Source organism: Myodes glareolus, chromosome 24, assembly GCF_982192425.1.
Source record: "Myodes glareolus chromosome 24, mMyoGla1.1, whole genome shotgun sequence".
In the NCBI taxonomy this organism is placed as follows: domain Eukaryota; kingdom Metazoa; phylum Chordata; class Mammalia; order Rodentia; family Cricetidae; genus Myodes; species Myodes glareolus.
This window is the reverse complement of record NC_142049.1, coordinates 7,052,223-7,340,580: the sequence shown is the minus strand read 5'-3', so window position 1 is coordinate 7,340,580 and position 288,358 is coordinate 7,052,223. Positions and strand designations below refer to the sequence as shown.

Here is a 288,358-nt window from a genome sequence, read left to right as displayed (position 1 = left end):
TTAGGGAAGGGAAGGGGAGGAGAGGGGAGGTGAAGGGAAGAGAGGAGAGATACATTAAAAGGAGCAGGTATCATTGAAAATAACACACAGACTACCAAAGATTGCCTAACGTCTGGTTTCTGGTCATTTTCTGAGAGACAATGACACTGGAAAGGTATCCCCTGAGTGTGGAGAACTCACAAAACTTTCCTGACGCAGGAATAACAGCCCCGGGCTGCGAAGGTTTGGTTACTACAATCCAACCATTTGATGGTTGGTGAGAACTGTCAATGGTGCATTTTAGCCATTTCTAAACTTTTCTGCTCATTTTCCTGCTCAGGATAAAGCAGCAGATATTCAGCCATTCTCTTATTTTTTTTTATTTTTATTTTTTGTTGTTTTTGCTTTGTTTTTTGTTTTTGTATTTTTGTTTTTAAAACAGGGTTTCTCTATGTAACAGTTCTAGCTGTCCTGGAACTTACTCCACAGACCAAGCTGGCCTTGAACTCACAGAGATCCACCTGTCTGTCTTCCTCTTGTCCCCTGGATAATTCAAAAAGTGAATTGTGAGATGTCTGCAGGCGAGCTCTCCACTCACCTGGAAGCAGGTTCTGCCTGGAGTCTTAGGAAGAAGGGTCAGGGCAACACAGCCGCCATCTGAATCCATCCTCCATGGTTCCTCAGGAGTCTTCCCAAGCTTCCCTGTACCCCAGAAGGGCATCCAGCCCACAGTCCCACTGGTCACATGCTGCCCAGTATAGCTGTGAGGCTCAGCATAAAACATTGTGAGGGACGGAGGGTGTGTGTGTGTGCACATGCACGTGTGTGTCTGTGTGTGTGTGTGTCTGTGTGTGTGTAATTCAGTTGTGTCGTTCCCGAGTATGAACATTGTAGATGGTAACATCGCTCAGTGTTGACAGGTGGAACACCCCTACCCCAGACCCTTGGTAGTTTTTGACCATTTTCTAAGCAAAAAGTCCCATCTCCTAACACTATTTTATGTATACCCTCAGTGTCTAAACTCTATACAAGCAAAACTGTTCCTAACAGGGTGAAAGGTGGAGCCCAGGCATTTTCCCTTTCACCCCCTAGACACAGTATGTAGACTTCAAAGCCCTCTGGAAGGAGAAGGCGGCTCAGGTTGACAATGGCGTCCAAGTCCTGGCATCAGCTTGTCTCACCCACCCCCACCCCCAGGGTGACTCTTATTCCACAGTTGATGTAGGCTTCTTCAGTCTTCAGAATGAGCCATTGTATGTGGGGTTCTCTCTGCTTGGAACACACGGCTGCCCGCCTTGCCTCTTGATCTTTTCATGTGCATTCCCAACCGCCCGACTCTTCCTCGGCCTCTCGGAGACCTGTTTGTTCATTGTGCTTCACAATGATAGGAAGGGAGAAAGTTGTGGGTGTCTAGCTTCTTCACAGGAGTGAATGGTCATGCTTACTCCAAGGCTGCCTCACCAACTGCTGGGACTCAGAAATGTTGATGCCCCTTCTCTCAAATACGAGTCATAAGCAAATCCATGCCAGGTCTCTGTTGATGGCTCCTCAGAGAGTTCTGATGAAACCTCATCGTGTCAGGTTGGATGACTGCTCTCAGGATATACAAAGTGACAGAGATGTTGGAGCCTGCAGACAGCCACCTTCCATGTGGACATTGAGACTTCTCTGCAAATATCTATCCTTAGGATGGCCGTTTTCAGACATCGTCTGACCTTCTACCGGCCTTTGGAAATAAGGCAGGCTCACCTCTGACGACCGTCTAACTCCGCCAGCCATATCTGACATTCCCAATAGATAGTCTTTCAAACATCCCACAAGGAATCATCACCACTTCCATGACAGGAAGCCACAACCATGAAGCATCCTGTTGGGTACTGCTCTAGCAAGTTTGTGGTGGACAAATCTGTCTCAGAATCCTTCTCCGAGATAGGGAAAACCCACAGAAACAGGGGGTAATGTTACACTACAAATTTCTGAATATGTAATCGGCTAAAAATGCTAAATCAGCGTATTCCAAAATTGGCTCTCATTATTCTTTCGTGGGCAGTAAGTTGTTAAGAGAAACTAATTATCTCTTTAGCAAGAACTACCGTGGCACTTCTTTTATGAGCTGTTGAGAACAGCTCAAGCTGCTGACTTGCCTCTGCTCAGGCATCATTTTATTTAAGGTGACTCATCCCGGGAAACAGGCTTTTCATTAGGAAGGAAATTCTCATCCTCCTCCCTCTAAAAGAAGGGAGAAGGCAGGGAGCATTTAATTAGCTGCATCTTCCATCTCTACCTATCGATAGCTCTACCTACAAAGGGATTCTACCTGCGTAGACAGTTTCTCCCACAATAATCCTTTCCGCTAAACAGGACTTGGCAGTTTATAAAGTAGGTCCACATACAGACTTTCATCTGTCCCTCTCGGTAACCTCCAAAGATGAGAATGACAAGAATCAGAGCTGGGGCTGGAGAGATGGCTTGGTGGTTAAGAGCACTGGCTGCTCTTCCAGAGAAGCTGGGTTCGATTCCCATCACCCACGTGGCAGCTTGCAACTGTCTATAACTCCAGTTCCAGAGGATTCGGTGCCCTTCTGACCTCCAGGGGCACCAGGCATGTACATGGTATACACAGGCAAACACTCATAAAATAAAAATCAATCTTTTTTTTTTTTAAAAAAAAACTCCATGTTTAAAAACAAAAGAAAGAAAGGAATTAGAATTATGTTAGTTCAGGATCGACGATGCGGAGGTCTTAGACACAGGATGAGATTTTCGACCCTCAGGTCAGCCTTGGGGTCACTGTCATGAAGTAAGTTTTGATTAAGTCTGATTCTCAGAACATATCACAGAGGGCAGAGGGATCCTGGTCCTCTGAAACAATATTTTTCAAACTGAACGATTTAAAATTACGAAGCTCCACAGTGTATGTGGGAAGCCACAGTTGGCCAAGAAAAAGAGTAGGGTGTTTGGCTATCATCTCGAGTGAGGGACTTTGTGCTTCCATGGGCCAGGCCTGTGTGGGTCTTTTAACATTCTGTGTGTCTAGCACGTGCTTTGTTTTTAAGGTGTTCTATTGCTTTTATTTATTTACTTATCTTTAATTTTAAACATCACCATATCATTAGTTCAAGCTTCTCATGTTACAGATTGGACATAAAGAAACGTTCATACCCGACTAGGACAGAAACATGAACGTACTCTATACCCAGTCTGTTTCTGCCCCCCAAATTGGCATGAGAGTTATATTTCTCAAGGCAATAGTTTATTGATATCCACGGTCCTCAAACTTGAATTCGTATCAGGGTTATCGGGAGGGCTTGTCTTGGGTTTCCAAGTCCTGCCTTCAGAGGTGATCAGTTGGGGAGCCAAGAATTTGTCTTCCTAACTAGTTTCTGGTGATGCTGGTTATGAGATTCTAGAGAGAGATGATCCTCTGAACACTAGCTGTCTACGGAATATCAAGCAATCAAACTGAATTGACCAGGGTGGTGCATCTCACTGATTTATTTCATTTGGAGTTAATAAGAAAGGGGCATCTTCCCTTCGGACTTTGTAGCCCATCACTTTACCATATCCCTTCCCAGCTGCGGTAGCCAATCACGTCAAAGATCCTTCACTCTCTATTGGTAGATGATGCTGATGTTGGACGTCACCTTGCCCAACCTGTGAGGTGTTCTATGTCTGCTGTGAGTGGCCCCCATCTATACTTCTCATTCTCAGTGGCTGGCATCTCTTTGTGTGTCTGTGAGAGACTTTCTTCCGGCCATAAATTTTAGGGGAAGCCAGATCTCTCAGGGGCATCTTTCAAACTGTGAAGACAGGAAGCTGAGTATCCTCCAACTTCCCTGTCCCACAACTTGGCAATCCTGAAGTCTGTCCAAACAAGCCCTCAGAGCGTCAGTAATGAGGTGGACTTTTAGTTTTCCACAGCAGTCCCCATTCACCAGCCCACCCTCTCCTGTCCACTTTCTCATCTAGGTTTCCTGGGATCACGTCCTGTATAAGCTGCCTGGAGACCAAGTCTTGGATCGGCTTTCAGGGGACTTGAGACTTAGACGGTCGGCTTCAGAGCTTTTCCCCAGACTCAGGGCTGCAACACTGGATCTTGCTCCATTTTCTTCGGTGCCCCTGGGTCTCATTCACAGGTGACGAGCATCCATAAGTCGAGGAAGAGTCCAGACCATTGGTGCCCTGGCAACAACAGAGCTCCAGACACTCGACACACGAATACGTGATTCTCTCACCGTGTCTTGAGTGACTTGAGCAGTCACTTAGAAAAGAGGCCTAAGTTCACCAGTGTGATATCTCTGAGGGATGTCTCCCAGTATGTATATATTCCAGGACACTGCTATAGCGAGCACCTGTCAGTTCTGAAATGCAGATAAGCTTTGCAAATATTTGCATTTGAGGAGTGGAGTTTTCAGCAATCAGCAGTGACTGCACCAACATTTGTCACAAGTCTGTCACGGTACTGTGCTATAAACTCCAAGGGGGAGGAAAAGGCTTGAGAAACGAGTTCTCAAAATGAAGCCAATGAAAGAAAAATAGATGTTTTTTGGTATTTTTTAAAAAGTAGTTAACTATTATCTAAAATATAAAATTAAAAAAAAAAACATGTTTCACGCTAGACGGTTTTCGATGGCTTAATCTTTCCAAAAACAACATCAAAAAGGAGGAGGAAGAGGGTGGCAGGTGACAGCCGGGCACAGACTGCTAGGATCTCCAGGGAACAAACAGAACAGCTGGGCAGCAGTCGTCCTCGGAGACGGGTATTAGCAGGAAAACACCAGTTTCAGTTACAAAGAAAGAAAGGAAAGTGTGGAACACGGAACAGAAGGGTGAGTGGAGACTCCATTCCGAGGGTTCAGCCCCCACTGAGCAATGCTCGCCCCCAGTGTAAGTACATCTTCAGAGGGCAGAACCATGGTGAAGATGTGAGCCTCAGAAAATCTGGACTGCAACAAATCATTTAGAGGAGAAGGAAAGAGAGACGGGGAGGCGGAAAACCTCATGGGTAGCTGCCCTGCGAGGGGAAGTGAAGATGGCCCCTCTTCTTGGAGGAGGCAGGAAACCGTTGTTAGAAGACCTCTGCTGAGTCAGCACCAGGTGGCCCTGGAAGCAAATGTCCCTCTCTGACCAGCTGACTGAGGGAGGCCAGAGCAGGTGTCCCTAGACTACTCTGAGACCTGGCCCCCAGAATCTCAGAACTGCGCAGGGTTCTGTGAACTAGAAATCTGGGTTGAGCCACCCTCTGGAGTCGACATCACAGAGACAGACCTGGTACCCAGTCACCTGTGCAAGGACAGGCACAGAGGCAAGCCCAGAACCCGTGCCACTGACAGGGACCACCACCCTCTTGAGGGACCGTACACAGGGGGACGAACACCTGTGCCCCAACTCTGCAAGGGATTATACAGAGGCAGGGCAACCCTGCTCCTACAGAAATACACAGAAACAAATTACCTCAGCATGTCCAGGTAAAGGACCACATGCAGACTTTATAACACAGTTCCTCACCCTTCCTGGGTGTGCTGCCCTTATTTAACATCTAAGTTCAACTTAATGGGCCAGTTTTGTTCTATTCTCTTCAATTTCATCCCAGGTCCTCTGCAAGCAAGTTTCTAGGGTGGCTCTGGGAGAAGCTGAAGGGAGGAAGAGGGCGGGTGTGAATGTGATCAAAATATATCGAATGCATATAGGGTCTCAAAGACTCAATAAGAATACTATTTTTTCTTTTGTTTTAACCTATGCTGATTCTTGCATCCCAATCCCACTTATCTCCCTGTTCCCTCAAATCCACCCTCTTCCCTTGCAACCTCCCCACAAAACAAAACCAAATTTAAAAGAAAAGCCAAAAACCTAACAAAATAAAGAACCAAAACAAAAACCAAGAAAAGAAGGAGGAGGAGGAGGAGGAGGAGGAGGAGGAGGAGGAGACTCTTGTCCTGGAAGCTGTGGTGAGACATGGTGAGTCACATAGTTTACCCTTTACTCCATCCATCCTTACTTCTAAGTGTCCATGGCTATGAGTCATTGGTCCGGTTCGCGGCCTCTGGTTTCTGCTACACCACCCATAATGGGCTCTCACTGCGGCTCCTCTGGAATACCCTGTTGTCCTGTCATGGAGACCCTGCACATGGGCTCTCACTGCGGCTCCTCTGGAATACCCTGTTGTCCTGTCATGGAGACCCTGCACATGCTCCGACAGTTCACAGATTCCGTGGATGCCGGGGTGGGCCAGCTCACAGCCCTGGTGGCAGCTGGGTTTGCCAGCTCACTAGTTTCCCCCCCTCATCCTCCTTTCCCAGGTGAACTCTCCATACTGCCTGGGCTATCTCACCCAATGCAGACTACAACAAGGAGCCGGGCCAGTTCTCTGACGCTCAGGCCCTCAGGTCCTAATGCCCCTCACTCATATCACCAAGGCCAGATCTACTGTTTCGCCCAGGCAAGGTGCAGGGCCCTCTCCCCTGATTGCTGGAGGGGGCATACAAGAGGAGGGGGCAGGGTCAGCTCTCCTGCTCTCACACCTTCAGGGCTGGCTCCCCTTTATTGGGACAATAGAGTCAGTTCTAGCAGCATGCTGCCCAGACGGGAAGCAGAGGCTGCTTTCTGCTGCACTATAGCCGGTGAGGGTCAAAGTTAGCTCCCCTACTCTTGTGACCCCAGGACTAGCTCTCTCACCTGCTGCAGGGTGATGGGGGAGGGCATCTTTCCCTCACCCATGCCACCACATGGCAGATGAGGGGGACAGGGTCAACCCTCCTGCTCTCAGGCCCTGACGGATGGCTCACCTGTGTCCCCAACCACAGGGTCAGCTCTAGTGTGCTTCCCAGGTAAGGTGCACACCTATGGTGAGGGTTGCAGTCATCTTTTCCGAGTACAGGGTGTGAGCTTACTCTTGGCATGTAGGACCAGCTGGCTGCTGCAATATCCAGCAACTGGCAGGGCCAGTTATCCCAGGACCAGTGAAGGAGCTAGCTCAGCCCAGCATGGTTCCCATGATCCCCATGCCAACACGTGCCATGGACATCACCACTGACCCCAGCTGCAGCAGGACAATGGACCCAGACATGGCCCTTGGCAGAAGCTCAAACCCAGGCAGCAGCTCAGGCCCAGACATCACCATGGCCCTGGTGGCAGCATAAACCCCTCAGATCAGCACAGTAGCAGCAGCAAGGCCCTGGGCATCAACATGGTTCCAAGTGGCTGACCAGATCCCAGTCATCCACAGAACCCTTGGTGGCAATGGGAGCCATGGACAACCCCAGACCATTGCCCGCCCCCCCCAGAGCATGAACTCAAACATGGCCCTAGGCAATGGCCTGTGCCAGGAAGTCTCCATGGTGGCATCACTGGTCACCCAGATCAGCACGGCCCCGGGTGTGGCACAGTTCTCCAACACTGGCACAGTCGAGGTGACCAACCAAACCCTGGTCCCAACCCTGGCCCGGACAACACATGGCCAGGGTGACAGCACAGGTCACTCAGACCAGGATGTCCCTGGGGGCAGCATGGCTTTTGGACACCGTCACGGTCACAGGTTGTGACCCAGACCCAGACCCCAGGCATCTATGTGGCCCTTGGTGACAACATGGGCCATGGACATCAGTACAAACCCAGGCTGTGGCAGGACCACATAGTTATAGTCCTAGGCAGTAACCCTGCCCAGGTATCACCATGGCCCCAGGTGACCCCGGCAACAGTATGGCCCTCAGGTATCAACATGGCCCAACCAAAAGGCCCTGTACAGTTCCCATAGACAACAGGAGCCACAGATATAAACACAGGCCCACTCAGCTGCTCAAGAGCCTCCGATCAAGACCTGGCCCTTGGTCATACATAGCCGAGGCTCAGCCTTCTCCCTGGACTTGAGTGGAGAGCTGGTCATTCACATCAGCCCATACCTCCCCATCCTCACCTCTCCAGATCGCCTTTCTCCCCAGCTCACAAACCGCTGCACCTCTTCCTCTCTTCCACCTCCCCACCTTGTACTCTATCACCACAATGATGCCCAACCGCCCAGTGTCTGGGCTCTTGGGTGGGTCACAGGTAATGCTTGGTTGAAACTGCTGGTCCCAGCCATAAGGAATGGTGTGGAACTGTTGCCTTTCCTCTCTCCCATGCCCAGGCCTAGAGACCTCAGGTGGTACTTGGTATGATGGTACCTGATTACATGGCTCCAGAGGTACCAGGCTGGCTCCTGGTTGATTGTGGCCATCGAAGACCCAAAAGTCTGGAACAGTGGGGGAGGGGAGGTGTCCTCATCTGCGTCCATCTCCCCAAATACTGTATTTTTAAAAGACAAATAATTAACCAAATAAGTCTCTAAGGCACCAAGTTTCTCAGGGTGCACATGCACCATGACCTTGATGTCTATGCTCCAAAAACTCCTGGGTGGTGTGAGCAGTAAAATATATATATATCAGCAATTTCTTAAGAAGAGAAAGAAAAAAAAACCATAGGAGGTGGAGAGAGGTGGCGAAGTGATTCAGATCACGCCCCCCACACTCGCGCAGAGGACCGGGTTTGATCCCCTGCAGCCACAGACAGCTCACAACTGTCTGCAACTCCACTTGCTGGGTCTCAGACTCCCTCTTCAGCATCCAAGGGCACTGCAGACAAACACACACGGACACACGGACAATAAATAAAGATAAAAACATAAAATGAAAGCAAATCTTCAGAAAAAGAAAACATTTCCAGCTAGTAAATATAATATGCATTGCATACTGGATTTAAGGCAAACCCAGTTTTACGTAATACGTTTTTGTTTTCGCCGCTAAAGTGATGGAGTGGCTTTAGAGCCCTTCGAAAGCGCGTGTATCACGAATTCATAAATGATGGATGGAAATACAGACACATAAACACATGTTGCTCCTGGCACTTTTACCCCCAGAACTGACTTTCCTCCACTCGTTCCAGATTCACTGTCGCAAAACCTGTTCAGACTCTGGATTTTCCTGTTTGTGCTTTGCTGTAATTATCAACAAGGATGACTGACAGGAGTAAATGAGAAATGATCTTCTCGACTGTTCCACAAACAACTTTTCTATCTTTCCATCTCGAGGAACAGGCAGCAAAGCTAGTCATCACTGTGTCCCATAACTGTTCGCACACACTCCCGTGTGCCCGCCCCCAGCGCGCAAACGTGATTTGTAGGCAGATGGTGAAGCCGGTGGTCATCTACACTCCAGGACCAGAGCCCTCAGCAAGCCTGGGCCTGTGCAAAGCCAGACCCAGGAAACCTGGCCTCCAGCACTGGGAAACTTTATCTTTCTGCTGTTTTAAATTGCCTTGTGTTGTTTTGCTGTGGTAATACTAACACACTAGCACACTTCTCCCGTATTCCTTAGTACAACCTTGCTGAAACAAAAGGAAGGAAGGAAGGAAGAAAAAGAAAAGAAAAGAAAGATGATGGCAGAGCAGATAAATCATACGACGGAACTATTCCTGTCCCAGCTGGCAAGTACAACTCCAGTGATGTTAGGGCCTCTGGCTACCAGAATGGTTCCAAGCCCAGTTTGCACCGTGGTGGAACTCACATTCCGCTGGCCCGCCCTTCCTCAGAGCAAAGACCCACGTGATTTGCATGATCACGTGGGGGATGGGTAAATGATGCCGAGTGTTTCTTTTTTTTTTTTTCTTTTTTTCTTTTTCCTTCATTTTCTGCTTCTGCTAGCTCAGAGAAATTGAGGCATTTGCATAACTGGTCTGTTCTAAACCAGGGTCTTACACTCAGCACACTGGAGGTTGAACGCTGCGGGGGAAGCTGCCCCGCTCCACACACGCATTGCGGGCTATGTAAGAGCATCCCTGGCTTCTACACGGTACCTACTGCTGCCAATGTTCGATGTCTGCAGATATTGCCAAGTGGGCACAAGGGGACAAAAGTCACCCTAGTTGAGAAGTATGGGTTTTAGCCCTGTGTTCCACCTTTATTGAAGCCTGTCAGCCAGACATCTGGAGAAGAAAAAAAAGGGAGAAAGATATACGTGCCCATCTGCTATGCTGCTCACACCAACTCCTCTGGAAGACGTATGATCAAGTTTCCTGTAGCAAGCTTTCTTGTCGGACTCTCTCTGGGTTGCCAGGCCCCAAAGAGCAACAGGGAGACTTATTATTAATTATGAAAGCTTGGCCTTGGCTTAGGCTTTTTCTAACTAGTTCTTATAACTTAATTGACCTGTTTCTGTTCATCTACATCCTATCGTGTGCATCAGTTACCTTTCCTCTGTCCCGAATGTCTGACTTGTTCCGTGTCCCCTTGGCGTCTCTAGAATGCCTAGATTCATCCCTCTGACTTCCTCTCCCTCTGCCGGAAATCCCGCCTACCCTCTCCTGCCTCGCTATTGGCCGTTCAGCTCTTTATTACACCAATCACAACAACACATCCTCATACAGTGTACAAACGTCCCACAACAGCTTCCTTCACACATGCAGTAATCATACGCGTCTTGACACATGTAAAAACTATGAAATCTAACACAAGAAAAATCTAGAATATTCATGTGCTGTTAAGATGATCTGGCAGGTAACAATACTTACCTCCAAGCCTAGTGGCCTGAATTTGATCCCCAGGAGAACCAATGACCAAATGTTGTCCTCTGACCTCCACATGCACAGCCCCCCCCCACACACACACTAAAAATATGATTTGAAAAGATGAAATATTTGAAAGGAGGTGTACAGGTTTAAAGGAAGCACAACCATTGCTAACTTCAGAGAAGCCCATGTGATGGTCAAGGGGTCATTCATGTATGATCTCATTAACATGCAGCTAGTATCATAATAAGTTAATGGGGTATGGTGGTACATGCCCTTAGTAACTGCACTCTGGAGACAGAGGCAGATGGATCTCTGTGAGTAAGACCCTGGTCTACATAGGATGTTCTAGGATAGCCAGGGTTAAAAGAGAGATCCCCCACCTCAAAAAAAGCAAAACAAAACAAAAGAATAGTTTCTTCTATAATTCACTCACCAAAGTGGGTCCTGCCCCACCCCCAGACCAGTCTAGTGGCCCCATACCAAAACTGCAACACATGTCACAAGTTTGTTACCCACATTGTCTCTGGACTCCTGCCTCCCAGCCCGGAGTCCCCACCCCCAACCCCTTCTTGCTTCCTTCGTGTTTCTTACTCTAGCTTTGGGCATGCTAGGAAAGCCCTGGTGCTCACAGAACAAGGTCTCATCTCTATGACGCCATCCTCACGCACCCCACCTGTCCGTGGTTATCCAGAGAGACAGCTGAAAGCCATCTCTAATGGCGCCAAGCTGAGCCTGCTTGCTGTTAAGAGATTTCGTTGTCTCTGGCTCAAGCACGACATGGTGATTGTTCTTGGGCTAGAAAAACAATGGTATTAAAAGGCCGCTCGAACTCATTCAGGCAGCTGTCTGTCTTCGACTGTCTCTTCCGTTGTTGTACGTTAGACCCAAAAAACTTAACCTTGTGTGGTCTTCCTTGCCTACTTAGAGTAAGTAGCTCGGGAGACGCCAGGTCGGGCGGGAGGGAAGACTCTCTGGGAGGGTTTGCTCTGCTGCGTTCTGGGTGATAGAAATCACCTGCAGACAAGGAGACTTCCAAAGCTTTTCTCCAAGAGTTGTCCTTTACCTGAGGGTTTGACCCAGTGAGTGGCAGCAGCAGGCTGTGGAGAGCAGCGGCGGCGAGTAGCGCCCTCTAATGCTAGTCTCTGCTCGGTACGCAGGATGTTTGCGCTCCCCCTCCCCCGTCCCTCGCCCTGGGAAGACTTGACAGCACTTAAGGAATTTTTCATGCTCCCTTCTCTGGCTCCTTACAGCCTTTTCTCGGCTCTCCCTCATTGTGATGTCCCTGTAATTTCACTGCCCTTCTGCACTGGCCGTTCTCAAACTGTTCAGCGCCTCTCAGGCACCAGGCAAGCCGCTCTCTGATCTCTTCCACAACTCCATGGCTGCTGCTAGGAAGACTAGGGGTTCATTTCGAGATAATACACGGGTGGGGTCGCCCACGGCTACTCAGGATGCAGGGGTCTGCTCAGCACCTGGGCACCAGGTATTTATGGAGTCATTCAGGAAGGAGGGGTCTTTACCAACCTATTTCCGCCTGGATTTGGGTTCATGGTGGCACTGGACATTGTGGGACCGGAAGGCAGTGCTGGGCACGGTGACGCTCTCGTTATTCTATAATCTCAGCACCTGGGAGGTAGAGGCAGGATGATTAGAGTTCAACGTCTCTCCCAGCTCTATGATAAGTGTGAGAATAGCCTACGTTACTTGAGACCTTATTCCAAAAATCGAAGAACTTTTGGGACCATTTGCAGTCCTGGCCTCCAGCTGCTCTTCCCTGCTAGAGAGCTTTACTTTCCTTCTGATTTGAGTTACTGAAAGCTGTGTCAAAATTGTTCACCAGCTCTGCTTCACGGGCATGTGTTGTCTTGGCCTTGAGGATCAGAGGATAAGGTTTTCACCTGTTTGCCCACCTGACTGTTGGGTATATAAGCCTCCATGGTGCTATTGAATAAAGGGCTGGTAAGATACCAGGGACTAGAGGTCCGTGTCTCTGTCTGTGTATGTCTCTGTGTGTTTCAACCTCCAGCCCCTTGCCCGAAGCTCGGGAACTGTATGGTAGCGCATAGGGCACAGACAGGCATTGTGTGCTGCAGCAAACAAAAATGGTTCTTATATGAAGGGAGAAAGGGAGCCGGTGAGAACTGAGAATAGGGACAAGGAGAACGGTGAGGGGTTCGTATGCAGATACGAGAAAGGTGCGGTGTATATGCATATACATTGTGTGCGCGTATACGAAATAGCATGAAGAAACCATTATTTTAATATGCTACCTAAACTGAGCTAATTTTACACATAAATGCCTTTGTTTTGTTTGTTTGTTTTAGACAAGGAGAGCTGCAGAGAGTACTGCATTCTGGGAGGTGAGGTGGGCTCCCTCGTGCCCTGCACAGATTTTCTCAGCATTCACCATACAAGCCAAGAGCTTCTTCTAGCAACTACTTGTGGTAGTACCGGGTTCAGATCTCCCTGGCCCACAGGGCACAAGAACATAGCTGACCCCTGCAAGCTCCAAGTGTCGCTCTGTCAGAGCCCTGAGAAGCAGCCCCCAGCCAATGACCCTGAGCTGTGTCCCAGAGCCCCAGAGAAACCAACCCCGTGATCCCATCTCTAGATAACTTGTTCAACCACAGACTCTCGCGTCTCTTTCTCATTTCCCCATTCTCCCAACTAAAAGCCTACTTACGCACAAATTTCAATTTGAGGATAGGCCTCTAGGGAAAGCCAGTCAGGGTGACTTTCCACCGCCCTGAGTGGGCCTGGTGCCTCAGAGCTGACCAGTATGGGAACCCTTTGCTACAGGCTGAGTGGGAAGACACATTAGGACTTAAAAAAGGATGGAGTCTCTGGCACATCACGGAGAAAGAACTGGATTCAAGAAAACCAAGTGGGTTGGGAAGGCCCGCGGTGGGTGTTGAGGCCGTGTGATTTCTGCCCAGTGCTCTGGATGTCGAAGTGAAGAAATTCCGTGAAGCACGGATAAATGGCGGGACTCTCTTAGTGATGCGCATGAACGGATGAACGAGATTCCCCCTGTCCCTATCTTCTGTCCAGCAAAACCACAACCAAGGGAATGGACTTACGTAGGCGGGGTAGAGGACCCTGTTGGGCTTGACTCTAGTCTGCCACCGGGAAGAGACTTGAGAGGTGAAGAGTAAGTGGGAGGCTCCCAGCTCTGGTCAGTCAAATCAGAGGCTGGGACCCGTCCTAAGGAGGAGGCAATAAAGACAAAGCCTACCTATTAAAACGTGTTCTCCATAGCCTAGCCAGAGTAATTCTAGCTTGCAGCAAGCTGCTGGTTTTGGCTGTTCTCTAACACTTGCAATAAAGTAAGCCACGCCTCTCAGGTTTGGCAAGGCCAACAGAATCCTAGCATAGGGCAAGGATGGAGTGAACATAACTTTCCCGGACGGTTTTATACCGTCTCTGTAGCTACAGCTACTGTTTTAACGCCAGGTGGTGACCCAGACTCTGGTTTACATCTCAACTTCTGCGACTTGGAACTGTATAAAATGGGAACTTGGTGAGTGGGGGCAAGGAGGGCAGCAACTTCAGAGAAATTCAGTCGGTAAACCCTTAGCGAACTCACTTTACACGGGAGGAGGAGCCGTTCTTATGCACTGTGGACCACGCCAATATGGAGACATCTCCTCAACATGGCTGCTCCACAATAAAGGCCATCCCCACTGATAGAGGAGCTGAGCAAAAGAAGGACCTCCGACCTCGGGACCCATAAGCCTTTGCTCTTCCCCACCGCGGGACCCATAAGCCTTTGCTCTTCCCCACCGCGGGACCCATAAGCCTTTGCTCTTCCCCACCCTTCCGCAGCTCTTGGATGTGCCTGGGTGGCTTCTCTCCATGTAGTGGTCCTGCTGGAGGTTCCAAGGCTGAAATCTACAGAGAGTTGCCTTTCTGGGCATCTCATTTCAATGGCATCACGTGTACTCTGAATCTTTGGCTGTGGTCTCAGCTAGAACGTTGGGTGAAAGGTAAAATATGTACTCAAACCCACGCGAAGTGGAAGGAGCAATCCACAGCCTCCCTTGCCCTCTTATTTCAAAATGTACTGCACTACATCGGGTTTGCTAACACGGGCAGACATTTCTAAAAATGCCTTTTTATGCCCTTGTCTGCAAGCCAATTAATTCGCTGCTTCAAAAATGAGTTATAATTGCGTCTGCCTCATTCCCCAGATGTGAGGTAGAGCTATTAATACATCCGAACTCTTCTCATATGTGCTGGTGTTGTGATGACAGCGGTTTCACAGCCTACGGCCCCGTGTGGGAGTGGGTATCTCACCTGAGCCACAGAAACCTCAAGGCAAGCTCCCAGGTGGAGCCAAAGAGATGATGTCATGGTTTTCCAAGCACTGCAACCTTTCAAGGAACAGTGACTGAATGAGACATGCTCCTTGGACCAGAGACTGGATCCAAAGGACAGTCCCTTTGGCAAACAGTGATGGGAACTGGGGATAGTGAAGTTCACCCTGGAACCCAGCCTCACCCTGACCCTCCCGCTGTCCTCTAAGCCAGCCAGTGTTCTGCCATCACAGCAAGCTCTCTCTCATGACTTACAGGGCCTGGTGTGATGTGTCCCTGCTTGCCTCTCCACCATCCCATCTCAATCCCCTCTCCTCTCTGGAACCCTATTGTCCCGCCATAGTGGAGGCCTTTAGCTCCACTAGAGGTTCAGCCTGCTCGCCCCTCGGTCTTTGTATCCACCACACTCTCTGCCCCAGACCCTCCAACCAGAACCCCGAACAGATGAATCATTTGCTCTAAGCTTACTCCCAGCCCTTGAAATAGGTTTGCCCCTCTCTCTCCTAGAGTTCTCCAAGTGTGCAGAAACTTGATTCTTGTGTTTTCCACCTAGACCCAAAGTTCCTCCAGACACAAGCAGAACCTGCCCAATATCTGACCCCATGAGGTCAGAACTCAGCTAAGCTCGAACTACTCCCAGACTCCTCATTCACAGAAACTGTGAGGTAATAAATGAGTCAGTGTTCAGAGCGATTTTCTACAGTAATAGGTAACTAATACACTATTAAAACTAAATGGTTTAAAACAATGGCTTACTACATCTCCTTGATCCCATAGTTCCTAACTGCTGAGCTTGTCTTCCCGATGGCACAAACTGAGATCACCTCAGCAATACCTGGCTGATGAGTAGGCTGGAGGGAAGGATCCAGCGTGACTTCACTCATGTCTCTGGCATTCTGTGGGCTAGAAAGTGGCTTCTAGCCCACAGAGTGATCACCAAGTGATTACCCACAGTGCCTATAATTGGACTGGCAAGGCTATCCCATAAGAGATGGAAGTATGTGAAAGCTTACTCCCTCCAGAGCAAGAATCCCAAGAGAAAAAGAACACTCTGCATCATCTTCCAGGACCAGGTCTCAGAATTGATGGAGAATCATTCTGCCGCACGCTCACAGTAGAAGGAACCATAAACCATAAACCAACCAGAATCGTGGAGAAGGAAAAGAAGGTCCATTTCCTCTAACCCCACATCAGACAGAGGTCTGATCTCCAAAATATACAAAGAACTCAAGAAATTGGACACCAAAAGAACACATAATCCAATTAAAAAAAATTGGAGTACAGACCTAAACAGAGAACTCTCAACAGTAGAATCTAAAATGGCTGAAAAATACTTAAGGAAATGTTCAACATCCTTAGTCCTCAAAGAAATGCAAATCAAAACTCTGAGAATCCATCTTACACCAGTAAGAATGGCCAACATCAAAAACACTGATGACAACTTATGCTGGAGAGGTTGTGGGGAAAAGGGAACACTTCTGCATTGCTGGTGGGAATGCAAGCTGGTACAACCCCCTTAGATGTCAGTGTGGTGATTTCTCAGAAAATTAGGAAACAACCTTCCTCAAGATCCAGTAATACCACTTTTGTGTATATATCCAAAGGATGCTCAATTGTGCCACAAGGACATGTGCTCAACTGTGTTCATAGCAGCTTTGTTTGTCATAGCCAGAACCCGGAAACAACGTAAATGCCCCTCGACTGAAGAATGGATAAGGAAAATGTGGTACACTTACACAATGGAGTACTACACAGCAGAAAAAAATAATGACATCTTGAATTTTGCAGGAAAATGGATGGAGCTAGAAAACATTACATGTGAGGTAACACAGACACAGAAAGACAGTTATCACACGTACTCACTCATGGGTGGTTTTTAAACATAAAGCAAAGAAAACCAGCCTACAAACCACAATCCCAGAGAACTTAGACAACAATGAGGACACTAAGAGAGACTTACATAGATGTAATCTATGGGAAGTAGAAAGTAGAAAAAGACAAGATATCCTGAGTAAATTGGGAGCATAGGGACTTTGGGAGAGGGTTGAAGGGGGGAAGGGAGAAGCAGGGAGGGGAGTAGAAAAAATGTAGATCTCAATAAAAATCAATAAAAAAATGAAAAAAAGAAGGTCCATCTCCTGATATGATGGGTCAAAGAATTTGACACTGGTTTGTAAAAATTAACCTTACTGAAGTATAGTTCATATACAGTATCACACACACACACACACACACACACACACACACACACATACACACATCAATTGGTGTTAACAAAAGCCTCACAATCAAAATGTAGAGAATTGTTTTCATCCCTATTTTCATCCCTTAGTTTCATTACCTGGTCCCCTGTCATACCCAATCCCCTCACCTACTGAAAAAATGTCCCTCGTAGTCTGGGGCATCTGAATACCCCAGGCTGTTGGGAGGTTTGATGATCAGGCTGTTGGGGAGGTTTAGGATGGGTGAGAGTTATCATTTCAACTTTGCTCTCTCTGCTTTATTCTTGCGGTTCAAGATGTGAGACCCCAGCTTCCCGTTCCTGCTGCAATGCCTTCATTCCACCCTCGTGGGTTCTAAACCTCCGGAACTGTGAGCCCAAATGAACCTTCTTCTGCCAGCTACCTTAAAGAGCTCCACTGACAGCTGAGCCTTCTCACCTCTGGGCCTTTGTATCCACCACACTCTCTGCCCCAGACCCTCCAACCAGAGCCCGGAATTGAATGAACCATTTGCTCTAGGCTTCCTCCCAGCCCTTTGAGACAGGTTTTCCCCAGCAGCCTCCTTGCCTCTCTCTCTTCTAGAGTTGTCTAAGTGTGCAGAAACTTGATTCCTGTCTTTTGTCACAGCCACGGAAAGGTAGCTAATACATCCGCCCATCAGGGCTAGGCAACCGCTGGGTGGCTTCCAGGCTTTCCTAGACTTCCCTACGATCCTTTCCATCCTGCTTGGACTCTTCACTTAGATGAATGCTTCCTCAGGGCTGTTCGTGGTTTTGCCAGTATGGCAAGTTTAGTCTGCTCTGTTTCCACGGCTGCGTGGTATTCTACTGTGTGGATGTGCCCTGTGGCTTTACGTGGCTACCTGCGGGGGGGGGGGGGGGGGGGGGAGGATGCGTGAGCTCTTCCAGATTTGGGGTATTAGAAAGGAAGCTGCTAAGAATACATATTTTATTTTTCCTAAGAACCTATGTAGTAGCACTGTTACTGTTCCAGACACTGTGTTTGTCATTATAGAGGACAACCATATTGCTTTCCAAAGCGGTCATAGTGGGACGCTTGTCGGTAAAGTGGTAGATTAGAAGCTAATGCAACACCATGAAGGGAAGTGAAAGAAACTCAATAGGGGCTGGAGAGATGGCTCAGCGGTTAACAGCACTCTGGGCTCTTCCAGAGGACCCAGGTTCAACTCCCAGCATCCACACAGCAGCTCATGCCTGTCTGTAACTCCAGTTCCAGGGGGTCTGACACCCTGCACCAATGCGCATAAAGCAAGGCTAAATAAAGTATTTAAACATTTTTAAAAAAATAAAAAAGATTCTTGCTAGCCGGGAGGTAGTGGTCAGCCTGGTCTACAGAGCAAGTTCCAGGACAGCTGGGGCTACACAGAAAAACCCTGTCTCTCAAAGCAAAACCAAAGAAAGAAAGAAAGAAAGAAAGAAAGAAAGAAAGAAAGAAAGAAAGAAAGAAGGAAGGAAGGAAGGAAGGAAGGAAGGAAGGAAGGAAGGAAGGATGGAAGGAAGGAAGGAAGGAAAGAAAGAAAAGAAAGAAAAAAAAGAAAAAGAAAGAAATTCTCGAGAAAAAACAAAAGTGAACTCTATTCCAGAGGAAGAGCTTCAGAATTCACTCACAGAGATAGTAACACAATGCCTGAGTGTAGGAGTGGGGCCTGCTTGTTTGTCCCAGCCTCCCAGAACCGAAATAATCACACAGAAATTGTATTAATTAAAACACTGCTTGGCCCATTAGCTCTAGTTTCTTATTGGCTAACTCTTACATTAATTTAACCCATTTTTATTAATTTGTATATTGCTTGAGAATGCAGCAGGAAAGGCAGACAGCAGCTCCAAAAGAAGTAAGTCCTGACTAAGACTTGCCCCATCATGACTGCCTGCTGAGAGGGGAAAGACAAAGTTCCAGAAAGTATGTTAAAGGAGACGGCAGGGGCTGGAGGGAAGGTTCAGAGCAAGAGCACCGGCTGCCCTTGCAGAGGACCCAGATTCAACCTCCAGAACCCTGTGGAAGCTAACAGTCTTTAACTTCAGTTCCAGGGAATCCAATGCCCTCTTCCGGATGATGTGGGCACCAGGTGTGCACAGAGTGTACAGACATGCAGAGTGTACAGACATACAGACTGAACAGACATAAGGGCAGGCCAAACATCCACGTCCATAAAATAAAAATAAATCCCAAGAAAGTATGCAACCGCAAATATATTCACGGTTCTTAAAAACTTATGTTGTCAAAAGACTCTGATTTTTTTTAATGTATTAAGATGTTTAATAATTGTTCATCCAAAATAGGATCCCTGTGGTCTTACCAAAAACTGCTTATCTGGCTTTTTCTCCCACACATCCGTTTCCCACCTCAGCTTTCAACTTGGCAAGTCTAGCAACAAAACCAAGGTCAAATGAGGGAACTGGCAAATGGTTTTTATCTGGCTTCTCTGTCTGACCACCAATTGGCAAACACTGTTAGGAAAATTGAGCGTAGGATAAATGACGGGGTGGAGAACATTTCTGATGACGGGCCCAGGCTCTCGCACAAGAAGCAGGCCTCGGAGTTGTAGAGGGAAGGAAGTCAATGCACTGGAGAAGTCCAGACCCAGCCCGGAAACGGAGAGAGCCTCCGTGTTTGGACCCCTTTTGAGGGGTAGCTCTTTGTCAGCTACAGCTGCGGGCTATTTAATACATTCACCCCTACCGCTACCTGCTGTCTGCTCAGGGGGAAATGGCTAACTAAAATGCTTATCAGTCTGGCCTGGTGGTGAGGCCTTTAACCCGGAGGCCAAGAGGCAAGCGAATCTCTGCGAGTGCCGGGCCAGACTGACCTGCATAGTGAATTCCAGGCCAGGCACAACTGTACAGTGAGACTCTAGCTCAAGAAAATAAATGAGCCGGGCGGCGGTGGCGCAGGCCTTTAATCCCAGCGCTCGGGAGGCAGAGGCAAGCTGATCTCTGTGAGTTCGAGGCCGGCCTGGTCTACAAGAGCTAGTTTCAGGACAGGCTCCAAAAAGCTACAGAGAAAACCTGTCTCAAAAAAGAAAAAGAAAATAAATGAACAAATAAATAAAATACATTTATCAGATATGCAAGTCTCAGAAAATGTGTAACACTGGCAGAATGAAAGAGAAGGTCTAGTTATTTCAAACTATTTAACTTTTGGATGACTTTTTGGTATCTTTTGGTTGGTTTTGTTTTTACAACAGGATCTTCCTTTGTAGCCCAGGCTGCTCTTGAACGCCCAGTCCTCCTGACTCGGCCTTTCAGAGTGATGCAATCCCAGGTACATGCCCCCACGCCTGCCTTGGATAATTCTGTTTTTTTAGTGATGAGAAAACCCCACTTAACCTAACAACTGTTTTTCACTAACACCCTCGGGTCCGTTCCTTCAGTGGGCCCCTAATATAATAACACAGCATTAACTTTTAAAAATGATAACCGATGTTTTAATCTACTTCTTTAAGCCAACTAGATCACTTGGAAGAGAGTAGGAAGCCTGAAGGAGCCTGGCTTCCGACTTCCCAGGCCGGAAAGACAATTACTGGAATGTAATGGGAGAAAATTAGGGTGCCCGCAGAGACTGCCTTCAGGATGAGAGAGAATGGCTTGCGCAAGAGGAACTTAAAATGTTGTACTGCGGAGCGTTGGTTTGGTTTGATTCCTACCTTGAAAACTGCTTTGCAGATAGATCTACATTGCGTTATGAAAGCTATAAGGAAACTGAGAAGGAAGACAGAATCAATAACTTCAGTACCTCACGTTACCCGGTGAGCACTTGCTCCAGGTGCCCGCCATTCTACCCGGAGTTAAACCTAACCTGACAAAAGCAGACAGAAAAGCACAGAGACGAGCCCCCAGCACCTGCATCGCTGGAGCGCTGCCCCTTCCCACGCTCCGGAGTGGTTTGGGAATCACAGAAGCCCTCGCCCGTGCTCTTCCTCACATGGCCGCCAGGTGGCGCGCGCGAACCGCCGCTGGTGCGGAACCTGGCGTGGGCGAGTGGGTGAGGATGCCAGTTGCTATGGAAACCGAGAATGCACCGGCGGCCCGGTGAGGTCCGGGAGGGGGATCGGAGAGTGCTTTGAACTGTTTGAACTTGAGTGAGAACCGCCAGTCGTTCAAACCACCAGCCAGGATCCCGGGATTCACATCTGAAAGCGCGGTGGAGAGGATGTCGGAGAAAGCTGACATCCTTGTGTGACCTTGGGCTTCTTCCTCAGTCCTCAAAGACTCCCTAGGAATCCTCCCCCACCACCCCCGACACCCCCTCCTGTTGGTTTGCAGTGACGCGAGATGAGCTTGGGGTCGCGCCCTCTGGTTTTTCCCTCGGGACGTTGTTCCTAGGCGGTTAGAAACTGTTGAGGGGGATTCTCCGAGGTTCCCCCTCTTTCACTACCCTGAAGACAGGGAGACCAGCCTGATTTGGGCCATCCTAAACTTCAAGGTCTGTAACCTCCAGGTCTTCACGCAGTCGCTAACTCAGTAGATGCTCAGCCCTCTACTCAATATGCTCTATGCTCAATACAATGGTCCCCCTTTATTCCAATAGAGGCAGTTCCGGGTGGGAAAATATTAAATGAAAAATGCCAGAAATAAGTAATGTGTACATTTTAAATAATGTTTGTTACATGTGACAATTGTTCTATTCCAGTATTGTTGTTCATCCCTTCTTTGACTAATTTATACTAAGTTTTGTTTCTGGTATGTAGGTAAGGCGGGGTGGGGGCGGGGACGGGTCGGGGTTAAACAGCAACATAGGAACCGGCACCATCCCGAGCATTAGGCATCCCCTTGACGTCTTAAAATCTTAACCTCACAGAATAAAACGGCTGCGGCCATGCCTCCCCTTTGTGTAGCAGTTTATCACAATTTCCTCGAAACATCTGAGACCTCTTCATTCTGAAAAGAGATTGAAAAGCTGGAGAAAGACGCTGGGCAGACAGGACCAGAAACTGGGCTGAAGTTGAAAAACTTAGTGGAGAGATGGGGGTTCCACTTCACCTTCCTTCTCCTAGTGTTCCCACAGTGCAGAATGCTGTTGAGTGACCTTACACACCCTTGGGATCCTTCCCCAAGGACGGTGCCTGATCCAGCACGACAGGCCCGTGCCCTGCGGTCAGTGTGCTTGCGTAGTAACCCTCGCAGGTGATCCATAGATTTTAGTTCCTTTCTCTGAGGCTACCACAGCCTCCAAACGAGAACAAATGATTTCTGCATTTAATGAACGTCCTGGATTTTAATATCACTGTTCTGGTTTCATTAGGGGAGCAAAAGGTTTGTTGCAGTTTACAGATTACCGTCCATTATACAGGGAGTTCACAGCAGGAACCTTGGAGAAAGGCTGCTTACTGGTTCACAGGGTTATGTTAGTTTTCTGTTTAGCTTTATTTTGTATAGTCCAGAACTACCTGCAAAGAGAATGATGTCGCCCATAGTGAGCTGGGACCTCCTACATCAATTAGCAAGATAACCCTCCACAGACCAATATGACCTGTATAATCCCTCAAGAAGACTCCCCTCTTGGGTAGCTCAGGGCTGTATCAAGTTGACAGCTTAAACTCAGACAAATATTTTGTTTGTTTCTTCAATGTCTTCTTTACCCCATAATCCCATTCTGATTTGAGTTGAAGTAGTGGAGGGATAGGGAAGGATGCCCCCTGTCTAAGAAAGAAAAAGAAGAGGAAAAGGAGGAGGAAGAAGAAGGAAGGGGGGAGAAGGAGAAGAAGAGGAGGAGAAAAAGGAGGAAGAGCAGGAGGAGGAGGAGGAGAAAAAGGAGGGGGAGGAGGGAGGGGAAAGATTTCAATCTGGACATTCACCAGAATACATGATGCTTGCCCACACGTCTCCTTGGATGCCACTCTAAGCCCTGACCCCAGATTAAGTCCCTTATTTTGGCTACCATAGTAGCAGTGAGTGCGTTTCCATTGTCCTCACAGAATTCTCTTCCTGGTTATGTTTTCATGTTTATAAAATGTTATTTGTTCATTTGATATTCTTTTTCTGTGGGGACATTAAAATCAAGAGACAGAAGCATTGGGAGGAAAGTGGAGCCGCGGCATAGAGAAGTCAGGGTAGTTAGGGTGGCGCGCTTCTCTCAATCTGTTTTCAGAAATCCTGAATCAGATCATGCTGAAGTTTAAGATCTAGAAGAGTCTGGGAACTTCGGTTCCAAAGCGTGCCAGCGACTAAATATTAGCCCTAAGGAAAGTAGATGCTGGGGGGTGGGGACTGGGACCTTGCTGAGCATAAGTGAGGTACTGACTTTAATTGCCTGCAATTAAAAGAAAGTAAGAAAGAAAAGACTACACACGGAACCAGACACCAAAAGGTCCGTGACAGAGTCAGTCATTCAGATGTCTTACTTGGATCTGAACAGTTTTAATGGTACTTTTCTAAAGTGAGTAGACTTGGCATTTTCATGATATTTGTAACTATGCCCAGATAGTCTACTTGAAAATACGCATCAAGTTTTATAAAGCAACTTTTAGGTGGTATTACCACTTCTAACAGGATTTAAGTAGTTCCTTTTTTTTTTTTTAATGCTGGAGCGCATCTAGTCTGTTCACAATGCATTCTGGTGAGAGAGAATAAAGCTTTTTATGTCAAAAAGTATCTCTGGCATAAGTGAACATTTGCATTCCAAGGACTTCTGCTGGGGTGGAGAGATGGCTCAGTGGGTGACATGTTTGCAGTGTGAGCATGAAGACCAGGGTTTGGGTCCCCAGCACCCAGATAAATGCTGGGCACGCAGGCATGGTGATTTGCCTGTGCTCCTAGTGTCTGGGAGGCAGAGGCAGATCCCAGAACACACCGGCTAGCTGGCTAGCTGGATTAGCGAGCTGTGTGTTCAAGTGGGAGACCCTGTCTCAATAGATAAGAGGAACTGAACAAGACATTGACAGTCAGACTCCGACCTCCACACATGTACACACGCACAAGCTCCCACACATGCAAACACATACACACCATACACGCATACCCATGCAAAATACTAACTTTTTCAAAAGATACTTAAGCAATTTTACTTTACAAACTTAGAGTCCACACACTGTTATCAGTGAAGGAAGGCCATTGCTAAAGGAAGAAAATAATGCATGTTTGTAGGCCACTCCTTCACACCAGTGTTTACTGAACATCCAGGACGCAGTTGGCTTCGGGACCTCCATGCATTTTTGAATTCCCAAGGACATGAGCTTGCTGGAGCATTACTTTTCAGCACTAAATGAACTTTAGTTATAGGAGCACTACGAATATTTTTAAACGTGTGTATTGCCTCGCAGCCAGTGTTACAATGAGTTCTGTGCCTTCTCGATTGCTCTTTCCGTAACCAGGCTCCTGGAAGGAAGTACTGCGTTTCTTGCTACTGTTAGTGCTGCTACTTTTGGGTTTACAGAAGCTTCAAGATTTGAAAGGGGCGTGCCATGATGAAATGTACATTTCCGTTCTTCTTGGCAAGTTCGCCGTTGGAAGGGAAAGAGCTGAAGGAGGGGACCAGTAAGACTTAGCTGTGGAAATGGAAGGGAGAAGAAACCGTGTAAGAAAGTTACAGCAATGACAAAGAAAACCCTGTCATTTCTGCTCACCTGACACGTTCCTTACACATTAAACATTATGACAATTGTCATATTTAACCAATATCTTTCGATCACATGTTTTCTCCCCCAATGGACTGACACTCAGGACTTGGTCGTTGCTAACAATGTTAGGTCTGTATCTTTCATTTCAATCCGCGTTGATGGAAAACTAGCCGAGCAAGATCGGGAGCCATTTCACATGTCCAGAAAGGTGTCAGGGCAGAAACGAGATGATGAAAGGAAGGGTGCTCCCCAGGGGGTCAGCCCCACCCCTGAGACTGTGCAGACAGGGATTTGCTCTGTGTCTAGAGGTGATTCTACAGCGCCAAAGCACTTTGGGATAGCAGTCCGTTAGGAGCCAATCACGTGTCTGCTTTTACTACATAACTTTCATTTTTCACTGAGAAACACCTGGGAGAATGCTGTTTTGAAATGCTTCCTGACAAGAAAAGCAATAGTCACAGAGGAAATCCCAGGCTCGGGAGAGTCTAGAGACCCGAGTCTTTGTGAGCCAGACTGTCCAAACCCCACCAGGCAAAAAAGAGCACACAAGCATGAATGCATGAGAGGCATCACTTCTTGGATGACCAGCAGCAAGAGCAGCTCTTGAATAACCTGGGAGTCTCTCTCAGACAGCTCCTTGTTTTGTGTGATGTCTGCTGCAGTGTGTGTTCCCCCATAGCTCTGAGTTTCCGACTTGCTTCTTCTGTGTTGTACACTTAGTGACGAGGTAACGTTCTATCCACAAAGCAGGCATTAAATACACATCTGCAGTTACCGCAACAGATCAGACGTCCGCTTGTGAGGAATTATACTGGGTGAAACCTTCCTGGAGATAACACTGACCATGTGACTAGTCTGTTTCCCTTTGCCGTGCCAGCAATGGGCAAAAGGTCAGCGACTGTGTTTATGAAAATCTCCACGGCTTACGGGACATCATCAGATGCAAAAGTCCCTTGTGAGGCCCTGTCATTAGCAGCCCAGTTGTCTCGCTAATTTTCTTGAAAGCCCTCAAAACAATGACAACGTACAGTACTGCTTAGGCATGAATCATTCATGCCTTAGTGGCTTGACATTTTCCCTCATATTTTATTAAACTCCTCTGTGGTAAGCTGCAGTTCAATAACTAATTATGCATTCAGAGAGTTAAAAACATAACAGCCATGTAACTGAGGTAATTGAACAAGATGAGGCCGTGTTTTCTCCGGCACCAGCTGGGAAACGCTGGAGGGGACACTAACATTTGATCTTCTCCATATGACTCATGAAGAAAGAGATCAGTCTTGATGCTTGTTTCAACTTTTAAATGAGGTAGAGTAGAAAAGAATTGAATAGTAAATCACTGTTTTAAAATGAAACGTTAGCATGCTTTTTTGCATAAAGATAAAAATTTGTATTCTAAAGTAGAAGATGATATAAAAATTCAGGATAGCACTGGAAACAAAGAGAACAGATTTTTCCTAGCTAATGATTTTCTGAGAACCGTGATGGTATAATTTTTGATGTGGAAGCTTACTGAATTGTTGTGAATGGTTGTCATATTAAAGAAGACAGGTGTGATAGGTTGATCACACTTATCATCTCAGCACCCAAGAGGCTGAGGCAGGAGGATTCTCACAGGTTCCAGACTAGCCAAGTATACAGAGTCTCAAAAGGGGGGGGGGGGGAAGACACAGGCAGTGTTAATGAATTTTTTTTAACCTGGATGTGTATTTGTCTAGAAAACTCTGAGATACAAAGAAAGCGTCGTGAGAAGTCTGGGCGCACGAGCACCAAAACTATAGAGAAAGGCATGTTTCCATTTCAGAGGGTTTTCCACTGTGGAGTTTGATGACTCATAGATCTACATGCACTGCCAATCCGATGATCCAGATCAGATCTACATGGACTGCCAATCCGATGATCCAGATCAGTGGAGAAGCCAGGCCATAGTGAGCCCGGGGGCCTAAATCTGCCCCACAGACCTCTGCTGCTGCACAGTTGCCTGCCATTTAACAGGAAGATCATGTGATGTATAATGTGTATCCATACCTGAAGAGAGACATGTGACTTGCTAAGCTTCCTGCGTGTGCGACACGATGCAAGCCCAGATGTTTCTCTAGCTCACCAGAGCCCTTGGAACGAGGTCCCTAGCACTCTCAACCGTGTGCGGGCTGAGGGATATGCAGAGCCAAAATAGTAACCTTCTGAAGATCACACAAAAAATAGGTGATGAGGTCTGGGGTTAAAACATACATCTGCCCGATTGCTCCCCGAGCCCAAGCATGTAAGCAACAAGAATTGTGTCTGTCGTAGGGAGAGGAAGAGCAATGCCCAAGAAGTAACACAGACTCACCGTAAAGAGTTTCCAACCACTTGATTCTCACAGTGTCTCCCACCAGGGAGAACTACAGATGTCTTGAAGGCAGGGATAGGCCCTTGATCTTAGGAGAACAGTGGGAATTAGATGAAAATCTTCTAGGGAAAGCTACATTCTGAAAAGAATGCTTCGAGACCTAAGTCAAACCCGTGAAGAATCTTGCTTCACTCCAATATCAGCCAGTAGAGCATCTTGGTTTACCTTTAAAAAAAAATTATCTCTAATTTAATGATTTCATATAAAGAGGGAGTGGGGACTGTCTCTTGATTCTCTTGCCTGCTTTTGAGACCCCTTTTTCCTACTGGTTTGTCTTATCCAGCCTTAGTATGAGGGGTTGTGCCTGGTCCTATTGTAACTTGCTATGCTGTGTTTGGTTGATAGCCCTGGGAGACCTGCTCTTTTCTAAAGGGAAATGAAGGAGGAATAGATCTGGGGAAGAAGAGAGGTGGGGGGAGGGACTGAGAGGAAAGAGAGGGAACCACGGTCGGGGTGTAATATATGAGAGAAGAATAAAGAAAAATATATTATTAATAACTTAAATATTTCATAGAAAGGCAGTTTATAGCTTATGAAAAGTTAACGAAGCATCATCATTTTAGCTATTTGCATTTGTAAATCTCTTAGGTGTTTAAAAAGTATTTCAAAGTGTGCTTTTATTTATGATTTGCTTAGCTACAACCTTGGCCTAACACAACTCTTTTAAGTCCTTGCACCTTGATTCTAAAAAATTAAAAAAAGAAAACTTTTTTAAAAATATATTTTCTTTTCTCTTCTTTGCATATAATGCACACAATGTGCTTTGACCATATTTTACTTCGCCTTCTCCCTGCCCACCCCTGACCTCTCACTGCCCGCCCCCATCTTCAGTGTGCTCTCTCCCTCTTTCTTTTCTTATAATCTACTGAGTCCCATTTGCACTGTCCACATAGGCATGCCTGGACAGCCATCGCTGACACATCCCTAATAGCCTCTGCTAGTAGCTCCTTAGCTGGGGTGAGCAGTCATGTGTTTCTCCACCGCCCACGCTAGAGTGTTGACTAGCTCCATCTTTGCAGACAACCCCATCCGCTGTGGTGGCCACAGTGAACCTGTCATGTCAAGAAGACATGACATCTTGTTCAGTCCCCCTGACCCCTGACTCGTACAATCTTTCAACTCTTCTATGAGATTTTATTTTTAAATAGACATTTATTGAGTTGCTGCTACACACAGCTCACACTGCCAAACACTGTGGAGAAATGAAGACCACAAGAAACTCAGGCCTTTGGTCATTAAGAATGATGGGCAATGCCGCTTGATGGTGCCCCAACCTTGTGGATGATGTTAGATCTGGGGACAAGCAGCAGACAGGACAGGATAGCCCCAGTGGTGCAGGTAGAGGGGCCAAGGTGGAGCTGGTTAACTTTTCTTATGTCTGTCTGCTATTCAGGTATTTTCGTAGTGGTCAACCGGAACCATGGACAGCTCGGCGAAAGGAAGCAAAAAGGAGGTGCAAGATGGACCCCCAAAAGACGCGAAGCTGCCGATGAGCGAAGCACTTCTGGACTATCAGTGAGTCTGTATTCTGAACCTAATCTGAACAGGGCCCCATGCAGATACGGTCCCTGGTAAGGCTCAAGTAACTGCACATGGGGGCGGCGCAGCTAAGCACTGCCTAGGAAGTCGGGATGGATTAGCGACGTTAGACTGTTGGGTTGTGTGCACAGACCAAACAGTATCTATGAAACGGCTCTCCTCCATGTGGTTTCGTCTCCTCCACTGTGCTGTGCCCTTTTCTACAGAGATAACAGCATGCCGGTTCACCTCCTAAAATACATCCTGGAACAGTCGGTGTAAACAGAGAGCTGGAGGCGGCATTTCCCTTCACTTACCTTTCTATCTCTTAGATGTGCCAGCTTGTATTATTTCTAAGTAACTACACATCAAATGCAAGCAATTTAGAGAGGTGTGTGGGGGTTTTGTGTGTGTGTGTGTGTGTGTGTATGTGTGTGTGTGTGTTAGCAAGATGACAACCTGACTGTCATTCCTCAGTCACTGGCTACCTTTTTTTTTTTTTTTTTTTTTTTTGAGGCAAAGTCTCTGTCCTTGCACCTGTGACACTCTTCCTGCCTCGGTCTCTTAAGTTCCGGAATTACAGACATATGCCACAACTCCTGGCTTAAGAATTATTTTGAAGAATGAGAGCATTTCATCATGTCTCGCTCCCAGGAGCTGAAAATGTTTTATTTCAACAAACAGCCTCTTGAGAGCTCTGGCCCTGGGTAGGGGTTCCGATGTGTAATTTTTAGGGAACTCGTGGAAAACTGTCAGTAAATTTCCAAATAAGAATGAACTCATTCGTGCTTTCACTCAGCAAATATGTACAACAAGTGCTGGGCCCACAGCACAGCGGGGAGCCGGCGCACACGCTCCCTGCTGTGAAGAAGCAGGGAAGAGCCCTGGGGGGGGGGGGGAGAAGGACTTGACCTCGGCACAGGGCTTGGAAAAGTCGTGCGAGTTTTCCTCTGGGAGAAGACAGCGGTGGAGAGAGTGGAAGCATACGGCTGATGCAAAGATGCCAGACGTGAAAAGGCGGATGGCTTTCAGGAAATGGCAGATGTCAGAACGAAGGATGGAGGGCAGGCTCTGGTGGTGTAAGGGTCAGTGCAAGCAGCACGGTGAGATCAGGAAAGGGCACCATTCATAGGAGGGACCCAGGGTTGAAGGTGGGGGCTGTGATGCTGGTGACCTGAGTCTTACCAGCAAGCAGGGAAAAGCCCTCTTCTACAGAAACGCTCTCTTGAGTTCTCATTCTGTGTAGAAGGCAGAGAGTAAAGGGTCAGAATTCTAACAAAGAAGCAGCCCCTGGGACGAGCTGTCAGAGACCCCTTACGTCACGACCAGGCATGGCCCTTATGCATTTCTCGCTGTAACTGAGATCTCTCTTCTCCCGTAAGCAGTGTAGAAAAGTCAGGCTCTGTGAACACAACCTGATCTCGCACATGCTCTCTGGTTTGGGATGACACCTAGTTATATCTCGCTCTCGTTGGGGTGGACAGAGGCCAGTCTCTCCCTCGTTAGCAGAGGTTTACACGGAGAGAAATGCTAGCAATAGACATAAAGTGGCTATTCCCCTGCCTGCGTTCTCCATAATTCGTTAAAAATGAAATAAATAACCCCATGGACTAGAACTGCCAAAGGCTTGCTGGCCCACGCTCTGCTGGGGACTTATTCTGGGTGTTCCCTGAAGCAGAACTTTTGTCACATGGCAAGTGGCCACACCGCCTGCTTTGACCATCTGAGGAAGGGCCTGCCCGGGCAGCATCCAGCATTTCTCATTCTGTCCCCTGTCATAACAGAGCAGGGAGCAACCAGTAGACAGCGATTCATGGTTTCTGAGCAGCTGAACCTCAAAAATGTTATCCAAGAAAAACAAGACTATGAGATTCTGTGATCTATATCTACGGAACTGTCATCTCTGAGCGATTATTCTCATTTTCTCCTCTATACCTAGATTTCCTACATTGAGTAATAGACATAGACAGAGAATTAAAAAGTAGAGATTTAAAAAAAATAGAAAATATCAATCAAGATTTTGAAACCAAAAACTATTTGACTGGGTTATTTGTGGGTTTGTTTCTATACAGAGCAGGTAGTTAAAACAGAGCTGAGGTGAGGGAAAACGCCGGGAGGTGATTCCTGCTTAGTTCTTCTTCAACAAATATTGAACTCTGAATCTTGTGTGTCCTCAATGGCCAGTATGACTGTGACACACTGTAAATTTGGAGCTTCTTTCTTGAGTAAAGATCACAACTGAGTCTTATCTGGGTGCAAAATCACACTCGTGGAGGTAAAACAAAGACACTGCCTTACACATCAGTATAGGAAATGAAACGTTAAGGCTCTCAACCTAGCGTTGAGATGGCTGCCCTGAACCAAGTGCTCTCTCTCTCTCTCTCTCTCCCAGGGGTGAATGCACGTGGAAGGCAGCTGCACCACAGCCCTTCCTTTCGATCAGTCCCATGCACACAGGGACTCTACTGCTAAACAATAAGGCCAAGAGCTTCCTGTGAATGTTCCTCTGTGAGAAGCCAATCCTGGAAATGCCACAAAGTGATGGCTTCTAGCGACAGTTTTCATTTTCTCCCTATGCTTTCTCTTGGCCTTCTACAAGGAAAGTAGCTGATATAGGCTTGGGTATGATTATCCATTTAAAAGAACATAGAAAAGTATAGAATGCTTTACAATTCAAATTTGTCTTCTGATTTGTTAGATTAATAAAATGATGTGTTTACTTAGTTTCAAACTGTTCGTTTCTGCACACCAATTTTTTAAAACACCCTGGATAAAGCATATAATAAAGCTACTTGCTTTAAAGATTTATTCTTCTTAGCACTGGAGAGATGACTCTGAAGGTTAAGAACACCGGCTGCTCTTCCAGAGAACCCGGGTTTTAGTCCCTGCACCCATATGGTGGTTTACAGCCATCTGTAACTCCAGTGTCAGGAGATCTGACCCTTTCTTCTGATCTCGATGGGCATCAGGCTTGCAAGTGGTACTCAGACATGCATGCTGGCAAAATACCCATGCACATAAAAGAAAAATAAAACAATCTTTTTCTAAGTTTGTCCTCGTCCTAAAATTTTCAATGATATCGCACGGAAGGGGAAATCTGAGTGCCAGTAACATTTAACAATATGGGAGGGAGTTGGCACGTAATGCCACTGTGCTTTGTAACAGCCCTGGACCCTTTGAAGATCGCTGTAAAAGCCAGACATGGTGTCGGGTGCAGAAAGAAAAGCAAAGTCCAAGTTAGACCTGCAATTGCCATGACGTCCACAAGGGGGCAGGGACGCGGGAAAAGAGTTGGGAATTCTCTAAGAACTGCAGCTAGGTCTCCGTCATCAGCATTGCTCGGCGCAGGATCAGCAGGACAGGAAGCCCTCAGCCATTTGCTCCTAAATGCTCAGAGGGTAAAGGCTGTAGGCTTTTTCGGATGTCACAAATAAAAACACAAGCTGAGTAATTAAATTAGAATTTCAGAGGAACAAAGAATACTTTTAGTGTATGTATATCTTACGCAGGACCTCGGTTGGGGTGGTTTAATCCATAAAAATGAGAACTAGAAAGCTGGAGATAAAGCTCACTCGTAGAATATTTGTGTAATATGAATGAGGTCCTGGTTTCTTTCTTTCCTTCTTTCCTTTTCTTTTTTTGGTTTTTGTTGTTGTTGTTGTTGTTGTTTGATACAAGGTTTCTCTGTGTAACCCTGACTGTCCTGGACTAGCTCTGTAGACCACGTTAGCCTTGAACTCACAGAGATCCAGCTGCCTCTGCTTCCCGAGTGCTGGGATTAAAGGTCAGCACTGTCACCACCCAATTGAGGCCTTGGTTTCTGGTGCTAACACCCACCCACTCCCATACACACATGTACACCAGGAGACAGGGGATGGAAAGAAATTCTTTTTTGTTGTTTTGTTCTGTTTTTTGTTGTTGTTGATTTTTTGTTTTGTTTTGTTTTTTTGAGATGGGGTTTCTCTGTAGCTTTGGGGGCTATCCTGGAACTAGCTCTTGTAGACCAACCAGACTGGCCTCGAACTCACAGAGATCCACCTGCCTCTGCCTCCTGAGTGCTGGGATTAAAGGCGCGTGCCACCATCTCCCCACAGAAATTCTTTTCTTATCAGAAGTAAAAGCCTTACTTAGTCAGAGGCTCCTTTTTCCTGTCAGGTAGAATGGCAGCCCTTGTGTTTACTCTCTGTCTCCTGGTCCCACAAAGTATTCATCCAACGGGCAAACATTGTTTGTGTATTTACTTGCTCCAAATCTGCCAAGTTGCACTCCTTGAAGACCAAGGTCATGAAGGGCTCGTTCTAAACCATCTCTGTGATTCCCAAGGCAGCATGGGGCCAAGTGGCAGCCATTGAGTCTGTGAGAGGGAACACAGGACAGCAGAAATGGTGGGGGTTTGAAACTATTGAGCTATGGAGCTCAACTCCTTTGATCTTTTTTAGACATCCATTTAGCCTGTGCCTGTGCCTGTGCGTGTGCGCGTGAGTGTGTGTGTGTGCGCGTGAGTGTGTGTGCGTGTGTGTGCGCGTGAGTGTGCGTGTGCGTGTGTGTGTGTGCGCGTGAGTGTGCGTGTGCGTGTGTGTGTGTGTGGTCTTGGATCAAACTGAGGCTGCCAGTCTTGGCATCAATCATGTCAGCCAGGCATCTTCCACTCCTCATCTCCTTTATAGAAGAGTGAGCTAAGGCAAAAGCGGTTATGTGTGCTGTGCATGCAATGGGAAAGCAGAGCTAAATCAGCGTTCTTGGTGTTCAAATTGACATCTTTTGTGGCGGCCGCTGTGTGATTGCTAACTTTATTTCACATTTTCTCATCATGTGGAAGGAAGGAGTCTTAGTTTTCTCTCTCCTGAAGTATACGAGGTCATAAATATAATTAGACTTTTGGAGAAAGTGCTGGTAGTATGTCAGATTCAACAAGAGTTTATGAGCACTCTCTGAGTGTACCCTTTATGTGCGATTTCTTAATTTTTCCATATAATAATATACAGAGCTGGGTATGACTTTCTTTATCTGGCAGCTGAGATTTTAGGTCCTGAGATTTGACTTGCCTACAACCAAGGAGGCAAGAAATGGTTAAGAAGCAAGATTTAAAACTGTGTGCTTTATTTAAAACTAAAGCAGGGATTTCGGGTGAAGTGATTTTTTAGCCTTTTTCAATCTCAGACTTAGAGGTCCAAGATTTACTCTCATCCAGAAATCTGAACGTGCAAGCACTTCTAATGGCCATCGATTTCCTGCTCTGTTTTTCACATGGACAGATGGTCCACAAATACTTACTGGGTGCTAAAGAGATGATTTATGATGGGAAGCTTTAATCCTTAGAAAAGAACACGCACTAACAAACATTGAGTTGGTGGGCATTCCTGGGTTACCCCAGCAGTCCAAGACGCCTTGCCTCGGGCAATCTCGTTTGGTCTTTGCCTTTGTTTTTGTTTTGCCCGAATGCTTTTAGAAGTCTACACACATCTCTAGATGCGAACATCTAGAAAGCATGTGTTCTGTGTTCTCTTTCCTAGATTTTCTTTAAGCTGGATTAGAGAGAATTAAAACATAACTTATATCTATGAAATAAAAACAGGAATGTTTCTTTTAAAGACTTAATATTCACCCAATATGTATCTTAATGAATTAAAGAGGTAGAAAACACTAGCTCTCCTTAGATCCCAGTACTCAGGAGCCAGAAGCAGGATCTTTCTGAGTTCAAGGCCAATGTGGTCTACATAGCAAGTTCCAGGTCAGCCAGTGCTACATAGTGAGCCCCTATCTCAAAACCAAATAAATCAGAACTTGGGAGGCAAAGGCAGGCAGATCTATGTTTAAAATTAAAGCGTAGCCTCGTCACCCTTCCCTGGGGTACTAACCCACCCATCTCTGCTTCTTCTCAGACGTGAAATAAAGGAGAATTCAGTGGAGCGATTCATGTTTCAGATCAAGAAGCTGAGGGACAAGAACCAAAGGTACCAAGACAGGGTAAGTACGACTTGGAGCCGTCGGCGGGCACTGAGCATGCGTGCCGGACAGCTGCGGGTCACGATGAGACGCAGCGTCAGTGCTGGAGCTAACTGACTGATCATCTATTAGGTTTCTTCATGCACGTGAGGCAAGCAGGCGCGGCCGTTCCCATGGCACCGAGCAGTACTTAGAGTATGAGGTTAGACACCCTAGAAATCACGTTTACCGTGGGACTCCTTGTTTATCCAAACTGCAAAACACTGCTTCTTGCTTTTCCGTCTCCGAATCTTAGTTTCAGCTTTTCCCGGAGTGTACATATGTCAATGTATTTAGAACAATATAAGCCCAATTGTGAAAATTACTAATGGCATACTTAAAGATTGTTCTGTAAAAGTCGGGTTAAGGGTCACCAGCTCAGTCAGAAGGTAAAGGTACCTGCTACCAAGCTTGGCAACCCAAGTTTGATCCACAGGAGCCACACGGTGGATGGAGAGACCAAATCTTACAAATGGTTCTCTGATCTCTACATACGCTCTGTGGCATTTGTTCATACACAATCATACATACATACATATATACATGGATGGCAATTCAAATGTTTATAAATAAAATTAATATGACTAGCACAAGGATGCTGGCTATGGATCACAACAGAAATAATATCTGTAAGAGGAAAACAGTAACAAACTGAAGTTTTGCCCTCAGACATCACAGCCACAAGGAGAACCAGGATAGTTCTTCCTTCACTGATTGACTTAGAATGGTCTGGAAACTTCCACAGTTAGCGTTTTATTTGACTTTTTGTTTATATGCCCTCCCCATACAAAATCTCACTATACCACCCAGTCTAGCCTTTAACTCATCCATGATTCCCCCGCCACAGCCTCCTGAATGCCGGCCATATCCGTGTGTACCACAGCCGGCTTAAGTTTTATTTTCAAAGGCTGTATCTTTACATTTTAAGGGAATCTGGAGTTGGAGTCCCAAGTTTGCATCCTGACTGTACAACTCTCTAGTGCTGGCATCAGCCTCAGTTTCCTGTGTGTAAAATGAGAGTTCCTATCCACTCCACGCTGCTCTGTGGAACTTGGCAAGCTTCTGGCGATATGACCGTGACTCTGGTGTTATTACTGGTGTAGTCAGTACTTGTGACAAGAATTAGAGCAGGCACAGGTGGACAGTGAGTGACAAGAGCCTTGTCAGTATGTTTGAGCCCACACGGTGTGACCCAGGGCCTGAACCAAGAGTGAGTGGCCTGCAAAACGACTAGTGTGCATCCTCCGCTGGTTAGTGCGCATTCTCCACGGCTAGTGTGTATTCTCCGCTAGCTAGTACCTACGCTCCTACATCAGGCGTGGGTAGGGAAGCTTAGCAGGTCAGGATTGAAACATCTCTTTCCTCCGTTTATCCCCCAAGCACTGAGATTACAGGCATGTGCCTCCACACCCACCTTTGGCTCTGTTTTCTGTCTCATGTGCTTCTTACTTTTCTTCTTCCATTACTGTCTTTTGGGCCACACGTGTACCCTTCTAACTATTATTGTGTTGTTACATCTTAGTTGTTTTCTTAGTGACTTTCTTGAGGAGTCTACTTAACACCCTAAAATTAATACCAACTCAATCTCAATAACATACAAAGAGGTTGCTCTAGGCCCTCCCTCCTCAGATGTATTATCACAGAAAACACACTATATAAATTGGGATTGATTGGTAGGTAATGAAATGTAGGTCTATATTTATTGCTCTAGTTTTTCAAATAAAATAATTTCAAAAAGTATTATTACATAAGTTTCAGATTTCCCTGTGCAGTGCTTATACTGCTACTCCTGTGCTCTCTCGTGAAGCCAGGTCGTTTTCTGGTGCCGCTGACTTCATCATGAACGACTCACATTGATAATTACTGATAATTATTGATAATAATTGATAATTAGGGCAGGTTGGAGTGTGATTCCTTCGCTCATTTGATTCCTTGGTGCACACAGTAAGACAACTATGGTAAGAATGAACTGTAAGTTGGTTAGATATCTCAGAAGCGTGGATCAGACACCCACAGGAAATGTAACGTCCTGTGTGCTGAATCCACCGTCATCCTATAAGAAGAGGATGAAACAGGGTCATCTGTGATGAAAGCGAGGAAGGATGGAGCTCCCACAAAAGCAGGACTTCCTTCTGTTTCAGTAGTGATCACACGAGTGCCCAGCACACAGCCTCTCACATGGTAGGGAGACGAGAGGTTCAGAAACATTAGCTCCAAGAGTTGCTTTAAACATTCGTGGAGCCTGTGTGTGAGTAATTTGGTAAATTGGCAGCATATTCTTAAAATTACAGCAACCTATTGCTGGCTGTTGCACTGATAGAGTCTGTTTGATTCGGAATCTAGCACGTCCTGTTAGCTCTTGGAGACAGCGCTGTACACTTCGGTTAATTAAATGCTGCTTCTGGCTTTGCAAGTCTCAGGGCAGGCTTGTGTGCTGGGAGAATGGTGCAAACAGCGGGCAGAGGTCTTTAGCCACTGTTGTTTGTCGGGCAGAACAGACACCTGAGAGAGGAGCAGAAGTGGCACATCAAGAACCTCCTGAAAGAACTAAGCGAGGAGAAGTCAGAGGGAGTGCCGCCCGTGACGAGGGAGGACGTGGAAGAGGCCATGAAGGAAAAGTGGAAGTTTGAAAGAGACCAGGAGCAAAACCTGAAAGGTGAGTTAGCAACTTGGAAAAAGCCAGTGAATGTTGTATTCACGCTCGGGACTTGATGCCTATGTCTTCCACGTGTGGAAAGCGTTGTGACTGCATTTCCAGTTGCATCATCTGAACTACGGTCCCAGTCCCTCCAGGGGTAGAGACAGGAGAAGGAAAGAATGAAGCCTGCAGGGGCCATGAGAAGAGGGGAACTAGAGCAATGAACAAGGCCAGGAATGAATTCCATCTGCTCTTCAACCCCCACGGTGTCCTGAATCCTGAGCTCTACCAAGGGGATTGTTCCCTTTCTAAGCAGTTCCATTGCTGAAGGGCTCCATTGACCTTACCTTTGCTTTAGATTTGGGCATCATAAAGGGAATATAATTATGGACACCCCTCCCCCAATGGGGAGGGAATGAAGCCCCCATGTTAGATTGGAGAACAAGAGCTTGGAATTGGGAAAGGGGAATTCGGCAAGCGATTCTAGGGAAGGCAGTAGACGACACAAGACATGCTCTTACTACTGGAAACACATGACCCATCCAGTAAATCACACATGTAGTTTTGATGTGCACATTTCTTATTCCTGTTCTCTCATCCTACACTTCTTGCTAACATTTCCAAAACCACTTTGACAATGGTCCCTTGAGTTGGCGATGACCTCATGATGACTGCCCAGGTGGCTAAATTACTTTCTGGCAATGGCCCCAGTTGAGGTGCACCTACTAGTACAGCGGTGCCATGCTGTCTTCCGGTTTCTATGGCTGTCACAAAACATGGTGACAAAGAGCAGCTTGGCGGGGAAAGCATTCACTACCGCTCTCAGGTCTATTAGTGAAGGAAGTCAGGGCAATAGTTCAAGGCAGGAACTGAAGTAGAGGCCATGACAGGGTGCTGCTCACTGACCTGCCCCTCATGGCTGGCTCAGGACCACCACCCCAGTGATGACACTACCCACAGTGGGCTGGGCATACCAATCATCGACCAAGAAAACTTATCACAGACTTTTCCCGCAGATCAGTCTGGTGGGGGAGTTTTCTCAGTTGAGGTTCCCGCTTCCAAAATGACTCTAGTTTGTGTCAAGCTGACGTAAAAGACAACCAGGACACATACTAAACGAGGGCCAAGTACTAGAGTAGAGGAGGCCAGACATGTGAGGCTTTCAAAGAGCGAATGCCACAGAGACGAAGGAAGAGAGGGAAGGGGACACAGCAGCTGTCTCAGGAAAGATCATCTGACAGTCACCTGCATGCCAGGCAGTCCCTTGCAAGAACCTTGTTTTGAGGTGGAACAGGCTCAAGTAGCTCATGAGGGAACTTCTTAGAATCGAAGACTCTCATCCCTGCCCAGGCCTGCTGAATTACCGCCTGCATTTTTTCCAGCATAATATTTTTATTGATTCTTTGGGAATTTCACGTCCTGCACCCCAGTCACACTCATTTCCAGGTCCTTCCAGGTTTGTCCCTCCGCACACCCTTGTGACTTCCCCTCCTAAAACAGAAGACAAAGGAAAGAAAAACGAGCTCAACCTGTGTTGTCCCTATACTCACTAGAGCGTGGTCAAAGTCCCAGGGGCTAGCCCTTAAAGAAAACCGAGTCCTTGCCTGGCCCTGCCAGAAGCCATTGGCAGTGGAGAACGACAGCCATCCCACCCTGGATGCACTCAGGGTACTCTGATCTTGGAGGCTAGGCAGAGCTGGACCTGGTTAGTACTTGGATAGCAGAACCTGCATCATTTACGAGTCCCTGGGGATGGCGGGTGCACAGGAAGACCTGGGAAGCACTGCAGGAGCCTTTGCCCCCAGCTCTTAACTAGAACATGCTCAAGAGGATGAAAACCCAGCTTGAGCTGGGCGTGCCTCAGAGCAGCAAGTCACAGAAAGGGCAAAGGCTGCCTGGCTGAATCCAGGACCTCTTGCCTACCAGGTCTCATATTTTCCTTTGAAAAAAAAAATCTATGTATATGCGTGTGTGTCTGTGTGTGTGTTACTAGAAAGAAACGGGAGACAAAGTGAGCCAGCTGGTATATTCATCTCTCTGTATAAAGTTTCAATGGTATTTACCAATCCTCCCCTTAAGAGTCAAATGTAGCAGGGATTCAGACAGTAGCAGTCTGTCAAATGGGAGGACAATTGCCCATCTGGTTTTCATAGCTGTCCAGTGACATTAACAGGCACCATTTAGGCGATTTTTGATCTTATATATATCTAGGCAAACCACGCCCAGGGTGTCTTAGACTTCTGGATTCAGAGCATCTTGTAAATAAACATTTACTGAGCCAACCAGCTGATTGCCAGGTGTAAGAAGGCCAGATTTGCAGGGGTGATTAGAACAGTGTTACCTTCAAGAGACTTTCCAATCAGGTAGTGTAAGGAGCAAGCCAAGCCGCTGTGAGGTTCACTCTGTGTGGCTCTGGGCACTGCGTCCTACATACAGACCCTCAGCAATATTATACCCGGGCCTCCAAACTGAATAAAACATCACGCTAGCAGGTGCACCGGGGCAGGCCCAGAAGGTTATGTTTGACTCGTTCAATGTTTGTGCGTGTTTAATCGGAGGCCTCATCTTTCACTCTGCAGTCTTACAGTGTGAGAGAATGGGAGAAGACGTGTCTCTGACTGTTGGATGCTAGCATTTCTCAAAAGAAAAGCCAAAATCTGAAATTTTGATGACTGAATCAGACAGTTGACTGATAAAAGTGACTGTCAAAATTGAGCATGGTGGATTCCTGTAATCTACTCGGGGCAGGGAATTAGAAGTTCAGGGTCATACTCTACAAAGGACCTGAAATCAGTTTTGCCTAGAGACATCAATGACTAGAAAAAGCCACTCTACACATGAAAGTGTAGGGGGCCGGAGAGATGGCTCAGCAGTTAAGAGCACTGTGTTTCTCAGAGGACCCAGATTCAATTCCCAGCACCCACATGGTGCCTTGCAACCATCCATAACTACAGGATCTGATGCCATCTGGCCTTCTCGGGTACCAGGCAAGCGTGTGGTACACAGACACACATGCAGGCAAATACCCATACACCACAAAATAGAAAATTAAACTCATTTCACAAAGCCATCATAAGATGTGAAGACGTGAACGAATAGGGATCCTTATGAAACAGGCGTAGATTTAAGTTTGTGATTCCTAGGCATACATAATCATTCATTTACATAGTCCTAAACCATGCATCCTCTTTAGAGTTGAAAGTTTAATTTTACTTAGATTTGTCATGAGGGATATCTAATCATTTTAATCATTTGGCTATCCCGAAATTGCACAAATAGTATTTCTGAGATAACTGCATTTCCGCAGCAGCCCCTAACTTTGTGGAAGCAGACTGTGCTGTGTGCCGGTTCCGGGGATGACGGAAATGACATGCGCCTGGCTTTTCTTTCCGACAGAGATGCGCATACAAATAAATAACGCAGAGAAACTGTTTCTCGAGAAACTCGGTGAGAAGGAGTATTGGGAAGAGTACAAGAACGTGGGAAGCGCACAGCACGCTCAGCTCATCGCTTCCTTACAGAAGGATATCGACACGGTCAAAGAAAACGCCGAGAAAATGTCAGGTCAGTCGCGACTGAGTTTGTTCAAATCCAATAGAAGGCCCGTGTTTCGCAGACAAAAAGTCAGGGCATTCCCCAAGTGCATTTGATAAGATCATTATCAAAACAGAAGAACCAGCTGTGTGCCCGCAGAAACCAGAGATAGTGGTTGAGTTGGGTGCTGAGGGGATGGGTGGGTGCTGAGGACCAAGGGCCAAAGGAAAAGTTAGAGGTTTCAATGGACTCTGTGTCCCCTGCATCAAAGGACTAGAGATGTAGTATCGCAGGAAACGGGGAAGGCAGTCTTCTAGAGATCCTAGACAAACACTCTCAGGGCAGGAGAGTCGACCTCAACTGCCGATGAGGACCAGGGATTGCAGTGAACTTGAGATAGGATCAGTCAGACGAGTAAAGGACCACACCCTAGACTCCCATAGGCGGTGGACAAGGAAACAAAGCAGAGTCGGAGACAACAGGAAGGCGCAGTGTTGGTCAACCAGCATCAGCCTGGCTTGGGGTTAGCTTCTCGGAAGTGACCCCAACATATCGGACAACTAAAGTCTTGAAGCACAAACGCAGTCTCTCAAGAACCTACCTGTGGTGTCTCAAACCCCTCCAAGGGCACCAAGGGCACTCCTGCACACCCCTGCCTTCAACAGGGAGTGGTTAGCAAGGGTACTCGCTACAGAAAGCACCAACTGAACCATAAAAGGCGGCCACGAGATTTTCACCGTAGCCCTTGGGCTGAACCCTCTACTCTGTTTTTAAGGAAAAGCAATCCATAGGATGCTATTTGGGGTTTAGAACAAGATAACATGTTAATTTTGCTTTCTCAGCATTAATACAGCAATGGAACTTGACCTTCAGAATATATTTGGTTATCCACTTTGGATAATTCATAGCAAAGAATGACTATGTTATCCAATTCCAGGTTTTACGATGTCTTTCCGATGCTAAGCATGAAAAATAGATTACAGCTGACCCACAGCAACTTTCAGATGACCACCTCTAAAGTTTAAATAAACAAATAGCATTAACCGGATGGACTAGGGCCTGAATCAAAGAAAGAAATCTGAGAAGCTGAACTGGAAGAGTTACATGGTCATGACACTCCAAATAAAAGTGAGGAAAGGACCCTGTGTGGACGAGCACAGGTCATCTAGAACAACCCAGATCTCCGTTTCTCACTTTTCAGATGTCAAGCCAGACGCGCTCCCCAAATCTGCCTAGCCTCTGCTCTAAGCCTCACGCAGTCTTGCTCAACACTATCAGAAGCCCTGTCCTGACCCCTGTTCGTCACTGGGGCCACTGGGGTGAACTCTCCTCTCTTCATTGCCCCCACTCCCCTCTCGACCTTAGCTGCCCCTGGAGAACCACAATTGGCTGCCACAACCCAGGTGCTGAAGCCTCAGACCACTGCTCACCAATGGCTGGCCGCTCACCACATTGAGTTTTCTTCAAAATATTTTTTCAAAATACTTTGCCTTCAGGGGAGCAGGAACACAGAAATACCCAGGAGTCATTTCACCTGCAGCTGTCCACATCTAACGAGGGGAAGCACAGATGAGGATGGAGTAACCGGCTTGGCCCTTCTGTCCCCTAGGAGCAGCCTTAGCTTGGCTATTGGCAGACCAGACCTGCCTTTCCTTCACACCAGTCCAAGGTCCCAGACTTCCGCTGTAGCCGCCTTGGTCTGTTAAGAAAATGTCCCCAGTTTTGCAGGGCTCCACCCCTAGACAAAGAACTACAGGCAACTACTGGGAGAAGGAGAATTAATATCTCCCATGAGTGAACCCCTTGCTGGTTGCTCAAGGCAGAGTGGTCAGCCTTGAAACCATTTGCCAACAACAACAGAAATGTACTCTGCAGGTTCTATTTATATCTGTCCGCGCAATGCCTCTTCCTCCAGCCTCCTAAGCAGACTTCCACCCTCGTGCTCCATTTTCGCTCAAAGGAGCACTGCTGGTACAATCCCTACGCACCCTTCAAGACAAACTTTTCACCTCCTCTATCACTGATAAACAGGACTGGAGAAATGGCCCGATGGGTAGAAGCCACACAAACCTGAGTTCGGTCCCTGGAACCCACTTAAAAACCTGGATGCCGGGGCACACATTTCTAATCCTAGCATTCTTCCTGGGAGAGGAGAGACTGAGACAGGAGAATTGCTTCCTATGCATAGTGGGAGAAACAAGAGACCCGGCTTCAAAAGCAAGGTGGAAGGGTACTGATCTCCACAGGCATGCTCACACACGAAGACCTCTTCCCCTGCCTCCCAGAGCTATCCTCTGATTTCCACACGTGTGCTGGAACATGTAGACCTGTTCACACACAAATCTTTTATTTAAAAAAAAAAAAGGAAAGGGAAGGAAGGAAGGAAGGAAGGAAGGAAGGAAGGAAGGAAGGAAGGAAGGAAGGGAAAGAACAGACCAAAGGATAGGAGTCCTGCCCCTGCCCCTGCCCCCACCCCCATCCCTGCCCTGTAGGGTGCTCAGCACAGGCCCAGGTCTGCTGCCTTCAGCCCCCTCCCTGTCCTCACTGTGTCTTCCTCACACAGGGAACCACATGCCCCAAACATTGGTAATCTAGTTAGAGTCGGATGTACACCATGAGACTCAACCAGATGATTAAGTCTGTATGCGCCTGCTGTGAAATTAGCAGCGTCCAATCCTGGGTGATCCAAGGAACAGAGGCTGAAACAAGCGTTGTTTCAAACTCCCCTCTGCAGAGGGAATCCTTTGAAAATACAAACCTTGGCGACCTTAGAAAATTCAGACTAAGGTGTTAGCAAATTGTTGGAGCATTTCTTCTGATCAGAGGAACTAAATGTTTCAGAAAAAATACATCCGTGGGAATTTGGGTTTGGGGTGAGATGTGTGTGGAGGGGAGAAGGGTCTTGGAAATAAAACTTCTGAACACCACAGTTTTAGCTCCAGTCGGTCCCACTAAAGCTTGCAATCTCTTTTTAAAGAACAGTATAAAATCACTCTAGAAGATGCCAGAAAGCAAATAATCGCAGACACTCTGATACAGCTGGACCAGAGGAAGGAATGGGCCACACAGGTGCGTGCCAGTTCTCTTAGAACAAAGCAAACCTTCTCATTCTTTCGTGTGATTTATCACTGAAAGCCATGGCATGCATGCCTGCTTGAGGCCAGGAATACATGAAGGTCATGGGCGGTACATGCCTGTTTTGGAGCTATGGTGGTACATGCCCTTTTGAGGGTCATGGTAGTACACACCTGTTTTGTGGCTATGGCGGTACACGCCCGTTTGAGGTACACATTCATACATGAAGGCGAAACACTCATACACCTAAAATCATAGAATAAATAAATCTTTAAAAAGTCAAAAATTAATATATTTTAAAAAGAGCGTTTGTCCTTTAGTAGCTGAGTGTTGGATTTGAAACATGATATTTAAATGAAACCATCTCACCAAGAAACACTGTCACCTGCTATAAAAGTCCTGTGGGTAGGACTGTAAATATCAGGCTGGGGATGTGGTTCAAGACAAAATTAGAACGAAGGTGGAGACAAACCCTGACCCACCAGCGCTGACGCTGTGTGTCACCTATGACAACTCTTCCTTCACGCAAACTTTCCTCATAGAATGCTGTGAAGTTCATTGACAAGAGCAACTACCGAGAGATCTGGGAGAATGACTGGCTAAAACACGAAGTAAGTAGAACGCGTCTCGATAATTTTATTTTTGTTATTGTTGCTGTTGTTGAACTGGCAATGACCTTTAATTATAAAGTTGAAGTCATAAGACAAGCATGGACTTTTTACTGGAATAGAGGAATGTCCAAGTAAACCCTTATCCTATTATATTGTTACTCAGCAAATGCCATAAATAATCTCAATAATAACCAGCAATAATTTGGAGACTTAATCCACACTGTACACCCAAAGTTTCACTGTGTCCTGAATGAGCTTGCCTCCTGCTGGGCTGTGGGCAAAGCTAAAGATCATTCCGGCTCCTAGTTTAAGTCACCCCTGGGTTAACACATCATCCTTTGGAAGTGTGTCCAGCCTTTTAGACTTCCTTTCCTTCCCCTGACCTGACCTGATGCACAGGGCAGAATGGCTTACATTACCTTTGGCAAGCCGGTGGCAGCTCGCACTTAGACCCCAGTGGTTCCCTTTACACCCCAGCTCCCTCTGCCCTTCAGCCCTGGAGGAAGGGCTCTGGTCTTTTCCTTATACTAGGGGCTCAGATCTGTAGGATATTGTGTTGCAGTCCAAAGCAAACCCACAGTATAGCCATTTACCTGTGATCAAGATGTCCTTGAAGGACCTGTCCCTCTCCAACCTGTCTGCTGAGCGGAGACCTGCTCCCTGGGTCAGGCTGTGTGGCAGTTTTCTGGGTGTGGACAGTCAGTAAGGACTTCTAGAGCAGGCTCTATACCGTCACTGCTTTGATTTGAGTAGTCCTTGTTATTTGGAACTGCCCTGTTCTCCTCACGTTGTACATGCAAGTCACTCTGTCCTGATCTCTAGGACATCTGTCCCCTCATTGCCTGGAAACTTAACTCGTCCTTTAGATGCAGACTTTGATGAGCAATTTCCTTGTGAGTCATTTCATATTGCTCCCAGGACATCCTGAGAGCCCCAGTTTCCCCAGAGTTTTCTTGCACTGCTGAATTCGTGCTAAAACACGCTGAAACTCTGTCCATGACCTGTGTGCTTAATACACAGAGCAGGCTATACCTTTCTAACCCTATGTCTACAGTACTTGAAAAATAATCTTTGCTTATCAAAAATAGCTATTAAATGAATGAATGCTAAAAATGTCTATGAATATAGATATGCTTACTCATTGAGGGGATGAGTCATAAGCATACTCATATACACTTTTAGTTTAGAAGCAGTTATACCAAACTGTGAATTATATTGTGGCTCAAGATGTATCTTGCTTCTCTTAAGGGCACCTCTGCAATAAAATTGCAGAGATACAATAAAGAATCCATCTGCAAAGACACCAGGTGTAGTGAACTAGAAGGTGAGATTTACACACACACACACACACACACGCACACACACGCACACACACACACACGGCATGAAAGTAAGCTGTTGAGTAAAGTGGCAGATAACATTTGGTGCAGATGTTGTAAGTGTGCTCCGTGGGAAATGCAAAACTCAGTCTGTTTGGGAAGTAGGGGGGAGCCTCTGCTCAGAGTCCGTATGAGCTGTAGGAGGCAGAGAAAGGAAAAGGAGCAGAAACCAAGAACCGCCGGCATCCCTGGGACTCGGTGCCATTTCCTTCGCACAGAACAAAGCAGCTGTCCTGCAGGCTCTCCCCCAAGAACACTGAAATCACCTGATAGTGTTTCTTTTCTTTTTAATCTTTCAATACATTTTATCTTGTTGATGAGTAAAGCAATGAAAGGCAGATGTAAACAACAGAACTAAAATACACAACGATGGAGTTTCTAGCATAACCATGAGGCCGTTCATATGCAAAGATTCTATGATTCCAACTGTGATATTCATGAGGACACAATCTAAATATCCTACTCCTGATTTCTCAGTCCACAAAAGTCCTCCTGCCCTGACTTGCCTTTATTTTCAACCTTGAATCTACTCTCTCTTTGTGAGGAAAAAATTGGGATGAAAACAATCCTGTTCATGCAATGGTGGAGAAAACGCCACCAACCCTTAGACCAGTGGTTCTCAACCTTCCTGATGCTATGACCCTTTAATATAGATCCAGGAACTGGAGGATACTCAGGCGGGCAGACCCACCTGAGATGGATAAAGAAACAGTGTCTCCGATCCTAAGGCCATGGGGAATATGTGTTTTCAGATGGTCTCAGGCAAGCCCTGTAGGGGTCGCAATCCACAGGTCAAGAACCGCTGCCTTAGACCTTCTTAATATGACTGAAGGATCACTAAGAACAACTGGACAGTGGACGAGAAAAACCAAGCGAAACCAAGGAGAGCAGAAGCAAAAACTAGTAATAAAAGCCATCCCAACAAGATGTCTGAGGGAAGCTCAGAAAATTGAAAAGGGGCTTTTATATATATGTTCGAAAAATCTGAGGGCTATCTTATTTATAAAACGGGATCCTTCAAGACCAAAATAATCAAATATAAAACAAGATGCGGAGTTCATTCTCTCAGGTCAGGGAGAGACACATCACCAATGTAAGAGGCACAGTATCCCAAAACCATGAATTCTAGAAAGATAAAGCAGACAGAGTCACCAGCGAAGCAGTAGAAGAAATCCCTGGTTGCTGAGAACGCAAACCAAAGGCGGCAGAACCAGGGAGCAGTAAACCAGCACTGGGGGTGATAATGAAGTTCAGGTGGAGAACGTTTTTGAACTCGGAATTCTAGCCTCCACTCAACTAGATTAAAGGAAACAAAACAAAACAAAACCCTATTCCCAGAATTTCAAGGGCTGTGATATTTACTTCTCAGCCATCCTCAGGAATTTACTGAACTGTACACTTAACAGCACAAGCTAGTGTACCAAGAAAGAGAGAAACAGGAAACGCTTGCTTCTCTAAACTCCAGGGAAGAGTCGCCCGCCCGAGGATAATTGTGTTTCAGGCTTAAAAGGCAGGCAGATTAGAAATGACGTCATTTCCAGGCTCCAAACCCACGCACTCATCAGCCAGCTGCGACTCCGGGTAGGCTCACCACAGGCATCTCCGACTCTTGAATCGACAACAGCTGCCCGTTTCCCTGACACTGCTTCTGGCCCCACGCTGTGTCTGTCCCCGTGAAGGACCCCACGACTGTGCTATCACCCAAGTCCGGACTTTGGAAGTCCCGAATGTCTTTTCTACTTCCAGAAGGCCTCCGCGTCCCACAAATCCCGACCAATCGCTTCTCCGCCACTGCCCCCCTCCAGGCCCTCAGCAACCACACCCCATCTGTCAGGGATGCCTTACTTGGTTTTGCTTCCCTTAAGCCAGACTCTTCCTCCTCATCCTCCACACAAACTCAAGAGTCTTCCTTCCGAAATGTAACCCAGACTCTGTCCTTTGGCAGTGAGTTCGGACGTTCAAAGGGACGCGATAGATGATCTTCCAGAATCGTAGGCTGGGCACACATTGTGTATCATGTTGCCAGGTTTGGAACCATGATGGCTAATACAGTCACCGTGACAGGATCTAGAATCATCTAGCAGGCATAAGCCTGGTCATCCAGAAGAGAGTTTCTAGACTGGGCTAAGTGAGGCGGGAAGATCCATCTTGAATGTGGGCAGCACCGTTTCATGGGCTGGGACCTCTGCTGAATTACAAGAAGGTGCTTCCAGCACCTGCGACCTGGCTTTCCTGGCCAGGTGACCTTTACACGAGCCACTTGTCTCTTCAAACAGTGACCCAAATCAGCCCCTTTTCTTCTTAAAGTTGTTTCCTCAGGTCTCAGAGCAACACCAAAGTAACTATCAACCATATGGGACTCTTCCTCGCGGTCATAGTCACTGGACGCCTTATTAGCAGTGTTTCTGAATTCTGACCAATACTCTAGGTGTCTCTAGTTCAAGCACTCACCGGCTCCTAAAAACTCTCTTTACATTTAGACATAGCCAGCCATGCTTACATGTTATATATAAAACAAAACTCACTATTTAAAAAAAGAGATCTATTTTTTTTTTAATGTGGGCGAGTGTTTTGCCTGCATACATGTGTGCGCTCTACGTGTGTGTCTGCCGCTTATAGATAGGCCAGAAGAGGGCAGCAGATCCCCTGGGACTGAAATTACAAGTAGTTAGGAGCCTTCATAGGAGTGCTGGGAACTGAATGTGTGCTGGCATGTTAGTCACGATGATTCTCTGACACACATCTTTCTCATTACCTCATGTGAGCCCTATGTGGGCCCCGTGTGGGTCCCGAGCTCCGAGCCTCCATCTTTAGTTGCCTGTAAAGACGTTGGTGGCGATGGGAAAGGCACTGGGGTTGACACTCCTGCTGTGGGATGTTAAATTACTGTTCCAGCTTCTCCTTGCTCCTCACTGTCCAGAAACACCAAAGGAAAAGTGACTTTTAAGGTTTTGCCTCTTCTCTCTTCCTGGGTTTCCCGTCTGAGTAGTTAACGGTTCCAGAGTATTAGGAGACAAATCGCACACCGTTTCTGTAATATTGTCGACTAATGTGTTGTGTGTGAGGGCACTCGGGACTGAACTGAGGACCTGTGTACAGGGCAAGGATTCATTCACTTAGCTCCACCCTATCCCCTTATCCTTTTACCCTTTTTTTTTTTTTTAATGCAATGTTGGAGATTGAACCCACAGCCTTGTGCATGCTAGGCAAGCACTCCCACTGAACTGCGCCCCAGCCCTTTTTATGTTTGAGACAAGGTTTCTCAACATTGCCCAGGCTACCCTTGAACTTGTTCTGTAGTCTGCATAGCACTTAAATTTGCATCTCCCTATCTCAGCCTCTGGAGGAGCTAGGAGCAGAGGCTTGTGCTACCAGGGCCACCCTGACAACAGCAGCCAAGTTACCTCTGTAAAGTCATGTTAATATGAGTCTATACTATTACTCCCAAATAATTACAATGAATGTCCCACTTTAAACAAGACTTTGAGATGGAAGTAGGAGGATCTACAAGTTAAAGATCATTCTTTGTTATATAGCAAGTATATCTGAAGGCCAGATCTCTACATGAGACCTTATCTCAAAACAAGTAAGTAAAAAAATAAAGCAAGGTATCAATAATTTACAACTCAAGTGGGTTAATAGTTATAGAGTGTTAGGGAATGCTTATTATACTTTTGTTAAATACAACAGCATGATATTATAATAACTATTCAACTCTTGATTTCATAAGATGTCACAGATCTTAGATTTAAGGGGAATGACTTTTAAAAAAATTCCTTATCTGGCTGATAAAAAAGGCTGTATTGATGGCCTGACTCTTCTGTTAAACCCTCACACTATGTTTGGGTTCATTCCATGTTACTTCTTATAATTCATCAGAAATAAAAGGGAAAATGCCAAGCTTAATTGAATCATAGAGCTTAGAAATAAAGGGCAAAGCATTTCAAGGAAATCCAATAGGTTTAATTTCTCTATTATGATAAATATTAATTTTGACATGATTAAGTTTACTCAAAAATTAATGAAAACTATTTCTTATTATAAGTTCATCACTGCATTCAAGAGTTACCCAGACACAGAACAATTAAGTTGATTTATTTCTTTGGAGAAGGCTAATAAGGACTTGAAAAGCATTGCTAGGGATGGGACTTCTGAGAATTTTCCACTTCATTCTCTCTCTGCAAAAAAAAAAAAAAAAAAAAACAGAGCACAGATGCATCAGAAGGGTGCAGGGCATCTTGGTGCAGTGTTTCTGCTCTGTGCTTTCATTCTGTGTACTTATTAGGAAAATGAAGACAATTGAAATTCCCAAATGACTTAACTACCCTAACACAGAGAAACAAGACAAAGGGGTCAGAGGCTCATAATCTCAAAGGGGCATAGGGCTCACATGGACCTTGCTGAAGAAAAGGTCAAGTGTACACATTTGAATCAGGCCCCTAGATCCCTGATTTAAATAGTTTGAACTGTCTGTCCTGATCTCTACATTTCTTAGGTATTTGGGGAAACGTGGTTTTCTGCCTCTTCTACCCTTTCATGTTTCTTACCTCAGAAATCTGAGAATTAATATGATTATTCATTTCCCTAGTATTTCAAAAGCTCAGGGAGTTAACAATACATATGAACATCACTGCACAGTCTGAAGAGGGAAGTGATGCCACAAACTACCCTAAACCCCTGCAGAGCTATCTTGGTACCAACTTTGAAAAGAGCTGGAGAACTGTGTGCTGCCTCCCATGCATGTCCAGCCCACGGCCAGGCATCTTCCCAACGCTCTATATTTTCCTTGTACAGCCTCTATAATGTCCTTCTCATCCTTTAAAAACAAGCCTTTCCTTAAGGCATTCGAACTTGTAATCAAGGTAATCAGCTCTGAACATCCAAGACCCTACACACCAACCACCAGCTTCCTATGAACCTAAATGTTTGAGATAGGAAGTGCCGTTGGTCTTCCCGACTCTAAGCCACCAGCAGTCTGAGCCGTGATAACAAGCATTGGCGTGTTGGCTGGGTTAGAAGCTGTCTTTGGGGGAAGGGTTGAGTCTTGGTCACCTTTGTGTCCTATACTGTGCTGGCTTCCCAGAAGATTTCATCTCAATGATCCTGGTCTCTTCTCCATCACCACTAAATTCATAGCTCCAGCTGACCAGCATCAACTGTCCCAGTAAAGCAAAGGGTTTAACTTCAGTGGTTCTGGTCTCTTGCTAATCACAGCTGATCCTTCAACTCCAGCTAACCAGAGCCAGACTCTCAACCCGTGCAACAGCTTGCAAGAGAGTCTTTAAATGGCTCGCACATTTCCCTCCGGAACTTCCAAAGCTGGGTGTCCATCGCCTGCATTGCGCTCAGCGTTCTTATCTCCCAGGCTCCCATAGAACAGCTCACCAAGCCTTGAATGCTCAACGACTTTCCAGCTCCAAGTTACCCAGTCCTTCCCCAAACAACGTGGTCAGGGCTGTCACAGAGTACCCTAAGATCCCAGCACCAATTTCGGTCCTCCTTAGTGTTATCGTGGCCGTGATGAAATTCCATGACCAAAGCAAGTTTGTGAGGGACGGGTTGGTTTGGCTTACACTTCCACATTGCTGTTCCTTATCAAAGGAAGTCAGGACAGGAATGTAGAGGAGGCAGGAGCTGATGCAGAGGCCATGGAGGAGTGCTGCTTACTGGCTTGCTCCTCATAGCTCACTCTTCTTGTTTTCTTATAGAACCCAGGACCACCAGCCCAGGGGTGGCTCTATTCACAATGGGCGGGGCCACCCACATTAATCACTAAGTAAGAAAAAGCTCTAGGGGCTTGCAGTCTGATCTTAGGAAGGCATTTTCTCAGTTTAGGCTCTCTCTTTTTTGATGACTCTAGCTTGTGTCAAGTTGACATAAAACTTGCCAGGGCATCTCAGAAGCTTGCCCAGATTAGAACCCACGAATTTCACAAACATGAATGCTTCAAGATTCCCAGCTCTCACTGACTCTGGGTGACAAAGCAGACGCCATTAGCTTCTCCTGGCCCGAAGGAGCAAGCTTCAGCTTCTGCGTTTTTGTTTCCACTCGGTTTCTCTGTTATTCCCACCAGTCAACCACTCTTGATTTTATATTTAGTTCTAACTCTCATGTCTTGACTGCTTCCACAAATATCTGCAGATGTTGATGCCTGTGTAATATAATCACACTGCTGGGGTGGCAGAGAAGTGACTTCAGGGCCCAACCAAGTAACTTCTAGGAGTTCTTCCCTCAGACGAGCCTTTTCTCTGATATTTTTCTTTGTATTGATAAAGGGTTGCTTATGCTAATGACTGATGTGCGCGACGAGATGGCAAAGCCGAGGCACTATGTGGGCCAGAGACAGGGCTTCATTCACGTCTTCGTCTTTTGCTCCTTGGTTTTAGTGATGTCGTTCTTCTTGGCCTGGGAGAATTTCCTTGATCTCAGACCTGCTCTTGGGTCTGCAGGAGCTTCTTGTGGGCCTGACCTGCCTTCGGCCTGCAGATGTGTTCCATGGGAGCTTTCTTGGTTTTGAACATATTCCTCTCCGCCTTCAGATACAGGCTGCGATATATAAGCTGGCCATTCTTCTTCTCAGATTCACAGTATCTCCTAAGCAGTCCAGGCAGGATCCTCAGTCTCCGCCCCTTCTTCTGGCAGGGCCCTTCCACTTACGTAAACCTACTTGCCTGCCCGTGCATATGGCAGGACACTTTTTGACCACCAAGCCCAGAAGAGGCTTACAGGACATCAGCCCATCTTTCACCAGCCCCTGGATCTACCGAATGAATGGGAGTGTCACTGGTGATTTCACCGGTTTCTCTGAGGTCAATCCAGATCTTTACATCACAGGGTAGGAAACAAAGGAACGCCTCTTTTAAAGCCGGAGCATGCGCATGGCTACCAGACTTCTTTAGACGAAGATCCCAAACACACTTTTAAAAGACTGACGGGAACTCCATCAACCAAACTGGCAAATTCTGTTCATATTTGAAAACCAGATTCTTGGGCAGTGTTTGCCTCTTTCTTACTTGCTCATTTGGTCCCCAACTCCTCCCCCACTCCCCCCTTAATTGTGCCCTGGTAGACTTGGCTCCTACTTCCCAGGAGACACGACTTGCTTCTACATTAAGCCCTGCTCCATCCTCACGATGTGGGTCAGACATCATCCTTCCTGTCAGTTTCTCATTATCCCGACATCTGCAGCTCCCAGAGGGGCTGGCTTCCCTGCTTCCATCCAGGTTTCCAGCACCCCATCTTCGGTCAGCACCTTGCCCAGGAGACTAAGAGATCCCATTGTGGAATTAATTTCGTATCTTGATCATTTGTAATATGTTTGCTGGCACACGTAATGGTTTTAGTACAACAAATGCATTGGCAAATATTTCATATATATGCATTTCTCAGAACTGGCACCAAAGAGAACATAATCCTAGTACAGAGGTCGGTAGAAAGGACTTTTAGGCATTTAAAAAAAATACCACCATATATATCACTTATTTTAGTGTGCTTTCATTGTCTTATTTGTAATTGCTGTTAGAGAAAGTCCCATTCACTAACCAATGGATCATATTGCTAAGTGAATTTTGTCTTCCTAGCTCTGCTTCTGGCTCATATTTAAGTTCAGCCATGCTTCTGGGGGGTGAAAAAGGGCAGGTTCTGCTGTGGTAACTACCCACCAGGCCTGTTTAAGGCCTAGAGAACCACCCCACTCTTCCTCTCAGCAACAGAAGGACCAGGAGAACCCAGCTATAAATCACGAATGTGAGCTCTTCCCTCAGGCCAGTGTCCTTTCAAGAGTCGAATCCGTGTCACTGAGTGAAGCCAGTAAGTACCAACACCCCATCCCCTCTTCTGCAAACAGATTTTGATTCTCAGGAAGGAAGTCGAAAAGCTGGAAAACTGTATTCATGAACTAGAAGAGGAAAATCTGATGCTTATTGACCAGTTGCTTAACTGTAGACTTGTGGATCTCAAAATACCCAGGTGAGATGCTCGCGTTTGGTGCTCTCAGAAGACCCAGGGCAAAGTCATTAACATTTCTAGAAAGGGTTTTGTAGACATTATACCTATAAAATGTTGGTGGGGTTTTTAAGATAATTTAGTCAGGTGTTACATGTAATCCCAGCACTCAGGAGGCTAACACGAGAGGATTACCATAAATCCAAGGCCAGCATAGGCTGCATAATTCTAGGGCAGCCTAAAATACAGAGTAACACGCTCTGTTTAAAAGATTTACTTCTCCAGTGCTTCCCCTAGATGACAGGAGGCAAAGGGAAGGGAACTTAACCACTGACCCAGTGGTTAAGAGCACAGGATGCTCTTCCAGAGGACACGGGTTCAAGTCCCAGCACTCACATGGTGGCTCACAACCATCTGTAACTCCAGTGCCAGGGGAATCCAATGCATGCAGGCAAAATACTCTCATGTGTAAAATACAAATAAAGAATTCATTAGCATTAACGGACAGTAGTATGTGCTACCGCACGCATGCATGTGCTTTAAATAACTTACATGCCTTACCTCCCCCATCCTCCCCCTCCCCCGCCATTCCCCTAGACTCCACCCCCAGCATTTCTCACCGGCCTTCTTCCTGGTGCCCAATCTATTGGTACCCAACTGGTATTATTCCCACCATCTCTTCGTTCTCTTCCCACGGTGGACTTCTGGTTCTACAAGACTCCATGCAGATTTCTCCTCAGGAAACCTCCCTTGTCTCCAAAGTTGACTCAAGGGGTGCCTCTTTCTGAGCCCCCGAATTCTCACACCACTCATTTTGCTTCTCACTAGAAATCACCACCTTAAGATACTGTAGTAGTTTATCAGTCCAGCAAGCCTTATGCTCCCGAAGCGTGCGGAGCAGGTCCTGCTTCCGCTTCGTCTCTGTACTCTAGAGAGAGACAGATGCTGGTGAGCAGGTATCACGGTAGTCATTGGCCGACAGTCTGCTATTGGTTCTTTTAGGAAACTGTATCTCACTCAAGCCACTGGGCAGCAAGTGCCACCTGAAGACGCGTCTTTGAGGCTGCCAAAGACAGACAACGGTAGTACAATTTCCTTGTGATAAGGTTTTCCCCACTTCAACACAGCAGCCTGAGCATCTTTTATAGGCAGGCACCCCACACGGGGGAGCTCTGCACCCCACACGGAGGAGCTCTGCACCCCACGTGGAGGGCTGGGGTGTCAGTATACCCATTAGTTCCCAAAAGGCTATGGTTAATGTCTTAGCTATCAGGCTATAGAATAGTTTCCTAAAATGGGGCCACCTCTTATTTTTATATAATTTATATTACATTCATTTTATTATTTATTTATTTATTCCAAAAATTCCATACTGATTTCTCTAAAAACATTTTGGGTTTGGTGGTGGCAGCCCTAGGGATTGAACTTGGGGCCTCTTGTGGTTTTGATTAAGCTAAGTCACTCCTCTCTCCCTAAGTTTTATATTTCTAAGTTCAGAGTTCTTTCAAAAAAAAAAATGTGACCAACGATGGCATCATATTTGTAATCTGCTCAAGACATTACCTACTTATCCCTTTGCTTTAATCTCAGAGGAAAATTTGAAATCGCCCACTGAAACAGAGAGCGGAAGCGCGCCGAGCCTCTTGCTGGGGAGCCAGGAAGCTAGCGGTCCGGACATCCAGTTCAGGACGACAGAGAGAGAGGGCAGCTCCTCCGCCGAGATCGAGGGCTCCGTCAGCTCCTCCGCCGAGATCGAGGGCTCCGTCATGCATTATTTACTGCATGAGGACGAGCAAGACTTCAAGGTGAGCTTCATGAGTGTCGCACAGTCCTGACGAGAATGTCAGCGACCGCCATGCTGGCAGAAGGAGACCTAGGATGCAAATACTGAACAATCGTTTTGTGATTCTAGTAAGAGCGGCTTGCCATGGACCTCTCGTGGGATATTCTTTTACTCCCTCTTTGAGCCAGTTAGCTCAGCGGTTCACTTACAGACCTCCATCACCAAGAGGAAGTGTGAGGGGCCGATGCTCTGTAACAGAGTAGCCCTTAGTCCTAGCAGTTTAAGACAATACTTTGGGTGGGCGGAAGTTCAAGACAAGGGTTCTCCGTGTAACAGCCCTGGCTGGCCTGGAACTTACTTTGTACACTAGGCTCGCCTCAAGCTCAGAGATCTGCCTGCCTCTTCCAAATCCTGGGATTAAAGGCCTGTGCCACCGCCGCCCAGCTGAAACAGTACTTGCAATTCCTTTCCAGGCCTCCATTAGCTGGAAGTTGAGCAATGGTACCACTGGGTTCTCAGTTGGGCAGTCATATGATAGTTAGGGCCACCTCCATCTGAAGCTTGGGTGGGGGCAGAAGAGCCGTCGCAAAAGTGGGACATGCCTATGTCTAGCAAGATGATGATGACTGCTTCTGGGCCTCAGTTTCTCTTCTTGCGAGCCTCTCCAAAGGGTGCCTTGAATGTCACTCCGTTAAAGTACGGTGTTCAACTTCTTAGGGCTAGGAATCCTGGTGACAAAAGAGAGGAGCTGTAATGTTTGGAGGCCACCCACTATCCCTTCCATCACACTCCACTGGTCACACTCACCAAGAGGGAAGAATACAGCTCCTCCATCTTGGTGGAAGATTGTGTACAAACAAAAAGCTCCCTACAAAACTGTGGGGTCCGTTATCCATCCAGCCATCTTTGTAAACTGTATACCACTAGCGGATGCCTGGAGAAGTGGACCTGTAATCTAGAGAACTCCCATTTGTACATTTCTCTTCCCCTTTCTGGCACTGCCAAAACCTTAAAAGTTCTACATTTTAAAGTCCGGTAGAAGAATGAACGGTGCAAAAGAAAGCGGTTTGACGAAATGTGTTCCTGTGAGTGGTGATGGAGGAGCTGCGGTGCCCAGGGTGTAGAGCGTCCATCTATTTTCTTGTGGTTTGAAAACTGCATTCAACAATGGGCTTTTGGAAACACCGCCCACTCTTTTCCTGCTAAACTCACACAAATGCCCTGCAATATTCCAGGTCCCTCATGCTTGGGAATTTCCAGAGAGCCGGGCCATAAAGGCTCAAAGGCACAAGTGCTTATGGGATTATAGGAAAAAAATCAACAAATGCAATGTAGGAGGAGCTACACTATCTATCCTGTCCCTCACTGGCCATGTGTTTATCATGGCATCCCAGCACTCCATGGGCACAGGGAGCATTCTAGAAAGATTTGCTGATGTGTGTGTTGAAGGAACACAACACGTGAATCACGGCTTAGGAGGCTTCCCACGTAGGCCTGAGCTATCTGGAACTGGCTAGAGGGTTTCATAGAAAGGAACTTTCCAGTTCTTCTTGGTGACTGACATCTCGAGAATCTATATTTTGGCACAAGGGGCTACGTTTGACCTGGACACTAGCCGAAGCACCTATGGAAAGATTCGAATTCCGGGGCAAGTTCCTCGGTGTTACATTATCTAGTCCAAGCAACACTTGCAGAATCTCCACCCTGTTCCATTTTTGAATCATACAGAAGTCTGCTAGTACTCCACCAACAAAGCAGCCCGGAGGGGGAAACATTTTCACTAGCCAGTATCAGACCCAACCCAGCTCCCTTTGAGACCACCAGCCTTCCCTCCCGCTCGCCGGGAGGTCTGTCTACTGTGACTCATGGGGAGTATAAACTTACAAGGGAGACTTTTAAACATTCGCAAGGACTTTCGCATTCACACAATCAGCAGGGCCACCCAGGGCCACCCAGGGTCTCATCTATCAGGCTTCCCTGCCAGTGACCTCTCGTCTTGTGTCTCTCCCCCAGGAGTATGTGAACTTGGGCCCCGTGGCTTTGAAGCTCCTGAGTGTACAGGGCAAGAGGATGCCCATCCACTTTCAAGAGAAGGAGAGTCCACTCAAGTCGTACGATGACATCCAGAGTCCTGAGAGCCACATCACGCACAAGATGATGAAGACGTTGTTCCAGGCCTGAAAGCTATGCGGGAACCACCTTTCCCTACCCATTCTCTGTGAATTAAAGCACCAGAGCGGCTCGCTTCCCCCACAGGGGTCCATCTTCAAAGCCGGTGTTTCTGACTGCCGTCATTACCTTTAAAACCCAGGTTCCCGGTAGCAAGCTATTGATTGACCTGCCCAGCATGCGTGACAGGAAGCACACAGCTTTCTGCATTGAAATACTTAGAAGGCCGCGGCTTCAAATCCTTCTCATTTGAAAGTTCACAGATTCACCCATGGTCTCAATATGCAGCGGGTGTTAGAAATGTTTTTAAGAAGACTTTATATATCACTGTCTACTTCCCACTCTGGGTGCGAATGATAGTCCCTGTAATCTCCTATTCTTTAATCCTAGTTAGTTACTCTATCTGTTGAGATGAGACACCTCCGACAACAGGAGCTTATAGGAGAAAAGGTTGGTTTTGGTACATATTTTGACAGTGAAGTCACGTCAGTGGGGGTGGTGGGAGTTTAGAGGTGTCGGGGGCTAAAGGAGGGAGGCTAGAGGTAGGGGCTAGGGTGTTTGTACGAGCCCAGACAGCAGGACCTCAAGTTTGAAGAAGCTGGTAGCATCATATCCGCACTCAGAAAGCAGAAAATCAACGCTAAACCAGATTCCTGGATTCGACACAGTCCTGCACCCAAGCCTTCACACCACAATAACCTAATGAAGATTAATTCCTCATTCGCTGCCCAGGGGGTGATGTAATTTAAGCACTCTTCCTAGGTGTGCCTAGGGGCTTGTCTCCTGGGGGAGTCCAGACGACAAGTCACCATCACTAACAGCAATAGCAATAAAATTATCTTCACTGAAGAAAGAAATTCCACTAGCAGGAAGCTCACCCCTCTGGAGCTATCCTGTCTACCCAGTCCTCACGCAAAGGGCACTGTAAGCCCTTTCCCATAAGGCACTGCAACTGCATGGGTATACTCAGCATGCCTTTGGCTCTGAGACTGGATACCACCACTGCACCATGTTTCTGCAGTCTTTCTGTATACCAAGGGTAAACCTCCTGCATCAGTGAGAGAGAGAGCTGTTAGTGACCTTTTTAGTGGTACCAGATGTCCAGCATGGTCTGGAGCCTGCTGGGGTGATTGCCAATGCTCACACTATTCTCAGTCACTGTCGAAGTTAAAAACAGTCATTTTTCCTAACGTCCTCAGAAAAGGGTAGTGCCACCACCACCACTGATCGAGTTCCCATCGTGGCCAGTGCTTCTCGCCCCTTCCCAGTCTCTCCCAAACCTTCCGTGCTTACCCTCAGAAACATCAGCCGGTAAAGGCCACGGTTGACTTCCCTTACTCTTGGTGGGTCTGCGTTCTCCCTGGTGCCTTGTTCCTGCAGAGATGTGATTTCCGTGGCCCTTTCGAGCGGAGGCAGTTACTCTTCTGTTCTCGGGTTGTGTTGGGCCCACAGGCTTTTATCAGCTCCGCGTGTTTTCCAGGTTACCTTTCTTCCACTTTCACGCAAAAATCCTCCTTCTGAAGTTGTACATACACCGCCCCATCTGTCACAGTCACCAGATTTGCTCAGATTGCTCAGATTTGCTGAGCCATTATTTTCCATGATTCCCTCATTTGGCACCTGTGTGCACATGCTTTAGCTTCATATGTATGTGTGTATTGTATGTTTTACATACACACGCATATATATGTATTATCTGTTATATATACACATATTATATATACACATACATGATGTACTATGTATATATAAAATAACATTTGGTGCCCAGTCCAAACAGTAATCAATAGTAAGGTGTCTTGGTTTGGGTTATTATTTCTGTGATAAAATACCATGACTAAAAGCAAGCTGAGGAGGAAAAGGCTTATTTAGCTCACACTTCCACATCATAGTTCTGAGGTGGACCTTTCTGTCCCACCTAGCCAACTCCTAAATAACCACACAGAGACTTCTTACTAATTATAACTGCTTAGCCAATAGCTTAGGCTTCTTACTAGCTAGCTCTTAATCTTCAGGTAACCCATATTTTTTTTATCAATGCCCTCATCCTGCTTCTCCCTGCATTTCCTGGTGACTCTACCCTTCTTCATCCCAGCGTGCTATCCCTGTCTGTAAGTCCCGCCCAACCTCTTCCTTCTAGCTGTTGGTCATTTAGCTCTTTATTAAACCAGTGAGAGCAACACATCTTCACAGTATACTAAAAGATTATTCCACAGCAGTATCTATCACAGAAGGATGTCAGGCCAGAAATTCAAGCAAGGCAGGAACCTGGAGGCAGGAGCTGATGCAGAGGCCAGGGAGGGGTGCTGCTTACAGGCTCGTTCCTCATGGATTGCTCAGACTGCCTTCTTATAGAACCCAGGACCACCATTCCAGGGGTGACACCACCCACAATGGGCCGGGCCCTCCCCCATCAATCACTAATTTAAAAAGGCAAATCTCACGGAGGCATTTTCTCTGCTGAGGCTCCTTCCTTTCAGATAATTCCAGCTTGAGTTGGTTGAGTTGAGAAAAAACAGGCAGCCTAGCACACAAAACTTTTACACACTGTAAATATAAAGCCAGCAGAAATTGAAAGTAAAATGCTACAAACACATATACCATGTAGACATCAACAAAAAATAAGGGTAATGTTACCTAACGATATCAAACAAGTACTGAAAGGAATTGAAGAAAAGTATTTCATAATCATGGGTCAATCCATCAAGATGATTTAATAATCCTAGATTTGCCACTATGCAACATGCATGGTCTCAAAATGTCTAAAGTAATCAAACTAAAAAAAAGAGAGAGCAAACTTTGTATTTAAAATTCATTGACTTAAAAGACTATACTTCTTAATAAATGGTAGACCAAAAACTAAATAAATAAATAAAAATGGTAAACCAAGGGTGATAGCTCAGTTGGTAAAAATGCTGGTCTCAGTTTGATCCCCAGAACCCACTTTTAAAAAGTTAGGTTTGACAGGTATGGCTGTAATCCTAGCCCTGAGGCAGAAGAGACAGGTGGAGCCCTGCAGTGCTCTAACTACCCAGTCTTACCAACTTAACAAGATGGTGTCTCAACACCCAAGATGTAAGGCTCCTAAGGAACAATGCCAAGGCTGACCTCTGACTGCTACATGTATCACACATATCCCCTACTCATACACACACACATACACACACACACACACGCACAGTACTTTAAAATGATAATGGGCCAACTGGATGGGAAAACTAAGGCTGTGAAAGGCTGGATTACTACGGAATCTATCTTCCTTTCACGTGTACCTGAAACGCTAGAAATCAAGCCATCTGCTGGCCGTCGAGCACACGAGCACTGTAATGTTTAGGGAAAATGTGTAACTTTAACTCATTAATTAAAAAAACATAGAAAGGTAGAAAATCAGTAATCTAGTAAATTTTACCTTTAAGATCTTAATAGAGGAGGAAGAACCCAAAATATAAAGCAGAAATAATAAAAGGCAAAAAAAAAATACTATTAAAACCAGAAACTCCACAAAGACAAAGCTGGTTCTCTGAAGGGCTGAGAAAGACAGAAAATAATCCATGAAAAATGAAATATCACTATGGATTTTTATAGTCACTATTAAAGACATGAAATGAAGAAAAACACCTTCCCAATAAATTTCACAATATCGATGAAACGAAAACGTTTCTTAAATATTATTTCTTAAAATTAGGAAGAGACAAAGATTTTGAATAATCTGTTAGAGAAATTAAGTCTGATTTAAAAACTTGGCACAAATGTTTTCAAACCTAATTAACTTTACTGGCGCATGTATCAATCATTGTGGAGAGGAATTACACCAACCACACACAAACTCACCAGGGGAAGAGAAACTCTTGGCACCCTAACAGGCCAATGTCGTCCCAACACAAACACTAGCATTTCATGACGAAGCTTATAAGCCGGCCTGGCTTGCGCGTGGAGAGGGAGGAGGGTGACTTCCGCGGTGCGTGATGACCAGGATGAGGTCTGAACTTCCCGGAAATCTTGAACTGAGTGGGGGTTATCATGGCTGCGAGAGCGTGGTTAAACGTTTATGCACCATATAGGATAAGGTAGGTTACACTCTTGGGTGTATTTTATCCTTCTGTGGAAACACTGACCCCGAGTCCTCCTATTCTAACCCATCCCGTAAGGTGGCGGCCCGGAAAGGTCTTGCTTATGCCCAGTGATGGGAAACATAGTAAGGTTGTTTCCTGCTAGGAAGGTAAAAGGTATTGGCCTTAATTTAACTTACCCGTTCTGTCACGCTCTGGGAAGGTTCAGAGCATGTGATTTAACATGGGGGACATGGTTCACTGTCCTGGATTGGCCTTCACAATGTGTACTTCAGACGGAAAGCTCTCAAGCTACCAGAGTGAAAAGCGTCACGGGCGCCTCGGGAGGAAGCTCAGTGGAGTGCTGGCTTTGCAGGCAGAGGTGAGCTCAGTGCCCGATGCTGCCAAAAGCGTCATTTGGGAACTGCCTTTGCCTTCTGGAGGTATCATCCCTTCAACTTTAGAACAGTGCTTCTAAAGCACATCTACAATGCTTTTCTCTAACCACTCCCAATTCTCAGCAGTTTGCGCTGGTCGTTTTGTTACGTGGTTCCGTTACAAACCAGTAAAGTCACCGGGTCGCTGAACTCACGGGTCAGTGCCACCCGTTGAATGCCTTGTTCGTTTGTGGTACAAACCCTCTAGCCTGTCACTGTGTGGAAGGGTTAGCAGATGAGAAGATGACTTGCCTCTTGGGGATGTCATGGCCCAGTAAGAGGCTGGGCTGCCTTTGGTACTGTAGATAGCAGCGAAACAACAGCCAGCAGCGTAGAATGCCCACAGGGCAAACTACTGAAGTGGGTGAGTAATCTATCCTGTGTTTAAGCCACGTTATTCTATTCTCACGTTTAGTAATAGGTCTGGGGCGGGGAGGGTTGAAATCCACATGGACTTCATGTACATTTCAGTTCTCAGAATAATGCATGCTTACATTCTGTCCCTTCAGATTTGGGGACTGGAGACCATATGGCATCAGCTCTAGCCCCTGGCTCAGAACTTACTTCCGTTAGCCCAGAAGTTAAAAAGCTTTGAAGATGTGAAGAAGGCACAGGTAGGGTTTGAAATGCACACATTGCTGAGGCTGGCTAAAACCGGGAACCTCTGGCAGCTACAGAATGTTCCTGAGTTCTGGTTTGCTCTCTGTATCTCAAGGATCAGCTTTATGTCACAGCTGAGATAACGGACCTTTAACAAGCATTGGATTTTCTGGAAACAGAGCTCAAACTGCTCGGCTGTCTTGACAGTGTATTCCTCCGGTGACACACAGGTGCCTGGCCCGACCCACTACAAGCGGAGACACAAGCTAGTCTCTGGTGACAATGGCTGTCCACACTGTTAGCAAGGATGCCGTAGCAGGAGCCAATCCATCAGCCACCATTCCACTCTGGACCTGCTCATCTTCTTCCTGCCCAGCAGTGAGAGGAGTTTCCGAACGTTAATGAGAGCAAAGGAGGGATGCGCAGGGCCTCTGTTCTTTTTGTTCTCTGTCGTTGAACACTGGGGCAGTTCGGGGCACAGGGAAGTTAGAGTATTTCTGGAGGAATAAAGGCCTGCCTGTTCACAGTCTGCTGGTCCTACTGGGTTTCACGAGAGAGCAACACAACAGCTCTCTGTATCTTTCTTGAAATAAACAGGTCTTTGCATTAAAAGCAAGGAAGTCTGTTCTTAAGCAACAGAGACTTTCTAAATATTAGTGACTAACTGGATTAAATGCTTCCATTTCTCACTCCTATGTCGTGGAAGGCTCAAATTCCCCAAAAGTCTTTTTTTTTTCTTACTGTGGCTTTTTCAGTTAGCTAAATTTTAGGTTATTGTGTTCTATGATACTAAAAGTGCTTTTTAAAAAATAAATCAAGATACAAAACAAAACAAAACAAAACAAAAAACTTCAAATAGAGGCGTTTTCAGATATTCTGAACACCAAGCAAGTTTTAGAGTAAGTGCAAATCCGGACATCTGCAGACTTGGTGTCAGGCTCGGTCAGCATTTCTCTCGTCCTGCAGACAGCCTGCCGACCTCACCTCGTGGGTCAGTGCTGTCTCTGTGTGGGCTCAGCTATAAAAATGTGCTAGCTGTTGTAACATTTCCCTCCTGAGGGGAAAGGAAACCACCTAGGCTAGATCTCCCTCTGCAAGGCTGCACCTCTCTCAAAGACTCCGAAGTGGTGAGGGATAGGGCCAGAGACACTTCTGAGCTCCTGGGGCAAATGGAGAATAAACTTGGTATCTACAATACTCCTTGAAAGTTAAACTTTTACACCAGGCATTTCCTCCTAGTCACTTTTTAAAGTGTTAATTTTGATACTACTTGTATAAAAACGTCGATGTGAAATCGATCTAGATCTGATACTATCTGGTGAAAAGATACATATTTTTTTTTTTACTTTTTTTTGTTGTTGTTGTTTATTCAAGTATCCGAAAACACTCTTTCTACTTACTCCCCCCCACTCCCTCTCCTCCTCCCTCACCATTCCCAAAAAAGATACATATTTTTGATACATTGTCTACTATTCATCTGGCCTAGAACTGTGTTACTTGTTTACTTCACTTTTAAGCTTCTATAATTTTTTTCACTAAAATGTTTCAATGCTAACACTAATATTTGATTTAGAAAGAAAATGGGAATTATAGAATGGGATACGGTTTGAAGACACTGATCAGAAAAACTTCACAAAGTGGACAATTATTTTGATACAAACGGTATGACTGACTAGCAGGAGCTAACTGCATTCAAGTCTACTCTATACCTTGTTTTAGCTGGGGAAAGCAGAGAGGAGGAGGAAGAGACAGGTACCGAGGGATTAAGGACCATGGAACAAAACACAACTAAAAATGCACAGAGAACAATCTCGTGGGGAGCAGATCTACATAGGACCAGCCGAGTTTCACATAGGAGAAAACCCAACTCTATTCTGTTTGACTCATTGTTGTTTTCTGGTGAAGACAACCAAAATAAATGCAAACATCGAGACTAAAATGGTATCCAGAAAGGCCAGTTGCAAACTGAATGTGGTCCCAGTCACTTACTGAAGTGAAAAATAAAACCCTCAAAGGCCTGAACTACACATTAAAAGGTATTCTCCTTGAGAAAGCACCTCTGGGTAACCCAGACTGCCACCTTGTGCATACTGGAGGTGCAGATCTGTTTCCAATAGCTTGTTTTGTTCCCAGTACTGGACATCACACCAGGGCCTAGTGTATGCCACAGAGACCTTTACCACTGAGTTTATCTCCAGCCCCAAAGTGTTATTTTTATTTATTTTTATTCATCTATTTTATATCCTGGCCTCAGCCTCACCCCGTCTCCCCCACCCCCCAATCTCCACCACAAGTCTACTTTAAAGCTAAGATACGCTATTAGGGTTGGCGCTAAACAGTAGAGCCCCTGCCTATCAGGTATGAGGTTCCGAGTTCCATTCCCAGCACTGGAGATTTTAAAAACAAACCAAATGCTGCCTCAGGACCTCAGGGACTCAGCTTGCACGGGAGCACGTGCAATCAGGGGATCAGGGCTCTGCTTTGGAAGCAGTTCACAGGACTATTCTTAATGATGCAAAAGAGCTGAATGGACATCCTGAAGTCTGCACTTGAAGATTCAAGAAACGCTAACATCAGCAAACACTTAAGTATGCTTATGCAGGCACTTCGCCCTCATCGACTTCATTATGATGCAATCCTGAGGTAGGGGCTACAACTAACCCTGTTCTGCAGATGGAGAAACGCTGCAGTTTAGCAACTTGCCTGAAGCTGCCAAGCTAGTTAGAAGAACCAGGCAGTTTGCTCCCAGATTGACTCTAGACCCCATGCAACGCAGCATTCCTGCAAGAAACTTTATCATGTGCCAGGCTTCTACTTATTAACTCATACATGCTTTTACTTAACTCATTAAATGCAGCACTCCCATGAGGAAGGCATTGTTATGCATAATTTACAGATTAAGAAGCTGAGGTCTAAGGAGATTGTGTTACTAGGTCCAAATGGACTTAATCTATCAGCAGGGCAGAGTCCACCATGATTGTTACACTGTACTGGCACACCAAGAAGTTGGTTCTCTCAGAAGAGAGGTTCTCTGAAATGCAAGAGAACGCTCTTTATGACGGAAGGATCTCTCCAAACCGCCCTGTAGGCTCGCCTTTCAGATTCTATTGGCTTTCCTTCCATACATTCCATCTCCTCTCCAGGCAAAACTGTGCCTGTCTCTCCCACAGATTTTGCAGCCTCTTGTCTTTGGACCAGCTCTCAATCTGAGATTTGTTCATGCCTCAGACTACCACAGTGGTCTCCTAACTGGTTTATCTATTTCTTCTTTTCTCTCTGTTTTCTAATCTCACTTCAGCGAACAATCCTTTTAACAAAAATCTTACAGCAATTTCCGGCATTTCTAGTCATCTCCCCCCGACCCCCCAGTTCAGAAAGAAACCCAAGCCTCAGCACGCATAAGTCCTGTTCTATTCAGACCTCAGCATCCCCTGAGCGCCTACAGCATACTTAGAGTGCTCTGGCCTTCCTACTGACAGACAACCTTGCTGTTTGTCTGAAGAGCGAAGCACAAACCCCTTCAGACGTCTGCTGCCTCTGCTTGTGTATGTGTGGGAGAACTGCTCCCCTCACCTCATTGTACTTCCCACCTGCCCACCCTGCCCAAACTGCACCCCGCTCAGCTGGTAGAGCAGTCGTTCACTCGTCGCTTCCTAGACTAACTACTGCACACGAAGGGCGGGTCAGAGGACGAGCGGATCTACTTGTCTTCAGTGTCTCTGGCCAACCTGCACACTTCACCAGTTGTAAGTAATGTCACTTGCTCCCACCAAGCATACCTCTACATTTTCTTTACTTAAACCTGAATCATGATTTCTGTCTCTGCCATAGAGTTAATAACCAAGTTCCCAAATGCCAGACTGAACAGACAGTTTGGGGTTCAAATTTCACTCATGCTGGCAATCCTTAATGCTTCTTCCCTGCTTCTCTTTCAGCCCATCCATCTTCCTGAGTAATGGAGGTGGTTCAGTGGGACTCATTCTTGGTGTGCCTTTATTATGGATTTATTTACTGCCACCAGACTGTTCCTTTGGTAATCTCAGCCACCACGAATACTACTTTGCATCATATTTCCCATATTTTGAACTTTAGATTTGCAAAGCAATGGAAAACAAAGCAAAAACCATTTTTTATCAATTTCTGAGATAGCTTTCCAGTTTACACTGCCTCTTACAATGAATGAAGTAGAGTTCCCTCCTCGGAATAATCAAGTTTAACAGGCAAAACAGAAATACAAAGAAGCAGATCATCTCAAGCTCTATTAAGAGGTAGGGAATGGTTAACCTAAGCAGAAGATCCCAGAACAGAGAGCTGATAGCAATGCTAAATATGGCAAAGATTAAACTTTTAATAAGCAGTATCTCACAAGATCCACTGCAGGAGTCCAGCAGTGAAGCCACGGGATCCATAGGGAGGGGCTAGACCTAACCAAATACCTGAACCACTTTCTCAGGAAGCTACTACTTTCAGGAAAAAAAATTACCAAGCAAGAATACTTTTATTATTTGATTTTCATCTTTGTTCCTTGTGGGGTTGTTTCTTGTTTTGAAAGTGAGAGAAAGAACACAGTTGGGTGAAGATGGGTGGTTAAGGAAATGGGAAGGATCTGGGAGGAGCTGAAGAAAGAGAAAATCATGACCAAAATATTGTCTGGGGCTGGAGAGATGGCTCAGCTGTTCAGAGCACTGGCTGCTCTTCCAGAGGCCCCACGCTCAATTCCCAGCACCCACATGGCAGCTCACAACTGTCTGTAATGCAGCTCAAAGTGATCTGACTCCCTCATACAGACATGTATGCAGGCAAAACACCAATGCACATAAAATAAAAATAAATCACTTAAAATTATATGAAAACTGATTTTAAAAAAGCTTTTTTAATTATGTGTATGTTTGTCTGTTGTTGACAAGTACACATGATGTAGGTGCCTATAGAAGGCAGAAGAGGGCAACAGGTTCCTCTGGAAATGCAGTTAATATCAGTTATGAGATTCCAACAGGGTGCTTGGAACCAAATTGACTCCAGTCTTCCACAAAAGTAGTTCATGTCTCAGCTGCTGACTCACCTCTCTGGAACCCCCAAACAAGCATTCTAACCTCACGTTAAACAAAACAAAAGAAAACAAAACAAACAAAACACTATCTAAAAATATATGAAGAACTAAAAAACTTAGTATCAAGAAAACAAATAACTCAATTAAAAAGTGGGGTACAGATCTAAACAGAGAATTCTCAAGAGGAAACTCAAATGGTTGAGAAACAAATGTTCGACATCCTTAGCCATCAGGGACATGCAAATCAAAACAACTTTGAAAATCCATCTTACACCTGCCAGAAGGGCTAAGAGTAATAACACAAGTGACAGCTCATCTTGGTGAGGATATGGAGCAAGGAGAACATGCACCCACTGCTAAGAGGGAGTGCAATCTTGTACAACCACTATGGAAATCAGTGTGGTGGTTCCTCAAGGAGATGGGAATCCATTTCCCTCATGAACTAGCTATAGCACTCTTTGGCATGCACCCAAAGGACGTCTCATCCTGTTACAGAGACACTTGCTCAATCATGTCCACTGATGTTCTAGTCAATAATAGTCAGAAATTAGAAACAACGTAGATGTTTCTCAACAGAAAAATGGACAAAGAAAAAGCAGTGTTTATATAACAGAATATCACTCAGCTGTTAAGCAAAAATATGAATAATAAAAATAAAGGTGGATAATTACTGTTAATGATTACCAAGCTACAATCCATAGAACCACAAAGAGTAAAGAGGAAGACATGGGGGCATGTGGGGGTTGCAGATAGATCTCCCTAGGAAAGGAATATAAAGGTTATGGATGATGGGGAAGGCCGGAATGGGAGGATCAAGTAAAGAGGGGAGGAAAATGAGCGGCAAGAGAGGGAATATGGGGGAGAGACAACTAAAATTAAGGATTACTAAAGAGTACTGAGGAAACCTAATACAGTAGAAGCCTCCTAAAATACATACACATATAAAGGCAATCTAAATGCAATCACCAAAAATGGGGGATATAGAGTTCCAACTGACCATCTCTTGTCACCAATGAAACTTTACAGTACTGGAACTAGGTTATATCTAATTGAGTCTTTGGCCAAAAGGGTCCCATGAGAACCCCTCAAACAAGCCAGATTGTTGCCAAGACTATAGCTTGCTTTCCACAACGGATGGCAAGGCCCCATTGCCAAAGACAACACCTATAGAACTCACTGACATTGGAGAGGTCCAGTTGGTACCTACATAGAGCCTTCACCCCACGATCTACTGTCCTTGGTATAGGAAGGCACTCTGCACATGCCAAAGGAGAAAAGTAAACACCAACCGAGCCACATTTGATCTGCAATGGTGCCCTGCCTGCAAGATATACTAGGGCAATGGTGACACAAAGCTTATGGGAGTAACCAACCAATGTCTGATATTTAAGAGCCACTCCATGAAATGGAGTCCATACTCAGCATAGACCAAGAACCTGAGACTAGACATTCTGCTACATTCACAGATCAGTACCTTGTTCAGCCATGATCAGATCTTATTCCTGCAGCACACCCACAGGCAGACACCAGCAGAGAGAGACCTTGGAACACTCAGTTCTAAGCTTGAAGTCTTCATCAAACCCCTCCCCTCAAGCGTTAGGGAATCCTGCAGAAAATGATGCAGCATAAGACCCAGAGAGGATGGAGGACACCAAAAAAGTCCCTCTAAAGCAACATGATCAAAGCTCATGAACTCTGAGAGACTGAGACAGCATGCACAGGGCCTGAACATCACCTGCACCAGGTGGGGCACTAGAGCTCAAGGACATGGACACGCGTCCCATTCCTAACACAGAAGCAATCTTTAATTGATAATCACCTGCAAATGAAAGCCAGGGAAACTACTTCTAATAGGCTGCACTTCGAGAAGTAGATGGCCAACAGAAAACTCAATGGCATCTCTGTACGTCTCATCTCACAATGCTGGGTCAGGGATTTTTCTGTTTATTTAACCTTACTAGTTTGTATTCTAATTTTTTCCGTTTTACCCTACAAGTCCTTTGCCATGTATATTATGGCTTCCAGTCAAGTCATTTTTGCTATTTTTTAAAATGGGATTGCAGAAGAATATTTGAACAAGTAGATCTGTTCTGTTACTTGTGCCTTCTCGTGGACTCTTTTCCTTGTTTTTGTAATTCCGACACTTGTTTTATCATGTTATATTAATTATTATACTATCATCTCTTAGAAGCCTGATTGTTTTCCAAGGAGAAGCAGAAACAGAGTGGATCAGGTGGGAGGGGAAACGGGGAGGAACCAGGGGTAAAGGGAAACCAAAATAAAGATATATTATGGGGGACTCCAACTATTTTCAATAAAAGGAAAAAAATTAAAGATCAAAATGTGGGTGAATGAGTGAAGGTCTGTTTCTGCTGGTTGAATACCAAACCACCTTGCTTGCTTAAGGATGCTGGGCTCATGTAGGTTTCCTTTCTGCATGCTATGAAGATTTCATTGCCACTGGTTATTAAAGCTGTTTTGGCCAATGGCTTAGTAAAGCCAGGCAGAAAATTCGAACAGAGATATAGAAAGTAGATGGAGTCAAAGAGATGCCATGTAGCTGCGGAAGAAAGCTGACAGCCAGAACCTTACCAATAGGCCACAGCCTCATTGTGATTCAAAGAATAGAAATGGATTAATTTCAGATGTAAGAGTTAGGTAGAAATATGCCTAAGCTATTTGTCAGTGTTGTAATTAATATAGATTCTGTGTGATTATTCGGGGTCTGACCGGCCAGGAAATGAATTAGCAGCCTCCATCAAAATAAGGATATATTACAAGGGTAGGGACACACACACAAAACTATTTTCAATAAAAGAAAAAAAAATGTGGGTGAATGAGTGGAGTGGAAGGTTTGTTTCTCTGTTGGTTGAATAATAAATAATTTTGCTTGCTTCAGGATGCTGGATCAGTATTCTCATGTGTGGTGAAAACCAAACGTTCTTGAAGGGAAAAAAAAGTATGTATCTTCTTCCCTTTGGTTGGTCTGGATACCAAGAAAATAACTCAGGTCTGGAATGGAAGCAGAACAACCTGCCACAACTTTCCACCAGTTTCTATATGCTGGCCCACTTAACACACATAAGTGTACTGTACATGTGGTCTTGTAGGAGAGCATCTGTAAGCCATATATCCATATATCCTACAGTCATCCTATCCTCTAAAATAATACTAATGCGCTATAATATACAATATAATTCAAGATAAGTCCCTACCCCAATTACCGCCTGTGGACTATTTCTTTTGAGTAAATTTCCAAAAGTGGAATTAGTATTCTTGAATTTTATGACTTGTGCCAATGCTTATCCAAAATGGCGGTGGTAGTTGTGGGAGTCTGTGTGGGAGAGCTGTGAATTTCCTACCAACTAGGAAGGAGACAGAGCAGGATGTTCTACCAACAGGGCGGCCTTCTAAAAAGAAGGGCGTTAACTGTGACAAATGAATGTGGTATGTCTGTCTACATTATCTCTGTGGGAAAGACGACAGTCCTGAGAGATATTCTTGGCTCTTTCACATGACCAAAGATGGTAAGGCATCATACCAGGAGCATTCCTCTCTGTATTTGTTTACTTAAGATAACTGTAAACATCGCCTCATTTGCTTGCATTAATAAAAACAAAAGGCTGGAGAGATGGCCCAGAGGTCAAGAGCATCAGTTGCTTTTCCATAGGATCCTGGTTCCACTCTCGGCACCCACATGGCAGCACACAACTGTCTTTAACTACAGTTCCAGGGGATCCGATGCCTTCTTATGGATTCTGCAGGCAATGCATACACACACACACACACACACACACACACACACACAAAAGAAAAACACTCATATACATAAAATAATAAAAAATATAAAGGGGGCTGGAGAGATGACCCCACAGTTAAGAAGACCTGGGCTCCATTCTTAGCACTCACAGGGTGGCTGACAACCACCTGTAATCTCATTTCCTGGGGAACTGATGTCCGCTTTTGGTTTTTGTGGGCAGCAGGCATGCATGTAGCAGATACACAGACTACTTGCAGGTAAAATAACCACACACACAAAAATAAATAAATAAATAAGTAAATAAATAAATAAGAAAGTGTCCTAGAAGGAAGTTTACAGTTAAAGCTATAGCTGTGTTCTATGAAGTTGAAGATTAGCAATATAATTTAAGGCCTAGATACAAAATCTCAGTCAGTGGTTAAAAGGTGTCTTTCACACAATCAGAAGCATAAAGCGAATTTAGAAAATAATTTGGAACGGGTCTATTTGCCCTCCACAACTACTACCAACTTACTAACTAGGCATTAAAATGTGTGAGGAATGCACAGATGTTAAAAGTTGTTTGAATACTTGGTTCCCAATTGGTGGAACTGTTAGGCAAGAATTAGGAGGCGCATCACTGAGGGAGGGTTGTGAGGTTTTAAAACATGGCATTGCTAGTTAGGGCGCACACTCTGCCTCCTGCTTGTGGATCAAGACAGAGTTCTCGGCTACTTCTCCAACACCATGCCTGCCTGAGGCCATGCTCTCCCCCCCACCCCATGACAGTCTAGGCCTCTAAACCTCTAAACCGTAACCCCTACAACTTTCTTTGGGAAGTTGGTCTCGCCATGGAGTCTTATTACAGCACAGAAAAGCAACTAGGAGAGCCGATGTGCTTTCCTCCTTGTATTGTGATGAAAGCTGTCATTCTCAGGTTTATAGTTCTCCCCACCAACAATGTCAGATACCAGGGATGGAAGCAGGGGATGGGAGGCCAGAGTGGCCAACAGTCTAGACCGAGGAATATGACTCCCATTTCAGTTTGGAATAATGACAGCAAGCGAATGGACCATGCTGCTAATTACTTGACTCTTCCACCTGCTAATTTAATACCCTGGACAAGTTAATTTTCTTATTTTCCATCTAAAAAACAGACTGTGAGTAATTCCTACCCAGCAGAGTCCAAAAATATTTAAACAATAAAACAGAGGTGGTTATAGTGCACACACATGCAGAAACACATTCAAACTAATGTCAGGAAAGAAGTAAGTTGCATACCTTAAAATACCCAAAGAACCATGATAGAAATCAAAACTTACTATTTTAAGGACTCTAATTTAAAATACAATTTCCCAGTTTATATGGAAACATTTTAATAATAGTGAAATCTGAAAGTCAGTCATTATTGAGGCACACTGGCTAAACACTATGATTTCTGCAACCACAGAAAACCTTTGACAGTACAAAGTTTTTAATAACTCTGATGAGCTCTGACTCCGGGCTATTACTCACTATGCTGACTAATACAAGTATCTTAGCAGACATAAGCTTACACACAAAGAGCACTTTCTCCTTAACTCCCCTTCCTGGAGGCATCAGATCAGAAAGGAAAAGGGAACAGTAAGTAGTTCAGTTTCTAAGTGAGTCCAAATAGTAACAACAATTCAAACATAATTGTTTTTGGATGTTTAAATAAAACAAACTTTACATTTTATTAAACCAGCAGATATAACCACTTAGATATAATTTTATTAGCAAAAAATGATGATATTGATAATAAAAAATGAAAGGAAAAAGGAGAATGCACCTCAAACCAGAATACCATAACATATTTTGTGGAAGCTGCATTTTATTTGAAAATCCACCCATTTGCTAACATACATTTTAATATTGTAAACAAAAATAGAATCTGCAGAGACAATGCAACAAGTATGCTTAACTCATGTACAGAATTGCTTTCCTACAGTGAACTGTCCTTCTTAAGGCCCTCTCCACCCAAGCGTTAGGATATTTACAGAAAGCACTGATCAACAGTGCAGTTTAAGTCTTCATTAACTAAACTCTTGGCTAGACACTGAATTGAAAGATACTATCTCCCCTTATTTAAAAGGTACATGATCATAACATGGCACACGCCAAATAAAAAGTTCAAGGATTTTTGTCCCCTCCCTTTCCCCCATAACATCTCCTAAAGTTTACTGAAAAGAAGGAAAGTCTTGAAGTGAAAGCAATTCCTCACATTCATTTTGGAAAGGCCCTACTTACTGTCCAATGGAAAAGAATGACATGCCAAGCACGAAGCAGTGTAGATCCTTCCCAATGCACTAATGCTGAATTTTAAATGTAGTGCTTTTCCTAGTCAGTGAACTGTTCCCTTGCAAAATCCTAGGCACAGAATTGACTATAAGGATTAATGCATTTATAATGCTTCCCTAAATCCCATAGAGACTGAGAATTCTTAAGAGATTCAGACCCATGGTTTTACCTTAAAATATTTAGTGCTCTGTATGTCAGCTGAAAAGCATTCTGAATCAGATTCATTCTTGTGGACAAAAATCAAACATACTGTGAACGTCCATACTCATTTTCTTAAGGAGGTTTGATATAATATTAATGTTATGTAAAATTGATAATCATAAATAAATACAAATACTTAAAGGAATGTCTACTGCAAACTGAATATATTTTTTTTAAAAAAGCTAACTTCAATTATTTGTTGAAGGACTGGAGGAAAGAAATATAATGCATAATTAAAAATTATGATTTTGATTCCCACTGAGTCCTGTTGAATTATGATAAAGGACACAACTCTTCTCCAGGCAGCTTTTCCAAACACACACTCCACACTTTCCAAGTACGGGCTTTTCTTGGTTGGTTATTGATTATGGGTATTAATAGGAGTTGAAAGAACTGAAGTGTTAGTCACCAGAAAGACAGATCTTAGTCTTAAATCATGGCAATTCTTGGCTTTATAAACGGTATTGACAAGGCTCTCCTTGAAACTAGTCCCATCCCTGCTGTGGGCCTTCGTGGGTTACTGGAGCGCTCTAATGGAGGAAGAGTTTCAGAGACAGCAGTTTGATTTTGCTGGAAGTAAGGAGTCGCCACCTGCGAACTTGTGTTCGTGGAATAATTCCATTCTCCTCCATGTAGTTACATAAACTGTATCTGGAAAAAAAAAGCCATGGTCTAAGTTAATTCATTATATTACAGGAAAAATCACAGATAAAAACTCTTTCTGCCTTCACCATTCAACCAGTCCACAAATGTTCTTAACATGCTCACAGACCTGAGGGCACAGAAAGTCTCAGCACGCTGTGTGCCGGCACTCAGTCCATGAGCCTCACTGTAGGACTCCTAATTAACTATTTAAAAGCAGGAAGGAGTGGAGGCGAGGGGAGAAGACCAATGAACTATTTTTCCTTAAGTTAAAAATATTTATCCATAAGCACAAATGCCCCATGTAACTCATTTGGGAAGGCAAAATATAAAATACTTTTAAAAATACATATAATTAGAGAATAAAATAAAAGGCAGTGTTGTTTGTACTGATTCAATTATTTACTAACATAATTAAGACCCTGAAGCATCTGTAAAGGAAGACATTTCAGTCAGGAGTCACTGTTCACCCATTCCTCTTCAACTGCCTATGCACAGCTAAAACTGAGGTAGATGTGTGAGCCAAATAAAACCACGAACTGCCAAAGATCTAGACAGGAAATGTAATCTGGGGCTAGAGCATCAAGAAGAACAATTAAACTGTCTTCTAGAAGATATAGGTGGTGTGGATCATATACACAGATCCTTGTATTCAAAACTTAAGTATTCGTTTGCCCTTAAATGAAAAACAAGCTATTGCTGGGAGGCAGAGGCAGATGATCTCTGTTGAGTTTGATGCCAGCATGGTCTACAGAGTTCCAGGACAGTCAGCATTACACAGAGAGACTGTCTCAAAAAACCAAAACCAAAAACCCAAACCAAACCCAAGGGGAAAACAAAAAACCCACGAAACTGTATTTTTAGGTTACTATCAAGGAACACATAAAGTGCAACTCTGTAATGAAATTATAAAAATGTATTTTTATCATTAGCCATAGCTGCTAGACTGAAACTAAAGCTACTCCTAACCAAGACTTAATGCACTGTGTACAACTGGGGCATTCTCTACAATTCTCTTAGGACGGACTCAAACACATCTGTAAGGATGATATTTGATTCCACCCATCAACTGTGAATAGTGGATGCTTCTGTGTTAAGATGTCCCTTGACCTCACACATCCAATATGTCAAGCGATGTTCCAAAGGCAGTTTCTTTTGTCCTATCTCAAACTAGTTTTATTCTTCACTTAAAGAACAGAAGAGGAGGAGACAGTTGAGGCACAGAGGGAATGCAGGCTCCTTTAAATAAACAAAGAAGAAGAAGGGTGCACGGTGTTCAGTGTTGGCAATCTTTGTATCCACGCCCCCATCGCCCCCACACGCAGCAATACCTAAGTGACTTATAAGAAGTCCTCCAGAGAAAGCTCTGCAAAGGGGTCCTTTCCTGCAGCTCTGTGAGGACTGTGCCTGGAGGGGCTGGATGCTGCCGACAGCTGGGGGAAAGAAGACAGAGACAGGGGAGAAAAAGATCTCAGAACGACAGAACATGAGAGTAGAAAGTGTAATGAAGAAAGAGGTGGCTTTTGCTTTGTCACCTTTAATAAGTTAAAGGCAGCCTTTGTAGAAAATGGGATTATTTAAAATGCTATTGCATGTCAAGTTAAAAGATATCCAATGGCATGTTTTCCAGAAAACAAATGTGCGCCCCTGAAACATAAAATGAAAATCTTTATCCATAAAAGCTGGTATCAGTCAAGACTTCTAGTGTAGGGGGAGAAAGGGAGTGGGGAGTATAGGAGACAGGATGCATAATTGTGTTTAAAAAATAGCCTTCCTATGTCCAGACATATGTCCACAGTGGCCCAAACTGACCTCAGTTCAGATTCCATGTTTCCAAATGCAATGATCATTTCCTGCCTTCTTCCCACAGGTGTCTCTGTTCTTACACAGGCTTACCTCCTGCTTTTCTATCTGGACACCCTGAAGTTGATGTACACCCTGAAGGAACTAAGCCCAGAAGCTCTGAATAAAGGGTCAGGAAGGTCTCTGCTTGTTTCCAGTCCAACTTCATTTGATTTTCTGAAGGTGCCCCATCTTTTAATCTGAAGATAAAGTTTACCCCCAAAGAAAAGACAATTTTTCTGAGTAATTAAGAGGTTAGTGTGTGTGTGTGTGCCACCTGTGTGTGCACTCCCAAGAGTTTTACCAAGCTTATTTGTGAGTATTTTAAACCCAACAAAACTATTTTTAGTTTGGAAGAAACTTCTGTTTCTCCCTTGCTGCAGGATCATAGAGCCTGCAAGCACAGGACCATTACGAGAAGAACTGGCTTTAGGAGAATTAAGAATTAAAATTGATTAAGTAAAACAACTTCCATTCATATTTCCAACACTTAAATTATATAAAGAATCGTAAATCACAAAAAACTCTTTGCGGGTTTAAAAATTATTTCATCTCTTTTTAAGTTTTGCTTTTATGTTGCTTTTTTGCTTTTGTCTTAAGGAAAAGCACCATAAAGAATGATTGGCCAATGAGTTTTAGCAAATACTACCTCACCAGTACAAGCATTGCCATTTAGGGCACTATAACCAGCTTACAAATTTGAAAATCATCTTTTGTTATTTTGGTCATATACTACTTTAGAAACACACATTCAAAGAGAGAGAAGAGACGGCAGGAAGGACAATGGACTTGCACATGCTGCCACAGATGGGAGGATTGGGCAACAGCTTTGTCCTGACTAGGGCTCTCAATATCCACCACTCCAACCGCAAAGTAAAGTGAATCCTAACTAGAAAGATGCCCCAACCTCCTCCCTGAAGTCCCCATGAATGGATGCCTATCCAGAAGAAAATGATTTCAAATATTCATTAATCACTGGGATGAAAAGGCAAACATTCACACATCCACTCTTAACTTCACCTGCAGATCTTTCTTTTCATTTCAAGGTAAAAACAAATCTACTCCACTGTACACTGAATCTAAATGCTAACTCTATGAGAGTCCCACACTAAAATGTCTCTTTACAACAGGTTTTCATGAAGGCAGCAGTTTGAAGACCTGATAGCACCAGGAGAAAATGTCCCTGAAGAATGCAAAAGAGACACTACCATTTTCTCAACATAAGTATGTTAAGCAGGAGTCAGTTTTACAGACAATGTTGAAAGGGTTCAATTTATCTTGGGGAAAAACACCTTCCAGGCTTTAAAAGTGTAAGACATACACTGGTAAGTGTTGTATATACTTAGTAAAATCAAATATTTGAGGCCACCAATGATTCAGTGCTAAGTTTCTTAGCACACTCCCCAGGAAGCAGGCTAACCCACATCCTAGAGTGGTCTGGCTGCGACATTACTCTAGGGCCTTGGACATCCAAGTGGCTACAAGCACCTACTCCTACCTTTTCCCATCACTAAAGAAAGCACAGATAAAGCCTTCACTGGTGGGAAAGTAGTCAGACACAGGGGGATAAGGAAGGACAAGAACAGGATATGCTGCCCGCATTACTGCTCAGGGAAAGCAGAAAGAAGAAAAGGGATGGCGGAGCAAGGACACTCAAGGGGGTTAAGACGCAGCAGGACTTTAAGTCTGAAGAAGTCGCCCGTGATAGAGTACTGACTTTCTTTTATTTATCATTCTTTGAGTAAATTTAATGTAGTTTAAAGGTGCCAAGGAACACACCAGAAAAGTACAGTTAATATACTGGAGGAAAGGAATTTTTAAAAACTCAACTTGTCAGAATTCACCGCAAAATCAAATTTACAAGCTGGCATAAAATAATACCACTATGGAAATGTATAACAAACAAAATTACAACAGAAAATGCCCTGGTCCACTTTTCCAAATAGCATTCCCTATCCTAGAGTCCCAGTGCTGAAGTTAGTACGGCCTCAAGTCAGTTCATGTCCAGGTGAATCTATTTCATAACTAAAGACATCTTACTGCTCCAACACAGGCATACTTAAGTCCTCTTTTCGTTTATAAAAAATTGAAATATTGCAAAGAGCAGCATATAAAGTAAAGATACTAAGATTTCCAAGTACATGATGATGATGATGACAGCTGAGATCCCTCTACCGCTCTAACTAATCTTGAAAAATACATGAGTGGTGAGATGGTTCAGTAGGTAAAAACCATTGCTGCCAGTCTGAAACCCATGTTTGTCCCCAGAATCCATGTAAAGGTGGAGAGAGAGTCAACACCACAGGCTGTCTGTCCACAAGGTTATCCTCTGACCTCCATATACCTGGCACCAGCACACACTCCATTCCTATGCACAAATACATATAATACATTTTAAGAAAAATATAAGCCAAAATGAAAAAACAATCTTAACAACTTGCTTTTGCAAACACTTGCTTCTAAGTGGAGCTTTCTGGCTTTCTTTCCTTTCTTGGTTATAGAATGTGTAGTAGAGAAAGAGTAATGAAATCATAAATTAACAAAAGACAAGGAAACACTTTAAAATGTATTTCAAAACATACTTTAAATATATACTTCAAGAAGCTGACAAGTTAAACTGTTAAAATAAAAATGGCTGCTTCATCATGCTAATTTACTACCAAAGAAAAAAACTGCAGGTTAGAACAAGAATGTAACAGCAAGCTTGGATAGCCGGCTCCTAACAGACTTCTAAGAGGCTTGGGGGCTGAGGGGCTGGGCTGTAAACTCAGCTACTCAGAGTCACACAAGGATCCTAATGTCCAGGTCAGTCTGGGGCACAACAGTGACAGAAAGAGCCTGGATTCAACCCCCAGCACCACAGGAAGTTCATAAGAACAAAATTTCTAAGAGATTAACAACTTCGTACCTAAAGTTCTGAGGGAAAATCTGGGCTCAGTGCCACTGACCTGTAATCAAGGGTAGAGGCAGGAAGATCAGAAGTTCAAAGACAAAACGTGGGTACAAAATGAACTCTAGGCCAGGGCAGGCTACTGTGAGACACCCCTTCTCGGAAAAAAAATAAAAAAAGCAAAAGCAGATAGATATAACTAAGAAAACAACTTCCTCACATCTTTACATTTAGATTCTCCAGTCACAAAGACTGCATAGCAAGGGTCAATGCGATAGACCCACTCTGACTTTGCTAGAAAAACAAAGACAAGAACTCAAGAGAAAATTGGGTGTAGTTTCTTGGCTTCAAATGACTCACCAGGGATTTATAGAAAGATTAACTGAACTGAATTCTGGCTCATTCATAAAATGGGGTTCGGAATACCTAACCCCAATACCTTGCACAGATGTTTATGGTTATCATAAAGGTGTATACTGCCTGACATACACCAGTAATTAAAACATTGCTAGTACCTACATCAATCATTCACCTGCGCTGATGCAAGGCTCCCATCAAGAGCCCTGCATTTGTGTAGCTCTGGGCACTCTGCTAGGTCTGCAGCACTTCCTCTCGCTCAGAGAAGCTCATGCTATGACTCTTCATTCACTCACCTTTAGCTTCCTCGGTGAGGGCAACATTATTTTAGCTCTCTTGTTTAGTGATCAGCAGTGACTTACATATTATGACCATTCTAAAATGTATTAAAATGTTGTCAATAAAAACACTCTGTATAAAATGACCTCCAAATTCAGATAAAAAGAAATTAGAACTCTAATTTTAAAATTCACCAACTTAAAAATTTTTATTTTAACATCTAATATGTTTACTAATGTAGAAATATATTAATCCAACCTATAGAATTATGAAGGGTATGTGCTTGTTACTGTTTGGATATATGACACCTCTCTTATATATCACACACACACCAAACAAATACAGGAAACAAACAAACAAAAAACCCATGCGAATGTGAAGGGCAGAGACCATTAACATACCTAAGTCAAACCCATTCCTATAATAATGAACCCACTGTCCTATAACATCATTTGTCTAGTTCATAAAGTTGCAGCCTTCAAAACCTCTTAAAGAGTCCCACATTCTGATAATAACTACATTCATTTCCTCTGCCTCCTCATCCCTTCCTTCCTTTCATAGTGCCAGAGATAAAACCCAGGCAGAGCTTGTGAGTGCTAGGGAAGTGTCCCACTGAGCTGTGCCCTTATATAATATGGCAATGGGTTCATTACTGTTCATTATTGTAGAAATGGGTATGCCTTACGCTGTGCTGTGTGTTCAGTCTCTACCCCTCCACTATGTTGCCAAAAAGCTCTAGCTATAGCTGGCACCTTGACAACGCAAATGGATTTCCATTCGCTTTATGTACATTATTCAACCTGTGTGTTCTGCTCAGTAACACTAATTAAACACATTCCCTTACAGTCGATATCATAAGACTATTTAGAGACAACAGTACTACTCCAGGATTCCAGAGATATCTTGAAGCTTAGTCTCAGTAACAGTGAACTGTCTCAGGGTATTCAGAGCACAGCAGGTCACTAACGGCATATCCAAATCCATTTGCGCGAGAGTATAAATACACAGTGTTGCACGCCATCAGTTTTCTACTAAAGATAACCCCAACTTCTTGGCTGTCTCAATGAGCAACAAGTGGCAGGGACAGGTTTTCCTCTAGAGGAAGCCATTTGAGGACAGCTTCGTTTCAGACTTCAGTCTCTGGAACAGACAGTAATAAAGTGCTGCTGTCCTGAGCCGTGACGCCCGCCATACTTCATTACAGCTGCCCTTAGAAGCTAACAAACTAATGCACATCTTGCAGGCTCCAAGGCTGCTGCTTTTTCAGTTCTTAAATTTAAATTCCTATTTATGTCATTTCAAATCTATCAAGATATTTAACTTACAGGAAGAACTTTAAATGAAAATACTGGAGCTGGAAGTGGTTCAATGGTTAAAAGCACTGGTTGCTCTTCCAGAGGACCCAGGTTAGAGTCCCAGTACCTGTATGGCAGCTCACGGCTGTGTGTAACTCTAGTTACAGGGGATCTGACGTCTCTGAGCACCAGGTAAGAATATGGTGCATAGACATGCAGGCAAAACACCCATACACAAAGATAGTAAGTTTTAAATGAGAATACAGACTTTTTAAAGGGACTTTCCTAGCGCACATTTGGAAACCAATATATTTGCATGCTTTCTATATAGATAGTGCTATTGAAATTCATTATGATGACATTGTAAAACTTTGGACACCAAAGGCTGGCTATAAAACAAGAAACTAGGCCTTACTCTGTTTGCACTTGTCTCACTAACCACAGAAGTCAGAGATGGGACTCCTAATATTTTATATGACTAACTGGTATATAATGGGGGCTCTACAGAAGCAACTTTTCATTTATGGTACTAAATCTAATTTCCAAAACAATTTCTCTCATGGTCCTGCATAACAGTAAAAAGACAAAGATGAATGAACACAAAGTACTACTGGAAGTCCATATGGCTTTCTTCACAAAGACACAGCTGACCAAATCAGCTGAGAACTGTCGCTACCAAGATCCAAGATTAGTACATCAAGACACAAGTGAATGAATGAAAGAATGATGTTGATGTGCAACACCTAAAAGCAAAGTGTTATTGCTTCCTTTCAGACACTTAACTGATGTCAGACTTGTGTAGTAGACCATTTACTGCAAACGACAAAAACTCATAAGCCATTTTACTCCTTTTTTTAGTCATATCTCCCCTTAGGCAAAACTAGCAGTACTTGAAAAAGCAGCCTAATTAACAAAAGAACCAATAAAACTTTAATAATATTCTTGTTTTTAAAAGTTAAGCGCCCTTTCAATTTCGTGCTTAAACTAAGGTTGAGCCAACACAAGTTCCTCATAAAGAAGTGCTGAGAGCAAGCACAACAATCTTTGCTACTAAGGAAAAGTTTCAACAACCTCTAAAACCATTATCATGTAAATACTCACTAAAGAGCTATTTCCTACCACAGCAACTACCAGCTACTAGGGTAACTGTCTTCCTGCTTAAGTGACATAATACCTACACAGCAAAAAATTTACAAACTACTAGTCAGCTGTGAGCATTCTAATTTATATAAAACATCAGTAAAATGTATTTCAAGTACAAAAAGATATAATTAAAAGATTTAGGAACAAAGAAAGAGAAAAAAAATAAAACCTATGAGGATTCAGCATTTTCCACATAAACACAGGAAAAATGCAAATGTTAGACACAAAACAAAGATTGCCACACACCTCTTGAATGCAGTGGTGATAACCTCTAAAAGGTACGGAACGATGAACATGAACCTAAGGAAGGGAGTGTAACTTGGCTGGGATGTAGCTCAGTAGCAGAGCTTATGTTCGGCATATGTGAGGACATGGATCAGTGATTTTAATACCTAAAAGGGATTAAATATGAAATGGTCTCCTATCCATCACTGTCTATCCAATAGACTCGACACATCTGTTGGTCCTAATAAGTCTACTAATAAGTATGTGCATTAGAAAAGGAATACAAGCTAACTATCAAATACTCTGCTTTCAATAAGCTTCAAAATTACAGTTTATCAACCTTCTGACACTGGAAGCCATTTAGGAAATCAAGGACTACATTAACAATTCTATGCAATGAGCAGAGTCACACATAAGGATATGCTACCCTTCTCTTCATAAGGTACTTATCCAGACTGCTCTAATGTGTCTCGGCAACCCCCCCCCCGAAAAGATAAAATTAAGAAGACACTTAGAGTAATTGTCAGGAACAGGGAGGGCATTTACAAATGCTTCTAAGTCTCTCCTTTAAAGAGCCTAACTTAGCACAGCCTTGCCAGGGATTCTTCCCTAGTTTTTTGGTTTGCTTTAGTGACAAAAAGTTACTTAGTGGAAAAAAATCATAACAGACAATTTTTCTGTAGGCTTTCTAAGAGTCTGCAAACATCCCAAGAGCAACACATACAGCAAATCCCAAGCCATGAACGATAGGCTGATATTCTGTGGCAATGGGTTTGAGGGTTTAAATGTTAAGAATCACAAAGAAACAAGCTTCCTCAGCTTTGGAACTAACACAAGCATGAAGTTATAAGAAGTTCTCACCTACAATACTTGTAATATACTCACCACTTTCCTACAGTTAATCAATATTCTAAAAAGTTCTTGCATCAGGCAGCTATAAAGCAAGTAATATCCATGACAAAAGGGAAAGTTTGATTAGTGTTACAGAGCCCTTCCAAATCAGCACACACAACAGTTATGCGCATCATTAATACCTGTGCTCCTGATACAGGGCCAAAGGGATTTGGTGGTCTCATGACAGGCTGGCTGTATATTAAGGTTGGTTGTGTCATTACAGGCACACTTCCCATCTGAGGAGGCTGAAAAAAATAGGATAATATTAAGTTAAGAAATGCTAGGTCACATATTCATTACTGTGGAGGAAGTAAACAAGAAGACTAGCAGGAATAAAAGATGAACGGTACCTCTCTGTTCTGACTGCATGCAACGAAGACTGGTATCTACAAATTTCTGAGCACTACTTTCATACAGCCTTAAAATATAGAAAATAAAGCCTAACCTTTCTTATCCAATGGATTTGCCAAACTTAAGCTTTATTGTAGTATAACAAAAAAATATTCTGACAGAAAAGACGAAACGAGGAGGAAGAGGAAGGGAGGAGATGGTAGAGGAAAAAGCTTCAACTATCCAGATTTCTCTAAGTCTATATATAGAGAAAACTGTAGGCTCTATATCTAAATATTAATATACTTCAGAGCATGACAATTGCCTCTGCATATCAAATCAAGTTTTATGCCATATGCAAATGAGTGTAAACTGAGCGTAATAGAATATAGAGTCTAAGGATGGTAAATGGTTCAAAGACTGGTTTTGTACCACAACAATCACTGTCAGAGGAAAATCCTCCTGGCCTATAGCACATTAATGTACCCTATGCAATTCTACTGTATTAAGGTGGTATCATTTCACTAATCATACCAAAATAGCTTAGAGTAAACACTAACATGTAAGTGAGTTTGCAATGAAAAGCAACGTGCACAGCAAAGCTACAAGGGTGAAAATAAGTGGTCAATACTGGATACACTAATCAACAATACCTATTTTACAACAACTATTCTTAAAACATACTTATGAATCGTTATTAGGTTCTTGATCTAGTAGTATATTCAGGGCACTTAAAAAACAACTAAGGTTGTAATAAACTACTATAAATAAACTAATGTTAGGAATAAATTACTCTATTTCCCAAAACTTTTATTTAAAAAGATACTTACAATTCCATATCCTATCATGCCTGTTGGTGTAGTAGCAGGATAGGCCATTACAGGGGGTGCCTGATACGGCAAAAGAGAAAGTAAACAAGGAAATGTTAATTCCTGGATGTCACAAGTTTAAAGGATTGTCAGATTTCTATTTAAAACAAATTGCTAAGACAGCTATGATTATGTAACACTTGTGATTACTGGAAATTGTCAATTAATACTCAATGAGAAATAAAATCTCAAAAGTAGCAGAAAAGCGGAACTGTTAGACAAAAAAACCCACTTAAACTTAGACTCAACAGTAGTCTAAGCTCACAGCATCCTTTACAGCTTTCAAAGACCTTTCCACAGAGCACTTGTCTGCTCTGAGACCCTGAATTCTATCCCCAGCTGCATCAAGATAAGCAAACAAATGAAAAAGTCTCCAGGTATTTAAAAATATGTAGAATTTCAAGTCTATCATTCTTATAAAAATTGAGTTCCAGAACAGCTAGGGCTACATACCCTGTTTCAAAAAATAAAATAAACAAACAGTAACAATAAAATATTTATCAAAAAAAGATGATATAGACGGGTTTTTGGTGTATTTCTTTAGTACTAGAAGGAAAAAAAAATCATAAAGATTCCACATCAATTAGTATCATGAGGTTCAAAAAATTAGTTTCCAAGGATCTTGTTCATGGTTGTCAAAACCATAGGAAGATCTCAAAGTGCCTCTGAGTGACTCTCCCTATTATCACAACATTCATGTAAGCAGCTGTATGCTAGCTTCCTAATTTGTCCTAAAACTTTCAATTACATAAAAGGAACAATCAACTTCTAAGTACGTATTAAATGAGGTCTTCTTGTTCTACTTTAACTGATGATTTGTAAACATACAATCTAGAAACAAATTGTTTTTGATATGGCTGCTGTCTTAACAATATTCCCTGCATACCACTCTCATAAAACTAAAACTGAGCACAGGTGAAAGACCAATAACACGGTTAAAACATGAAATTATACAGCAATTTGAACATATGCATGAAGTTAAATGAAGCATAACTTTAAAAAATAACACTAACAAGTGAAGTTTAGTATTTAGGTGAGCATGTAGGGCATATTGGTCTCTCCGCACTTCAAAACCAAGATATATAAGAGCAGTAAGACAAACTGCCAAGTACAGCAGAAGCCTGTAAGATTACATGCAATTGTTATTTCAAACATTACACAATCAACATTTCCCTTCATTCAAAAGTCATCAAGTGCACGGTGGCAGCACAGATACACACAGACACCCAGCCATCTGGCAGCAAATGGCAGAATATTAAGCAAGAAAGAAAAATTGGCATTTCCCATGCCACCATCAGAATCAATTCTGCAACACACCCATGAAAATCAGTAGATGCTAGGAAGAATTTCTGGCACACTGAAAATCTGATGTGAAAACAAGGACTAGCTGGAAGGTTATGAGAGTCTGCTGCAGCGGTGGTTAATAGCATGCCAATTTATTGCCAAAAAAAAAAAAAAAAAAAGGAAGAAGAAGAAGAAGGGCTAGGTTTTGGTCACTTACGTATTGTGGAAAATGCATGCCATTCTGCTTTTCCCCAGGGAGAACAATTACATAATGCAATAACACTGGATTAGAGCAAGTACTTACACAACAAAATACACAGAGAGCATTTAGTTTACATGTACATTCACTACCTACAATTCCGGGTAGCTATATATCTAAAAAGAACATCTATTATCAAACACTATCAAGGTTGACAAGGAAAACACGTTTAGCTACCTCCCTATTTAGACACATGGTTTAGTACTTACAAATGTTATTAAAACATAAAATACATCATTGATACCTGAACAAAAAATTCAAGTGCATCCTCAAATAGGATGACGTCATTAATCTACCACCAGGGTGGGGGTCACCAATGAAAACAGTTTGGGGTATAACAAATATTTTAACAAAATCAGTGGATTTGCTTGAAGTATTAAAAATTAAAAACCTTGACAGTGTTTAAAGAATTAATTAAAAAGTTAGAAATGTAAAGAAACACCATAAGCAGCAGTTCACTCTTAGTGAATCACATCACAGGCCTCACATGTTAGCCACCAAAAAAAAAAAAAAAAAACCAAAAAACAAAAAAATACACACAAGTATCTTAAGAGATGACACACACTACAATATACAACACCCTGTTATATTGTCAACTTACATACAAACAGTAGAGGGTTAGGTGTTTATTTATTATATTCTATGAATCAAAATTGGGTAAATGCTATCCTAAGCTTTCAGTATTTCATAGAGATTAATCCTGACAACATTAAATAAGCAGACAGCACTGTGCTTTGATATTAGTTTTGTACTCACAGCATTACACATACCCATCTGCAGCCATGAAGCCTCTAAACTAACACTCCTACCAGTTCTAGTCACTGAGGCATGTTATAATGGAGAACGCTGGATTCACAATCAAGTATCAATTTAAATCAGCTTTTCAAGTACTTTCCATTTGGGGATTTTAAAAAGCACAGACAACATTGTACTTCCAAGTGATATATGTACTCCAACTCTCTCTCTCGAGAACACTACACTCTTAGGATACACTTACTCTAAGTCATGCTCATATGCTTGTGTTTGTATGTAAAACTTAGACTATGAAGCAGACATGGTGTTAGACCCCTGTAACTCCAGCACTTGGAAAGCCGTGGAGAAGAATGGAGCATATGAAGCTGATATGAACACTTAGTAAATTCAGAGACAGTTTGGGTTTCATAACAAAACTTTTCACATTCGTTAAATAAAACGAATTAATATAAAATGAATATTTTCATTTTATAAAGTCTAAAGCTATTAACGATTTAACCTAGCCTACAATTTTAACACATAAGCAATCCAAGGTAAACAAGATAATGCCCTACAGGGGACTTAATGACAAGAAAGTTGCTATATTAAGCACAATGATTCTAACAGCAATTAGGGAGGCTATAAGATACAGTACCTAAGTAATCAAAACCCTGCCTTCATTCTACTCAAAGAAAAACCATACTTCAAATGTTTCAACAGAAAGGGTGTGAATTTCTCTGGCAAAGGGAGAGGAGACGTGGTAGATTAAGATAAAACAGGCCAAAGACAGGAAAATAGTCACAAGCTATTCTGGGCCTACTATGTCTTATAGTAATTAAAAACATCAACAGAACCTTTTTCATACTAGGTGCTACCTAGTATAACAGCAAACACTGTTTTCTGTTAGAGAACTTCCCCAAGTTCAATATTCACAGCACTTCTGAAGTTATTCATGCACATGTACAGAGGCATAAAATACTGAATTACACCACCGTTCATTCCCTATTAAGACGGAATGAACTAGATGTTCTGCTTTCCAAGTGTTGGGATGATAGGTCATATACTAGTATGTCTGGCTTAGAATGAGGCTTTATAGGATGTGAAATTGGTTCAGTGTTCACTAATTCATTGATCAGGGTAAATTCAATCAAATATTAAATGGCTACAAATAATGAGAATCAACTCCATAAACTATATAAAACTAACAAAACCCAAGAAAACAATCTGTTTACCCACTATGAGGTTCAAAGGATGTAAAGACTTTAGACCCTAGACAATAAATAATAAATTTAGAGTGACAAGACAGTGTATCCTGCCTGAAGCTTTGAGGGCACATGCTAAGAATGAATCCCATTACTTAAGAACTTTTTACTGCTGCTGTATGTTTTAGGAACTGTGCACATACTCTAGTCTATAACGTGTGAGAAAATAATAGCTCCTATCACAATCACACATTACTTATTAAAACAATGTCTAGCCTGGAACAATCTTTAAATACATGTTAGGTATTAAAATGTGCCCGACAGATAGTCAATCAGCTTTAAAGAAAAAAAAAAAGAAGTACTTAGTAAACGCAGTAATAATCTTTCCATTTATGTCTATCACGTTAATTTTTGTTACACACTGTAGTTAAGATATCCATGTATTAGCATCAGAAGCTTCCCCAACTCACCATTGTTGCAGCATTCCAAGCAGTTGTTGGTGCAACCTTTGGTTGCCAGTTAGATCCTCCTGTCAACTTCTTTTCACCTGGTTGACTCCAACTTACATCACTTTAAATAAACATAAATACACGTTTCTATATGGACACACTGAACATTAAAAGCACCAAACTGACATCTCTATACACACTTCTGAAGTGAAAAGAACATCAGCTTCTACGTGGTATTTAAATAATACGAACAAGACACTCACTTCTTAGTGGTTCCATTTCCAATGCCAAGATCTAGGAAAAGAGAAAAGGATTTAAGAACTAGAATCACTTTACTAAACAAGCTCAAGTGTGACTGAAGGATCGAAGGACTACTTACTGCCCACAAGGTTGGCTAAAGATGAGTCCAAGTCATCAGACACTAACTTGTTTGGTGGAAGTTTGGCAATAGGAAGACTCTGGTTCTGAGAGGCCACTGTTGGTTTGAGGAGTCCACCTAGTTCATCAAAGCCTTAAAGTTACAAACAGACGAAATGGACGCATAAGGAACTTCATGAGCTGCAGCTGTCTAAGGACTTCTCACCCCGTTTTGCTGGTTTACTCACGGCAAGTTTCCCCAGAACATGGGAAATGCCCTCACGTGGAAAGAGGAGAAATCTGCCATCTTCAAGCGAACTTTAACAGAAATAATTAGTGTAATCTAATGACAAAATTATATCGAGGTTAAAGGGAATGATTTTTAAAAAGTTATAAAAGGGAGGGAGAGAGAATGTAAATCTCTCCCTATCCCAGCAAAAATTTTCTGAACACTCAAACCTAAAGTCCCTTTTATGTTGAGAAAGAACATTTTTAAATGTCTTTTATACTGGAGCTGGAGAAATGGCTGAAGAATTAGTACCCATATCAGGTAGCTCGCAAGCACCTGTAATTTGACCCAGGAGATCCAATGTCTCTAGCCTCTACAGGGACCTGTACTCAAGTGCATACATCTGCCCCCTCCACATGTGCAATTATAAAATTAATCTTTTAACTTCAAAAAATTAAGAAAAAAATAAGACAGGTCCTCACTTGTGCAGCTCTGACGGGGCCAGAACTTCTATGTAGATAAGATCAGGCTGACAGTAAACTTACAGAGATCCAATCTCTGCCTTCCAAGTGGAAGGATTAAAGGCAAATGCCACCATGCCCAGCTACAACAAACCATTTTACAAAAGGTTTTTTTTTAAATTGTGCATGTGTGCATGTGTGCGCGCGCACATGAGTCAGAAGAAAACTTATATGAGTTGGTTCTCTCCTTCTACCAAGTGTACCCTGATGATGGAAACTCAGGTTGTAAGGCTTAGAGCAAGTGCCCTTAACACTGGGTTATCTCATAGGCCCAAGAAGGCATATTTTAGAGAACTTTTCACTTCTCATACTTGGGAATATAAAAACCCAAGTCAGGGGCTGGGGAGATGGTTCAGTGATTAAGAACACTGGCTGCTCTTCCAGAGGACCTAGGCTTAGTTCCCAGCACCTACATGGTGGCTCATAACTGCCTGTAACTCCAGTTCTAAAGGACCGAATGCCCTCTTCTGGTCTCTAAGTAAGCCTGCATGCACATGGTGCGTACAGACAAGCAGGCAAAAACCCTACAAATAAATAAAAATTATTAATTTTAAATAATTAATTAAAAGACTCTAAACTGTATCTAAGAAAACTACGTAATTACATAAATTCACCTAAAAACAAAAATAAAACTCTATAAAGGTTCTTCACCAAGGGTTAAAAGGTAAAAAATCCAACAAAGTCAGCCCATGTCAGGACTCAGCAGCATGACTGATCCAGGAATGCTAGAGCCTAAAAACAGGAAGTCACCAAGGATGGTGATTTCCAAAATAAAAAACTATTAGTTTCCAATTCCCTTTTCCTTGACAAGCCAAATTCAAAAGAGAAGAGTCAAATGAACCCCCAAATACAGAATTATAAGCCTAAATTAAATGCACATTATTAAATAATTCCATACGCATAAGCTTGTTTCTTATTTTTATGGATAACTAATTATACATCATACAACTAAAAACACTTCAATATGTTTTAAAGTTAAAATTTAGTTGTTAACCAAAGTCAATGATTATGTCCTTATAGGAATAAAATTAGAACATTTAAGTTTTAAAGGAATGGTATAAACTTCATGATAATCTGAAGCATAAAGCATTGGCCGCACCCTAGAGTCTTACAGTCTCGACGACAAATCAGCCCTGCAGTCACAACCTTTAACACACTCAGCTTTCTTACATATCTGCTATCTAAACATGACAGGGTGAAGACACACTATGTCTTCAGTTTCAGAAACAACCTCACACTGTAATATGGTCATTGTTCATTTCAGCTAAATAAAAATGATAACCGAAAAGTTACAACACTTTACACACAAGAAACTGTTTTCTCTAACTGTGCTGTGGACCCAAAAAATAAAAACTAAAAATAAATAAATAAAAAAATTTAAAAAAAAAAAACCTTTCCCAAACTCTAAAACACTACCAAGAAAAATATTCTTTGAAGTTCCCATCAAGTAAGTGGTTGGGGAAGAAGATCAATTTACTCTAATCTATAAATGTTAAAAGCACTGTTTCCTATGAAGATTATGCATTAATACACTAGCATATTTGGAATCAGCAAAAATAAAACAAAAAAAAAAATCTTTTCCTTACCTCCAGAATCCACCGGAACATTTGTAGATTTATTTCCAAACACAGACTCAAAGTCAACATTAAGGCCAGCTGAAGGGTGTGGCTGTGCAACTGGAGAAGGGCTGAATCCTAAGAAAAAGCAAAATGCAAAATGCTCAGCTTTCTACCAACTATATTAATAGTTAAATACAGTAACCATATATGAATAATGGTAATAGAATGGGGAAAGCAATACATTCCTTAAACAAAATAGCTAATTTTTCAAGAATTTTTTTTTCTCCAATACATCACACTTTTGAGACCAGTACCACACTGTAGTACAAGTGCTGAGATTAGAGGTGTGAGCCACCATACCCAGCTACATCTCCATCTCCATCACCCACTAAAAACTAAGAAGGAGCAACATACATCAGATTATAAATTTACTTCAGTCCAGAAGGGAAACATTTGCTTGTCTTTTATATTAATTTTGTATCTGATAATATTTTTTCCAAGACAGAGTTTCTCTGTAGCTTTGGACCTTGTCCTGGAACTCTATAGATCAGGCTGGCCTTGAGCTCACAGAGATCTGCCTGTCTCTGCCCCCTGAGTGTTGGGATTAAAAGTGTGCTCCACCAATGTTCAGCCTGATGATTTCTTAAAACCTAAATTCATCTAGAACACAAAGGTCCTACTCTCTCTCTGCCTATGAACTTCTGTGTCCTGTATCTCTCTCACCTACTTTTTTTCCTACTTTATCTCAACAGTTACACTTTAAAAAATTATTATTACATGTATTTATTAGTGTCTGCCTGTGTAAATATATGCAAGTGGGCATGCATTGTCACAGTGTATGTGTGGAAGTCGAGACAACTTCTGAGAGTTAGTTCTTTCCTCCAGCCTGTGAGGCTGGGATACAAATTCAGGTCACCCTGCTTGGAAGAAAGCACCTTTGACACACTGAGCCTATCACTGGCCTAAAAGTTACATGGTTTAAAATAAATCTGCAAACTGGTGGGACTCTAAAAGCTGCAACTTCACAAATGTTTGTGTCCCAACTGTTTTTGAAACATTAAAGAAAATGATATTCTTTCAATTCCCATCCACTCTCTCAATTCAACTTACCACTTTTACTAGGAATGGCAAGTGTGTGAGTCAACAGGCTAACTAGCCTGAAACTAGCCTGAAACTAGCCTGAAATACAAACCCATAAATGAGACACCCTTACTCTTGCTTGTGCTATCATGAAGCAGTGGTACTATGACAGTAGAGCTCCAAGCCTGAGTCTCTGAGCCTGCCCATACTGGGTTCACAGACATAAAGTTTCAATTCTCAGGTTGTTTTTCTAAAGCTAAGTGTGTAAAATTCTAGAGGCTAAAAAGAATTAAAGCCATCTAAAAATATTGGGTCTGTCACATGAATTGAGCTTTGAATCACTAAATATATTTATGTAAATAGTCTAGGAAGGATCACGAAACAAGATTCTTATGCTTTATAGGAGGCTGTAGTCGCTTGATTCTAAGGTCTTTTGCTTCCTAAAGTCTATCAGGTCAGCATGTAAACACACAGAAGCACCCAATTTTAGAAGGTTAGATTATTAATTTAGTGACACTTAAATGTATACAAAGCTTTTACAGTCTATGGGCTTAATGGTTCTTATTACAGCTTAAGAGCAAAACATGTCTGTGCTTGCACATGTGTTCGTGCTACTACCACACTGTAAGACATATAACACTACGTCATGGGCTCTGGGAATAATCTTCGCTAAAGGACGACTAATCTTTTGGTCACATATTATCAACAGTTTACAGCTAGGTCATTACATCTAATTGCCATTTTCTCCTGCTATAATATTCCTGTTTTCTACCCTTTACAGCAATCTAGGGACAACTTTATTATTTCCTGTTATAAGGGAGCCATCTCCTGAAGCCCCTTGAGTAATTTGTGAATGTGTAAAATTATTAGCTACAAGAAAATTAAAAAAGAAAAATGTAATTCAAAACATGTACCTCACTAAAAAAATCCTATATAGACAAAAAAATGCAACATCAAATAATTTATAATAGCAAATAGGGAAGCAACATATTTCTAAGGTAATCATTTTTCTGTATACCATTGTGCATGTATGTACACGTACATACATACAAACATGGTAAAATTTTTCTTTACTATTTCAATAAATACCATTAAATTAATGGCCTGCAACCCCCCCTCCCCCAAACACACACACATAGGTAAAAAACGAAACAACAACAACACCCCTTCAGACACTAACATCCAAGGCCAATCTGGGCCACATTGTGAAACCTACCTCAACAAACAGCAAGTCCAACTAACAGCACTATTTCAAAAGGTACATTTTGAAGGAAAGGGGAGGCAGGGAGTAAAGTGAATGAACAAGCAGTTTGAGACAAACATATTGTCATGCCCACTCTTGCCTTTCATAAGACCCAGTGAAAACTGGCATTGGTCACCACCAATCCACAGACAAACATCTAGGGCAAATTTCAAAAGGACATAATAAGTGAACTGAAAGGCACAAAACAGCAAGCACTGGAGACAGAAAAACATTCCAAACTGGAATTAAAGGCTTGTCCCACCAATGCCTGGCCCAAATATCTTTAAACGCAGACCAGCAACATAGTTCAGTGGATAAATGCATCAAGCTTTACTTCAATTCCCAAGACCCACATGGTAGAAGGAGAAAACCAACTGCAATGAGTTTTCCTCAGACTTCTACATTTGAGGTGTGCTGTACTCGTGCACAGATACACGTCCACACTCATACACACTCATTAGAGGATTAAAGGCAAGGGCCAACCACTCCTGGGTTGTAGGTATACTTTTAACGACAATTTAAATGAAGGGAATCAAGTAGTGTGCATAAACACACATAAGTAGCTGAACTCTCAAAATAAAGTAGTGCACTAGCCAAAAACACATTTGCAGGGCTGGAGGGATAACTGAGTGGTCAAGAGCATTTGCAGCTCTTCCAGAGGACCAGAGTTCCCAGCACCCATACCAAGTGGCTCACTGCTGCTCTAACTCCAGCTCAAGGATATCCAATGACCTCTCCTGGCTTCCAAGGGCACTCATATATACATGACATACAGTTGTACAGACACACAGATACATACATGTGAATTTAAAAAAAAAAGACAGCTGGGCAGTACTGGTGCACTCCTTTAAACCCAACACAAGGGAGGCAGAGGCAAATCTCTGTGAGTTTGGGTCCAGTATGGGCTACAAATCAAGTATTAGGACAAGCTCCAAAGCTACACAGAGAAACCCTGTCTTGAAGAAAAGAAAAAAGGGAGGGGGGGGGAGGGAGAGAGAGAGAGAGAGAGAGAGAGAGAGAGAGATCAACGAAAAAAAAGGAAAACAGATGCTTTATATTACACAAGCTAGTCATATAATAAACTCTCATAAAGATGTTGAAGTCATCAGTATAGATTAGAGCATAATAATCATCTATTTACAAAATCATGATGTGCTTAAAAAAAGACGAGGAGGAACTCATCCTCAAAAGCAACTAAGGGACGGGATATGGCTCAGTAGGAGAGTTTGCTGAGAGTGCCCAAGCTCCTAGGTTTAATCTCCAGTACCATTGAGGAGAGGAGACGGAAAGTGGGTCTATTTATTCCTAACAAGTTTATAAAAATTCAGCCAGGTGTGGTAGGATATGCTTTTAATCCCAGTACTTGGGAGGCAAGTAGATCTCTCTGAGTTCAAGGACAGTCTGGTCTATACATTGAGTTTTCCAGGACAGCCAGGGCTACACAGTGAGGGCCTGTCTTGTACAGGGGGGAAAAAAAAAGAAATCCCTCCTGTACAAATAAATTGATAAAATAAGTAAACGGTAACAGAAGGCTCATAATGTATAAGCGTAGTATTAGGTTCTGCCTGGGTGTCAAAATAAAAATCCTAAAAAGGCACAAGAACAAGGGACTCAAGATGAAAGGGAAAGGAAGGAATGGGGAAAGAGGTATTCAACTTAAAACTTACTAAAACGCAATTTTTCAAAGAACACAAGTAAAAGCCAGTATATCAACTTAATAAAGAACAACAAAAAACCCTTTCAACTCTCTTTACAGCCAATTCTAACGTATCTTTGTATACCTAACTTTACAGATAAAGAAGAGGCCTACACAAAGATTCTAGTTATTTCTCCCCCCACCAAGTTTAGAATATGCCATAAAACAATATTTTCTGTAACTCATGTAAAATTTGACTTTTAATATTGCAATGGCAGGTTAGTTAAGTGCCTGTTCTAATTTATTAGCTAAAATGGAATACATACTTTTCCCTTTTCCCTTTGTCTTTAGATAAGTGATGAAGTGAGAGACTTATGAAGGGTATTAAGAAAATGAACGACTTAAGGCGACATGAACTTATAATATGCAATAGCTTTAATGATAAGAATGACAATGGGAACCCTTCCATTGTACAAAAGTAAAAACATAAGTACACATAAACGTGCAAATTTAGATGTTACTTTTAAATCAACTCTCTGAACTAATAAATAGGATATGACACAAGATACTAGTAGCTGGAGTGTTACACTACAGCTGACAACCAAACAAAGAAAACTCAGAACTAAAGGAATCTGTTTTCTGAAATCTGCATTAAATACAACTAGGAGTATTTCAGGAATTAATTTAAGAATCTTAAAATGTAAAACTCCGACATACATTATCACTCCAGTTATTTTAAAATTTGATGTTTAAATCCAAAGTAATTATTGTAGCACTATAAAAGTAATTAGCACATAAGTAAAAAACTTAGTATTAACATTAATTGGGAAGAAAAGGTTAAATGGTACTTTACCAACAAACATTTCATGAGTAGGTGTCCTAGTAGTAAAAGTGGATACATCTGAAGAAATGGGAAGGTGAACATCACCACTACTTTTTGTGAGGAAAGGGTTTAAGCTTGGAATGGCATCATCAACAGCATCTAGAGTAGCAGAGAAAGGGTCTGTGCGTCCAAGTGGGTTACAGCAAAATGAAGAAAGGAAGCAAATAAATTAGTATTGTGATTAGTTGAAAGATGCAAAGTGAAAAGTAGTAGTTATACTATTATTAATTTTACTCACAAATAAAGTTCATCACTAACATGAAAGAATTGCATTTACCATACAGAAATCCTTAGGGGAAAATTGTCACCATTAACTACTGCAGCAGACCGTACAGTTAGACTTGCTTCTCCCACATTAGAAAGCCAATAGTCATACAGTTAAATATGAGACTAAGCACCAAAATATTCCTGCCCCACTAACCTTGCACCTGCTCTGGCTGAGCGCACTGGTTTTGATGGCACAACTCTGCTTACTCAAATCATTGAAATACATACTTGGTAAAGGTACGACATGAGTAAATTTACAGAAGAAAAAATCTTTAAAAATTAAGGTAAGAAACTGATTCTAATATTTGTAAAACTCCTGTTTAGGTTCAACAGCCAGAAATATTAAAGGGAAAAAAAATTTAAGGAGAGAGAGGGACCTGCTGACAATTAAAGAGATGACTGTCCTGCTGTCGGGGAACAACTCTAAAAGTCTTGAGTGGTTTCCTACAGGGTAACAAATGTTCCTACCATAAAACTAACAGGCTTTTTTTCTCCTTCAATTCTGTATCTAAAGTTACTCTTGAATTACATTTTTCCCGTTCTTATGCCTCATTCAAGTCAGCTGTTCTAGTCAGGAAAGCCCCTTAAGATTGAAAGGGTTAACTAAAGGAGAAAAGAAAAAAAAACATAAAGGATAGCAAACATACAGCATCATACTTTTATTTGTAATAACTAAAATCAAGATGATGATCATACACGTTCAATCACCAGCCTCTTCCAGTTTTATGGCTACATAAATGAACAATAACCTACCAATAGCCAATACTCTAAGGACCAGCTAGCTCACTTACTCTGACAAGCACACTTCCTTTGGTCAATCAATTCAAGGTAAACATTCAATAACCCTAAATGTAATGACTTAAAAACTGGAAAATCACAAGAAAATAACAAATTAATGGGTTTAATTAAAGCACCCCTTTAAAAAAAATTAATTCTTTATTGTAAGTAATGTCCTCGGAAGCAAGTATTCTTTTAGAATATCAATTCACTGTAAGAAACTCACTTCTAAACTCAAACTAATTAACTACTCAAACTCAAGATACGTTAACATCTTCCTCATAAATGCAAAAACAAAAACAAGAAAAATGAAACAGCAGGGAGACAAAGTAAGAAAAAATAATTCAAAATAAACAGATATATAAGAAGTTGGTTTTGGTACTGAAGCCAAATGTACTTCGCAGGGAGGGAATCATGGAGTTGGCCTTGAGAGGAATGCATCATAGTCACGGCTCCTGAGGAACTGTGTCTTTCAGTTCCTGGGAAACCAGGCACGCCCTCAGCATTCAGCCAGCTTTGTTTCTCTGTGTCCCTTCCTTAGAAGTCAGAGAGCATGTATCAGTTTGGCAGATCATTAGTCTTAAGACATACCTTATTTGGCTTGCAATTTTGATATGTGTATAAAAAGTCTGATTGCTTGGAATAAATTTGTCTCAGATTAGATCTTGCTGAGACCCCTCCTGCCCAGCCTGGTTTTCATTCCCAATGACCATATCAGGAGACAGTGGTTTGGTAAATAAGCAAGGGCACTTACAACAATGTTATCTATCCACTCTAGCTCCTCATACAATAAGAACATTTGCGTTTAGAGTTGACTAGTGGAGTTGGAAGTATACTTTGAAAATATTCAATAATGCAGAATTTTAAAGTGCATTTAATTTGCTAAGCAAATAACAAAGAATATGCAAAAAATTTACAACACATTTATAGCAGACCAATCAAACAATAAGTAAATCCAGCTTCTATTCTACTTGACAAATCCTACAATTAATCTAGACAGGGTTAATTAGCAGACAAAAATAATAAGCACAATTATTAAGTATAATAGTGATGTTAAAGCTATTCCAACTTAAACTAGCTCCCAGACTGGCAAATCTCAAAACTTTTTTTCTCTTGTGTGTTTGCAGTGTACTTGTGAGTGCAGATATTTTGCCTCTATGTGGGTATGGGTATAGAGGCCCGAAGCAGATACCTGTAGCCTTTCTCAATCTCTCTCTCTAACCTTATTTACTGAGGCACTCTAGGTCTCTGTCTTGAACAGTAGCAAATACTTGAACCATTAATTGAGTGATCTCCCTAGCACTCTTAAAATTTTGAAAGATTCAACCTAGCATAAAACCTTTGACCTACAGCTTGCCCTGCCTGCAGAGTGTTCTAGGACCAAAGTCTAGCAGAATCCCCATCACAGAACCAAAGACACTTCATCCAGCATCTGATGGGAGCAGATGCTGTCCCACAGCCAAACATTAGACAGAGCTCCAGGAGTACTGCGGAGGAGGAGCAGGAAGGATCAGAGAAACCATAGGGCCCAGTGATACCACAAGAACACATCCCACAGAATCAACTGACTGGGATTCATGGGCGCTCACAGAGGTCAGGGAGCCTGTAGGAGTCTGACCTAGAGCCTCTGCAAATATGTTCTAGCCGAGTATCCTGGTGTTCTCGTGGGATTCCTAACAGTTGGAGTGGGCAGAAGGGGGTGTTGTTAGTTCTTTTCCTCCTATTGGGTTGCCTCATCCAGCCCTGATTTGATAGTGTGTGTCTGGTTTTACAGTAGAATTATGCCATGTTTGGTTGATGTCCCTGGTAGGCCTGCTCTTTTCTGAGGGGAGATCAAGGGAAGGTGGAACTGGGATGGGGGCAGTGGGGAAACTGGGAAAAGGATAGGGAGGGGAAACTGTAGTAGGTATGCAATATTTGAGAGAAGAATAAAAAACAAAAATTTTTTGAAAAATAATTTTGTCCATTACATTTACTTTCTAATCCAGGCTGACTTTAAAGTGCAACTCAGTTTTGGCTAATATATTTGAAGTCCTAGGTTGTAGCCACATTTTTAAAAAAGAAAGAGGAAAGATTCTTCTTGGGCTGGAGAGATGGCTCAGAAGTTAAGAGCACTGGCTGCTCTTCCAGAGGTCCTGAGTTCAATTACCAGCAACCACGTGGTGGCTCACAACCACCTACAATTTGATCTGGTGCTCTCTTCTGGTATGCAGGTAGAACACTGTATACATCATGAAGAAGAAGGGGGGGAGGAGGAGGGGGAGGAGGAGGAGGAAGAAGAGGAAGAAGAGGAAGAAGAAGAAGAAGAAGAAGAAGAAGAAGAAGAAGAAGAAGAAGAAGAAGAAGAAGAAGAAGAAGAAGGGAAGAAGAGAAGAGAAGAAGAAGAAGAAGAAGAAGAAGAAGAAGAAGAAGAAGAAGAAGAAGAAGAAGAAGAAGAAGAAGAAGAAGAAGAAGAAGAAGAAGAAGAAGAAGAAAGGAGGAAGAGGGAGGGAAAAAAGAGGAGGAGGAAGATGATGATGATTTTTTTTTTTACTGTTTTGATGATTTTCTTGGAAGATTTCCTTATTGTAAACTGGCCTCAATTAAAGTTTTTTTTTCATCAAGGATATGAACATTAACAACTGTTTACTGTTGATTCTATTGACTAAATTCCTTTAACTACTTCAGCTACCTCGTCATGAAGAACTCAAAACACTGAAACTATCACCAATTCAGAAGCTAAATGAGGAAGTGGGGATTTAATCCTGTGTGCATTAAAGGGCTCACAGTAAAGACTGCATTCCTTTCCTCAGATGTAAGTTTGGAAAAGTAACTGCAATTTCTACTCCTCCTGTTCTACTATGTTTGATTTGTTTGTTTTGAGATGGAAACTCTTTACGTAGACTAAGCTGGCCTCGAACCACAGAGATTCACCTACTTCTGCCTCTCTAGAGCTAGGATTAAAGGTGTATGCCACCACCACCCACCACTTGATTTATATTTTTAAAGTCTTTGTTACTCATATACAACAAGCTAAATGCTAAAATGTGAGGCAAATTATTTGCAAACAAAGCAAAATATTTTAAAACAGAAACAAAAGACATGGTTAAATATAATACATTTATATAGAGTATTAGGAAACAATTATTGCAGACTGAGCTCACTCAAACCATTTTCCCTAGTTAACATTCTATCTGCTTCATGAGTTCAACATTTCAAATTTACCTGTCATTGTTCAAGTTACTGTACATGATATACTCAAAAGGAATTTGATAGTTCTCTATTACTTTGCAATGTTGAATATATACTAACCTATAATTTGAGTCTGTTTAGAAAAACAACTTTCCAGCTTCTTTATTTAAAATACAGAAGGGCTGGCAAGATGGCTCAGCACATGAAGGCACTCGCCGTCAGGACTGTCAGCCTGAGACTGTTCCCTGGGATCTACATGATGGAAGAGAAAACTGACTCCCAGAAGTTACCATCTGCCTTCGGCACTCATGCACACACACAGATCAGTCTCAATGAGCAAATATAATTGGTGTGGAAGGTCCTTCTGTCTATGGGTTACTTTTATTGGTTAATGGATAAAGAAACTGCCTTGGCCTATAGCATGGGAGAGTTAGAGAGACGCCATGGATCCACCGCCAGAGTCAGACATTCCGAAACTTTGCCGGTAAGCCACTGCCACGCAGCAATACACAGATTAATAGAAATAGGTTAAATTAATATGTAAGAGTTAGTCAGTAAGAAGTTAGAGCTAATAGGCCAAGCAGTGATGTAATTAATACAGTTTTGGTGTAATTATTTTGGGTCTAAGCTAGCCAGGCGGCCGGGAACCAAACAAGCAACCTCCTTACTACATATAACTTTAAAATAAAATTAAGAGAAAATTAACATCTCGCTGTAAGAGAGACTCTGTGCTTATCTCTTTAGGTCTATGTGGAAATAAATGGAATGTTATGATAATGTCCCCTTCCTGCACCAGCTAGTCTATTCTCTCTTTTTCCCTGGTCTTGGCCACTCATGGAAGCAGAACTTATAGGGAATGAGTAACTATTAAAAAAAAAAAAGAAGAAGAAAGAAAAAAAAGAAAAAAATGAGCCAGAAGGTAAAGGCACACTCCTTTAATCCCAGCACTGGGGAGGCAGAGGCAGGCGGATCTCTGTAAATTCGAGGCCAACCTGGTCTACAGAAGTTCCAGAACAGGCTCCAAAGTTACACAGAAGAAACACTGCCTAAAAAAAATGGTAGAACAAAAAGGCTAATTAACTATCAAAACATTAAAAATAAAGTGAAGAAGTTAAAATTACTTAATGGTCTTGCTAATAATGCTAACATTTAAAAAACTACGCTTATTTTCTATTTTATATGTATGAGTGTTCTAGCTGCATATAAGTATCTATGTGCATGCCTGGTGCCAGTAGAGGCCAGAAAAGGCTATCAGATTTCTGGAAATGGAGCTACAGGCATTTTTGAGATGACATATGAACCCTAGTAGAATAGCAAGCGGTTTTAACTCCGACCCATCTCTCCAGTCCAAACTCTAATATTTTAAAAAGCACCTGAGAGCTAGTGATGACGCATGCCTTTAGCACAGAATTAGAGGGTGGCGGAGACAGGAGGTACCTATGAGCTTGAGACCAGCCTGGTCTACTTTATTCCAGGACAGCCAGGACAAAATAGAGACCTCCCCCCACCCTAACCCAAGCCCCAAAAAGTACAAGTGAGATTAAATAGAAAATAAATACAAAAATGTATCAATTTCATGGCCTGTTAGAACACCTTCTACTCTATTTTCATTTTAGTTAAGATTTTAATGTGTTTATGCCTGTGACTGGGTATGTGCATGGGAGTGTATAAGGAGGCTAGAGCTATCAGACCTCCACACAAGTTGTGGTCTGCCCAATCTGCCCAACATGGTGCTGGGAATCGAACTAGGTCCTCTACAAGAACAGCATGCATTCTTAATCACCGAGCTATTTCCCCAGCACCAAGAAACTCGGTTCTTAACCTTTAATTTGCTGTCTAGTTTAATTCTAAAATAATTCTAACATACTTATTAAATTACCTTCTTTAGAAATTACTCTCAAATCTCAAGATTTTGCTAAATTAAACTAACCTTAATGCTTACGCAAAACTAGTCTAAAACCAAATTTTCTACAACCTACATACACTGAAGAGAAAACGTCCCTTTATTCAACAGAGTACTTCTTACACTAATTTATTTATATCTATATATAACAAGAGGTACTCTAGGGCTGGGTGTGGTGGTTTCATCCCTACTATCTTAACACTTGGAGGCTGAGGCAGAGAGATTGAGAGCAGCCTGGGCTACAGTGTGAGAATACCAAGGCTCAGAGACGGGACGTGAGCTGGAGCACGGTGGATGGAGATGACTACCTACACCACGTTGTTCTCCCACCTCCACATGGGCACATGGTACACATGCCACTGCCCCCAAACCACCACCACCTCCACATGGGCACATGGTACACACGCCACTGCCCCCAAACCACCACCACACCACCAATGCTCTCTTAGTTAATGGTAGATAACCCTAGCCTTCACAGAGCTTAGAGTATAATGTATAAAACAGTGTCTTAGGGCTGTTGATATAGTTCAATGCCAAATCATCTGTCTAGTGTGGGCAAATCCTGGATTCAATATTCAGTTCGACACCACAAAAAGGGGGGGGGCAGGCATTGGAGGGAAAGTAAGAATGGATAAAAAGAAGCATAGAAACTGTATTTTTAATTGAAATGATTAAATATGAAAATATTACATGCTGTAAAATTTAGTAACTCCAAATTTTATGTGAAAGCCAATACAAACTTTAATATTTTATAATTTTCTACTTAGCATCAGTCTTTCTAAAAAATATCTTTTTCCTTTCCAATAATTATATAATAATATGCACACATGCACACGCACCAAGACCATCCCACAGAGATGACCTGCAAAGTAGGCACCTCACTGAGCTGTGAGACACACATAGTCATCACTTTGCTACAAGATGATGGAACTAAAGACCCACTCAAGGGCAGCAAACACTGCTATTATTATCTTACAAGTCTAAGTTAAAGCGACATTTGAAACACAATTAATTAATTAAATTAAATTAAATATAATTAATTAGAAAGGACGAGAATTATGATGAGATATCTGGTTACAACATACTTCGCTGGTTGATAACACAATCTGAGTTTTATTAAAACTTTATCATCTAGATACACAAAAGTAAGGATTTTACCCACCAGGAAATGTTTTTCTACACCAAAAGCAGTAATTACTATATATTTAAAATTCACAATGAAGCGCTGATCTTATACTTTAAAAAGTGGTCATTCCTCTTATATTTTACTTCATCCTCCCCAAACCTTATTTCATAATTAGCTATTAATTCTAATACTTCACACATAATAAACTTTCTTTAGGAGACAAAAATTAGTCTACTGCCATTTTAGTATTTCTCAAGTTCCCACGTACCAAGTACAATCAAAACCTCTGCTACTTAATGGAGAGGGCAGATGCCTACACAGCATTTACACAGAATGGAAGCTTACCTCCCCATGTACTTGCTACTTGAGGAGCGGCTGACATGGCATGAACAGATGGATGAAAGGTCGGCTGCTGCAGGTCAAGCAGGTCATTTGGCAGCTTAGATGTGCTAGGAAAATATTGTAGAAAGTAGTTTTATTTCTACATGAACTCTACTAAATTAGTTATCTCCTGTACTCCACCCCCAAAAAAATTAAAAGTGAAAAGCTTCAATGCAAACCTCAGAAGAACAATAATTCTAGAAAGGTAACAGTTGCACACTCCCATTTAACATTATACAGAGGTCCAGAAAAACACGATACGATATCTTAAGTTTCTATTGAATTTGAGTAACAATGCCTTTTCTGGAAAGACTCGATGACTTTCCTAAGAAAACAACCATTCCCTTGTAGCATATTCCAATTAAACATTAGTAATTTAGCCACATTCCATTTCCTAAACATATAATTATACCCATGTCACTTTATATTGGTAATATACCACTGCACAGCTATTACACCTTTGGTATCCATTTGTGGTTACAATATCATAAAGCAAACTCACAGCATCTGTAAAGCATGCATTTGAAGACACTTAGACTATCAGAGAGAGACAGCCTTTGTCCCCGCTGTACCTGTTAGAAGAACTAGGGGTAGAAAACATGTCGATGGCTGGTGCAGTCATCACGCCCCCTGCTGAGGTGGACACCGGAGAGGCTGCAGTTGTTAGAGAGGTGTGCGGTTTCTTCGCAAGTTCTTTTAGACGCTGCTCCTGTTGAGAAAGGGACTTAGTAAGGAACCTAGAACTAAACCTGCTGGTACAGACTCGGGGGAGAAGAAATCCTAATTCTGCTCTAACAGCTGCAGGGACTCCTGACTTTTCACCAAGCATTCTATGTGACCAAAAATGAAACTGAGTTTCAGCCTGCAGGACTGCTACACAATTAAAAACTTAAGTCTGGCTAGAAGTTTACATAACGATCCCCTCTACTTGTTCTTCAGAAGAGAAAGCCCGTACTCACCTTTAGTGCTTTTAAACGAGCCTGTTCTTCCTCTAGTGCTGCCTGCTTTTCCCTTTCATCCACTTTGGTCAGAGATAGGCCAGTGCTTGCCAAAGAAGAGACTGCATTGGAAAGTGTTGTAGCCCTGGGGTAAGAGAATAAAAGTAAACAATTCATATCTAGAACATAAAATAAAGTGGCCCTGCTTTTGACAAACTAAAATAACAAGTTTGTAGACTTAAAGCTAGTACTTCGGGTGGAATCTTCTAACCAGCAACATAGAAAATTCCAACCATATTAACACTGTTGACTGACTGGCAAATTCAAAGCTTCTAGAGTTAAGTGTCCAACTCAAGAAAAAATTTACAACACAGGAACACATTGCCTCTCTAAAGACAAGAAAGCAATAGGAAAGAGACTTCACATTCCTAAGAGTCCTCACAGAAAGATAGCAGATAGCAACGACGGCGGGCGGTTCAGTGCCCCCGAGACAGCTCCTATCCCAGTCAACACCCAGGCTTTCGACAGCTCTACACAAGGGAAGCAGAGCTGGAGCACCAGAGGAAGTCAGCACGTCCAGGCGTGTTTCCCACAACAGCACTCCCAAAAGTGACTCAATGTCAGGGGGCTGTCAGGTTCCTTGGGAAGGAATACTGAGTTCAATTCAGTCATGAGTCTGTGTGGCACCTCCTTTCTGTGCTTGCTAACTTTCTAACTGCCAGAATTTTCTTTTCAAACCTATTATACATACATATTCATTACCTCTCACTAGCCATCTCCTTTCCCCTTCGTAAAGATCTATTCATACTAGATACCAAGAACTAACATTAAATTCTAGGATAAAGAACTACACCTGGCCTCAATTACTCCTCCTTATCCCACAACGCACACACTACTAATTGCTATTGTAAAACCATACGGTGGCAAAAGCTAATCTAATTGATGTAAAGTCAGTATCGTACATGAGCTAATGAGAAGGCAATGGATGAGTCGCATAATTGTGACAAAAATAAGCCAATGATGTCACGATAATTATCTGAGAGAAATTGGTATACCTAAACCACGTGAGTATTTTTTTTTATTTCTTTCCTATAACCAACTGGTTTCTAATATCTTGATGATTATAGTACTTCTAAAAACCTACTATAAAATCAAAATCTTGCACAAAATATTATTTTAAAAATCACTAGTGGATTTTTCCCTTTTTGGAATTGGGGGGCTGATGAAGCATAGAAGAGGAGGAGCATTTCAGGCTGACCTTACTCAACTACAGAGATCAAGCTAAACTCACACTTGCCTTCCTCCTGTCTTAGCTTTTCAAGTTCTGGGATTATAGGTAAGAGCCACTGTACCTAACACTGCTTAAATTTTATTACTAAAATAAAAGGGGAGAAATCCGCAAAATATAAACTAAAAACCAAAAGGAACCAAAGAAAAAGTATCACTATATATTTTATATATTCTTTTAAATAAAAAGGTAAAATCTTCATAAGAAAACAAGATAATTATTTAAGCAATTACTACACCTGACTAAAAAATTCTATTAGTGGATCATTATGAGATAATTTTTATTATTTTTAATTTGCAAGGTATACTGGGAAATTAGCTCAAGACTTGACTTGATTAAAATAGAACTTGACAACAATCAATTCAACCCATCAAATTTATAAAAAATGAAATAAGATGTCAGACCTCCCAGGCCTGAATCCTGGTATTACTACTGCATCTACAAGGGGGATAATATAGGGGTTGAGCAAAATTTATACAAAATTATCTTTTGATTTTGATCAAAAAAAAAAGTATGATATTTATGGTGAGTTTTAATACTGAAATCACAAAGCCTCACTGTCATCACCTTCAAATATGTCAACACTCCCTGACAGTAGGAAATAAGTACACTAACCCCCAGGGAGTCCTCCAATTAAACATCATCTTCTAGATAACTAAGTCAGGATAGAAAAACCATACAATGAGGAACTTGAGCTGGTTCCATCTATTCTTTCACAAAATAAATAAATAAATAGACTCATTTTTACCCTTCAAAAAAAAAAAAACAACGTACCTGCTTGCAGCTGTGGAATCTTTGATTTTCTTCCCTTCCAAAGAAGCTAAATGTTGTTCTAAAGCATCAAGAAGACTGCTGGGAGCCTGAAATTATACAAATATTAGGAATTCATAACTATTACAACATTTTACAAATTAAATCAAATGTCATCTAACATGAGAACAAAAACAAATATATACCGCATGTACTAATTATTGGTGGCATTTTTAGCTCCCCAAAATAAATTATAATCTTTTATTGTTGCTGTCATTATTAATACTGGAACATAAACTACTTGAAATTACTAATAAGCATCACCAAAACTGTAAGAACAAAAGATAAGCATGAAACCTAAGAATTGTGTAAGAACCCAAGATTTTGAAATAATATATGTAAAATTTTAGAAAAAACAGTATTGAGAAAGAAGCACATACTTATTTTAATATGCACATAAAAGAATGAGTTCCAGGGCTGACAAGATGATTCTTCAGCAGTGGGTAAAGGCACTTGCTGCCAAGCCTGACAACCATAGCTCAACTTCTGGACTCACACAGTGAAAATATGAGAACAGACTTCCAAATGTAGTCCTTACTTCCACACATGTGTGTTGGCATGTTTGCCTGCAGTTACAAATGCTACACACATAAAATTACACACACAACCCCCCTACACACACACACTGGGTGGGGTGGGGGCGGGGGACGGATAAGGCTCAGCAATTAAAAGCACTTGCTGCTCTTTCCAGAGGACCTGAAGTTTGCTTCCCAGCACTCATGCAGGATGGCTTACAATCAACTTTAACCTCAATTCCAGGGGATTCAATGCCCTTTTCTGGCCTCCCTGGGTACCTACAAACACATGGCATACACTCACATAGACACATGAATAAAACAAAAAAAAATCTTAAAAAGAAAAGTAAAAATAGCAAATGACCCAGCTGGCAAACTCCTGGTCATTTATTCCAAGGGTTCTAAACCAACACACCAGAGATACTTGAACATTCTTAACGGCTCGCAGTAACAATGATACGGCATCAGACTAGATGCTGCTCATCAATGCATGAATGGGTAAATAAAAATGTAGTGGAAATACATAGTGAATTTTTATTCACTGTGGTGAAATGACATCTTAACAGCGTCAGAAAAATGGATGGAAGCCAAACCACCATGTTAAAGAAGCCAGACTCAGAAAAGACAAAAACTGTTTTCTGCCGTATGTAGAATCTAGAATGTAAAAGTCTGTGTATATTTTGAAATTGTGTATGTATATCTTAAAAACTAAATAATTCCCTCCTGAAGGGAGAAGGGAAGCCTACAAGACTCCTGAATGTGAGAAGATCCACAAGGCCCCTCCCTTGGGCTAGATGACTAGTGACTGTCTGCTCGGGAAAGAGTCTCTAAGTGAACCTGCCTGCAAGCGGGCTAGGAAAGGCCACAGGCGCAGTTCTCACGGGTCACCTATTACCCACGCTCAGGTGGGCTTTTCCACTGTGCGGCTGTGGACAGACAGGCCCACCATAGTAAGAAATGAGTTCATCATTCATTGCATGTATCATAAGGTTAAAGAACTCTCCAGAAATACAGTAAAATGTTAAAAAGCTGTAAGGAAAAACCACACCCCTCTTAAGAGAAATGAGTCCTTCTCTTGGTACTGCAGAGCACATGACAGTGGATTGATGCTTTAACAATCTACTCACCTGGGACAGATCTGGAATATCTCCTCTGTCAATTCCAACTTGCTGCAAGAAAAAATGCTGTATTTAACATGTGGAATTATAGCAATATGAACATCACCTCCTCAACATGCCTCACAGAAGCATTGGGAGAAATGAGAATGACTATCAACGACTCCCTGGGACATAAAAAAGAAGCACACCTAAAGACACCAACTTGCCTTAAATGAATTTTTTTTTTTCATAACAGTCACCATAGAAAACACTTTCAGAACCTATTATCTGGGAGCCAGTGAGATGGCTAAGCAGAGAGGTAGTTGCTGCAAAGCTTGACAGCCTGAGTCATCCCTGGAATCACATGGCAGAAGAACTGACTTCCACGAGATGTCCTCTGACCTCAACACAAATGTCATGGCACTCAAGTGCCTACACACATAAACAAAATACAGTTTTTAAAAGTCTGTTTATTGTGGTATTCAGATTTCTCATGAATGTCAAGTGATATTTAACCAGGACGCAACTCTCTCCACAAAACCTCGCTGAATTTTTCAAGGTGTTCAGGCATTAGATAATTATCAGCATAAACAACTGCAACAAAACAAAACAAAACAAAAAACCTTCCTTCCTATTTAGTTAGGAATCAAATTAGAAACCTGTATTTCTCCCCTGACTATGTCTTATTTTCTAATACTCCTCCTCTTTTTCTCAACTTTCAAGAGTTTCAGAATAAAATCAGTAGAAAATCTAATCCAATCCTGTTTAGATATTAATAGCTCATCACTCAGACTTGGACAACTGTTCCCTTGGAATGCATTCCAAGAGATTACTGTTGTCCTTACTTTAAGAACTGAAGTCTCCTAACAACACTGCAAACCCAAAGACAGTCTCATAACAACACTGTGCAACAGAATCTTTCATCTTAGATCACATGTACAGATAATGCAGTCCACCTATGTCAAACATGCAACCTGGAGATAAGGAAGGGCTTTAAATGTATGGCAGTAACCGTAACTACCAAAACAAAAAATGCAAGAGACCAGAAAGGGAAGTCAACAAACTAAAACTGACTTGCAAACTTTACTGGAATCATAGCATAAACCCTGCCTCTTCACAGTTTAATATGCAGCTGGTGCAAGAGACTAGTGGCAGAGGTCAAGAGTTCTTCCTGAAAGACCTGTCTAAATCAAAGCAAGTGTGTACAGGCATCATAAAAAAAAAGGTCACCTCATTTGCTAAAGAATATCATGCCAGGCGGTGGTGGTAGCACACATCTTTAATTCCAGCATGAGGGAAGCAGAGGCAGGTGGATCTCTGTGAGTTTGAGGTCAGCCTGCTCTACAGAGAGAGTTCCAAGAGAGCCAGGGCTACACAAAGAAACCCTGGCTTTTGGAAGAAAAAAAAAAAAGGAAAGAATAAAATATCACAAGGGTAATAGTGCCTAGAGCCACTAGCTTGGTAATTAATATAAGTTGTCAAAATATTCTAAAGAAGGGGCATTTCTGGCAATGATGGATAAGAGGATAAAAAGGGGGAAATCTTTGAGTTGTCTCTGCTAGCATAAAACAGGATGCCTGTAAACATTAGAACTGCCTCCTGTGTCAACTTCATAATAATTATTGAGAGAGTTATAAAATTAGATTATCATATAACCTTTTCATACTCAGTAATTAAGTATTCAAAATTCACTTATGTAGGAGTACAAAGACACTGAATTATGTGACTCATTTGCAAGCTTGTCTGGAGGAAAAAGAACTTAGTCAGACACTGGGCCTTTTCTACCACCTTAACACAGTAAGCCTTCAAAAATAAATGAATACTTGTAAACACAGACATCACTGCCACCAGTGTACGTATTTTGTAGAGATGTATACAACGTAGAAGTAGATTAGTTTTCAAGATCCCACATAAATTAAATATACAGCATGTGCATTATTCAATATTATGCCACATCAATATTGTTCAACAGAATTCAACAGTACATATTACTACTACTAGATATAGATAGAATATACAAGAATATTTAAGTATTTCTTTCACTTGGATGATGATTTCTTCAAAATCCATACATAGAAACAAAAGTATAAGGCCTTTCAAGACAGTTTACCTCTGCAACCTTCAGAAACTCTGAGATTCTTGTCATTCTAGTCAGGAACTTCTTATAGATGTCAAGACCTTCTTTGCACTGGTTCTTCTTCATATCAAAATATTTTTCTGCCCAAAGAAGTAACAAAAATACTCTTAGTTATAGTTTACTTAAAAAGGAAAAAGATTAGGCTGTGTCTCCAGAAAGATCCTAATACTCTCAAAGGACTTACCCTACAACAAACTTAGTGCCAGATTACCTTGAACACGTCAGCAAGTTAGAAGCACTGCACTAGGAGGGTTAGGACAGCAGCAATTGATAACTGGCTGGAGTGTACTCAAATGACTATTTGTTCATGGGACTGCGATGAGATATTTATGTGTAAACACATGTTATTCCATTTAAAACACTAAAATATATTTCTGAATACTTTACTATTAACATGCCAGTACTAACATTCTAGGACGGCAACTTCACCCAATGTCACTTCAAAAGCTCCCTTAAATTTAATCTGTACACAGCAATACAGAGCTTCACATTTACCAATCATGAAGTCGATAACTATGACTTCCACAGCTTTGTATGAAAAAGTAAGTATAATTTACCTGTCCTCTTGGATTAAATTACACCTCCTTATATTAATGTTGTCCTAGTCTATGGAAACCACATTTCAATAAACTTTCTAAGGGTTGGGAGCATACAAAAGCAAAATAAAAATACCTGGTTTCTGATACTTAATACCTTGGCACTTTTTGCCATTCCTTGACTACTCCATTAAAACCTCAATTTAAAAAATAAAAGAGGGACTGGAGAAGTAGCTCAGGTTAAAAGCATTTGCTGTCTCTTAACACAATTCTGTCCCTGGCACCCATGTCAACCGGCTCACAGCTATGAGCTCAAGGGAATCCATCTGGCCTCCACAAGCACCTGAACACACAGGTGTTGCACACACATAGAGATTAATGGATATTAATAATTACTAATGCATTGTTAATGATATAATAGTAATTATAATTAATAATAGTATATGGTTTTAATAACTGTGTTATTAATGGATTTTTATATTAATGGAAACTAAAGTAACCATTAATAAAAATTAAACATTTAAAAGGTACCTTTCTATGCAAAATTAACATCATAAATTCCTAAAATACCCCAAAGTAAAAAGTAACCAAAAAAATGTTGCCTGGCTTAAAAATAATTATTAATTTCAAATTTAAGTTTAGGGACTAGGGATATAACTCAGAGATAAAACATAATTTATTAACATCCAAGAAACCCTGGAACTAATCCCCAGTATACATGCATGTGTCTCAAATTTAGGAGAAAATATACACACACATACTAGTTTTACAAGGTTCACTGTAGAATAAATATTAAGGCAATATACTTTTTCTGAAACAAAGAAATAAGAGGCTTTTTCATTTAAGTATACATAACATAAAATGTACTATCATGCCTAACTAACTTTACAGATTTAAATATTTCTAAAAATAAACGAAACAGTCCAAAAAATTACAATTATATAAAAAAGTTTAACTGATAGCTGAATATTCTGGTTATAAAAATGAGAATTTATCCACTTGTGTATAGTGTGGCTATACATGTAAATGCTTATGTGCAGGAATAAACCTTTTCTCCAAATACATATTTGACATGTATCACAATGGACTTCACAACAGTGTAAGCAACTACAGTATTACTAGTTCACAAAGTTATCTAAGATATCGCAGTATTTACCCAATAAATTAATGATTCCTTCATTATATGCTGCAAAAAGTCTAATGGCATCTTTGAACAGGAGCATGAAGGCAGCATTTATTACCCCATTTGTGAGTTCATTACTATTAACCTAGGGGAAAATGGAAAATAAGATCAGCTTATCTCATATTTTAAATGACACTAACAAAATGATTCCTCACTACTAGTAAGACAATAAATTAAAACACGTCAGCTTATTAGAAAAAGAGTGTATTTTGCCTAGGATATACATTACACGTAAGTTTTCCAACACATACTTGTGAGAAATCAGAATTATAGGCAAATATTGTAAAACTCTAAGTAAAAAAATAAAGCAAACAAACAGCAACTTCTGCACATTCGTTGTGGTTTAGAACTGACTTGGAATGAAAGGCCAGTTACCTCAACTCTTGAAATCACTCACCTACATCTCAAGCCTCTCATATAACTTTATTATAATGCTAGAGGTTTACAAAGCGTGCACTAAGAACCTATGAGAAGAGCAAGTAACATTTTCTATTCAATAAAATACAACACAGACGCTAAAACAAGTAGGTAATTTCATAGATAGACCAAACTGTGTGTTAAGTGACACAGACATGGCTGGGCCTCCTGAGTCTCTATAGAAACCAAACTACTGCTCTCTGAACAGCAAGGGCTTTTCTGCCCTTCTATGAAAGGAAAGATTGGAGGCTCTGGGAATCACTTTCTCTTCTGTAGCTAACCCAGCACTAGACAGAACCAGCAAAAGCAATATGCAAACCAATCAAGAGTCTGCCAATGAGTCACTAGTGCTAGTGTGAACACTAACATTTTAATTTCATAAAATTTTCAAATGTTACAAAACAAAATCTTTTCAACTATATAAAAATGAAAACTATGGTAAAATCATTCCCAAGCCACTAGTTAGTTATTATAGTGTGACACTTTCTAGTCCATGAAACAAACACATGAGTAGTTTGCTGAACATATAGTTTAGTCAACACTCACTACCCAAATAACATCATTTAAAACTTACAGGGAACCCTGTCTAGAAAAACAAATTTTAAAAAACCCCAAAACCTTATAGGGAATTCAATGCCAGTCACTATGCACGTCACAGCAATCTATCATAAATGAAATATGAATCTCCTTTTATTTCTAAGTAGTTGTCATGCTTTAAGTACTACCAAACAAAAGGGAAATATTGAAAAGGCTGTGCACAAGAGAAATCTTACGTTTTTAAAATCTAAAGTTCCTGTAAAGAATTTTAATAAAGCACTTACCCATCACTTGTTTTAGTCTGTATAAACTAAAATTCTAGCACCAAAGAAAGCCCTGACCACTAGCCAAACATTATTACAACAAAGTAAAAAATTATGAAGAGCTGGGGATAAAGTTATGACTATCTAACTAGTTATGATTATCTAATCTTTAGTAATTTTGAATTACAAAAGAATATCAACTTACATTAAAATCGAGAAGTGCATCCATTTGGTTTTGGATAATTGGTACAGTTTTTAAGAGTTTTTCTGTGTTCATTGTTCTCATAACTCCATCAGCCCTATTAAGAAAATAAACCAAAATAATTCACTATTAAATCTCCCATTTGGCTCTCTATTTAAATAACAAAACTGTGATGAAATATCATATATTCTTAAGTTATTATTGAACTCTACATCTCAAGTAAGGATTCTATGAAAAGAAATGTAAAACCAACAGCTGGAAACTAGTGCTAGCAGCATACATACACAGAGAGCTGGCTCAGTAGTTAAGTGACAGATTGGTCTGAGCACCCACACAGCAGCTCACAAGCACACATAGTGTGATCCAAACCCCTTTCCTGGTCTAATGAAAGCAAAAGAAAACCACTGCCAGAACCCACTAAACAGTTAAGTATTACAGAGTTGTGAGTTGATTCTATTTAACTGATGCATAGCCAGGTTTGTAATCTCAGTTCATAAATAGACAGGACAGGAGTATCACAACCTCCGGGGCAATTTGTTGCAGAAGAAGAACTTTAAACTTCCGGCATCTGGCAGCTGGTGAAGTGAGTTTAAAGCACATCTCTAAGTCTCAGGACCCGAGTTCCAACCCTAGACACTCAGGTGTAGGCCCAGGACCAACTCCTAATAGCTGTCTTCTGATCTCCACACACACCAGAGCACATGTGTGTAACAGTATTCACACAACAGTGAGAATAAGTGAAATTACAGAAATGGGATTCTGACCATGTAACTCAGCAGTAGAGTGCTTGCCTAGCACGTGCCAGCTCCTAAAGAGAATCCCCAATACCAGGGAAGGAAGGAGCATTGTTTACGAGTCAAACATCAAAGTCTTTTCAAAGAAAATTACAAAGAAATGAATTCTACAAAAGTATTTTTTAATCAAGTCACTCCAATCAAAGCCTTACTAAGAATAGCGTCAACAAGTTACAAAATGCAAGAGTTTAATGAAACAAACACTGGACTGCCTTAGCCAGCTGTTGATCAGTTTCACCCTGGCTAATTTCACTAATGTATCTATCAAATGTTCGACATTGTTTTCTCTTAGGTACCACACTGGTTGATAGCAGTTGCTGGAATCTGAGAGAACACAATTCCTGTTTGTAGGTTGTTCTTATTTTCATAACTATCACACACTCTTCCCAGAAACCATAACTTTTCATTTATTCCCTTCTTGTTGACGTCATTTTTTAACTTTCTGAACATTTCTCCATCACAGATACCTTAAATTTTGTCTCAAACTTCTTGGTTTAACATCTAAATGAACAACCAATACAACTCCTTTATCTCAAAGTCTCTTTTACAGCAGCCTGCAGTACTCACATTATCCCAACCCCTGGCTTCCAAACGGAAAGGACTCAACTGATACTGCGTTCTATGACACTAACTTGAACCTCACAACTACTCTGACCAAACAGCACTTCTGCAAACATTCTCTTGCTAATACTTCATTTTCTTGAACCTTTCTTCCTTGCAGTCAGTCACTCAGCAAATTCATGACCTTGGATGAACAAAATAATTTATTACTATCCATACGTGACTAGTATGGGATGCAGCCACATATGGGATGCAGTCGATGGCATGATAGCCTAGCATGCATAATAAACTCACCAGTTGTTTTTTTTTTAATCACACCACTGGCCAAGCTGGCAGACACATAAATTCATGATTATCAACTTTACAAAGGTAGGAAAGATTTCCACCAATCCTTATAGTCTAATTATTTAGAGAACTCCAAAGTATCTTCAAACTTCCCTCTACTTCTGTGTCTTAGCTACCACCTGAAACTCTCAGCTCATTAACTCTCAAAACATCTCATTCAGGAACAGTCACATGGAAAACAGTTTATTGAACAGGGTGCAGGGAGTAAGAAATCAGACTTCTAAGAACTTTTTATTACAATCTTCTACGACGTGTCTAAATATGTAACATAAAAAACTGCACCGGTTAGTTTGGTAAAAATAATCCACCTCTCCTTGACTCAAACTGGTTTAATGATTTCACCATTTAAATATCTTAAATATGCCTACATATGGAGGGAAAAAAAGCAAAAGCAAAAGTCAACATAATGATGACTACGGATACTTCACAATACTTTCAGATTGGTGACTACCCTAGGTGTCACAAGAGTCTTAATCCATCAACTGATGGAAACAGATGCAGAGATCCATAGTCAAGCATTGGGCTGAACTCAGGAAACCTGCTGAAGACAGGGAGGAAGAACTGAACCAGCCAGGGTTGGTCAAGGACATCACAAGGGAACCCACAGAAACAACTAACCTGGCCTCTTAGGGGCTCAGAGACTAAACTGACAACCAGAGAGCCTGCATGAGAACAATGGAGGCCCTCTGCACATGTGTGACAATTGTGTGGCTTGGTCTATTTATGGGACTCATAGATGTGGAAGCAGGGGTTGTCCCTAACGCTTTGGCTGGTTCTTGGAACTAGTCCTCATACTGGGTTGTCTTGGCCAGCCTTAATACAAAAGGGGGAGCGTAGTCCTATATCAATTTGTTAAGCCATGCTCTGTTGATGCCTCTTTCTGAACAGAAACTGAGGAGGAGTCGATTGGGGGAGGGACAGGGGAGATGAGAGGAGAAAGGGGAGGAGAAACTTCTTTAGGATGTAAAATGAATAAATACATTAAAAAAATCTACAGTGGCTCTTTCCTGAGCTCCCATGATACAGCCTAAGGGAAAAAGCTGCCTATATATAAGATACTACTAGACATCAAAGTACTGGTCACATGATTCATGTCATAGTTCTTATGCTTAGATGATCAGTACTCAGAATGCAGAAAAATTAAACTCAACTTTTACACGCATGTTGTCTTAGAACATAAAAATTCAATCCCCAGCACACATATAAGGGTGGAAAGAGACCCAATTTCATAAATCTGTCTTCTGACCTCCACATATGTGCCATGGCATACACGGCTCCCACCCCACCATGCACATATGATAATTTGGGGGGGGGATGTAAGTGGACACGGTAGGCCCTGGCCTGAGAGTTGCAGTCACTCCCAAAGCTATCTACCTCCAAGTGACTTGTAGCAGTTTGTTCCCAGTGGCGGGGCCTGCAGTCCTCAGCCCTAGGCCCTTAAAATGAGTGCTACAAAAGTAAACCCCGGGTTTTCCTGTGACACAAGGACCCTTAGCCTTCGTCCTAGTTTTGCCTAGATTTTGGTATAAGGCGCAGAGCTGAGCAATACAGGTGATCGCCAACAAGCAATCCCAGCCCATCAGGGAGTTTTGTCATGAGCTGCCCTGAGAGCACAGCAGCCAGGGTGCTCTTCACCACTTTTTCATACCTAAGGATCAAGAACTGATGAGCAGTTGAGTTATGCACCTTTGGAACATTTAAGACCATTGGAACAGTCATACAATGCAAATGGTATCTGCTGCATCCATCTAAATCCTTGTACTATGACAACGTTATTTCTCCTTCCTCCAGTCACCCCCAATGCGGGTTAGGGATAGGGTTAGAGGGCAAGAGTAAAGAAAACTGGTGATCACCCCCCCCCATCACAAGACTACAGGCATATGCTATCACAACCAGCTACAAATGGTAAAGGAAAGAACAAACAGAAAGATACCTAATGTTTATAAGAAACTAAACCTGCTACAAGTGGTGAGAATGCCCAAACAGATCGAGACATTTAGTGACCCCCTACTTCTAAAAGCCTGGCTGCAAGCAAGGCCAGGCAGGACACAGGAGGCAGAAGCATACAGATTTCTTGAGAATTCAAAACCAGCCAGGGAAACATGAGGCCTATCTCTAACCAATAGAACTAATTAAAATTCTTGACTGTTTTTTTTTCTACCAAAACTGACATACTAATCCTAAAATTCCCATGGAATGACAAGGTAGCCAGAAAACTGAACATAATCAATGAGTGGGTGGGGAACAGGGGTGGTGTGGGGAAAGAAACTACAAGAAATAAAATCACACAGTAGGGTTATGGCACATAATCTTGTAAACATACTAAAATTGATTATAAAATTTAAAAGAATGAATTTTTAATCATGAGAACTGTAACTCAATAAAGTTGTTATAAATATAAATAGAACTTTAAAAAATCCTACTACAAAAAGTATATAGCATTCCTCCAAAGAAAAATAAAGTTTAGCTATAAAACTGGGCAAAGTTCTGTAATTCACATTGTATAATTCCTGTTTTATAGTATTTGATATTTGAATTAGAGATAAAAACATAACTCACCCTCTTTTCACTTTTGTGAAATCGAATGCAACTTGTCTGTATGAAACTGCCTTTTCATTTAGATACCTACTATACCGCCTAATAAATGTAGACATATCATAGCCTGCAAAACAAAGTTTTCGTGAATGATTAAAATCTAAAGTTTACTAAAACAGCTTTATTATTCAACAGCACAAATACGTTATCCTAACTATATTCAGTGATGCAAATTAAGTAATACTAAGTTTCATACTAAATTCTTTAGAATTTTTAGACTCAGGTGTATCATATAAAGATTTAAAAACTTTTCCTTTACAATTTCACTAAAAATACGTCTATTTTGTTTCATTTGCCCACATGCCTATTCTTTACTTTTCACAAGTTAGAAAAATGTAGTCTTTCACAATTTAAGAACCTCAGAACTCAAACTTAACACCTTTAACACCCAGCAGAACCATAATTCCATCCTTCAAATCAAATGAAGATTCTGTTTTTATACTTGTGAAATCTTTAGCTGTGTATTATTTAGGAAAAGTGTAACATACATGTACCAACCATGTAAGAAGTATGAGAAGCACTGTCCAATAAAAAGGACAGTTAGATGTATAATGAAGGCACAACCAGTTTTATGAATATTTTCATAAAAACCTTGCTAATTCATATAAATCACTCTAACACTGCTTCATCATAATCAGGAACATAAAGCTTTATCAGTATATTTTTTAAGATACCAGAAACCTTGTATTTTAGCAACTGTCTAAGTCAAAGGTCTATAAATTTTTGCTCCTCAATGAAAAATAGGTCAGTTTCTTTTAACTCTGCTTGTTCAGATTTAATTTGACTTGATCTCTGCTTTACAAAAGACAATAATAACCACACACATATATGATTTGATCTCGATGAGACCCCTACCAATCTGCAAGTGTTTAGTGATTGCTTACTAAAAAGTCAGAACAAAGCAGACAAGGAAGAAAAATGGAATCACTGCTGCCACTGAGCTCAGACCTGCTAATAATGTACTTTATAAGACATCTTGGGTTTTTTGTCCATGCTGTTTCGTTCCATCCCCTTACCTTTTATTATTCTTCCTTACCTTGAGAGGGAAAATACTTCTTGTTCTTCAAACCTCAACTGATCTTATTGCTAAAATCTTTATAGAATATATATTTGTTTGTTTTGGTTTATCAAAACAGGATTTCTCTGTGTAGCCCTGGCTGTCCTGTAACTCACTCTGTAGATCAGGCTGTCCTCAAATGAAAAGAGTCTGCCTCTCAAGTGCTGGAATTAAAGGTGGATGCTCGAACCACCTAGCTAGAATATAAGTTTTTAAAATATATATAAGTGTGTGTGTGTGTGCATGCGTGCATGTGCCTTCCTGGTCACTGCATGCATATGGAGGCCAAAAGACAACTTGCAGAATTCTGTTCTTTCCACCACGTGGATCTGGGGATCAGGTTTGGCAACAAGCACTCTTACCTACTGGGCCATCTCAACAAGAATATAAACAACTAATTTACTTCTCCATAAAAGGAATAAAAGTCTAAAAATCTTTACCACTAACTTTACATAATTTCTGGACCTTGAGAGAAGGCTATACGGTTAAGAGGTCCAGTTGCTCTTCCAGAGAACCAAAGTTCAACTCCCAGTACCCACACAACAGCTGACAATCATCTATAATTCCAGATTCAAGGGATCCAATGCCCTTTTCCAGCCTCTGCAGGCACTGCAAACATGTGGCAGAAAGACATACATGCAGGTAAAACACCCACACAATAAAATAAAAATACAAGTTAGAAATAGTAAAATGAAATAAATTTATTTAATTTTCATCTCAAGGAAATGAAAATTAGTAACTAATGAGACAAAAACCAACAGGATGTATGTATAGACTCTATAGTCACTGCAGCTTTTTTTCCCCTACAGACTTAAAAGTAAAAGTTAAATAATAGCTAAGAAACATCAATAAAGAGATCTCCAAGAAAAGCTGGATATGGTGGGCTATGTCTATAATCCCAGCACTTGAGAGGTTGAAGCAAAGAACTTCCAAGAAGTCTATGTCAGCCTGAGCTACTGAGACTCTGTCTCAAAAAAAAAAAAAAAAACAAAAAAACACAAAAGCAAAAACCAAAGCAACAAAAAAAATGGAGAGTCAGCAAACAAGCAGTTTCTATGTTCCGTGAAACGGGTACCCCATTTTACTACACCATCAGTCTGTTCTATCTTTTTTATTTTTAAAAATATTTTTAATATTACAAAATGGGGGCATTGCTGAGTCCCCCATGTCCCTCTTATTAAAGCAAATTGAATGAGGGGCTGAAGAAATGGCTCAGAGGTTAGGAGCCCTGGCTACTCTTGCAGAAGCCCAGAGGGCAGCACTCACATCACCTCCAACTCCACTTCTGTGGGATCTGATGCCCTGTCTTCTTTCGGCTTCCGAGGGAACCCACATGTGTGTGCATATACATATAACATAAATAACTCTCTTTTAAAATTAAATAATACTAATGAAATTCTGCTACCACTGGGTACTATGTACTTAACTTATATTCCAGAATTACTGGAAGCATATTCATTTTAAGCAATATTTCTTTCCATCCATGCTAAGCCATACTCCATTTAGCAAAAGGAAACAAGCATCAAACTAAATACACTAAAATTCTTCTCATTTTGCACAGTAAGAACCATAGTCTAGGCTCTCATTAACTTGATACTAGGATGGAGCAATGCCTAGAACAGTCTCAATGGCTTAAAAAAAAAATTCAGTATACTCTGATCCAGCTTGACTTTCGGCTGTTTCCTTATAATATACTTTCTTCTCCCCTACAAAAATCCTTTTCTAGTTCCCTACCACATCATAAAATTTAAGCCCAAAGTCTTCTGTTTGGTTTTGGTTTGAATAGCTTCTTGAGGGCTGTTTACCACTACACATGTTCTCCAATGTGTCACGCATACTCATTTTTCCTATCAGTCTTAAATATTTCTTACCATCTATACTAGTGTACTTAGATAAAGAAATCTCTTCCACTTCTCAAAGCCCTAAACAGGTCTCATTCTCCGAAGATCATATTTCCCAGACTGAAACTCACTGTTAATATTCCCAAATAGGTTAGCAATCCTTTATGCGGCCTTCCCAGCTCTGTCAGTCTATACTATGAATATCCAGTTCTAGACAACAGACCCCATTAAGACAGAATGGACAGAGATAAACAAGGCAATTTAAAGTGACCAGACTCAAAGAGAAGCAAAGGGAACTGTTAGAGAAGTACAGGAGGCATCAGGTGGAGTGTTCAACTCACACTCTGCACCTGTGTAAAAGTGCTGTTACATAGCAGTGTACCAAATATTTAAATATATACAATGAAAACCATCTTAAAGTTAAATAAAAAAGGAACAAGCATGCTATCAATGTCAATAACACTATATTCAATTTTGTCCCTACAATGTACAATGTCAACCATATTTCTTGTGATAAAAAAAATCCAAAAAGCAGCAGTAACATTGAAGGTAACTGGTTAGTGTGCCTGGCATTATTTTAAGCACTTTAGGGTTAGTTATTAACCAGGTTTACTAAGCAGTGACTATCCTTATTTGTAACTTTATGGACAACAACACAGAGGTAAAGAAAACTTGGTCGAGTCCATGTATTCCAAGTGCTAAAGCACAGGCAGGCAGTGCGGCTCCAGAGCCCATGTTTGCGACTCCCCTGCGCTGCCTCTCAGAGACTCAAGTGTTAACTATGACAACAACCCTAATTCCAAATTAGAAGACATTCACTCAAATGTGATCTGAAGCATCAATAAGTTAATATAATTAATGCTGCAATAATCACTATATGGGGTTACTCTTGAGTTTATAGAAAACAAAAAAAGTCTTTACCTTGCAATCCACTTTTATCCAAAAAATTGCTTAAGTTAAACAATGTGTTTCTTGAAGCCAAATACTGAATGAAACGCTGGAAAACAAACAATTATAAAAAATTATAGTGCTGCCATCTGACAAACTTTGAATTTGCAAGTAGAAGGAAAGTGATGGTCAATATATTCAGTGAGCTTATTTCAATTTCCCATCCTCACTCTCATTAGTTACCAAACATAAAAACATAATTTTCATTAGTACATTTATTACCAACCATCTAATGACCACAACTACAATACTAAAGTCAAAATAATTTAATGAATTAAGCACTGATAAACTACAATCAATAATTCTGTCTTTACTATAGCATAGTAGTACACAGATAAGTATAACCAGATCATATCTGTACTTTAACTCATTTATTTATTCTGCTTTTGTATGACATGCCAAAGTACATATATGGAGGTCAGAGGACAACTTTTGGGGGTCAGTTCCATCCTCCAAAATACAAGTTCTAGAGAACAAAATTAGATCCTTACACTTGGTAGGCAAATGTACTGAACTGCCTCACCAGTCCTCCTAACTATGTTTATTATTCTCTCTCTCTCTCTCTCTCTCTCTCTCTTTCTCTCTCTGATGGCAGAGCCTTAGAAGTTATTTCACACAGTTTCATCTTAAGCACTGGTTTCTGGGGATCCAAACTCAGGCCCCCAGCATTGCACAATAAATACTTTACTAACTGTGCTACCTCTCCAGCTCCACTATCTAGATTTTTGGTTGCCCCAATTTTTGTGATTTTCTTTTTTAAAAAAGAAAGTATTCTTAAACATACAAGAGAATGTTAAAGGTTACTTCTTATCTACTGACAAGGTTAAACACATTAAAATACTCACTTCAGAGTTTATGATACAATCACAACATCGCAGACTCCATTGAAAACACAGCTCTATAATCTCATTTCCTCCTTCCCTCATTAAAAGTGACTACACTGTTGAAGTAGGCATAGTTTCTGACAATTTCTCCATGCAAACATTGATGCAAATTTGTACTATGAGATTTACAGCTATATGAACTGCACTCCTCAGACTCCTGAGCCTAAGGAAATAGGCTGATGGATCTGAGACAAATCCTGGCTACAACAGAAAAGTCAGTCAGGTATGGTGGTACAAACTTGTAATTCCAATGGTCAGGACATCAGCACAGTTCAAGGATAGCTTAGGCTAAAAGTGAGTCTTAGGCAAGTCAGAAATGCGCAGCAAGACTGTCTCAAATGAACAAACAAAACTTTTAAAAATTCACAAAAATACATACATACAACTCAACAAAACGATCCACTACTACATCTACTATAAATCGCCTAGTATTCCAACAATCTCATATCTATTCATTTAGAGATAGTCCTCCCTAAAAACAACAATGCACTTTCACCTTTGTATTTGGTATCCACATGTGAATCATTGTCAGGGTATATTTCAGGCTGGACCATTTAGTCGGAATCTATTTAAAAGTACATATTTTCAAAAAACCCTCAAAATGTTCTCCAAAGTGACCATAGTATATTTCTGTAACTGGCCTTTCAATACAACTCCAGACACACAGAAGGAAATGCCTCTCACTCCACTTCTTAGGGTACCCTTTCCCCTCCCCACTGTTTTAAAAATGTAGTAGCCTACTAACAACTACTTTGTCACCCTATTTGACCTTCATATGACAGCACCCAAATTGACAAGTATTTTGAAAAGTAACTTATAAATTAGATTTATGTTTCATCCTTATCTTGAAACAGCCTGTTTTAGAAATATTAAAAAAATGATATCACCATGTGATTTTTACAGGCTTTCATAACAATTTTTCTTTCCTTCATACTCTAGTAACATGTATTTTTAGTCTATCAAGATATTTCATGCAAGGCTTTAGAAATAATAAATCCCATGGCTTTAATCAAGTTTTGATTTATGTCTCTATAGGCAAGCCAATGACTCAAGCATCATGCCACCAATCTGATAAATGGCAAGGCGTCATAGGTTCTCATCTGGGTAGTTCAGAATGCACCATCCGAAAAGTATCATTTCAAAAACGCCAAAATATTGATAATGTTGAAGCTGGTTGACAGGTTAACATTTAATACACTACCCTCTCTAATTCAGCATGTTTAAAATTTTTCATAATAAAATGCTTAAAAACACTGCACTTCCTTTTTTGGAACCTTTACAAATTTTAGTTACCAACACTATCATGCTATAATGCATCTTTCTTGAACTGTAAAACTGCATGTGAGAGTTGTAAAAACTCCGACAGCAGTTAAAGTTCTGAATGGGCAAGAACCAAAATTAATTTAAAATCAAAATCATAAAATTCAGTGTTTCTGGAAGCACTCACTTGGCTATGTACACATAACACTCACCCTCTGCTCTATGCATGCCATCACAACAAGACACCAACTAATAATGCTGCCTGAGTATCACAACTCAGATGAGACCACCATGTACCATGAACTTCAGTGACTTTACCTATACAACAAAGTTTCCTGCTTTTATACAATCATGATAGTTATGAAAAAGAAACTTCAATATTTTCTGTCATTCCTCAGTTTATCTCACACAAGTACATCTTTAGATGGCACTGTGTTACAAAGTTTAATTTAAAACATTTTTGTTTGAGTTGTTAATTTGAGTTTTCACTAAACAAACAAAAGTCATTAAAGGCCACTGAAATGACCCCATCAAGTAAAGGTGTTTGCTTTCAAGCCAAATAACCCAAGTTCAATCCTCAGAGACTACAATGAAAGAAAGACAAATTATTCTCTGAAATTGCTCTTTGACCTCCACAGGCGTGGTGGTATATGTTTGTGCACATGCACACAAACAGAAATGTATATAATTTTCAAATGATTTTTAAAAACTGGCTCAAGATTAGGAAAAAACTTATAACAATTTCAGAGACATCCCTAAGCATACTTCTGTCATTCTGTAAAATGTATAATAAGAAGTGGCTTTCTCAACACTGATGATTCTAAAATCATCAATCAACTATAAAAAAACTCGGAAGATTTTCTATATCCTGCAATATCAAATATCTACCCAAGACTTGAGTTATTTTTGAACAATTTCTCTTCCTTATTTGTTGTGTGTTCATGATAGAGTGGGGGTGGGGTGGGAGGTGGGTGAGAATGCACAGTACACACGTTGGAAGCTGGAGGACGGTTTGCAGGGCAGGGTCCCTCCATCCACCATGTGCATAACATGGACGGACTCAGACTGTCAAGCTTGAAACTTTCACCTGCTGAGCTACCTTACTAGCCCTATTCTTTACGTAAATATTAAAAAGCATGTTTACCCCAATATGCAAACTTAGTTTTTAATAAAGGATAGTTTATATAAAATTGTTTTAAAATATATTTCTTATTTATTCTCAGCAAATAGATTTATATACCTGATTTTTTTTTTTTTACATTTTTTGATACTTTGTTTGTATGTATCCGTATACTCATACCACAACCCAACCCTTGTAGGGGTAAGAAGACAACTTTGTGCAGTCATTCTCTCCTCCTAAAATGTGAGACCTAGGGATACAGTTCAGGTGCCAACCTTGGTAGCGAGTGCCTTTACCCACTAAGCCATTCTACAGACCCTGTTCATATTTTACATACCCTTATACCTCAGATGCCATAAAACTCTTTTGGGCAAAAGGGAATCATGAGTGGAAGAGTTTAAGAAGCCTTGGCTAATTCTACTTATTCATTATGGTATTCTCATAACACTAACAAGAAATGTAAAGCAGACCGAAATGACTTTTTCAAGCCACTTAGCTATTATGGGGGAATAAAGGATGGGAGGTCCTAGTTATCCCATGTCAAGACCCTATGACACAGACTCAACCTTTGAAGATCTCTGAGTCTAGGTTTCTCCAGTTAACACTACTGGAAATTAGAACAGCTCATTCCTTGTTTCTATCCTAGCTGCTTGATAAGGAACAGGCATGACGTCTACCTATCAGCCAATAGTAGATCTCTTCTACTTATAAACAAATGTTGAAACACTATATCCTTCCCTGTTAAGAGCTACTTACTATTCTCTATTCTACTGTATTCCAATCACCACAGCATAAAGGAACCCTATGTACACCTCACAGACTACAGAGTTGCCAGTAGATAAACCTGAGTTGAGAATGAGAGAGAGAGAGAGAGAGAGAGAGAGAGAGAGAGAGAGAGAGAGAGAGAGAGAAGGGGCAGAGGAGAGATGGAGAGATGGAGGAAGCAAAGCAAGGCAACTACCTTAGCTGCTTTAGGGAAGTACAAAGTACAGTGATATGCTACCTTTCTCCTGTCTGTTGGCCAACTGTTTGAAATAGCAGTCAACTTTCTATCTTGCTTTTAGCAACGTTAGTTTGCAGTACTACTGCGTCATCTGAAACTACACTGATAGTACATTACAACATCTGAATGTACTATCATAAATTAAAACATCTAAAAATTAACACTGATATTTTTTTGCCTCTTCGCCTGGAATTATAGTTGGCTGTATTTGTAGCTCCTGAAATTCTTCAGAATAAATACCTCTAAGCAAACACACATGTTAAAAGTAGAAACTATTATTGTAGTTGAGACCAAGATGTTTTGAGTTACATTTAAGTATCATACCAAACACTTCAACTGGATCTATGAACTGGCTGGAGTGGGTTCAAAAGCAACTGGGTAACATATGCCCTTAACAGTTGCTGCGTGACTGACTAGTACACATTTTAGGCATCACCGCAGAAGCCATTTTTAAAAACTACAAACAAATCTCAGTATAGTGCTATAATATGAATACCCTAAGAAAACTGAGGGAGAAAAAAGATAATTTTATACACAGAGGTTGTGCACGTCTTTAATCCCAGCACTCAGGAGGCAAAGGCAGACAGGTCTCTGGGTTCAAGGCTAGCCTGGTCTATAGAGTCGCAAGACTGTCAGAGCTATTACACAGAGAAAACCTGTTTCAAAAAGGAGGGGGTGGGGTGGGATGGAGGATGGGCTGACTAGAGAGATGGCTCAGTGGTTCTGCTCTTTCTAAGGATTCAGGTTCAATTTCCAGTACCCACATGGCAGCTCACAACTCTCTGTAACTATGCAGTTCTAGGGTATTTGACAGCCTCACACAGACATACATGCAAGGCAAATCACCAATGCACATGGCATAAAAATAAATACATTATTAAAAAATAAAAAACTGGAATATAAAACTATTTGGTGATGATAAACAATACGGAATATGGTGATACCTATAACACGTAGAACACAGAAACAAGCCAAATACAGTTTTGTATCCAAAGTATGATTATTGCTACAAGAACCACAAGGGAATAAAAAAATGTGCCAGGAATTTATGATTTGTTGGAATGATATAGCTGCACTGGTATATGTCACAGAAGAGTAGAGTTTCTCCTGACCAAGAAGCCTAAGAAGGTAGTAAAATGACAGGGGACAGAAAACCAGGAGGCTCAGTAATAGAACAAGACAAAAACGTCTTTCTCACCCCTTGAGAAGCATTTTTTCTTTCCAAATTACTCAGCAATATAGATCTATCTAGTTTCACTCAATCATTCCACAGCAGCTTCATTAAACACAACGTCAAAAGTAAGTAGAACAGCTGAGAAACTCATACAAGGTTAAGAACCAAACAGACTGATAGGCTATCATGGAAAATTCTTTCCAGACAGAAAACCCATCAAGGTCTCTCTGCAGGTCTTACTGGTTTGCCCTTGTGAGCAGCAAAAGCACCAAAAACTTCTCTCTAAGATGAAGACATTCTTTACCAGTCCCTCTCAGCAAAACGTCACATTAGTAGTCAACAGCATAACCCTCCACTAAGCAAAGTATTTCCAAAGACAACCACATGCAGTCAAACAGCAAATCAATGGATGATGATGATGATGATAATAATAATAATAACAACAATAAAAATCAGGCAGATATAGACATATATAGTTTATAACTGAAGACTAGAAAGATCAGTGCTGAGAACCTAGTGCTCGGAATTACCTCTGCTTCTCCGTTTCATTACTGAAGCCCTGTATGCTCTGACCTAAGCTCTACTTTCTAGTTTATTCACCTCTGTTCTTCAAAATGCGGAATCTAAGGTTTTTATTTTTGGCCATATAACTTGATCTTTTTATCTACATTCAGCTGCAGTAGTCATCATCTAAGTTTTAATGAGCAAAGCAAGTTAAATAATCAGTAATCACATCAATATACATGTTTTTTGATATACTTATCAAGTTTTTCCTGGGCTGGAGAGATGTCTCAGCATGTAACTGTGGATGCCCTGCAAGTCTGACGACTTGAGTCTGATCCTGGAAACCCAACTTCCACGGAATAATAAAGTACTTTTTAAAAAGTGGTTCTTCCTTCATCCGGCGATGGATGGAGATAGAGACTGAGCTCCCAAGGTCCAAATGAGGAGCAGAAGGAGGGAGAACATGAGCAAGGAAGTCAGGACCGCGAGGGGTGCGCCCACCCGCTGAGACGGTGGGGCTGATCTAATGGGAGCTCACCAAGGCCAGCTGGACTGGGGCTGATGGAGCATGTGATCAAACTGGACCCTCTGAATGTGGCTGTCAATGAGGGCTGACTGAGAAGCCAAGGACAATGGCACTGGGTTTTGATTCTACTGCATGGACTGGTTTTGTGGGAACCTGGTTTGTTTGGATGCTCACCTTCCTAGACCTGGATGGAGGGGGGGAGGACCTTGGACATCCCACGGGGCAGGGAACCCTGACTTCTCTTAGGACTGGAGGCGGGGAGAAAAATGGAAGGTGGGGAGGAGGTGGAAATTTTTGATTAAAAAAAAAAGTGGTTCTTACCTCATTTCCATACACCATCAAATGATGAGTTGTAATGAGTGACTTGAAGACCACTACCCAACTACTGTTAGTAGTTCTTTCAAACAAACTGTCTGCCAGCTGTGGGATGTTCACATTCATCTCATTTGTACACTGAATTAAATCTGAAAAAAAAAAGGGGGGGGGGGTTAATCTCTGGTTTTAATTTACTGGTAGTACCAGATTTCCATAGAAGCTTGGACAAACTGTTAAAATTCTTTCAGGAGGGTTGGCAGGATACCTCAGCAGGTAAGGTCATTTGTTACCAAGTCTAATGACATAAGTTCAAAACTCAGGACCCAAAGGGCATAAGGAAGCTAGAGCAAACACATACACACACACACACACACACACACACACACACACACACACACAACTCATTCTTATATGGCATGCACACTTGCATCCATACACAATAAATAAATGTAATTAATTTAAAAACCTCCTCAGGCAGAGTAAGAGAGTAGTACTGGTTAGCTTTACATAAATGATCAGTGTCGGAGCATTAAGCCAGTTCCCCTAGGTGTTATTCAGTACCAAGTGGCTTTTTATCTCAAAAGGAATTTCTTAGGAGCCCTAAGAAGTTGTAGCTGCTTTACTATCTATAACTTTCAAAGTTACAATTCTGACTATATTCATCCCTTTGGAGTAAAATCTGTACGTTTTTCTTTAAAAAAAAAAAATCTTTTAAAAGACTCCTGTATAGAAGACTGAGCAGGAAGACGTCTGGCCACCTGTACAAGTGTCTGCTCTATGGTACCCTCTGTTCTAGCAGGGAAGGAGCAGACAGACATGTCTGTGACTGAGCAAATCTTAGTTTACGTGAACTATGGCTCATTCTTCTTCCCTCAATCCTACTGAGTTAACTCAGATAGCCATTCTTATCAGCTAGCTAATTCTGACAAACAAAACAAATTAGTAACATTTGCTGAACAACTCAAGTAGCTACCCCAGCCAATACTGCTTGAAGAACAAAGCACCACACAATGAAACAGAAGGCCTACAGAACAGCTGAATGACCAAATATTTCACAACTCAGATCAATTGTAGCAAAAACAAAAGAGTAAATTCAGCTTGGGTGTGTATGGTCTGGCTTCTGAGATTTAAAAATATATAAAGGAATCCAATCTACCTTCATTACTACTTTGCACTTGTTCTACAGCACTGCATGCCTTAATGCTTGCTTTATTCCAAAATCCATCTGCTGGGCCAACTCTACCTAGGACTGTTTACTTCTTTGTTTAAAGACTAAGTTTGTCTGTCTGTCTGTCTATCTATCTATCTATCTATCTATCTATCTATCTATCCATCCATTCATCCAGTCTGGCTCTACTTAATGATCCTCCTGCTTCAGCCTCCCAAGTATTGACATCCTAAATATACGATACAACACTTGACTCTGGTCTGACCTGATGTTTAGTTTTAAAAACTAAGCATCTGGTTCCCCTTCCTCCCATTTAGCTTTACAGCCTTAGCTTTTTTTTCTTCTATATCCTTCCAGAAGTTACCTTGAAAAACTACTCAAGTTCTGAAATATAGTAAACTACTGCCTCAAAATATCATTTTTTTTTTGGTTTGGTGTTGTATGTGATTTGTTTATGTGTTCATGTGGACATGTGATCAAGTGTGTACAATGTCTATGTGTGTGGGCATGAACATAGGCCAGAGATCAATGCCAGGTATCTTATCTATTGCTTTCCACATTTGGGGTGGGGGGGAGGGTGGCAGGGTCTCTCACTGAACCTGTTTCAGCTTGACATCTTCCTGCATCTGTATTCCGTAACGTTAGGGTAAAAGGTACCCGCCTCTATGTGCAGCTATTTACACGAGCGCTGGAACTCCAAATTCAGATCCTCCTACTTATACAGCAATCCCCTTACCAACAGGGCCATTTCCCCAACCCCTCAGGCATCTTTCTGCTTCCAAAGTTAAACCTGCCATCAAGCTCCTCAAAGGTGCTCTTCCTACCTCTTCTCTATGCATTTGTTAATAGAGGTATTCATTCTACACATCAGTAAGCTAAGCTTTCTCATGCCATCTCCTAAACCTCCAAAAAGTCTACCTCTTTAACTCAACATAAAGACTGAATCCTCAATCTGAAACTGGGAAGGAGGTTACCACCACATCTAATCAATGTTGTCAGCACGAATATCAAAGGGGTAGATGAACTAGTCTGCAAAGCACAACCAATACACCCACCACAACTAAAACTGCCAACAATGAACTGGGCATGGTAGTACATGCTGCAATCCAAGCAATAAGACAGGAGAATTGGCACTTGGCACAGTGAATAAGGCCAGTCAGAGATACAAAGCGAGACTCCTCAGAAAACCAAAAAGACTGCCAACAATAAGGAACACTGATCAGACTGGCTTCCTTACTTTTGGTAATAGCTGATTTGGTATCTCACCTACCCCACAAAGCTAACCATTCTCTAAATGATACACAATGTTCTACAAAGCAACACTATCACTATCTAACCTAAATAATGTCTTTTCTTCCAGCATGGGACAAGGGAATGCATTTCTTTACTCATCCAAGATAAATAGCTAAGACTAAATAAAAGTCTAGTTTAGTAAGAACACATTTCAGGCTCAACTACAGTGTACACACATAAACACAGTGGGTGTGCCTGAACTGTCAGTTACATGGGCATGTCTATACTGCACAGTACAGAGCATATAGCACGTATGTGCACACACTATGGACATTCATACTGTGCTCCCTTAGAATCTGCTTTCCTTCTGCACATATTTGTTTCAGTTACCCCGATACCTTTCTCTGCAATACATCACAAATGCCAAATACCTCAGATGTTTGGCACTGCTCTTCCTTCTACTTGGGATGCTCTTCCCCCAGATACTAGTTTTCTCACTTTCTTCCTATAGATCCTTGCTGAAATGTCACATTCATCAGAAAAACTTCTTTGAATATTCATTCATAGTAACACATACTTGGGGTACTTGGGGTTCCTCTGTAACTCCATATCATCATCACCTACTCCACTATACACTTGCTACTATGTAACTCACCTTACTTTGTTTTTGTTTAATGGCTATCTCTAAACTATTAGTTTTTGGGTGGACAGAGTTGCTTGAGCTCCACTATTTCCCCAGAGGTCTGAAACAATGTCACAACACAATAGTCCCTCATATTTCTTAAATAAATACATTCATCTTGGTATATATTTGTACATGTTCTTTTTTGACGACATATCTATTTGGTCCAGGCTCACCTGACATTCCCATGTAGATAAGACTGAACTCCAACTTCCTGCCTCTCTTGTAAGTACTGGAAATTACAGGTATACCCTGGATACATATGTACACTTTTAAGAAAGCATCCAAATGAGCATGGTAGTTTGCCTCAAAGTCAAAACTGGCAAAATAGAGAAGTTAAGTCCAGCCTGAGCTAGTGTGAGACAGTATCTCAAAAAACAAACAAAAAAGAGGGAGCGAGAAAGGGGAAAAGAGGAAGTGTTAGGTAATAAGAAGGGAGGAAAGGGAAGGAAGGAGGCAGAAAGAATTCATCCACCCACACTGGCAGGTTACAGCTATCTGCTCTTGTTAAAAAGGTGAAAAACAAGCCCAAACCCATAATGTGAAATTTTCAAATTTCAAGTTAAAGAACATCTAAGATGTTTTCACTACCACCCTTATGAACTCTGCTGGGCTTTCGAAGCAATCACATGGAAAGAAGGAGAACTCAGAGGCTGTAAGGTAGTATTTCACATACAACAAAACAAGAAAAATGAAGTAAGAATTCATGATAACCGCTGAGCGGTGATGGCGCATGCCTTTAATCCCTCTCAGGAGGTAGAGGCAGGCAAATCTCTGTGAGTTCGAGGCCAGTCTGGTCTATAAGAGCTAGTTCCAGGACAGGCTCCAAGGCTACACAGAAACCCTGTCTGCGGGGGGCGGGGACACAAAAACAAACAAAACCCCATAAGATTATATACCAGAACAGACCAAATTCAAAACTAAAGCTGTACAAATATTACTAGGGTAAGGAACTGTATAAACTCGGCTGTGTGTATTTCTACACAGCTCCTTAATTCATCCAGTCACTCTCTCCAAGCAAGTATTCTTCCCCAACATAAAGGCAACTTAAATGTTTCTAATTCTGAAGGGAAAAATGTCTTTTCCACCTGTAACTAATCAAAAGCAAACTTCCTGACAAAACTCTCATTTCTGAGAATTTCAATGACTTGTCCCACTCTGCATCTAGGACTCAGTGACTGGTTCTTGTTTTGGGGTTTTTTTTTGAGGGGGGGTTGCTGTTATTGGTTTTATGCATACGTGCATGTGTGTGTGCATATGTGTGTATATGTGTGTTTAGACAGGATCTTACTGTATATCCCTAGCTGGTCTGGAACTTACTATGCAAATAAAGCTGACCTCCAACTCCCAGAAATTCACCTTCCTCTAGTTCCCAAGTATTGGAATTAAAGGTATTTGTCAACCATGCATAGACCCAGGAGACAAATTTCTTTTTGGTTTTTCAAGACAGGGTTTCTCTGTAACTTTGGTGCCTGTCCTGGAACTAGCTCTTGTAGACCAACCTGGCCTCAAACTCAGAGATTCGCCTGCCTCTGCCTCCAGAGTGCTGGGATTAAAGGTGTGTGCCACCACCACTCAGAAAGACATATCGCTTAAAAACAAAAACTCTGTTAACAATTATCTAGAGAATATAAAAATTGAAATCCATCAACATGTCTGTAACAATTCTCAAACCCGACACTCAAAAAATAAAAACAAAACAGCATGTAGGTTAAAATAATGAGAATTTCTAGAATTTAATGTCATGAAGAAAATCTGCAACAATAACCAACTTTCTTTTCTCATGGAAAGTTAATGGAACCATCAACTACCAAACAAAATGCTCTTGCTTTTATTACTAATACATTCCCCCAACTTGTAACTAGAATTAGCATCTGAGAAACCAGATATTACTTCTATTAATATAGACCAGGCTTTTTGTAAAAGGTAAGGAGGTAACAGGAAATCACTAAGCAACAGATATGTCTAGAACTAAACCATTGTAAATGATAAGGATATTTTAAAAACCTTTAAAAAAAGGATGTCCATGTACGTTAAGAGACAGGGAGGGACACACTATGTAGCCCAGGAGAACCTTAAATTCATAATCTGCCTACCTCAGCATTCCAAAAACTGTGATTACAGGTCTGTATCATCATGCCCATAAGCAATTATCCAATTTAAAGCAAATCCTAAACTTTAACTACCTAACAACAAAAATAAGAAAAATAATATAAACACAAAAAACAGTCCTGTATTTTTTAGAATGTATAACAAAATTTAAACAGTTACCAAATGGTTTAATTTGTCTTATAACCGAACTCCCAGCCCAGGCCACTAGCCTAAGCAGACTTCCCTCTGCAACCCAACGACTTAAGTGTTCACATCTACAGTAAGTCAGGCAGTTCAGACAGCAGCATTCAAAATTGAAATGCAAAGGTCTTGAATTCCCATGTAAAAATAGTCACTCAGTAGACAGTATCAAAACAACTCTAGCTAACAAATCATATTTTACAAATGTATGTGAGCCTGGCTAACATTTTTTAAGAGTGATATACAACAGTCATTAGGCAAATACTATTATTATTTACAGAAAAGTAACCTCTGCTCAAACTTCAGATTTTTGTCTATTGCTAAGAGAAAAATTAAGTGGTCAATTAAATGCCACTTTACACCTCCAATCTTTGGAACTTTTTATGGATATGAGTTAAATTAAACAACGCTCACCAAGAATAACAACTTGGGATAAGAAACAGCTTCTGGGGTTTTGATACAGAAGTAGCAAAACATCACCTGCAAACACCTTTAATCCCACCACTTGGGAGACAAGAGGCCAGCCTGGTCTACATGGCAAGTTCTAGGACAGACAGAGCTACACAGAAAAACTCTATCTTTAAAAAAAAAAAAAAAAAAAAGGAAGGAAAGAACATTTTATCATATAGCCAAAGTGTTAAAATATTTAGTAAGTATGGAAGTTGCAACCAGACTTAAACCAAAGTGAATTACCTATGTCTAGGGACATAGTCTTAAATGTCAAACGTTTGAAAATGTCCTACTAGCACTATTTCCTGCCCTATCTAGCTCTTCTGTATGGGATCAAGGTATGTAACTGCTAAAACATTGTTTCAAGTTTGGAATTCCATACAAGAACACAGTGTGTATTTTCATATAACTTCCATTAGAATTCAAATATCTACTTGCTAAGCCTGGCATGATAGCACATATCTATATTCACCATGATATCCAAAGCAAAAGGTTTATGAGTTGAGGCTATCCTGAGTTACAGTGAGATCAAGGTTCCCGAACTACATGTGAGACCCTGTCTCAAAAGCAAAAACATTATCTATATAGGCAAATTTATACCTCAGGACAGCAATCTAACAACCTATCAGACAGACCTGAGGGAAATAACAGGGCAACAGCTCTTTAAAGATATCTACACAATGCTCACTACAGGACAGAGACTGGGCTAACTTGAAATGGAAAAAAAGGGAGATTCGAGGTATTAAAAAGACAAAATAACCACATGACCTGGATAAAAAGTATTATGAAGCTAAGGATCCTAATTCACAATGTAGTGGACATGCCTAGTAATGCAGAGTTAGTTAATTAAAAGGTAATACAGTCTTATAATGAAAAACTACCGAAAAGGTTATCTGGGCAAAATAGCCTACATATTATTAAGCAAAAGCCATAGAGAAGAAATATATATATAATATATAATATGCAGCAAGAGTGTATACTTTAGTTGTGTATTTGTTGAGGCACACTGTATTTGCCCAAATATAGAAAAATACAGAACTGATCACCTTCTACAGCAGTGGTTCTCAAACTTCCTAATGCTTTGACCCTTTAATATGGTTCCTTACGTTGTGGTGACCTCCAACCATAAAATTATTTCATTACTACTTCATAATTGCGATTTTGTTGTTTTGAATTGTAATGCAAATATCTGATATGCAGGATTTCTGATATGCAGCCCTTGTGGGATCATGACCCACAAGTTGAAAAGCTCTGTTTAAGTGTTGATGCAGGGACTCAAGGCTAACATATAAAAGAGTTATGTCAGTACCAATGTGATCTCTGGGATCACAACAAACATTCCTCATGCCCCCCCCACACACACAGTAAGGCTGTGCTACTTAAGACAGACCCTTTGAAACTTATGTCCAATGACAGAAAGGACAGCTTGACAGGAAACAGCATATGAGGAAAAGGCAGCAAAAACCAACATTTCCACTGTTTACGAGCTTAGAATTTAGACCAGTGTGGTGATGTATGCTGTTAATCCTAGCACATAGGAGATGGCAGAGGCAGGAGCATCTCTGTGAGTTCAAGGCCAGTCTTGTCTATAGCTGGTTACAGGACAGCCAGGGCTGCATAGAGATCCAGTCTCAAACAAACAGCACAGAATTTAAAGGGCACTATTCAACGAGTAGGTCACTATTTTGAAATCAATTTAATTTTCACAATGGCAGCCCTAAGGAATCTCTAGACCCGGTCCACAGTTAAACTAAAGCACAGTTAAACAAACTATCTTAGAAAGAAAACCAAGTCCTAATTGTAGGCAAAACACCAATCTGTTAGCACAACGTAGGTATGCTATGTCTGCCACTGTGTTCTCAAAATGAACAGGAATTAAGAATTAAGAGGTAATTCTACAATTGTGTAACAGACATTATATTTATCCTGCTAACTAATAAAGCTTCTTAATCCTTTTAATTGTTATAACTGTTATACAGAAATAGCTTTTCTCCCTAAAACCTTTTCAACAGAAAAATTACTGTGAAATCTCTGCAAATTTTCTTATTTGCTTTTATTTGGGTTTTTTGTTTTGGTTTGGTTTGGGTTTTTTTGAGACAGGATTTCTGTGGGTAGCCATGGTTGTCCTGGAACTCGCTCTATAGACCAGATTGGCATCAAACTCACAGAGAGCCTACCTCTGCCTCCCAACTGCTGGGATTAAAGGTGTGCACCACCACTGCCTAGTTTCCATTTGTTATTTTAAGCAAAGTTTGTTTTTGAAAAGAACGCATTAACCAGAAAGAACTCCCTCAATGCAAGTTTCAGCTTTTAGAACATAATAAAGGGAAATTAAAGAAAAAAACTATTTTAGAAAAAGAATGTAAAAAACTGAATACAGGCGCAGTAAGTATTCCTGAAAATATACTACACAACTACACAAGTAATTAACCTTGAAGAGATTAAGGTCATATATGAGAACCGAACAAAAAAGTCTCAGTGTTAGAAGAATGGGTATGTGCCTCGAGAATTTTCCATTACATTTATCATGTTTCTGTGCATGTATTTGATGCACTTATTAATGGCAAGTAGCTACATATACAAAGTCAAGGACATATAATTGCTCTCCTAAAATGAGGTTTTGGAGGGTGATGATAAATAGTCTTTGTATTGTGTACATTGTTATCTGTATGTATGCGGCTGACATAACCCAAGAGCAAGCGGTTACTGAAGGTGGGGACATGTTTTCCCCAAGTCCCTGTATGTATCACAATATAACACCATATCTCATTACAATTAGTGAAGTACGTGCTAGTTTCTCTTCTAAAACCCAGCTTAGCGGAAGCAGCACTGTGTCTTCTTCATTGTGTTGCCCTGAAGAAAAATTAATATATGAGGATTGCGTGTGTCTCAGTAAGAGTGCTTGCTTGTCTTGTATAAACAAGGCACTGAATCCCATCTCCAGCAACTCAAATAAGAAGTGAAGTACAACATAGAAGGTATTGCAGAAAGTAACAATACTCTATTTAAACAGTATACGGTGCAGTGATAATTTGAAAGAACTGTACTAGCAACTTAACAATCATTTTGTCACGTTTTTAGGACTCCACATACCTATCCTGTCACCATAATAACACATATATAAAACACCTTAATACAAAGCTTCCATGTCAACACTAGGACACAGGAAACCCTTCCCCCAAAAGGTATGTATTTAGTTGAGAATGGATTGATCTCTCCCTCATCTGGAGTAGAGAAAAGCAGAACCCAAACAGGAACTTAAAGAAGCATTCAGATAGAGACAGGTGCACAAAGTCACCCCTGAGATATTATACAGTAAGAACTGGTCAATCACTGCTGGGCATAAGCCAAATCAATTTAAAAGTGCAAAATAAATTATTTTAGTCGAAGATGAGTCATTGTATAATCGCCTTAAATTTTAAAATCGAAATAAAACCATTTTCTTCACATCAGCTTAACTTACTCTCTTAAAATTATTCATTATTATTCCATTAGTCTCTTCATCTACTTTAATCATAAATACAGAAGAAAAATCTTACAAAAGCAAAAGGTTTGTCATGAAGATGCTTTATAAAAATATATATACTTTCAAAACATTAAGTATCCAGTGATTATAAACTCAAATTAGAGTCCCTGTCCTTACATTATCAAAATGCTTCTGCTTACTATGTGAGTACTCTTTTTAAGATTTATTTAATTTATGTAAATGAGTGCTGTATCTTCATGTGCCTGAAGAAGGCATCAGATTCCATTAGAGATGACTGTGAGCCACCATGGGCTGCTGTGAACTGAACCAGGGGCTTCTTGAGGAGCAGCCAGTGCTCTTCACAGCGCTCTTAACCCCCAGAGCCTCTGTGTTCAGTGGACTCTGAATTCCTACCACTGGGGGGCAGACTGAGCAGGGAAACAGAGCCTGGCAGAGTTCAGGCTCAGGAATGAGGTCTCTATTTTATATGTACTCTAAAGCAATGAATTCCAAACCTACAGTTCTGCCACAAATTACAAGTAAGAACTACACAGAAACCTCATTTTTGGCAAGTACTGCCTCAAATGCCTTCTATACCAATTTCCAATTTATCAGAAAATGAAAGATCAAAACATTAGTAGAGTAAAAACCCATCGCCTAACATAAGAATTTAAAAACATTTATTTAAATTGAACAGGAAACCAAAATGAAAAGTACTAAAGTGATATTAAGATCAAATAATAATAATTCATGGTAAAGCAAAATGTGGTTTCCTCTCTTCTTCGAAGATTTGAAGTTTCAGAATTACAATCTCTCCTACAGGAAAGAAAAAACTTTTAAGTATCATACAGCATAAAATTCAAATTTCATATGCCAAATTACAAAGTTTATTATATTCTAAAATCTCACTAGTAACTCTGCGTGATGACAGATACTAATTCCCAGGATTCTCAAAAAGCAGTCCCATATGGAAACAGGAATTTACAAAGACCAACTGCCCAGGCAAACTGAAGTCTATTAGCAATACAGGCACTGGTAGATTGTCTAGTCTCCAGAAAATGCCCACACCCAGAAATATTTGGGCAGTACAAACTAGACTCGATTGGTTATTTAAAAGAAAAAGGGGGACATGAAGTTTGGGGTGGGTAGAAAGGCAGGGGTGAATCTGAGGGAAGTTAGGGGGAAGAGGAGGCAAATATAACCCAAATACACCCTGGTGGCACACGCTTTTAATCCCAGCACTCGGGAGGCAGAGGCAGGCGGATCTCTATGAGTTCGAGGACAGCCTGGTCTACAAGTACTAGTTTCAGGACAGGCTCCAAAGCTACAGAGAAACCCTGTCTCAACCCCCCCCCCCCAAAAAAAGAGTACTATAATACTATAATAACCTCCACCAATGCTCTAATAGAAATATAAATTTAAATTAAGAATTCTCCTAAATACCAACAAGATCAATAAAAGGAAAGCAGAGTTTGAGAATCTCTGCAAACATGAATCAGAGTATTATAAAAAAAAATTTAAAGGCACCTGAAGATGTAAGTGGAATTGGGTCAATTTAGAGAAAACCAGGTTCTAAAACATGAATAACCAAGTGTCCTGATTTCTACCCGTCCCTATGCTGTAGGCTCCCTTACAAGTGAACCAATTTGGACAGAAATTATGCCACCCTCGTTATCATTTAACCTAGTGAAAGTTCACAAGTAGCTAAGAAGCGAAACAACACACCCTGGGTACTTCTAGTTTTCTCTGCTAGAGTGCTGTATTTTGGTTTCTCTAGCCTTCCTAAAACACTAACACACTTCTACTCTGTGCACTTTGTCCTCTCCCCATAACTACTAACATATTTCACCTCGGTCGCTGGTGCTTTTTATTTTTTTAAAGCACTCTTGGAAAAATCATCTAATCTGCTAACAAAGTCTCAAGCAAATGTGCATGTTTCTTCTCAGAAAAATCAACGTAAGCTCTTCTGGGAATTGGAAATACTAGAATTTTTACATTTGTATCCAAAAATATTTTTACACCTTAAAAAAAATCAGAACATAACCAAGCCTGTTACAAGCCTGTGATGCAAGAAGCATTTGGGAGGCAGAGGTAGTTATTGAAGTCTCCAAGTTGGCCTGAACTATACAGTAAAGCCCACAACACAACAATGCTGCTTCATTAATAAGCCAGACGCATCCGTTTCTCCGTTAAATAAATCTCAGGAATCTATCTCCTATCTCGCACATGTGAACACTGTACTTGGTCGATGTGATCATATGATATAAGTTAAGTATGGCTTCAGAGTTGATACCCATCTTCCCTCTTGTACGTTCCAGGAAGGAAGAGTGGAACCAATAAAGGCTCTTCCAGAGCCCAGATCACTGTTATTTTCTAATGGCCAAGCCCACAGAAGCAAGGATTCACAGGACGTCCCACATGTAACAACTGAATCTGCCTATTCAGAAAGAGTACCGGATTAGTTAGTTCCTCTGACGATATCCCCCGCTGACAATATCCCTCACCTAGAAAGTACAAACACTAGTCCATGTCCCCAGTGAAACTAGGAAAATGAAAACCTATGGTCTTCCAGAAGCTTTGCAAACTTCAGAAGCAACAGAAATCCGCTTATTCTAAAAATATCCACTTTACAGAATAACTGAGCAAATAACTTCTTAAGAATACAGAAGAGCAGACAAATAAACCCTACCTCAGTGAGTTTATACATTGCTAGGGAAAGATAACCAGGACTTTACTAGTGGGGAAAAGACAGATGCACAGCAGCTGGCAGTATTTGCTAGAATTCCACAGCAGAGATGGAGGTTGTTATTTTTACATGATAGTAATGGGAAAAGTTTTAATAAAGAGACTTAGATATCAGAGCAAGTACTAGTGGGCGTGGCTATGAAGTCTACTCCGCGGAGCATGAAGTATCCCATCCTTGCCTAGTGAAGTGACTCTGAACTCTATCTTCTCTACATGATTTTGCAAAGCCTCCAGACTTTTCTAACTGTAACTAAAAACACTGGAATCTCAATTATTTAAAGTACATTTAATGTCCGGTAGGTGAATCAAACCAACACCAGCCATTCACTACGGTCATTAAGTGTTACTGCCCTGTGGCACACAGGCATAAGATCACTAGGGAAGGAAAACTGCCTTAAAAAGATCTTTCAAAGCACTGAAATGACAGGTGCAGCCCAAAATTTGAAGCAGCAAATGGCCTATCTACATGGCTTTAAGTTTTGAACTAATGCTCTATAAGTAGAAAGCATGAGCAATTTTAAGTTAAATCAGTATCAAACAAAGCCAAAGTATTTTTCCTAATGAGTCAAAACTTGAACCTTTTGAATTTCTATAAAAGGTAACTAAACATTGCAAAAATCCCCATACTTGCACATTTTATAACCACATTAACTTCTGACTCTATGACCCACACCCACCTAACTCAACATTAAAAAAAAATGTCATTTCCTGAATAAAAGCCTTGGGGGGGGGGGGTCGTGGTTGAAACAGGTCTCTCTAAGAAGCCCTGGCTGACCTGGATCTCATTCCGTAGACCAGGCTGGCCTTGAACTTTCTCAAAAGGCATTTATTGTGTGAGGCAAATCTGTGTAAGGCAAATCTGTGTAAGGCAAATGTTTTAAAAGCTGCCCAAATTAAGTTGGATGATTTTTTTAACTTAAGAAATTCCATGAAAATTATACTTGGGTAATGTTAACTAAAAGAAAAAAATACACCTGTCTAAAAAGCCAAGCTTTGATCATCAAAAGATATTTGTTGGACTGAGGATAGGCTCAGTTGAGTACTGTGAAAGTGAAGGCAGGAACATCAGAAGTTGGAGACCAGCTTTGGTTACAAAGCAAGTTCAAAGTTAGCCTTGATTACACATGAGATCCTCAAACATTACCCTCCAAAAACCATTATGTGGAAGAGGGAGGATGAGATACTATTTGTAATATATACTAATACAATTTGAAAATAATGCTATTTACCAATTCACTGTTTAAAAAACATCAATACAGCCAGACGGTGGTGGTGCGTGCCTTTAATCCCAGCACTAGGGAGGCAGAGGCAGGCAGATCTCTGTTAGTTCCTTGAGGCCAGCCTGGTCTACATGAGCGAGTTCCGGGAAAGGCACCAAAGCTACACAGGGAACCACTCGAAAAACTACAACAACAAAACAAAAAAAAAGACAAAACAAAACAAAAACATCAATCCAGTATACTAGAGTAAGAAATTAGAGGACTCAGTATGCTTTTTAAAGTAGAACTAAATTTACCTTTTCTATTAAAATTAGAAAGATAGTAACATTTTGGATATTTGCTGGTATTTATGGATTAATCAGCTTCAAGTACCACTTAATACAAGGCACCTTCATAACCATCCTTCTGATACTAAAATATATTAAAATAAGGCCAGGGAAGGAGATACACACCTTTAATTCCAGCACTTGGGAGACAGCAGGCAAGTATCTGTAATATCTGTATAGCCACTCTGATCTACATAGCAAGCACATGCTAACCAGAATTACATAATGAGACTCTTTCTAGAAAGAAAGAGGGAAAGCGAGGGAGATTAAAAGAGGGACAGACTGAAGAAAGGAGGAAGGGAGGGAGGAAGGCTCGCTGGCTGGCTAGCAATGCATCATACTTAGCACTTCACTGGACTTTTATTTGGCTCATGTGTGTATCAACCACACAGTAACAACTGCAGCGATGCTAATAATAAAGACCTCAAAACTAAAAGCAGATGCCTTGTCCAAATAGGTATCTGTAACCAAATAGATGTCACGTGTACAGTTTCCAAAACTAAGCTCTATCTGTGGATGACATTTGAAAAGTCTGTTAAATTTCTGAAAAAAAAATTATGTTTCTTGTTGTCATAAGGAAATAATGTCCTATGGAGTACAACCAGTCCACCTTTAAGAAAACTTAAACACCTTTCTATCGTCATTATGCAATGTCCATATTTAGCTAACTTCCAGTATAATTTTGTCAAATGGGCCTCAAATAAATCATATGCTCAACTAATATGCCACGACAGGGAATACTACTTGTCCAGTTAACCTTCCTTAAATTAGACAGACACTGAGTACAAGAATCAGCTTACTCTTTCACTGCTGCTGCCAGACACCTTTTGGAAGATTAGAACTGGCAAGTGAGAAGGGATCTATTTTTAGACCTTCCTATGACATCGTGTTTTAAAGTTCATCTGTCCCTGTTAGAAAGCTTTGGACTCTCACTTACTTAATAGTCTGGCTTAAGTGCTACTCCATGTCTGTTTCAAAAGTAACAAAGATATAATCTCACCATCCTTAAAGTTCTACTCTATGTTCTCCTAGCTCTTCCAAGTACATGCCATCTCAATGGGACATGACTTACTATGTAACAGAAATGCAACATACCAAAATGAGTGAAGGATCTAGAATCCAATTATAAATTCACTCTTATCATTAGTATGTCTTCAACTATCTCTGCCACTTAGTTTCTTCTTACTTGTTTTGAAATAAGGTTGAATGCAACCAAAGCTAGCTTCAAACTAATTCTATTTAGCCCTGGATAACCTTGAGTTCCTGATCTTTCTCACCCTCAGAAGTACTAGGATTACAGGTGTGCTCTGTAGTTGCCTTAACCACTGAGTTTCAAAACCTATATTTAAGAAATAAGAAATTAATATTTAATTTTCACAACATCCCTGCTTAATTACCAAGATCTATTTTGATTATTTCACAAGCTTCAATGCACCATTACAAATTAATTTAGCATATGTTTCTCCTAATTCCCATGTAGTATTTTCAAACCCTTCTCTTGAAAAACCTTCTCTAAGGTTCAATTTTTTTCACCAACAAGGAAATGCTTAAGTGGGAAATGCTTGCAAAAGCAACACAATACTTACACATATGGTCTCTTCATATAACCTATTTCTGATTATTGCAACAGCTTATGACAAAGCAGGAGAGGCTGTTGTTGCTACTGTAACATTTTACATACATGCCTAACTACAGTAAAAACCAGTAGTAGCTATGGTAAAATTAGAATCTCCTCACTCAAAGATGAAGGAAAACATACATTCATATTCAGATCCCACAATAACAAGTGACAGAAGCCTTGTTATCATCTTCCCTATTTATCTTAAAATCCATATATTCTGTTTAACTCTCAGAAAGCTAATTTCTAGTATAGGCAAGAACTACAGCTTTAGTTTACCCTGTTTGTAGACATCATCTTCATCCTGATTACAATGAACTAAAATAAGGAAACTGGCATGTCACTCAAACCAAGTTCAGAGGACACATCTTAAGTTTTATGTTATTTCCCATCTCCAAATAACTCATAAACTTTAACTTCACTTACAAGTAAGCTTAAGATAATCGCAAACATCAGAAGAAACTCAACTTTGCAGATGCTAAGAGAATGGATGTTTTATGGGACAGAATAATGGATCTCTCAGCATCATCAGCTGCTCTAGGCAGCTTTAAACTCTCTGCCAGCTGCAGCTCCCAAGTAATTTCTTTATCAGCACCTACCCTTTACTACCACCCAGCTAGTTGTGTTATGCATTGATTCTGGGACAGGCAACCAAACTATCCCAAAGTACCCTGGTTCACTACAAGTCTCTCTCTTCTCTTCTCCCCCGCCCCTCCGCCCCACATACCCCTAAACAATTTGCAAAATCTGAGAACAAAATTAAATGGGAGACTGTATACAAAATCTAAAACACTGAAGTGAATGAATCCTGACACACACACAAATCAGCTAACAGACGATTACATGGTGCCATAAAAGAAAGCTACTAAGGATGAGTTTAGTGGCACATGCCTGTAACCCCAGGATTAGGGAAGCAGAGGCAGGAGGATAGCCACAATTCCCAGGACAACCTAAACTAGAATGAATACCAAGTTCCAGACTTTCTAGGAATAAGATCATGTCTTAAAAAGCAAACAAACAAAAAACTAATGTTGAGAAAGGAAAAACAAAATAAACAAGAAAACTCTTGCTTTCTAAACCATAACTTGTTAGTCATCACACAGCAAGTCTTGGCTCCAAAGAAAAGGTACAGACAGGAAGGATAAAATGGACATGTCTTCCAATCCTGAAAGCTGACGGGAAAAATGACATCACAATAACAAGCCAGGTCAGGCATGGAGCATAAACCTGTAACCCCAGGGCTTAGATAGCTGGGTCGGGAGCAATGTCAAAAAATTGACAGTCACTTGGGTTTTTACATAGTGAGTCCAATGTACCCTGTGGAGCAATGTCAAAGAGTTGACAGTCACTTGGGTTACATACTGAATCCAATGTACCCTGTGCTACATTAGAAGACCATGTCTAAGCAAACCAGAACTACTTGAGATCAAGAAGAAAGAATAATTTCCAACACAGCCATCGGCCTTATAAATCAAAGCCCAAATTCCCCTAGGCAGTTCACCTGAAATAACATTAGCAACTGTAATCTGGAATCAGTTTCCTATTCTAACCTCAAAGAAATGCTACCAAAGTTCTTCCCTTCCAAAGATAACCTGAAAACAAACCAGGAACAAGCAAGTGCTAAAGGCAAATTTTCTAGGTGTAACTACACACTCAATTAAAGATTATAAACTATACTAGTAAGTTGTTTAATGTTCAGTCATCAGAGGACCCAAAACAAACAAACAAAAACCAAGGGGAAGAGGAAACAAGCCTAATAAAAACTACCTGTGCTATCTGCCTCCTAAAACTTTACTTTCTTAAAAATAGTACAGGGTGATGGATGGGTTAATGATGCTTCTGGTATACTTTCAAGTGTTCTATTATGATAAAGCCAAAAGATACAGGACAATTAGTCATTGTAGATCATTGAGTCTATGAAAATACTTTCAAGCACTGCTACAATTATTAAAAAAGTAAACATGAAATGTGTTTGAAAAAGCTGTTAGAAAACTTTTATCATCAAATATTTTCACTTTACTTGCATATTTTCAATAAGAGTATGAGAAATTTCACATTTTGTTAACCATTGTTTTTCCTAAAGCAAAATCACATAAAAGAATACTACCCTCTCCCTGCCAATAGTAGCAAGATATATAAGCTCTGTTTTTTTAAGTAATAATATACTAGCAGATGGGACAGAACACTGACGGAAAATAAAGCAAGAGCTCATAGACAAATTGTCTCTGACAGTAGTTTCCAAAGCCTATGATGGTGGTTTCCAAAGCCAAGAACAAAAGAGCTACAGAAGCACAAATATCACATCACAGAATAGCAGAGGAAGCAGGCAATTTAGAAAATAAGCAAGCTGAGCAATGAATTTCCCTAAGGTCATACAAAGAGAAGACTAGTACCCCACACTCCTCAGTGTGAGTTCCCTCTTGAAGTTGTTATTTGCAAATAGAAGCTTACATATTTATAGACATCTATTTCTCAAACAAGTCTCCTATTTGCCAGTCTTAAGTGTTCTTTGAGCTAAGGGGTTTCTCCAGACTTACAGTCAAGGTTCTTTATTACCATCTAAAAGTTAAATATATTCTGACCAAAAAGGAAAAAAAGTTAAGGCTAGGGACTTGTCATGGTAGTGGGGATGCTTGTTTAGTATGCCCTAAGGCTCTGGGTTCAATACCCAGCACTGCAAGATAAATAAATTAAATGAATAAAATATCAATGTTTGTCCATCCGTCCTTCCTTCCTTCCTTCCTTCTAAGGAAGGAGGGGTTGAGACAGGGTCTCACTACATAGCCCTCACTGGCCTGGAACTCTAGAATAGTCTGACTACAAACTCTTAGCCTTTGTCTCCTGGGTGCTGGGATTAAAAGTGTGCACCACCTTCATAAACTAGAACAAGACTACTAAGTACATTTTAATAGGGTTTTTTAAGTATGCTGATACATACCAATGCTAAAAAACAGAGAAAAATCAAGCCAAATCTTAGCTGTTCTCCCATTGTATGTACACTGTACTGTATCTTAACTAAACTAACTTTACCCAATTTGTGTAATACTGAAGTTTCCTTATGCTTTTAAGAAATGTTTACCTTGCCAGGAATGATGATACATGCCTTTAAATCCAGCACTCAAACTGAGACCTGGTCTCAAAATAGAGAGTGGGAGGAGGGAGGGAATGGAGGGAGACAAGGAGGAAGGGTTTAAGGTAGGGAGGGAAATCTTTACATTTTAGGTCAAAGTTAGTTATACATTAAGCTTTCCTTTGTTCTTCAATGATCCCCCACCCTCAGTACTTGTCACTGTATTAATAACAAAGTAACATAAAAAAACTGAAACAAATGATAGTATCCAGTACAACAATACAATACGGTGATAAGATGTTGGATCTAGACAATATTTCAAGTCTGGCCCAGAGTAGTGATTTGTTACCCTACCACTTGGAGGTTGAGGAAGGAGAAATCCTGAATTTGAGATGAAGTTGGCAAACAGTGAAGCCCTGTCTCTAACAGCTGAGCTTAGTGGGCCACCTATAAACTCAATACTCAGGAGACTGAGACAGAAAGACTGAAGTGAGTTTGAAGACTGCCCAGGCTTAAATATAAGAATTAGCAAAACAAACAGAACTACATAGCATTGTCTCAAAGGAAAAAACAAACAAACAAAAAACAAAGACTTGAGGCCATAATCTAGTAACTTAAGCTTCTAGTAAGCAAAAATAGAAGATCAAATTCAGCTTCAAAGTAAGCAAAGCTGTCTTTTCCCATTTCTATGCTGGCAAAAGTTAATACACAGTGGTTTCAATAATGGTACAATTTGATCAAAGTTACCAAGCAATAACCTCTGACTAAAGGTGTGTGGTTATAACTCAACTCCTACAATCTGTCCCTCAGTCAATTACTCTAACTACACTTTTGACCCTTCTGGTCACAAAGAAGTCCACTCTCACATAGAGCATGTGTTAATTCACAGACCACTGCAGTCTCCTCCCCAAGTGTGTCTGTACGCTCTTTCCCTCTGCATGACTTACTACTGCTCCTCTCTACTCACCGCTGAAGACCCAGACGCCCCATGGATCAGAAGCAGTACCTCCCTTTCTTTGATGCCCAATGGCATTAGATTGCTATCTATCTTACATTGCCTGGTAATACAAATACAGTTCCAATATATGTCATTTTCCCTACTAGATTAAGGACCCCAGTCAGCAATTTCGCTTTTAGATTTGAATAATCACCACACAATAACCTGGCCATATATTAGAAGACAGTCAACATGTAATTGTTATTAAGTGTAGTAAGTGGGCTGGCTTGTTGGGGTTTCTGTCCCACCCAGTACCCCAACAAGCCAGCAAGTCCCAAGGAAAAATCACGCACAAGACTCCATAAGGTTATAAACTGATTGGCTCATTAGGTCAGGCTACTTATTAGCTCTTATAACTTATGTTACCCCATTATTCTTATCTACGTTAGCCACATGGGCTCATTACCTTTCTCAGTGTGACAGCTTACATGTTGCTTCTTCCGTGGTCTGCACAGGAGTGGCTGAGAGAGAGCGTCTGCTTCCAGAATACTCCCAGTCTCTTTGCTCCACCCCTACTTCCTGTCTGGCTTTCCCGCCTATACTGCCTGCCTGGCCAATCAGCGTTTTATTAAAATATGATTGACAGAATACAGATAATTCTCCCGCACCATTTCCCTCTTTTTTTTTTTTTAAACAAAGGAAAATACCCATAATCCATTTGTTGGGAATGTGGGCGTAGTATTTCAGGCTACTTCCTGCTGGTTGGGGGCGCTGATAGTCTTAAGGGGACCTAAAGAAAATTTAGAGTCATGACTGGAGTATCCTGTGAGTCTCGATCATCTCAGGCAGCAGTCTTGGATCAGTTCTGGATGTAGACCACTGTCATCTGGGCCATCTGTTCCTATCGGAGATTTTTCAGGTGGCCTCCCTTGGTCAAAGGTGATTATTCTTAACTCTGAATAAATCCAGAGTCTCTCGTTTTCTGTGGAAACAAAAGCAAAATCTCTTCTCCAAAGTAACATACCTTTTGACTTCAGTTTTGAAGCCAAGGTATTTTTAAAATTCCTATCTTGGGTTAGTTTAGTAGTATTTATAAACAAAAGTCTTTTAGCAGTTGTTGCTCCTTCCTCAGCAATCAAACAATTTAAAGAGAGCATAATAGCATACAGTATGAAGATTCTCTGTGTATTTTCCATCTTTATGTGGCTTTATTTTACTTCTATTTCTTTTATTTTTACTTTTACTTTTTGAGACAGGCTCTCTGTATATCTTTGTCCTGGAATAACTCTGTAGACCAGGCTGTCCTTGAACTCAGAGATCCTCCTGTCTCTTCCTCCCCAGTGCTGGGATTAAAGGTGTATGCTACCACACCTTGAACTCACAGAGATCTGTCTGTCCCTGCCTCCCAGGCATTGGGATTAAAGGTGTGCACTACCACACCTTGAAGTCACAGAGGTCAATCTCTACCTCTGTCCCTTGAAGTCACAGAGGTCAATATGCCTCTGCCTCCCAGGCATTGGGATTTAAGGTGTGTACCACCACACCCAACTATTCTCTTTCTTCCTTTTTTTTACATTAAGAACTTTAACTTTTAGCCTGCATATATTTTTAACACACTGTAAAATATTTAGAGGTTTTCTTCCTCTTTGAATCTCTCTTTACTGTATATCTCTCTTTTTCTGACCACATGAGCCTTTAATTTACTAAGCAATATGGAGAGCAGTGGCTTTGACGGCTAAATCCTCGTGGCTGAGGTACCAGCCAGAGCTATGTTTACTGCCACAACTCTATGGCGTTTCAAGGTCCTTGCTAGCAAGCAAGCTGCAGCATTCTGCTCACAGACCACACTCAGTCGGACTGCCTGCCTGAAAGAGTCAGAGATTGCCCTGGCAGGACAGCCCAGAAAGCCGGCATTTTAAAACAGCGCAGCGTTTTTCCTGCTACGACTGAAAACCGAAAAGCATGCGTTCAGCTTTTCATCAATACCATTTAAGTGTTTCGCGACAGGACCTCTTAAAGGAGCTACAAAGTTTTGCAGCTAAAGCTGAGTTAGGAAGCCTCTCTTAGATGAGAGCATTTGCTTGCCTCTAGCAAGCAGAACAGACCCGAGAAATTGCTGCCACCAAGAAACCATGCAATGCTGTTATTTTGTTCTAGAATTACTTCCCAAGCTGTCTCAAGCTTTATGTGGATACAGTTGTCCACACGTTGGCGCCATATGTAACATGAGGGCCGGCTTGTTGGGGTTTCCGTCCCACCCAGTACCCCAACAAGCCAGCAAGTCCCAAGGAAAAATCACGCACAAGACTCCATAAGGTTATAAACTGATTGGCTCATTAGGTCAGGCTACTTATTAGCTCTTATAACTTATGTTACCCCATTATTCTTATCTACGTTAGCCACATGGGCTCATTACCTTTCTCAGTGTGACAGCTTACATGTTGCTTCTTCCGTGGTCTGCACAGGAGTGGCTGAGAGAGAGCGTCTGCTTCCAGAATACTCCCAGTCTCTTTGCTCCACCCCTACTTCCTGTCTGGCTTTCCCGCCTATACTGCCTGCCTGGCCAATCAGCGTTTTATTAAAATATGATTGACAGAATACAGATAATTCTCCCGCACCAATTAAGGAGTTTAATTTCTACCATACTGTAAGTCTCATTTGATAGATTCAGCTTTTAAAACACCAAGAACAACTGATCATTTAGAGACAAACACATCTAAATAGTTAAACTGAATAAATCAAAGAGAACCCTCTAAAAATCTTTATTATTCACTATCATCTAATAAGTTTATGTCCATTCATAAATAAATATAGGGCTCCCTTCAAAGACTAGATTTCTAAACAAGCACACACAAAAAAAGATGACAGTATAGCTGATTTCCTTTATTAAAAAAGAAAGAGTTATGCATAACAGCATTTAAAACACTTTCAGTCTTCTGTTCCCCCTTCCCTGTCCTCTGCAGTCTACAAAGTTAGGAAAAAGCACTCCCTTCATGGCACTGGCATCTAGTAACAGCAAAGGGAGAAGGACTCTAAGATAAAGATCAGTGGAGTGAGGTTGAAGACAAAGTCTGTCAAGGTAACAAGACCTTTAAGGGCTCCCTACCCAGCCTCATTCAGCCTCTTCTCCGAACACTGCATTGCATCATCCAAGTTTTTTCCACACTATAAAGCTCTTTCTAGCCCTCTCTCATTGTACATGCTAATTTAAAAATAACTCTTTATATACCTGCAAAAGCACTATACATTCTTTAAAATCTGGTCCCCTCCCTGTGAAGACTTCGCTAACCTCCTTTCAACGTAATTCTTCCCTCTTACTTTGAAACTTCCCACAAGAACTATATACATATCTCAATGAATTTTAATTACTTGGTAGTTTTACACTTATCATCCTTTTGGGGGAAAGACAAATTCACATCTTCATGCTCTTTCTGAACCTTGATCATTTTTCCCTTAGCACCCCACTCACTATCTATCCAAGACTGGCATAGGCCCTGATCAATACTAACTCAAAGCAAGGTATGGTGGCTCACACTTGGGATACCAGGAGGTAAGAGAGACTGCTGTGCTCCAAGGTAACAGTAAGACCAAAAAAAAAAAAAAAAATCAAGACTTTAATCCCAGCAGAGACAGGCAAATCTGAGTTCAACATCAGCCTGGTCAACAGAGCAAGTTCCAGGACTGCCAGGGCTACACAGTGCTACCCTGTCTCAAACAAAACAACAAAAAACCTTTTTTTTCTTTCAGTATTAAGTTTTCTAAAGAATGTCATTAAAATATCATTAAATAAGAGTCTTAGAAAAATGAGTCTCATGAAAAGATAAACTCACAAATCTCAACAGGCCTTCTGAAATAGCATGGAAACAAGGAGGGAAAGGGTACAGCTGAGGCAGGGCACAAAAACAACCATCACCATGCACAGCACTGTAGTAAAGGTAAACCCTTCATTTTTTTACTATTTCTATTTACATTTTAACTATTTCTACCAGTATTCTCTATCACAAGGGATATACTATTGGAGATAACCGAAAGTTTAAGACCAAGGCTGCCTGGAATTTACTTTTAACAACTGTATAAGCACATAATGCTAGAAAGCAGAAAAGCTAAAGGAAAGATTTTACTGACAAAACTATGCTTAAAATCAAATATGCCAACAACAGGTAGACCCTGGAATAAATATTTCTATGTCAAACTGACACAAATTTTTATATGAACTAAATCCAAATATTTATTCCCCAATTTCCATCATTCCTTCACTGTCAGAGCAGAGTAAGAATTTACTTAAGTCTGGAAGAGCCTACTCAGACAAAGCAGTGACACAGCAAACACTACTGCTCTCCAGATCTCTCTCTTCCTCTCGTAAGATCCAAAGCACTACTCAATTCTACTTCATGAAAACCAACGGAAACCTCACCCCTACTTGACCCAGCCAGCATCTTTGATTGCATACTTGTCCCATGCTGCACTTGGCAGGGGAAAAGACGAAATATGGGGATCCTTTCTATAAACAATTAAATTACAAAAGCTACAAGAAAACACCTTTGAGAGATAAAACATATCATTATAGGCAAGTACAAGATATCTCTGTACGAACCAAAACATTGTCTATTGATGCTTCACCTCTTCACACAATTAAAAACAACACATAACCACATAACTGAGAAGCTAAAAACATAGTGGTAGTCTACCCAGAGAGAATGCTTGAGCCAAATAATTCTATTCAATCATCAATACGTTATGGCCAGCACTACAGGTAAACATTATGAGATTTTTTTTTTTATTTCCACGTTACATGAAGGTAACAGAACTGAACTTCACTTTGTCTCCTATTTTGGTCTCCATTCTCCCTTAGACACTCCAGTTGAAATTTACCTGCCGCTATGCACAGCGCTAAGAGGTATGCCTTTAAAATGGGATTAGGCCACAAGGACCTAACCTTCATGAATTGTTCATGTCATTATTGTGAGAGTGGGTTAGTTATCAAAGCAAAAGTTCTCGTGTTCTTTACCATGTGAGAGCCTCCACCACGGCAAGCTCTAGCAAGAAGGCCTTCAGAGGCTGGAACACTGATACTGGACTTCCCAGGCTCGAGAACCATGAGAAAGAAATTTATTTACCTTCCAAATTACTCAATATGTGATATTCTTTAAAAGTAGCAGAAAACAGATTAACATATCATATATAAATATCAGTTCAAAAGCGATCAATCAAGCCTATGTGTAAGAACTAAAACTATAATCAAAGTGCTAGAGACAAGTGTAAGCTTGAATCAGCCAACAGTTTCTTAGATACGATAGCACTAACCACCAAAAGAAACAGATGTTCACCAATAATAAGTACCTCTGTCTATCAAGGGGCACTATCAAAAAGTGCAAAGGCAGAGAGAGATGCCATAGTGGGTAAAAGTGGTTGCCATAAAAATCTGAGAACCTGCCCCAGGGGTCTGGAGAGATGGCTCAGAAGTTGAGAGCACTGGCTGTTTTTCCAGAGAACCTGGGTTCAATTCCCAGCACCCACATGGCAGCTCACAACTGTCTGTAACTCCAGTGGATCTGACAACTTCATACAGACATACACGCAGGCAAAACACTGATGCACATAAACAAAAAATAAATAATAAAAAAAAACTTGAGAACCTAAGCTCAGTCTTCAGAACCCCAAAGAGCAGCATCTGTCATCCCAGCACTCCCGTGACAAAATGGAGGAAGAGGTGACAACTGTCACCCAGTCATCAGGCCAGCTCACCAGGAGTGTGAAGAGCAGAAGAACAGAAACAAAAGAGGAAGAGAGAACCAACTCCTAAAGGTTAGCCTCTCACCTCCACAAATACAGTATGGTAGGTGTGCAAATAATACATACATACACACACACACTAATTTGTAAGTGGAAAAGTATATGCCACAGAAAATAAAAAAATTTAGCTCTTACACTGTTCAAACTTAAAAAAATGGATGAATATCCAAACAAAATGTAGTATGTCTATATAAGATAAAAATTACTTCTTTCTAAGAAGGAAGTACTGTTACTACAGCAGCAAGGATGGATCTTCAAAGCATTGTGCCAATTGACAGATACTGAAGCAAAGGTCATATGCTATGATTTTACTAACATGAGAAGCCCAGAACAGACACAATAGATTCCTGGTTGCGGTAGGGGTAAAAAAAAAGGAAAGACTATTATCAGACAGAGAATGTTTTGTAGGAGATGTCATGCATACACACCACTGAACACTGAGACAGTAAGTTGTAGGATATATGAATTGTGTTTCAATTTAACAATTATAAATTCTTTCTTGCCAGGCGGTGGTGACAACCATGTCTTTCTTTAATGCCAGCACTCGGGAGGCAGAGACAGGTGACTATCTTTGAGTTCTTCGAGGTCAGTCTGGTCTAGTCACAGGACAACCAGAGTAACACAGAGAAATCCTGTCTTGAAAAACAAAAAAGGAATAACAAAACAAAACAAAACAAAAAATTGTCTCAAATTAAAACCTGTAAAAACAACATTTGAGGCAGGAATACACATAAAGAGGGGGAGGGAGCGTAGTCTCATGGTCCCCTTTTCATGGTACCTTAGAACTAGTTAAGAGGTAATACTTTAAATGGTTTAATACAATGAGTAAAAGAAATTTCTACAAGCAGATACCTGAAGTATATCAAAAATTTACCAATACTCTGTACAGATACCCCTACTATTTATTTGTTGGTGCACAGTTAAATTACATAGATATTTTTACATGTTTTGGAAGGAATCTGAATGAAATCTGAGGTAAGGATGTTTTACACGTTAGGTGTCTGGTGGTAACATTGCTAAGATTTTGTAATGGACTGCTATGGGGTTTCTTGGGCCTTGGAAGCTCTTAAGAGGTTTGGTTTAGTCTAGTAGCTGGTTGGTGATGAGGGAGAAACACTGTAACGAGTAAAACTTTTGGTTATGTCTGTTCAGTTGGAAGAAGTATTAACATGTAGGTACATCTTGAGCTTGCAAGTAGAAGTACAATTTTAACTCTGAAATAGGAATCTAAAAGTAGATCTGAAATGACTAGATCCCTTCTCTGCACTGCTCCAGGGAGGTGCTGACCTCTAAGGGAGCAACTTTGTGGAAGGGCCTTTGTTACCACCAGACACAAGAAAGCTGTCAAAGAAAAACATCCTTAGACTGCTGAAAGAGATCTCTAGGCTGCTTCCTCAGGCTTTTCGTGGCTTCCTGTGAGCTACTGAGGCAGACACACGCCCATTTACTAGTTACTGACCACCAGAGGGCTGCGGAGTAGATTGTGAAGAGACACCAACAGCCTAGGAAACAAAAACCACAGAAAGACTTTTCACATAAACCCCAGTACGCCTGCTCTGACTACAGTTTAAGAAAACTCTAAACTTTATAAATGGTGGTAATTGTGCTGGGTAGATGACTCAGTAGTTAAGAGTGCTTACTTGGTGACCATTTACACGGCATTCTCTGCTTAGACTTCACAAGAAGAAATATACAAGGTGAAATATTCGGGGGGGGGGTGCTTACTGCTCTTACAAGAACCTGAGGTTAGGTCTCAGCACCCATTTTAAGACAGCTCACAACTGCCTGTAACCATAGCATCAAGGGAATCCAAGGCCTCTGGGCTCTGTGGGCACCGCACTTATGTTCAGATCAGATACACTTAACTAAAAATAAATCTTTTTTAAAAATATTTTGTATAAAGTTCCTCCTGGAGCACCCTTTACTCCTCCCTACTATCCTTCTCAGAAGTCTATATTTTATTCTTTGTTCTTTATATACATTAAAATTGAGGATCCTAAAGAACCTTTTTGTGAGTTTTCTCTATTTACTTTCAGAAATTAAAAGTTTTAATTACTTTCAGAAATGAGAAGTTTTAAATGTATTCATTCAGAAATACACTCATTGTACTAACAAGTCTTATTACATTTCCGATTTAGAAGAGTAGCATTAGAACATTTTCATAAGTCTTTACTATATGCTTGACAAGAGAATTAAGCTCAATGTTTGCCAATACATTCATTTGCAATAACCATACAGCACAAAGCCTCTGGAGAACTCCACTGTACAAGAACAGAGAAGGGCAGTTGTAACTTAGGATATGAATACTGTTTTGACCTCAAAAACTTGCCAAAGTTTGGAAACTTTCAGGAGTCCTTGGTTCAAACCTGAAGAACCACTGCCAACAAAGGAGCAAAGACCAGGTAGTTCTGTGATATGAGAACAAGTTAAAAGAAACCATAAATGACACAGACCTCAGTGTACCTTTCACAAAAACTGGCTCAAAATGATTACAGAACCAAATGAAAACTACAAAACAAAGTTTCTTAAAGACAATGTGGGGAATAATCCAAATGATTTTGGATTTGATGATTACTTTTCTTTCTTTCTTCTAGTTTTTTGAGACAGCGTTTCTCTGTTGCTTTGGAGTCTGTCCTAGAACTTGCTCTGTAGACAAGGCTAGCCTCAAACAGAGATCCATGTGCCTCTGCCTCCTGAGTGCTGGGATTAAAGACATGCGCCACCACCGCCCGGCCTTTGGGGATGGCTTTTTAGCTACAACACTAAAGATGTAATCCAAGAGGAAGATGAATGGCACTCACTCACCCTTTGATGCTCTGGCCTTTAGTGCAGCTCCTCAGGTGGTGGTGACCCCAACCATACAATTATTTTCATTGCTACTACATAACTTAATTTTGCTACTGTTGTGAATCATAATGTAAACATCTGATATGCAGGACATCTGCCATGTGACCCCCTGTCAAAGGGTCACTCGACCCCAGGGGTTGAGAACTACTCACTGGTCTAGACTATACTGTAACTAAATTTTTCTGCTTTCTGAAAGATTTAAGGAAAAAGGAAAAAAAAAAAAAGGACTAGTCACAGAGTATTTACAAAAGATGTTTGACAAGTCAATTATCCAAAATACACAAAAAATAAAAACAAAAGTCCCCTCTTAAAATTCAGTAAGAAAACAAAGATTCTGACTTTTAGGAAAAGTCAAATACTGTAACAGAAGAAACCCCTCGAAGACCTACAGATACCAACCAAGCACAGGACGAACTATGGTAAGGCATGATATGAACAGTATGACCCCTAGCGTCTACTTAGGAAAAGAGTGGTCAGTAAAAACATCATCAAATGCATGACGAGATGCAAACAGGACTTCGCACTCATTGCTGACAGGAATAAAAAGGAACAAGGTGACTGGAAAACAGTTTAGCGGTTTCTCACAAAACATACTAAATGGAACATATACACAGAGAAATGTTGCTAAGAGCTTAAAATGTAATTGGCAAAACTTGAACAGAACCAAGATGACCTTCAACAGAATGGACAAATAATCCATGGCACATACAAAGAATGTTATTCAGTGTTTGAAGGAAATGAGCAGTGTTCAGCACGGAAAGACAGGGTCATTTGAAGTGTGTATACTGGCTGTAAAGTCCACATGAAAAGGCTACTATTGTATGCAAGATTCCAATCACACGGCTTTTTGAAACAAGCCAGGAAGACAGTGAAAGATCAGAGGCTTCAAGAGGTTTGGGAAACCACAAAGCATTTCAGGACAGTCAAATTAGCCCTATATGACAATGTAATAGTGCATATACACATATATTTGTCCAACCTACATAGTTACAAAAGAGTGAATCCTAATATGAACTGCTCAGGGATGGTGGTGTATTAAGACAGGTTCAGCAATTATACAAATATACCACTTTAGTCAATATGTTTGACAATACAGATGTGGGAATACAATTACATGAGAAGTCTCTGACCCTTTCTATGAAGTGAATAGCTCTCTAAGAAACATTTGTCTTGCTGAAACCTTAGTATACTCCAAAATTAGACTTGAGCTCAATGTCCAGTTCACCTCTTCCTGAATGTGACCATGTACTAAAGGAAAGAACTAGTTAATAAATGTAAAGCATCTCACATATAAAAAACCCAAAAGAATGCTCATCAAAAAAAAAAAAAAATCAATGGTGGCATGTGCCTATAATCCTAGCACCTGGGAAGCAGGGGCAAGAGTCCCAGGAGCTTAAGGTTACCATCAACTACATAGTGAATTTGAGGCTAGTCTGGTCTATATGGGACCCTGTTTCAAAAAATAATATTAATAAATAAAACTAGGCAAAAGCCCAAAAGATATACACCAGCTTAGCTACAAATATATGAGAAATCCTCCCAAAATCCAACAAATCAAAACTCTGAATATAATTTTAATGCAAAATGTTAGGCTCATCAATAACTTTTTAATAAATTCATTATTCAAAATTAACAGAATAATTCTTCATGAAAAGAATATACACAATGAACATAGAAAATTCTAAAAGGTCATATTCAAAATTCCAATTCTCTAGAAAAATATATAAACCACTTCAACTAGGAACACAATGAGACAGAACACAAAGTAACGGAAATGCCACTTTAACCACCAAAAGAACAGGAAGAGCTAATACTAAACCTTTACTTTCAAAGTCTAGGGGTACCTCTTCAGGGTAGGACTCCAACCTCTTCCCAAGAAACCTTTATATTCTGTTTCTTACTGATTTGGTTTTTTTTTTTAAAGACAGTAACATTAAACACTCTGAAACTAAATAAAATAAACATGCAACTTTCTATGAATTGTGGTAAACTTTCACTGTAATATCCTAAATAATTATCAATGTAAACACTTTTATTTAAACTAAAGCAAATCTTTGGGGCCTAGTGGCATAGGTCTATAATCACAATACACAGAAAGCTGAGGCAGAAGGATCACAAGTTCAAGGGCTATAAAGAAAACTCAAGGCTACCCTGCCTCAAAAACAAAAATAAGAAAAGGATTGTATATACAGTTCAGTGGTAGAGCCTTTGCCTGGCATGTGTAAGGCCCTAGATTCAATCCCTATAATTGTAAATTAAATCGATTTTGATAACTAGATTTTTTAAAGAGAGTATTTTAAAATATTAATGTATTCCATGCAAATGCTTTGCAGGCAATTATGGACGTGCATGCTTGTTGTCATCAATCCCATCTCACAGGAGGCAGAGGCAAGAATCTGACTTCAAGACCAACCCAAGCTACATAGATTCCCAGGCCAACCTAAGCATGCAAAACACAATAGCCAAGTCACTATGAAGTGTTTCATTTCTCACTTGTACTTCTAAACTAAATGACACCTTAAAATTATCTACATAAAAGAGATACATAGTAAACCTAAAACATGATTCTCCAATTATATTATTAAGCACTTCTTAAATACAATCACTTTTTAAAAATGTTATAGATTTCATTTGGTAATTACAAACAGAACGTCAGCTCTCAAAAGTTTCTCTGGACAGTGGTAGCACACACCTTTAACCCCAGCACTGGTGAGGCAGAGACTGGCTGATCTTTTTGAGTTTGAGACTAGCCTGGTCTACAAAGTAAGTTCCTGGAAAGCCAGGGCTACATAGAAAAACCCTGTCTTGAAAAACCAAAATCCAAAAACCAAACCAAACCAAACCAAAATGGTGGCCTTGGGTTCCACAGCATCAGATCCAAATCCCTTGGTAGGAAACAAGCTGTGTCTGAACACACACATTTTTGTCATTACTCCATGCACAATACACTACAACTGTTGACACAGCATTTACATGGCAGCAGGTTTAGGGAATGTACAGGAGGATGTGTAGGTTGTGTGTAAACACTACACCTTACACAAAGGACTTGAATAGTTGTAGACTTGGGCAGGGAGACAGCTGTGTCTGAAAATTTAAGGTTGTGTCTTCTATCTTTATTACAATGGCCATTAGAAGTCTGAAATCAAATTGAAATCATGCTTATTTGTCAAGTTTAAAGACTCTTTGCTGTAGGAACATTAGTAGACACTTTTATGACGAATATCTAGAAGCAAAAAAATTCAATAAACATACAATGTAGTATGAATTGACTCATAATTTACAGACAATAATAACTTCCTAATATGGAAAAATATTGACAAGGAAGTACACAAAAGCCACCTCTATGTGTTCAAGGACTTATAGGGGCAGCAAATTACTAGGCATATTTTGGTTAAATGCTACCATTTTTAAAAAATACAATTGTTTCCACCCAATTCAAATAAGCAGATGTTGGTAGATGAGAACATTAAAAAGCTTAACAGAACTAAGCTTTCAAAATTAAGAAAAATTCTTAAAGGGGCAAAAATTAATTGAATTGATGCATTTCTTTATTATATAGCCTGAAATTCTTGACACTGAAACCAAAAATTATCTGTGAATAACTTTTCAAAGCAAGCTGAAGTGGGAAGGGAGAGTTGTAAACCAGTCATTAGTAAGATTTTACTAAAATATTAGTAACAGTTTTACAATAAAGGGAAAACAGTATCAATGTTTTAAAACCTAAGAAGACAGAGGCATCTCATTACTAATACACTAGTATTAAAATATTAGCAATATTTCAAGCTCTAAAATACAGGAGTTTGGAAACAGCTGTAGTGGAAAAAAAGTACAGATAAAAGGCTAATCCTAAAGATCAACTAGTTCGAATCTACAGTAGTAACTACTACAAAAGGTCACTAACTTATTAAAACACAACCTTTGCTCCTACCCTCAAACAACCTATCGTCTAGCCATTCTAGCAACACTTTAGAATCATGCCTGCCAAGGAAGATGCAGGCTTTACAAAGGCTCTATCTGTGGTCATAATCTATCATTCTGAGTGAGAGGGAAATATTTCCAATTCCCAAGCGTCTTGTGCCCCTCCACACCAAAAAAAAAAAAAAAAAAAAAAAAAAAAAAAAAAAAAAAAAAAAAAAAAAAAACAAAAAAACTGAAAAAACCACAAACAGAGTATTGAAAACAAACAACAGGATTTTGTATCACAGAAACCAGTATTATAGCATAGGCCTGGACGGCTGAGGCAGAAGGATGCTCTCAAGTGCAAGGCCAGCTTGGGCTACACAGCCAATTTTGAGACAAGCCTGGAACTGGAAGGAGGGGTATAAACAGAAACGTCTACTCCGATTAGTCTACATTTTCAAAAGCATTCACGATGTAGTCACACTACCCTGAAGAATGTTTACAGAAGTGTCACCATTCAAATCCACTCTCTAAAGAGGGAAGGCAGTTAACAGCAGCCTGTGTGAGTACCACGGCCAACAAAGACAAGAGTTTCATAAAACTTTTCCACAGCGAGGGAACAAATCACAATGAGTAATGGGTTTGTCTGTGGAAATCACTTGTTCTAACAGCACTTGGAGAGCAATGGATCTGAGAAGAATTCACACGCTGGGTTTTGGGTTTTTTTTTTTGGGGGGGGGGTGTTTGTTTTAAAGTGCAAACCTCACAACCAAAGTCCAAATGTGAAGCAAGATTCCTTACAGCGAATTCCCATTCAGGGCAAGCTCACTCTTGCTTCACGGGGCAAAGCAACGTTCATGGATGATGAAAGTCAGTTCAGCTAACGTGTCCGGGAGTCATTTAAAAAGAGAATTTACTATCGTTCACTATCTCGCTCTTTTTTTTCCTGAAACGTTCCACTGACTCAAGGATGGAGTGATCCACTGAGCTTTGTACCCTGAGGCAAAGGAGCAACAAGAAAAAGGAGGTGGTTTTACAGGTGGCTCCCGGGTTAGAAAACAATTGGGAGGAGTCTGTTCTAGAAACCGTGCCTAAGTTAGTGCTGCAGCGAAGGTTTGCTGCTGAAGCGAGCGCAGTTACCCAAAATCCAACCACACAAACGAAACCGCTTCCAGACCTGAGTACTTGGACCTACATTTATTAATCCACTTCGAATCCCAGCACTTCACACTCGAGCTTCCAAATTCAAACCGCCAACGTTAACAGTTCCCGGAACGACACCAAAACCAGTGAAGCCCTTTTCCATGTCCCCGTGTGAATTGACAAAGGAAGAGGTCGGGCATTCACAATTCGCCCAACTTTACACTCAAGACAGTATAGTGACAGCAAAGACAGTAACTCCCTCACCAACGCTGTTCCCACACCACACCGAATCCCTTTGTTTCTACTCCCCGCAAACGTAAATGGAACAGAAGCCGAGAACCTCGGCGTTATACTGAAGGAAGGATGTAACAAAAAGTCAAAGAAACTTAACGGAAGCTACAGAGGCAGAGATAACCCGAAAGGTCGATAGAAAAGTAGGAAAGGCAACCCAAAAGGAATGGGAGGAAAACCTAGGGTGTTGGAAACCACTTCAAGGGCTGCCAAGTGACGGGAATCTGGGCCCACCAAGCCGAGGTAGGACCGAAACCCGAAAAAGAGCTAACGGGGGGGAACAATGGGGCGGTGAGTCCCGGAGCTAGCGGGGCGACACCGAGCCGAGGGCGGCCAGGAGGTCCGGGACGGGTGGGATGGAAGGGCAAAGGGCTGCCCGGAGCTGGGAAAGGAGTTCGGGCGAGCATCCGGGTGGGTGGCAAGTTGGTGGAGCGCGATGGGGCACGGCGGCGCCTGGAGCCAGGAGGAGAGGGTCTCGGGGGGATCTCCGGGTGGGGAATGGCTTGTCACGTAGCTTTCTCTTTGGAGAGGAGAGCGGAGGCCGCGCAAAGCAGGTGTGATGGAAGCAGCAAGGAACCCAGCTCGACGAGGCATCGGAGCCACGGCGCAGCTGAGACGCAGGGAGGGAAAAGGCAGCTCGAGAGGGAGAGGAAAAAGATGGAGAGGGGGCGGGAGGGGGAGCGGGGGGCTTCACTCACAGTCCAGGTGCTTCTTCTTGGGGCCCATGATCTCGTGGGTCGTGGCCTTGCATACCGTCTTGGAGACCGCGGAGCCGGTGACACTGTGCTGGGCCGCGGTGATTCGGTCCGTCAAGCTCTGGCCAGACATCGTTGCGGCTCGTCCGCCAACCCCCTTCCGCTCGGCAGCCGGCGGGGCCTGGGACCCCCAAGCGCCCGAGGGTCCCCACCCCCCACCGCACCCCCGACCCCCACCGGCTCCCGGCCCGCCCGCTCGCCTGCCGGCCTGGGGCGGGGCTCAGGGCCGCGCGCCGCCACCCGCCCGCAGAGCCCCCCGGCTCGCGTGTCCCCCCCACGCGGGCTCCCACACCCAGTCGGGGGTCACTCCCGAGCCCCGCGCCTCAGCCTCAGCCCACCCCCTGCCCGGGATCAGCTGGAGCCCGGTCGGGCCAGAGGGACAGGCAGCTGCAGGGAAAATGGCGGCGCCAGGCTCCTCCTCGGAGCTTTCCGGGCGGCCCCGGCGTCACGTGACTCGGGTCCCGCCCCCTGGCTCCCTTCCTCCCGCCCCTCGTTCCCTTCCCTTCCCGTTCCTCTCCGGCGCGCGTCCCCCCTTCCTCCTTCTCCTCCTCCTCCTCCCTCCCTCGCTCGGGCGAGGGCAAAGCGGGGCGACGGCGGCGCCCGCGCGCGCGTGCGCGCGCCCGCGCGACGTGGTGGAACCCGCCTGGCGGGCGCAACAGGAGGCCCGGCCCGCGGGGGCCGGCGAGCGGCTCGCCGCGTCACGTGACGCGCCCCTGCCAACAGGTCGCCCCAGGCGGGGCCCGCGTGTCACCGGGGTGGAGGGTGGGGGCGTCCCCTCCCAGTCGTGGACGTGACAAAGAGGTGAGACCGCCGCCTGCGCTCAGATTCTCCCCGAGGTGGAGGTGTCTGGGCTCGCCGGGCTGCTCCGCGCTCAAGTTGGCGACGACCCCGTGGCACTCCGCCTGTCGTAAAGGACATGGCCCCAGCCGGGCTCTTCAGAGCCTCCAGGCAGGCCTTTTGGCTGTGGGACTATACTATTACACATACACACCGGGTTTGGTGTTTTGTTTTGTTTTGTTTTTTAAATATCAGAAAGGTCTTTTCCTTGGGAGTGTTGGAAATGTCACCTAGTTTTGTTTATCACGACTACTAAAACGCGCCACAGACGTTCCTGCCTGTCTAAATTTAGATCTCAAGCAGCCCGGTACTCATTTTCCACGGTGTCCAGTACGACAGGAAACACATAGCTTCAGTGGAATTTGAAAAGGGAAGTAGTAGGGTGATGTCAACAGTGATTAACTTGACCCTACAAGGCTGACAACTCGGGACATGAAAGGTCCACACCATAGAAGGAAGTGAGCGGGTCGGTAAATGGAGAAGTCCCATTCAGGGAGTCAGACATCAGTACCTGCGATCTCCCCTGGTTTAGTCTTTCTTCCCTTTGGCCTCTTTTCTCCTCTTGTGTGAGCCAGATTTCCATGGAAAGATATTGACGCTGCCCGGTAGGCATTTTAGAACGGTATGACATCCTGAGACTCCGATCTATGAAAGCCAGACGATCTATTAACAAGGCCTTTTAAAATGTTACTAATGCTCTCTACGTTTAACTCAGGCTTAGGGATAAATGTTCAATTCTCTGTGAATGTTAACTTAGCATCGTGGTTATATGTAATCTTGCTAGTTTCAAGTGAAATGCTAGCGTAGTCGAAATCTGTGTACACCATCTGCCAACCAAATCTAGAACACTGTGCTGAAATCTGTTGACTCTCAAAAGATGAAAAAACTAATAGACGTTTAAAATTGTATGTATCAGGAATTCAATTCCTTTTTTTATTTTACACACACACACACACACACACCACTATGGCGCTATGGCTGGTTGAAATTCTGAAACACCAATGCTTTGCCAAGAACTCACAGTTCTTGAGCCTGCAGGTTTCATTCTCAGCAAACCAGCTTGAAATTTCACAAAACTGTAAGACTCCCTTCGGTGCATCTGCAGTCCATCTGGAGTTTGGTGCCCCGTGTTTATCGGGCAGCTGAATGGCCAGATTTTATTTTATTTTTTGCATTTGTTTATGATGTGCATGCATGTATGCATGTACACATGTTGATGCACATGTGTGAGTACAAATTTTAATCTGTCATAATCCCTTTATTCTCAAACTGTTCTAGTAATTTCTTAGCTAATTTCTCTATTGTTGTTTAACCCTCCAGTTGACAGTTTCTGAACCTATAATGGGTTTATTTGTCTGGGCATTAAAATTTTCTACAAATTCTATGTAGATGTGTCTCCAAGATGTGCCTACTCATCCCCTACCCCACACCACCCATCAATGTGTTGGGATTTAATCCTCAACTGTGCTAAGAGGTGTGGCCTAATGGGAAGTGTTTAGATCATAAATGGATTAATGCTAATTAATTATAAGAGCCTTGAAGTTCCAATCCTCCCTCTCTCCCACTTTCTCTTTGCCTTGTGCCCTAGAATAATTAAACTCTTGATTTTGGACCTCCTAGCTTCCAGAACGAATCTATATATGTTTGTCAAAAGTTACCCAGTCTTGCTAGACAGTACTGGTACATGACCTTAATTAATCCCAGCACTCAGAAGGCAGAGACAGGTGGATCTCTGTGAGCTCAAGGCTGGGCTGGTCTACAGAGCCAGTTCCAAAATAGCCAGGGCTACACAGAGAAACACTGTCCCGAAAAACAAAAACAAAAAAATAAAATAAAATTACCCAGTCTGTAGTATTTCTGCTATAGCAACTAAAAAAGTAAAACACACTCCACTGTGGCTATCCCAGAAGATAAGAATCAGGTCTCTGAGCCATGGGAATAAGACTCAATGATCTACCCTGACCTAACTACTTACTGAGCCTCATCTGCTCCGTTCTCCTACGTGTATGCTGCCTACTACACTTAGGAATACCAGTTTGCTTTACAGCCTACTGGGAAAGAATCTCCTTTTGCTACTGGTAGTATCTGTACTTAGTTCCTTAATTACTGTATGGCTCTAACATAGGGAGGGGGAAAAGACTATGACTTGAATCTGGATTGTCCCCTACAGGATCATGTGTTTTATTTAAATTCTTCCAGCAGTCTCCAGCCATTCAGTCAGCCAGTGCAAGTTCATCTGTGCCTGGGACTCAGGGCTGGAGCAAGAACAAAGACAGGTATACTGTCTTCCTTGTCACTGTGGCCGAATGCTCATGAAAACCAAGCCAGCAAAGGAATGGCTTCTCGGGGCTCAAAGCTACCTAGGTAAAAGTGACTCTAGCTGCGGCTGCTGAGGCCTGGGGTAGGCGGCTGCTCATAGTGTCCTCAACCAGGAAGCAGAGAGAGAGGATCGCTGGTGCTCAGCTCGCATCCTCCTTTCCACTCAGTCCAGGACTCCAGATGAGATGGTGCTGTCTGTACTAAAGCTGGAATGGCTGGAGACTGGGGCTGGAGAGGGAGCACAGTGTTAAGACTCCTGTAGTAAGGAGGTCACTTGTTTGGTTCCTGGCTGCCCAGCTAGCTTAGACCATAAATAACCACACAGAAACTGTATTAATTAAATCGCTGCTTGGGCCATTAGTTCTAACTTCTTATTTGCTAACTCTTACATCTTAATTTAACCCATCTCCGTTAATCTGTGCATCACCACGACATCATGGCCACCAGCAAAGTTTCAATATGTCTGACTCTGGCGGCTCCACGATGTCTCTCTGACTCTGCCTTCCTCCTCCCATGCTATAGGCCAAGCCAGTTTCTTTATTCATTAACCAATAAAAGCAACATATAGACAGAAGGACCTCCCACACCAGACTACTTTCTATTCTTGAAGAGGACCAGAGTTGAGTTCCCAGCAGCTATGTTGGTTGAATCATAACATCTCAAACTTCAGTTCCAGGCAATCCAATGCCCTCTTCTGTGAACACACAGAGTTCACAGGAGCCTATAAATAATTTATTTTTATTTTATTTTTTAAAAAGAAAACAAACCATTTTTTTCAAAATACATGCCAATCCAAGTCCCCACTCCTTCCCCTTCTCCCATTCCCTCCACTTACCTCCCCCCACACACACAACCCCTCCTTCACTCCTCAGAAAAGGTAAGGTACATTGCTTTGGGAAAGGTCCAAGGTCCTCCCTACTATATCTAAGCTGAGCAAGGTATCCATCCAAAGAGAATGGGTTCCCAAAAAGCCAATACAAGCAGCAGGAATAAACCCTGGTGCCATTGCCAGTATAGGGCCCACTGGTAGTGTCACCTATAAATAATTTTTTAAAATAATTTTTAAATAATAAAAATTTAAAAATAAACACCTGGTCCTGGCCTGATAGCACTGCTTTGGGAGGTTGTAGGGCCTATGTGATGGAGGTAGGCCCTAGAAGGTGGGCCTTGGAGGGTTACCTGCTACTTCTGGTCCTGTTACTGCTTTCTGGTTAGTCCTTCATGTTAGGAGCTCTGTCACACGTCCCCACTAGCACAGCCCCACTCCACGTATTTCCCATTCCTGATGGATGGGATGAAGCCCCTGAAGCCAGGAGCAGCAATCCGTTCTTGCGTTGCTCTGGCCAGGTGTTTATCACAGCGCAGAGAACAGTAATGGACACCTACCCTCCAGCCACTGCTAGCAGCTGGTGTGAGCAGACCTGCCTAAAGACGGTGGATGGATGAGTGGAAACACACGTACTTAGATAGACAATCACTGCAAAGCTTCCATTTGATCAAATCTGCCCACTTTTTATCCATCCTATAATTATCTGTCGGAGGCATCATCCTTACTCAGTATTTTGTTAATTCCCTCTTTCAGAAAGTATGCACTGAACATTGACTGTGTGTCAGGCACCAATTTAGATGCTGTGTTCTGTTCTAATGGGGAACCCGCCAGTTCTATGGGAACTAACCTATTTTCTATTTCAGTCACCAACTTGAAGGCATGTTTGCTTTACAAATGAGCCGTCCCCAAACAGAAGGAAACAATGTGAAAGCATATGTTAGTTTCTTAGCTCTCTTAAATAAAAAATTATGTTGGAGAAAGTCCTGGAGTCCAGGAGGAAAGATCAACAGGTTTTTTAAATTTTGTTTTGTTTTTTTTTTAATGCCTCCAATGTACCTACCAACACAGCAAAACTTTTTCATGTAATTCTTCTTATAATAATTGCAAAAGGTATTGTACTTACCTAATACAGGAATACAAACAAGCCCAATAAAGTAACTGTCTAAATCCCACAGATTCTAAGTGGCAGAAATAAGGTTTAGGAACTTATTCTCTATTATGAGATATAGACCATTTAGCCAATAATTGAAGCAACTGACAATAGAGATTAAATTCATTCAACACATAGATGTTGTCTGTATTCATTGTGCTGCTTGTTGAATGTTATAATATGCAGACAAATATGGTGTCTGTTCTTAAACTTTGGTGGAATAGGGATTGTATTTGTAGGCTTTAGTATTTCTTCATTTATTTTGAAATAGGCTCTTAGTCTGTAGCTCAAAATTGTCTTGAATTTGCGTTTTATCCCAGGCTGACCACAAATCCATGTTCCTCTGACCTAAACTTTTTGAGTGCTGAGATTACTCACATGTACCTTTGGCCTGTTCTTAAACTTTTTGTTTGTTGTTTGGTGGGTTGGTTGGGGTTTTTTGTTTGTTTTGTTTTGTTTTGCTTTGTTTTTGCGAGACCGGATTTCTCGCTTTTTTGGAGCCTGTCCTGGGACTAGCACTTGTAGACAAGGCTGGCCTCAAACTCACAGAGATCCGCCTGCCTCTGCCTCCCAAGTGCTGGGATTAAAGACATGCGCACCACCACCCACTGTTCTTAAACTTTTAAAATCTTGAAGTAGGGTCCTGGAAAGATGGCTCAGAGTTAAGGGCATTGATTGCTTTCCCAAAGAATCTAGGTTCACAGCTAACAATGTCTGTAACTCAAAGATCAACATGCTCACACAGATTTACCTACAGGCAAAAGAAAAAAAAAGAAAAAAAAAACCAATGCACATAAAATAAATAATTTTTTTTTAAAAAGACAAGAAAAACTTCTTGAAGTAAGAATTAAAATGCATGCCTGACCTGAAGATCCTGATAAGCCTACGACCTAAAAGTAAGAAAGCCAGTCTGGCATGGTGGCTCACACCTCGGAGGCCAGTGATGTCTACATAGTAAGACTCTGTCTCAAAAAGAAAATAAAGAGAGTGACCAAAACTTTTATAGTTACTACTTCATTTAAACCTATCTTGAGGTCCAAGGAGAGCCTCCTCTGTCTTCACTGTCCTCAGACATTATTGTTGTTTACTAAATTAGACCCCTTTGACATTGTATTAACTAGGTTGATAAGAACATCCAGCAACTCACTTCTCCCTTATCTTTAGCTACTTACTTCTCTACTTAATGACACAGCCAAGTGAGTAAAAGATCGCCTTATGTAACCCACTTTCCTTTGTAACAGAGAACTCAAGCAAGTACTCCATTTCAAGTGAGGGAGACTAATTCCAGCTCTCAGCATACATACTTGCAATAATATTAGCATGCTAGTGTTGATTACTTATTCTGTGCCAAGCATGTAACATGCATTCCTCCTGCACTCTTAAACAGCTTCATGGCTTCAAGGAGCACAGACATCTGATGACCAAATGGTTTCTTTCTTCTGCTAAGCATGCAGTTAGACTGTTTCCTGGCCACCTTTATGATTAGCTGGGGCCAAATGCCTGATGTCTGTCCAAGAGAACATGGGCTGAAAATGATGCTGGTTTGGGCCATGAGCCCTGAAAACCTCTAACATGTGTTCAGCATTCTTTCTTCTCCTACTCCCAGCTGAAGAGAGCTTCAGAGAATTAAGAAGTTGAAACCACAACATGAAAGACACCTGGAGTTCGTAGGCAAGTCATCGGAGAATGTTGACCAGGAGAGTTAGGTGGCCAGGAGCACCTAGAGTAATATATTTGTTCATTAAAGAATAACTGAAACATCTCAAACTGTTACCTGAAATGAATCTTCTTATACTGTGAAATGCCCTATAATACAATTCAAGAGCAGGTGTTATTAATCACTCTTCCTGCTAATGCTTGGCTATTTGGAGCTTTTGTGCTTTATATGAACTTTAGGATTCTTTTCTTTTTCTTTCTTTAATTTTTATTTTTTGCTTGCCTTTTTTTTGAGACAGTTTCTCTGTGGAATAGCCCTGGCTGTCATGAAACTCGCTTTGTAGACGAGGCTGGCCTTGAATTCATAGAGATTTGCCTACCTCTGCCTCCTGTGTGCTGGGATTAAAGGTGAGTGCCACCATACCCATCTGGGATTTTCTCTTTTTCAAGTCCTGTGAATAATACGACTGGATTTTTGTAGAGATGTTATTGAATCAGTAGATCACTTTCAATGATGTGGCTATTTTGACATTACTAACTGCCATTTCATGAATATAGGACATTATTCTATCTTCTAGTGTCTTCAATTTTGTTTGTCATTGCTTTAAAGGTTTATATTGTAGAGGTCTTCCCTGTTTAGGCTTTTTCCCAGTTGTGATACTTAATCTTGATTGTCAACTTGACATGATTTAGAATCACCGCTGTCTTACTTAATGATTCTATTGCTATGAAGAGACACCATGACCATGACAACTCTTATAAAGGAAAACATTTAACTGAGGTGGAGGCTTACAATTTCAGAGGTTCAGTTCTTTATCATCATGATAGGAAGCATGGTGCTGGCTACATCTTGGTCTGAAAGCAAGAAGTTGACTGAGACACTAGGTAGTATCCTGAGCATAGGAAACCTGAAAGCCGGTCCCCACAATGACACACTTCCTTCAACAAGGTCATAAATACTCCAACAAAGCCACACCTCCTAATAGTGCCACTCCCTATGGGGGCCCAATTGCATTCAAACTACTGCAACCACAAAAACAATTCTCTTGACATGTCTGTGAGTATTTTCTAGGGCAGGTTCATTGAAGTGGGGAAGATTACCCTAAATGTGAGCCAGGTTCCATGCCCTGGGATCTCTGACCGAATCAAAAAGAGAATGTGAGCTGGGCAGTGGTGGCACACACCTTTAATCCCTACTCTTGGGAGGCAGAGGCAGGTAGATCTTTGTGAGTGTGAGGCCAGCCTAGTCTACAGAATGAGTTCCAGGACAGCTAGGACTGTTACACAGAGAAACTCTTTCTGGAAAAATAAAGTGGGGAGGGGCATGTTCATCACTCTACTTCTGACTGTGGATACAATGTGACTAGCAGCCTCAAGTTCCTGTTGCCATCACACTCCTGCAAGGATAGACTGAATCCTTGAACTACAACCCCAAATAAGCCCTTCTTCCCTTAATTTGCTTCTGTCAGCTATTTTATCAGGACAAGAAAATGAGTAACTAATACATGTTAAGTATCTATAGGCAAGGGCTTTCTGAAAAGTGCTTTCGTAGCCCCAAATATAATAGCAAGGTCAACAGTGGGATTATATCCAGTTAAAAATCTGCATAGCAAATACATTGATTAATAGAGTAAAGAGATTGCTAAGAGAAAGGGGGGAAATCTCTGTCAACTATACATCAGATGTGGAATTAATATCTGTACGACAGAAGGAATTCAAAAAGTTAAACACTAGGAAATCACAATCAATAAATAGGCAAATGAATTTAATACATGGTTCTCAAAAGAAGTACAAATTGCCAATAAATATGTTAACATTCTTAACCATCATGGATCAGTGAGGTTCCATGTCCTCCCAGTCAAATGGCCATCACATAGGAAACAAAGGCAAAGAAGGAAGCAGAGTACGATCCATGTATGTGAGGATGAGAAGCAGGGAGTGTGATCAAAGTGTGTGTGTGAAGGATCAGTGGAACCCACTACTTTGTCCAACAAATATACACTGTTTTTAAAAAGACAAATGTAGGACTAGAACTTTAATCTGAAGCTTTTCTCAGGGGACGAGCCTTGGCTTGAGCTCCCACTGTGGTGGCTCAAGCTTCTGATCCCACCAACTAGGCAAAAGCAGGAAGATTGCCATGAGTTTGAGGCCATATTACTCTAAAGAATGAGTTCATGTCTCAAAAACTGAAGGAGCAAAAGTGAGAGAAAAGAGGAAGAGAATTTGGAGGGAAGAGAAGGAAAGATCATTTTATATAAAGGGAATAATAAAATGACTTAGCCAAGAACAAGTTGAACTTGTTTACATAATAGAAGGCCAGTGTGGCCAGAGAGAGTAAAGAAGAAATAGAAGCTTAGGAGGTGACCCCAGGGATATTGCCAGGTTATGAAGGTTTTTATAAGGCATGTTGAGAACTCCAGATGGTATAAATAGGTAGCCGTGCAATAGGAACAGCTGACAACTGAAGATTCGAAGGATCTTCCCATCTAAGAACACTGGAACAAGACCCCACTAAGGATCATATTCTTCTCTGCATGCTTCTCCTCTTGGTCTTGTGTCTTTATCATCTTGGCTATTGTATCCCCTTCTTTGCTAATGGGCCCCGTTTTCCTTTACTTAGGATTGTTCCTGAGACCATAACCTCAACACTGACCAGGCATGGGGCTAACTCTTCAGACTCTGGTAAGGTTAAATTACGACTACAAAGATTTTAAAAAGAAAAAACAAGATACTTGATTCTCTAGGAAAGGTCTAAATAGTTTATAACACATAGTTTTATTGTCTTTTTTAACAAAAAAATTCCAGGGTTATAGCTTTGAAATGCCTTTAAAGGTCTTGTATGTTATTGTCTAGGCAGGTAATGCTATATGTAATCAGATACATGCTTCTCAGTTATGAACACTGCTTCACAGCCAATGTTACAAATGAACATCCAGCCAAAAGAACAAGAATGCCTGGTACTTGATGGAGTCAGGATGACTATCATGAAAAGGATGTACAAGTGTAGCTTATCAAATGAGCAAGTCTGGATTGATCACGGATCAGAAAATTATGGTATTTCTTCTAGACTGCAGAGAAGGTTAACTGAAGAGTAAGAAATGAAGCATACATTAATAATTGGCAAAAATAGATCAGTTGTATCTTCCGTGGCATGCAAGCTTAACTATCAAAACTTTATGTACTTATTTTAGTTAGTTAAGACTGTACGCCAGGCTGGCTGAAACTCCTAACAATACCCCTTATCTGTGCTTCTCAAGTGCTGGGACTACAGGTGTGAACCACCATGACCCTGTCTAACAATTTTAAATTTTCTTGATTAAGTGAAACATATTAAGATTATACCTATCCTCCAACTCCTTGGTTCCCCACTCCTACCCCCCACCCTAAGTACACTGTGTTGACATTTAGGTTCACCGAAAGTTTGAGTATAGAGCACTGGTTTCCTATGTGGGGGGAAAGCGTCCCCAAACTTGCACACCCTCCCCCACTGTGACACCATAGGCTGCAGAGTTGCATTTTGACAAAGCGTGTCACATCATTGTTACCTAACACAGAGTTTCCACTAGGCTCCACTCTGGGTACTGCACATTCTATAGGTTCTGAGAGATACACGATAATCTGAGTCTTCTTACAGCACAAGAGAGTATCCCTGCTCTGAAAATCCTCTGTGCTCAGCCTGTCTACCTGCTGCTGCGGCTAATACAGCATTTCACTGATACCAGAACATAGATGCACTCTAGAAATCCCCAGGCCTTCAGTGCCAGACTGGGACTGCTGAGACAGCCAACCTCATGGACTGGCGGCTGTCAGAGTCACAGCCTCTCCAGTGTGAGGACAGCCATGGCTGGACTACCCAGACTATACCGTATAAGCCAATCTAATAATCTCCTAGTGTACATTCATTCTGTTGATTCCGCTTCTTCTGTTCAGATTCTTATTTGCTTTGCCCTCTGACTTCACTGTTTAACTGATCCATAATACCTTGTTGATATTTTCATTTGTTCAACTTTTATTTATTTGGTGATTTTTTCATTTATTCAGCATTTGACCTGTTACAATAAAGTGGTAATTTCTAAGAAGTGTATGTCCAAGCTGGAATGGACATTGGAAGTCTTTGCATATTGATTTTTAGTTGCTCATGAGGCATTCAAATGAGCTAACTCTCTAAAATACCCAAGGATCCTCATGTAGAAAGATACTAATGTATCAGACGAGGCAAGCGTATGTATGAGTAGGGAAGTCATGAAATTATGCAGGTTAACTGAGAACAAGCCAAAGGCAGAGTAGTCTTGGGAAATCCCTACCTTAAAGAGACAGCATACAACAATGCACAGGCCCTGAAGCTAGCAGCTGCTCCAGTAAAAACGAAGTCTTTCCTGATACCTTCCCATTGCTCAGATGAATTTATCAAAGTTCATTACCTTTTACTCTTTTACACCTACACCTCCTACACCCCAATTAACTGAAGCAATTATATTATATAACCTGCTCGTCCTGGAATTTTTTAAAAAAGATGTAGACTTTTTACCAGTAGAATAAAGTGTCTCAGACTGGTCTGTGTGCGTGTGTAATGTGTGGGTGTCAAGGCCAGAGGTTGATGTGTATTCTCTGTTACCACTTTGCACCTTAGTTTTTGAGATAGGGTCTCTCACTGAACCTGGAGTTTTACCTTTTGGCTATACTGGCTCACCAGCAAGCCCCTGGACTCAGCCTGTCTCCATCCCCCAGCACAGGGATTAAAGACACAGGCTGTCGCACCTAGCTTTCACATGGGTGCTTGGGACCTGAACTCAGGTTCTCATGCTCGGGCAACAAGCACCTAACACACTGAGCCACCTCCCAGCCTCTCAGTGATCTCCCAGCTGTCTTTTAAATAAGGTTCTATATGTTATTCAATAAATCAGTTGTTTAAATATATCATTCTAAACAAGCACATTTGTATTCTAACTGATAATCAAGAAAAAGCTTTGAATACCAAATTCTAAACTTCCGAAAATAGAACTAAAATTTGAGATTCTGGAAGTTGCCAAGACATAGTAATATATCTTTATGCTACAGTAAAGGAGGGACAGGAAGGGCACATCTGCCAAACTTATAATTAAGTCACTTTGTAACTGATATGGCTTTAGTATATAAAGGAATGCTTGTAGGGATTTTTAATCAGATAAAAATAAGGTCATTGTTTTCTCTATACCAATTAACATAGTTGACATTTAGCCAGATCTTCCCTGGTCACTGCAGGGGGTGTACAGTTTGTCCTGATTCTGTGGGAATGAAAAATGAAGACCTTGCATGAGAAAAAAATGTGAACCCAAAAAATGTTGCCAAATATAGCAAGTCAAATTAAGTCAATTGATTTAGTAAAGGCTATGCTTTTGAGAGAACAAAACAGGAAGATGGTCTGAAATACTAACAACTGTAATAATAAGCAAGTATGAGTTTAACTGTTACTGTATGTTTGTAAAGAACATGTTTGGTTGAAGATATTCTGCTAGAATTCATGGTACAGCCTTTAACACACGTTTTAGAGAGGAGCTGAGAATTACTCGTATACAGTGTATGAGAACATGTTTAAAATTTTAATACAAAAGCACTGCTCGGAAATTTTAACACAAAAGCACTGCTTGGAATCATCCAGTGTCGTTCTTTAGTCCCCAGTGACTGTGGAGCTTACCAGTTTGGCTCGATTAGCTGGCCAGCAGGTCCCAGTGCTGACATTCCTGCAGGCGTACTCCATTGAACTCGGGACTTCTGCCTGCATGTCTCCAGTGCTGAGGTTCCTGCAGGCGTACTCCATTGAACTCGGGACTTCTGCCTGCATGTCTCCAGTGCTGAGGTTCCTGCAGGCGTACTCCATTGAACTCGGGACTTCTGCCTGCATGTCTCCAGTGCTGAGGTTCCTGCAGGCGTACTCCATTGCACTCGGGACTTCGTGCTGGCACAGCAAGCCCTTCAGCCACACTGTCTCCCTGGCCCCTCGGAGACAACCCCCCTGAGACAAGGCCTTCATGTTGCCTAGGCTGGTTTCAGTGACTAGGATCAAACAATTTTCTCCTCAGCCCACCAAGCACCTCGGCCTACAAGTCCACAACAAAGTAGAACAATTATAGCAATGTGTCGTAGTCACACTTGGTGCATCTCTGTCTTCCGTTTGGACTGGGAAGAAACCAGTTCTCTTGAACTGTGGTGAATGGTTGCCAAGCTGAATCAGGTGTTACCTGATGGTGACTGCAGTACCAACAGTGACCTTAGAAAACCAGGTAAACGCTACAAACTGGGTGTGGCAAAGTCTGTGTCTTTGGTGAGAACTGTCACCCGACCCTAAACTACCATACTTACTCTATTTATATTAAAGAGAAATGAATTTACATCTTAAGACATGGTTACTGGGGCTGGAGCGATAGTTCTATCAACAAGCACAAGGACCTAACTTAGATTCTCAGTACCTACTTTAAAAAAAGCTGGGCTTGGTGGAGCCAGGCAGAGTCCTGGGTTTACTGGTCAGCTAGACTAACATTGTAGTGAGCTCCAGGCCAATGACAGGCCCTGTCAAATAAACAAGGTGAACTGCATCGGAGGAACACCACCAAGTTTGTCATCCACGAGCCTACATACACTCATGCACTTGCATATACGTAAACATGCACACATAGAAACAAGATTTATGGTTTTCTGTCTTTCTTACTGTATACCTATTCCCAAGGGGCAGAAGGCTCCATTAGGATTTCCATGGATTGTTCTCTGGGGTAAACTAAAGAGGAAGATCTGGTCGGGTGGTAGTGGTGCACACCTTTAACTCCAGCACTCGGGGAGGCAGAGGCAGGTGGATCTCTGTGAGTTCAAGGCCAGCCTGGTCTGCAGAGCAAGTTCCAGAACAGGCTCCAAAGCTACAGAGAAATCCTGCCTTAAAAGAGGGAGAAAGATCTAAACTTACCTCCATAATCATCTTCCTTTTCCACTTAGGCCTATTTGTCCTAATTCTAGATGCCTCTAGAAGCCAAAGATATCTAGACAGTTTCTTTGAAAATTAGAACATTGTGAGTTTGTCTTAGTCTAGTAATAATTTCTCAAATGCTATGCTTATGTTCTTCTAAAACAGTCTAATTAATCAATTTGGATTCTTCTTTATTAAATTGGGTTAAACAATTTCGCTATATTTCACAGAGTTCAGTAATTGCGCATTTTACAAGGAGCCTAGGGCGCTTTCCTAGAGTACCAAGGAGGTCAACAAAACAAATGTAACTTTCAACCTCAGATTGTAAACTGGTTAATTTATTGAACTGACTAAAGCTACATTATCTTAACATAAGTCAAAGCTTATATTTAAGCTTTCTTACACATTAAAAATTTTGGCTAAGTAAAATCTTATAAGGCATACCAAAAGATTTTAAACCAGCATTAGGAACAAAACTGATAAGTCCAAAAGGCAGGCTTTTTTATGATCTAACTTAATAATTTTGTCTTCACAATTAGCAAATTGATATTGCTGAAATAGCACATGAAAGAGTGTGCAGAAATGTTCACTGTGGAACAAGCACATTAGTCAGTGAGCAGGAATGACTCGGGGGAAGAGCACACGATTGCCAGATCATGTCCTTGGGTGCCGAGACATGTTGACATGTGTATTTTGTCATTTGTCCTCAATCTGAAGTATATTGTAATACACAAAGTATTAGGTTAAGGCCAGAATACTTGAAGTGTAGTCTAAATAGTAAAGCTATAGCCTTTGTCAGGGTTAATTTCTATTGCTATGAAAAACACCATGACCAAGGCAACGTATAAAAGGAAATATTTAACTGTCTTACAGTTTCAGAGAGTTAAAATCCATGATTACCAAGCAAAGGAACATCTGAGAGCTTATATCTCAATCCACAGCTATGAGACAGAGAGAGAGAGCAAGCACTGGGAATCACACAAACCTTTTAAAACCTCAAAGCCCACCACCAGTGACATACCTCCTTCAACAAGGGCTCTAATCCTTCCCAAAGTATTCCATCACTGGGGACCAAGTATTCAATCAAACACATGAGCTTATGGTGACCAATCTCATTCAAACCAACACATTCCACTACCTGGCCCCTATAGGCTCATGGCCATATCATAATGCAAAGTGAATTTAATCCAACCTCCAAAGTTCCATAGTCTTTCATAATCTCAAGCGTTTAAAAATTCAGTCTCAGAGTCTGAGACTCAAGGCAATTTGTTAATTGTAACCTGCAAAATCAAAAAGTAAATCACATACTTCCAACATACAATGGCACAGAATATACATTACTATTCCAAAATGGAGAAATGGGGACCACAGCGTGAAGAAATACTGGATCAAAGCAAGACCAAAATGCAGCAGAGAAATGATGTAGTTTCATGTCTGATATCAAAGAGTTTAGATGGCTCTGTCCTTCCTGCTTTGCTGCCCACAACACACTTCTTTCTCTTGGGCTGGTTCCACTCCTTCTATGCAGCTCATTTTGGCTCTGGAACCTCTAACATCTTGGGGTCTCCAATGCAACATAGGCTTCGCATTCACAACTTCACACAAAGGCCTCTCAGGACCTCCATGCAGGGAGTCCACTACCACATACCCGGCCTGTGTGGTTCTCCTTAACCATGGAAAAATATTCAACAACATCTCTATTCTGTTATCCTTCATGACTCTTAAAGCCAGAACCGAATGAACAGCACTGCCAAATTTAACTACAAATTTAGAGGTGCCCTGGCGTCCTTGAATCATACTCATGGCAATTTTGATTTGTTGTTGCTTTTTAGGAGCAGAAACTCTTTGGTCTCTGTCTCAAGTTGTAAGTTTCTCTGGGTGGGATCTCGCCCTGAGGTCACCCTCCCTTTATTCCTTTTATGATCAGCCTCTTTTTAATCTTCTCAGCTGTTTCAGTACAAGCCTTGACTCCAATATTAAATTTCCTGATGTTCCTTGTCCTTTTAAACTGTGTATTTTGTATTCCCCCCTTGCCTTTTCATTATAGACCTGCATAAGAGTGATTACTAATAACCACAAGACAGGGTCAATATCAGGATGTCTTGAAATCTCTGCCAAAGATTAGTCTATGACTTTTCCATTTAGTCTCAGGCAGATTATTAAGACAAGGGCAAAGAGTAACACATTCTATACCAAAATATCAGGAATGGTCTCTAACCCAGCTGCTAATATTGTTTCCCTCTGAAATGTCTTGAGCTGGCCCTCCAGTCTACATAGCTCTTAGCACTACTGTCTTCTAAGCCCTTACTAGGATGGCCCATTAAACTCTACTAGAGAATTCAACCATATTTCTAGTCCGAAGTCTCAAATTCTTTCACATTTGTATAAAATAAAGCACACGGTCGAGCCTATCACAATAATAGCCCAACCCTGGTACCTGCTTCTATAATAGTTATTTTCCTATTGTTATGAAAAAATTTGATAGTCACAGCAATTAATAAAAGAAAGCATTTACTTTTGCTTATGGTTTTGGAGGGTTAGAGTCCATGAGGGTGGAGTAAAGGAACAGCTAAAGGGTTCACATTCTGGTCCACAATTTAGAGGCAGAGAGAAGCATGCTGGGCATCACAGTCCTTTGAAATCTCAGCCCACCCTAACCCAGTGACAACCTTCTCTAACAAGAAGGTCACACCTTCTAATCCTTCCCAAACAGTTGGTGATAACTAGGGACCAAGTATCCAAACATACGAATCTATAGAAGCCATTTCTACTCAAATCATCGTGACTTTGTATCTACCAATTGCCCTTGCCCAGTGTCAGCCCCTCCCTATAATAAATTCTCAACTGTCTTCCTTACAACTCAGCTGTGGAGATAAACTTGCAAGTACTCACTGGTGTTTTGTAAATGTGGAAAGTTAAGCATTCTGTTACTTCAAGGCTTCTCACCTAAACCTTCAAGTCTACTAGTTACCCCCCACCCCCGTCCCGAAAATCGCATTTTGAAAGATAGAAGCCAGTTACAGATATCTTTCAGATATCTTGGGAGCAAGAGCAAATCACTTAATATCTTCAACATTTTTATAACAAAGTAGTTTGATCAGATTGATAGGAGCAGATGTTTTTAACAATGATATTACTCGGTAAGTTTAGCATGTAAGAACAAAGGTGCACTTGTTATCGGTTGAAATGATTGAATTTGGAGAAGAAGTCAAACTTGTGTCTAGTTAGTGCTCTGCCTCACTAGACTCATTTCCCACAGCCCCTGAGGCCTCTTAGGACAAACCTCAAATGCTCGCCATTTTTAACTTTTTCAGTTGATGTCATTATTCTAGTCTTTTTATCATTCTTCAAGCAAAGTTCTTTCAATTATGAAGGGGTAAAGAAAAGCTATAGTATATATAGTATATACTATACTATATATATATAGTATAGTATGTGTGCTGGCTAGTTTTATGTCAGCATGACACAAGCTAGAGTCACCGGAGAGAAGAGATCCTCAACTGGGGAAATTCCTCCATAAGATCAGGCTGCAGACAAGTTCGTGAGCAGCACTCCATGGCCTCTGCATCTGCTCCTGCCTCCAGGCTCCTGCATCCACTCCTGCCTCCAGCCTTCTTCCCTGTTCGAGTTCCCGTCCTGATTTCCTTCAGTGATGAACAGTGATGTGGAAATGAAAACCAAACTAACCTTTTCATCCCCCAAATTACTTTGGTCATGGTGTTTCATCACAGCAATAGTAACCAAACTAAGACAGTATGTGACAGATGGACAGATGTCTTGGCCTCCGAAGAATTTATAGGCCTTCTAGTCCATAAAAGATTTACAAAGTTAACGGCGAATCAATCCCACACCAGTTATGTTTTAAGGGATTATTTATTTTGGGGGGTAAAACTTACATACACCATAAACTGTCAGGAAGGGAGCCTAGTCGCTGGAGCAGGAGCCGGGAGCAGGAGCCAAGAGCAGGAGCCAGGAGCAGGAGCCGGGACCAAGCGCCAGAACCAAGAGGGCCGAGCCGAGAGCTGTAGCTCTTTTTAAAAGAGAAATATACCACGCCCCAGTGGGCTGGTATTTCAGCGGCTATTGGCTGAAGCAGCGTAAGATACTCCCGCAGCACAAAGTCATCTGACTTCTTATCAAGCAAACAAATCTGTTGATATGTAGCACAGTCCATCTAAACAGACTGGTAACAGATTCCTTGAGGTGAAAGATACCATTAAGAAACTACAGGAGGGCTGGAAAGATTGCTCAGTGGTTAAGAGCACTGGCTGCTTTTGCAGAGAACCTGGGTTCAGTTCTTAGCACCCACATGGTAGCTCACAACTCCATTTCCATAACTCAGGTTCCAGAAGATCTGATACCTTTTCCTGGCCTCCTTGGGCATCAGGCACACATATAGTTTACAGACATGCATGCAGGCAAAACACCTATACATTTTTTTAAAAAAAAGCTTTAGCAAAAAGAAACTACATGAAATTCTTGGGCAGCTTTTATAGAGTAGAGAATTCTGTAAAATTACTGAAGGGGTAATTCTCCAATTTGTTCTCCACTAAGACGCTGCTGCAGACTCTTCTGGAGTGCTTTCAGTAAGAATGACTCAGAAATGAAGACACTCCTTACGATGAAGCAAGAATGTTATGCCATTTCTCAGTGACCCAGACAAGACAGATTGCTCAGAGAAGCTGGCTTCAGGATACATAGATCATATAATCAGAGTGTTGGAGCTAGAAATGTCAGAAGAGAACTACTCTGTTTTATAAGGGAAAAGATGAAGTCCAGAAAGATTGCAAACTGCCTCAGATTAGGAACTGGTTAGATAAACATCAGCTGAGTACAAACTGTGAGTCAAGTTTTAGGCATCAGACCATGACCCAAGTGTAGTAGAAGACAAGACCCTGACTGCAGTGAGACTATTGCAAAACCAGGACTCCTAGTCAGTTCCGAGAGTCCAAGCCGGTGAATTGCTGGTCACCTCACAATGTCTCTTATAGGAAAAACGTTTGACAGCCGGGCAGTGCTGGTGCACGCCTTTAGCCCAGCACTTGGGAGGCAGAGGCAGGTAGATCTTCTGAGTTCAAGGCCAGCCTGCTCTACAGAGCTAGTTTCAGGACAGTTTGGGCTGTTACACAGAAAAACCCTGTCTTGAAAAATAAAACAAAACCAGGAAGGAAAGAAGGAATACAAAAAAGTTTGAAAACTTCATAGTGAGAATTCTTTCTCAGTATATCCTGAACATAATTGATGTCATTTAAGTCTTTGGGGTGTACAGGCACGTGTCCTTATTTCTTGAAGGCCTCTGAGTAACATAGGGGATTCTATTCTTATATTAAAGAACATCCTTGTGAAGATTTTTAAAATCAATCCTTTGAAAGACTTAGGTCACTAAGAAATCATGAATTGAAAATTCTACAAAGAAAAATAATGGACACCATCTTTATCCTTAAGAAACTACCACCCAGGTAAATCATAAAATTGCCCACTGGCTTTTTGAATAGCTACTCTAACTGTATAGACATTCGTTGAGTTGTACAGTCTTTGGGGTTTGGGTGTGGTTAATTTTGGTGTGTGATCTTATTTGGTGGGGGCAGGGATGGGTGTGAGACAGGGTCTGTATATATAACCATGCCTGTCCTGGAATTCACTGTGTAAATTAAGATGGCCTCAGACTCACAGAAATCCACCTACCTCTGCCTTCCAAGCACTGGGAATTAAAGGCATGTGTCACCGTATTCAGTGTGTGATTTTCTTTTAAAATAAGGTTTAAGATAAATTGAAAAGTTTTTTTTAATTCCCACTACCTAAAAACATACTTTTATTTTATGAAAATAAGGTATATTATAAAAAACTTACGAATAAAATCAAACACCAAATTTAACCAGACTCAAACTCTTTATATCTCAATAAACTTCTATCCAGTTGGAGTAACCATTCAAAATGGAAGCTATAAACCTTCTCATTTGATTTTAACTTTCACCATCGAAAACGTTTTATGTGTTCATACACCACCAAAAATGGAAGATGTATGACAGAGTTAGACAAACAGTTAGCTTTACATATTATTTCATGGCTTGTGTCCGGTCTCTCCTCATGTCCTTGTATTTAGCTTTTCTTGTTCTCTTTTCTACATTCTATGCTGTATCCATATGTACATTGATTTACATACATTATTGGCTAGATTCCATATATGAGGGATAATTTGCATTTTTCTCTCTGAGATTGTGTGACCTTGTTTAATATACATTCTATGTATGTATGTATGTATGTATACACACACACACACATATATATGCCAATTTTCATTATCCATTCATCTGTTGGTTGATTCCAATTCTTTGCTATAGTGAATAAAGCACAATAAACATGAGAATACAAATATCTCTTTGGTTTGGGTATGCAGTTCTCTGATATATGCCAAGCAATGACATAGCTAGGTCATATGGTTGGTTCTGTTTTAATATTTAGAGAAATCTCCCAACTGTTAATCTGTACTCCAACCCACAGGGGTCATAGGTTCCTTTTTTCCCCATAGCCTCACCAGGATTTGTTGTCCGATTGGAACTGACTTAGGCAGCAGCTTCCCACGACTGCAGAGGTCACATTTTCCATCACCCACACGGCGGCTCACAAACATCTCTAACTACTGTTCCAGGAGATCTGGGATCCTCTGCTGGCCTCTCTGGGCACCAAACATGCTCACGGTGCACATACATACATCCAGGCACACATAAAAATAACTATTAAAAAGCGAGACCGGAATAATTTCAGTAAAACATAAGCAGATGCATGACAGTTTTACAGCTTCTGCATACAGTCAAAAGAGAGGCATGACTTTTTGTTTCAAACTTTTCCTAGAAGGAGAGAAAAATAAATTTTGTAAATATAAAATAAAAAAATATATTGTAAATGCAATTAATCATTATTAAGACACATTTAGTTGGCTGGCAATTTCAGCCCTTCCCAGAACACACTAAAGATCAAGCTTTTTAAGCTAGAGTGTCAGATGAAGAGGAGCAGTGACCAGTGAGGTCCTATAGTGCAGTCGCCCAGGTAATATATCACTTACTGTGTCCATCAATTCCACCAACACTCAAGTACTCTCCATGTCTAGGCTTTGGGGAGGAGGTGTTTGTTTGAGATACAGTCTTGCTGTTATAGCCCAGGCTGACCTCGAACTCGCAGAATTCCACCCGTTTCCGTCTCCAGAGTGCTGGAATTAAAGGCTTGTCCCATGATACCCAGTTTAACATACTGTCTTATCTTAGGAACTCTATTATATGCACGAGTAGAAGGTGCCAGCTGCTAGGAAACAAAACCAATGCAAAGGCTTCACAAAAAGAAATACACAATGATAGCCAAGCATGGCGGTGCACATCTTCCATCTGAGCACTCAGGAGACGGAGGCAGGTGGATCTCTGATTTCAAAGTCAGCCTGTTCTACAGAGAGAGTTCCAGGACAGCCAGGGTTACACAGAGAAACCCTGTCTTGAAACCAGCCCCACCCAAAAAAGGAAAAAGAAAAAAAAAGTACATGATGGTATAACCTAGACACTAAACAGTGTCTCCTGCCTGAATAAACTGACCGCAGTGGATGAATCTGTGATGAACAGTGTGTTGGGTTGCACTGCCATGAGACAGGCGTACAGATAAAGTCATAGGCAGTTTGGAAACAACTCATCGCGTGTCATAACTGTGGACCAGGAACCAAGGACTCCCTGGCTCTAAGTTGTTTGTTTGTTTGTTGAGACAAGGTATCCCTCTGTAGCCCAGGCTATCTGGAACTCACTATGTAACCCAGGCTACCCTCAACCTTGAGGTGATCCTCCTGCCTCAGCCTCTTCACTGCTGGGATCAGAGGCCTCACAAGCCACCACACTTGACTTGGTTGGCTCTTCATCACCCACTATTGCCACACTTCCAGCTGACCACAACGCTCAGAGGCAAAGCCGAAAACAAGTGAACTCAAAGTTAACTGTGTGCCAGCCACTAATACAGTCGAGGCTTCCTTGTACGAGCTGGGTAAATGTCTCATGGTAAGCGGTCATTCCTCCGAGAAGATCTGTCTAACCCTTCTTACACTCTCTTCTTTTCCTCCCGCCTCCAAGTCCCTACCACACACTCTGCACAAAGTAAGTTATCACCATTCACACTGTCGTCTTCAAATGAAACATTAAATACACGTCTGGATACCTGAGAAACACGAAGACACCTGAGAACATAAAATATAACCTAAAACATCTGTTAACTCCATCTGAGAAAAGAAGTTACAATTTGAATTCAAGCAAGAAAGAATGGTTTTTTTTCTCACAATCCCAGAGAACCTAGACATCAATGAGGACACTAAGAGAGACTTACATAGAACTGATCTACATGTGAAGTAGAAAAAGACAGGATCTCCTTAGTAAATTGGGAGCATGGGGACCTTGGGGAGGGTGGAAGGGGGAAGGGGAGAGGCAGGGAGGGGAGCAGAGAAAAGTGTAGAGCTCAATAAAAATCAATAAAAAATACTGTAAAAGAAGAATCTTTTTGTGCTTTTTTATTTATAATATTCAAAATTTGTTTCCATAAAGCTTAGAAAAATTCTCTAGCAGTATAATAAAATGCAGCGTGCTAGGTAACACACAAGCCAGATCTTGTAGGTGTATACCACGATTACTGTAATTATTATGGCTAATAATTATTATAATAAACATGTATGTAGCACTGTCCATTACTAAAGTATTTTACAATATTTACCCTTATTCTACTGATACTAAAATTGTTAAGCTCTAAAAGAGTTCGTATTCACCAATTAGAATTAAGTTTGACTTTTTTTTTAATAAAACCTACAGAAAAAATTACCAGTATATATTTCAGATAAAATATTTGGCTGGTGCCTTAAGCTTCTGTTACTATGATAAAGACTATGAACAAAAACAACTCAGGAAGGAAAAGGTTTATTTCACTTTACAGTTTACAGACCTCACGAAGAGAAGCCGGGACAGAAACTCAGACAGGGCAGGAACCTGGAGACAGGAACTGAAGCAGAGGTCCCAAAGGAAGGTCGCTTCCTGACTTCCATCCAGACATAACTTGCTCAGCCTGATTTCTTAGACAGCCCAGGAACAGATACCCATTACTGCTCACACTGGGCTGGGCTCTCCTATAGCAATCATTAATTAGGAAAATGCCCTACAGACTTGCCTACAGGCCAATCTAATAGAGGTATTTTCACAATTAAGGTTCCTTCTTCCCAGGCAACCATAGCTTGTCTCAAACTGACAAAAAAAAAAACAGACAAATAAACAAAGAACTAATCAGCACAACTGATTTGACTTAGAGCATAATGAACCTATGCATATTAAAATTAAATTATAAAAATAAGACATGCCATTTGAGTTTACCTACAGAATGTAGCAGCACTGATGTTCTCACAACTTTGTGATTACATAAATCACAAGGAATGTTTATCAAAAATCAACTTCCTTCAACCCCTAGGTCTCATGTCTGAGGCTCAGCCAGAGGAACACTTTTTAAACAGTGATACACGAAACTCTTTTCAGCCCAGCAGTTTAATCCCAGCACTCGGGAGGCAGAGCAGGTGCACCTCTGAGTTCAAGGCCAGCCTGGTCTATGGAGAGTTCCAAACAACCAGGACTACACAAAGACAAGAAAAAGAAAAAACTTTAAAAAAAAAAAAAACAATAGTTTTCCATTCCTAGATACTGAAAACATGCAACATGACATTTTTACCTGAACACTTGACCTGTCGTTTACTGGGCTCCCAAGTTTTTTGTTCTTCTAAACCTTTCAAAATAGAGAGACCTGCCGTCTCTGGGAATCAAAGTCTGAATGTTTGAATAACTGGTACATGAGTCACATGACTCCGCAGTCTGTGCTCAGGCAGTTATTATTGCTGGTTGTGGGGTTCTTTAATAAATTAAAATCTATTTATTCAGCTTGATCTACACCATGCGTTCCAGGACAGCCAGAGCGAAATAGTTTTGAGACCCTGTCTCGAAACCCCCAAAATTAAAATAATAATAATAAATTAACTGATTAAAATACATTTTTTATTAGTGTATTTGGTGGTTTGGATGAGGATGACCCTCATAGGCTCATGTATTTGAGTGTTTGGTTTTTAGGTCATAAATGGGGTAGAAGTTAGGGTGGAGCAACCCAAGGCCCAGGATGTGGGGCCGGGTGGTAGCTGGTCAGTCCAAGCCACTGGGAGAAAATTTATTTTTGTTTTGTTTTGTTTTGTTTTTGTTTTTGTAGTTGGTGTTTGTTTGTTTGCTTTTCAAGACAGGATTTCTGTATGTAGCTCCTGTCCTGTCACTCTGTAGAACAGGGTGGCTTCAAATTCACAGAGATCCTACAGTGTCTGTCTCCTGAGTGCTGGGATTAAAGTTGGTCTGTTTTTTTGTTTTTTGTTTAAAAACAAAAAAACATGAAAAAAATTCCAGGGAAGACCAAAGAGATAGTTGAAAATTATAGTTAATTTCTCTTCTAGTGTCAAGGTAGGCATTACTTTGTTGAGACGAGCTTTATTTTGGTTCAAATAATAAAACTTCCTCGAGAAGACACCAAAGGGCAGGTGACGTAGATCAGTACAGCGGGCAGACCAAAAGTTACAGCAGTGTTTGTCTGGGCCAGGCAGAGGCGCCGAAAGCAAAGCTGGATTCAGGAAGTGACCCATGTCCCCGAGGTGGGCTGCCTGATCAGCAACGCGAAGACTGAAGTTTTGGTTGTCATGATGGTTCGGAACCTGATTCACGCTGACTGAAGACCCCAGATCATGGCATTGTTGACCTGAGGATTACAATACGCGTGGGGGTCTGAATGGCTCAGGTAGCCCCTGCCAACTGAGTGCCATCATCTTGATCAACATCTCTGTGGTGGTGTGAAGGTAGTTGGCCCATAAACTCTTAGGGAGTGGCACTATTGGGAGGTGTGACCTTGTTGAAGGAAGTGTGTCACTGTGGGGCAGGCTTTGAGGACTCTCGTTTAAGCATCTGCTCAGTGTGGATTTCCAGTCCACTGAAGTCACTCAGTGGATTTCCTGTGCCTGCAGGACATAGGACTCTCAGCTGCTTCTTCGCCACGTCTGCCTGCACTCCACCATGCTCCCTGCCATGATGATTATGGATTAAACCTCTGAAACTGTAAGCTGTCGCCTCAATTAAATGTTTTCTTAATAAGAGTTGCCATGGTTATGGTATCTCTTCACAGCAACCGAAACCCTAAGACAATCTCTATTGTCTCTATGCAGAGATGCTACTGGCGGAACAAGATCAGCAAGCCCCACATTGTTCCATAGAAGTGACAAGTCTCTATAGTTCTGTGTGAGGAGCTCCTTCCCCACCTGCAGGGACACTGGCCTGGTCTCAACATCAGAGCTCCAAAAGCTATTAATGGCTGCTACGGATGATAGCTATACTTCATCCAGGGCACCACCACCACCACGGGCATCTCCATTAAGGTCACCTTTGGTGCCAACTCCAAGACCTCCAGCTACCCAATCTCTGACCTATGGACAAAGACTTGTCACCAAATATCCCTATCAGGAATTCACAGACCATCTTGTTAAACCTACACCGGGGTCTCCGCCGTACACAAGAGGCAGGCGTCAGCTGTGGCCACCACAGGGCTTTTTTTTTTTTATACAAGAGAAATAAAGGGAGGCAGTGCGGTGGCACAGGCATTTGATCCCAGCACTCGGGAGGCAGAGACAGGCAGATCTCTGTGAGTTTGAGGCCAGCCTTGACTACACAGTGAGTTCAAAACCAGCCAAGGATAAATAGTGAGACCTTGCCTCAAAAAATAACGTAAATCTAATTAAGCCTGTTTTCAAAGTAGAAAGGAAAAAAAATTAACAGAGAATAAATGGGACACACAGTTTGACTATAGCCAGCGAATTACTTCCTCAAAGTTCCAATCCAAACTCTAAAGGATTGTTTTTTCCTTACAACTATTTTTTTTTCTCTTTTTCTGTTTTATTTGTTTTGAGACAGTATCACTATGTAGCCTTGTCTAACCTGGAATCCATTTTGTAGACTAGGCTAGCCTAGAAGAATTTATAGAGACCTACCTGCCTCTGCCTGTGAGTTCTGGGATTAAAGGCACATACCACCATGTCTGACGCGATTGAAGACTGGTCTTACTATTTAAATATAAGACTGACCTTGTATTTGCTATGTAATCCAGGCTAGCCTGGAACACATGGTTTTCCTGTCTCAGCTTCCTGAGTGATGAGATTATGGGCATGAGCCACCACACCCAGCCTCAAGCTCATATTTTATTTAATCCTCTATGAGATTTAGGCTTTAATTTCCTTGTTCACTCCGACAGGTCTCACTATGTATCTGATGTTAGCCCGGAGTAGCCCAGTTCAGGGTAAACTCAAACTCTCAATTCTCCTGCCTTCACTTTTAGAATGCTGCATTATAGACATGCATTACTGTGTCAAGTTTCTAATACTTTAACTACAAATTTTAAGTGAATATTTAATAATCCTTTTATGAGTACACTTTCTGTCAAGTCCTTCTGTCGAATGTTTTGTTGTCTAAATGTCCTGGCCACACTAATATGAAAACAATTATTTTACATATATCAAAATTTGTTTTAATGAATTTCATTTATATTTAATTCTTTTCATTTATAGTTTTTTTTAGCTGAAAATGTCTTTTGGGGAACCAAATACATAAAGTAAGAATGCTGGAGACGAGAAGGGAATGCCATTTTTTCAAGCAGAAACCCTCTTCGCCACACATGCTATAATTTTATGCATTTGCAGTCTTGCTGAATCAAGTTTTTAAAAGGTAGTCTCCACCCAAAGGCTAGAAATCCATGTATTCGTATCTGAAATGTGTCTATATCTGAGAAACATTTTTGACCTAGATTGTCAGCTTTGCATATTAAGCCACTTTCTGTCTACATGCCAAGTGGAACTACAGACAGAAATAGGTAGCTGCAAGTATTTTGTAGACAAATGTTAACTGTTCTGAGAAATGACTTCCTCTGTAAGCCACAAGTGTCTAGACACATCGTAATGTGTAATATAGATGTCCAGGGAATGCCTGCCATGGTCTCCTAAGTCAAGAATTTAGCTCTCTGGAAACATCACACATGATTACAAAGGCATCTCTGCTGGCAAACATGTCTGCTTCCTTTTCTGACAGACCCCTAATTTAGCCCACAACTGAGCTGTAAGCATGAGAGAGAATAGAAGGGTCCTGAAATAGACAGGCAACTGGACTTGTTACATGTTCCCACGTGGGCATCTCATGAGTTTATTATGATTACCATGACTAGAGTAGGTACCAACCCTCTTAAACAAGTCTTAATCCTGCCTTTCCTAGCTTAGTAAATGGCGCCACTTACCCACAGACACTCTCATTAAAACATACTGCTCATTCTGGCTTCCTGTTTGCTTCATTCCCCAAACTCAATGGACCATCAGCCCCTCCAAAATTTCACCATCACCATCACAGTCTCCAAAGCCATTGTCACTCACATGAACCTCAGCAAACACCAGTTTTCATATGCTTCCATGCTCCATACAAAAGATGTCTCTCTCTCTCTCTCTCTTTTTTTTTTTTTGCATTTGGTGACAATCATAGTGACATACACCTTTAATCCTAGTAGTCAGAAGGCAGAGATAGACAAATCTCTGAGTTTAAGGCCAGCCTAGTCTACAGAGCAAGACCCTGTATCACCTCCTGAAACTACATTTATTCACTTAGTTGTGTTTGGGGGAGGGCATTACATGTGCCACACTGTGGTTCCCAGAGAATGAACTCAGGTCATCAGGTTTGGGGGTTAGTAAAGCACCTTTACCAACTCCAAGTCAGCTCGCCAGCTCAGCCACCATCTTCTGAAGACATAAATGGGGAGTCTGAAAAGATGGCAAAGTGCTTGTCGTGCAAGCGTAAGAACCCGAGTCCAGTGCCCAGGACCTAGAAAAGCTGTGTGCAGCATATGTCTATGATCTCCAGAGCTGGGAGAGCAGAGACAAACAGTCCCTGGGACTGTCTAGACAGCCAAGCCTAGCCTGACTGGGGAGCCCCAGCTCCCTCTAAGAGACCTAGTCCCAGGAATACAAAGAAGGTACCTTCTGAGGCTGACCTCTGGTCTACACACACCTGCCCTCACACAAACACGAGCATGCACACATCTCTGTGGATAAGTGCACACACACACACACCAAGTCCATATCTCTTCCTTGTTTAATCCAACTCTGACCATAGGCTCTCACTGTAATTAGAACCAATTCTGCCATACGCAGTGAAACTTCACACGACCTGCGCTCATCTGTCCCTTCAGTCTCACTTCCTGTCTGACGTCTTTATTCACCTGGGCTCAAGCACATTGTTCTCCTTTTCCACCCAGGCTCCTTTGCCCCAGGACCTTGGACTGCTGCTCCCTCTGCCCGATATGATTGTCCTCGGCTTCTCAGGGCTGTCGCCCCAAGTTCACATCACAGGAGCTTCTCGGGGGAGCCTTCCTCTCCTTTCCCTACTCATTAGACTTCTAAAACATTAGCTGTGGATTTTATTTGCAAGATAAAAAATAAATATAAAGTAAACCAAATACTCTCTCTAGTCACTATTACGGAGCTCTGTGTTCTCTACTGAAGCCATTCTCTGAATTTCTTTTCTTTGTGTACATGTCTGTTTATTGTATTTCACAGCACAGTGGAAGCTATGGGAGAATGAGGGTTTGTTCCAGTGACCCTAGGACTGCCTCGCTGAACCAGTGCCTCCCAGCACGCACAAGGCCTTGTAAACTGTAGATTTTCAATACGTATTTGTTAAATGAATAGATTTCAATCATCTAAGAGACAAACAGTGCCCCTTTGACTGATCACGCTTGCATGCAGAAACTTGAAATATATGTTAACTAGATCTTTTGTTCCATTTAGGTTTTGTTTGTACATGAAGCTATTGTCCCCAGTACCTGTGCAGACGACTCTGATGAGAAACTGTCCGCATTTGTACAGAGACTGCAAGAGCGGAAAACAGATCAGCATCCTTCCTTATTTCAGCATGCCAAGGCTGAGTTCGTAGCATTCACAGCCAAGTGAGCGCCGGAAGGCAAAATCAATGTTGCTGTCAATGTGAAAGCTAAGGCTCGGCTCTGCTTTCCAGGCAGCTGGGAAACTGCGGGATGGTGCGGTGCTGCTGAACTAGAGCTTGAGAATGCGCTGATGGTTTGCAGCACAGCAAAGTGGGAATTAAGAGGAAAAACGACAAGGTGGCCCAGGTTGCCAGCCACCAAAGGTCGCATGGATTCCTTGTGTCTGGGCTGCCACCCATGTTGGAGCCGTGGGTGTGGGGCCATGCTGGTGTTCGAGGGCCATGTCTCCACCAGGGCCATGCAGATCTGGGTGGCCTACGTTGCCCTACTGCAGCCAGGGTCTGTGCTGATGTCCATGGTTCCTGTTAACATGGAAGGCTGTGCGGATGCCCAGGGTATGGGTCACCACTGAGGCCAGATTGGTTCCCGAGGGCCACTCTATTGCTAGAGCCATGCAAATCTGAGTAGCCTGGCTGCCACCCGGAACCATGGTAACACCCTGGCCTGGGCTGTTCCTGGGGACCGTGGTCATGAGAAAGTTGACTCTAATATTGTGGTCATAGGAGACCTGGCTCTGCCCCTAGACTGAGAAGGCGTGGTCCTAGGGCAGGCCTGGACTGACCAACTCAGCTACCACCCACATCCAGTGCTTTAAGTTGGCCCATTCTACCCCATCTATGAACTGCTGGAGCGCATGAAGAGACTGGTCCTGTGGAATCAAAGCCGAAGGATCTCCATGGCTGGGGTAACAGCAGGATATCCAAGAAGAGTTTTGGGAAGTGATGATGGTGTCCCAGAAGCCAGAGGCCTTGAACTAGAACGCCAACTCATGGCAATGAACAGTTGCAAGCAAAGCTGTTTGGACAAAAGGGCCTCCTGTGTGCTACACCACAGCTCCCAGCGCCGCAGGTGAATGAGGAGGTGGTGGAGAGGCAGGGAAGATGGCGGACCGACGTCGGCTTGTTTTGCTTTGTTTTTAATTAATATCTTCATTTTTAAATTTTCTTTTGGATGGAACACTGCAAGGGTGAAGGGCAGACATGGAGGGACTGGGAAAAGGGTGGAATTGTGGCGCCTTGCGTGAAATTTCCGCGGAGTAAATAAAAAATGATGTTTTAAAAAACAGGAAAGGACGAGCCGGCTCGAGACACGTGCTTAGGTTAAAATGAGATTTTGATTTTGACTTGGAACTTCTACCTCTCTTGAATGGAGTGGCCTCTGCGTGCCTGGCTGTTGTCTTTAATTCTTACAGAAATCCCAATGGTAGCTGTATTGCCCTAGTTCACAATAAGTAAAATGAAAATTAGGACTTTAAAAACTTAGCAAACCCATATAGCTGTGCTTCAAAGTGAGCCAACGGTGCAAGCTGGAGGGGTTTTTTGTTTTACGTCCCAAAGCACGCCTTTTCCCATGCTGCCTTCTTTTACAATGGCACAGCACATTCCATCAATTTCTTTGACTCTGGGCACCAATTATAGAGCTTGGCATTGAACCCCCGATAGAAACCCGCCAAGCCGAACAGCAAATGCTTCAGCTGCTATTGGGAGGGCAACTAAGGGGAATGTCCGAGCCAAACGGAGTCTAACGCTTGCTGACTAAGCGAGTCTCAACTCATGCTCACACGTCTTCTCCCCCACGTGCTTCCTCACCATCCATTGAGAGCTCAGCTAGGCTCAGGTGTCCCAGTATCCACCGCGACAGGCGTCTCCCAGATGTTAGCAAGAACTTTACCGTGACCGTGATGTGAAGGAACGCAGCAGCTGGCAAAACCCCGCTGAGAGCCTGGGCACGCTAGGCAGCGTGATCTAAAGCACCGAGAAAGAAGGGCCAAACGTTAAACCAAAGACGGAGACAAGCAGAGGAGGAAAATCTTACTGACAGAGATGAGTTAGTTGCAGGACTCGCTCCTCAAGGGAAGGATTCCCTTGAATCCTTGAGATTCCCCGAGCGGAGACTATTTGATGGAAGACAAGTGTGTGAGAGGGGTGTCGGAGGGCGGAGGTAGCAATGATTAGTCCGTGATTTCTCCTCCTGAGTTTTATGAAGATCAATAAAGCATTTTGAAATGAAGGGAGAAATAAAAATGAAGGAATGGAGCTGACCGCAATGATGAAGAACAAGGCATTCGGCCCTTGTGGTGAGTGAGGAAAATGGCTTCTTCCCATTGGGGAGCGCACAGCTAACTAGCTCAGACACGTGAATTCAGAGTTCCGGCTTTTGCAGTTACCATTTGTATGTACAGCAGCAAATTACTTATCCCCTTAACACAACAAAATAAGACCAATACTCTACCTCGTTAGGTCATTTCTTACTATAAGATATAAATAATTTCATTGCAGATGGTCTTGCGATGTTAAGATAACTCATAGAAAGTAGAGTACCTAGTGCTTAGTGGGCACCCAGTAATAACAATAGTTATTATTGAGGTTTGGCTTTCTGGAGAAGGGACTGTGGTTGGGTCATTACCAAGGTCACATCATGAGGTCAGTTCTTCCCTTTAAATGGTGTCCCCTCGGTTTAATGACTTTTGTCAATAGTCCGAGTCATCTACACTGTCTTGGCTTTAGTCTCACAGGAGAGATGAAGTCCAAACGTGATAAGTATCACCTCTAAGCCTAAACGAGCTTGCCAGACAACAGCTCAACCCATTTGTTACTCTGACTCATTCTGAAGATAAAGCCGTCTCCCCACAGAGCAGGGCGCTGAGCATGGAGATAATGCTAACGACACTGTACATTTATTTAGTCTTCGACAGTTTACAAAACAGTCTTGCCCGAGAAAGGTTACTACCTTCATTGTATGCACAAAGGAACAAACGGAGATGCAGCAACTCGAAATGACACTAGTAATTGGTTGGTCTATGGAGCAGGAGCCCCCACCCCCACCCGCTCCTCCCACTCTAAGGCTGGGTTGGTTTGGTTTGTCTATTTGTCGCTGTTTGTTTTGTTTTTGTCCATGCTGAGGGTTAAAAGCAAGGACTCCCGAATGCTAGGCAAGTGGACTTCGACTACGCCACATCCCTAGTCACTCGTAGGCTCTGTCATGTATCAGATACCATGGGTGACGTGAACAGGCTGAAAATGCTTACGGTCACTTCAACAGATGTTTAGAACTTTAAGATTAACTTACGAAAGAAAAAGCAAGTTTATAAAAACCTGTTTGAGATCAACTGCCTTGGGCTGGGGGGGTATAGCTTAGGGGGCTGGGGGGGTATAGCTTAGGGGCAGTGTTTACACAGCCTGTGCACTATGTCCCTTGCCCAGCACTGAAAAAAAGTCAGAACACCTGTCTCCCATCTCCAAAAAGTGTCCAGAGGCCCGGGGAGGTTAGGTAACTTACCTGCGTCTCCTAACTACCGAGAGGTAGAGCTGAGTCCTGCATTCAGTCTTTAATCATCTGCATATTTGATAAGCATGTCATCCATGGCCTCATTCCCAAGCATTTTCCTTCGAGAACCTCAGGCAAGCCATGGGGGAGAAAACTGGCTCTTAATGTTAGCCTCTCCTGGTGACTCAGAAGGTGATTGCTAGTCAACGTGTCTCCGAGTTCTCAGCTCTCCTAGGCTCAGGAGGTCTAGACAGCTCTCGGTGAGCAGAGTCTGCTGTGACGGGTGTAGGAGAGGAAGCTGTGAGGGTGCTGGGGATTCTGCCAGGGAAGGAGACACGCGTGATAAATTCAGGGTCTTACTGTTTACAAATGCCTGCCAGGAGTGTCACTGCCCCAGAGCTGATACCAGTCACATAGCATCCTCATTAATCTGCCATTCCTCATCCGGAGGGCGAGGAGGTGTGTGGCCACCTTGGCCACTACGTGTTTATAAGACAGCTTCAGAACTTCCTGTCACCTGGCTTTCTGCAGAGACCAGGACGTCTCACTGCCTGCCCGGTGGGCAGTGGATTTAGACTGACCACTCTTTATTTGACACAAAGGCAGTTATCTCTCAGAGAGTTCTAGAGCCAGGATGGATCACAGGCCTTGTGGGCAGGTTGGTGGACTTGGAGAGTTCCCACCCATCTGTCAGTTTCTCCTCATTAAATATGGAGTCACTACAAGAGTCGGTCGCAGAATCCCAGGCTGCTGCTGGAAGCTGCCTAATTTGCTTGTGATCTTGGTCAAGCTGTTTTCCAAACTTCAGCATTCTTGCTTGTACATTTTCTACCTCAGAGAAGTGCCAAGGATCAGAAGAGTGAGCCCAAGGAGACTTTTCCAGTTGTGAAGTCGCTACTGACTGATGAGCTCACTGTTTTAGAGAACGTCTCAAACATTACAATTATTTACAATGCGCCTTTCAACCAAACCCTTTCTTTCAATATTTTAGAAATACCATGTGAAAAGATCAGCTATTTGAAGTGAGATAGTATATTAATTTATGCTTTTCTCTATAAAAGTAAAATGCAGCCTTAAGCATGACAGATAAAACTAGAGGTCCAGTTACCTCCTTGCTTAGCATTGTCAAAAAACAGTGAAGACTTATTTCCAACTAAAAGCATTTCATTTCAAAATAAAAACAAAAGGCCTTTGCCAAAATTACACTCTAAGTACCACAAATTTCTATTTCTTTATTTACTTTGAAACAAGGTCTCATTCTGAAGCCCAGGCTGGCCTGAAACTCACAATGTAGCCTATGCAGGCCTCTACTTCTTCACAGCACTCCCCCTGCCTCAGCCATGGAACGTTTGGATTACAGATGTGAACCAGGCATCTGCCAAACTTCCAACAGCCTCACCGGCAGGAGTTTCTCAATGTACTCATGATGATGCTTCCAAAAGTCTGGGCCTCATTTTCATTACGCAGACAACCCAGCCGCAGAAGCCAGGCAGTGATTTAAGACTGCAGTATTTACTAATGGATGTCTGGCTAGAAGCAGTGTTGGCAGGATCCTGGCAGAGGCGCCGACTCTCTCTAATGATGTGGAACTGGGCTGCATAACTATGTCCACTTGGATATAGTCTCCTCCAGACTGTCATGTGTTACCATGGAACCAGAAAGGAGCCCCCTCCCTGGGCCACAGCATCGGGACAATCCTGCAGTGACATCAGAACATCAGAGCTTGTCCCGACATTCCCGAAATCTTCACCCAGCTGGTCGTCTCATTTTGGAACTTTACACAACTGGCTTCACATAGTACGATAGGCAACATTTTGTTTTATAGGATACTTCATCCTAAGGATAGTGTACACCTTATGTATGATCCCAGGTCAGAAAAAAACTCCTTGGGAAAAGCACTATGTATTCTTGAATATATATTAACACATTCCTGATATAGAAAGACATGCAATCTACGACCTATCTCCAGCTCCAGAAAAGCGACTGGATTATCCATTTCTTTTCTAGCTGTTTCTGAGACTACAAGCATCTGTATTTATTTATCTCTAAGGAAGAAAGACAAAGGCTGGGAAGTGACTCCCTGAAGTACTTGTCACATGAGTGTGAGGACCTGAACTTGCTCACTTCCCTGTCCAATGCCCATCCAAGAAGCCGGGTACAGACAGCCTCAAGTGCCTACAATCCTATCGCTGAGGAGGTGGAGACGGAAGATATGGCTGAATAAGTGAATAAGTGAGCCCATCAGATCATAAGTATGTTTTCAGTAGAGATCGGACTCAGAAGCACCTCAAGTTGCATCTGAGCAGTTATAGTCCTTTCATAGCTCCTGTAATGGTGTGTCTCCCTTTCAAAATAATGGTGTGTCTCCCTTTCAAAATAAATGATCGCTGCTTTCTGGTGGGTGAGGGGTAAAGACCAATGAGGGAAGAAACCAGACATAAACTTCTGCTCCCCACATAGATGTGCACCTACCCACACACATGCATGCACACACACACACAGAGACACACAGAGATATGCAGACACATCAGCAAACACAAAAAAGGGGAGGGGATAATAACCATCATTTGGTTGCCTGAAAATTGTTACTGAATTACTAGCTATTTTATGTCAACATGAGCATAAGCTATAATTATTCTGGAAGAGGGAACCTCAACTAAGAAAATAGCCCTGCCAAACTGTCTTGTGGGCAAGCCTCTGGTGCATTTTTTTTGACTGACAGTTGCTATGGGGAGTCCAGCCCACTGTGGGTGGTACTGTTCCTAAGCTTGTAATTCTGGATACTCTAAGAACTCAGGCTAAGCAAGTCATGAGAGCAAGCTAGTAAGCAGCACTCTTCCCTGGCCTCTGCTTTGGTTCCTGCCTCCAGTTCCATGCCTTTAATTCCTGCTCTGGTTTCCTTAGTTGAGGGACTGTGTCCTGAGAGCTATAGGCTGGAATAAACCCTTTCCTCCCCAAGCTGCTTTTAGCCATGGTGTTTTATCCCAGCAATGGGAACCCTAACTAAGGCACTGGATCAGACTTCTGGGAAAATGTGTTTTTGCCTATTAAAAGAGTTAGATTCCAAACTTAGATGGGGGGAAAGCATGTGTTTTTATTTGAATTCAAGTCATGCATGTAGCCTCAAGAAATGAAAATTAATAAGGCATTAGGCCAGGGAAGTGGATAACAGCAAGCCTTTAAAATGGAAACACTTTGAAGAAAGAAATAGCTCTTATTATTATATTAATTCATTCAAGATTGAAGATGTCAAGACAGTGTTATCAGATTTTATACCCACTAGTTTCTAGACCTCTGCAGAGCTTTCAGTCCATTTGTGAAATAAAATGCGGCATCAAAGACTTTAAACATGAACCATGAAGTAAAGACACTAAAGAATTAACTTTTGTAGATTGCTATTAAATATATTTATCCTGTATTAACGTAATGACAATACTTAGCAGATATTTTAAAGATATGGCTATTTTGGAAATATTCATGATCTAAATCCAAATATTATGACTATTTCAAGTGAATTGGAAAAACTTTCTCTCTCTCTCCCTCCCCCTCTGAGAGAGGGAGATGCCGCCTAGGCTAGCCTCAAACTCCTCCTACCTCTACTATTGAGAGTACTAGGATTTTAGGCATTTGACATGATACATGCCTTCCTCTATTGACATAGAAGTAACTGAGGGTTAGTCCTGCTAAACACTATGGCTCACTCATGTAATCGAAGTTCAGCAGAACAACAAATTTGAAGCCAGCTTGAACCCTGCCTCCAAAAAAGAAAGGCCATTCCTTTCATCGTTAACACTGTCTAAGTTAATACATATCCTTTCCTTGCCAACATGGTCAATGTTTACATAAACCTTTTAATTTTTAACATCACCAAAGTTAATATAACTCCACGAGTATGTCGCAGCTGGTCAAACACAGGAATGATCACTATGAACCGGTTGTAGCGGGAGATTTTCCGGTCAGCGGCCAGTACATTAGGGGCTGTGGCACGGTGATGACTTTGCTTAGTTACAAAGCCTCTGTTGGCGCACACTGTGTCCTCTCGTACACTGTACTGAAGACTCTCTGTAGACTGCTTACTGCTCAGGACCCCAGTTTCACTCCCAACTTCTTCTGACACCTACGATCTGTTATCACGCTCTCTCCTCTGGGCGTCTCCCATCTGCTACCCACAGTCTTCCAGGTATGGTTAGCACGGGCTAATGTGTGTAACGTTTTCTAAGTGTATTATTTCCTATGGCGACCATAACAAACCACCAGAGCCTGTGGCTTACCAAAGTTGTTTTCTCAGCTCTTTAGAATGGAAGTCCAAATTCCAGATACCAGCCGGTTGTTCCTTTGGAGGGAGGGCAGAGAGGGAAGGGTTCTTGCTAGCCCTGCCTCCTCAGTGTGCAGATGACTTTATTCTTAATGTTTCCTTCCCTCTATATCCTGACTTTTCCTTCCTACAGGGAACCAGCAGTATTAGATTAAGGACCATCCTAACAATTGAGTTTCTGCTGGATCACTTTTTCTTCACATAAGGTCATTGTGATGGTCGATCCTTTCCACGTGACAGGGTTTAGAGTTAATATGGAAACAAACCTCTGGGCATATCTGTCACGAGTGTCTAGATCGTGTCCTTGGGGTAGGAAGATCCAGGCCTAGGCTGCCTGGACTTCCTCGTCCTGGACTGCAAACCAAAATAAACCTTTCCTTCTTTAAGTTCATTTTATCAGACCTGCTGTCCCAGCAACAAGCCAAGTAACTAATACAGTCACATGCTGAGGTCCCAGGTTAAGACTGGAGACGATACATAAGAGACACACACAGAAGAGAGAAACCTCAGAGGAAATGTTCCGGCTACCGTAATGGAATCTAGTGACCATACCTAGTACAGGGCCTGACTGTCTTCCTGCTTCTGATTTGTCCTGTTACCATGGCTTTGAGGCAGCTCATCTCTCTTTATGGGCAGAAATTTAGCAGCGCACCTCTTTCTCTGTGTGGTAATAAATTATGCCAATTTGACGAGGTCCAGGGTGCCTAGGTAACTGGACACAGTGTTTCTGCAAGGGTATTTCTGGATGAGATTAGTCAGTGGGCCAGTCTTAGCAACAGATGCTTCTGCCGCTCAGTGTATCTGTATTTCTCCCTGTCCCTCTGTCTCGCTGTCTCGTTATTTATGTGTGTGTCTCTTTCTGTTTCTGTCTCACTCTGTGTCTCTCCCTGTGTGTGTATGTCTGGGTGCATGTATGTGTGTGTGTTTCTCTGTCTCTGTTTTTCTCTCCCCCACCATCTCTCTCACACACGATGAAGAAAAATCACAACCTAGCAGCCTTTCAGAATCAGATCTTCATCATGTTAAACACAGTCTTCAACTTCCCTAATCTGAAAGCCCTTTATCTGGGTTATTCCTCTAGGTTTTAGTAATCTTGAGGCCTAAGATATGCCCCAAATTATTCTGACAGAATAAATAAGAGTCTTCCAAAGTCACTTCTGGCTGACAATATTAGTGCACTCATGAATTAAGAAATACAGAGGTCCAAATTCAGAACATTCCAATTTCATGTATAATACTTCTCATATATTCTTTACATATGTTCTGGACCATTGGGAAACTTGATTCCTTTGTATTTTTAAATGTTATTCTGAGGAACTCAGATCCTTGTTATCTTATGTACTTAGAGTTTTTTAAGTGACTAGAAAACAGCCTTTACCAACTGGGTTTTGGCAGTTTTGTAAAGTAGCCCTGACTAATTAAGATGGAACACAAACCCTCCCAGTGTTTTAACACACCAGAAACAAACTGAATCAGTCTTGAGAGTCTCCACGTTAGAAAGGCCGCCCCACTTCCCTGACTTTCCTCTCAGCCTGGACTCTGTCTAGAGTCTCCGTGGCACTCTGTCATCTATCCACTGCTCTTCCGAAGCTGTGTGGCTCTCCTTCAAAACCTTCAGCATGGACGAACATGTTTTCCCTTGACAAACCTGCCTGGTATTTCTCAAGAACAGTTTTTACTAAACATGAGGGAAAACAGAAAAGAAATAATTACAGAAAACATACAGAGTCCAAAAATAGCCCTGTTCCCAACTGGAGGTCTCTGCTTCTACAAATCACTCTGGCAACAGGAAAGTTGTGTTGGGCATGAAGCGCTTTCAGCTTTAGCGAACCACGTCCCTTCGTTCCCCCTGGTCCTGCTGGGATGCTGCCTCCCACTGGTACCTCAGTCATCTCTGAATCCCACCATCTTAAGCAACTAGCTTGAATTTTTCAATCAATATCTCAAAATTTAAAAAAATCACACAAGTACTAATACAGGACTGTTCTAATACAGGGCTAAGCTACACAGGCCTCACAGCGAATCTCCAAAATGCTATCTTATAAAGCCATTAAGTTTTAGGCATCAGCTCCTCTAAATGCCAGCATAAACTATACAGTGTGCTCTAGGAATTATTCCCAGAAGGACCGAGTTACTATACAGCAGTGGGTAGGATCATGTATTTGAATTAATTTTAGGATTATTTGTGTGAAGATAATTTGTGCAATTTTCTCCACCATATAATTTTTGAAGGCTCTGCATGAATGTGACAAGTCTTCATTGAGCACAACGTGCTTGGTATGAGGAAATTCAGCGAAGGTGAACAAGACAGCTGGAACGTCAGCTTTAGCCTTGTAGAATTCCTACTAGGTAAGATTAGCAGTTCAAATACTGATAAGCACTGGGAAGCCTGTAAGCGGTGATGTTGCCAAGATTAACTGGAAGCAGTGAGGTCCAAATACCTGGCAAGACAAAATTTGACGTGTTGGCGAAAGAGAAAGAAACCTGAGACCTACCACTGCGTAACTAGGGAGGAAAGTGCGAAAGATGAGATTTGATCTCAGAGAAGAGAGTAAAATGCAGTGGGGAGCTACCTGGAAAGTTTTGAGCCTTAACATAACACTATTTGAAAAAGAAAATTCTCGCCTGGCGATAGCAGCGCGCACCTTTAATTCCAGCACTAGGAAGGCAGAGACAAGCAGATCTCTGAATTTAAGGCCAGCCTGATCTACAGGGTGAGTTCCAGGACAGCCAGGACTACACAGAGTAACCATGTCTGAAAAGGAGAAGACATTCTCCTCAGCTGATCTGTGGAGAAGGGAATTTAGGGGCCAAGACTGTAAGTGTCAGTGGTGTTGCTGTAAGAAGTTTGTCTGAGAGGTGATGGGGGCGTGTCTGTAGTCGGCTCAGGTGGGCGCCTGAGGAGTAGAGGCAGAAGGGGTTCCTGAGTAATGTGGGAACAGAAAGGGGGCGATGAAGATGACTTCCCACTATGGTGGCGATATTGACTAGGGCAGACTAGGGAGGCAAAGGCTTAAAGGGTGAAGTGAATCAAGTTCAAGATAACTACACATAGAAGAGGTACTTGAGGAATGGGATAGTCGAGATGGAGGAAGGACAGAGATGAGAGCAAGGAAAGAGATACCTTAATTGGGGGAGGCATTATGGGGTTATCAAGAAACCTGGCCCTAGGAAAATTCCCAGGAATCCGCAAGTATGACCCCAGCTAAGACCCTAAGCAATAGTGGAGAGGGTGCCTGACTACTGGCCTTGCCCTGTAGTCAGACTGGCGACTATCTTAAACATCACCATAGACCCACATCAGAGCACTGAACTGAGCTCCCAAGGTCCAGTTGAAGAGTGGAAGGAGGGAGAGTATGAGCAAGGAGGCCAAGACCATGAAGGGTTCATCTACTGAGACAGTTTGCCCGAGCTAATGGGAGCTCACCAACTCCAACTGGACTGGGAATGAACAAGCATGGGATCAAACTAGTCCCTCAGAATGTGGTTGACAGTTGGGGCAGACTGAGGGGCCACTGACAGTGGCACTGGGGTTTGTCTCTGTTGCATATACTGGCTTTTTGGGATCCTGTTCTCATTGGATGTAAATCTTGTTCAACCTAAATGTAGTAGGGAGGGCCTTGGATTTGCCACAGGGCAGGGTGCCTTGTGCTTTCTTAGGATTGGAGGGGGGAGAGGTGGGAGGGTGTGGGAATTTGGATTGATAATTTTTTAAAGTAATAAAATAATAAAAAGGTTTAAAAAAGGAAGAGTTAGTATGGAGAAAGAGAGGGAGAGACAGAGAGAGAGAGAGAGAGAGAGAGAGAGAGAAGATTCCAAAAGTTGCCTGAGACCCCAGTAACTTCCTAATATCAGATGGGTTTTCCCTTTCAGTAATTCCTTGAGGGGTGTGTGTGTGTGTGTGTGTGTGTGTGTGTGTGTGTGTATGTGTGTGTATCCATTTACAGGCTTCTGAGTAGTTTCTACTCCTTACAGGCAAACATCTTCTCAGTAGAATTTTTTGGGGGGGTGGGGAATGAAATGATATAAACTCCTGAGAATAATGAAAGGTGTTTTGGTATAGCATGTGTTGGGGAGCCACACCTACATGCCAGCATCCCAAAAAAGTTACACACTTCACAGAAAAAAAAAAAATAAAGGTCATCTATTTCCTTTGCCTTATCTTAGGAGCTTCGTTGAGCCCTCCTCCTCCACCACCAAAATGCTACGGCAAATATGGAGCATGGCCAAAGCTTGCCCGGGTGAGGTTGTGCTTGGCAAGGTTACAAAGCGACCGCTCTCTTCTCAGTACCATTGGCCCATGTCTGTTTCCTGGTTTGGGGCCTGGAGCCTGGAAGCAGCACTTTGCTTAGCAGCAGATGGGCTTTTGGGGGAGCATTTCTCTACAGGGGAGACTGTTGCAGTTCTCTTAGAACGCTGGTTCTCGACCATCCAAACACTAGGACCCTTTAATACAGTTCCTCATGCTGTAGTGACCACCAACCGTAAAATTATTTCAGTGATACTTTGTAACTGTAGTGAACACAATAGAATCTTTCTTGATTCTTGAAGACTATGCCATGATTTCTGATTACAATGTTGAACTGCATTCAAATTATTCAGTTGTTGAGACAAGCACACAGAAAGTATAACACTTCGTTGGAATGTATTGCACTTAGGAAATCTTCTAAAAGTCTATTGCTTGTTTTGAATTGAAATTCTTGTTAACCATTTCTCTGTGGTTCACATTTTCCAAATAGTATAAACATTAAATGTATAGTGGAAGACGTTGGAAAATATTCTGTGGTTGAACAAACTTTTTAAGTCTGTGGAGGCACTTTAGACTGAAAGAATTATAAAGACTAGTTTGCTGCAGGACATGGAGGAGCATGCCTGTAATCCCAACAGTTGGGAGGTTTAGACAGAACGATGGCCATGATTTCAAAATCGTCTTAGGCTACGTAGAGATCTCTAGGCCTGCCTGGGGTACAGCATGGGGGTCCTACCTTAGTAATACAACCAGCAACAAAAAGGTGTTTGTGCTCACTTCTGAGTAAGGTGGCAGATTAGCAACCATGCTTGGTACAACTGGATGAAAAGTGGAATTTAAAAAGTAATAATAAGCCATTAAAGGCTACATGAGACACTGTCCTTGGTTTTTAAAGAACCTATTCACATAGAGAAAGGGCTAGAGAAGCAGTGATGAGTCTGAGTAGGAGTTTCTCGGCAAAGTAGCAGCTGAGCTGCCTACACCACGCTCCACTGTGCTGCTGTGCCGGCCAATGTTAGTGGTAACCGAGAGGCAAGTGCACTGGGAAGGGAGAGAGAAGGTCCCCATGTACAAATGCAACCAGAGGCTGGGCCTGTGGGTCCAACGAGACATCTGAAGCAGAAGTGTAATGCAGGAGCCTGAAGCTGAAACGAGGAGACTTCTGCTAAAGAGGGCAACACACACACACACACACACACACTCACACATGCATGCACACACACACACGCAGACATACACATGCACACACATGCATGCACACATGCACGCACACACACATATGCATACACACACATGTATGTAGACACATACATGCTCACACACATACACACACATGCAGACACATGCATGCATACACACATGCACGGATGCAGACACACGCGCACACATACCTGCACACATACACACGCACATGAAGATACACACATGCATGCGTACACACACATGCGCGCACACACACACAGACGCGCCTGTGCACACAAACACATTGTCTTGGCGAGTTACATGAGATCGTGGGAAGTGTGCTGCCCAACTTGGCTCAGTAACGTCACTGGATTGATAAAGGCAAACACAGGCCTGCATGCCTTCCACACCCCTTAGAGCCTCAGTCCCAGAAAATCCTTGGTGTGGAAAGAATGATTCCCCAAATACCAGAGATGAGGTTGTAATCTGCAGGCAGAGAGCCTCAGACTGGAGAATTCTGGCAGAACCCTTCTCATCTGGCAGGACACGCTGACTGTGTTATCTGGATCCTCCCCCGACCTGTGAAGGATGTTACAAAAGGCCATCCAGGGAGAGAGAAACACCCCAATGAGGAAGAAATTCTGACTGACTTAATAATCATGTGTTTGATTTTATTGTCTAATTTAATTGTACGTATTTCTCTACACTTTTCTACTTTCTGGTTGTTCAGCTCTTGTGTCTCCCCAGAAAGGGCTTTTACAGCTTTTCTCTCTGCGCCTACTGCACACTGCTAGAATGTCTCACGCCTCTAACACAGCTGGTACCATTCTTTTCCTTTCCCCATTCCCATTCCCTCTTCACTTAACTACTTAAATATCAATACCTTACTCTAAGAAGAACTATAAACTGTTTTCATATCCCCTCCCCCAAACAATTCCTTTGCTGCAGTCCCTGAATCTCACTGGGGACACAAGTGACGTCTACAGGGTCTCCAGCAAGCTAATACAGGGACTGCTGTCACGTCATTGGATCTGGAACATAAATCCAAATGGAGATGAGTCAGCAGAGGGACTCACATAAGGTAAAACAAGAGAAAGTGTGGTCCAGAGCTCACTAGGGCACCTAAAACAGAGTGTGAAAAGGAAAAACAAAAAGGATGCCCAGAGAACACATCCATCTCAACAGATGTGCAAGGCAGCTTTGAAACAACTCACTAGGGCATAGCCACAAGTTCACAGCTGCAAGTACTGCAAACCCAAAGGAATGAGATAACCGATATTCCAGAAAGAGACTCAAAAGTCCTACTTTGAAAAAGAATAACTAGACACAGGACATAAGCGAACTCATGAATACAGTAAGGAACATAATTCAAGACCTAGACAAGCAAAGTAGCTATATGGATAAGACAGCTGTTGTAGAATATTATTTTAAGATGTATGATGTTTGTTTATGTTGTGGAGCATATGTTTAGTGATGCAAAGATGTGTTGTATTTGCTAAACTCAGTGAACTTTGCCTATAAAAAACACCTGATTGAATAAAGAGCTGAATGGCCAATAGTAAAACAGGAGAAAGGACAGGTGGGGCTGGCAGACAGAGCAAATAAATGGAAGGAGAAAAAGGAGAGAAAAGGATTGAGAAGTGAGAGAAAGAGGAGGGGAGGAAGACCCCCGGGCCAGCCACCAAGCCACCCAGCTACACAGCAAGTCACCGAGAAAAGCGTTAAGAAAGGTACACAGAAAGAGAGAAAGATAAAAGCCCAGAAGCAAATGATAGATGATATAATTTAAGAAAAGCTGGCAAGAAACAAGCCAAGCCAATCTGACCAAAAGCAATCTACAGTTTCAATGCAATGCCCATCAAAATCCCAGCAAAATTCTTCACAGACCTCAAAAGAATGAAACTCAACTTCATATGGAAAAGAAAATACCCAAGATAGGCAAAACAATCCTGTACAATAAAGGAACTCCTAGAGGCATCACAATCCCTGACTTCTGAATTCTACTACAGAGCTACAGTACTGAAAACAGCCTGGTATTGGCATAAGAACAGACAGGAGGACCAATGGAACCGAATAGAAGACCCAGATCTTAATTCACATACGTTCAAAAACCTGATTTTTGACAAAGAAGCAAAAAGTATAAAATGGAAAAAAGAAAGCATATTTAACAAGTGGTGTTGGCATAACTGGATATCAACATGTAGAAAAATGAAAATAGATCCATATCTATTGCCATGCACAAAACTCAAGTCCAAATAGATCAAAGACCTCAACATAAAGCCAGCCACACTGTACCTTACAGAAGAGAAAGTGGGAAGTACACTTGAATGCATTGGCACAGGAGACCACTTCCTAAATATAACTCCAGTAGCATAAACACTGAGAGAAACAATTAATTAATGGGACCTCCTGAAACTGAGAAGTTTCTGTAAAGCAAAGAACATGGTCAACACGACAAAATGACAGCCTACAGGATGGGAAAAGATCTTCACCAACTCCACATCAGACAGAGGTCTGATCTCCAAAATATACAAAGAACTCAAGAAATTGGTCATCAAAAGAACAAATAATCCAATAAAAAAAATTGGGTACAGCCCTAAACAGAGAACTTTCAACAGATGAATCTAAAATAACTGAAAGACACTTAAGGAAATGTTCAACATCCTTAGTCATCAGGGAAATGGAAATCAAAACAACTCTGAGATTCCATCTGAAACCTGTAAGAATGGCCAAGGTCAAAAACACTGATGACAACTTATGCTGGAGATGTTGTGGGGTAAAGAGAACACTTCTGCATTGCTGGTGGGAATGCAAGCTGGTCCAGCCTCTTTGGATATCAGTATGGCAATTTCTCAGAAAATTAAGAAACAACCTACCTCAAGACCCAGAAATACCACTTTTGGGTATATACCCAAAGGATGCTCAATCGTGCCACAAGGACATGTGCTCAACTATGTTCATAGCAGCATTGTTTGTCATAGCCAGACCCTGGAAACAACCTAAATGCTCCTCAACTGAAGAATGGATAAGGAAAATGTGGTACATTTACACAATTGAGTGCTACACAGCAGAAAAAAATAATGACATCTTGAAATTTGCAGGCAAGTGGATGGAGCTAGAAAACACCTTATTGAGTGAGGTAACCCAGACACAGAAAGACAACTATCATATGTACTCACTCATAGGTGGTTTTTAACATAAAGAAAGAAAACCAGCCTATAATACACAATCCCAGAGAACCTAGACAACAATGAGGACACTAAGAAAAACATACATAGATCTAATCTACATGGGAAGTAAAAAAAGACAAGATCTCTTGAGTAAATTGGGAGCATGGGGACCATGGGAGAGGGTTGAAGTGGAGGGGAGAGGCAGAGAGGATAGCAGAGAAAAATATACAACTCAATAAAATCAATTAAAAAAAGAAACAAGTCAAGCTAAGGCTGGGCATTTATAAGAAAGAATAAGGCACTGTGTGAGTTATTTGGGAGCTGGGTGGCAGGCTTCCCCAAAAGAATAAAGAACTACAAACAGTAAAAGATTTTTTACTTTAAAAAAAAAAAACAGAAAAAATTCTTAGAAAAAGAATTCAAAACATAGAGGAAAAATGAGCAAGGAAATATAGACTCTGTGGTGATTTAAATAAGAACGGCCCCCATAGACTTATATATTTGAATGCTTAGTTGTCAGGGAGTGGCACTATTTGAAACAAATTAGGAGGTGTGACCTTGTTGGAGGAAATGTGTCACTGAGGATGGACCACGCCAAGCACAGAGACTCACCCACAGATCTGGCTGTAGCTCTTAGCCACCGCTCCAGCAACCATGCCTGCCTGCCACCATGCTCCCTACCATGATAATAATGGGCTAAGCCTCCAGAACGCTAGTAAGTCCCCAGTTCAATTCTTTCATTTATGAGAATTGCTGTGATCATGGTAACTCTTCACAGCAACACAACAGTGACCAAGACAGGCTCTGAAAAAGAACTGGATAGAAATCCTGGCGATAAAAACTAAATCAAATTTTAAAACACAGTAAGGCTAAGTACCTGGTTCAGCAGATAAAAGCGCATGCCACACAAGCCCGATGACCTGAGTTCAATACCAGGGACCCACATAAACTTAGAAAGAGGACTGACACATGAAAGTCATCCTCTGACATCCGCAAGGTGCCGGTACACACATCTCACACACACACACACACATACACGTGTGCATACGTACACACACACACACAGAGCAAGCATGGGGATTAGTAATAGACAGGACAAAGCAATGCAGAGAAAATTTCAGGGATGGGTGAGAAGATGAAGACAACAATGCATGTAGATAAAGCAAGAGAACAGCTTCAAAAAGTGCATGGGGAGAGGAAACCTGAGTTTATCTGTGATCATTAAAGCTGGTACCAGAAACTCAGTTTGAACATTTGTAGCTTGTTTTTGTGAGTTTTCCGTTTTTATTTTATTTATTTTTTTAAAAATTTGGGTCAGACTCTCACTACATAGCCCAGGCTACCCTTGATCTCATGATAATCCTCCTACCTTACCCTGCCAAGTGCTGGTATTACAGATGTGTGCCACCATGCTCAACTACATTCCTAGGTTCTGATAACATGTACTGAACATCCAGATACCTGCGTGCTTCGTAGGCATCTGTAGTGATGAGAAAATGATCTGTGGTCATACATTCTTTTGTAAGCTACTTTACTGTTGTGGGCTGATACTATGTCAATCAAAGAAAGTTACAGAAGCAGTGTATTTGCCTCCTGTTTGAGGCCTAGATCCATCTGGTGGACATCAGACATGCCCAAAGTGACCATCAGTGCTACCGAGATCTGTTCTCCTTTCTAGAAAAAACTTAAGGGATCTGAGACGTGTCTCGTGCTTGGTTGCATATGGCTCCTCCTTAAACCCTCAAGCCAGGAGTGTGGAGGAGGGAGAGAAACAGGTTCCTCTAACTTGCTCTCCACTTGGGTCACCTCCCCTTGTTTGTCAGATCAGCCTTCTATCCATCTCTATCACACTGGAAACAAGACCATTTTTCTCAGAGGGAAAGAAGCATTTGACCGAATAGTCAACCCGTTCACATATTCCCTCCCTATGAATGTGGAAAGTGTGAGCAAGGGGAGGGTCTCTGTAGCACCCGAGTGTTTCGGACATAACTGGGCCAGCTTTGCTGAAGCCGACATTCCCAGCAGAGTTGAAAGATACGTGAGGGTGACTTGGGCTCTATACTGCAGCACCTGAGCAGTGCCTTGTCAACAGTTGCTATGCATATACTTTCGCAGACATTTCTAAGGACTGATCGTGTTAGGTCACAGACCCTGGAGCCTCTTTTGTAACTCTCAGAAATCAGGCCATGGCTCTCTCCTGTAGTGAGTCAAAGAACTGGCAGGTGCAATGGTGTGACTGTCCCTAGTACTCAGGACTTGGGAGAGATGCTACTCCTAAGATTCCCCACCCTGCTGCCTAGGACAAAGGCAACTTTGAACTACGGTCCCACTCAGTGCTTGCCCCCATGACTCTGGTTAGGAGATGGAACATGAAGCTTCCCTACCTCCCGAAAACGGTAAGGGGGTGCTAGAGAGATGGCTCAGAGGCTAAGAGCACTTGCTGCTCTTGTAAATGACCTAGGTTCTGCCTGATGGCCCTCTCTGACATTCAAGGGCACAGGGTATGCATGAAGCTCCCTCTCTCTCTCTCTCACACACACACACACATACACACACACAGGCAAAACATTTATATACAGAAACTAACTTAGTCTTACAAAAACAAAAGTGTAAGACTCAGAAACCCCCTGTGCTCTCTGGATTTAGAAGGAAAGGCTATATGTGGCTATGATAAGGAATCTCTCCTGATAGTCTGGGAACTGCCTTCCCCTTCCCAAGCTTTGATCACGCTGTATACATGGGGACTCTGTCACCTAATGAGGCTTCTGTGCCGAGCCGCTCACTTGAATGACCTGGCCTTGGCTTCTTTACGTGGACCTGCGTTTTAGGTTATAACAGATTGATGCTAATATGGAGAGACCAATGTTACCAAACACACAGGGAGACAAACCGATAACCTTTCTGAGACACATGGCAAGAAAGCAGACTACACCAAGGAATGTAGTGGTTTGAGTGTTACAGGCATGACGGTTTCCCATGCAACACCTAGCAGGGAAGGTGCTCCGTACCTCATGCCGAGCCAAAGCCCTCTCCCTAGGCTTTCCTTTTGGCTACTGTTTCTCACACCTGTCTTCTCGGTTCCTGCCCTTCCTTAATTTTCATTAGGAATCCAAACTCTTCCTGGTTTCATGAAAAGTCCGTTTCCTAACATGGCTCTAGGTTAGAGTAGAAGTGAAAGGGAGCTTAGGGGTCATTGGATTCACCTCACTGGTCTCTGAGATAAGGAAAAGACCCAGAGAGAGAAAGTGGGCAAGGACTGGCTGTGGATGGATAGAGATAAAGCGAATGGGGGTGGGGTGAGGTCAATTATGCCGTGTTTTATGGCTTTGCAGAGCGCTCTCATACAAGGCTGTGACATGGACGCTGAACCTGTGACATTGACACTGTTACACATCCGTGTTTCAAACTCACAATCTGAGGCCCAAAGAAACTTGCTGTAAACCAGGCACACCTACTTTCTCACCAGGGAGCAACCTGTGGCAAAGTTGGGGGCTCTGAGGTGCTGACCCATTAGGAGAGTGATGTTTACCAAGGCTGATAAGACACACTTCCCCTAAGGACACAAACAAGGCTCCACGGTTCTGTGAAAACCTTAGAAGCCCTTTGATTCTCCTAAGCATGACTGCCTACAGACTTATGGAAGGGCCACCTGTTCTGCAGAGAGACTGTATTTTAATCAGCACAAACTGAGCATCTCTGAGATCTGAAAAGTGAGCAAGTTAAAGTTGGCTCAAGGGTAGGAGTTTAATTTAGAATGGGGGTATGATGGAGATGAACTGGGGGTTTCATCTTTGGATCTCTCTCTCTCTCTCTCTCTTTCTCTCTCTCTCTCTCTGAAGTAGTACTCACTTTGGTGACCCTACTTTTTTCAGTGTGATTCTTAATAGCCATTTCTTAGAAATTCTCATTACTTAGAAAAGCTTACTATTGAACTATCGTGGTAATTTCATGCCAAATGGAGGTAAAAGTCCTTGTCCAAACTTTGCAAGTGTATACAGGGCCATGCCTTTACGTGGAGTTTGGTGACCAAGGCCATGATGTAAGGTCAGAACCTGACGTGACACTAACTGTCCTCAAAGGAATGCTAATGTTCTAAAGCAATGTGTGTGTGCCTCTCCCTTTGGCTCTCCAGCGACTGAAACAATAGTCCCCAAGAAACTGGAATTTCCCCGGAAGTCTCATGCTGGGAGAAGGAAAAGGCCGAGGTCCTGGCAGCAGCCAGAGGAAGAACTGGTCTCCAGTAAAGACTTATCAGGGTGTCCTGCATGGTAGATTGGAGCTGAGATGGTGATGGCAGCAGCCACACTTAACTGTCCTTACCTCCAGCTTCCTATGTAAACCTAACCCGTGTATTAGTGCCCCAAAGGCAGATTTGTTCTTCAGTGGCCACTTACCTCCTTACCCTGCTTTCCCTTACCACTTGTTTGCTGAATTGCTTTATTGAGGATGGGTGCCCTAAACCTGGCTCGTTAGGGTACTATAAAGACTCAGGCTCTAACCCAGTAATTCCAGTAATAATATCATATACTTTGATTAACCTATCATCCTGGACCGAGAATGTCACAAATGAGACCCTGGGTTAGGTCCCCAGCGCGGGAAGGAAACCAATACCCTTCCATTGCTTCTTCTCCGAACTGCGTCACCTTTCTCCACGCCTGTCTTTGTGAAGAAGTGGGCAGTCTTCTCGGAATTGAAACTCGTGTGACATAAGGCACAGAGGTGGTCTATAAATATCTGGGAAGTCTTTCTGTGCTGAAGCCAAGATCCACTTTCATTCACGGGGTGACATTTTGATTTCCGGGCTCCGCTGTTCATTTTTCTACTCTCTCCCCTGGATGCCGGCTTTCTAACACTGCCCACTGATTCTCCTGAACTCCGTGCACTCGGTGTAGTAGACCCCACACCTTGCTTCAGTGTCTGCCTTTTCTCTTTCTGTTTCTTTGTGTTGGAAGACAAGGTCTGACTGTGCACTCTGGCTAGCTAGTGATCCTCCTGCCTCTGCCTCCTGCATGCTGGGATTTCAGGTGCCTGCCGCCATACCTGACTCCCTTTCTCTTTTAAATGAAGATAGCGAAGTATAGTGTGCAAACGATAAAATATTACAATCAAGCCGGGCAGTGGTGGCGCACGCCTTTAATCCCAGCACTCAAGAGGCAGAGGCAAGCAGATCTCTGGGAGTTCGAGGCCAGCCTGGTCTACAGAGTTAGTTCCAGGACAGCTAGGGTTGTTACACAGAGAAAAAAATTACAGTCAGATTAGTCTGATGTTCAGCTCCTCAACTGGAGCCCCAGTTTCCATTGTCTGCTACAGGAAGATAGTACCTGTTAGTCTACAGACCTAACCACAGGCTTCTTCTCCCAGAAACCTCACCCTCCCACACCCTCTCCAGGCAGAGCTGATAAGAATCCCTTTTATCCGGCTAACTGAATAAGTTTCTGGTTCTAACCAGTGCCTGCTGCCTTCCTTGTTGCGCTGGCTAGGCCAGGCTGGGTCACGTGGTGTGCAACACCCCTGACTCCTTGAAAACCTTAGTGCAGGAAACTCCCATCTTAGGGAACTGAAGGATCTCTGCCCTTCAAGTCCACTAGGCCGCCTCTGTGATGCTATTTCTCTTAGTATTCTGGGAGCTGGAGGCTCTGTCTTCCTTCCGGTCCCCACTGCACCATCCACAGCACAGTGCCCTAACTTTCTCCTCATGATTTCTTGCTTCAGGGTCCCATTACGGCTGGTGATGGTCATGAGTTTATAATTCTAATAACATTCTTCTGCAGGGTAATGCCATGTCAGCTTCTTCCTATGAACATGTAAAAAGGTCTAACAGCATCACCTCTCCTCCTTGCCCATTGATTCTCCTGTCAGCAAGGATCATGTGTTTGTTATTCTTCCTTTTATCTCGTAGGCTGATTCAAAGCACGGCAGCAGATGTGCCATGTGCCGTGCCTCCTCCATTAGATACAGCCATCTATGTGTCGTGAAATGGGGAGCGTTTGTGTTAACAGGAAATCAAAGGCCTGTCAAGTTCTATAACTACACATATCTAGTCAGTGGGACCCACTCTCTGCTTCTCCCCTGAAATAACAAAACGGCATCTTCCTCTCGAGGGCCTTTTCTGAACCGAGGTTCGCGGTTCTCATCAGAGCTCTCTGACAACCCACCACCATTAGAATGGAGACCAGAAAATGTCTACCCAGCACTCTGGTGTGAGCTTCTGTTCAGTGTGGGATGGTTTGACTGTAGTGTGGCCTCAGTGTAAGTCAGGGAGCTGCTTCTATGGGGCTGCACGCTCTTTGGCTCTGGCTCTATTTCCTGCTCGAGTTCTAACAAGTTACAAAGCCTTTGAGCCCAGGAGTAAGCACCAGGGAAATCTTTGGTGAGCACAGAGGAAGGGTCTTACTGTATTGGCTGTTTGCGGTACGTCCAGACCAAAAGACTTCCAGTTCATGCCGCTGTCTCTAGGGCAGTTCAGAAGGACTTCCGGTTCATGCCACTGTCTCTAGGGCAGTTCAGAAGGACTTCCGGTTCATGCCGCTGTCTCTAGGGCAGTTCAGAAGGCAGACCAGTTTACTCTCTACGCTCTTACTGAAATGCTTTTTCAGAGAATGGTGAAAGATTCCAGGGATGTAGAGGATAAAATAAAGGCTCTGTCTTAGGCCTTTTCACCCACAAGCTGACTGGGGTGTGGGGTGCGGTAAGTGGGCTAACAGATAAGCTTGGATTCCTGTAAGAGCGCATGAAGACTCATTGCCCAGGGAAGTCGTAGAGGGCCAAACTTGTCTTCCTCCTGGGCTGATTCTCCAGAGAGAAGCCGTAGCTCGGCCATAGAGGCCAGCAGCATGTAGGAGCATAGAGCAGCAAACTTAGGAACTAGCAAAGAAGCACATGGTGGGCTGTGAAAGGGGGCAATGTCAGCAGAGGGACCAGAAGACAAGCAAAGGCAAGGGAGGAGGCAGTATCCAGAGATGGACCGGAAGATAAGCAAAGGCAAGGGGGGGGGCAGTATCCAGAGATGGACCGGAAGACAAGCAAAGGCAAGGGAGGGAGGCAGTATCCAGAGATGGACCGGAATACAAGCAAAGCAGCTTGCTTTGAAGGAGTCTACGAAGGCCGATGGGAGGATAGAATGATCTTCAGAGGACCAAAGGAAGTGCAGGGAACCTCGGAAAAGGGAACCGTGACTTCCCACTAGGGTAGGGAATCACACCAGTGACGTCAGCTAGTTGCAGTTGGTCCTTCTCTTTCTGTTGGAATTTAAGTAGACTTCAAAAGATCTGCCGTGTACCTGCCTGACCATGCTCTCTTTGAGTTATAAATATAACTTATTAGAGCTGTCGTTAAAACCCTACCATGCTCCCCAGTGTGACACCCATTCCTATTATATAATATATCCCGGATTCTTCTCCACTCTGTCTGCTGCTGGTGCCTAAAATAGAACTTGACATCTAGTAGGTAATGGCTAAGTACTTGTTGAATCTGTCTTGTAAGTGATGTATTTTCACCCCAACAACTACACCCTATAAACTTCTTTCTAGAAATCTGTTTGTTGTACACCTGGATTTCTAACTTAGGAAGTATGGTCACGGAACACACAGATGCAGCCGAGACAGGCTTCATGCTCATTTTCAGAAACTGCCCCTCCCCGTGTCAGCTAGAGCGCTCAGGTGGAGGGAGCAAAGAATTGTGGTTAGTGAGACTATACCATTTCTGGGTGGGTGGCCTCAGCCCCCCCCCTCTTTTGCCCCTGCGCTCTTAGACCTGGCCAACTATTCTGTCTTGTTCTCTGCCCACTGAAGAGGCTTTGAGAATTGTGAGCGAAAACAGAAAGCATTAGCATCTTGGAAAGGATGTAGCCGGAGCACTTGTGGCCTCACTTGGTCCTTCCAGAGCTCTGTTTTGTAAAGAGGAAAGACTATCCTGTGTACAGAATTAGCAACCTGCAGACACTGCATGGAAGGTAACATTTAACATGCTTGATTAGCATCTTCAAATGGAGCTTCAGTGAACACTATTACCAACCCTGGTGTCAGAATTTTTGTGGGTTTTTTTTTTTTATGATTCCAGTTCTGTTCAACTTTAGGTTCAGGTGTGAAAATTTTGGGCGTACGCAGATTTTATTGTGAACTAAAGAAGAGGCTTCTTTTATATTCTGAGTTTTCACAATGCATTTTTATTGCTCCTTGAACGGTTTGAAACCCTTCTGTGTTTAGAAAACAATAGAGAAAGCGGTCTCTCTTAGTGGGTGTGCCTCCCCCACACCACAATGAAATCTGACTTTGCCCCCTCCACTTCTCATGCCACTCCATTCCCGAGGCATCTCCAATCCACCCCAAAATTCTTCTCACATGCAGCTCTGTCTCTTCTGACAGACACAGACAAGACTCTCAGGACGGGTTATTCTATTTGTCTCTAATCTAACCTCCCTGACCTCAGAATCCCTTTATCAAGCCAGTGTGTGCACTGCCATCCAACTGAACTCCCTAAAATAAAGCATGAACCATGACTGAACTTATAGGCAGTTTCTTATCTTATTACATAGAGAATAAACTGCAAAATGCCCAGTCAGTATTTTGAAATGGAAAAAGAAATTGAAGAAAAACATTCATAAACCAAAAATAAATGTGAAAATTATTGTCCAAAAAATTCTACTGCAAAAAGAATATGCCTGGGAATCTGGCTTGGCAGTAGAGCAGTTGCCTAGTTCTATGAAGGCCCTAGTTCAATCTCTGGTACTCCAAGTCCAGTGCATATGTATGTGTTTGTGTGTGCCTATGCATGTAAAGAGATGCCACAATATAATTGGCATAAAATTAGCATCAAAATATGCTAGATCTTTAGGTTTTCACACAAACTATTCAATGTGTACTTTGTGAACACACAACAGGATATGTAGAATTTTAAAATGTTCTATAATCCCAGTAAACAAAATAGGAAAACTATTAAAACTAAAATAAATTTAAAGTAATATACTTCCAGTCCTGCCCCTTGGTGGTGGTCTAATAAGCAGAGAATCCCATCTGCCCCATAGCTAACAGCTTACAACATACCAGGACCAGTTCTAAAAGCTTGCTAAATATCACCTTGATCTTATAACTTTGTAAAAATAGATATTATCTCCCCATTTTGCAGGAAATTGCACATGAGGAAGCTAACTGACTTTCCCACAGTCGTACAGGAATGCTAAATGCAGGATTGGAGGGGGCTTGGTTCTGGAAGTTCTTGTTGTCAATGAAAGCCTGGTATTAGCTGGAAAATTGTGGGGAAGAATCAAGACCAATGACTAACACTCTAAGGCTGCCAAGACGAGGGTGGATGAGGAGAGAGCAGGTAGTTGGCCAGTTTGGCTGTCAGACAAAGACATCAAGCGGGGATGACCTGAAAACAATCTCCTTGCTAACTAGATTTCACCGTGCCTGCGAAAGGTACTGTGCAGGCTGCAGAGGACAGAAAGGGCACCAGTAGTATCCCCGCAGCCAACCCTACATGCTAAAATACTGATCTGCCAAGCAAGCTGTGCCCACGGCTGCTTTAGTGGTGTGAAAGTGGCGGGGTAACAGCCAACTGCTCTTGGATTGACTTTGAGGTCTGATCCACAGGGAGGAATTTAGGGCTGGTGCTGTCAACTTGCTCAAAATCCCATGGCTTGGGCAGTCATAAACCCTAGGGAGGAATCTACTGCTGTTGTTTTGCTAAACTACTTATTGTAAAGTGCCTTGTAAATATTTACTATATTATATCCCTAGATTAGTGATGCCCTCAACCATGGCTGGAGAAGCTTCTCTTCTCTAATGGGTAGAAGTTAACACAAGGACCCATAACAGGTCAAATGCTAAGAATAAGTGTCTATTGAGTGCTCAGGACATCTATCAAGCCTCCAAGGCTCAGGAAACACTATAGAAGAGGGTTGAGCTGGGCAGTGGTGGCGCACGCCTTTAATCCCAGTACTTGGGAGGCAGAGGCAGGTGGATCTCTGTGAGTTCAAGGTCAGCCTGGTCTACAGAGTAAGTTCCAGTACAGCCAGGGCTGTTATACAGAGAAACCCTGTCTCAACAAACACAAAGGGGGTGAAAAGAAAGTAAGAGCCAGAAGATGGGGAGGAGTGCTGTGCAGGGCTGTCTCTGGGACATGACTCGGTCATAGTACCTACGAACTCTCCGCCGCTACCGTGATGTGTGCAATAGCAGTCCCGAGTCAGCAGCATCATTTGACATCCCAACAGGCAGCCCTAAGTGGACGTAGTGGGTTATTAACAAAAACAGAGGCCGGTGAGAACAAGAAATGAGGAGGGGACCTTGTGGGTTTAACAGGGTAACGGGAAGTTGGGGTGCATATGATCAAGATGCATCATTCACATAGTTGAAATCGTCAAAGAGTATGTAAAAATATTCTATTTTAAAAAGTAGGTAGTTGGGTTTTGGTGTTTGGTATGCAACACTACATTTAGGTAATTTTAATGCTGATAACATTTCAATGTTCATGTTATAAGTAAAAACCATTAGAATTTTAGTTTCTAACCAGGTGTGGTGGTCCACCCCTTTAATCCCAGTGCTCAGGAGACAGAGGCAGGAGGATCTCAGTGCATCTACAGAGCTAGTTCCAGGACACCTAGAGCTGTTACACAGAGAAGCCCTGTCTTGACGTGATGGCCAGAAGGGAAAGTTAAGAAAGAGACTGTTGTCAGGGTTTGAGAGATGGTAAAGTTTAGAATTGGGGTCAGATGGGTAATTACAGTAATTTTTAATATTTGTTTTATTTTATGTGTTGGGGTGTTTTTCCTGCGTATCTCTCTATATGCCATGTGTAAGCCACACGGTTCAGGGAGGCCAGGAAAAGGCATCAGATGCTCTGGAGTTGGAATTATAGATGATGGTGAGCCACACTGTAGACACAGGGAGTCAAATTCAGATCTTCTGGAGGAGCAGCCGGTGCTCTTAACTACTGAGCCATCTCCGCAGTCCCATCGGCTCACTTTTGAAAGGGGTCATTGGCTAGTATGTTCTTAAGGGTTACAGCATTTCCGTAGTGTAAAAAATGAAAACATTCTACTTCAAAGAGAGGCTCGCTGGACAAAGAGACTCAAATAGATATCTGCAGTCTGTCTTGGGGAGTCACAAAGGAAGCCTCGGGCCAAGCGACAGAAGGGAAATCACTCTGTTCCAGTTTGTCAGATAGGGGGAAAATCAAAACAACACTTTAGCAATGGAGGAGTTTGCAAAACTGTGGGAGGTGTGACAAGATTTAAACACAGGATGTTTTGGAAACATCTTTAGTCTCTCTTTTCTTTGAATTATTTCCCATTGGAAGAGTAAGGTTGTTAGTGAAGCAGCGCTCTCCTGGCGCTGTCTTGGCACCAATATAAATACCCAGATGTGTGTGTATGTGTGTGTGTGTGTGTGTGTGTGTGTGTGTGTGTGTTAAAAAAAAGAAAAAAAGGAACCAGAATACCCAACCTTGTCCAAACCCAGGCTCTACCACTCTCCAGATGTGGGCTTTAGTCAAACCTCAACCCTGTAAGCATCAGCTCCATGACTACTTAAAGAGAGGAAATACAGTGTCCTAAGTCTTAGTGTTGTTACGGGTCTGAGAGTGCCTCATCAAACGAGCAGTCATATGCCAAAGATCCAGAGGAATTAGTGGTTGAGGGGCATTTGGTGGTGGTGGGGAGGTGGGGATAGAAAATTAGTCCAGTGAAAACTCCCTGGACCCTACAAGCGTGGCCCTATCAAGAACTCCTAGTGATGGAGGATATGGAGCCTGGACCAGTCATCTTCCTGAATCAGGCTACCTCCCAGTGGGACTCAGACTCAGACACCCATCCAGCCACAAAACCTTTGATCTACAACCTGTCCTGTCTGCAAGATGTGCTGGGTCAGTGGTGGGTGACTCAGAGTTTGTGGGAAAGACCAACCAATGACTTGCCTGTTGAGGCCCACTCCATGAAAGGGAGCCCATCCATGCCCAACACTGCCTGGAGGCCCAGAAACCAAAAACTGGATGGCCTGGAGATACAGGGTAGAAGCAAACATGACCAAAAGAAAAATAAATAAATACACATTTTCAAGTGCGTGAAATGATTTTTAATGACATTCCACTATACTCATAGATCAGGGCCTAGCCCAGTTGTCCTCACAACTGATGGGAGCAGATGCAGAGACCCAGAGCCAAACGTTAGGTGGAGCTCAGGGAACCTCATGGAGGATGAGGAGGAAGGACTGTAGAAGCCAGAGGGGTTGAGGACTCCAGGAGAACACAGCCCTCAGAATCAACTCAGCAGGGCTCAAAGAGGCCCATGGAGATTGAGAAGCAGCCACAGAGCCTGTCTGAGTCCGTGCTAGGTCTTGTGCATGCGTGGTGTGGTTATTTAGCTTGGGAATTTTGCAAGATTAGGGGTATCTCTGAGGCTTTTGCCTGCTTTTGGAACCACTTTTCGCCTACTGGGTTGCCTCACCCAGTCTTGATATGAGGGTTTGTGCTTAGTCATACTCCATCTTGCCATGCCTTGTTCAGTTGGTACCCCTGGGAAGGGAACCAGAGAAGCAGTGTGTGTCGGGGGGAGGAGGTTGGGGAATGGTTGCTGGGTGAGGGCTTGGGTGCAGGGCGGGGGCAGGGGTGCTGGAAGTAGTGGAGGGAAGGAAGGCTGCGATCGGGATGTATTGTATGAAAGAAGAGTAAATAAGTAATAAATAAAAACACACGGATGGGGGGATTATATGTAATCATCCATTCTACTTCTCTGTATTTCTCAGATTTTCTACCATGAAGCTTTGTGCCTTTTGTATCTAGAAACAAACAAATGAACAAAAGCAATAGAATGTATTCTTAGAAAGGAAAGACAAAAGGCTCCCATTCTCCGTTTGCCCTCCCTCCTTTGCCCCCTCGTGCCCTAGCTGCTGTGCTGTTAAGCGCGGCTCTTTCCTCTGCAGCAGCCTTCAGAAGCCATCACAAGATGGCCATTACTCTCCGTCCTCCAGAAGGCTGCTACTGAGGTCAGCTCTACACCAGGCCTGCAGCCCTTCCATCAGCCTGAGCTGAGTGAGAGCTCAGAGCCCATGGGAGGTCTGTTCTATTGCTCTTGGATTCCTGGCCTGCTGTTCCCTCTCTATGCTCCTAGCCAGCCCTGGTCCTCAGAAGGCTCCCCTCCCTAACCCCCTTAATTCCTTTTATTGAGATCAAGGACTGGAGGCTGACTTGGGAGCAGAGCCTGCAGTCGGTCTTTGGGAACCAGAGAGCGTGGGGGCAAGTTACATTAACTGAAGCAAAGCTCTGGCAGGAAATCAGCTTCTAATCTTGAAGCTCCCCCTGGTTCTTTTCTTTTCTTTTATAATTCTATGTTTGTGGGTCCCTGATCCCCTTTTGCCTTTCTGGAGTTGCTTTAGCAATAATAGGAGGGAAAAAATAGACACCAAGACTTAGAACCGAGTTACCCTAGCGCCAGGCAGCACACACTGAGGCTCCGTCACATTTGAAGCTATCTGGTTTCCCCACTGCTCTCGAGCTCTGGCCTGTGCTCAGAGACATGAAGACATGGGGTGAAGCGAAGGGCCAGGGTCTTCTGGGTGTGTGGGCTGTCAGAGCGCAGGCAGTGTCCACCAGCTTCTTCTCCAGCCCACTCTTTCTGGCTGGTTCCCAACTCACGAAAGGTTGCTGCCTTGCCCCAGCTGCTGATGCCAGAGATCTGGAGTTAGCCCTAACCAGTTTCGCTTTTCCATCCCACACCCAGCGGCCCATGCCACCCTTCTTCCCTCTTTTTTTGAGATTCTTTCTATTTCCACTCCTACCAACTGGTTCGGACAATCACGCCTACAGTCTTCGTCAGGTTATTTGGCTGGTTAGCATGTGTGTGTGTGTGTGTGTGTTTGAGTATATATTCACAAGTGTGTGCAAGTTTGCATGCCCACGTATGCATGTTCATATGGAGGCCAGAACCAATGTTAGTTATCTTAATCAATCCCTATCTTCATTTGTTTTGTTTTTGAAATAGGGTCTTACTCTGCATCCCAGGCTGGCCCCAAACTCATTTCACAGTCAAGGAATATGTCATAGGCTATAGTCATAAGTATAGTCATAGGCTATAGTCCTGCCATAGCCTCTTGAGTGCTGGGACTGAGGGTATATGTCACGTGCTTGCTTTAACTATATTCTCATCTCTGTAACCGACGTCCTCCATTAAGACAGTTATTTGAATGCCAGCCAGCTCCAAATGACAGCTAGAGAAGCTAAGGAGCTTGGGAAGGCCCCACACATGGTCTGTTCTTCGGACTTACAGAAAAAGACTCTCTTGTGGTCTGGGTGAGCACAGGCTTTGCAAAGATGTTTATGTCTCTCATCATTATCTGAGCATCTCTGCTAAATCCTCCTCACCTCCTTTAACCACATGACGACAGAGCTATACCCCCAATCACCGTATGGAAGTTAGGACAGAACCTTCACATAAACAAGATTATGTCCCTGACTCTCTCATACTAGGTACGGGTACCATGTGACTGCAGAGCCACACTTCCTACCTTCACAGCAATTCACTGTGCACATAACTCTGGGCAGCTTTGAAATAAGGAGACCCACTTTACCCTTCACACACTGGAGCTGATTATATTGATCTTTCAGGTTGATTGTATTAAGAGAGATAATGAGAGTTGTTAAAACACCTCAACAAGCCTTTACTGAATACCAGTCATGTCCTGGACGCTCTTCTGGATACCTGGTGGAACATCATCCTGAAGAAGGCAGAAAAAAATCTCCACTCTTATGAATCATATAGTCTGCAGCTTGAATATGAGCAGCATTCTAAGGGTTGTATAGCTTGAACAGAAGCCAAGGAGTGTCCTAGAAGCAAGTCTCCGACTTAAGCTAGAAACTCAAAAGTGGTACCTACTATTATATTTATTATGATAGAGGAAGATGAAGCCATATGAATGTCACTGAAGCCTTGAGGTGTTGTAATTTCCTTATGAGAATCATGCTTTCAGAAAAAGATGGAAGTCTCCATTGCTATTTCTGGGGCATAATAGCCATTACGTCAACCATTGTTTCAAGTTGTCTTGGAAACTCTTTCTTTCCCATAAATCAAGTTCCATGGTAATTGGGTTCGCTTCCGCAGTATGATTGATTGCTCAGATCTGAATCGCTGTCTTGACTTGGTGAGCAGAATGTGAGATTTTAGTGCAGTGAGCAGCTTCATTGAGGGAAAGATGCTGTTGCATTTACAGGAACAGCACCAAGCCCCCTTCTCCTGATTCCTAGAACCATTGCCCAAAGTTGGCTTTAGCCATCCTCTTGCTCAGGATGCTGTAGAAACAGAATTGGCTTCTAACATCAAGGATGCTTTCAGCTTTTCCAAGAGCTATGCCTCGTCTTCCTTATCACCTGACATCACAGCGTTCTCCTTTCTTGGCCAAGTAATGGAGGTTATTTACTGTAAATTACGTAGTCTTCTTTCTGGGTTAAAACCACCATTCTTCCTGTTTCTCTGCTAGTGTCGGATAAGCCATGCTCCTGGGTGGGGAGAGCATGAAACCACCACCTAGCATTCGGCTAGGGGAGGGAAGTGACCACAGGATGTCACCATCTATGTCAGAAGTGTGCAAGTATTTAACAGGAAGCACCCTACATTTTCCAGTAAACAGAGTTGCACATCTGGGAAGGTATTGCGGATGACCAGCATGCTGGGATGATAGCTAAGGTCACTTTCAATCATCACCTCCTGACCCACTTTCACAATCATGTACTGACTCACCCTAGATGCCTACAAGATTTCTTAACACTGTCTACATCTTTGTGTGTTGATCTTAATGGTATTTCCTTACTTTTTAAATTTATTTTGATTTATACGTGAGTGTATGTTTGTATGTGTTCGTTATTCTTTACTATGCTCCTCCCCACAGAGCTGAGCACCACTGGATCAATAAATAGTTTTTAAGTAAAAATTCACAGCATAAATTCAATCCTGAGCACTTTCCAAATCAAAATAAAAAACAACACACATGTATGCAAGACAGAATATATTATAACTTGGGTGTTTGGACCCCTGTACAAAATTACAGAAAGGCCTTCCCCTACCCCCTTTTAAAAATCTATCTATCTGTCTGTCTGTCTGTCTGTCTGTCTATCTATCTATCTATCTATCTATCTATCTATCTATCTACCTACCTACCTACCTACCTACACTCAATACAAAGTGCATGTGGAGGCCAGAGGACAGCTTTTGGGAGTCAGTTCTCCCCATCATATGAACTGGTCTCCTTTTTTAAGATGACTAAGGAATCACATCAATTTATGTAATCAGCATGCTGCTAGCATCACAAAGGCTGAACAAGAAAGCCCTTTTCACGGTGGTTAGAGATCACACACCTTCCTGTCCAAAGCCACGAAGAACAGAACCCTTCCATTCTCAGTCTGCCTCTCTGAAGACATGCAGTTCATATGTGGGTAGAAAAACGTGTTGATCTGCAGTTCACACATAGGAAAGCGTCCCCAGAAGTTCAGGAAGCAGTACGCATTACTAAACAAGGGGTGTACCAAAAAGCTGTCCCCTATATCCAAAGTGGGCTTCCCTTGGAGCAGATGCAGAAAGGCGGGGTTCCCTCCCAACTATTCCAACACGCCCTCCTGACTCTTGAAAATAGCTCTCCAACTGGGATGGAAGACGCATATAAGAAATGGCTGGATAGGGATCAGTAAGCCGAGAAGAAGGCAGATGAAGTGTTAACAAGGACCCACAGTACTGAGGGTTTCCTGTGTGCCAGACACGCTCGTGTTCTTTGTTTTAATCCTTGTATGAATCTGAGGGCTGGTATATTTTACATGCGGCAACGAAGTTTGCAGAAGTTGAGTAACTTGCTCAGTTTCTCCCAGTTGGTAGATGTAGAGCCGACTGCATCTGAGCTACCACTCAGATCTAGCTGATTCCAGCTCAAAACTCTCAGCCATTAATGCTAATTTTTAACTACACTTAATGAACCATGTTACTTGCTCCTTGGTGAGCAAGGACTGGGGGCTGGTTACTAACATATCATTACACATTATTGATTGTCATTACTTACAATTATGTAGAAGGTAGGTGCCATTCACGTTACAGAGTTTATTGTTTTGTTATTAACCCAAGTGCTGGGGTGGTAACCTCTGCTAGATAACATAGGTGGCCACCTGGGCTGACAAGTTTGCTCAAGAAACAGTTCTGAGTTGACACACCAGATAAGCAGCACTTGTTGGCTGGGCCTGGCAATACCCACCTTTTGTCTCACATAACTCATAGAGTAGATTATGGTCTGCAAGATATAGACAAAATAATTATAGAATATTATCTCATACAGGGGAGGAGATTCGTACCAAATTATAAAATTAATAGACGGTAAAACCGGGACCTGACACCTGGGAATCCCAATCCAAATAAACTGATTTAAGCTCTGTAAGCAGGTAGGACCCATGCTCCATCTGAGTCTATCGGAGCTTCAGAACGACAATAAGGACTTGTGCAGAGTTGACCCGGTAGCATAGGAAATTACAGTAAAGTAGTGAACGGGACAGACACAGGGCCTGTCCTCTTAGAGATCATACTCTGCTGATCGCAGGAGGGAGTGAAAGCATTCGGCTGATGATTACACCCTGCTGTCAAATTCCAGTAATAAAGAGGGAAGGAAAGAGCCGGAGAGATGGCTCAGCAGTTGAGAGAGCATACTGCTCTTGCAGAGGACCCAGGTTCAGTTCCCAGCACCCACATGAGGCAGCTCACAAGCCAGACACTTCTGGAAAACTAGTTTACCCGTTCTTTCAGTTGGACAAATGAGCAAACATTTATTAAGTATGAACAATGAACCCAGCACCATGTTGGCCCTGTGTTTTAGGAATTTACAGTATAGTGAGGAATAGGCCATGAATCTAAACCAACCACAACACTAGGATCTGTACTGGAGAAGAAGCAGAATGGAGACGCAGGGCTAAGACTTGGAGAAAGGGTTCGCAGAATTTATTAGACATGGTGTGTGCTCAGGAGATACATGATGGGAAGATTAAAGTGTGAGCGGTTGAAGGATAAGGGGCAATGGAGTGGGTAGAGTAAGAGGAACAGTGGACACATTAGACCATAGATAAGGAAATAATTTATAGTGGTCTCTTGAGATTATTTAATCAACAGTAAACTTGATGGGCTGAAGAGGAAAGATTATAGTCCAGGAGACGAGGAACCCCAGGGTGGTAAGCCTGGCCCAAACAGAGGAAAGCACTCTTCTCTCAGCAGCAGCAGAGACTACATTGCATTTCCTCAGCATTGGACTGCACTGGGCAGCACCGTGCCTAGCCCGTGAGCTATCTGTGCATTGCTCCAGGGAACAACGCCTGTTCGTCCTCACATGGTGGCGAGCACCTCAGCTTCTGAGGTCCTTTCAGGATCTAGTGTTGTGGGTTGAATGCCATGCACACCTGTGAAATGTTGACTCCTGAGCTGAGGCGGGAGGGAGTGGGACAGAAAGAGAAAGAGAGAGAGACAGAGAGAGAGAGAGACAGCGAGAGAGAGAGAGAGAGAGAGAGAGAGAGAGAGAGAGAGAGAGAAATCAGGGCTGGCAATGGTGGTGTCAAGGACTTGCCATTATCTGAATTTTTTCACAAGTATACATTCCTGTATTTGTTTCAATTTGATATCTTTTCAAGATAAGAAAGTCATTAAGGATTTACAGCATTGCTTTGGATAGTGAAAGGCTTTAAATACCTAAATAACCATCAAGAGAAGAATAGCAGAATTAAATAAAGTCAAGATATTGAGGTGTGGTCACTGATGAAGTGAAGTTAGTAATTTACAATTCTGCTCCAAAGGAAGTAGATACCAATTACCATGTTCTTAATCATCCCATCGATGTAAAAAACATGCATGAAAGATTTGAGATGATTTCATGTGCTGCTCACACTTGTTTTTGTTGTCAAGAGGAATATGGCTGCTCTTTCTCCTCCTTCCTGACCTCTGACCCCAGTTATCCTTTGTGTACTTTTCTAGAAAATCCCCAAATTTTCTCTTGTAAAACCATGACTTCAAACTGCTGTTGTTAAACAAGAGGTAAACGAACTGAAAAGTGAAGAGACAAAGGTAACTGGAAGAAATAGGTGGTGACGAACGGGAAGAGAAAGAGAGAGAGAGAGAGAGAGAGAGAGAGAGAGAGAATGTAAGGAAAAGTTGTGTTTGGGGGATTGAAAAAAAAGGCCATATTTTCCAGAAAGTTAAGAAGGAAAATATTTTTGTTCTCAGAGTTTTTTAGTGTGTTTTCCAAGCCATGGCATTCCTAAATATAACCAAGGATGATCATTACAGAAGCCAGCCAACGTAAACATAGCAGATGTTTATACTCCAACATTAACAACGTGACATCGGAGCTGCAGAGGATCTTTTAAGTTGGATATATTTCATTTTCTTTAAAATGTTCCATTCCGAGTCCTCCCTTACCATCCACCCTTCCCCCTCATTGGGATCACGAGGTGTCAAGGGGAGGCAGAAATGGGAAGGAAGGGGCAAGAAGGGATGGCAGAAAACTGCCATTTCTCGGCGATGGGAAGAGGGGAGATGTTTCCTGGGTCTTACCTTACAGCAGAGCTACTCAAACATCAGTGCACCTCTGGTTTGCCAGGCGCTCATTAAAATACTGTCTTTGGTAAGACCCTAGGTAACACTCTTGTCAGCGGGAGCGTCCAGCCTTGAGGAATTTAGGAATTTTCCAACCCAGTCTTATCTCACACTGGAAACCTCGAGTTGCAATGACCTTATAAATAGTTTTGTTCTGTTTGTTTTTGTTTGGGGTTGAAACACCAAATCGTAAAACTTCTCAGAAAGTCAGTTTGTCAAGAAAATATAGTTATAGTTCAAGATCCTGTATGAAAGTGAATGAGCAAGAGGCCCTGCCATACAAAGTCACTGCAGCGAGGAGTTGTGGGGCAGGGGTGGGGTGGGGGAGAAGCCCAAAAGCTTTATCTGAGGACTTAGTTTCCCTCCAAGAAACACAGACTGTCATGCTCTTGAGCGTCAGCTTTGTGTGGGGTTCAGTTTTGTTTCCTCTCAGAATTGATAGGAGATCAGAATTGATCTCCACTGCTTCTAAAATCTTTTCAACTCTGATGCTTCAGGAGTCTGTAGAGGAGAAAGCCTTCATTGACGTCAAGGAAGATAAAGAAGGCCGCACATCGCTGGGGATCCTGAGCATCTGATATTATAATGCTGGAAATTCCGCCTAGTCTGCCTAAATGCGGAAATGTTATTGGGATGACAGCCTGGGAAACTTGCCTGGTCTGAAACCCTAGTGCCCTGACTTCTCGGGACTTGTCTCAAGCCCTGTGACGGTCGGCAGATGCTAGTTAGAGTCAGGCCTTCTAAGGTAAATGTCGCACCTCAACATTCACGGTTCTCGGTCCTCAGTCCTCAGTTCAAAGGTCATCCTCTGTTGCCTGACCTCTTCCTCCAAACTGGCCAACAGGCAAAGTCTGCACCCTCTTGCCTAAGGTCAGCAGAATGGCTCAAATCAGTTTTGCCAGGGACTCAGCACGGTGTCAGCCAAACCTCTAGGACGTGGGCAGCTTGGGAGGGGACACAACCATCCCTGTGTTTAAGATAGTACCCTGTGCAAAGGGAGAAACAGCCCCTCCTATGATAAGCACTGGGTGAGAGAGGGACCTGCCTGTGTGAGATTACCCAGACTCTAGAGTGGCGGTCTACCTCCTGCCTCAGAGCCTTGGCCTACTTGACCTGAATCTGCTGGACTGTCCTGCTCCCCAATTCACCAGAACCTGTAAGCATGCCTGCTCCAGGCAGCTGTATGGGGTTTTCTGAAGACTCTGGGAAGGGCTTCCCATTCCATCTACATTCCTGAGGTCTTCTCCCACGGCTGAACCGCCTCCTGAGGTGCCATTGGGGATGCATGCAGAGACCAGGCCCACCGCCCGGCCCACGACTGGAGTTGTTATTTTTACTTCCCCAGCGGAGACCAGCCTGAATCATGTGGCTGGCTGGTACAAAGGCCGCTTTTTATAATGTTCCTCACTGGAATTTTTTGGTGTCTGGAGAGGACCTCCTTTCCTCCCACGGTTAGTTAACAACATCACACCGTTTCCTTTTTCTCCACAGAAAGTCCATGTTCGCCCCTGAGGCCAGGCAGAGAGGGTCGCAGGTGTGGCTAAACACTCCTTGAGGTTAACCTCAAACTTAAGCATTAGGGCCGCAGTTTGGCCAGAAGGAGTGTGAAACGCAGGGTAAGCTTCCATTCTGGACCAAGTTGGCAAGTGGGCACACGCCCAGGACAAGCCAAGGATTTGTTTTTTAGTGCCCCAGTCAAGTGAGGGATGAGAGAAGAGGGTGGGGAACCAATGTGTGTTTGGCACATTTGTAAATTGTTTCTCCAACAAAGCCGTCTAAAAAAACCCAACAGAGTGAAGCTTTATATGCGTGAATGAGAGGCGCACAAAAGAATGCATTGTCCTGAGACTTGTATGAGTAATGGTAGATGACTTCAGTCTTCCCGTTGAAATGTTGTTAGGATGATTGTGGGCATTCCAGCATTTTCAGTGGGGCGGGGGAGGTAAGGAGTTCTGAGGAAGGCTGGCTGAGCTCTAGGAAGACAGATTGGGAAGCCTGGGCCTGAGGCACTCTGCTGGGTCCCAGTTTTTTTGTTTTGGTTTTGGTTTGGTTTTGACTTTTTTTTTTTTGCTTCGATTTAATTGAAGCTCTGTCTCCTACTTCCCTCCTCTGCCTCCCCACTTTTCACTTCTCTTCATATTTCTCTCCTGACATTCCACTGTTTACAGAACTAAGTTATAGTCAGCCTCAGAATAGTGAGTGTTGTCCCCGAATCCACACTTGGCCAGATGTGTTACTCTGGGCAACCTAGCGAGCCTTTCTCAGCCTCATCTACACAATAAGAATAACACCTACTTCTAGGGCTCTTGAGGGATTAAGTGTGTTCAAACATGTAAGATTTAACACAACACCTGAAACATCGTATGCCCTCAATAAAAGCAGCATTATTTGTGACCCCACTTGTTTGATCATGTGTCCCAAATCAGTGGTTTTCATCTTGTGTGTCAAACTTGCTTAAGGAGCCTTAAAAGGGCAAGGACCAAGGCTCCATGACTTTAGGAGTGGACGTAGCTAATGGGATTTTGAGGTTTCCCTGGATGGTTATAGTAGACAGCCAGATTGAGAATCAGGCACACAGCGACTGTTCAGTGAGTGCATGAATAAACCGAGAGGGACCAGGAAGAACAAACCCAGGATGTCCATCTTCATGGACATCAGACATGAGCCTGTCTCTTCTCTGAATTACCAGAGTAACCCAGAAGCTCACAGGAGACATCAGAAAGTGTGTCATCGTCTCCTGTCTGTCTGCACAGACTTATTGATCAGGGTTTGGAAGAACTCCAGCCCAAAGCTGAACTTTGAACTTTCCTCCAGTTTTCCTTTGGAATTGCAACCTGACTTTATTTTTTTTCACCCAATATTTAATTTAGTGGACATAATAAAAAACCTTAAAGACCTCAAATAAAATACTAGCCCTACTCTAATGTGTAATCATGCACAGATAATAGCTTAGAGGTAATTAACTGTGCTACCTCGTTGGCCCACAGTTTACATTCCTGATGCCTGCAGAGGTCAAAAGAGGTCATCAAAGCCTACGTGAGCCTCTGTGTGGGTGCTGGGAACAAAACCCAAGGTCTCTAGGTAAGAGGGACCAGTGCTCTTAACCACTGAGCCATCTATCTCTTTACCCCTCAACAAAGAAAATAAGTCTGAGTTTTGAACTGTGTACTCTGCTGGCCACAGTGGCATTCAAATAAGATAGCAAAACATGGGCATTTTCTAATCTGCAAGGACTCAAAACATTTGCCTCCTGTGCACTTTCTCCTAAGAATGGTTTCCCTTCCAGTCTTAGTACATGTGCTGCTGAAGTCAGCACGCCCTAAGGAAGATACTGGACGCATGAAACAGTGGTCAGGAGAGAAGCTTGTGGATGCACAGTTGTTTAGTTCTTAATGCCCAATATGGAAAAAAAAAAGTAACAACCTATAATCAATCTCAAGTGGGGAAAGTGCAGCCAGTGTTGGGGAGGAAGAATCTGGTAAAAAATATGGACTGAGAAATTCATACTGTATGAAAAGTGATTTCTTTAAAATACTTAAGCCTGGGGGCGGGAGACTTGGCTTCAATGACGAACAATTGAAAATTACATATGACTGGAAGAGGTGGATCAGAGGGTAGGGGTGCTTGCCGTGCGAGTCTGACAGCCTGAGTTCAATCCCCAGCACCCACATAAAGACAGAGAGAACCAACCCTACAGAGCTGTCTTCCAACCTCCTGCAAGCACCGGTATGTCTGCACACAGACAAAATAAATAGTGAATATAGTAAAGACCTCATGACCGCAGGTATGAACCACGCTCTTGGATGGAATTCAGTTCTCTTTGAATTGATCTTTAAACCTAATAAGATCTCGATTAAAAACTGGAATTTTGAGTGGGTGGGCAGGGCAGGGGGACTCGGTGAGCTGATTCCTATAGCCCATCTGGAAGAGACAGGTGGGCAAGGCTTCCACGGAGCTCAAATTTCAGTGAGCCAACAGCACAGGCTCAGTAAGTTCAGTGGGATTCTTGGTTTCCCCTCCTGCTCCTCAGCAGCAGTAGCAGCAGCAGCGGCAGCGGAGCTAGACCGGGCCTCTGATAGTCATCCTGCAGAGGCCAGCGCCTGGCACACACAGAACATAGTAAGCCCAGGCCCTGAAGATGGAATGGCTGAGAGCTGAGAGGAGGAGGGGAATGAGACCGCAGACGAGAAAAGAGTTTGCCGGGAAACCGGGGTGGGAGTGGGAGGGGATATTAAGTGGAAAAGAGAAGTTGGGGTGAGCAGGGCTCACAGAACGTCTCATGGCCAGTAAAGGAAGTGGGAGAGGGTTAAGAAGTAAATGTACAAAAAGTCTGAGTCTTAAATGTGAGAAATATATACATAATTACATTTTATTGTATATAATATGTGAACATATACAATAAATATATAATAAAATATAATATTAAATATTATAATAACTATAGAAAAATGTAAATGCATGGATTCGTCACAAAGCAGGCCAATTTAATAATCAAATCCCCTAGTGGTCCCCAGAATGTTAGAGTGAAGAGCAGAGGAAGGACACGGGGCATAGCAGGGTGACGTGGAGCAAGTTCCTTACCCCTTGAATTCGACCTTAGTCTGGGTCCTTCTAAGCTTTGAGTGGGCACAGAGCAGTAGCATTCCCAGCCCTTCTCAGCCCTTTCCTCCACTGCTCTTTCTCCTTCCGTCAAAGCGCATCACCTAGTCCACCACTACCCAGTCATGGCCCAAACGAGCCTGATTAGATCCCTAGCGTTGGCAAGTGTGTGTTCTTTGCGGGCTGTGTTCTAAGTCCATGCAGTTAAGTGCTCAGTCCTCATAATAACCCTGTGATGTAAATAAGTTTTCATTCCTAATTTACAAACGTGAAAATTTTAGGTTCAAGGACATTAAGTAATTTGCCCCAACAGCTCAGAGAATGAAAAGGGGCTCTAGTTGTACAGTCCATCATCTGTATCACTAAACTGTACTCCTTCCCAACGAAAAGGCAGGAAGTGGCAAGCCAAGCCATTGCAAGGCCTGGTGGAGGCACTGATGGAGGCGTGCAGGGGGCTCCATGGGTGTGGGATCAGCTGCCCGAGGAAGCTTCTAGAAATTCTGATAGTGATATCTGAGGGGACCACCACTGCCAGAATAACATCATAACACCCCTCATGGCACTCTGAAGGTCTAAGGTGGCTCAGAGAGGATGCTAATCCCAGACACAGGCAGGATAAAGCTGTGGCTGGTCATATTGCCTCATGTATTGAAAGTATCTTGAAATCTAGGAGTACTGTGTGGTAATAAGTCCTCGCTGAGCTAAACAAAGTCAAAGTTTGTCCATGTGTCTGCTGCACTGTTCACTCTACTTCAAAATGATCAGTTCAAGGGCTATAAACAAAAATGCCTGGGAAGAGGGGAGGGGAGGAGATGCTATATAGGGCAGACACATGTACAAAACCTAGCAAAACCTAAAAGAAATGTCTATGTCCTCTACTTCTGCATTAATGTGTGCATGTGATACCTACATTTCGGATACCGTGTCTTGACCCTATGACATTTTCAGTGTGCACTGAACTCACTGAGTTTTCTTTAAGTCTCTTTCATTTTATTAAATACGAGGGCGTGACGCCAGGGAGAGAGGCAGAGACTATACATGGACATGTCTTTCAGACAGACGGACCCTCTGTCCACTCCTGGTGGTACATTATAGGAGTGGACAGTAATTATTGGTCATCCTCTCCAAGTAGGGTAGACTTGAGGAACCGCATCAGGCCAAGTGCGGTCTAATATAACCAGGTGTAACTAATCAGCCCGACCATTCTCAGAGTCCTCCCATGCAGACATGATGTAAGCTTACGGATGTTTGTTTTCTCATGCCTCTAAGTTCTGGTGGTAATTTGTTTTGCAACAACAGATAAGCAACATAGTGCTTGCTCTTTGTCCTCTGAATACCCTGCTCCTCCTGACAGGGCACCTGCTCGCGGTGGTGTAATTACTCATTTGCTTGTTTATCTCATCACACTCTGTGCTAAGGGAGATCATATTTCCATTGCCTTTGCACCCTGACCACCGGGCACACATCAAAACATGTTGTTGGAAAAATAGCTTTCACCTGGGCTGGGTACTAGGCCTGAAAAGGCGTTCGTGGTTTTATGCTCTCGTCTACTTCGAAGGCAACCCTAAGAGGTCGGCGCACACAGATGTGGGGAATCGAGACCTAGTCGGCAACTAATAAGAACAAGACTCAAACCCTAGTCACCCAATTCCTAGTCTGTGCTCCTTCTCCCAAGCAGCTGCTCTCCAATTTGCTTAGCCATAGAGAAAAACTAAGAAATCAATGTTACCCAGCTACGGGCAGAGAGCGCCACAGAAGAGATACTAGATAAGAACTGGCCCACTTGTGGGGCTGGAGGTGGTTCAGTGGTTAAGACCACTGGCTGCTCTTCCAGAGGTCCTGGGTTCAATTCCCGGCACCCACATGGTGGCTCACAACCATTTATAACGGGATCAATGCCCTCTTATGCTGTGCAGATGGATATACAAAGCACTGTATACACAGATAAATAAATCTTAGTGGAGGAAAGTGGCTCATCTGTGAGCTGACCTGTTCTGCAAGCCTCACTCTCTAAAACATTCAAAGTCTCCTTGAATGCTTATAGCGATTCTGAGAGGAGAACTATGTATTCTTATTCTTTTGGGGATAAGAAAATGAAGGCAGAATTTCATCCACATCTATGCAGTAGCCCTTAGACCCAAACACAATTGAACTCTAGTTCAAGGCTATTTTTAATTTTTTTCATTTCATGTGTATGACTGGGGCTTTTGGTTGTTTTAAATTAGTCTATTTTTTTTGAGATTATATCATAGTTATATAATTTCCCCCTTCCATACTCTCCCATGTGTCATCTCAGCCATGCTTTTACTCTTTCAGATTTATGATCTTTTTCTTTCATTGTGACATATATATATATACATATATATATATATGCCTAAATTCATAAAGGCATCCTGCTCTATCTGTATAATATTACTTGTATGTGTGCTTTCAGGACTGACCACTTGGCTTCGGATAACCAAGTGGTGTGCTCTTCTCTGGGGAATTTGTTTCTCCCGATCTCAGCACTCCAATTTGTTTCTCCCGATCTCAGCATTCCTTGGATGCCTGTAGCTCTTTGTCTAGGGTTGAGGCCTCAGGAGCCTTTCCCCATCCATGTTAGCATGCCTGTTGGTGCCATCCCTGTTCAGGTCATGTTTAGGCAGCCATGTTGGTACCCAAGGAGGCCAGAAAAAGGTGCTGGATCCCCTGGTACTGGAGTTAGGGACAGTTGCTAACTGCTGGGTGGGTGTTTGGAATCAAACCTGAGTCCTCTGGAACAAAAGCAGTGTTCTTAACCTCTGAGCCATCTCGCCAACCCTCAAACTGCTTCCTTTCCCCAACACTGGTAGATTTCAGCTCCAAATCTAATTCCTGACTACATTAATGGCACATGGAACAAGATACCACAGCCTCAGACCTGTGCAAAGTAAAGATACTTACCTGTATGGCTGTATTCTGTCTCATCTACATGCTGGGCTCCTATCACCGACACTTGGGACCAGGGCCAATACTTTATATTGTTGTGTTGATCAAAGAAAAGAAACAGACTATTTTGCCTGGAGACTTCTTCAGTTTGCACACCTTGAAAATGGGAAAAATTATTATAGTGATGATCAAATGAGATTTTCGTTTCGGTTTTGGTTGGGGGGTTTTGTTTTTTGAGATAGGGTCTCTCTATGTAACCCTGACTGTCCTGGAGCCATGTAGACCAGGCTGGCTTTGAACTCACAGAGGTCCACCTGCCTCTGGCTCCTGAGTGCCAGATTTAAAGGCATGCACCACCATGCCCAGTGATAAGATTTTTTTAATGTGTGTGTGTGTGTGTGTGTGTGTGTGTGTGTGTACAGGTACATGAGTGTACACATAAATGTTAAGGTGGGCACACACAGTGGCCAGAAAAAGGCACAGGATCCCCGGAATCAGACTTACAGGAAATTGTGAGCTACCCAATGTGTAAAGAGCTGTGGTCCTTTGCAAAAGCAGTAAGCATGCTTAACTGCTGAACTATCTCTCTGGCCCCCACGTGGTGCTTCGGAGACAGGATCTCTCACTGGCACAAGAGCTCCAAGGATCTCTACTTCTCCAGCACTTGGATTATGAGCCTGTGCCACAATGCCTGGCTTTGTGGTCAGGGTGGGGTATTATTGTTTTTCTAGGCAATCATTTTACCAAGTGATTTCACCCCAGCCTGAGAAGGGCATATTTTAAATGGCTATCACGAAGTAGGCGTTCACAAGCATATTCACGTTCTTCTCCTCTTCTGGCTGTCTCCTGTGCTCTGCTTTTCAGGACAAGAACGCACACCCTTTGGTGAACTCTCTTCTCCACTGGAAGCTGAAAGCTCAGCAGCAGGTGCAAAAGGCCTAAGTGAAAACTCGTCAGAGCCTCGTCCAGCCTCCAGTCTGCAGAAAGCTCCGCCCTAAAAGTTTTCCATTCTGCAGCTATGCAGTGGGAGTGGAGACCTCTGCCCTCGGAGGGCAGGTATTCTGAGGAGTCAGACATGGTTTAAGCCTCAGCTGCTCTGTGGGACATAATGGGATGTGGCTCAGAGCTGTCTGACGCCATGCAGAGTTGGGTAAATCTGGCCTGTTCTCATCCCTCCAAGAGACCTTTCACCTTGGGGGCTCAGCGACTAGAACAACATTTCAGGAGTCGACAGTTTCACGTTCCCCAGTGAGCCATGGAGCAGACTGCTGCTGGCTGGATATCAGGCCAAACCCATGAACTGTGAGAGGGATGTCCATCTGATCCCGGGGAACCGAGAACCGATTCACATGCTTGAAGACACAGCTTCCTGCCAGGAAGAAGGTCTGGGCTTTGTTTCTTACGTGTCCCAACCAATGCGCAGATTGGCCTCTCCAAGGTCTCACAGGTGGACAGTGGAGGTGGTCAGGACAAGGACAAGCCTGATTGTCATCGTTCTTGTCAATGTAGTTTGGAGAAGCTAACCAAGCAAGACCCGGTAAGACCAAGTGTTGGGGGAAGCACGGTATTGTGAGATAAACATTGCCTTAAACGTTCGAGAAACTTCTGCCTAAGTACTGCTCTCCCCCCTCCTATTCTTAGAAAAGATAACACTGGGGCTTTAGAGGTGATTCTGGGGTTTAGAGCACTTGTTGCTCTTGCAGAGGACCCAGGTTTGGTTCCCAGCACCGACACGGCAGCTCAGAACTGTCTCTAACTCCAGCTCCAGAAGGATCCAGTGTTCTCTTCTGGCCTTCACTGGTACCAGGAGCACATGTGGTGCACATGCTGATCAAACGCTCATACATATAAAATAAAATAAACTGAAAAAATTGTCAAAAAGAAAAGTTACCTACTCATGTTCAGTCTTAGTTCCCTTACCTGTAAAGTGATAAGAGATAGCATTGCCTGGTTTGCAAGTCAGAGGTAAAAACCACACGGCATTACCAAATGTAAAGAGCGGTGTTCAGTCAGTCATTTACTTTACATTTCACTTGGAGGGAGGTGAATAACAGTCACAGTTGGGGGCAGTACATGTAAAATTCTGCATAACTCATTTGACTTGTTTCAGACAGCATCTCTTGGAGAACCGCCTATGTGCTCGTACGTTGATAATGAACGAACGGTCTTTGGACTAAAGGAGCTCATGCTTTCGCAACTGAGACAGATGGGTGAGTAAGCAGATTATTTCCATCAGGGTGACTGGTGATAAACACCAGCGAAGATGCCCAGGAGAAGAGTGGAGGCGGTGCTTACACATCTGGGGGAGGCAGGGGAGGGAGGGAGACCTTGCTAAGGAAGAAACTCTTGGATTCTGAGGATTGGGTTTTAAATGATGACCAAGCAGGAATTCACCCGCTGGAGTGAACGTGGGACGTTGTTGTGATTCCCTTAAGAGCGTGAAGAAAAAGCACAGAAGAATGAAAGCTTCGCTGTGAGGGAGGGGCGTGGAGTGGTTGGCCTATCAGTAACACGGTTAAGTATAATCAGCCACAGGTGTTCCCAGAAGACCTAAGAGCCAGGCTTTGCTCTGCAGGCAACAAGGGGGCAAAAATGATTGATCTGTGCGTGTACATATGTGTGTGTGCGCGTGCATGGGCATGGGCATACAGGTAGGCGTGCGTGTGTACACGTGTGCATATGTGTGTCTCTAGCCCAGGCTGGCCTCTTAACTCATGGCAGACTTCCTGTTCCAGCCTCCCAAGAGTTGAGATTACAGGACATATACTACCATATACAGCAATTAATTAATTTATTTCAAGAAAAATAACTGAGTGTAGAATGAGTATGAAAGGGGAAGAGGCTAGGAGCCTAGAAGCCCGTGGAGATGAGCTACCCATCTAAGCCACTTAATCAGAAAGCCGGAGGGTGATCTAGGAGAGGCTGAACCCGGCTCTGAGACTGAACTTTATTCGTTCACTTGCTTCTCTGTCCACATCTCTGATGTCGATGTAACACTGATAGTGTCACAGTTTAATAGAACAGCAGGGCTATGTGGGCAGGAATGTCAAGTGTGGTCTTTAAACCCAGCACTCAAGAGGCAGAAGTAGACAGATCTCTGTGAGTTCAAAGCCAGTCTGATCTACAAAATGAATGCCAGGACAGCGACGGCAGAAAAACCCTGCCTCAAAAAAAATCAAAGATAGACTGATAGATAGATAAATAGATAGACAGATAGGTAGATAGATAGACAGACAGACAGACAGACAGATGGATAGATGATAGATAGATGGACAAATGGATAGATAGATGGACAGGTGGATAGATAGGTGGATGGACAGACAGACAAACGGATAGATAGGTAAGTAGGTAGGTAGATAGATAGATAGATAGATAGATAGATAGATAGATAGATAGATAGATAGATAGATAGATAGAAGAGCTACAAAAGGCCAACCAGGCTTGGATTAGCCCCAAACCCTCCCAAACCAATAGTTTACCACTGCCTTAAATTATACGAGGCATTTTGCTGAACTTCACTTCCTGAGACCTGTCTTCACAAGAAAAATGAAAACTTTTATTGGAATCAACCATTCATCCATCCACCCAAGGAATGTATTGCCAGCGCTTTAGTCTAGTCTTTGATCGATTCAAGTCTTTGATCAATAGAAGGCAATTCTGTCCTCAGAGAACTCACGACTTGGTACAGCTATGAAAAGTAGGGTGAATGCTTGGTGGCGTGAATGCTAACCCAACAAGAGGGGTGTGCTTACTGCTATGGGAGCTCGGAAGAAGGATACAAGGACCTGGAGCAGTGGGCCCTGTGCTAAACTCGGGGGCAGGAGCCCTCTAAACTAAGCAAAGACCATGCGCTCTTTGGGGCTACAGTGCAGGCTGGGGATGAGTAGGACTCAAGCTCAGTCATGGGTCCTAAGGCTGGACACTTGCTCAGTCTGCTTCTGTGACTACACCAGGCTTGACGTACAGCTTCGCTCTGGTTAATGACACTAACCAAAGCACTAGGTGACAATGCTCTGCCATCTTTTCATTGCCTTTTTTAGTGTCTGCTTCAAGGTACCCCCATCCCTCTGATCTCAAGGATCCTTCAATAACTGAGAAATCATGCCAGCTCCTCCAGGGCAGTGCCCCGGATTCCCGGCTCATTGTCATTTGTTTCTCTCTCAACTGTTAGCTTCTGGGTTCAGTTTCTGAACGGCTTTTCCATGATGAAAGAGCACGAAGATCCCTCCCCTTTGCGCATGACTACCAGATAGTAGACGGCACTTGTCCTATGAGAGGCGTCTGCATTCAACATTGTTTTTCTGAGTGAGGCACATGCTGTCACCATTTTGCCGAGTACACTCTCTCTTCATGGGTTTTTGTGACATTCCCTTCTCTGAAATTGCCACCTACCTTTTGGCAGCCTCCTTAATAAAGCTCTTGTCACACTCGGGGTTTTAACCATCTGTCTATTTTGGTCCCTCCCACCAGAAAAAAACTCAGTGGCCTACTCATTTTTCTTCCCTAGTTCCTACACATGGTGACATCAATTAATGCTGGAAGAATGAATGGATTAGTAAAGGAATGGACGGAAGTCTTTATAACAGGCATCTATAAACAGAACATTACTCTACAGGTCAGAAAGCCACATAGAGGGCTGGAGAGATGGCTCAACAGTTAAGAGCACTGCCAGCTCTTCCAGAAGACCCTAGTTCAATTCCCAGCACCCACACAGCAGCTCATACCTGTTTCTAACTCCAGTTCCAAGGCTTCTGACAGCCTCACACAGACGTACACACAGGCAAAACACCAATGATCATAAAATTAAAAAAAAAAAAGAGTGCTACACAGAAGTGGGTGGGGGTGCACGTGCCTTCAGGAACCAGAGTCAGGTGAATCTCTGAGTTCAAGGCCAGCCAAAGCCAGTTCCAGGACAGCCAGGGTTACACAGAGAACCTCTCTTGGGGAAAAGAAAAGAATGTCACACAGAAGAGGCCATTGGAGAACCAACAGTTGAGACTTACTTACAGCCCTGTCCTGTATGAAAGGCCTGTGTTTGCACAACCTGGTAGCAGTTTCCTCCAAGATCGAAACACTCCATCTTCCAGGGAAGCTCCTTAATCCAGCGCCGTAAACTGACCAGATTCAGTAGGTCCCTCCCTCTAAGGATGAGTAGGCAATAAAGATTGCTGAGATGAGCCGAGCTTCAAAGAAAGTTGAAAAAAGGCCAGCTGCCTGGAAGAAGCAGAAGCTGGTGGATCGACCTGGAAGAGGATTAGGTCAACTGATCGACCTGGGGAAAGATCCTCTCCAACCTGTTGAGCTGTCTGCGGCTGTGCAGCGTGCTCCAGGTTCCCAGCTTTGTGAGCAGCTGTCTTTGAGTCATTTCTGCTTCTATATGTAATTTTTCACCCATATTCTTGTAAGCAGTCGCTGTACAACTCACAGGTTCACCAAGTTGGACTTTGGTGATATCTGTACTTTGTTCTGTTGTGGGATCCTTATCTGGGATGAGTGGATGTGTGTGCGTGCATATGTGTGTGTGTGTGTGTGCACATGCATGCATGCCTGTGGGGGGTGGGGGTGTTACATCATCCCGGGAAGTCACAGAAAACCTGGTTCTTGAGTTAGTCATGAGAAAGATGCTATTTCAGAGAGCAGAGAGAAGACAATATCTTGGATTTTAATTGCTTTGGGTCCTGTCTGTCCTCATTTCTCTAGGCCCAGCTCTTTGGGCCTGTGCTACTTTGTATGACTCTTATTCATGAACTAAGTCCTATTAATGATACATTACTTGACCTGAATTTTGCCTCGACATAATGCAGTGGAAATCACCAAAGAAAAGTAAATTAAAGTTAATACTCACTGAAAAGAAATGACTAGTCTCTGGCTTATTATTAGAACTGACCTTCAATCTAATTTTTTATAGTAAGATCAAAAATACTAAGAAATCTGACTGCCTAGCCATGTACACCATATGCTAGGAGTTCTCAGCCAAGGCCAAATATGGGAAAAGTCAAACAGCGTATAGGAAACAAATAAATGAATCACAGTGTTGGGTAAACTGCAATTTGGCATAGACCCATGAACACAAACCACAGAAGTCTCTGTGAAGATGGAAGAAATGGCTTTGGAAATGTTTCAGAAAGGGATTTGAATTTGACCCAAAGAACTGACTACAGCTGAACCTTGTCCTGCGAGCCCAATACCAAAAGTTTTCCACCGGTTCATGCTTGCTCACCGGTTTATTCATGGATCATTGGTGAGGCTCCCTGCGGAGGGAACTGTGCTCAAAATGACACTGGCCATCAGGATGCCTGCCTTCCAGAGCCAGGCTGATCCCTGGCTGTGGGAAGCAAAGATAACACAGCCTAAAAGCAGAGCAGTGCAGTGAGCTCTGGGCTCAAGTTTGCAACTGTACACAATGGTCTGATATCTGATTTATCTATTGCTTAGAGAGAATGGGATGTTTTAATTTATGGAATATTAATTTTATGACTGAAGTCACCTCATAAATAAGCAGAACCAAAAGGAGGAAAAGAATGTGGGCCTAAGTTTTTCTAAACACATCAAATTTTGTTCTAGACCCAAATGGAAATACAAAAATGACAAGATACAAATCCTCCTGTCTCCAGAACTATAGGGGAGCTTGGGAGATGGCTCAGCGGCTGGCTGCACACACGTGAGGGCTCAAGTTTAGACTCAACACAGTGATGGGAAAAGCTGCAGGTGGGGACAGGGGAGATGGTTCAGTTGTTAGGAGTACTTGCTGATTTTCCAGAGGGCCAGAGTTCAGTTACCAACACCCATATCAGGCAGCTCACAACTGCCTGTGACATAAGCTCCAGCGAATTCAACACCCTGTTCTGGCCTCCATGGACACACACACACACACACACATACACACACACACACCGGGTGGTCCACAACTGCCTATATCTCTAGTGCTATTGGATCCGTTGCCCTCATCTGGACTCCGAAGGCACACACACACATGGAAAATACACATACATAAGTAAACAGGGGTGGCGTTTTTGCTTCCCCGCCGCCCAGTCCCAAAATAATTACACCAAAGCTGAATATTAATTACCAACTGTTTGACCTATTGTTCAGGCTTATTGCTAACTAGATCCTACTTGTAAATTAACCCATTTCTATTAATCTATGAATTTCCACATGACTCATGACTTTACCTGTGGTCTAGTACATCTTGTTACTCCAGGGACTGGCTTGCATCTCCTAGGCTCTGCCCTTCTATCTCCCTGTATTTTCAATTTGCCTTCCCACCTGGCTTTATCCTGCCTTGCTATAGGCCAAATCAGCTTCTTTATTAACCAATGAGAATAAAACATACAAAAAGAAGGGTTATCCACAATACAAATAAACTAAAGAAAATAATAAATATTTTAAAAAATAGCTAGACGCAACTGTAAACCCAGTGTTGGGGTGGTGGAGACAGGGAGAATCCAAGAGTCCTATGGTCATATAACCTAGCTAAAGCAACAAACTCAAGATTCCACGAGAGATCCTATATCAAAAAGTAAGAAAGATAGTAATAGACAAAGATATCCAATGTCTACCTCTGGCCTCCACATGAGCATACATGGATACATGCACCTGCACATGCAAGTGCATACACATACACACAATACACATGTACTCACATGTCCTAACAAACATAGACTAAAGAATTGCAGAGTCTAGGAGGGAACACAGGATAGAAATTATACATGTAAAATACAGAAGAAGAGTTGCAATTGCTTCATGTATTAAACATTCACTACAGGCAAGACACTGTTCTAAATGCTTGACGTTTTATTGTCTCATTGAAATGTAACAGGGCCTGTATGAGGTAAAAACTGCCCTCAGGTCTGTTTTACAGACGAAGAAAAGTGTTTCCTTATTTTCAACTTGCCCCAGATTATATTGTTGGCAATCCCTGGGGATCTGAATTCGAGCAGAGTAACTGTTGGTGCCTGAGCCATTCTGGGAGGGATCTTCTAAGATGTGGGTTGTGGTTGAGATACAGCTCGTCTTCCAAAAGTTCAAAGGTTAGAGGCTTGGAGGTAAAAGAGAGAGAGGATGGGGTCTTGCAGTGTGTAGCTAAATTCCGAAGATTTTATGCTCATGAATGGAATGGAACTCGGTTAGTTGCTGAAGAGTTGGTTACTATAAGTGAATTTGGCATCCCTTTGGAATCCATGTCCTGAGTGTGCAACTTACTCTGCTTGTACAACCCCCTCCCATGTATGACCTCCACTAAAAGGAGCTCACTAATGCCAAGCATATAGCAAAGCTTCAACCTTGAATTCTCCAAACCAGGGTCTCAATAAATTACTTTCCTTTATGAAGTCCCCTGGCTCAAACATTTTGCTACAGAAATGTAAAATGGCCCAAGAAAAGTACATACACAAAAATGTCCTGGACAAATCAGGCATGGTATATGTGTAATCTAAGTACTCAGGAAGTATGTGTGGCTATCCTGGGCTACACTAAGAAAATAATGTGTCAAAAAAATAAACAAACACAAATAAAAAAACCACCAACAACAACAACAACAAAAAAAGCTGGGTGGAGGTGACGCATGCCTTTAATCCCAGAACTTGGGAGGCAGAGGCAGGTGGATCTCTGTGAGTTCAGGACCAGCTTGGTCTACAGAGTGAGTTCCAGAACACAGAGAAGTCCTGTCTTGAAAAACAAACAAAAAACAAGTCCTGGAAATTCAACAGAGTGGGATGTTTGCTCCATCAGAAGAGAAAGACTTGTCCACTGCCCCTGAGGGCAAAGAAGATCTGAGATGACAGTTTGCGAACGAGAGTCAAGGAAGAATTCAGAGAGAAGGAGAGAAGTGTTCACACTGGAAAGAGTAACATTAGAAAAACACGTAAGCTTGAACTGCTGAGACAGCTCAGTAGGTGAGAAGCACACAAGCCAGATAACCTGAATTTAGTCCCTAGAACACACAAACACACACACGTACACATACGTACACACACACACACACACACACGCGCGTGCGCGCACGGATGCAAGTGCACACAGACGCTCACACATGCACGTACACAAACACACAATGTGCACACACACAAGTAGATTTTAAAATAAGATACACATTTTAATCTTTTAAGAAGATTAAGAAGATCTTTTAAAAAGATCAGCCGGGCTGTGTCAGAAGTCACAGAAGCTAGCAGAGGGGAAGAGGACTGAGAGTAAGCCAGAGCCTGGCTGGAAAGGTTCACTTGTAATGAGCGTCTTTTCTAATCTAGTCTCGGTTCACTGCCAAACTGCAGAGCCAAAAACCATGCCTCGAGAAAAAACTTGACAAGATAATTAAACAAATGAGACAGTTCAAAGTAAAGAGATCAGTCTGTTCTGGAGACCGAAAAGGGCAAGGGGACAGTGTGTCTCAGTTCCCATTCCAGCTTTCTGTTTGTCAACTGTGAGCATCTTCCCAGATGGTCCAGGACTGCACAGTCCACTGGACAAATGCTCACACACCGTAGTCGTAGATGGAAGTCAGATGTGAGGCAAGAGTCCTTAACTATCATGCGACTTTTTAAGGCTTCTTCAGAAATAGTAGGGGTGTGGCTTACTGCCATAACACAATATGTAATTACATATCGCCTCTGTACTTATTTTAGAACTGACAGGGCCTTTAGAAATCATGCGATCTATGCCCAGTTGTTTTGCAGATGAAGCTAGAATGGTTAAATGGATTGACTTAAAGTAACCCAGGAAATCAATAGTAATGTGTTTAACACAGACTATTGTTTGGGGTGGACATGCGTAGTGGTAAACCTCCGACCCAATAAGTGGTACTTCTAATAAGATGCTCTTCCTGTGTGTCGTGGTTGATAAACTTTGCTGCACTTTGCTTTGTTTAGTTTAGCTTAAGTTCTGTTTAGTCAGAATCTGTGTCTGTTAGAGACTTTTAGCCGCTCTTTGCAGCCCGTGTTCCTCCCAGGACAGTGACCATCGAATGTATGTTTCATCCTAAGTGAAGCCTACTTGATTCCTCTGGAATCCAAGGCAGGAGTCCCAGGTCTTAAGAAATTGTACTTGGTCTGTCCCAAGGCCCCATCAGCTCAACTCCTCTTTGTCTTCTACTTACAAATAACAAGGACTTCGTACATCTGTGATCTTGAGTAGATGGCCAGTCCAGTGGCTGCGGCAATCGAGAGGTTGTGTGGCATGTCAAGATGGCTCAGCAGGTAAAAGCACTTTGCGCACAGCCTGATAACTTGAGTCTGATTCCAGAGTCCATAATGGAAGGAGAGAATCAATTTCCAAAAGCTATCCTCTTTTCCAAAATCAGTTTCCAATGTTGCCCCACACACGCGTGCCCGCTATCACCCATCGTATACATACAATGAAACATTTTTTTAAAGAAATGTATTTCTGGTGCACACACACAATCCTTTGTGTTTCTACCATCTCTCATCTGTTGCTAGGATTACTTTGAAAACTCCTAAATCTTCAGGCGTCTAACCCAAAATCTTTCAATCCTCCGAATTAGATTTCCACATCAGGATCATTTGTCATAGAAAAATGCAAAGAAATGAAAACCTAGAATTTAGAGTTCTGCCTTTGGCAACAGTACCGGCCTTTCCAGGGAGCCTCCTGGTTTCTCTGTCTGTGTAGTAACGGGTAGAGTTAATGATCTGTAAGGGCCTATGGTTCCTGGTGCTAGCTAGAATCCTCTTGAAGATGGAACCAGGCATGTTACCCGGAAGCCAGCCGAACTGAGCCACACAGCTAATTCCCAGTTCAGTAGCTTGACGTCACCTTCCTATGTCCCCCACACCCCTCCTCACTACCTCTCAGGGTCTCCTGACTCGTGGCAGCAGAACTCAAAGGTTCCTTGTGATAGACAGACAGAAGAGCTCTCCACACCTTCAGCCGTGACTCCATCTTCTGACCATGAGAAAAGAAAACGTTGTTGGTAAAATGCTTGCCTCAATTTGTACCTAAACCTACATTTTAAAAAAGACAGACATGGCTGCATACACGTGTAATCCATCTCTGGGGAGGTAGAGATAGGTGGATTCCTAGGGTTTACTGTCCAGCCAGACTTAAATGGTGACTTTCTGGCCTGTGAGAGATCTTGTCTCAAACAAAATAAAACACAAACAAGAAGAGGAAAAAAAAGAGGCTGGAGAGGTGACTCAGCAGTTAAGAGCACTGGCTGCTCTTCCGAGAGGACCCAAGTTCAATTCCCAGCACCCATATAGGAGCTCACAACTGTCTATAACTCCAGTTCCAAGGGATGCAACACTCTCACAGAGACATGCATAGAGGCAAAGCAACAATGCACATAAAATAAAAAGTTTAAAAACGGCGGTGGGAAGCACCTGAGGAACAATACCAGACACTCCCATCTAGCCTCCACATATGTACATGCATGTACAAATGAACCTTCACATATACACATGTGCAGAGAGGGGGGCATGGGATTAAAAAGAGATGGCTCGGCGGGTAAGTAAATGTGTTTGCTGCCAAGCGTACTAGTCTGAATTTGACCGCTGAGACCCACATGGCAGAAAAAGAGAACTGGCTCCTCATAAGCCGTCCTCTGACCTCCACACGAGCACAGAAGCATGCACGTGCCCACACACCAAGTAAGTAAATAAAAGCATAAATAAATAAATAAAATAGAAAAGACAGAGAGGAGGAAAAAAGAATACTGATTCCAGGAAGTGTTAATGCTGACTCAGTATGCTGTAGGCCCGGAATTGGAGCAGAAAGGTTGTGGAGGCCTGAGAGGGCTTGCGGGCTTATGTAAGAATGAGAGGAAAAGGTCAAATAAGCAAAGAAAAAAAAAAAAGTCCTGAAGGGGGAATTTTTTAGAGGGCAGGAAGGCTTTGGGGGTTCCCATTTGGGGGAAGTTTCTGTGTATGAGTCCCGCCATCCTCCGTGGTTGTCCCTGCCTGTCAGGCATTTCCATCTCATTTCCAGCTGGGAAATCCAAGGCCCTGATGAAATTTCCAAAAATCATAAATAACCATGGGGCTCAAATGTATCCCTCTAAGGACCTGAGTTCTTAGTTTTGCACAACCCGGGGAAGCATCTGAAAGGAATTAAGGAAGCCCCAGAGGAAGACTATGCGCCCAGGGACCACTCCGTGTAAGGAAATGGGCACTGTACTAATGAGACGATGCTGAACCCGAAAGCACAGACATTAGCCACAGGAAAAGGTAGAATTACAGTCACCGTGCTAAATAGCTTTAGGTCATGAAAGAATCCGCGTTCCTCTGGAAGACAAAGTGGCATTACTAATTCCCTGAGCGTGAGTGTGGCTAATGGGCTGGGTGCGGCAGCGAGCATCTTGTCCACAGCTGTCTGAGCAGGCTCATCTCTGGCAGGAGGCTGCCACTGCTGTCTGCCCAGTGACTTCCCAGTCACAGCCTCCCGCCAGAGATGAGCCTGCTGTCTGCCCGGTGACATGCTGCTGTTGGATCTCCCGGCTCCGCAGTTAGCTTGACATTTTGCTCAGTCTGACTCACTCTCTCCCAAGCCTCAGCTTTTCTGAGCCAGTGTAGACTTCTTTTACAGTTGGCCTACTTAGAAACGAAGAACGCTGGTGTCGGAACTCCCTTCCGTTACTTTAGAAGTCACCTACTATGACCCTTTCAAGAGAAAGAGAGCCCCAGATGAGGCTTTCCCAGGTCTTGTTTGAATGGGATGGGTTTAGGGGTGAGGCACGGTGGGACCTCAGGAACACAGCCTGTAGGGAAGAAGCGGAAAGGTGGGCCTGGGCAAACCTGTAGCTCCCGATGCTGCCTCTGCTATGGGGCTACCAGGCCTGGAGCGGAACACTGGGCATAGACCCAACCCTCTGGAAGAATGGGTTGTGTCAGCAAAGCAGCATCAGGAAGTAAACCAGGCAGTCTGAAGTTCAAGGCAGGGCTTCTGTCCAAGCAGGGAAATGCGAGGGTGGATTAGGCTGAAGGTCAGTTAGGAAAACTAGGCTAACACATCCAGTAGGGTGAGAGGGTACAGAGAACGGTGAGAAAACTGGTCCCTCAGACAGTGAGGGTATACGAAGTTCACCGGAGGTGTGATAAACTCTCTCTCCCCTCCTTCTCATGGGGAGGGTTGATTTGAGACAGGGTCTCACTGTGTCTCCTTGGAATGTGCTACAAAGTAGACCATGCCGACCATGAGCTCATAGAGACCCACCTGCCTCTGCCTCCTGGAATGCTGGGATTAAAGGTGTCCATGGCCCCTACCCATGTCTTAATGTTCCTCTTCATTCTGCAATTGTAGAATTTAGCCGTCTACCGAGGCTAGGTCAGAAGATACCGGCTCTCTGATGTGATGTTGTTTTTGAAGGCAGATCACGCCCACTCCCTGACCAGAATAGATTTTTTTTTAAATGGCCTAACTGCTGGGGCAGGGGAGTCAATTTTGTAGTCAATTTTCTTCATGGGGTGGCCACTGGACGGCCACCCATGCCCCAGGGGATGATCTTATATTCATGTGAGCAGCACAAATTGGACTCAGTGACTATTTTTTCAAGAATAAAAAAAAGATCTGAAGCTGGAAGGGAATAGTTGGGAAGGAGTGGGTTTCAAAGATTAAATTTTAATAAATAAATAAATAAATGACCTGGAAACCTCCTAGATAATCAACAGCAATGGGAATCTGAAACACACAGTTCTGGACTCCTAGTTTATCATCCCTTGGGGTTTGCACACGGCTGCAACCAAACTGAACAGTGGTGTGCCACCATCAGCCACCCGGCTGTCAACTGGAAGACTTCCTGATTGGTTCCTGACCTCTCGAGCAAGGGAGCGCTGACAGACCTACAGAGAAGGGAGGGCGGAGCCACAAAGTATGAAAGGTGGCATAGGGAGTGTGCATGTGACCGTCTCCATCATCTTGTTGCCAGGAAACAAGAAGGGGGGGGCGATCGTGGTAGGATTAAGGGCAGCTATACCAAGGACTGACATCTGAGATGACTCATGGGGACTGTAATCTGATAATAAAGGGAACTTACATTTGAATAGATAAAGTATTGTCACATGGATGACCTCATTTAATTTGTAGACAATCCTGGGGCAAAGGGTGCTGTGTGTGGACCCCCATGCATCTGAACACACAGTGTTGTTATAAGCTTCTCTTTACAGGGATGATCAAATCTCGGACAGAGGTGACATGACAAACGTCACCTGTTCCTGAACGATGCTTGAAGCAGGTCTACCAGTCTCCTGGCCCAATGATGGGCAACTTTTAAGAATGAGGAAACCCCGGGTGGTAGTGGCTCAGCCAGGCGGTGGTAGAGCCTGCCTTTAATCCCAGCACTTGGGACGCAGAGGCAGGCAGATCTCTGTGAGCTCAAGGCCAGCCTGGTCAATAGAGCGAGTTCCAGGACAGGCTCCAAAGCTCCAGAGAAACCCTGTCTCGAAAACATCAACAAGAAAAGATGAGGCCGCTCCTCCTCTGACCCGGAAGCCGGAGAAGCCTTTTTAAAATCAAACAGGATGACTTGCAGGTTTTTCTCTGAGTTATGACTCAGAGGGATTCTCAGCGAACTACGAACTTTTCTAGGTTGTTTTATAATAAAGATAGAAAGCCATTAGTCAGCTGGATTCACAGAGAGTTCCCCAATACAGAGCAAATCTCTGCTTGAAGCAGGCAAGGCTTGCCTGGACCAGAGAATCTGGGGCGAGAGAGAAGAAAGAGCAAAGGCAATTACTTCTTATCTGCATGTGAACCAGGGGGGGCATAGAGGGTGACCAAGGAGCACCCAGATGCTGAGCTATTGGGTCAACTCCAGACACACACGGGGAGCTTCAGGGAGGTGGGATGGAACCAAGAGAGGCTGCTGAGCTGGTCCCTCTCTGAGCTCGGCTCCATCAGGACCAAGAAGTGTGCTTGCGGGTGGGTCAGGGAGAAGACACTGAAGGAAGCTGGGATGGAGTGGTGATAGCAATGGTATCTATGATTCTGGAGCTGAGACGGCTCACACCACCGACAGGCTCTGCAGGCGATTCTGTTGTATTTAAGCAGAATACAGCTGTCTCCCAGTCTACAGGTGTCCCCCTCGGAGGCACAGAATTCGTTTAAATAACTCGATGCCATGATGCACATCTCTGTATAAAACAAATTTTACAAAGTGGTTTTAAATTACAACAAGAATTTCATTTTCGCTTTTAGAACATCTTTACCAGAACTTGGGAGGTAGAGGCAGGTGAATCTGAGTTCAAGGCTAGCCTGGTCTACAAAGTGAGACCTCGTCTCAAAAAAAAAAAAAAAAAAAAGTCTTTTCTATGCCTACACAGGATGAGATTCCTCAATTTATTGTCTCTCTCCCACACAAATTACCTAGTTAATTTTTACTAAGCTTTGAATCTGAAATGTCCCCACAGGTTCATGGGCTGGATGCTTGTTCCTCAGCTGAGGAGCTGTTTTGGATGGCTTTAGAACCTTATTAACTGACAGAAGTCACTAAGGACAGGTTTTTCGAGCCTCCTGCCTCATTCCCTCCGCTCTACAGCTGTGATTTCCCACTCCCACAGAGGGAGCCTGTTTTTCTTGCCGCCACTGAAGTACTAGACGGCAAACCCTCTGAAACAGTCTGCCAAAGCCGGATCCTCCTCCCGCGTGCAACAGATGCAAGTTTCAAAGAATAGTCACCTACACTCAACACTGTAACCGAGCTTGAGCATTCCTATTCAAGAAGTAGAGCCCGGGGCAAGGAAGATATGCTGGCGGAGGAATGAATCCTTGCATGTAAAACCATTCATGCAGTAAATTCGGGGTCCTAGAAGTTCAGAATTTCAGCAAGGATCACAGACACCCCCCCCCAGAAGCCAGTGCTCCAGTTACCCATGCCAGGGAGCTAAGAGGAGAAACACCCTAGCCCCAAAGGTCTGCGTTTGCAGCTCTGCTCTACCAAGTCTATCAGAAAGAAGGACAAGGCCTTTGGCATCTGGATTTCCCTTTTCTTCATCTAGGAAACAGAAGGAAATCATTAAGACTGAGAGTCTGTATGTGGCAAACTAGTCTTCTAATTCTAAGGTTTCTGTCTGCCTGGTGGTTCCATCTTTCCTGAAATTTCTTTTGTCTACTTTGATGCTGATGTGTTGTGAGGCTCAGTACCATGCAGGCCTTTGGTGCATTGGGTTGATGCTGATCTGCATTGGGCCTCAGTACCATGCAGGTTTTCAACGCAGTGGGTCTCCCAGCATCTGGCATTCACACAACTACTTTGGAATTCTGCTATAAACTGAGGTTATAAAAAAAATTCAACTTATAGTATTACAATGGATAACTTATGTCAGCTTTCCTGGGTCACAGGGCCCGTATATTTGCTCGAACATGATTTTGGATGTTCCTTTGAGAACATTTTGGAGGCAATTAACATTTACATTTGCGGACTCTGAGTAAAAGAAGATCGTAATGTAGCCGGTCTTCCTCAATCAGTTGAAAGCCTGAAAAGAACAAAACTCTAGCTTCCCCTGAGCGGGAAGAAATCTCAGCAGATGACCTTCAGACTTGGGTTGCCGCTCTGGCTCTCTCCTGGGTCTGCAGCTGGCAGGCTATCCCGCAGACTCAAGCCTTGTCAGCATACAGCTTAAGTTGATTCTGGAGAGATGGCTCAGGGGTTAAGAGCACTGATTGCTCTTTCAGGGAACCTAGGCTCAATTTCCGGTACCCACCTGGTGACTCACAACTGCCTGTAACTCTAGTCTTGAGGGATCTGATGCCCTCTGGCGACAGGCATTGCATACGGTATTCAGATTTACATGAAGGCAAAACAACCATGCATATAAAAATACAATAAAAGAAAGAAATTTAAAATGAAACTTCTTCCTGCCTCTCCTTGTCCGTCTCTGTCTCTGTCTCTCTCTCTCTCTCTCTCTCTGTCATGTGCACACATGCACACATGCACACACAAGCCTAGAGAATCCTGACTAATAAAAATGTGGCTGAGATTTCTTATCTATGATGTTTTCTGGCAGAAGGCTAACATATATTGCTTCCTGTGGAAAAGTAAAATTCAGGAGCAGTATATTTTCCATGACTCTTGGTTTCCACTCCTAAAACTGAGCGCTTTGGTGGAGAAGTGGAGTTGACAAAGGACATAGAAGCAGCTCCAGGGGACGAAGAATCTGATTTATTACTAACAGACCATACTTAGTGTGTAGGAAGATACTTTCTCCAATAACCAAAAACCAAAGAAAGAGGCCGAACTGGAACATAACGAGAGGGAGATAATGCCCTTCCTGGACTCTTGGAGGACCTCAGATCAACATCTTAATTGAAAAGTAGAACTCTTGTGTAACATGAGGGCCGGCTTGTTGGGGTTTCTGTCCCTCCTGGTACCCCAACAGCCGGCAAGCAACAAAGAAAATCACACACAGGACTCCATAAGGTTATAAACTGATTGGCCCATTTGGTCAGGCTACTTATTAGTTCTTATGACTTATCTTAACCCATTATTCTGATCTATGTTAGCCACACGGGCTCAGTACCTTTTTCAGCTGTCAGTTTACATGTTGCCTCTTCGGTGGTCTGCACAGGAGTGGTGAGAGAGTTTCTACTTCCAGAATACTCCCAGTCTCTTTGTTCCACCCCTACTTCCTGTCTGGCTTTCCCGCCTATACTGCCTGCCTGGCCAATCAGCATTTTATTAAAATATGATTGACAGAATACAGACAATTCTCCCACATCATTTCCCTCTTTTTTTTTTTAAACAAAGGAAAATACCCATAGTCCATTTGTTGGGAATGTGGGCGTAGTATTTCAGGCTACTTCCTGCTGGTAGGGGGCACTGATAGTCTTAAGGGGACCTAAAGAAAATTTAGAGTTATAATCAAGTCATGACTGGAGTATCCTGCGAGTCTCGATCATCTCAGGCAGTAGTCTTGAATCTGTTCTGGATGTAGAACTCAGACATCTGGGCCATCTGTTCCTATCGGAGATTTTTCAGGTGGCCTCCCTTGGTCAAAGGTGATTATTCTTAACTCTGAATAAATCCAGAGTCTCTCGTTTTCTGTGGAAACAAAAGCAAAATCTCTTCTCCAAAGTAACATACCTTTTGACTTCAGTTTTGAAGCCAAGGTATTTTCAAAATTCCTATCTTGGGTTAGTTCAGCAGCATTTATAAACAAAAGTCTTTTAGCAGTTGTTGCTCCTTCCTCAGCAATCAAACAATTTAAAGAGAGCATAATAGCATACAGTATGAAGATTCTCTGTGCATTTTCCATCTTTATGTGGCTTTATTTTAACCTCTATTTCTTTTATTTTTACTTTTACTTTTTGAGACAGGATCTTTGTATATCTTTGTCCTGGAATAACACTGTAGACCAGGCTGTCTTTGAACTCACAGAGATCCTCCTGTCTCTGCCTCCCCAGTGCTGGGATTAAAGGTGTATGCTACCACACCTTGAACTCACAGAGATCTGTCTCTGCCTCCCAGGCATTGGAATTAAAGGCGTGTACTACCACACCTTGAGGTCACAGAGGTCAATCTACCTCTACCCCTTGAAGTCACAGAGGTCAATATGCCTCTGCCTCCCAGGCATTGGGATTAAAGGTGTGTACCACCACACCCAACTACTCTCTTTCTTTCCTTTTAACTTTAAGAACTTTAACTTTTAGTCTGCATATACACACTGTAAACCATTTAGAGGTTTTCTTCCTCTTTGAATCTCTCTTTACTGTATCTCTCTCTCTTTTTTCTGACCACATGAGTCTAAAATCATGGCTTTGACGGTTAGACCCAGCCCGTTATTTAGCTTTCCAGCATCATGGCTGAGGTACCAGCCAGAGCTGTGTTCACTGCCACAACTCTATGGCGTTTCAAGGTCCTTGCCAGCAAGCAAACTGCAACATTCTGCTCATAGACCACACTCAGTCGGACTGCCTGCCTAAAAGAGTCAAGGTTTGCCCTGGCAGGACAGCCCAGAAAACCGGCATTTTAAAACAGCACAGCTTTTTTCCTGTTACGGCTAAAACCCTGAGAAGCATGCATTCAGCTTTTCACCAACACCGTTTAAGTGTTTTGTGGCAGGACCTCCTAAAAGAGCTGCAAGGTTTTGCAGCTAAAGCCGAGTCAGGAAGCCTCTCTTAGATGAGAGCCTTGCTTGCCTCTAGCAAGCAGAGCCGATGCGAGAAATTGCTGCTACCAAGAAACCACGTGCAATGCTGTCATTTTGTTCTAGAATTACTTCCCAAACTGTCTCAGGCTTTATGTGGATACAGTTGTCCACACGTTGGCGCCATTTGTAGCATGAGGGCCGGCTTGTTGGGGTTTCTGTCCCTCCTGGTACCCCAACAGCCGGCAAGCAACAAAGAAAATCACACACAGGACTCCATAAGGTTATAAACTGATTGGCCCATTTGGTCAGGCTACTTATTAGTTCTTATGACTTATCTTAACCCATTATTCTGATCTATGTTAGCCACACGGGCTCAGTACCTTTTTCAGCTGTCAGTTTACATGTTGCCTCTTCGGTGGTCTGCACAGGAGTGGTGAGAGAGTTTCTACTTCCAGAATACTCCCAGTCTCTTTGTTCCACCCCTACTTCCTGTCTGGCTTTCCCGCCTATACTGCCTGCCTGGCCAATCAGCATTTTATTAAAATATGATTGACAGAATACAGACAATTCTCCCACATCACTCTTGTTTAGTGTGTGGCAGTGAAGCTGATGTGTGACCATCAGCAGATGTGTTAGGTGGCCAAATGAGATGTTCAGAATGAAAAACCATGGCACCCCGTCACGTGGTGCCACAGTCAAGGAGTCAAACAGGATTGCTCCTCTGGGAAGGTTTTGCTGTCCAAACATAGAGTATGGTGAAAAGACAGGCTTCAGCTCTCAGTGCCTTCTGTTTGTCCCAGCTGCAGGAAATCAGTTCGCCCTAGACTGGTGAGTTCCCAGGCATCTGTGTCCAGAGGTTGAGTGGGGTGCAGGTAAAAAGATCCAGTCAGATGCCCTGGAGGACAGCGTGGACCCCAGAGCCTTCCCTTGAGTGGAGGCTCTCGCAGGCCCTCTGCGAAGCTTGACTCCCTCCTCTCTGCCCTCCACTTCCTCCCTTCTTCCTTCACACATATTGATCCCCAACATATACCCGATCTCATTTCCCTCAGTACCTGCTTCCAAAGAAATCAGCCTGTGACACTCGCAGGCAGTTACCTTCATCGCAGGTAGACTATGAGGAAATGTATTGTGGCCACGAAACCACACTCAGGGAGATGCTCATAAGTGAGAATCGCAGCTTTATATAGATCTGGGAGAGAAAATTAGTGAATTAGGGGAAAGGGAAATGTTCCATTAAGAATCAGGGGTCTTATGGAATTCATTTGTCAATAGTTAATGGAAACTATCAAAAACTAAGCCTCTCTTTCCCTGCTCCCCACTTTTCTCTCCCTCTATCTCCTCTCTGTTTCTTTCTGTTTCCCATTCACTGTGGTCCCTTGTCTGTGTTTCTCGTGTTAGATCCACATGTTAGATCGTGTGTTTGCCTGCACTCATATATGTGCGTCATGTGTGTGCTTTCAAACTCCCCATCAGAGATCACAGGAGACTCTCTGTGTGTTGTGGAATATTATTTTAACTAGGCAAAAGTGTGTTACATTTGTTTATGCTGTGGAATGTTACTGTAACTATGTGACGAAATGTTACATTTGTTTTTGCGCTTCATTTATTTAATTGTGTAAAGATGTGTTCTTGTTTCACCTTACCTTCCTAAGGCACCTGATTGGTCTAATAAAGAGCTGAATGGCCAATAGCTAGGCAGAAGAGGGCTAGGCAGAACTGGTGGGCAGAGAGAATAAAAATAGGAGTAGGTATATAGACTTGAGAGAAAAGAGGGGGGAGAGAATGAGGGAGGAAGAGAGGGACATGCTCAGGGCCAGAAGTCAGACAGCTGCCAGACAGACTCAAGAAGCAGGAAAGAAGGACATACAGGAAGAAAAAACATAAATGAAGAGAAATAGGTAAAATTAAGTTATAAGAGCTAGTGGGACAAGTGTATGATAAGGCCAAGCATTCAACACTAATAATAAGTCTCTGTGTCATGATTTGAGAGCTGGTTGGTGGCCAAAAGAAAAAGCCACTGTACATTTAGCCAGGTCCTCTACAAGAGCTAGTGACTGTAACTGCTGAGCTATCTACTCTTAGAGCGTATCAAATCACATGACCCCCCAAACAGAAAGCCCAGAATGTCCGGCTCAGTGACCCTATTCTCTGTCTCCTTCGAGGGTCAGAGCCTGGGGCCAGCTGCTCATCTCTCTGAATTCTCAGGTAAGAACCGACCTGGCTCCCTCCGCAGCCACCAACCATGCCCAGAGACTCCATCATTTGGGATGGAGAGCTACCTTCTTCCTAAGGCTGTAGATATTTTCTAAAAAGAGGATGTGAGAGTGAGACGGGCATCCCTAGCACAAAGTGCTCACTGCTACGATGCAGTGGGAGAGATGCCAGGCTTTGATGTCAGACGGTCAGTTCCGGGTCCTTCGTCCACCACATTGTCATAGCACTAAACTGAATGGAGTCAGTTAATACTGATCCTGCTTCCTCAGCTGAAACATAGGGATAATTCTTCTGGTTCAACGGCGTTTTAAAAATTGGTTTACTTTTTAAAAATGACTTTACATTTTGTTTGATTGTTTTTCAAGACAGGGCTTCTCTGTGTAGCCCTGGCTGTCCTGGAACTCACTCTGTAGACGAAGCTGACCTCAACTCACAGAGATCCATCTACCTCTACTCTCCTTAGTGCTGGGATTAAAGGTGTGTGCCACCGCCGCCTGGCAACAACAAAAAAAAAGATTTTACAATTGTAAAAGTCAGGTGCTAAGATATGCACCAGAAAGACAGAAGTAAGATACAGTTTCTGCTGTAGACAGATGTCTTCATTCTCATGGAGGGAGAAAATAAGAGAGCACATAATTACGGTCCTAGGTGACATGCAGTGGAAGAGAAAAACCTACCTGGGTTAGGTGTCCTCCCTGTGTGCCCTCGGTGTGTGTATTTGTGTGATATAGACAGAAAAGAAAAAGGAGGAAGAATGGAAAAGTCTTGCAGAAGAGATAAGCCTGAGTGGAGGCTTGACAAGCAAGAGAAAGAACGATATGGAGGTTTTCCATATGAGAATGTCATGGGTTGGATTCAAACGTGTGAGAGATTGGCCAATTTCAGAGACGTGACAATGGGTGAGCAGGGCGAAAATAAAAGTCAGCATCTAGCATGGAGCCAGACAGGAAGTGCGGTGCGGCCGCTCGAGATGAAGCTTCTCTGAGAAACAAGAAGTGAAACCATATGTGGGGAGCACTCTAAAACCAGAAGTGATCCAGACATAACCAGCACCCAGCCCCGCACAGAAGAGCTCCAGACATAACCAGCACCAGCCCCGCACAGAAGAGCTCCAGACATAACCAGCACCAGCCCCGCACAGAAGAGCTCCAGACATAACCAGCGCCCGACTCTGCACAGAAGGGCTCCAGCAATGCCAGCACCCAGCCCCGCACCGGTTATATGTCAGGAATTAGGCTCAGCTGTCTCATGAATGTGTCTCTGGGAGAAAAGTAATATCATCTTTATTCTGCAGAACTTGATTGGAATAATTTCCCCAAGTGCACCTGGTATCTTAGTTGGGATCCCCAGGAGCAAACTGTGGGAACAGAAGTTAATTGTCACTGGTTTATTTTGGAGGTGATCCCAGAAAAATAAAACAACAACAAAACCCAGTTGGCAGGTAGAAACATGAGGCAGAGAAGGGAAGGGTTACGGGATATTTTGTGCTATCAAGCAGGTCACCACCAAGGTACCTGAAGCTAAATCTCATTGGTCATTTTTTGGAAGACGTTGACAAATAGGGCTCAGAGTCACTTCCAGCAGGAGATGAGGCCGGGTCATTTCTCCACTCTGTGTTTTTCAAGGCGTTTACGTTGGCATCTCCAGTTTTCTGGCATACTCTTCAGGCGGGGTCAACAGGTATTCTCAGTAAGCGGTGCTCAGCATATGGAGGTATGAGCTAAGGTGTCTGGCAACACACACCACTCACCCGCAAGTAACAAGTCAGACCATCAGTTTGGCTACAGGCAAACTGTAGCTTGGCTTTTATATTGATAACTTTCATCATCAGTCTGCCAGTATGGGTAGGGCGTGGTAGAGCCGAGCAATTCCCATAGCAGTGGCCAGGAAGTGGAAAGAGAGGCAGGAAATAGAGAAGAGGCAGGGTCAGGGATAATATACCTCCAAAGGCATACTCCTACTGACTAACCTCCCTCAGCTAGGTCTCACCTCCCTTAGGTTTAGAACATCCCCAAATGGGACCAGCCATTCTTCTGCAAATAGTAGTGAAAATAAAACCAACCAACCAAACAAAAACAAAACAAAACAAAAAACTCAAGCAGTCCAAGTTGGTTTTGAACTTGTGACTCTTGTGTGCTATCCTTACAGGTATGTTCCAGCCTTTTTTAAGGGTGCATATCCACTATCACAACATTCTGCTTTTGCCCCACTAGGCAGCTGAGGTCAATAAAGCATTTCCCTTCATGACCCTGTGGGAGCAATCTACTCCCAAAAAAATCTCTCTTTCAAATGAGTTCACAATTTGACAACTTTGCACCCTAAAACTTGCGATGCCTGGGATCTGGACAATCCTTCAGATGCCTTCAAAGCAGCTTTCCTATTTTCCCAGAGAAAGTGTTTTTCCGTCTTTCCTTTCTCTTCCTTTTCTTGTTAACTTTGAGGGCACTAAGGTCTGTAATACGACACCTCGGTGAAAGCATTTTCTGCACTTTTTGCTCCTGGATCTTGCTGGAAACCTGGCTAAAAGTATCCAAAAATAATGGTGCCACATCTCAAATGCTCTCCTTTCATGGAATTTCCTCTATCAAACCACTCTGCCATTTTTAAAGTTGGCTTCCCATTAAGTTTCAGGACACTGACAAAGTAGAGACAGATTCTGTGGCCTCTACAGAGATGTGTGTTCCAATTCCCTATAGAGAATTGTCTCATCTGAAACTCTACTAAGTGCAAACACGATTGTCCACATTTCTTTCTCTTCTCCTTCTTTTCCTTCTCCTTTTAATTTTATGTGTCCAGGAGGCTTTGGATTCCCTAGAATTGGAGTTACAGACAGGGGTGAGCACAGATCCTCTAGGAGAGAAGCCAGTGTTCCTAACCTCTGAGCCATCTCTTAGCCCTACATCTCTTAGTACACATTTCTAACAGCGTTCTTTCTTCTGAGCTCGCAGGAGAATTGCCTATTCATCTCTGCTTACAGATTTTCATCACCTACTTCTCCAAACTCTTCTCCAAAGAAACCAGTTTCATAGTGGGTGAGTCTTCTCGCCTCAATTCATCTCTCAAGGCGATCCCTCCTCATGCCTGTTCCCACCTCAATCCAATCAAGGCAATCCCTTACTCCCATCATGCCTAGCAGCATGATTCAAGTTGACAATTGGGATTGATCATCGCAATAATCATACTTTCTAGAAAACACAACAGATCCTAATAAATGACAGACACATAATTGATGGTTAGTGCATATTTGTGGATGAATTTACTAAGCCAATACAAATTAATCATTTAGTATTATTTTTGCTGTAAAAATGCCTTTGGGTGGAAATCGGGAGGTTTGGAAATTACGCAATTAGGAGATCTCCCCCACTAGGATGGGGAACTCAGGGAGGCTGCTTAGATTTATTAAGCTTTTTACCTTGTCAATCTTCAAACCTTGTTTTATTGCCTGCCCCACCCACCGCAGTTAAGGTTTTGAGAAGGAGTATGAGAAGATAAAAGTGCAGCAAAGAAGGTGGGTATCCCATATCTCTGTCTTGGATGTGGATCAGAGTTAGATAGTTGTTGACCTTTGGATCCCCATTATGTAAGACTAAGTATTTTGGGGTTGTCAAATTTATTAGCCAAGCATTTTAATTGCAAATTACCCAAAACAAAAAGTAAAACAAATAAACAAAAAACCCAGAAACAAATTCTGGCTAATCAAAACAGGTGTGGGGGCCCACAGAAGTGGGTCCGCTCCACCTTGACTGAAGGTCAGAGAGCTTAAACCTACTCTTGTTCTTTCAAATTATTGCCAAGAGGTCTGAATTAAGGAATTGCTACAAACAATTATCCTGACCTAGGGTGTAGTTACTTGGTGTTTTGGATATTAAGGTTGGCCCATAGAGGTGGATCTGCTCCTCTTGACCAAATGTCAGAGAATTCAAGCCTATTCCTGCCCCTTCATGAGAGGATGTTTGACCCAGGCAGTGGCTGCCTACAGGATACCTGGTTTAAGGTATAGTCACTGCATGTCCTGCCTAAAACAACAGAATACTTAACTCAAGATACAGTGGCTTTATATTTAAAATATTGAAGCAGGTAACTGTTCTAGTAGTCCTTTGTGTCATGTTAAAGCAGTCTTTGCCTTCTTCTCTCCCTTCTGGGGTTGGAGCATATGGAAAATAAATGTGGGTATATTCAGTATTCACTGGATTGCCCTTTTGGCTCCATCCAACATCTCTGTGTTTCTTTCGTATCTCTGTTCCTCCTATCTAATACTTCTAATCTACACACCCCTACCCTGGAACATGCAAACCCCATCAAGGCTGGACACCGGCAAATAGGAGTTCGTTGGTAGGTACCTCAAAGGTCTCAGAATAGACAGAATCCTTAAATGATGACCAGGAAACACAGGTAAGATGACACCACAGAACCATGCCAGTTAGAGCACTCTATACACCTCACTGTGCAGTGCATGTCGGTACCACCACTAGCCCGCATGCTAAACTTTCCAAGGTTTTGAAGTCATTCTACTCCAAACTTGGGTTCTTCGGGAAGACTGGGTCTTATGCTCCAACTGCGACGACTGCAGGAGATGGCTGGCTTCTTCTAATTTCCATAAGTGGAAGATGTACTCTCTCATCCTGTGTGGTAAAAATAGCAGTTTCCCCAGGTATGGGAAGGGGACTTATATGCTAAGCAGCCAATAAGAATGCCAGTCCCAGCCAAGACAGGATGTAAAGGAAATGAGATCCTGAAGAAAACTGGGGAAGTAAGACTAGGAAAAGGGCACCAATTATTGAGCAGGAACACGGACTTGAGACTTTGCTAGGCAGTGCGAGGTCCTGGGTACAAAGACACAGTGCTCAAGGTGCTTAGCCAGCTAAGGGAGATAATAGCACCGCTGTAACCAAGGAAAGGCTGCAGCCAAACTATGACAGAAGACGGTGGAGCACAGAGCAAAGGATTGGTTCTAGAAAGCATACGGCTTCTCAGAAAAGCTCTCAGGGATGAGACAGGTCTCGGAGGACTGCGCTAGAAGCAGAGCCAGCTCTGGTATTTGTTACTCTTGCTCATTAGCCAGAATCTGGGTCATGGTATTTCCTGCTCAGTCCTTTCCTGTGGCCACCGACCACAACACATATGTTATTACAGTTAAGGTCTAAAGTTAGCATTACGAGGGCCCCAAAGTTATTAGGGTTCTGCTTGTACCTGTGTTTTTGTCCTTTGCTCTCCCCAAGTTTTGACAATAGCAAGACTTAATGGCTGCTTTTTGCTATTTTAGTTGTACGTGTGTACTCAGAACCAGCATCAAATAACAGCTCAGCCATGGACTGCTGATAGGATCTCCCTAAGACCTAATGCCTCCAAGATAAAACAGGAATGAAAAATATTCAACTCCCAGAACCACGGTGGGGGTTAACTGGGGAGAGAGCTCTTGGGAGAGCTAGCATGTTGGCCGTTAGCAGGCCGAGGCAGCTCACGCATCTGTGGGGCTAAGGATGCCTCTCTGTTCTCCCCACTTTGGCTTAGGGGGTTGCATCCAGCAGCGGAGGAGCTACCAGGAGAAAATGTCTTCCAGGAAAGCAGGGGCCTAGAGATTGCACCAAACATGTAAGACTGTTGGAGTAGAGGAGAAGCAGACAGAAGTCTCTCTTGGGCTATGAGACCCCCCTCAGCACCTGCCTCACGGTAGCACGGAGAGCCTGGCTCCTGGGTTTCTGGGAGGCTTTCCAGTCCTATGAGAATGATTTCAAAAACAGCTGTCCTGGCTCCAGAAAGGCCCATCTCTGTGCTTTATGAGGGAAAACAAAAACAAACAAACAAAAAAAACGATGTACCCAGATGCTGGCCAGGGCAGGCTCCCCTCTCCATCAAGATCTCGGAAGGGTGGAGAACAGAGCGTCCACTAAGACGACATTGTCACACGCTGTCCCCACAACATCTGGAAATTGTGCAGAACAGCAGGTTGAATGGCCTTGGTGGGGCAGCTTTCTGCCCCTGTCTGGATAAGCACAATATTTGAAGAGTATGTGCCACAGGTTGAAGAAATTTAATAAAGGCTAGCTGTAGATGTAAACATGCTGTGTGGCTTGGAACAGACAGTGAAGTGCGGCGTGTGAATTTAAATCTCCTTTCTGAGAGCCCTTGAGTATAATTCAGAGGCCTCTTCTTGCTGATAAACCATGATGTTCCCTTCTAACCTAGGAGTTCTGAATAAATTCTGGTCCTTTGTTACTGACAGCTGCCCACTGAGGACTCACACCATCCCAGACACTAAAGGGACTCATGGGGTCTCGTGTCTCGGGCTAAGAAAGGACAGAAAGCCACTTTGTAAAAATTCAGGCTCCTCCTTTTGAACATCATTTGTGGGGAAGGGTGACTGCCTCTCCCGACTGCATATGGAGAAAGTAATTTCATGCAGAGAAGCTTAGTTCTGGTGTTTGCCAAGCTCCTCATCCCATCTGGGGGCAAGCCCAGGACTGGGAGCAACAGAGCCGCAGAACATGTTACCATGGTAACTTGGCATCACACACCTTTGCTCCTTTGTGTTAGCCTCCCCCCACCCCAAACCTCCAAATTACCTTTATCACCAGCGTACCTTTTCAGAATATTGAAATCTTTCCTTAATTTCCACACAGGCAGTTATAAAGACATTTTTCAAGACACTGGAGCATAGGGACAGCACTTCCTCTTGAAGGCTGAGGCTCTGCCGAGTTTGCTTCCTGGCACACAAATGCATAACTGAGACCCAGACTAGCTTATCGCCTATGGAAGATTTCCCTTTCAAATTCTCTTCATAGCTTAGTGGACCTTGTCACCATCTTGTTTTAACCTCGTACTTAAACAACCCTGCAAGAAAATGAGCCCATTGAACATGCTGTGCCTAGAAACATCCAAGTGAGGGAGAACTCATTTTCCTACTTTACAAATGGAAAAATAAAACTGAAAGGTCATCAAGCAGAAGCATGAGGGATTGGTGAGCGGGTGAGACGGCTCCGTGGATAAAGGTACCTGCCGCTGAGGCGAAGGACCTGAGTTCGAGGCTTGAGAGAACTGGCTTGTAAAAGCTGTTATCTGGGGGGCTGGAGAGATGGCTCAGTGGTTAAGAGCATTGCCTGCTCTTCCAAATGTCCTGAGTTCAATTCCCAGCAACCACATGGTGGCTCACAACCATCTGAACTGATATCTGATGCCCTCTTCTGGCCTGCAGACAGACACACAGACAAAATATTGTGTACATAATAAATAAATAAATAAAATATTAAAAAAAAGCTGTTATCTGACCTCTACAAGCATGCTACGGCACACATGCATCTGCGCACCCATGCACATGCACGAGTGCATATGCATGCCCACATCCACCCACACACACCCACACACAAATCAGTATAAAAATATTGTACAAGTGTGCAATGCAACAATTTTTTAAATGTGTAAAGTGAGGAATACGCTGGGATAATTCACGTGCTGCGCAGTTTCGCCCACTTGAAACCTGTACTCTATAATCATTTTCAGGATCTCCGCAGAGTTGCACACCTATCACCACCACCAATGTGAGACTGTGTGTATTATCTCAACAAGAAACTGAAGAGCATTTAGCTGTTACTCCCGATCAGTCCTCCCACACCCACTTCTATGCCCAAGCCATAAGCAACCACTAATACACTTTGCATCCCTATAACTTTTCCCATTCTGGGCACTTAATATTAATGTGTGTGTGTGTGTGTGTGTCTTTCTTCATGACTGCCTTTTACTAATCATAATGTTTTCAAAGTTCATCCATGTTTGGACCTGATAGCATGGCCAAGCGGTATGGTTGTCACTTTACCTTTGCTGTAATGTTGCTGTAGATGTTTGTGTATCGCTTTTTGTATGGAGCTGTGGTTTTCATTCCTCTTAGTTTATGCCTAGGAGTGGTCCAGCTGAACCAAATGATAATTCTGCTTACTGCCCGACTGTTTCCCGAGGTAATCTTTATCATCGTCTATCCTCCTAAGAAGGCATACAAATCCCAGTTTCTCCACACCCTTGCCATCAATTGGTGAGATCTAATTTTTTTTTTTGCCTCATTTTATCTCCCAATTGCGTTTCCACATCTGGATGGTTATCACGTTGGAGGGTTACAAGGTGTTCTGTGTCCGTTGGTGTGCGGTTGTTTTATCACCGCTTTGAGGCGGAGGCTTTGGATCCTGTCCAGTTTCGAACTGTTATAAACCATGGGACCCGACTTACACCACTTACTACTTTTCTCCCTTAGTCTCTTCCTTTGATGTATGTTCCAAAACAAACAACGGATATGCACAGGTTTGATATGGTTTCTTGGATTACTCTGCACATAAGTTATCTGTGTGCAAAATGCCACCAGCAGGGCTGGTGCCTGCTGCCCTCCCCGCAGCCTCCATGAACCGAAAAGGTTTTACCTCCTTACTCAGGGGCACTAATAACGCAGGTGGATTGTGTAAAAGAACCATAGGTTGCTTTGATTTGCACTGCTTTCCCTGTTAGGAACTCAGAACATTCAACGGCCAAAAGATAGCCCAGTTGAGTCACTGAGCCAAAGAAGCCAGGCAGTACAAGAAGGCCCAGGGGATCAAAGCAAAAAGCAGGGGAGGAAGTTGAAAGAAATTCCCTGGGTGTGGGTGACCGGGTCAGTGCTAATGGATGGGTAGCTGCAGATGAAGAGGCTGGAGGGAGGGCTGCTGAGCTGATCTAGACACGCCCTCCTCCAACAGCCGCTTCATTCAGCACCTTTCCCAGCCCTGCTTCTCCCTCTCGAATCAATCATTCCTCCTCATCTTGAGAGTTTTCCCCATCACTGCCCTCTCTGACATTGGTATTCTCTAGAATTCCATTCCTGGGTTCTTCTCTTCAGACATCCTGTGAGTCTTTCTGAGGAAGCATTAATGCTATGCAAATTCCAGAAGCTCCGATCTAGTAACCTCCAGCTCAGGGTTTTCTCCCTGAGTTCCAGTTCCGGCTCTCTAACCTACTGTACAGCTGTCTCCACGGGAACCCGTCTGGATACTTCAAGTGCAGTGTTCCCTCGTAGGCCCCTCCTTTCTCCTATGCCCTGTCTTCAGGATGGTAGCAACATGGACCCCATCTCCTCAAGCCAAGAAACTGCTCCAAACTCTCCCCTACAGCAAATACTCCTAACTTTACATGCCTTTCTCCCCAAACCTACCAGACTCGTTTGATTTGTGTTTTCACTATTTTTCCCAGTAATTGTGGCACCATGGCACACAAGAGAGTTGTATTGGTGGAAACTGTCGCCTTAGGAAGGGAAAGTAAGACTGAACTGAACGAACACAGACATAGAAGGAAGGTATACCCACTGTGGGCAGGCAGTCTTCCCGCAGTTCCACAGGCTTCAGCAGAAAGGGGGTTTCCCGGACCCTTCTCTGAAGGGCCTACATCAAGGGTGACTTGGTTGTGACAGTGTTAGACCTCATGGTTCAAAATTTCCGGTGGAACTTGAAGACCAATACAGGTTAAGAAAGTAGGGGAGGCTGAGGGAGTTCTTGATGCAAGAATAGCTGCGGAGAAAGACCCTTGAGTGCTAAAGGCATTATCAGGAGGAAGGAGCTGGCATGAGATGGGGAACCTTTCCAGAAGCTCTCTGCCGCATGGCATGACCTCAGCCCAGTCCTTCTGCATCTAGTTTTACCCTCTTCTAACCCATATTCTGCCACAATGATCATCCACAATTTAAGTCAGAGAGAAAGTATAGAGTTTAAAACCTTTACTCAGCTCTTAGCAGGTCGGGAGGTGGGGAGGGGGTGCTTAGAGCGACACCAGCTTCCATGTACCTGAGACCCCACCCCTTTCCACCTCTACAAATTACTGTTAGCAATATTTCCTAACAGCGCCACGCCGCCCACCGATGCAAAATAACCCCAATGAAACCAAATTAGACCAAATTAAAAGATATCCAGGTTTAATTAGACCAGGTGGCCTCGAGGGGAAATGGGAAACCGCCAACACGACCACCGACCACTGGAGAGGAAGAGGGACAACCACGTGTTTATTTTGGGGGAGAGCAGTTTAAATAGCCTATGGGAGTGCTCTTAACCTTTCCTGGGTTAGGGTCAAGGTTTGGCGGGCTACCTTGACCCTTCTCGGGGAGGGGGTCAAGGTTCGAGGGGCACGGAGGAGGGGCCTCCAAAGATGGGATTCCAATTATGTCCACTCTTCCTGAGAGCGCCACATCCAACAAGGTGCACTTAGTATGCAAAAGCAGCAGCGGCTGAGAGGCGGAAGGAATTAGGAAGACTGTCCTAGGGTCCTAGGGCCGACGACTGACAACAACCTCCCCCTCCCCCCCCCCGCCCCGTTATCATTATGCTGTGCAAAGGATCAAAAGCAGGGTTGTGTGCCTGCTAGGTGATCTCGCTATCCCCTGAGCTATATCCCAGCCCCAGCACAGGTTTTCTCGTGATGAAACAGACATTTCTCCGCCTACGGATGCTCTTGGACAACTTACTTCTTTCTGTTCTAAGCCTCCGTTTTTCTATCTGAAGAATAAGTGTAATAAAATGGTACCCACACATTCGCGAGGCTCAGACACTGCCCACGGAAAGCACTTAGGAGTTATCTATAATCAACACTGTAAATGCCCCTTGAACTCTCCCCCCACCCCCACCCACCCTCTCCTACTTCTACCAACTGAATCTTCTCATCAGCCTTCCTGTTCCATCCGTGGGTACGTCAGTTCTGCTGCACTGACCAGACTCTGAGATCAGGAACTCAGCCAAGCACCTTCCACGTCCCTAGCACACGGTTGAATACAGAGCGGTTGTGTTTACCGAAGCAAAATAGGAAAACGCAGTCTCAGGAGAACACAAGGCTAAGTCTATTCTTGGATTGTTTCTTTAAAAACGTTCATTCCATTCCTCTCTTCCTGCAGCGCCAGCCTTAAAATATTTCATTTGTCTGCGGCCACACGGACAACACCAACCCTATTGGGCCCCGTTTCCTTCTGTCTTCCTTTGTTCTAGCTAGCCACTTCCTGTCTCTCTTGTTTCTTTCTCCTTCCTGCTGAAGCTCAGCTCCTGCTGTCTCAGGTTTCCCTCCCTTTTGTTTTTTTTCGGTGCTAAGAGACTTTTCCCTAAAATTCACCTCTGTTGCAGGCTTCCCAGAAATCGGTGGAGAGTTACTGTAATGGGGGAAGCCTCACCCTTCCTCCCCCCGCCCCTGCAGCAGCAAGTCCTTGAGGCCTCAGAATATCTGCTGGAGCCTGGAGTCAGCCTGATCTCCCTCTTCCTCCAGCAGGATATGGGCCTGTAAACATCTGACTCAGAGTGAGTGTGCCCAGCCACACAGTGAGATGCGTAGGGTAGCTTAGGCCTGTCCACCCCGAGCTCAGATGAGAAGTTGTAGCATTATCAAATAGATTCACAAAACCCTCCGCTTGGGCTTCACAAAGATCTGAATTCTATTTAACCCTTTCTTTGAAGTCTTGAATACCCCCCCCCAAATATGGGCTTGTCACCTGATAATGGACCCAACACTAATAATTTTCCTGGTCTGCCTATAATTTAATCTGGACTATTTGATATATAAACATTAACCAAAGTAAACCTGGCAGTGGTGAAGCACACCTTTAATCCCACCGTTTGGGAGGCAGAGGCAGGCGAATCCCTGTGAGTTCAAGGCCAGCCTGGTCTACAAGAGCTAGTTCCAGGATAGGCTCCAAAGCTACAGAGAAAAGCCAAAGAAAAGAAAAAAAAAACCATAAAAAACCATTAAACAAAGTACAGGATTGAATGGAATTAAACATGCTAGATGGATGCTAGATCCCGGCACTGGCAGGAGGGCAAATCTCTCTGAGTTGGAAGTCGGTCTGGTTTGCAGACCAGCCAGCTACATATTGAGACCCTATCGCACCAGAAAACAGCGATGGAATATAATACAGTATCGCTGGTAAAGAAAAGACAGTAAGGGGTCGTTAGAAGGAGGCGAGGTTTAAGGCACCCAGAATGTTTTCTTTGATGCACTTAGGTTAGCATACAGAGCAATGGTTTTTCACCATGGCCTCTGCATATATATGAAGACACTTAGATTCTGCTTCCAGCTGCCACTATTAGTAGAGTACTGGCCGAGTCTCACAACCTCTACTATTAAACTGAAGGGTTATTCAGTATGACGTCAAAGAGATCTTTGAACTCTGCACCTGAGAGCGATGTAAGAAGGAGGAAGGGAGAGAGCTCTGGGGCTAGGGTTTGCTATGCCAGTCTCACCGAGGGAAATGAGCCTTGAAGCCATGAGGGGTTTCTGAGGGAAAAGAACAGAGGAACGCTGTGGAGCTGCAGATGAAAGTGTCTGTTCAAACTAGGAGGCAGGAGCATTCAGACACAGCAAATTCAGGATACAAGCACTCGCGAGCTGTGGGAAGGGCTAGATGGGCAGGCTGTGGAGAGGTGCTGTTGGATACAACGCTGCAGCTCATAATGGAGCCTGAGGAAGGAAGGAAGGGAGAAGCCAGCTCCTAAGAGCTGTCCTCGGACTTTCACACACACGCAGCGTGGGGCGCAGAAGTCCCGCCAAACACACACGCACATAAACATGGAATAAAATACACAAACAGATTTCGTTCCTTAAATGTTTTATGAACATTTTAAATGTTTTATTCTATGTGAATCTGTGTATGTCTATGTATCATGTGTGTGCCTGGTGCCCAAGGAGATCGGGGGCGGGGGGGGGGGGGGAGGCGGTTATCAGATTCCCTGGAACTAGAGTTACAGATGTTTGTTAGCGGCCTCGTGGGTGTTGGGAACTGAAACTGGGTCCTTTGCAAGAGAAGTTAGTGCTTTTTGACTTCTGTGGTTTCACTTCTGGCTAAGTGTTCTTGTTAACTGAAGTATGTCAAGCTAGAAAGCGATTTTTGTTTTTTGTTTTTTGGTTTTTTTTGACCTTAAATGCTTACCCTGAGAAAGGCTCCGGGCTATCTGGGATCTCGAGTGCAGTCACAGTCCAGCTAATAAAGACTTTCTTTCGGCTTGAACCTGCATCTGAGGAGTAGTCTCTGGTAAATACATCCACGATACAACCCCTACAGGAGCAAGTTGTTTTGTATTTTTTTGCTCTTTCCCTCATTTTTCATTTACTTATTTTATTTTTGATTGTGAGTGTGAGTGTGCCTCTCTTGTGTTCGTGCACAAGACAGCAGGTGTCCGTGGAGGTCAGAGGCATTGAAAAACGCCCTCTACAACTGAAGTTCCAGGCTGAGCTGCCAGACCTGGGTTCAAGGACGTCAACTCTGCCTGTGCAGTATGTACTTCTAAAGCTCTGAACCTTACCTCCCGCCCCCCCCTTCAGCACTAAGTCTTTGCTCGAAAGACCAATAGTTAAAGCACTCTCTGCCCCTCTCTGTGCTGGAGGACCCACTCCCTTCCTTCTCTAGGAAGACTCAGCCCCTTCTGTGCGGTTTGCCCTTCCTTCCCACTGTTTCACTTCCTCATCACTCAGCTCGGTAAGATGACCCTCAGGCCCACAAGCAGCAGGCAAACAGCACACATTGCCCAATCTGTTGTTTGTTCTTCCTGACTCTCATTGGTCGGTTACCCTGATTTTCAGTCTGCAACATCCTATGAATTGTTGACTGGTTAATTCTGGTCAGAGTTGCTCCTCCTTTGTGTCAGAATTCCACAGAACTCTCTGAATCTCCGATCAGAGAGATGATCACGTCCACCCTCTGCATGAAGATTCTCTTTTTGTTCTTGCGCATCCTTCTCTTGCTCCTGATATCCTTACCCAGATTATCAGGGAGCGCATATCCAGACATTGCTAACCCACTGACAGATACTATGTTTGATGGAACTGGCTTAGTTTTAGTTACATTGAAGTAGATCTTGGTCCACAGTTACACTTACTAGACCTTTGCTCTCACCAGAAAAAAGGAATATGCTACAAATACATTAAAATACAATTTTTCTGGTTACTTTCTACTTCTCACTTCCTGTGTTGCAATATAGTGTTATTGTTTGCTTATTCATACCACCTCCTCTCTCTCTCTCCCTCTCTCTCCCCTTGTTTCTTTTTTTTTCTTTCTTAGAAGAGAGACCTTAATCTATTGAGATAGAATAACAAATAAAACAAATAACTTAAGGGGTTAGAGAGTTGGCTCAGTGGTTAAGAGCATTCATTGGCTGCTCTTCCAGAGGTCCTGGGTTCAATTCCCAGCATGCACATGGCAGCTCACAACCATCTGTAGCTCAAGTTTCAAAGAATCTGATGCCCTCTCTGGACCACCATATGCATTAGCCAAGCATGTGGTACACAGATATGCATTCAGGCAAAACATTCAAATATATAAAATTAAAACACACATAAAATAAAACAAATAACCTCAGAAGTACATGTTTCAGGGACCTTCACCTAATCCTGTGAGACTAGTCCCAGGAGAGAAAGAACCTTGTAACTGGAGGTTTCTCTCCTGCCCTCAAGTTCCTGAATAACCACTCTGAGGCTTAATATTAATTACAAACTAATTAATCTATTAGCTCAGGTTTATTAACAACTAACTCTTACAACTTAAATTAACCCATTTCTATTATTCTATATTTTACCATGAGGCTCGCAGCTTTGTTACTTCACATCTTGTTTCCCTGGCAACTGCGGGCATCTCTCCGACTCTGCCTTCTTCCTCCCTGTATCTGTTTGGATTTCCTGCCTGGCTCTATTCTGCCCTGCCATGGGCCAAAGCAGCTTCTTTACTAACCAATGGTAATAAAAGATATTCACAGCATACAGAAGGGCATCCCACATCAGAACACAAGCAATTCTCAGGGAGGAGTGAGCACACCCAGAAGAGTTGGGAGCACAACCAGTATCTTATTTTGTTTATTTTCTGAAACTAGGTTTATCTGTGTAACAAACTTTGCTGGCCGAGAACTCACTATGTAGACCAGGCTGGCCTCTGCCTCCTGAGCACTGGGATTGAAAGTGTGTGCCACCACATCCTGCCTCATCTCTGAAGTTTATGTGGGCTACACTTAGAACCCCCAAGAATACCTGGTGAGCTGGAAGAGGGTGACACCCAGCACCACTTTTAAGATCTGAAGAATTCTGTGAACAGCAAGAGGGATATAGCCCTTACTGCAGACATCAGCTACTTCCTGTCCTCCCCTTAGGGCATTATTGACAGTTCATTTTCATTTCCTGTTACTGTGTGTCCTCAAGATTGGAATAAGGCTAGCTAAGTGGTTCAGTGGGTGCTAGCCCCAGGACCCACATGGTTGAAGGAGAGAACCAACTCACACAAGCTGCCCTCTCTGCTTTTCATTTAAGCCATGGTATGTGTATGCACACACACACACACACACACACACACACACACACACACCCCTCAATAAATAACTCATAAGTGCAATTAAAGAAATCTTTTTAAAAATCATAATAACTTTGATTGTGTAAACCTAACTCCTATAAGTTTATTGCAACACCTTCTGGCCCAGATACCAGCTGGGAGACAGCAAAGTTTGGCTGAACCACATCATCCTGCACTGTAGTTATTTTGTAAGAAACATAGGAAATGCTCTAAAGTACCACACGTTCAGGCCTTCGTGGCCCTCTGTCAGGATGGAGGTCTATGCAAAGAGAAAACAGAAGATGGGCATCTCTGATACCCTAGATCACCTACGTATTCAAATCCTATTCCAGAGGGAGAACAGTAGAAACAAGGCTTGGAAGGCGAAACCTCTTCTCTGTAGAGTTCCTTGCCAGCTCCATAACCTTTCACTTAGCCAACTGACCAAAGAAGGAGACCAAACTTTGAACTTCCTGTCATCCATATGCTCCTCTGCCTGCAGCACTTCTCGTAAGGGAAATGCTTAGACCCTTGAGGACATTTAGAACCTACGTATCTTCCGCAATTTTGGACCTTCAACAATACTAAGAGAAAATGGGAAGTCACTTTGAGGATGTACCTCAATTTACTAGTAACTTTCAGACCTTAGCATTGTCATTGATCTTACAGGCTATACCAAGTAGAAACCCAGGTTGTGAAAGGACGCTAGGAAGCATGCACACAAGCCATGCATTCAGAATCCTGCTGGGCTGGCGTTCAGACCCTTCACGGCCCGGAAGCAGCTACTCGGGATTGCAACAACACAGCCGGAACCTACAGACGCAGGATGATGATGTCATCACGAGGACAGAAGTTTTTATCACGAAACCTGTTGGGCTAGAGAGATGACTTGACTTAAGAGTGTTTGCCGAGCTTGCTTGAGAGAAGGCTTTATGGAGGGAAGAGTGGAGCCCTGTGACTAGCTTGTCACAATGGTGCCACCATGAGACAAGTCCATGTAATGGAAAAAGTGAGGGAGGAAATAAAAACTCCAAGTGAAGACCACACCGCCAAAAGCTACAGAGTCCCCCCAGCCCCCTTTTTATTCACAGCACGGACACCAAATGCACCTTGTGGACATGCATGGGTCTCATCTGTCTCAAGTGTACAGAGGAAGTTGAAGCATAAATCTCTACTGTGTCATTTATATGAATGCCCTCAGATTTTAAGTTGGTTTCCGCAGCACCAGTAAAAAGTAAACACTATCCATCCTTCATGAAGGTAGCCTTTATTTTTATTTTTTTTAAGTATATAATTGGTTTTTATTTTATGTGCATTGGTCTTTTGCCTACGTGTATGTCTATGTGAGGGTGTCAGAAACCCTGGAACTGAAGTTCCAGACAGGTGTGAGTGCCACGTGAGTTCTGGAAATTGAACTCAAGTCCCTGGAAATACAGTCAATGCTCTCAACCACTAAACTATCTCTCCAGCCCCCAGCTTTTATTATATAATAAGGATGTATGCGTTTTTGGTTCCTGGCACACAGCCCCTAAAATGATCGGAACTGCTGGGATCATAAGTATCTCTTGTATAGTAATAACATGGCTGGTGGTCAGGAGTCCTTTGGCAGACTTCAGGTTGGGGACCAGGAAGTAGAAAGCCTTGATTTGAAGTGTAAAACCTTCAGTCCTGTCCCTAAACTCTGGACCTCAATCACCAATGGCAAAATGACTTAGTGATCACATCTACTTAATTAGAACTTCATAAAAACCCAGCACAATGGGGTTTGGGGAGCTTCTCAACTGGCAAGTATGTTTAACACCACTCCGTGGACAGAGAGTCCTTATGCTTCAGACCCTCTGAACCTTGTCCTCTGTGCTTAGGGACTCTCTGAGTCTTGTCCTCTGTGCTTAGGGACCCTCTGAGTCTTGTCCTCTGTGCTTAGGGACCCTCTGAGTCTTGTCCTCTGTGCTTAGGGACCCTCTGAACCCTGTCCTTTGTGCTTTCCCCCTTGTTGCTCATTTGTAGCCATTAAAACAGACTCGGAAATGTAAATAATGAGTCTTTCTAAATTCTTTGAAACATTGTAGCAAATTTTCAAGCCCCCAAACAGAGAGGAACAAAGGAAAGGCTGTCTGAACAGGATAAGACTAGGAGTTAGTTGTACCTTCAGTGACCCGTTTCCTCTGAGTTCGCCCCATCTCTAAAAGTGTCCGCCATCTCTCAATAATGCCACCAATTGGGCTGGAGAGATGGCTCAGTGGTTAAGAGCATTGCCTGCTCTTCCAAAGGTCCTGAGTTCAATTCCCAGCAACCACATGGTGGCTCACAACTATCTGTAATGAAGTCTGGTGCCCTCTTCTGGCCTGCAGGCATACATGCAGACAGAACACTGTATACATAATAAATAAAAACATAAATACATAAAATATTTAAAAAAATAATGCCACCAGTTATCCCATCAGTGGACTAACTCATATGTGCAAACAGACCCTTCCAGATCCCACACTGCCCTAAAGTGCCACCTCTGAGCATTGTAGCAGAGACCATTACATAGCATAGCATTGCACTGTGAGTCTTTCTGAAAGAAAATTCATATTTAAATCATCAAATTACCTGAGCAGACATTTTTACAAAGAAGATAAGTGGCCAATAGGTACATAAAAAATTCTCAAGATTGTGAACCACCAGAGAAATGTGAGCTAAAACCATAACAATGGACTAGAACGATGGCTCAGTGGTTAAGTGTACATGACGATCTTGCAGAGAACCCGGGTTCAGTTTTCAGCACTGCCATGACACCTGTCCATAACTCCAATTTCCTCGTCTGGCTCTGTGGGCACAAAGCCTGCATACAGTGCACACATATACATATATAGAGGTGAACACTCATGCCCAGAAAATAAAAATAGAAACCTTAAAAGAATTAAAGAAAATCAGAGTGAAATATTATCTTACACCTGTTAGAATAGAATTATTGAGGAAGCAAAAAAATAGTATAAATGAGGATTGCAGAAAAGGAAGCCCCCAACCCCTGCTGGGCAGTGGGTGAATAGACACAGGCCGTCTGAGAAGCAGTACGGAAGCCCCTCAAAAATTAAAAACAGGACAAATAGATGATCTGAAATCTCGCGACTGGGTATATACATCATCAAAGAACCTGAAATCGGTGTGCCAACAAACTGTTTGCATTTGTTTCACCTTTGTGATATTATTTACAGTATTATTTACAGTGGCCAAGCTATGGAACCCACTGTCTGTCAACAGATGAATAGATAGAGAAAATGTGACGCACAAGCTCCTAGAAATAAATCTCACCATTTGTGACCATTCACAGAAAGTTGCAGGATAACTTGCTAAGTAAAGCAAGCCAGGGATAGAAGGACCAATCCTGAAAGGTCTCTCTCTGTGCAAACTGAAATGGAACAAGAAGCAGAATGTAGAGCGATGGCGGCCAGGGTCTGGAGGTGAAGGAAGAGGAGTATAGAGACACTGGATGATGAATCCGGTTTCGGTTAGACAGGGGGGTCAGGTGGCTAAACTCTATTGTATAGCATGGTGGCCATGGTTAATAAGGAGTATTATGTCTGAACGTTCCTGGAACAGTAGATCATAAACAACTTTACCATACGAAAATGTGGTGGATGGGTCTCTCAGTGGGTACATATATCAAAACCTCATAGTGTATACTGTAAATGGATACATCTTTTACTCCTACACTCCATGTACCTCTCGAGGAGAATGGCGTGATCTGACATTGTGACTGGCATCTGAGCTGTAAACCTGGAGTCTGATACTAATTCTTGACAATTAATGTCAGATGTAAGTGACTTCTTGGAGCCACTGCTAGTGTCCAAAGAGTTGGGGAATCAGTTGTTAAGTTAGAGAAGATTCTAACACTACATGTCCTTGAAGGAGTCATTTAACCTTATTTCCCTAAGATTAAATTTTTCTCCTTATAAAATGAGAATAATAAAATATCACAAGTTTTAAAGGAGATTAAATGATATGGATATGTGTAAAGTATTGTTTAAACCAGTGTCTACGAGAGGAAGCCTCAAAAATGCGATTCTGTTCCTTTCTTTATCACCATTGTAGCTTTAAACTTCATGAAGCACTGCCACATGCAGTTTTCATTGGAGTTATGCATTTAGGCTTTACACACAGTACAATACAGAGGTGAAGGTGGAGGCTGGTAAAGGTACCCGCCTCTCCTTGCTTTGGCATTCAGTGCTCAATAAAGTTTCTAAGCCGTCCTAACACTCTAGATCTCATACATTCTCCCCCAGTTCTCTCTCAGGGGCTTTCGGCTCCTCTCCTAAATCCGTGCTTGGACTGCCACGACATCCACGCTGCTACCCATCACTGCTCCACCACGTCACCTCTCCCGTCACTTAGTCATTGGGGCCTTCTCCATCTTAATAAGAAAAAGCTGGGCTCCCTCTTTCTCCCCCCACCTTTAAGGGCTCCCCGCCGCTCCCCAGCCACAGGCCTCAGCAAGCAAGCAGGGCTTTTCTCTTGGGAAATGCCCAATGAGGAGAGAGTCTCGGTGTCACCCACAATGTTTCTCCATCTTCTTTTTGCTTGGGGCTTCTCTAGTGATCTGGGAAAGCCCGGCTCGCTCATCTCTTAAGATCTCTTAACTAAGATATTGATTTTACCCTGTGGTTGCCTTTGGTGGGTAGAGAGGGCTGAAGTAAGTGTCCCCACCTACACCTAACATTTCCCACTGACCTACGTAAGCTTGGCAGAATTTTCAGTCTTCTGTAAGGCCTGCCCCGTCATGCCCAAATTAGTAGGTAGGAACCATTAATGTGCAGGAATTCTTTCTCAAATAATGAGCAACACAACTCCAGTGTCCTCTAATTCAGGCTGAAGTGACACTCCCTGCCCAAGTCCTTTGACAAAATTTCTTTAAGGAATTTAGAAAATCGACTTAAAGAGATTGTAGGGAGGCCCACACAATCAACTAACCTGGGCTTATAGGGACTCAGAGACTGAACCAACAACTAGGGAGCCTGAATGAGGCTGACCTAGGTCCTCTGCGTATATGTTACAGTTGTGTAGCTTGGTCTTCTTATGGAACCCTTAACAACAGGAACAGGGGCTGTCTCTGACTCTTATTTTTTAAATATAATTTATTTTTTATTTTATATGCACTGTAGTTTTGGCTGTATGTATGACATATGGAGGCTCACTGGCTTCCAGTAGCACCCATAAAATGTGAGTCCCTGGGTCAAGGAGAGACCTTGTCTCCAAGAAATAGGCAGAGAGCGACAGAAGACTAAATCCAGTGCCCTCTTCCGGCTTCTGCACTCAGGCAGGCCTTATACACCTTCACACACGTGTGCCCCCTACACATGGGCGCACAGTCACACACAAAGACACATCCACAAATACATAAATGTTTTAAAAATGTTAACAAGCTTGTTTGGTAGACTACAATGCGTAAGTACATGAAATTAGCAAGTAGATTGTGAAAGTTCAGAATTTCCTATGCCACCAAAGCCCTGATTTCTCAGACATCCTTCACCTTGCTCATGGTTGTCAGGGATACCAGGGAGCTCTCTGGAGCAGCATCTGTCAAACCTTCGACCAGGCTGCTCTGGTCCATTGCGCCTTTGGCTCCTGCCTTGGATCTGAGCTCTGGGTACCATTTCTTTTCTTTTATTTGAGGCAGAGTTTCCCTATGTAGCCTGGAAATCACTGGACAGATGATCTTTGACTCATAGAGATCGATCTTGCTTCTGCCTCCCCAGTGCTGGGGTTAAGGTGATGCCACCCCGCCTACCAGGAATTATTTCCTGTCGCACCATCCTGGAGAGTCTCGGTCTAAGCAGCCCATATACAGAACACTCAAACCCCAATGTGGCTGATGCATTTTTTAGCTCCCAATCTGACATATCAGCACTAGCTAAGCTGTTATCTTCCAGAAAAAGCAATCGACTTTAGGGTTGATCCTCTTTGAAGATTTTCTCTACTCCCTTTCTCCTATGAATCAGTGGGAATGCCACCCCCACCACCCAAGAGAGCAACTGTGGCTGAATAATGACCACGCAAAGATTTCCCGGAAGCCGCAAATGCTGTTTTATTTGATTTAAAAAAAAAAAAAAGGTTGGGTGGTTCAGATATGATTAATTTAAAGACCTTAGTCTGGGCGGGGGGGGGGAGTACCCTGTATTACCTGGGTAGAACCTATCTGCTTCCTACGTGTCTTCATAAGACAGATTTGACATACGGAGAATCTAGTATGTTTTGTACTTTCCCAACCAATTCTCCCATCCATCAATTAACCAAAACCTTGGTAACCATCAGCATGAGGACATTCTCTATAATAATACTCTGAAAACATTGGAGAGCCCTGAAACATTTTCCAAGATACCGGAAGGCTAAATGTACTGATTTCTGTCTATTCTGAGCCAAAGAAGAGCCGCTGGGTTCATCTGGGTCACCGGAGTGTGTTCAGGTGACCCTGAAAGGCAGCCTGGAGGCTGGTGGCACGGGGAGCAAGGGAAGTGTCCAAGGGTCACCATCCTTGAAGCGTGCTAGCCAAGGCAGAGGGAAGAGGGCGGGAGAAGCAGAGGAACTTAAGAGCCAGCCGAGTTTGAGGGTTGGAGCCTTTGTGGGTGCTGAGGCCAGAGGCTTGAGAAGGATTTGGGAGCCTAAGAAAAGCAGGATAACAGCACTTAGCCATCGCCGGGTCTTGGAAATGAAGAGTGAGTAGCAGTCTCCAAGACACTGAGAGTGTCTAGAAAGTACGAATTCAAGACATTGAGTGTGTCAAGGATACGTGAACTCAGGACACTGAGTGTGTCTAGAATATGTGAATTCAGGACACTGAGTGTGTCTAGGATATGTGAACTCAGGACACTGAGTGTGTCTAGGATATGTGAACTCAGGACACTGAGTGTGTCTAGGATATGTGAGCTCAGGACACTGAGTGTGTCTAGGATATGTGAACTCAGGACACTGAGTGTGTCTAGGATATGTGAGCTCAGGACACTGAGTGTGTCTAGAATATTCGAATTCAGACACTGAATGTGTCTAAGATATGTGAATTCAGGATACAGATTGAAGAAAGAAGAAAGACACTCCCCAGGCAGAGAGAAGGCTTTGATAATATTTAAGATGAAATTTGTGCTTATTTATGGAGTAGCGTATTGTAATTCAGTACAACTCTATACTATACAAAAAGAATCAAAATGGGATAATTAGTGTATCTCCTCAAAAATCACTTCCTTGAGTTGGGAACTTTCAGACTCTAATTATTTTAAATGTATACTCCTCCTCCCTTCCTGCCTTCTAATTTGCTTCTATTCTATCATCTACTCTAAATGATCAGTTGCTTTTTAGCTTCCGCAGATGGGCTCGTGTGAAACACTTGTCTTTCTGTGCCTGGCTCGATGTGATGCTAGTGACAGAGGCTGCGGTGCAGCCTTGCGCTGGAGCCCTTGCCTGGCATATCCAAGGCCCGGCGTTAGCTCCCCAGCAACGCCATGGTAGTGGAGGAGGAGAGAGCGGTATCTATGGGGACTGGTGTTGAGGCTTTCGAATAAAGCCAGAGCAAGCAGTGGTGGTGGTGGGATGTCCAAAAAAGGCTGTTGTTGTTGTTGTTGTTGTTGTTGTTGTTGTTGTTTTGTTTTCTTGTAAGGTAGGATGGGTGAGAGAAGTGGAAACAGTGTGAGAAGCTGGTAACATTGCGGTGAAGGGGTTATTAATGGAACTTCAAAGTGGCAGTTCCCACATGAAGCTAAAAAGCTAGTATTCTCCAAACCTTCCTCTCAAGCTGGGTGTGGGGGCACACACCTTCAAACCCAGCGCTTCCCAGGCAGAGGCAGGTGGATCTCTGAGCTTCCAGGCCACCACAGGCTACATAGTGAGACCCTGTCTTAAACACGGGTGTTTAAGACAAACCAAAGTTGCTGTGGGGGATTTTGATTGCACTCTGACACTCCCAAGACTGACAAAGTTAACCTTCAATCAGAGGGTGGAGCTAGCTAGCTGCTAGTGGACCAAAATTAGCCATAGAGGTTCCTAGTACACAGGAAGTAGTAGGGCTTAGAAAGAGGTTTGGCCCTTTTGGAGGGAGGAAGGAGAGGGGAGTGGGTCACCGGTTACTTTGACACCTCGTCTCTGATCAATCAGGTTTTTACCCTGATATTTGACTCCTGAGGTTTTATTGATAAAGAATAATTAGATAAATGCTACATTTGGTTCCAAACACTCAGCATGTAAATCCACATAGGGTCTGAGAAAGCTGTTGGGGAGAGAGGTAGGTTCTCTGCTTGTGACTTACAGAGGCATGGCTCTTTGTCAAGCCCCTGCTACCCAGCACTTGAATGTGGTTTATGAACAGCGGGCGGAGCTCTGCTTGGCCGCAGGAAACCAGGTAAAAATGCCTGTGGCAATGTGGACCCAGACGTTTCCCAGAGCTGGGTGAGTAGACTGGCTCCCACCTGGGGCCCACAGGGATGAAGCTCAGCTCTCACTGATCCGAAGGGGGTAGAGCCAGCCCCAAGGCTATGGGCCAAACCAGAGCCCTGCAGCAGAGAGCCTAGCTGCCACTTAGCAGGTTAAAGTTTGGTTCACATGTCAGAGAATGCTGTAAGTAAGTGTGCGGCTATCGGTACTGGGAAAGTCAGGTCCAGATCGAGACAACCTCTAGTGAGGTGTAGTATGCTTTAAAATGTGCTTAGATGCTGGAGAAAGAAAAGAAAGTGGGTGTAGACAGTTAAGACCACAAAATAAACTAAAAATAAGCAGTCTAAAAGCAATCAAGAGAAGTCTTTAAAGAGAGAATAAAAAAGTAAGCCCCGTAAGGATGGGAACTACACAGGGCGCCTGGATCCTGTATGTTGCTTTGCTGACTTTGACTGTTTTAAGTGCTGATGAGGCAGCAGCTGAGAGACACTGAATTACGGAAGGGACTGCCGAGTTAAACCAGCCTATGTCCTTTAAGAATGGCTTGACTTCAGAATAGAAGTTGGGAAACGTGTTGCATGGCGGGGGGAGAGGTCGTGCTTCTGCTTGCACAGGAAATAGAAAATCTATGGATTCCTTCGAAATTAACAAAGACTAGGTTTGACTTGGGGAGACCTCCTGAAAATCTTGCCTACAGATGTGAGGGAGGAAGCCAGGAAAGACTAAGAGACAGGTGACAAGTATGCTGATCCCTCTGCATGGGAAGAACTCTGAGTCTAGATGAGACATGATAAATCCTATTGGCTACAGAGTCCTCCTAACAGTTTGGTTATACAGTCCAAATGGGCGTATAAAGTGAGCAGACGCCTTTCACCTGCTCAAACATAGAACAAAAAGTCATCTTTAACTGACTTGTGCATATCACAATTCCATGCTTGTGTTAATGCAGATATGTATGTTACCTTTAAAAGTTTGTCTGTTTTCAGAACTAGGGGACCAGACACTAATGAAGACAAGTAGCCCAGGCGATCCAGCCTCTGAGAGTGCCTCTGCTGCAGTTTCCTCAGAGTTCTGCATCCAGGACAATTTCAGAGCTGCTAGTTGGGATGGCCCAGCCCCATGCAGAACTCCAGCCAGGATTTCATATAAGCCCTACACTTTCCCATTACACAGAGACTGGACAACAAATCATTCAGCTAGGTCTCCCAGGATTTAATCATTATCTCAAATTTCTCAGGGTCCCCTAGAAATGAAAGAAGTGGTTAAGAGAACATCACACCTCCAGACAACAGGAAGCAGTCTGAAGAACATAACACCCACATTCTCAAAAGGTGGGGTGGGTGGTTTTGGTTGTTCTACAGATTATATATGTTTATTGTCATTTGGTGGGGGGTTGGTTGCAAATTGTTACTAGTCACGGTAAGGGAAGAAACTAAACAAAGGAGACTGGATTTAAGAATCTCTTTCTGAAAAGAAAAAGGGAGAGATGGAAAAGACAGATTAAAAGGGTAGATCGCTGAGTCTACTTTAAACTAAAAAGCAACTACTAATCTCAATTAAAATTGGTATGGATTTTTGTATATTGATACAAATTTAGGGCTATTTTTTGTTAGAACATTCTCTATGTTTCTACTATTTCTTAAGATATTTTTGTATATTGATACAAATTTAATTGCTTGTGGGCAATATGGCAGGCGGCAGTTTAATAGAAATGGGTTAATTTATGTTATAAGAACTAGTTAGGGGAACTGGAGAGATAAAGTAATGGGCAAAGAGCCTAAATTTTTAAAATAGGCAACAAATATGAACAGTCTATTCATAGAAGAAATGTAAATGACCAATTAACATTAAAAATATTGAAATAATTATCAAATAAGTGAAGACTCTTAAGACTTAGATGTCATAGCCATTTACAAAATACTTGATTTTACTAGGCAATTTGTCAATGGATATCAAAACCCTTAAAATATGTGCACTCTTTGAGTACCAATTCCGCTTTTAGGAATTTACACTTGGAAAATAATTCAGAGGAGTAACTGAGTCATAAAAGGAATGTTTAAAATGCTCTCAGTGTACAGAAAAAAAAGATTAAAAAATAAGGTAAATTGGCAGAGGTGACACACCCTTTAATTTCAGCACTGGGGGCAGGGGGGCAGAGGGGCAGGGGCAGGCAAATCTTTGTGTTCGAGGCGAGAGTGGTCTACAGAATGAGTTCCAGGACAGCCAGAGCTACACAGAGAAACCCTACCTCAAAAAACCAAAAACCAAACAAACAAACAAATGATAAGGGTAAAATCGTGACTTCAGACACCAACATGCGACAGAGTGCCTAAGACATGCGCAGTAAGCACCTCTCTGGGCTAGTAAAACAGCATGGGTACTAGTGGCACCCCTTTGTGTCACACACCGGCCCCCTCCATTCCTTCAGGTCAACCACCTTTCAGGATCCTAGATTTATACCATCTTCTGTTAGAGGCATTCCCTGTTTGTTCTGAGACACAGTCTTGTAGGCTATGTAGCCCAGGATGGCCTCACACTTGAGATCCTCCTGCCTCAGCTTCCAGACTGCAGGGTTCACAGGCGTGCAGCAGCGCAGCCAATTGCTCCTGTGTTTCTATGTCCTCTCTCTGAAACTGAACAAAGGTTTCTCTACCCAAGGACACGTTCTGTTTGTAGATGAGGTGCTTACAAAATAGCTCAGATCTTGCCCTGCATTCCTTAGATTGCCACACATCCTGGGCAGCTTATTCTAGGCACTGAAGAGGTCGGACTCGGCTCTGATCAAATGTGAGGCAGTTTTCCAATAGTACTCTCTTTCTTTCTGCCCGTCTTCCACCCTCACTTTTCTTTTTTCGAAGGCATGTCGTCCTGGCTAGCCTGGAACTTGCTATGTAGACCAGGCTAGCCTCCATCTCGCAGAGATTCATGTGGTTCTGTCCCTAGTGCTGGGATTAAATTTATGCGCCACCACTCCTGGCTTCTCAAGGGTACCATTCCCAGCACTGGAAATACGTTTGCTTCTCTGCTTTGGAGTCACTAATAAAGCTTGGCTGCGGTCCCCTCATCAAGAATCATGCCCATCAATTCCCTGCTTCCAAAATTCTGCTTTTCTATGCCAGCTTCATACATTAGCAAGCGGAAACATTCTGGCCGGGACCCTGATTCTCATCGTTTCTCCCCCAACAGTGCACAAACGCTGCTGGGAGCAACGGCTCGTTCTTTCCTGTCAGCTCAGACCAGGTCCCAAACATAGCAAGCCTCTGGTACAGTAGCTGGCAGAACAAAGGCCTCCAAGGATACTTCCTCCCTAGTGACTTAATGTCCTAGCCATCAATCAACGACAGGGCAGAGATAAAATATAAAAGCATTACGCGAGTCACTCACAGGATCCTCAGAGATTATTAATGAGGAAAATCTCTCAGCTTGCTTCCATTAACCTCTGTACCTCCTCTACACCCTCTTCCCCTTTCATCTTGTTCTGGATTCTTTTTAGCCATCGCTTTAGAATGAAGGATGGAGAGCTTGGGCGCCCCCTTGAGGCAGAAGTGTGCTAGTACGTCTCCTTGTAAGGGTTCTTGAGTTCTCCGGTTTTCCTATCAGCCTTCCTAAACTGAGGTGTTTGCTTTTACTCATTTTTATTTCAGGGAGACTGGCTACCAATCTCATGGCATCTGACTGGCAGTTCCACGTTCTTTGTGTCTTAGCTACTCTGAGTTTGACAGCTGAGAGGGTTCCTGGCCTGAGGCATAAGTAGCAGTCAGTGCGTTTTCCAGTTTTTTCTTTCCAAAGCACCTCACTCTGCCCGATGTCTCCCTGTCTCGCATTGCTCCCTTCCTCTGGGCCTATGCAGCTCTTCATTTTGCACACAATTCTTTTCCTGACGTTTTCTCGGCTCTTTTAAATTAAATCCTTCCTTTCTTCAAAAGTCTAACTCACGCGATACCCCACACACACACCTCTACGATCCTGTAAATGTTGTTTACAAGGCTCTTGCCAAGTGCCCTAATTGTAGCTATCTCTCTCTGTTTGTTTTAACATCCCACTGGTAAGAACACGGTTTCCAGCCCATGTGAGAATCATTAGCTAAATACTGAATTAAGTTGTTGAATGATTTCAAACACCCAATTTTCTATAAGCAAATATAACTTTATTTTTAAAGATGCAAAAAGGAAAGTATGAAAGAGAGAGAGAAAAGGAAATGGCAGAACAGAAAAAAATAAAAAAACAGAAATAATAGTGCCTGGAAGGCAAAAGTTACGAGACTCACAGGATGTTCCAGAAATGGCACTAGCAGAAGAATCCGGAAACTGCACTCAGGCCTATTGTTCTGTTAATGAGTCAAACTGCAACCGTAGAACTCCCTGAGCCCCGGTTCTCTAGAGTAGGGAAGCCCTGAGTGATGTCACTCTGAAACTGCGTGACTGAGCTAAAGAGTCATCGGGAGGCCAGTGAGATGGCTCAGTGGGCAAGGACATTTGTCGCTAAGCCGAAGGGCCTGACTTCAATCCCCGGGACTTACACTGTGGGAGAAGAGAACCAGCTCTTGGAGGTTGTCCTTGGACACCACACACGTACCGTGGCAAGCCCTTCCATCCCAAATAAAATGCATTCCATTTAAAATGGGAAAGAATTTAAATAAAATATATAAGAAAAAATATGAGCCCAGGGAATCACACTGTAACCTCTGGGACCTACAACTAGTATAAATATTCAGGATCTTACAGTCTCCTATGCTAAGAGATTAGGTGATTTTTATTAAAGTTTAGTTTTGTGTGTGTGTGTTTGAAATGCTGCTCTGAATTTGCTGTTCTTACAATGCTTTCCTGACCTCTCTCAGGCAATTCTAGAAATTATGTCTATGTGTCTAGGTAGGGACTTGTGCACAGAAGCCCAGAGAACACATTTCCTGGAGCTGCGATTATAGTGCTTTCGTTAGGGTTTCTATTGCTGTGAACAGACACCCTGACCACGGCAACTTTTATAGCGGGGAAAATATTAAATTGGCTTAGATTTTCAGAGACTCAGTCCATTAGCATCATGGTGTGACACGGTGGCGTGGAGGCAGACAGGGTGTGGGAGAAGGGGCTGAGAGTCATACATTCTTGATCCACAGGCAACAAGAAGGGAATCGTTTCTCTGCATGGCTTGAGCATGTGAGACCTCAAAGCCCACCTCCACAGTGACGCACTTCCTCCAACAAGACCACACCCACTCCAACAAGGCCACACCTCCTAATAGTGCCATTCCTTTGGGGGCCATTTTCTCTTTCTTTCTTTCTTTCTTTCTTTCTTCCTTTCTTTCTTTTTTTTTTTTTAAGACAGGGTTTCTCTGTGTAACAGTCCTAGCTGTCAGACCAGGCTGGCCTCGAACTCACTAAGATCCACCTGCCTCTACCTCCCAAGTGCTGAGATTAAAGGCGTGCGCCACCACCGCCCAGCACCATGTTCTTTCAAACCACCATATATATATAGCTGTGAACCACCTGATGTGGGTGCTGGGAACTGAACTCAAGTCCTCTGTAGAAGCATCAAATGCTCTTACACGCTAAGCCATCGCTCCTGCTCCTCTTTAAGGGATTTCAAAACTGACCCACCTTCCTTGCAAATGGGTGTGGCTGATGCCCCTCTGAGCCTTCGTGTGTGCTGTGCCCTTCTGGAAACCTCTTCTACCCCTTCCTTCAGCCTTCTTCAGCCCTTGTGAAGACAACACAAAGTGGCTCACTCCATTTGATCTATCAGCCTTGACACACGCGATCCCATAATCTTCACCGTCACTGCGGCCATGGTTGGGTGACTCGAGGCACACCCAGTTGGCGGTCAGGATGGTGCTTGAGAAGGGAACAGACTGGTGCAGCGGAACTCAAGTGTGAGAAACCAGGCCTTTTCTTTGCAGAGCAGCCAACGTTCGCGACTGAGGGAATCACCAGAGACACAGCTGCCTGGCCTGTAGCCCCGGGACTTTCTCTCTCTCTTAGGGACCTTAACTCAGAGAGATGAGATCCTTGGCTTTGAGGAAGGTCAGAATCTCAAGACTACTCAAAACAAAGCACAGCTGGGGTTTATAATTCCCATAAATTGATGTTTTTGTACCAGTTAAGGTTAGGCAAGAAGCCCAAGGAGAAGAGAAGACAGGTGTGAGCTTCGCTCATCTGAAGTGCGTTGTCTTTACCATGTAGATTCGATCAGTTCCGTCAAGTCCGGGGCCAGCAGTCCTTCCCTGACCATGGCGTTTGATAACTTCTGGGAATGGCTCACAGATCCCTTGAAGGCAAAGTATTTATGTTTATCAGTTTATTCTAAAGAATATGGGGAATATCTGGTTGAGGAGATCTATAAGATGAGATCTAGAGGGACCTCAGAAGCAGAAGCCCCTGACTCCATAAAGTAAAGGGGTACAGACACCTCTCTCTCAGCACCTCGATGTGTCACTGACTGGAAGGCTGCCCATCAACATCACTGGGTGATATTTCTGGAGGTTTTGTAACATGAGCGTGAATAACTAAATCACTGATCAGTAGTGAATGAACTCAATCTCCAGGCCCTCTCCCATCTTTGAAGCTAGGTCTGGACTGAAATTCCACATTTCCAAGCAAGGCTTAGACTTTCAGGTGCCAATCTCCATCCTGAAGCTATCTTGAAGGCAAAAGATGCTTCATTAGATTAAAAAAAATGCTATCACCCTTAATTACTCAGGAAATTCCAAGGGTTTTAGGATCTCTGTGCCAGGAACCTGGACAAAGATGAAATATCTTTGTATAATACCATAAAGTGGCAGTGAATTCAAGGGCATAAACTCCAGGGTATATTCAGTTAATAAGCAGTTTGTAATGGTGAAGCCAGCAATGTTTCTAACTATGTTTCAGAGGTAATGGTGAATCATTAGATTGCTCTTATGTTTCACTGCAATTTATTTCCCACTAACTTCTTAAATTGACAAATTAATGACATCAGCATATCTTCACTTAGTAATTACAAACCTTCCCCTCCCGCATCCATCGAGCTTGAGCACTGTCTGACTGAGTCATTTATTTGATAATTAGATGTTACACGTACTCATGGGACTGTGTGGCTGAACTGGGTATTCTGATGCTGTATCCCACGGATGCTGTATCCCACTGATGCTATATCCCACAGATGCTGTATTCCACTGATATTGTATTCCACGGATGCTGTATCCCATGGATGCTGTATTCCACTGATATTGTATCCCATGGATGCTGTATCCCACAGATGCTGTATTCCACTGATATTGTATCCCATGGATGCTGTATTCCACGGATGCTGTATTCCACTGATATTGTATCCCATGGATATTGTATCCCATGGATGCTGTATCCCACGGATGCCGTATTCCACTGATATTGTATCCCATGGATATTGTATCCCACGGATGCTGTATTCCACGGATGCTGTATTCCACAGATGCTGTATTCCACTGATATTGTATCCCATGGATGCTGTATTCCACGGATGCTGTATTCCACTGTTGCTGTATTCCACTGTTGCTGTATTCCACGGATGCTGTATTCCACTGTTGCTGTATTCCACTGTTGCTGTATTCCACGGATGCTGTATTCCACTGTTGCTGTATTCCACGGATGCTGTATTCCACGGATGCTGTATCCCACGGATGCTGTATCCCACGGATGCTGTATTCCACGGATGCTGTATTCCAAATAGCTTTTCTAAGGAGGGGTGGAAGCTGTTTAACCTTGGCCTGCTCACAAGACCTCAGAGTTTAGATCCACAGTTTGCATCTATGCACCAACACTTACCCTAACAAAATTCATGTTCTTGCACAACAAACTAGACATAAGTTAATGTTTTTAAAAGCTTTATAAGTGTGTGTATCTAAGCATGTATATATGAGTACAGGTGCCTGTGGAGTCCATAAGAGGGTACCTGGTGTGATCTCCTGTTGGGACCCTTTGGAGTCCTGGCCTCCAGCTGCTCTTCCCTGCTAGAGAGGTTTACTCTGATTTGAGTTACTGAAAGCTGTGTCAAAGTTGTTTACCACGTGTTGCCTTGCCTTAAGGATCAGAGGATAAGGTTTTCACCTGTTGGCCCACCTGACTGTGTTGGGTAGATAAGCCTCTGTGGCTTCTTACCAGTGACTAGAGTGTGTTTGTGTGTTTCAACCTCCAGTCCTTTGCCCGAAGCTCACGAACTGTACGGTAGCGCATAGAGCACAGATAGGTGTTGTGCCCTGCAATCTCCTGTAGCTGGAGTTCTGAGACACTTGACATGGATGCCAGTAACCAAATGTGGCTCCTCTGCAAGAGCTGTTTGTTGACAGAGGTTTCTGTCCCACCAGCTCCCACATCCATTTAGTCCCAAATAAACACACGTGGCTTGGTATCTTTTTCAGTGAGGCATTCTCATCTTGCTTCCTCTGTGTCTGGGTGATGACTGCAGACTGAGCTTTCCTCTTCCCAAAATTCTCGTCATTCTGCCTCTACTTTCTGCCTGGCTGCTGGCCAATCAGCGTTTATTTAACACACAAATGACAGGGTACAGACCATTGTCCCACAGCAGCAGTTCCTGTTCTTAACTGCTGAGCCATCTCTTTAGCCTCAATAAATCCATAATTTAAGGAAATAAACCGGACCCTGCTGATCTACATACTCATGTTCAAAA

At 42.9% G+C, this 288,358-nt stretch overlaps 2 protein-coding genes and 3 long non-coding RNA genes across 22 annotated transcripts; 4 read left to right on the top strand and 1 right to left on the bottom strand.

Moving 5' to 3' along the window:
* The first annotated feature begins 21,089 nt into the window (after positions 1–21,089).
* Ccdc83 (coiled-coil domain containing 83) lies at positions 21,090–57,762 on the top strand. Of its 2 annotated transcripts, XM_048435159.3 has the most exons (11): positions 21,090–21,499; positions 28,418–28,539; positions 34,425–34,509; positions 37,021–37,183; positions 40,562–40,729; positions 43,677–43,768; positions 44,317–44,385; positions 53,611–53,732; positions 54,711–54,790; positions 55,299–55,513; positions 57,505–57,762. In XM_048435159.3, the coding sequence occupies exons 2-11, from the start codon at positions 28,445–28,447 to the stop codon at positions 57,670–57,672; spliced, it is 1,257 nt and encodes a 418-aa protein (XP_048291116.3). In that variant the 5' UTR covers positions 21,090–21,499; positions 28,418–28,444; the 3' UTR covers positions 57,673–57,762. The 2 variants fall into 2 exon arrangements, with proteins under 2 accessions (XP_048291116.3, XP_048291117.3); XM_048435160.3 differs by lacking the exon at positions 44,317–44,385.
* Positions 57,763–61,657: 3,895 nt separating this feature from the next.
* LOC125401101 (uncharacterized) lies at positions 61,658–63,435 on the top strand. Of its 2 annotated transcripts, none has more exons than XR_007232211.3 (3): positions 61,658–62,510; positions 62,656–62,760; positions 62,977–63,435. It is a non-coding gene; the product is annotated as an uncharacterized LOC125401101 (long non-coding RNA). The 2 variants fall into 2 exon arrangements; XR_007232212.3 differs by having other exon boundaries at positions 62,862–63,435.
* Positions 63,436–73,267: 9,832 nt separating this feature from the next.
* On the bottom strand, positions 73,268–162,818 carry Picalm (phosphatidylinositol binding clathrin assembly protein). 13 transcript variants are annotated; one of them, XM_087901218.1, is made up of 22 exons: positions 162,610–162,818; positions 128,737–128,879; positions 121,918–121,993; positions 118,063–118,165; positions 113,807–113,900; positions 112,358–112,469; positions 110,639–110,745; positions 108,559–108,600; positions 106,881–106,966; positions 104,840–104,963; positions 104,453–104,589; positions 103,845–103,948; positions 96,226–96,354; positions 91,441–91,548; positions 89,127–89,258; positions 89,011–89,041; positions 88,769–88,868; positions 86,323–86,346; positions 84,783–84,842; positions 83,763–83,867; positions 76,029–76,130; positions 73,268–74,706 (listed from the first exon to the last, which is right to left on the bottom strand). In XM_087901218.1, exons 1-21 carry the CDS (start codon positions 162,737–162,739, stop codon positions 76,038–76,040), a joined length of 2,040 nt encoding a protein of 679 aa, XP_087757344.1. In that variant the 5' UTR covers positions 162,740–162,818; the 3' UTR covers positions 73,268–74,706; positions 76,029–76,037. The 13 variants fall into 13 exon arrangements, with proteins under 13 accessions (XP_087757344.1, XP_087757342.1, XP_087757343.1 ...); XM_087901216.1 differs by having other exon boundaries at positions 96,226–96,375; positions 162,610–162,817; XM_087901217.1 differs by having other exon boundaries at positions 89,127–89,243; positions 96,226–96,375; positions 162,610–162,816.
* On the top strand, positions 161,473–193,552 carry LOC125400980 (uncharacterized). 4 transcript variants are annotated; one of them, XR_007232165.3, is made up of 3 exons: positions 161,473–162,154; positions 172,078–172,139; positions 175,109–175,827. It is a non-coding gene; the product is annotated as an uncharacterized LOC125400980 (long non-coding RNA). The 4 variants fall into 4 exon arrangements; XR_007232167.3 differs by lacking the exon at positions 161,473–162,154 and adding an exon at positions 163,257–163,467; XR_015736260.1 differs by lacking the exons at positions 161,473–162,154; positions 175,109–175,827 and adding exons at positions 163,271–163,467; positions 191,291–193,552.
* Positions 193,553–198,719: 5,167 nt separating this feature from the next.
* LOC125400977 (uncharacterized) lies at positions 198,720–239,231 on the top strand. Its single transcript, XR_007232163.3, has 4 exons — positions 198,720–198,952; positions 235,656–236,328; positions 236,902–237,001; positions 238,832–239,231. It is a non-coding gene; the product is annotated as an uncharacterized LOC125400977 (long non-coding RNA).
* Positions 239,232–288,358: the final 49,127 nt, after the last annotated feature.

Bases quoted from the DNA above. Each gene is read 5' to 3' on its own strand.
- Picalm (XM_087901216.1), bottom strand. From the start codon at position 162,739: ATGTCTGGCCAGAGCTTGACGGACCGAATCACCGCGGCCCAGCACAGT. The intron at 104,964-106,880 runs GTACGTTGTTTT...CTCTTACCCCAG, and splicing joins GATTCCACAGCTGCAAGCAG to GGCTACAACACTTTCCAATG. The intron at 96,376-103,844 runs GTAAGCTTCCAT...TTGGACGCACAG, and splicing joins AGTAGCAAGTACATGGGGAG to ACCCTTTCTCTGCTACTCTA.
- Ccdc83 (XM_048435159.3), top strand. From the start codon at position 28,445: ATGGACAGCTCGGCGAAAGGAAGCAAAAAGGAGGTGCAAGATGGACCC. The intron at 37,184-40,561 runs GTGAGTTAGCAA...TCTTTCCGACAG, and splicing joins CCAGGAGCAAAACCTGAAAG to AGATGCGCATACAAATAAAT. The intron at 43,769-44,316 runs GTGCGTGCCAGT...CTTTCCTCATAG, and splicing joins GGAAGGAATGGGCCACACAG to AATGCTGTGAAGTTCATTGA.